Source organism: Nycticebus coucang, chromosome 3 (genome assembly GCF_027406575.1).
Source record: "Nycticebus coucang isolate mNycCou1 chromosome 3, mNycCou1.pri, whole genome shotgun sequence".
NCBI lineage: Eukaryota > Metazoa > Chordata > Mammalia > Primates > Lorisidae > Nycticebus > Nycticebus coucang.
This window is the reverse complement of record NC_069782.1, coordinates 95418674-95659178: the sequence shown is the minus strand read 5'-3', so window position 1 is coordinate 95659178 and position 240505 is coordinate 95418674. Positions and strand designations below refer to the sequence as shown.

Here is a 240505-nt window from a genome sequence, read left to right as displayed (position 1 = left end):
GGCAGTGCCTCTTCCAGAGGCCAGCTCTGCTTGCTTCTATCTTCCATAATGTCCACCTACCCGTCCACAGTGTCCACCTACCTGGAGACAGTGGAAGCAATGAGGCCTCCCCTCCATCAGCTACCAGCTTCCCCAGCACAAGAGGCCCCACTCAGCAATGATAGTTTATTCATTTTCCTTCTTGCTGATGAGCTCCTTCACCCAGGCTTTATAGATGATTCAGAATGTCCCAGGCCTGGTGAGACAGGGAAGTGTCTAATGTGTAAATGCCTCTCGGCTGCTTCCTCTAACATTGGGCTTGATCTGGGCCCCACTGCCTGTCACCACCTTCCCCTCTGGGCCTATTCATAAACCATGGAGTAGGTGAGGACCCTTGGGGGTCCTTGGGAGTAGTCAGGGGAGAGCAGGATTACTGAATCTCCATGGAAAGGGAAACAGGAGCCTGGCTGTGCAGCTGTGTAGCACACTCTTTCAGGTGGTCACCAAGCTGTTCTCTAAAGGCTGAGGTGTATGAGCAAATTCTAGCCTTTGTCCTTCTTTGTGACACACACACTTGAAAACAAACAACTCAATGAATGGAAAATAAATGTTTGATGATGAGTTTACTCCATATCTGCCAGCACCCTCAGCCTGGGGCTACGGCCAGAGGCTGGGGTAATAGGGCATTTAGGAAACCCAAAATGCAGCCCCATCACCTCTCAAGTGCTCACAGCTTCAGAAGCAGAATTGGCAATTTTAAGATGATTAGCTTCAAAATCCTTTTGATCTAGTGTCCTTTGGTATCCCACGTCTGTGCACGGGGGAAGAGGGATAAATTTGTTACACATTTCAGAGGCCACAGACATGGTGCTGTCTTCACAGGCCTAGCTCATATTGTAGACCCGGCACTTTATTTGAGGAATAAAATGCCTCTCGGCTGCTTCCTCTAACATTGGGCTTGATCTGGGCACCCCTGAAGTCTCCATCTCATATGTATATTCTAGTCCAAGTGTACCTGCATCCCACACTTCCATATTGCCAAGACCTCCGTCCTGTGTCTCATGCCCACATACTACAAGTCACCCCATTAACAGCATACCTGGTCATGGTATAATATATCCAGCCATGTGTGTCTAGGTATGTATGGGTAGCATGTAGCTCATTCTTCTCAGTCTCTGGCTTCCCCCACCAGGTTGCTCAAGCCCCCTTGCTGCCATCATCATCCCAGATGTCCTTGCTGTGGCCACAGACAATCTGCCGTCTCCTGGAAACACTGGGGCTGCCCTTCAGGGAGTTGGCAGCTGCCAGAGGTCAGGGTCTGCTTTGCAGAATAGAATGTGAACTCATCGCCTAATGGCTTACTTGACTTATTTAATTAAAATGAAAACATGCAATGAGCAAAATGCACTGTGCCTCTGCCTTTCTTTTGCATTTGTTCTCAGCAGAAATTGGGTCATACAAATTAACAGAAAAATAATTAACAGTAGCAAGAGGTGACTTCCAGCATGAAGTAGGGCAGGGAACCCCCTGGCCATCTGGAGAAGCATGGGCCGTGCTGATGTTCTTTGTGTTAGCTCGCTGGTGCTGGCGGAGCTGGTAGGGACTGTGCTTGGAGGAGCCAGCTGCAAAGGTGAAGTGTGACAGAGGTAAGTGCACAGGTATCATGGGTCAGGGGCAGGAGTGTTAGGTCAGCAGTCAGGAGACCTAAGGACAAGGTCTTGCTTTGCCACTATCTGGTTTTAAGACCTTGAATAACTCACTTCCCTTATCTGGGCCCCTGTTTCCTTTTAGAATGAAGGGTGTGATCAGTGGTTTACAACCCTTATTCCATAAAAGCCTCTTCAGGAATTTAAAAGTCAGCTGAAAGGGCAGGCAACCAACCAGAGCAGCTGCAGCTGCGCATTAATCTGCTTTACTTGTTGAGATAGAGCTTAAGATGGATTTGGCCTTCAGCAAAATCTGAAAAACCACTGGAGAAGATTGCTTAAGGACCTTTCAGCAAGGAATTTAATGGAGTCCTTTCAAATTACAATTATATTGGCATTCATCAGTCATAACAGCTTTAGTTCTAATTAGATTTTAGCCCCTCTTGTTTCCTAAGAGCTATGTGGAGAGAATGGGTGTTTCCCCAGGGAGAAGGGAGAGTGTTTACTAGGAACACAGGAAGCCAAGGGCTGGTGGAACTTTGTGGGTCAGGGAGGTGAGTGTGGGAGGCAGCTGGAGAGCTGAAGAGAGCTGAGCCATGGAGACGGTGTTTTGAGTGTGGGGTAATGACCAGTGAAGCATGATGTGAGGGAACAGGTCCCCTTCCCCCAACCTCACAACTGTGTCTCGTCATTTCATCCAGTCCAGGCCTGGAAAGCTCAAACCACTTCTTCCCAACACTAAAAATATTTGAGTCAGTGCAGTACATCCCAACCCAAATAGAAGTTCTTGCCGCAGTCAGGTGCTATTGCTATCTCCCCTGCTCTGGGGACTGGATGTAGTTAGTTTAATTTCTAGGCTATGTTTCCTACTACAAATGACCCCCTGGAGAAAACAACTGCTCTAATGCCAGAGCTGAGAAGCTGGACGTCTCACCCACCCAGCCTCTCAGTCTTTCCTCTTCCTCATCCCCCATTCTCAGAACACTGTGGGATCCTCAATCTTCCCCCCGACTACACCCCAGTTTACCCAGTCCTGGCAAGGAACTGAGCATTCATGGGATCTCTGAGGGAGTGACAGCTGGAACCCATCTGGGAGTAGCTTAAACAGTAGGGACCTGTGCAGCTGCTCAGCCCTGGAGCCTGGCAGTTATGTCCCCAAGTGTGTTTGGAGGCATTGTGGTCACAGAGTTGCTCTTGGAAAGTTACGGTTCACAATAGCATATTAACACATTGACTACCACACTAGGAAAAAATACATACTTTCTTTGGGGCCATGGTGTTTTATTAGGTCAAGAGTCAAGAGATGCATGACATATGTTTCATGAGGCCCTGGGCTTGAAACTAGTGTGAATTAGATGCAATTCACATAGCAGTCAATGTATTAAAGGCTCTGAGTAGGCCTGACTAACTCAGTATTAAGGATTTGCTGTAGAGAGAACCATTTTTATGAGTGGAATTCCTTTATCATGAAAACTTTTCTATGGGTATATGTAGGGGAGTTGCTAAACAACCATATTTTCAAGACTGGAATTCTACAGAAGAATTTGCAGCTATACACTTGTAAAATGCCATTGGAAGCAGAAGAGAAGGTGGTGGATGAGGTGGCTGGGAAGAGAAGGTCTAGGGTGGGGTCTGAGGGCCCGTCTCCCTGGTTATGACATTCTCAGGGAGCTGCAGGCCAGCAGCAAGAGCAGTCTTCAGAGGTTGTAGCAGCCTCTGGGTCACTGTGGGTCGGAATTCAAGGCCCCACGGTGTCCATGCTGCTGTCATAAAGCCCCCATGATCTTTGGTTTTCTCAACTCAGCCTACACCTGCGAGGCCTCCATGGCATTACCCAAACGATGTGGTAATCGCCCCAGAGTGGGGACGCTGGAGAACCAAGCCAGGCATAAACACCACGGGATACTATTTATCTGAGAAATAGGAGTTTGAGATAGTTTTTTTTTTTTTTTTTTTGAGATAGTTCTTAAAGGAGCCATTTCTAAAACAGCTGGACAAAGGTTACCAACAGTAAATAGGATCCCTGGAGGTGTAACCCTCTAGTAGCTAATAAAACCTTTGCCAATGCTGCTGCGGCTGTTTATTAGAAGAACAAGCAGGTAGTAAAGGCCCAGCAGGAGAGGCCTGCCTGAGAAAATTGGGGATGGGGGAGAAGAAAAGAAGGAAGGGAGAAGGAGGGAGAGGAAATAGAGGAAGGAAAGGAGGAAGAAAGGGAGGCACGGGAGGCACAGTAACAGTGCACGCTCATGCCAAAGCAGGGGAGGAAGACGGCCACAGCCACAGTGCCCACGAACTTGGGGGATGCCCAGGGTCAGGCCAACATGCTTGAGTGCACACACAGCCATGCACACCTCTGGCCGTGGGTCACATTTTTCCCGTGGATGTGTAGCCTACATTGTGAGGAAAGCCATAGCATTCCACTGGGACTCTAAGCCAAGGTTGAAAACTCAGTGTTGCGTGACCGGAGACGCGAACAAGCAGCAGCTTTGCCGTGGGTGTAAACTCGCTCCTGTAATGATTAAGTCAAGAAACAGACTATCCACCGTGGGATGGCATATAGCAAAAATCTTTCTTCCAAGTTTTAGTTTTATACTCTTCCAGTCACATACACGCCTGATCCATTATCTATTAGTTCCATCATCTTATCTTCTTTTTTACATGTCTGTAATTTAACTTGAAAGGAAATACTTATCATATCCATGCAATCACTAGTGTAGTAAATCTCTTCCTCTAAACTGTGACTAGTTTCCGAGCAGGTCACAAAGACGAAAGTAGCCACAGGGGAACAGAGTTAATAGAAGAATATCTTCAAGCGTTCACTCAGTTTACTCAGTATGAAGTAACGACTGTGTCCTTCCCTCAGGGCAGAGCACCTATAGACCTCTGACAATATGTTGTTAACATACGTCAACCCTCTGGCCCGTATCTCTGAGGAAGGGCGGCATGCCCTTGGATCTCAGGCTTCACGGGGTGTACAGCTTCAGAGAAAAGGCCTAAGGAATTTTACAACTCCAAAAAAGCCTAACTCTGTGAGTAACCCAGGGGGGTCCAGGTCTCTTAAGCCTCTGGAAGAAAAGCAAGTCATTTTAAACTCACACTGAATTTACTTTGTGTGCTTGATGTAGGATAAGTTTATTTCTAAATATTATCCTACACTCAGATGCCTCTAGGAGCTGGGGAGCTGTCACAATGACCAGCCCAGCAGCAGTGGCCCCCTTGGTCTGTTGCTTCCTCATTTTGGACACTTAGGGATTCACAGAGAAGAGAGATATTTGTTTTTGTGGTAACAATTGGCATTAGAGGCGGCACCCATAGCTCAGGGGGTAGGGTGCCAGCCACATATACCCAGGCTGGTGGGTTCAAACCCAGCCCGGGCCAGCTAAACAGCAATGACAACTGCAACAAAAAAATAGCCAGGCATTATGGCGGGCACCTGTAGTCCCAGCTACTTGGGAGGCAGAGGCAAGAGAATCACTTCAGCCCAAGAGTTTGAGGTTGCTGTGAGTTATGACACTATGGCATTCTACTAAGGGCACGGTAGTGAGACTCTGTCTCAAAAAAAAAAAAAAAAAAAAACAACAACAACAAAATTGGCATAAGAGGTCAATCCTTAAAAATTAAGGAGTTTTATATAAAAATCAGATTTCTGCTTCCCCTTAAAAATTGCGTGTCTTGGTTTGTGTTATACCAGAAGCTGACAGTGGGGTAAGGGTTTGAGAGCAAAATGGTTTATTTGGGAGCTGTAGACAGCCTGGCAAGGGAGTGGGGAAGGAAGGCAGCTGGTAAAAAGGGTGCAGTGTTAAGCCAGATACCATCTTGGGAAATTGGAGCAGAATCCCCCTGGAAACAGCCTATGCCTTGGAATTATCCCACCAGAGGGATGAGGATCCTGGAGTACTCCTACACAAACCCCTGTCAGTCTTGGCCTGAAGGCTGCTCTTAGGGAGCACTAATTCCTCAGCACAGCCTATGGGCTCCAGCATAGCAGTATTGCAAAACTCTGGAAAAGGCCATTAGGCCCAGAGGCAGAGAGACAGGTGGTTGTAAGTGTCTATAGCCCAGTAAGAAGTGAGGTGTGAGGGATGGGGCAGGCTCTGACAGCATCTGTGTGTGCCCTGGGTGCCCTGGCTGCTGCAGGCAGCAGCCTCTTTAAGGGGAGCACAGCAGGGTCTTCACCTGCTCCCCTGGTCTCCCTAGTACCAAAGCAGCATGCCCATTGCCACTGATCACAGCGCTTGCACTGATGTTTCACTTCCAACAAGCTCTCTTCTCTGTGAATCCCTATCTGTCCAAAATGAGGAAGTGACCAGCCAAGGGGATGACTGCTGCTGGGCCAGTCATTGTGACAGCTCCCCAGCTCCTAGAGGCACCTAAGTTTTCAACCTTGGCTAAAAGTCCCAGTGGAATGCTACGGTGTGAGCTATGGCTATCCTCATGACACCCACCCCAGGCTTAGACCTCAGGATAAGTGGGGTGGTCTGGAAGCCATCAGCTCTGCCTGGGTCTGGCTGGTCAGCACACCACAGAACCCAACGTCCCCCGCTGACCTCATTGCGCCTACTGAGGCCTCTTCTGTCCTCTTGAGAAGGCCAGAACAAGCAGTAAGGAAGATACAGGTGGTTTTGCACACCCAGCCTGTACCCAGTCCAACCAGAGCCAAGCCCCTGGAAAGTTTTCAATTTCTTTCTGCCCAGCGCACATGATGGGGCATGCTCACCTGAGGGGCACACAGCCCCCTTGGGCACACTCTTGCCAGGATCAGTATGGCAATTCCCAGGGCCTGAGCTCAATTGCTGCCCCATTCTCTCTCTCCCAGGAAAACTCAACAGAGTGACAGGATATAGCTTGTATAAAGGCCTAGAGAATGAAGGGGACATGGGACATTTGGGGGCCAAGAAGCAGTTTGCTGTGTCTGAGGCTAGAAAGAAAAGCTGCAGCCTGGTAGTCCCAGCTGCTCGGGAGGCTGAGGCAAGAGAATCGCGTAAGCCCAAGAGCTGGAGGTTGCTGTGAGCCATGTGATGCCACGGCACTCTACCGAGGGCAGTAAAGTGAGACTCTGTCTCTACAAAAAAGAAAAAAAAAGAAAAGCTGCAGCCTGAACATACAGGAGCCTCTCAACTGTGCTAAGCAGAAGGGATTGGGCTGGTTCCTCAGAGCTACAGGGAGCCGGAGCCTCTGAAAGGCAGCAGGAAGCAGAGTGGTCCGGTCTGATCACTCGTTTCCCATTTTATATGGGAATGATGATATGATGATATGACTGAGGCACAGAGAGCTGAAATGACCAACAGTATCAGCATGTGAATCCATGCTGCTCATTCTCAGAGATTACAGGCCTTCGATCCTTGGGTTCTATCCTTTGCCTTGAGTCTCTCACCTCCATCTGCTAAGACCCCCATAGTCTGTGTGCTATGGTCTGCATGTCCCTCCAAATTCATGTGTTGAAACCTAACTGCCAATGTGATAGTATTCAGAGGTGGAGGTCTTTAGGAGATGATTAAATCATGACTGTGGAGCCTCCATGAATGGGATTATAAATTCTATAAAAGGCTAGAGGGAACTAGTGATCACCCTATCTGCTCTTCCACCCCGTGAATGAATGCACATAATTCATCCCTTCTGAAAGAAGCAGCAATCAAGGCACCATCTTGGAAGCAGAGAGCAGCCCTCCCAGGACCAAACCTACAGCACCTTGATCTTGGACTTCCCAGCCTCTAGAACTATGAGAAATAAATTCCTATTGTTTATCAATTGGGGCTGGATGCGGTGGCTCATGCCTGTAATCCTAGCACTCTAGGAGGCCAAGGCAGGTGGATTGCTTGAGCTAATGAGTTTAAGACCAGCCTGAGCAAAAGTGAGACCCTGTCTCTAGTAAAAATAGAAAAACTGAGGCAAGAGAATCACTTGAGCTCAAGAGTTGGAAGTTGATGTGAGCTTTGACGTCACAGCCCTTGACCCAGGGCAACAGTTTGAGACTCTGTCTCAAAAAAAAAAAATAATGATAATAATAGTAACAGCACAAAGGGACTGAGACACCATGGGAGTGCCATGAAACACGAGCCTAGAATCAAAGGCTTCCCTCTGGGGTCATACAGAACAAGCCCAATTCCTTTCCCATGTGCCAGCTTTTCTTGCAGTTTTTTGGCCAGGGCTGAGTTTGAACCCACCACCTGCGACATAGGGGGCCAGTGCCTTACTTCTTTGAGCCACAGGTGCCGCCCACATGTGCCAGCTTTTCAAAATCTACCCCAAGTCTGCTCTTCTCCAGGCTTGAGTAGTGCAATGTGTCCTAGCTATGTGACTTTGACAGTGACTTGCCCTCTCTGAGCCTTGGGTTGTTCACGTATTCAATGGGGGGAAATAGGAAGGGCAGGGTGATATATGTAGCATGCATAGTTCATGGTGACCCTGGAATAAACAGAGGCCACCACCATTCAAAGATGGTCAGCGCCCTTCTTCACCCATGCAGGCCTCTTCTGGACGTTATCACTGAATCCACAAATATTTTGAAGTCTAGAACAGTGGCCCAAGTGCAGCTTATAACAGAACCTGGGGCCCAATGGAATGAATGCCGCCTGCAGGACAAATACTGAAAACCAGAACTGAGCTCCAGGGACAGACCCCCAGATTCCCCATGGGGCATCTCCCAGAGTGGATGAATGAGTAGTGGCTGGTTTTCTCTTTTCTTTTGGAAGTGTTCATTAATTCCGCTTCTGTTTTTTAACATACTGTTTCCCCTGATTTGACGTTGATTTATTTAAGCAGTTTCCCTTCCAGGAAAGGATGCCCTCTGCCTTCTGCCTCCTTGAGTGGAGAGACTCACACTTGAGAACCAAGAGACACTGGTTTAAAACAGTTCATTCAAAACATTGCCTGATGGGCGGTGCTTCTCCCTCCTGTCCTAGCCCGGAGGAGTCTGGTTGACCCAAACAGTGGCGTGTTCACTCTCAGCCTGGAGCACACCTCTTCCGGGCTCATGTGCTGCTTGGAGGGGTAGCAGAGGGACAGTTGAGAAGACATGTGTCAAGAGTTGCTGTGGAAGCAGGAATCCAGGGAGCCCATTAGCGAGAAATGCTCCTGACTGTATGCTTCTAGATACCAGCGTGTTTCTCTCTTTATCTTTGAGGGGTGATTAAGTCTCAGTCCCTGACCACAGCAGTCACACTGTCTGCCACTGGGCCTGACCCAGCAAGAGAAGAGAATGAATGAATGACAATGAAGTTCAAGAAACACTCGAATAAACCCTTTCATTTTTTTAAATTTATTTTTTAAGCGACAAATAAAAATCATATAGATTTATGGTATATGACAAATTTTTGATATACGTATACATTATGGAATGGCTAAATCAAGATAATTAGTGTATGCATAACTTCACACACTTTTGTTTATGATGAGAACATTTAAAATCTACTTTCCTAGCAATTTTCAAATACAGTGATAATGTACTTTTTTTCTTTTCTTTTTGAAACAGAGTTTCACTATGTCACCCTCAGTAGAGTGCTATAGCGTCACAGCTCACAGCAACCTCAAACACTTGGGCTCAAGCGATTCTCTTGCCTCAGCCTCCCAAGTAGCTGGAACTACAGGTGCCGCTACAACGCCCAGCTATTTTTTGTTGCACTTGTCATTGTTGGTTAGCTGGCCTGGGCGGGGTATGTGGCTGGTGCCATAACCACTGTGCTATGGGCACCGAGCCTCAAATACAATGACAGTGTTCTTAACAATAAGGTTATGTGGGCAGCACCTGTAGCTCAGTGAGTAGGTCACCAGCCCCATATACTGAGGGTGGTGGGTTCGAATCCGGGCCTGGCCAAACTGCAACAAAAAATAGCCTGGTGTTGTGGCGGGCGCCTGTAGTCCCAGCTACTCGGGCGGCTGAGGCAAGAGAATTACCTAGGCCCAGGAGGTTGCTGTGAACTATGATGCCACAGCACTCTACCTAAGGCAACAAAGTGAGACTCTGTCTCTAAAAACAAACAAAAAAATGAACAATAAGGTTATATTCTGAGAAAGGCATTGTTAGGCAATGTCATCACTATGTGACATCATACAATGTTCTTACACAAAAGTAGATGGTACAGCCTACTGTGTAGGCCATGCGGTTCGGCATATTTCTCCTCGGTCCAAACCTGGACAGCATGTTTTTATGCTGAGTACTGTGGAGAGTTGTAACACACGGTAGGTATTTGCGTATCCAAACATAGAAAAAGGCTACACTGGCATAGTGCCAGCCACATACACCAAAGGTGGCAGGTTCGAACCCGGCCCGGGCCAGCTAACTCACAATGACAACTGCAACAAAAAATAGCCAGGCGTTGTGGCGGGCGCCTGTAGTCCCAGCTACTTGGGAGGCTGAGGCAAGAGAATCGCTTGAGCCCAAGAGTTTGAGGTTTTGTGAGCTGGGACACCATGGCACTCTACCAAAGGCAACATAGTGAGACTATGTCTGTAAAAAAAAAAAAAGAAAGAGAGAAAAGCAAAAGCCTACACTAAAAATATGGTATAAAAGCTCTATCATAATCTCATGGGACCACTATCACATACACAGTCCACAGTTGACTGAAACATCATTGTGGGACACGATTAGCTATGTAGTGCAATATGTTATTAACTATAGTCACCGTAATGCACAGTAACAGTTTTATTATGGTAAAATCCATATAACAGGATATTTACTATTGAAGACATTTATTACACTCATAATGCATAACCATCACTAGCATATAGTTCCAGAACATTTTTATCGCCCCAAAAGGGAGCTCCCATTTCTCTTGGTAACCACTAACCTGCCTTCTGTCTTCATTGGACCTAATCTGGATATTCCATATAAATGGAATCAAAGAATATGTGATCTTTTGTTATTGGCTTGTCTCACTAAGCATAATGTTTTCAAAGTTCATCTGTGTTGTAGCATATTGTGGAATTTTGTTCCTTTTTAAGGCTAAGAAATTCTCCACACACAGATATGCATATTCCCTGTTTTATTTATCTAGTCATCTATTGATGGAAATTTGGGATGTCTCCATCTTTTGGCAGCACTTTCATTTACTAAACATTTCCTGATCACTCCCTATGAATCAGAAACTGTATTGGGCACTTGCTCATTATCTTTTATTAAATCCTTAGAACTCCTCTCAGCTGGGTAGATACTATTTTCCCATTTCACAGATAAAGAAACTGAGGCTAAAAAGGCTTAAGGAACTTGCTAAGATAAAAAAGAAAGAAAGCAGAGGCAACGCAGTCTAACAGACATTGACTGTGTGCCTGCCAGACCCCAGCAGGCTGTAACAGCCAGAAATGAAGAGCCCACTCCCTGGCTCCCGAAGGTCACCGCGTCTGCACAATCTGACTCCCATGTCAGATTGTCCAGGGAAGACTCAATGTTACATACTTTTATACTTTCCAATAAAGGAAATTCATCGATGATTTCAAGGTGGCTTAATTTTTAATTGTCTGTACTGATAAGTTCCCAGTCAGGTAACAATAAAACCCACACTCAGACCCTGTGCCCACGTCAGTCCCTCACTGCGGAAGACTGATGGGGTTGTCCACTCTGAGGTGGTTTGGGCTTCACTGGTGGAGTGTGACGCCAGCCGCATTCTGCCCTTGCCCCTGCAGAAACACTCAGTCCCTATCTGCACCAACAGCTCCCTTGGGGGAGCTTTATCTTTTCCTCAAGAGTCAGGAATGCCTCTGCAGACATTTTCTCTCTGACGCGGAAGATGGGAGCTGCTGGCCTGGCTGGGGCAATGCCACGCATGACCTCTTGGAGGGTAAACTGAAGTGGATTTTAAGTGAGATTGGATATTTTTTCTTTTCTTTTTCCCTTTTACTGTTATTTACATTTATTTTATGTTGCATCGATTCTTGTGCCATAATCTTTGTTTCTTTGTTTTCTTCTGGGATATCTTTTTCTTCTGCACAATCGCTTCTTCTGTTTTTGGCATAATTTGCTCCTTTTCAATAAAGGTCATCTCAATGTGTCGGGGGAGCTCATGTATAGGTTAATGGGACCATGAGCTCTGTAAGGTTGGCGACGCATCGTGGGTGCTTTGTTCACCTGGATGTGCACAGTGACCAGAGAATCTACATTTATGCCCTTAAATTCAACGTTTCTCTCTGCATTTCTTTTTTTGTTTTTTTTTGTAGAAATGGAGTCTCATTTTATCGCCCTGGGTAGAGTGCTGTGGTGTCACAGCTCACAGCAATCTCCAACTCCTGGGCTTAGGCGATTCTCTTGCCTCAGCCTCCCGAGTAGCTGGGACTACAGGCGCCCAACACAACACCCGGCCATTCTTTGTTACAGATTGGCCGGGGCCGGATACACCACCTTTGGTATATGGGGCCGGCACCCCACCCGCTGAGCCACAGGTGCCATCCTCCTCTCTGCATTTTCAAGCATGTGCAGCAAAACTTCAGCACTCTTTTTGAGCCACTGACCTTGTGTCCAGTCCCACTGTTTGACCTGGGCACACCTCCCAACTCCACCATTGGTAATGTGGGAATGGTACCTAGTGTTTCTTTAAAGTGACATCTTTCAGATACTTAGTGGCTTTCATATATCATACCCCTGATGGCCTGGGCAGATTTTTGTTTTGTTGCAGTTTTTGGCCGGGGCTGGGTTTGAACCTGCCACCTCCGGCATATGGGGCCAACGCCCTACTCCTTTGAGCCACAGGCGCCACCCTGGCCTGGGCAATTTTACATTTTTTTCAAGTGAACACGAAGATTTTAACCTCTTGACTTACACGACTTTGTGGGGTTTTCTGGGTCAAGTGAATATTGAACCATTTTCATGGATCACTTCAGGCCACTCAGGAAGAGCTGGGGATTTTTTCATAAATACACAGAGATGCGCCATCTTTGCAAATATTGGCTTTTGTTTAGTGCACAGGGTAAGAATATGAAATCTGGAGCCAGTCCTGGTTCTGCCCATTTCATCTGAGTCACCTTGGGCAAAGTACCCAACCTGACTTTGCTTCAGGTTACTCCTCTACAAAATAGGGATAAGGATGGTATTATGTACCTCACAGGGTTGCTGTCAGGATTAAGTCAGATTAATATGTACAGGTGGCCTGGAGCAGGATAGGTGCTTACAAAGGTTAGCTATTACACTAAGAGCCTGGGAAGAGGAAATAAAGAGGGAAAATAGGGAGTCCTAATGGTTTTTTCTTCCCAGAAATGATAAGATTGGTTGGGTGTCCATTTCAAGCAAGGGAACATTTGTAATATTGTTTTCACTCTCTTAAAACCCTCTTTCAAAACTCAGAAATGAATGAGAATAATGTGCCCAACACCTCCATGCTTTCTCTCATCCAAGGATCCTCCCAACCTGTGAAACTGGGTGCTTGGTCAGCCCCTATTTTACTGATAAGGCTTGGAGAGGTGGAGTGAGAGTGGGTCCTGGTTACAAACCCAGATCTTTCAGAACAGCTGTGCTGCACCAGGGTGGGGACATCCCTGTGCTCTGGGCCTTTGGCACTTTCTTCCCCCTTTTTGGTGACAGGACACATAAAAGGCGGTTATTCATCAGCCTGGTTTGGGGGGTCTTGGGCAATCCCTGGGATGTGTCTATCTCTCTGAACAGTGCTTACCGGATCCTGACCTGACCGAGAAAGATGTAGTGGCACCAGGAGACTCTCCTGGGAACTTGGCTTTTGCTGCCAGCAGTGCAGGGCAAAGGCAAGGAAACATCATGTAAAACGCTCCTAGACAAAGTGTCTCCTGTTCCTCTCCAGATAGAAGCCCAAATTAAACATAGGACTAAAGCTCAAACTCAGTAGAGATCAAAGAAAGGCACACCCAGACAACGGTGACCTCTAAAATTTGCAATAATTAAAAAAAAAAAAGTAAAACCCAGTGCTGGTGGTGGTGGGTTGACATCCACTCATCTAATAGGCGATCTGTGGAGGACAGGTTGGTGATAAGTGTCAACCCCCTTCACACGTTCCATAGCCTTTCATCCAGTAAACCCTGCTACAGGAATTTATCCTAAGGAAGTAACTGTGGCTGAATACTAAGATTTAATGTTATTAAACATTAAACTTTGTTTATAATACTGAAAACCTGGAAAACAGCTCAAGTGTTGAATAATAAGGGAATGGCTGAATAAACGATGATTCTCTGCAGCCATTAAAATGACCATACAGAAGAGATGTTTAATGACAGCTAAAGATATTTAGGACATACCAGATGACAAAAGCAGGCTATGAAACAAGTACCGTATGACGCCATTTTTTTGTAAAATAAAGTATTATCTATACTGTGAGCATATCTGTGCAGAGAAATGATTGGAAAGCTATAAACCAAATGTTGACAGTAGATTGTGTTTTAAGGTTTTCACTTCCCTTACCTGAATTGTTAACGGTCTCTTTCACACACATTCCCGGCATCCACCACAGTACTGCCTGTGGAGTCAGACTGCCTGAGCTCAAGCCCCAATTCCCTTCCTGATCAGCTGAGACCTCTTCGAGCTTCAGTGATCAGCTGAGGCCTCTTTGAGCTTCAGTCTTCAAGCACAAAATGGGGAGAATAATAACACAGCCAAAGAGCCTGGCTGGGGCTGGGGGCTGGGAGGGGTGGTGGGTTGGAGGCTCCAAACGAGATGATACCACACAGGTCAAGTCCCTAGCACAATGCCTTGAACAGCATTCGTGATCATTACAGTTATTACTATCATTACTTATTGGTACAATTATAAATATTTTTGCAATTAGGAAGGTGACCGCATCTTCCGCCCACCCAGCCACACTGAAAGCCATGCCCACCAGCTCCTCCCCACCTGGTTGGCACTCGCTCACCGACTTGCCGCGAGGCCTTCAGCCCACACTTGCCGGGACTCTGGTGTTCGCTCCTCTGTGCCCCTTGCTGCAGAGGAGAGGTTTTGGAAGAAACAGCCCGGCAAACACCAGTCTCCTGGCTCCAGAGTGAGACGTGGAAGTTTACAGAAATGCACAACCAAATGTTTGATTTGGGAGGACAGGCAGAGCAGAGCTGGTACCAAGAGCAAAACAGGACAGAAGGGATTTTCAGCAAAGTCTAGGAAGAGGCTGTCAGTCACTGCTGTGGTCTCCTTGTTTTCTCACTTTGTTTCTTCGCTTCAGTCCTGACCACTTCGTTTGCTGTGGAACATTTGGCCCCAATATGGGGCTGATTTTAATAAATCCAAGACATCTCTCTTTGCCCAGCAGACTTGGAAGAAGTCAAGGAGAAACCCTGCAGTGTTGCCAACAGGAGCCCCAGGAGGCAATAGCGGCAGGCAGGAAAGAAGAGGGTGGTTAAAGACCAAGTGAGGACCAGGGAGGGCGCTTCTAGGGGGCGAGGGGAGACTGATGTCTTCAGAAACCGAGATCGTGGACTGGACAGGGACCTGCCCACTGAAACCGGCAGCAGCCTCTGGATGTGTCCACCTGCCCTTGCTTTCCATCCTCTCCTTTCACTCACTGGGCCCCTGCCCAGTTGCTGGGGGCAGGAAATGTGGGGCAGAGATGGAACGGTGGCTATGGCTCTCTCCGCCATAGGTGGACGTAGGTGGATACTATTATGATCCCCCCCTTTTTTTTTGAGATAGAGTTTTTGTCCCCTTGGTAGAGTGCTGTGGCATCACAGCTCACAGCAACCTCAAACTCTTAGGCTCAAGCAATTCTCTTGCCTAGCCTGCCGAGTAGCTGGGACTACAGGTGCCCTCCACAATACCCAGCTATTTTTAGAGACAGGGTCTTGCTCTGGCTCAGGCTGGTCTCCAATCTGTGAGCTCAGGCAATTCACCTGCCTTGGCCTCCCAGAGTGCTGGGATTACAGGCATGAGCCACCTCACCTGGCCCTATTTTCCCATTTTACAGAGAAGAATGGAGACAGAGAAGTGAGACTGCTTGCTGGCTCGTGTGGGTCACAGATATCTCCAGATGTTAGAGAAGAAATAGAACCTGGGACATGTTGTAGTCGTTACACATGCACACTCACAGGCACACACAGGCACATGCATGAAGGAAAGCAGAAGGATCATGGAGTTTCAGCCAGACTCCATCCTCTGCCTGGTTTGATCTGGAAGGATGTTGCAGCCCTCTGCTTGAAAACACCAACGTGGGCATTGCGTTCTGGTGGCTCAAGACAAAGCAGAGTAACTGCTGCTGGCTAGCGCACCAGGAAAGGCTGACGCCATCATAGGACTGAAAATGAGAGAAAGATGTGAATGAAAAGAAGCCGTGATTCCTAGAAGTTCCCACTCCACCCACTTCCCACAATGACTCTATTACTCCAAAATGAGAAATTAATTCCTCCAGGATCAGGATTGTGAAGAAGGTGCCAAAACCCCCCAAAAGAGCTGTATGTTTGCAGGCTGTGAACTTGGCAGAAGTACAACTCACTAAGACGCAGCCAGGGGACCCTGTGCTGTACTTCTTAGCATTTCTGTAGTCATCAAGGCTACTCTGAGCAGGTTTGGGGCTGGCCTGTTCTGTTATTAATGTTGGTAATAGAACAGAGTGGGCAGGAATATTAACTGTGACAATAGTTTTTGTCTTGTTCTCACTTATGTATGTAGGAGATGTTTAAAGAATGAGAAGGTCATTAGCCACTTTCCCTGTGCCGGGGAGTAGAGGCCAGCTGCCCTTATTCTCATCTCTGGACCTCGGTAGAGAAGCGATAGCCACCAAACTCACCCGTCACCCCTTCCCTACTTGCTGAAAAAGAACTCCCTAAACTAAGCCAGGAGTTTTCAACTCTGGACTAGATGCACATTAAGCTGGTTCTCAAACTTTCCTGTGCGTCAGCCGCCCCTGGAGGGCTTTTTACTAAAACACGGATTTCTGGGCTCCACCCCAAAACTTTCTTGTTCTTTAGGTCAGGGTTTTTTAACAAGTGCCTGGTGATGCTGGTTGCAGGTCTATCTTTGCAAAGTGCCACTACCTGTCCTCAGAGACAGGTTCATTTGGTCTAGGGGGGTGGTCAGGGCAGCTGCTGTTTCAAAGCACATGGGGGCTCCCACCTGCCACCAAGTCGGGTGAGGTGAGACTACTGCGGAAACACGTTATGGAAGTGAGCGCAGACGTTTGGCAGTCACATACTGACTGAACTCCAGCCGCTCTCCACCATTGCCCTCTCTAAGCCATAGTCCCTTTCTACATCTTTCTCTGGGTGGCCAGAGGCCATCTCTGCCCGTCCCTGCTGTGCTCCCCTGGCTGAGCTTTGGGGCATGAGCTCTTGGTTACGCTCTTGGCTGTCTGTTTGCTGGTTCCGCGGCATCTTAATACTCTGATTTTCTCTCCAGTGCCTCTCCCTCTTTCCTTTGTTCCAAGAGAAATGTTCCTCTCCTCACAACATGGCACAGAGATCCTTTGCCTTTCATATGACTAAGCACACAGGAAGTACTTGTCTTAATCCTTGGACTAGCCAAGGTCCTGCGAGCCCTTGTCCTCTGCCCATGTAGGCTGGCTCTAGGAGGGGCCAACCCTCGGTCTGCATGGGCATAAATCATGCCAAACTGGGAGCAGGCAGGCCCTGCCTCCATCCAAAACCGGGCAGAGGGGAGACGTGGGCTTCCAGCCTCGTGGGAAGATTTACAAAACAAAGAGCAGATGCTTTAGGCAATGACCTCATTGCAGAGCAGGTCCCATCAGAAAGGGAAGGATCAGTGGATGTCGGCCAAGTCCTGCTCTTAGTTGCTCAGAGAGAGACAGGCAGGCAAGCAGCTGACCCAGCAGCCATGATGAAGAGGGTGCAGGGAGAGAGAATGAAGACACTGCGCCTCCCCTGTGCCCGGCACTAACAAGCAGTACCTTGTTTAATCTTTATATAACATTAATATTTCTTATGAGAAAACAGAGTCTCAGAGGGGTCAAGCAACCTGCCCAAAGTCACACAGCAGGTATAACAGGTAACATTTACTGGGCCTTTACTACCTTACTATATATATGTCAGGCACTGCATTACTGACTTTACAATCTTTACAACACGCCTACTGTTACAGTGTTCCTCCACTCAGAGCTGGACAAAAGGCCCCATTTTCCAGGCCTAAGCAAACAGACTTTTCTCTCCAAACTGCACTCTTTGACAGGGCCTACATTCATTGTTAATATCCTCATTCATTTGCTAATACATTCTTTCGCTAATCAACATTAACAAGAATGTTTTTGTCTGTCAACCCCTCACCAAATGTAATTCTTACTCTTAAAAAATCTCCTGCTTGCTGTCTATAAACTCCCAGACCAAAGACCCACTGTGGGTCTTCCCCTTTGGGAATTTCCCCCTCAGCTGCCAGAGGCTTTTGTTACCCTTCTCTCTATGTACTTCTCTGTAAAATAAACTTTGTCCTGTCATTTATTCGCATGATCTGGGATTTCATTCTTGCATCTCCAAGTCCATAGAGCCTGTGGCAGAAAATACTGGTAATACTAGAGGTTATGTATTAGTCAGCATGAGCTAGGCTGTACAGTAGTAACAAAGAATCCCCAGAGTCTCAGGGCCTAATATAACAAAGGTTTATGTCTCACACAAAGTCCATGGGGCTGTCCAGGGCTACTGTCCTGCAGTGAGCCAGTGACCCAGGCAGCTTTGAACTTGTAGCTCCACCAACTGCACATGGAAGGTACAGAGACACAGGAAAAGACAGCTGGGGGGTCTTGTGCTGACTCTTTTATGGTTGCCCCAGAAGTGATTCATGTCACTTCAGCACACAGGTCATCAGCCAAGGCTGGTCACATGGCACCTGCCCAATTGCTGAGGGGTGGGGAAATGTGGGGCAGCAGATAGAATTGTGACTGTGGCTATTTCTGCTATAGGTAGGTACTATTATTATTCCCATTTTGCAGACAGAAAACTGAGACAGAGAAGTGAGACAACTTGTTGTGTTCACTGGTGAGGCTATTGTAACCAAGCACCAGAAGCCAAGGGCCTTAAACAATAGAAATTTTTGGTCTCACAGTTCAGAAGGCAGGAAGTCTGAGATCAAGGGGTCAGCAGGCCTGGCGCCTTCCCAGGCCTATATGGGAGAATCTGTTCAGGCCTCTGGGAGGTCAAGGATCGAAAATAAAAGATTATACTTTACCTAACAATTGCAATCAGTGTAACTGGCTTATTGTACCCTCAATGAATCCCCAACAATAAAAAAAAAAAAAAAATTAAAAAAAAAAAGAAAATAAAAGATTATTCTGAAACGTGAACGAAAGGAAATCGGAGTCCAGGTTCTGTGTGGGCAACGTGGCCTTTATTCCCACTCAGTGCCAGCGAGCTGAGTCTGAGAAAGGAGTCAAGACACGGGTTAAGGTGGATGGGAATTTAAAGGGTCGGAGAGGTAGGGATTGGTATATTCACTCTTTCCTAGGCGGGACAGTTCCATCTGGGCGGGTCCCTACATTTGACTCCATCAGCTTCCCCCAGCTGGCAACGTTGGTGTGGTTTGGCTTCTGTTGCATCTCCAGGTCTCTGCCTTCATCATCACGTGGTGTTCTCCCCCTACCTGTGTCTGCTTCCAAAAGCCCCCCTTTTACAAGGACACCAATCATAAACCTCTGAGAAATTAAAATTCCTCTCTCTTTCTATTCTCTCCTCCCAAATGGGATGCAGCGTTGGCTTCAGAACAGACAGCGAGGAGCTCTCTTTGCTCACTGCCCCCCCCTGCAGGTTTGGTCTAAAAGGAAGACAACCCTTCCCCATCTTTAACATGTGATCCGGGACCTCAATCTGGAAGGTGTGACTGCTGACCTGCCCAGCTTCTTGTGTCTGATATTAAAGTCAGAAATGGGAACTGGTGTGTGTATGTGTGCATCTGTACGTGTGTGCATGCACTGCGATGTCCAGCTAGTTTTTCTATTTTTTTTAAGTAGAGACGAGGTCTCGCTCTTATTCAGACTGGTCTTTAACTCCTGAGCTCAAGCAATCCACCTGCCTAGACTCCCAGAGTGCTAGGATTTCAGGTGTGAGCCGCCACACCCAGCCATGTCTTTACTTTCTTTTTTTGTTGTTTGTTTGTTTTTTATTAAATCATAGCTGTGTACATTGATATGATCATGGGGCATCATTCACTAGCTTCACAGACACTTTCTTAAATCTTCATCTGTACCTATAGCCTCCCCTAGGGAGTTGTCCCCGACAAATTGAAAAGGAAGAAATAGGCTCGGTGCCTGTAGTACAGTGGTTAGGGCACCAGCCACATGCAAAGAGGCTGGTGGGTTCAAACCCAGCCTGTGCCTGCTTAACAACAATGACAACAACAACAACAACAAAATAGCTGGGTGTTGTGGCAGGTGCCTGTAGTCCCAGCTACTTGGAAGGCTGAGGCAAGAGAATCGCTTAAGCCCAAGAGTTTGAGGTTGCTGTGAGCTGTGACACTACGGCACTCTATAGAGGGCAACATAGTGAGACTCTGTCTCAATAAAAAAAAAAGGAAAGGAAGAAACATTATACTGGTGTAGGATTCTCCTTATCTCAGATGGGAGGAAAATAACCAGGGAGTTTTAGAGTCTGTGTGTGGATAGTCTCATGTGTCATTTTATGAATGGGCTCTCACAGCCCCCCAGGCAAGCCCTTCACCTCTCTCAACCTCAGTTGCACCATATATAAAATGTAGGCTATAAACTAAAAATAAAGCCTGAGCTCCCACCGACTGAACGAAGTTGGCCAAGGGGACCCTAGAGAAGCCTTAAAAATCGAATTCCTAGACATGACAGGAAGGGAGGTCTGACGTGCCTGTTATACTCCCCCCTCGTGTGATTTCGACTCAATAAATGGCCAGCACTAATGTTAAAGAGGAGGTCATGAGACTGATGGAATTGATTCTTTGTAGCAGTAAGATGCCAAATTATAAACAAGTCCTGAGGCTGTACTAGGTTAGGGTTAAGTCGCATACCATACACTTAAAAAAATAAACCATGTCTTAATTGCCACAAGGCTTTTCTTTTTCTCTAGCAGCAGAAATAAGCACTGGCCCCCAGATAAGCAATACTAAAACAATTGCAGGCCAGCCACTGTGGTTCAAGTCTGTAATCCCAGCACTTTGGGAGGCCTAGGCAGGAGGATTACTTGAAGCCAGGAGTTTGATACCATCCTGGGCAACCTCTCAAAACCATGTCTCTACAAAAAATTTAAAAATTGGGTGGCGCCTGTGGCTCAAGGAGTAGGGCGCTGGTCCCATATGCCGGAGGTGGTGGGTTCAAACCCAGCCCCGGCCAAAAACCACAAAAAAAAAAAAAAAAAAAAAAAAAAAAATTTAAAAATTACCTGCTTGGGTGGCGCCTGTGGCTCAAAGGAGTAGGGCGCCAACCCCCTATGTCGGAGGTGGTGGGTTCAAACCCAGACTCCGCCAAAAACTGCAAAAAAAAAAAAATTACCTGCTTGCGGCTCGGCACCTGTGGCTCAAGTGGCTAAGGCGCCAGCCACACACACCTGAACTGGAGTGTTCAAATCCAGCCCAGGCCCACCAAACAACAAGGACGGTTGCAACCAAAAAAAAAAAAATAGCCAAGCGTTGTGGCGGGCACCTGTAGTCCCAGCTACTTGGGAGGCGGAGGCAGGAGAATTACTTGAGCCCAGGAGTTGGAGGTTGCTGTGAGCTATGATGCCACAGCCCTCTATCCAGGGCAACAGCTTGAGGCTCTGTCTCAAAAAAAAAAAGTACCTGCTTGGGAGGCTGAGGCAGGAGGATCACTTGAGCCAGGAGTTTGAAGTTGCTGTGAACTATGATGAAGCCTCTGCACTCATGGACTGGCTCTGGCAGCTTTACAGAGTCTACACACTGAGTCCTTCCTGCCCCTGCCTTAAATTTGATATAAAGGGCTAATTGTAAAACATATGAATGTTAAGCCCCACCCCAAAGTGAATATGGATCTCGTGAAAGATGCATGTTTGTTGTCTATGCATGCATTAGGACCACCTTCATGAATATTCACAAATCCTCCTTATGAGGAAGAGCCTGTGGAATAAGTACCTTGGCCAACCTTCTCAGCTTCAGTTCATGTCGTACCCCTCCCTCCCTCAGAGCACCTGCTTCTGGCTTCTGCTGGAGGCTATGCTTCCCAGACTGTTAGGTTGGTCACCTTGCAGGCTGTAACCCTTTAAAGCAAATAAAGTCTCCTTTTCAAATTTATTTGTGATGTTTGTAAGTCAACAAAGAAATAGAGGTGGGAAGACTTCTGGTCAAGTTAGTTTTTTGTTTTAGAGACAGTCTCACTTTATCACCCTCAGTAGAGTGCTGTGGCATCACAACTCACAGCAACCTCCAACTCCTGGGCTTAGGCGGTCTTCTTGCCTCAGCCTCCTGAGTAGCTGGGACTACAGGTGCTCGCCACAACACCATCTATTTTGTTGTTGTTGTTGCAGTTTGGCCTGGGCTGGATTCGAACCCGCCACCCTCAGTATATGGGGCCAGCGCCCTACTCACTGAGCCACAGGCACCGCCCTGTCAAGTTGGTTTTACATTCATGTTTTGAGGCCCTGTGGGTCCAGAAGCACAGCAATAATGGGAAAAATATAAAAAAGAAAATGTAAAAGTACGTCTCTTCCAAAAAAATAAACAAAAAGACACGGCCTCCCTCAAAACCATGGTAAAGACCAGGCATAGTGGCTCATGCCTATAATCTTAGCACTCTGAGAGACCGAGGCTGGTGGATTGCTTGAGCTCACAAGTTCAAGACCAGACTGATCAAGAGCTAGACTCCATCTCTAAAAAAAACAGCTGGGGGCGGCGCCTGTGGCTCAGTGAGTAGGGCGCCGGCCCCATATGCTGAGGGTGGCGGGTTCAAACCCGGCCCCGGCCAAAGTGCAACAAAAAAATAGCCGGGCGTTGTGGCGGGCGCCTGTAGTCCCAGCTGCTCGGGAGGCTGAGGCAAGAGAATCGCATAAGCCCAAGAGTTAGAGGTTGCTGTGAGCCGTGTGACACCACGGCACTCTACCCGAGGGCGGTACAGTGAGACTCTGTCTCTACAAAAAAAAAACAAAAAAACAGCTGGGCATTGTGATGGGTGCCTGTAGCTCCAGCTATTCCAGAGGCTGAGGCAAGAGGATGGGTTGAGCCCAGGAGTTTGAAGTTGCTGTGAGCTATGATGCCATGACACTCTATAGAAGGCAACAAAGTGAGACTGTCTCAAAAACAAACAAACAAAACCCCCAAACCATGGTAAACACCTTTGTGGTGCAGAAATGGATTGAATCCCAAAGCTATAAGGAGGTTGACGCTCTGGCCCACTGTAGCTCAGGGTCAGAAGCCAGTTGTCTTAGTCTGTTTGGGCTGATATAACAAAAATACCAAAAACTGAGTAGTTTATGAATGACAAACATTTGTTTCTCACAGTACTGGAGGCTGGGAAGTCCAAAATGAAGGTGTTGGCACATTTGGTATCTGATGAGGGCCCATTTTTCATAGACTAGCTGTGTCTTCATTGGTGGGAAGACTTAGCCATTTATAAAGGCACGAATCCCATTCATGAGGGCTCTGCCCTCATGATCTAATCACCTCCCCCAAAGCCCCACTGCTTAATAGTATCACACTGGGTATCCAGTTTCAACATATGAATTTTGAGGGGACAACATTCAGACCAGAGCCCCGGCAAGTCTAGGAGAAGCTACACGTCAGGAAGCAGCGTGCAGCAGCATGCAGGTATTAAGTTCTCCACTGGAGCACAGCCAGGACCCACTCTGCTCAGGAACCTGTATCTGGTTTCTCCCTTCCCAGCACAGAGCAGGGGCCTCAAGATACAGAAGACCCAGACCATGAGCTTCTTAAAGGGAAAAGCCTAGGACAGGCATGATGAGCAGGAGGGACAGAGAGAGAATGCTACAACACAAAGCAACTCCCACTGACACAGGGCTTAGAAACAAATATCAAGGAGCATGCACATTTTTTTGTTTTTTTTTTTTGCAGTTTTTGGCCGGGGCTGGGTTTGAACCGGCACCTCGGGTATATGGGGCCGGCGCCCTACTCCTTGAGCTACAGGCACCGCCCGAAACATACCCAATCAAGTGAAGAAGAGCAACACTGAAAAACCCAGCAAACTCAACAATAAGAAATAGATTCACTGCAGATGAATCGAAAGAACATTCTTTAAGAGAAGTATGTTTATGTCCCTTAGAGATCAATGGGGGATCAATTTTAAAATAAGAATAAGCAAATATAAAGCCTAAGGAGAAAGAAATTAAATAAGAACAATGAATATTAAAAAATGTTACACCTTTGAAGTCAAAAATATATCATGGAACTTAATAAAATGGAACTTATGGAACACAGCTGTTTAGCTCTAAGGAGTTCTCCCTGAATAAGACAAAGTGATGGCTGGGCGCCGTGGCTCATGCCTTTAATCCCAGTACTCTGAGAGGCCAAGGAGGGTGGATTGCCTGAGCTCACGAGTTCAGGACCAGTCTGAGCCAGAATAAGACCTCATCTCTAAAAAAATAGCCAGGAGTTGTGGCAGACACCTATAGTCCAAGCCACTTGGGAGACGGAGGCAAGAGAATCGCTTAAGCCCAAAGAGTTTAAGGTTGCTATGAGCTGTCATACCATGGCACTCTACCAAGGGCAACAAAGTGAAACTCTGTCTCAAAAAAAAAAAAGAGAGAGATAGGTGATATAAACATCATTTTAATACAAGTAATACTTCTTGTATTCAGCAAGTTTGCAAAATATAAGATCAACCCACAAAAACCAATTAAACTTCACTATATTCACAATGAACATGCAGAAACCTAAATTAAAAACACAATACCGGGTAGTGCCGTGGCTCAAAGGAGTAGAGCGCTGGCCCCATATGCCAGAGGCGGTGGGTTCAAACCCAGCCACGGCCAAAAACGGCAAATAAATAAATAAATAAATAAAATAAAAATAAAAACACAATACCATTTATAACAGCATCCGCATACCCCTAACAAAACATATACAAGATTTTTATTTTATTTATTTGTTTTTTATTGTTGGGGATTCATTTCACTTATTGCATTTGTTAGGTAAAGTCCCTCTTACAATTGTGCCTTGCCCCCAAAAGCTGTGTCACACACTGAGACCCCACCCCCTCCCTCCTTCCCTTTCTCTGCTTTCCACCTTCCCCCACTCCCCACCGTGTCATTAATTGTCCTCATATCAAAATTGAGTACATAGGATTCATGCTTCTCTATTTTTGTGATGCTTTACTAAGAATAATGTCTTCCACTTCTATCCAGGTTAATACAAAGGATGTGAAGTCTCCATTTTTTTAAATGGTGTACATATACCACCACTTATAATTCATTCCTGGGTTGGGGGGCATTTAGGCTGTTTCCACATTTTGGCCATTGTAAATTGAGCTGCAATAAACAGTCTAGTGCAAGTGTCCTTATGATAAAAGGAGTTTTTTTCCTTCTGGGTAGATGCCCAGTAATGGGATTGCAGGATCAAATGGGAGGTCTAGCTTGAGTTCTTTGAGGTTTCTCCATACTTTCTTCCAAATTCTCTCCACATCCACGCCAGCATCTGCAGTTTTGAGGTTTTGTGATGTGGGCCATTCTTGCTGGAGTTAGATGATATCTCAGGTTGGTTTTGATTTGCATTTCTCTAACAATGAGCATTTTTTCATATGTTTGTTAGCCATTCATCTGTCTTCTTTAGAGAAGGTTCTGTTCATGTCTCTTGCCCATTGATATATGGGATTGTTGGCTTTTCTCATGTGGATTAATTCGAGTTCTCTATAGATCTTAGTTATAAAGCTTTTGTCTGATTCAAAATATGCAATTTCCCTATTGGGTAGGTTGTCTGTTTGCTTTGGTTGTTGTCTCCTTAGCTGTACAGAAGCTTTTCAGTTTCATTAAGTCCCATTTGTTTATTTTTCTTGTTCAATTGCCAGGGCAGTCTTCTTCATAAAGTCTTTCCCCAGACTGATATCGTCAAGTGTTTTTCCTAAGCTTTCTTTGAGGATTTTTATCTTTTCATGCCTTAAATTTATATCTTTTATTCATCTTGAATCAATTTTTGTAAGTGGAGAAAGGTGCAGGTCCAGTTTCAGTCTTTTACATGTGGATATCCAGTTCTCCCAGCACCGTTTATTGAATAGGGAGTCTTTCCCCCAGTGTATGTTCTTGTTTGGTTTATTGACGATTAGGTGGCTATAAGATGTTAGTTTTATTTCCTGGTTTTCTATTCAATTCCAAATGCCTATGTCTCTATTTTTGTGCCAGTACCATGCTGTCTTGACCACTGTGGCCTTGTAGTACAGCCTAAAATCTGGTATGCTAATGACCCCGACTTTGTTTTCATGTGCAAGATCTTTATGTTAAAAATTTCAAAATTCTCTGGCCGTGCACAGTGGCTCACATCTATAACCCTAAGCACTTGGGACGTCGAGGCAGGTGGATTGCCTGAGCTCATACATTCGAGACCAGCCTGAGCTAGAGCAAGACTTCATCTCTAAAAAAATATATAAAATAGCCAAGCATTGTGGTGGGCTCCTGTAGTACCACCTACTCGGCAGGCTGAGGCAAGAGAATTACTTGAGCCCAAGAGTTTGAGGTTGCTATGAGCTATGTCACTATGTCACAGTCTACTAAGGATGACAGAGTAATATTCTGACAAAAAAAAAAAAATTCTAAATTCTAATGAAAGAGATCAAAGAAGACACAAATAAATGGAACACTCAACAGAGTAAAGATGTGAATTTTCTCCAATCGATCTCCAAGTTCAATGCCATTCTTATCAAAATCCCGGCATGATTTTTATAGACATAGACAAACTCATTCTTAAATTTATATGCAAAGACACATGTCTAGAATAACTAAAACAATCTTGCCAAAAAAGGACCAAATGAGAAGAATTACTCTACCCAATGTTAGATCTTCCTGTACAGCTATAGTGTGGTATTGGTTAAGGGGCAGAGACAGATCAGTGGAACAGAATAGAGGACTCAAAAATAGACCCATAAAAATATGCCCAACTGATTTTTCACAAAAGCAGTTCAATGGAGGAAAATAGTCTTTTCAACAGATGGTGCTGGAGCAATTGAACCTCTATAGGCAAAAATATGAACTTCAACCTATACCTTACACCCTATACAAAAATTGACTTAAAATGGATCACAGGCTTCAATGTAAAACGTAAAACTCTAAAACTTTCAGAAAAAAATGTAAGAGAAAACTTTTAGAATCTAGGGATAGTCAAAAAGTTCTTACACTTAACACTGAAAGCATGTACCATAAAAGGAAAAATTGAACCTAATTGAAATTAACTATATGGACTGTGTCTGGACTTTTTTTTTTTTTTCAAGACAGAGTCTCACTATGTCACCCTTGGTACAGTGCCGTAGCATCACAGCTCACAGCAAGGAAGAAGATGGTATCTCACTGTGGTTTTAACTTGCATTTATTTCTCTGATAATTAGTGATGTTGAGCATTTTTGATGTGTTTCCTTGCCATTTCTGAGTTGATAGTTTTTAACACTGGGTCATGGGTAGAAGCAGTTCTTTAAATTATTCACCCTACTTCCATATGCATTAGTAATTTTTTGTAAGAAAACGTTAAAATTAAGGCTCGGTGCCCATAGCTCTGTGGTTAGGGCACCAGCCACATATACCGGGGCTGGCAGGTTCGAACCCCATCTGGGCCCACCAAATAACAATGACAACTACAACAAAAAAAATAGCCAGGCATTGTGGCGGGCACCTGTAGTCCCAGCTACTCAGGAGGCTGAGGCAAGAGAATCACTTAAGCCCAAGAGTTTGAGGTTGCTGTGAGCTGTGACGCCGTGACACTCTACCAAGGGCAACATAGTGAGACTCTGTCTCAAAAAAAAAATACTCCATATGTCAATGTTATGGAAATACCATTTCTCCTTTGCTTTCTTTGCAATACAATACCTAATTTTTTTAAGGGACACATGGCTGCCAGAAGTAAAGGTTTCTTTCTTTTTTTCTTTTTTTGAGACAATTTTACCAGTTGGCACATGCGTCTACCTCATTTTCTTTTCTTTTTCTTTTTTTTTTTTTGAGACAGGGTCTCACTATGTCGCCCTCGGTAGAATGTCGTGGTGTCACAGCCCACAGCAACCTCAAACTCTTGGGCTTAAGTGATTCTCTTGCCTTGGCTCCCATAGCTCAGTGAGTAGGGTGCCAGCCACATACACCAAGGCTGGCAGTTTTGAGCCCAGCCCAGGCCTGCTAAACAACAGTAAAGATCTCTTATGTCTTTCCTGGCATCTCTTACAGCTAGGTAATTAGGTGTGATTTCATAGAGGGAGAATGTGCACACTTCTTTGCTTCTTCCTCCTTCGTGATAGCTGGAATGCAGACATGATGGCTAGACTCAAGCAGCTATATTGGATCACAAGGTAAAAGCTACTCGCTAAGGATAGCAGAAACAGACAGACGTAGCCCGAGTTGGAGGTGTCCTGCGCTAGCCTTGGACAGCTTATCTCTTTCACATAAATAAAGTCCAGAGATAAGCTAGACCTATATTCCAGCTAAATCAGAAATCAGACATACCATTTTTACTTAACCATCCATTAATATGGGGCACTAGGTTTACTTTCAAATTTTTGTTTTCTAACTAGCATAACACAAACTTCTTTTTTTTTGTACAGACAGAGTCTCACTTTATGGCCCTCAGTAGAGTGCCGTGGCCTCACACAGCTCACAGCAACCTCCAACTCCTGGGCTTAAGCGATTCTCTTGCCTCAGCCTCCCGAGCAGCTGGGACTACAGACGCCCGCCACAACGCCCAGCTATTTTTTGGTTGCAGTTCAGCCGGGGCTGGGTCCGAACCCTCCACCCTCGGTATATGGGGCCGGCGCCTTACCGCCTGAGCCACAGGCGCCGCCCCAACACAAACTTCTTTATGCAAAACTCAAACCTACATCTCTCTTTTTTTCTTTTCCTTTCATGTATTCTTTTACTTTCCTCACAGATTTCTGATCATGGTTTTTTAGTGTCAAAAAAATCTGCATTTTAATATCTCTTGGTACACACTGCCAAATAACTTTCTAAAATGTGTGCAAATTAAATTCCTGCCAGTTGTGCATACCAATGTCCATTTCCTAGTCCCTGCACTAGTGCTGGGAGCAGGGGACGCCCTCTGTCCACCCCCGGCCCATGCCGTACCCCTTGGCCTACAGTGGATCTGAGCTGCAGCTGGAGTGGACCCTCCCGTGCACACGCACCCCTACCCCCTCTCAAGTGCAGGATCTCCTACTTCCTGCCCTTGGACTTTTTTCAGAAACCTAGGAGCTCCCTCAGCCCTAATGCAAGTGAAGTGTGGCAGGGAGTCAGTGCCCCAAGGAGCCAGCCAGTGCAGAAGCATACCTGGGTTGGTTGGTTTGTTCTTAATTTGTTTGCATTGATATTTTTCCTATTATTTTTATTTGGCACACAATAATTGTACATATTCATGGGATACAAAGTGATATTTTGTTACATGTTGGGTTTGGTACTAGTTTATCAAAGAAGAATAACTGAGCCAACAGAAGGTATTTTTGAGGATAGGGATGAGAACCTAATAACAATAATGACCATCATTTGTTTAACACATACTAGGACCATATAGTGTTCAGGCCTTGACACAAAACAACGTCTCAGCAAGCCTACAAAGTAAATTGTTTGTTATTCCTATTTTGCAGATGAGGAAATAAGAGTTTGGAGATGTTAGGTAACTTGCTCAAGATCTGGAAGCTACTAAGTTGAAGTCTATGGTTTGAACGAAGCCTGCGCCCCATCTCTGCTGATGTAGCAGAATATAAGGAAAGTGGTACTGCGTCTTAGGAGGGAGGGAGGGGCAGATGATCAGAAATGAACCCCAGGGCACCAGGGGCAGTGGCTCAGCCTGTAATCCTAGCACTTTGGGAGGCCCAGGAGGGTGGATTGCTTAAGCTCAGGAGTTCAAGATCAGCCTGTGCAACTGCAAGACCCTATCTCTACTAAAAATAAAAAAGCTAGCCTGGAATTGTGGCAGGTGCCTGTAGTCCCAGCTACTTGGGAGGCTGAGAATTGCTTAAGCCCAGGAGTCTGAGGTTGCTGTGTGGCACGCTCAAGCATACACCCCACCAGGGGTTGACTTGCATATTAATATGTCAGCCCCTGCCCTTTAACCACAGCCAAAAGCCATTTGTAATTCAGTGTTCCAAACACCCATTGGTCCTCTGCTTCAGCCAGAAGAACCCTACAGCCTGAGGCCCTAACTGGAAGGAGAGGGGACTAGATAAAGGTAAGGAGTGAGCTGGGAGAGCTGGAAGCCCCAGTGATACTGCTACATTCCTGGGCAGGCCCTGGACACCCTGGGTCTCTGGGGCCCTGTGCATCTGGGGAGGATGTGGCTGGTGCAGGGAGAAACAGGATGTTCAGGCAACATACCTTGCCACCTGCGACAACGGAACACACCGGGCAGAGCTGTCCGGTGAGCAAGAATGTGCCCAGCAATGGGCAAAGTGTCTCATCCAAACTCACAGTGGTTTCTGTCAAAGATGAACAAAGCCAGGCACTTTAAATGGTAAAGCAGATTTTAATCAGTAATGTTCTATTGCAGTGGGGAGAAAGAGTCCAGTGTGAACTGAACTCACTTTTGATTTGTACAGAGACAACAGGATGTTTTAAAGAGAGGATGAGGCATAGGGAGGGATGAGCAGGGACTTGGTGCCAGAGAAGTGAACATTACCAAAAATAGGAAGAGGGGCTGTGAAAACCCCAGGGACAGCTGCCGGGCACTGAGGAAGTCAGGCTCCTACCCACCTACAGACACTGACACACAGAGGCCCTATCTACAGGGGTTGACTGGAACAGATAGTAAATTCTTTGGCAACCTTGAGTTTTCTCAGGCAGGCACTTTAAGGGGAGTCGGGCCATCCAGGTGTGAACGGCCTGGCACCCTCCCACCCCACCTCCCCCGGCCCAGCTTCCTCATGCTTCCAGTGGAGAATTATGATGCCTCCTTCCTGAGGGATGGACAGATCAGTGGCCTCATTAGAAGCTAACACAGTAAGAGCTGACATCTATTCAACTCTCGAGATGCACCGAGTACTTCACCTAACCTGATTTTTTAACCCAAGGGGCCAATAAAAAAGCTGAGATGTCCCTGGACTGTGCCTGTGGCTCAAAAGTGTGGGGCGCCAGCCCCATATGCTGGGGGCGGCGAGTTCAAACCCAGCCCTGGCCAAAAACTGCAAAAAAAAAAAAAGCTGAGATGTCCCTCTGTCACCAAGGTGTGTGGTGGACGACAGGTGGAGGCACCTCCGCAGACAGAGGGGCTCCTCTCAGCCCTGGACCCTGGTGGCCCCCTCCTGCCCCTCTCCCGTGAAGAGAGGTTGTCATGAAGCTCCGGGCTTCGGGCCCTGATGTTTAAGGAGATCCATGCTTCAGAACATACCCTGTTTCCCCAAAAATAAGACATCCTCCAAAAATAAGACCTACTTACAGGAAAGATAAGGCGTCCCCTGAAAATAAGACCTAGCGCATCTTTGGGAGCACACCTTAAAATAAGACACTGTCTTATTTTCGGGGAAACAGGGTAGTTTTGAGGTCCCCCTGAGCTGAATTTCAGTCCTGGCTTAGTGTCTACTGGCCAGGCGACCTGGGCCTTGTTATTACCTCTTTCTCAGCCTCAGTTTCCTCATCTGTAATAACTCTTGGGGTTGTTGTGAATGTTGTGAAATTGCAATGAGATAACACAGGCAAAGAGCTGAGAAGAGAGCATGGCACGCAGAAAGCCCTCAGAAATGTTAGCTTGTGATCACGGCAGGATGGATTGCAGCGTCATAAAGCGCTCAGAGACAGCACGCTGCCTTGTCCACAGGGATGTCACAAGTCCTCTGGGAGACTGGGAGAGTGGTGGTAATGACTAACTGACCCCCAGGTCCTAGAGAGCCCCAGGTCAGGACTCCAGGGTAGGAGGAGTCACTAAGGCCCTGGGAGCCCCAGCACAGACCCTCCTTCCAGGCACCCCTTCAGCCTTCTCTGCCCCCTCACACACACACACACCTGTCCTGTTTTGTGCCAGGAGGCTGCTCACACATACCTTGAGGGGCCTTCTTTGTGTGACTTGGCCCAAAGGCAAGTTTGGGGGCTAGGCTAGGATCCCCTGAATATATCACCTGAGAAGACACAGAAACAGCCCCTTGGATGCAGAGAGCCTCAGCCACAGACTCTGGGCCCGCCACAGTTCCCTCCTGGGCACTCTGGACCCCTGCATGTCCCCCCAGGGCACTTTCCATCCCCCCACTAATCCTCCAACAGAATCCTCCCCAAACCCCTCAAATGCTATCTCACATGGGGCTTTAACTGATTAAAAACAAACATACAGGCTCAGTTCCTGTGGCTCAAGCGGCTAAGGCTCCAGCCACATACACTTGAGCTGACAGGTTCGAATCCAGCCGGGGTCCACCAAACAACAATGACGGCTGCAACCAAAAAAAAAAAAAATAGCCGGGTGTTGTGGCGGGCGCCTGTAGTCCCAGCTACTTGGGAGGCAGAGGCAGGAGAATCACTTGAGCCCAGGAGTCGGAGGTTGCTGTGAGTTGTGATGCCACGGCACTCTACCCAGGGCAAGAGCTTGAGGCTCTGTCTCAAAAAAACAAACAAGCAAACAGGGCGGCAAGGAGCGGGGCGCCAGCCAAGGCGCGGGTTCAAGCCCTGCCTTGGCCAAAACTGAAAAATAAAATAAAATAAAATAACCCAACCAAGAATAAACCCCAAGGCAGTGGCTCAGGCCTGTAATCCTAGCATTCTGGGAGGCCGAGGTGAGTAGATACTTTGAGTTCACGAGTTTAAGACCAGCCTGAGCAAAAAAAAAAAAAAAAAATGAGACCCTGTCTCTACTAAAAATAGAAGAAAAAAAAAAAACTGAGGCAAGAGGATCACTTGAGTCCAAGAGTTGGAGGTTGCTGTGAGCTATGATGCCACAGCACTCTACCCAGGACCACACACTGAGACTGTCTCAAAACAAAACAAAACAAAACAAAATAACTTCCAAAACTAAAAGCACAGCTGTTATATTGAAGCCCTGTGCTCTGATCTAGTTTCAAATAATAACAGCTATCATTTATAGTGCTTTGTTGGAAGAACATTAGACTACAATTCAATGCTCACAAGAATCTCAGGGGTGGAGGTATCATTATCATTCCCATTTACAGATGGAGAAACTGAGTCACAAGGAAGTTAAGCCATTTGCCCAACGCCACTCTGATCAGAGTAAGATTGTATAAAGGCCCCCAGCTGCCCTTTGCTGACTGCCAAGGGCAGTCCTCAGGAACTGGAGCCCTCGCCATCCTCAGGAACTGGAGCAACCATCTCTGTACCCATCGCCTGCCTGGGTGTGTTCACTCTCAGGGGTGTGCGCAACGAGCCCTCCAGCTGGCCGCAGGCAGCAGCCTTCTGAGTGAAATGCCAGCCCTGACCTAGAAAACCCTGCCCCAGACAGCGAGCCTGAGCACTCGCCGCTGGTCGCCTTCCTGTGTTTACTCTGAGGCTGCTGCACCGGACAAAGGCTCCTTGTCCGTCTGGGAAGGGGGCAGGTTTCTAAGGACATGGCTTTAAGCACCAGGGCTATTTATTACCAGGGCTGCATAGAGGTCAGTGCTGTCCTCACCACCCTTGCCCCTGCTTGCTGCCCCAGCTCCCTGCCTGGCACCCACGTGCACGCGCACACACCCACACACGCATACATGCACAACTTGTCTTCATGAGATTCCTGCACACCTAAAGTCATTTGCAAAAATCGTGGTGTACCCATGGGTGAATGCAGGATCAGCTACATAAGTGGCAGAGCCCAGTGCAAAGTAAAAATGTGACACCTCTCGTTCAAAAGCATTAAGAATTTAATGATGATAGCGGCAGAGTATTAAACCAAGGACAGGGCCCTTGTGAACCGGGGGCCCTGAGCTACACATGCAGGAAGCAGGCCTTGCACACACATGTATTCACATTGCAGGTGCTCTCTGCTTGGAAGGCTCCCTCTCAGCGAAGTCCCTGATCCGCAGAAGGTTAAGAACCATTTGGTAGCAGACAGCCAGGGTCACACAGGCCTGGGTTGTGCCCCAGGCTTATTACTTCCCACCGGTGGGAACTGCATCACATTCCCTAACCTTTCTGAGCCTGTTTCCTCATCTGTAGAATGGGGGGTTGTGGCTGTTAGGGGAGGAAAGATGGGAGTGAAGTGCTTAGCTTAATGCCCAGCACATTTAAAGCACCTAGTAAGTGGTCAGTCAATGAACCATTAATTAAGTCTGTTCTGCTCCTTAGGTTCGACGTCACTTAGAAGTTTCTACAAACTCCTGTCAGCCTGACCTCAGCCAACTGTCTCCCACAGATGTCCATGGCAGGCCCAGCACACCATGTGGCAGGGGCTCTTAGGGACCCCCATGCAGACATTGGTGTCACCTGTCCTGATGAGAGAAGCGATGGGCCTCCTTGCCTTTGGCTGGCCTTCTCTGTATGCCCTGCCCATTGGCTGGCCTGACTGATTTGGCCTGCACTATTTGGGCCCCAAGAATATGTGACAGGTAGTAGCAACCTAAAAGGCCCTAGGGCCAGTGGATGGAAGATTCTAGGCTGAGGTTGAAGGGGCTGGGTCCCCAAGAAGACCCCATATCTTCTGAGTCCAGTGTCACTCTTAGCAGAGCCTCTTTCCAAAGCAGGGCACTGGGAGAGGGGTCTTGGTAAACCTGGGACCTGGTGGCCCTTGGTGGCCCATCTTTTCCCTCCAGTGCTTTCATGGTGGCTCCTCAGAGGCCTCTGAACTGCTTCCTGGCCTGAGTTGTCTCTTGGCCGGCCAGCATCTCAGGGAGAAGAACCTCTGTCACCGAGTCACCCCTTCCACCACTCCCCTAGTCCCCCAGCTGGTTTCCAGCAGACCTCACCTCTTTCTGGATGGAGACTCATAGTGGAGAGGAAGGAACAGGGATGCAAGGCTCCCAGCATGACCTCTGGGAAGGCTGCAGCCTCTTGGTCTCCTTCCCGCAGCTGTAACACGCAGGTGGAGAGTCTTCCTCCCGCCCCGGAGAGGCCCTCCCCTGTGCAACCCAGGAGGTTTTTCAGCAGGTACAAGGTTCACCTTCGTATTGATAAAAATGTCTATGGGGGGGCAGTAAATGGTGGGATAGTTCTATTACGAATGACATGCAGCAGTTCTTAAAAGCTAAGTGGGTGGACCTACAAAGGTGTCCAGGACAGACAATTTAAAATAAAAAATGAAAATTACAGAACAACATATACAGTCTAAATCACTTATATAAAACAAACTGTTTATATAAAAACACACAATATGTTTAGAGGTAAACCTATTTATGCACAGGGAAAATTCTGGAGAGATGTATTCTGAGTTGTTCATAGAGGCTGCCTCTGAGGAGTGTCAAGGAAGACTTTTATTTCACCCTCTGGAACCCTTGCCCCAGGCCTAGCGAGCCTGCCACAGCTCCCAGTCACCCGCAGAAGGAATGGAACTCCTGATCCCAGGGCTAAAGCTGGCTTCATCCCAGGTGGCTTGTAAATAACCAACTATCCAGCCACTGATAGTAAAATTGTCACAACCACATTTATTAACTGCCTACCAAGGGCCAGGCACACTCACTCTCACAGCAAGAAGGTGAGTACCATAAGCCTGGAATTGACTGTCAAGAGGCCATGCAGTGGGGCGGGCATGGTGGCTCACACCTGCAATCCTAGCACTCTGGGAGGCCAAGGCAGGAGGATGGCTTGAGCTCAAGAGTTTGAGACCAGTCTGTGCAAGAGCAAGACCCAACCTCTACTAAGAATAGAAAAACCTCACCTAATGTGGTGGTGAACACCTGTAGTCCCGCTACTTACTGGAGAGGCTGAGGCAGAAGGATCTCTTGAGCCTAAGAGTTTGAGATTGCTGTGGAGCTATGATACCACGACACTCTACCCAGGGCAGAGACAGAGTGAGACTCCATCAAAAAAAAAAAAAAAGAACTGCGCAGGATCTGAGATTTTTGCTGTCTGCAGGCTGGCAGGTTAGCCTGCTGCAGTTTCGTGGATGCTGGCAGAAGACACAAGGCTCCTAGGACAGACACGTAGGACTTTTATTATTCAAGCACAACATGACGATGTGACTGCTCCGGCTCTACTTGTCCCACAGGGCAGATATACAGGTATAAACCAAGCACAGGGTCCTTGTGAACCACGGGCCCTGAGCTACACATGCAGGAAGCAGGCCTGAGCACTCCCTGCTGGTCCTGGTGGATGCCCTGTTCACAGTGGGTCTCGGTCACAGCTGACCAACTCCTAATCTTATAAAGGGACTTTCAGCAAATCTGCCAAATCACTGCCCTGGAGGGGGAGACATTGCCTTTATTATCTTGGAAAGCAAACAGATCTGCCCTCTGCCTCTGAGGGAGACCTTGGCTCTATCTCCACAGACTGCTTGCTATACAAATGACCCGGAAAAGATAATCCACAACAAAATCTGTCACAAAACAAGTGGGAGGCAAGGGGCTGACACTGACATCCCGGGAGGCTGAATCAATTCCCCAGCGTTCCACAGCTAGGACAGAGCAGACTCCAAAGTACTTGCCTTTCTTGGGCAGGGCTGAGACAGGGGTCCTGCTCTGCATCTGGCAAGGAAATACTCTATACAAGTCTCCAAACTAGGCTGCTGGTCCAGCCTGGAACACAAAAAAATACATGCCTGTGGCTCAAAGGGATAGGGCGCCGGCCCCATATGCCGGAGGTGGCGGGTTCAAGCCCAGCTCCAGCCCAAAACTGCAAAATAAAATAAAATTAAAATTAAAATAAACTAGCCAGGTGTTTTAAAAAAAAATACACAATATTGCTTCAGAGGGAAAATCCACTTGGAGATCTCAACAATGACCTACAGAAGCATTGAGCACGCAGGGGCCGTCTGTGGCTGTGGAGCCTGCACCGCCCTTATGTGCCTGACCCCAGGGCCCGGCCATCCCAGAAAAGAAAATCCCTTCCTGGCTGCCCCAGGGTGATGTCATGGAGGAGCTGGAAATAAGGAATGAGCTTCTGGAGACAGGATAAAAGCTCTTTTCTCTTGCAGAAGAAAAAAAATGTCACGTTGTTCCGTATTTACTTAAATATTAAATTTATTTATGGAGCAAAAAAAGTTGGTGTCGACTTTCAGCACCCAGCTAGGAAGTGGTCTGGGCTTGTTTTTGTCTCCTTAAGAGACCCTGTCCTATGGTGACCTGATGTGATTTTCAGAGTTGGAGGCTACCAGCCCTGTCCCCTGGCTCTCAGGCCTCCCCTGACCCACCCCTGACCCACCTTCTCATTTGGATCCACTCCTCCCCACCTGCAGAAGGGCAGAGAGGGGTCCAGAGTGCCTTGGGTTCCTCTAGCACAGTGGTTCTCAAGCTTCCTAATGCCGCGACCCTTTCATACAGTTCCTCGTGTTGTGGTGACCCCCAACCATAAAATGATTTTTGTTGCTACTTCATAACTGTAATTTTGCTCCTGTTATGAATCATAATGTAAATATCTGATATGCAGGATGTATTTTCGTTGTTACAAAGGGGTCGCGACCCACAGGTTGAGAACCGCTGCTCTGGCACTACTTACTTCTCATCAGCGTAATGGGTATACACGACCCACCTCCCGCCTCCCTCACAGATGAAAAGCAATCTAATAGTAATAATCTATTATTATTACAGCAATAATAATAGCTTCTAATTTGCTAAGTTGCTAATATCTGCATTTGAATTTGTAGATAGGGAAATTGAGGTGCAAGGTTTCTCTATCTGTAGTTGGTCACTGTGACATAGACGCCCTTGAAGGTCTATCCCTATCACATCACCCCTCTTAACTTCCTTTTGGCCACCAAGAAAGATGCATCTCCAACATCTGCTCCTCTGAGCGCTCTCTGAAGTTGCATGGGGTTTATATACCCAGGGGCTTGGGCAGGGCTGAGACAGGGGTCCCGCTCTGCATCTGGCAAGGAAATACTCTATACAAGACCCTTTACCATAGTTTATTGCTTTTTTTTTTTTTGCAGTTTTTGGCTGGGGCTGGGTTTGAACCCGCCACCTCCAGCATATGGGGCCTGCGCCCTACTCCGTTGAGCCACAGGCGCTGCCCAGTTTATTGCTTTTTAACTTCACTGCAACCCTGAGAGAAAGAGAACTTTATCTCCATTTTACAGATGGGTAAACTGAGGTTCTGTGAGCCTTGCATGGCCATGCCTTATGGCTGGTAGAGTCAGAGATGGGACTAGAACACAGGTCTTCCACTCTTGGTGCCTGGCTTCTTGTCTCTGTACTGTAGAATTTCTGACCCATGACACCAGACCAAATGCCTACACCCTTGATGCCATCTCTGATGCCTCATGCATTATGTTACGGTTTCAGTTTCCCCCTCTATAACATGGGACAATGCCAGGTACCTTGCCATCTGAGATTCTCTGAGAATTCTTTTTGCTTTTCTGCAGTTTTGGCCAGGGCTAGGTTTGAACCCGCCACCTCTGGCATACGGGGCCAGCGCCCTACTCCTTTGAGCCACAGGCACCGCCCAAGATTCTCAGAGAATGCTAAGTTCCCTTCAATTAAACTCTGTGCAGTTAGTTTGGAAAGACCCAAAGAGAGCTAGTGACATGTCCAGAGTCATCCAGGAAGCCACAGCTGGAACAGGACCAGGACAAGGTCTAAGTCCTCTGCCTACAACCCAGGCTCTGTCACCCACACCTCCATGGCACAGGCCTCTGCAGGGAGATGCTGGGGGTGGCAGGCCAACGCCTGACTCAGAGAGGGCACTGAGGACTGTGTTCTCCACCTGCATGTGACCATTCCTGGGTACATCCCAAATTAAGCTCCCATGGCAGACAGGGAAATTACAGGGTGGAGGTCTGAGCCCCGTGGGAGGACGGAAGATGGGGGGTGGGGGGCAGACCCAGCTGCCCACACTTCCTTGCCCAGGGATAGCTGGCAGCTGTGAGGACAGATCCCTGTGGCAAACTGTGCCTGGGGGTTGGTGCAGGCCTGGCCTCCACCTCAGGAGAAGCCTGCCTGAGCCGGAGCTGGATACCTGGGAGTGGCCTGAGGGTGGGAATGACCCAGGGGTGTCCCCTCACCCTTGCCACCAGGCAGTGTGATGAGGCGGTGTCCCCTCCACCTAGAGCTCTGATTGCTCCCCCACATCTCAGCTCAGCATAGTATCTCAGGAAGGCCACCCCACCCTGTCCCAACCTGCCCTGGCTTGCCTGGGGCAGTTGTTATGATACACCTGCTCACTGGATGGTATATCAGGAGGGGGAGCGGCACCAGCAGATCCTGAAGGATGGGAGGGGCAGGGCCCAGCGCAAGGTGTGAATGCAGGGGTATTAAGCCAGGCTAACGTCATTGGCGAGGTCATGTTGGTGCTAATGCCTCTGATATGATGTGATGAGAAGAACGCTTTACCTCTGCAGTCCTCCCAAAACTCATCACTCCACCCCAACCAGGGGAAAGCATCAGACAAACCTACATTGAATGACATCCTCTAAGTTACCTGACTGATAGCCCTCAGAGCAGGAAGAATTTCTTTTTTTTTTTTTTTATTTTTATTTTTTATATTTTTTTATTAAATCATAGGAAGAATTTCAAGACAGTGGCAGCAGAGCACTCAACTGAGAGCAGGCCTGGGCCGTGCCCAGGTTGCACACCCGCAAGGAATAAATGGTGGGCTCACCCCAGTCCCCATAGCCCTCGGGGAGCGGGGGGGCACCCTGGCCAGGAAGCCAAGGGTGTGGGAGCCAGGGCTGCCCAGGGGCCTAACTGGACAAAGGGTAAAGTGTGGACTGTGGCAGGAGCCAGGGCCCCTCTCTGAGGGTCAGCACAGGGGGGTAGAATGAAGCTGGGCACTGCCGAAGCAGACCACCCACCCCATCCACAAGGAGACCCCACATTTCCAGGGCCCCAGCATCTAGGGAAGTCAGAGTCACAAAAGGCAGGGCCAACGGCACAGGCTCTGCCACTCGCAACCCACGAGATGTGCCTCTGCATCCCTGTTCCTCTCCTGCCCTAAACAGCAAGCACAGGGGAGAGGGAAGGAGCCCCTCAGTGCCAGAGCCCCCATCGCCCCCAGGGTCTGGGCTCTGAGTTGCACTGGGGCATGCGGGGCTGTGAGTCCAACCAGAGCTGAGAGCAGCACCTTAAATTACACAGGATTAATTTCAAGACTGTACATGAGTGGAAAAATACCAGATCTTCAAAGGGGGGAAATTGGACATTCAGTCTAGCCCAGCTGATAGCAGCATTTGGATGAGAAATAATGTACCTTTATATTCATGCCCAAACTAGCAAAGAGCCTCAGCGGTTTCTGATGGACACCGTGGGGGTGCAAAGAAGAATGCTCTAGGGAGGAAGGGGTCAGGAGGCCTGGGCTCTGATTCTCTCTCTTTCTTCTTCTTCTTCTTTTTTTTTTTTTTTTTTGAGACAGAGTCTCAAGCTGTCACCCTGGGTAGAGTCCTGCGATGTCACAGCAACCTCAAACTCTTGGGCTTAAGCCATTCTCTTGCCTCAGCCTCCCAAGTAGCTGGGACTACAGGCACCTGCCACAAGGCCCAGCCATTTTTTTGTTGCAGTTGTCATTGTTGTTTAGCAGGCCCAGGATGGGTTTGAACCCACCAGCCTCAGTGCATGTGGCCAGCGCCCTACCCGCTGAGCCATGGTACCACCCGGATTTTCTTTCTGTTGCTTATTTGCTGTGTGATTTGAGGCAAGTCTCTTGCTCTCTCTGGGCATCCGTGTCCTCTGCTGAACTGCAAGGGGGCTGGCAGGCGGGGAGCCTTCTGTCCCTACTGCCCTGCAGGACTGGCAGGACAGGGAGAGAGGCTGGGTGAGGAAGGGTCTTGTGAGGAAAGGGGGAAAGAGGGGCCTTCTTGGCATTGACAAGAGGAGGGGTCATTTGGGGGAGAAGGATAGGACCCTGCTGTGATTGGAAGCCTGGGTTCAGAACTCACGCTTTGGTTTAGATGCCAGCTCTACTATCTACTTGCTGGGTGACTGCAGATTAACCTCTCTGGATCTCAGTTTCCTCATCTGGGAAGTAGATGGAATGACCATCCCTATGTCAAGAGGTACTATAAGGATTAGACAGGGCAAGTGTCAAGTGTTTATCTCAGCCCTTCGGAAGCACTCAGCAAAGGTAGCCCGACGATTGAGGACAATGAGCCTCACGCGTGGGTACAAGACTTGACAGTGTTGAAGAAAATGTTCCCAGCGGGTGGCGCCTGTGGCTCAGTCGGTAAGGCGCTGGCCCCATATACCGAGGGTGGCGGGTTCAAACCCGGCCCCGGCCAAACTGCAACCAAAAAATAGCCGGGCGTTGTGGCGGGCGCCTGTAGTCCCAGCTACTCAGGAGGCTGAGGCAAGAGAATCGCTTAAGCCCAGGAGTTGGAGGTTGCTGTGAGCTGTGTGAGGCCACGGCACTCTACTGAGGGCCATAAAGTGAGACTCTGTCTCTAGAAAAAAAGAAAAGAAAATGCTCCCAGCAAGAAAGTGAAAAGGACCCCTGCTCCGCACACCTCTGTCCCCTATACCCACACCCTACCCCCTACTCCACCAGAGCTTCCCCAGAGGCATCTATAAAAATAGAAATCAGGAAGAAGAAAGCCAATGGCCAATGAACATTTGAAAAGACTCATCAGGGGCTGGACAAGGTGGCTCTCGCCTATAATCCCAGCACACTGGGGGACATAGGCAGGTGGATCTCTTGAGCTAATGAATTTGAGACCATCCTGAGCCAGAGCGAGACCCCATCTCTAAAAATTAGCTGGGCATGTGGCGGGGACCTGTGTCCCAGCTACCCAGGAGGCTGAAGCAGGAAGATCAGTTGAGCCCAAGAGTTTGAGGTTGCTGTGAGCTGTGATGCCATGGCACTCTACCAGGGGCAAGAAAGTGAGACTTTGTCTCAAAAAAAAAAAAAAAAAAAGGACTCATCGTATTTTGCAACCATAAATAGGCAAAAAGGTAAAAAGAAACAACAGCCAGGCTGGTGCCCGTAGCTCAGTGAGTAGGAGAGTAGGATGCCGGCCATACACCGAGGGTGGCGGTTCGAATCTGGCCTGGGCCAGCTAAACAACAATGACAACTGCAACAACAAGAACAACAAAAATAGCCAGGCGTTGTGGCAGGCACCTGTAGTCCCAGCTACTTGGGAGGCTGAGACAAGAGAATTGCTTAAGCCCAAGAGTTTGAGGTTGCTGTGAGCTGTGACGTCACACTCTACCAAAGGAGTGACACAATGAGACTCTGTCTCAAAAAAAAAAAAAAGAAAAGAAACAACAGCCAGTGGGCTGAGGATGGTGTTTAGCATAGATGGTTGCACTGTGTCGTGAGCAAATAAACTAGATCACCCGTTTGGAAAACAATCTGACACTTTCTTCTAAAAGAGGAAACATATATTTTGGCCCAGTAGGTCCAACATTGACAAATTTCCTATAGGAATAAAAGCACCCACAGAAAGGAGTTGTTTTGCAATATGGTTAGAAATGGAGAGAGAAAAAAACCACTGCATATCTGAATAAACATTATAGAGAAATGGTTGGATAAATTATTGGTAAATTCACACTGTTGCATTTTATGCTTCTGTTAAAAAGAATGTGTTGTGAAAACTTCAGGGTGGGAGGCGGTTGGCCTAGGTTCTGCCACTGATCACACAAAAATCCAATTATTGAGACAACAAGGATTGCCAAGGAAGGAAGAATTTTTTTTTTTTACTTTTTACTTTTTATTATAAACAGAGAACACCAGAAAAAGAATTTTTTTTTTTTTGAGATAGACTCTTACTCTGTCACCCTGGATAGAGAGCTGTAGTGTCACAGCTCACAGCAACCTCAGACTCTTGGGCTCAAGAGATCCTCTTGCCTCAGCCTCCCAAGTAGCTGGGACTACAGGCACCCGCCACAACGTCCAGATAATTTTTGTATTTTCAGTAGAGACAGGGTTCTCTTGTTCAAACTGGTCTTGAACTGCACTCAAGCGATCTACCTGCCTCGGCCTCCTAGAGTGCTAAGATTACAAGCGTGAGCCACTGCACCCAGTCCAGAAAGGAATTTTTAATACAACAGAAATGACTGACAGGAGAATGGGAGAAGCCACCAGTCTAACAGAGAAGATGGGCTTTTAAAGAGGGAGCCACGTGCCGAGTCATGGTGTAACTAAGGGTGGCTGTGAGCACTGGGGGCAGGTTTCTGGGGGGTGGTGCGTCATCAGGAAGTCTGCTCAGGGGCCTTCAGAATCTCAGTTCCTTTGTCTTGCAGAAAACCCACTATTTCTGGGAAATAACTGGAAAGATCAGTAGCTAATTAAAGAAAAGGATTATGTAGGATCTTTGAAATTTGTTCAATGACAGGCTGGTGACAAATGATTTTTAGGTGCAGCTCCACTATCTGGAAGGGTAGGCACAGATTGCTAATTTTGAAAAGCACATAGCAGGCTGGGCAAGATGGCCCACGCCTGTAATCCTAGCACTCGGGGAGGCCAAGGTGGGTGGATTGCTTGAGCTCAGGAGTTCGAGGCCAGCCTGAGCAAGAACAAGACCCCTGCCTCTACAAAACATAGATAAATTGGGGGGCGGGGGGTCTGTGTGGCTCTTGTCTGTAGTTCCAGCTACTTGGGGGACTGAGGCCAGAGATCATTTGAGCCCAGGAATTTGAGGTTGCAGTGAGCTATGATGACACCACTGCACTCTAACCAGGGCAACAGAGCAAGACACTGTCTCATAGGACCCAGCATCAGGGCTGTATGAGAACTGTAGACAGGACAATTTGATGTGTGACTGTCCCCCACAGCACAGGATGGCTAGCATCCCTCTCACTTCTGCACCCAGCCCTACCCCTTCATTTAGTCACTGTGACAGCCAAGAAAAGAACAAAATAGCCTAAACACGTTTCCAGATATTTCTCACCGAGGACCACTGCGATGGTGAGGCCTGTTACCTGTAAACAAACAACAGCAAGAGCCCAGCAGTGGGCCCCATGTGCCTGGGGTTTGCACGTGCTCCTGAGGAGGGGGGAGTTGGGACTGTGGAAGGGCCAGGGCGTTAGCCCAGAATGTGGGAATGGAGGCAGGGAGGGCCCTTTGCCATTTCTCCAACTTTGCATGGATTTATCAGGTAAATGAGTACATGTTACTCTTGTAATTACCAAAATTAATGAAGAGAAAAACCTTTTAAAACAAAAATGATGAAAGAACCAAAAAGGAAAAAAAATGGAAGAGAAAAAACTAGGGAGAGAAGGAAGAAAGGAGGGAAAGAAGGGAGGGAGGGAGGAAGGAACAGCTCTGGAGACCACCCCCCCATCCCTGGCTCTATACAGTCTCTCTCCAGCTCCCCCAGGCCCCCACACCAGGGTGCCCGAGCAGCACCTGCTGGCCACTTCCCTCCCCAGCTGGAGCCGTCTGCCCTCTGCGTCCTCTGCTGGCCATAAAGCCCCTTTCTCTGTGGCTGTTTGTGTTGGGTCCTGCCCACCTCCACAGGCAGCCTCCAGACACTGCTGGCCAGCACTGGGGCAGCCCCTGCCCGCTGCTGAAGGACTGGCTTTGTGGACAGAAAGGCCAGCGGCCAGTGCACTGAGGCCCTTGGAAGCCAGCTGCTTCCTCCCTCTTGCTCGCCTGGGAGGTAAACAGGACTGAGAGGGGCCTCCACCACATTCCCACCCCACTCCCCACCTCCCCAGCCCGCTCTCCCCAGTTCTGACTCCAGGAATGAACACACAGTCTCTGTTCTTCCTCGGCCCAGGACATAAATCACTGCTCCTCCAGCTGGGCAGCCGCTGCCAGGTCCCCCATAGCCTGTGTGCAGGCATCACAGGCACCATTGACACCCTGCTGTCCGGGACCATGCCCAGCCCCGCTCATTCTCAGCCTCGGGAGCTGTGGGTGAGGCCGAGAGCCACCTGGGGCACAGCTGAGAGCCGTTCTAATGATGTATTTCTCATTTTTAAAACACTGTATGTATTTAACCATGCCCTGCCTTGTTTCAGAGGCCTTATTAAGCCGCTGCAAGGACCTATGTATAAGATGCGACCAGTATCAATGAAAACTGGGACAGGATGGCCACAGTGATTTTGCTACAGAGATTTTTAGTATAGGTTAAAGCAGGGCACATCAGAAACCATCCAAATGTCCAAAAACAGGAGATTGGTTAAATAATTTACAATATAGCCACACACAATCAAATATTTTACGGCCATTAATATTTAAGTTACAGCTATAGAACCTAGTTTGTTTGTTTGTTTATTTGTTTGTTTGTTTTTGAGACAGAGTCTCACTATGTCACCCTTGGTAGAGTGCCATGGCGTCACAGCTCACAGCAACCTCAAATTCTTGGGCTTAAGCGATTCTCTTGCCTCAGCCTCCCAAGTAGCTGGGACTACAGGCGCCTGCCATAATGCCCAGCTCTATTTTTTTCTTTTTTTTTTGGTTGTAGTTGTCATTGTTGTTTAACTGGCCCGGGCTGCATTCGAACCCACAAGCCTTGGTATAAATGGCTGGCACTGTAACCACTGTGCTATGGGCTCCAAGCCACCTAATTTGTCTGTAAGGAATCTATTTATTTGTAGAGCCCAACTAACTTGTCTGCCTAAGGAAGGGGCTAGAAGTCTCATGACCTTCTTGAAATGACTATGGCCTCTGAGAGATTAAGAGTCACCGTACTATAGGAGGGCATATGATGACATGTCAGGCTGTTTGTGTTATACATAAACTGTGTGTATCACAAAGGAGAAAATTAAGTGGCTGCTTTTGGTATCAGAGGGTAGAGGTCTGTGCAGAGGCGGGCAGTGTGGAGGAGGGGGTGGCTCACAGAGTGAGTGATGTGTCTCCAGGGCCGTCTCCTGCTCCCTGAGGACAGGGTAAAGGACAGCCTTGACATGGGGCTGAGGAGTCTGCAAATATCAGTCTGTCCAGGGGAATGCCTGGAAGTCCCTCTCTGCTGGCCCTATTCAGAAAAGGGGCTGGCCTGTTCCTTCCCAGTGGAGTGGAGTGAGATAGGGTCAGACTCTCTCTGTTCACCTCTTCATAGAAAAGATATCCCAAAGAGTCAGTCACTAATTGTGGACTGTCTGGCACAAGTAGCAGAATATTTGAGGATTACTAACATTAGAATACACAGAAAGCTGTTCACTCCACCCAAGCCTCGGAGCTCCTTACTACCCATCCTAGGAGAAAATCTCCAGAACATACTCAAGAGCGTTCCAAATATCTATTGCTGAGTAACAAATCACCCAAAAATGTAGTGGCCTAAAATAACAATAATCATCTCATTGTGTCTCATGGTTTCTGTGGGCCGAGAAATCAGGATGAGCTGAGCTGGGTGCTTCTGGCTCAGGAAGGATCTCATGAGGTTGCAATCAGATGGAGGATGGTGTTGGAATAGCAAGAGACTGGAACAGCTGGGGCATGGCCCAGCATGTCTCTCTGTTCACACATGTATAGACTCAGGACCTCCCCATGTGGTCTCTTCATGTGTGACAGCAGGGTGACAGTCAGGCTATTTACATGGCAGCTTAGGGCTCGAAGCCTGAATGTTCTAGCTGACCAGGCAAAAGCTGCATCACATTTTATAGGCTAGTATTGAATGGATTAACTTCTATTGCTTTCAAGTACCCTGTTTCCCCGAAAATAAGACATCCTCTGAAAATAAGACCTACTTACAGGAAAGATAAGACGTCCCCTGAAAATAAAACCTAGCGCATCTTTGGGAGCACACCTTAATATAAGACACTGTCTTATTTTCGGGGAAACAGGGTAGTTAGGACCAAGGGACAGGCCCATCAGGTTTAAGGACACAGACCTCATATCTCAATGAGACAGGTGTCCAGGTTACTCAATAGCATGTAGATTGAGAGATGATGCAACCATCTTTGGAAAATGCAATCTTCCACACAAAGTTATCACCAATCCATCACCTTGCCAATCCAGGGCAGGAAGAACACCTGGCGCATGGAAGCCCTATAATCTTAGGCCTCTGTGCATATGACATTAACACTCTTAGTCTGTCTTATATCTACACAAAAATCCAGCCTTTGTAGGCCTTACTTAACCCACAAACACTTTGAACCATGATGGCACAGGGAAGCCAAGTGTTGCCCAAGAGAGAGTCTTTGGCCGTGGATATCTTTGTCTGACAGCAGGGCTGAGTTTGGGCAATTATTTGAATTCACTATTGAGTTCTACATATATTATCTGATTTAAAAAAAAGGAGTGGAAAACAGAAAAGTGAACCTACAGATGTGAATGATGAAATAGCATTTGCTCACACCCCTAAGACAGCTGAGGCTGGGATGAGTCAAGAGGGGCTCTCACTGGCCCAAGCTGGATGGTGGTCAGTCTTTAGGTCAGTGAGCTGTGAGTTACTTCTTTGATGGGAAAAAAAAAAAAAGAACTACAGAAACAACAAAAGAACAAAATAAAAGAATGTGTATAACTAAAGTATTTTGGGGTACAATGATATGATATCTGGGATACTCCAGCAAACAAACAAAAATTACATGGAATCAGGAGTTGCTAATTATAGACACTAGGGATAAGCACATGAAGGTTTATTATACTATTCCCTCTATTTTTGTGAATGTTTGAATTTCCATAATAAAAGGTAAAAATAAACATAAATTAAATATTTGAAATATGTCATGAAACATCGCGTCTGAAAGTCAAGCCATAATTAAGTGTTATTAGGTTCCTGGCAATATTGCCTCTCCATTAACAATGACACATTTATCCTAAGATGTTTATAAGGATTATAAGGCTCATATTTATACAGAAATCAGAAACAACCTGTACTGATATACTTAATTCCATTGTTAAAACAATGCAGAACTTTGCTTGTAACAAAAATGTATAATACATGTGCAACAACAAAAAAGTAATCTCAATCCCTGATTTCAGAAACTCCTGAAGCTATGAAAAGTTTCCCAGAGACGGAGGATTTGGGAGTGGGAATGGTAACCTTCTGTACAAACTGACTTTTTTTTGCTATGTGCATGTGTCAATTTTTTTTAAGTTAATCGATTGATTCAAAGTCAAGAAAAGTCACCAACCAGGTATTGTTGGCTGTTCCTTCCTTTTTCCTGTAGTATTTCTTTGCTGCTTTTGAATTTGTTCTGTTGTTTTGTCTGCCAAAAGAGCAGGTATCTTTAGCAGACAAGAGGTATCAGACATCAAGGATTTAAAGAAAATGAAGGAAGGGTAAATTGAAAATGAAATGAACTTTGGTCATTACCTGACTTGAAAAACTTTTGTTGGATTTCCTCTGACCCCCAGGCCTCCTGGTTACCAGGGGCCTTGCCTAACACAATGGCTGGAGTGCCCTCTCGTGGTCTCTTGCAGAAGTGCACAGACCTGTGTTCTGAGCTCAAGGAAGCCAAGTTTCAGAATTTTAGAGGTCCCAAACTGGTGTTCCATGAGCCAAATTTGACTTACAGATGTACTATCCATAAATGTATAGATATAAAGGCTACATTTTTACTATGCTTTAAAAGATTCTTCATATGTTGCCAACATTAAAAAAATCTATATATTTTACATAAAAGTCCTGATTTCTGGCTTCTTTGGAAAGCAGATATGACAATGGCTTGGGCTGAGGTCTGGGCACTCCAGACCCGGAGTGTAGACACTTTGGTTTGTGTTCAGTTTGCCCTGCACACTTTCCCCTGTAGTGGGTTGAATAGTGTCTCCCATGTATTCATATCCACCCAGAACCTTAGAATGTGACCTTACTTGGAGATAGAGTCTTTGCAGATGTAATTAGGTAAGGATCTCAAGACAAAATCACCCTGGATTTAGGGTAGGTCCTAAATCCAATAAATCCTCTTTTTTTTTTTTTTTGTAGAGACAGAGTCTCACTTTATGGCCCTCGGTAGAGTGCTGTGGCATCACACAGCTCACAGCAACCTCCAACTCCTGGGCATAAGCGATTCTCTTGCCTCAGCCTCCCGAGTAGCTGGGATTACAGGCACCTGCCACAACGCCCAGCTATTTTTTGGTTGCAGTTCAGCCGGGGCCGGGTTTGAACCCGCCACCCTCGGTATATGGGGCTGGCACCTTACCGACTGAGCCACAGGCACCGCCCCAATAAATCCTCTTATAAGAAGAGGTGAGACATGGAGAAACAGAGGAGAAGGCCATATGCAAGTGGAGAATTTGGCCAGGCACAGTAGCTCATGCCCATAATCTTAGCACTCTGGGAAGCTGAGGCAGGAGGATCACTTGAGCCCAGAAGTTTGAGGTTGCTGTGAGCTAGGCTGATGCCATGGCAACTCTAGCCTGGGGCAACTGAGTGAAACTCTGTAGGAAGGTAGGAAGGAAGGAAAGAAGGAAGGAAGGGAGGGAGGGAGATTGGAGTGATGTATCCACAAGCCAAGGAAGGCGAGGCTGGCTGCCAACACTCAGAAACTAGAGGAGAGGCCTGGACCAGATTGTCCTTCAGACCCTCCAGAAGGAACTAACTCCACTAACACCTTAATTTTGAACTTTTGGCTCCCAGAACTGTGAGAGAATACATTTCTGTTGTTTTAAGCCATCAGTTTATGGTCATTCGTTATGGAAGCCCTAGGAATCTAATATCCAATCCCCAAGAAGCCTTTGCCTTCCTACAACATTCCCCAAAGAGGCCTCTGCTCTAAAGTTTCAGGGGATGCTGAGCATGACCCCCCATTTGTTTGATAGACTGATTGTTGGAAAGTCTTTCTGCTAATCCAGTACACAATACAAACAACATAAAATCGGGTTAGAGTCTATAAAAATTGGGAGAAAACAAGGTTTAAAAAGAAGTAAATCCCTGCTGGTTGTAGGATCAAGGAAGGCTTCATGGAAGAGGTGGTACCTCAACTGGGCCTTCAAGGGTAGACATGAGAAGCATTCATTCAGCCCTTCTATGAGTATTTATTCACTAAGTAGCAAGCAAGGAGCTCGGTTGGAATAGAGATATGTGGCTGGGCAGGGTCAGCAGGTTAGAATGAAATAAATTAGGGTCTAAATATTTTTTTTTTTTTTTTGAGACAGAGTGTCACTGTGTCACCCTCTGTAGAGTACTATGGCATCACAGCTCACAGCAAATTCTTGGGCTTAAGCAATTCTCTTGCCTCAGCCTCCCAAGTAGCTGAGACTACAGGTGCCCACCACAATGCCGGGCTATTTTTTGTTGAGGTTGTCATCATTGTTGTTTAGCAGACCCAGGTCGGGTTCAAACCCGCCAGACTCAGTGTATATGGCTGGCACCATAACCACTGTGCTATTGGTGCCAGCCTAGGGTCTAAATCTTTAAAAACCCTGAGTTCCCAGGAATGCTAAGTGAAGTATTTGATGTGTGTCCATATCCCTGGGGTTTCTTCTCCAAGCTAAATTTCCCACTCGCCTCTCATATAGAGGACTGTTATTATTGTATCCTCCCAGGAAGCTTCTCGGGTCCCTTCCTCGGTAACAGACCCATGTCTTAGCCATGAGATTGGACACATGATCCAGGCCTGGCCAATCTCAACATTTCACACCCCTGGCAGCAGTAATGGGTTCAATAAAAGTCCTTCCCTGGAATTGTCATACAGACTCTAGACGCCATCAGCTCTCTCTCTGGTGGGCTTGTTCCCTGCCACATAGAGAAGGACCATCAGGAGCCAGAGAGAATGAGGACAACAGGTGAAAAGAAACAAAGTAAAGCAGAGATGAGAGATGACCAGCACTGGGGAGTCCTGGGGGTGCTGACCTCATAGTTGCTATCCCTGAGGCCCCAGTTCCTAAATTTCTTTCTTCAGTTCTAAGAGTTACTGCAATATCCTCCCCTTCTCTGATAGCCAGTATATTTTTTTCTCTGTCAAGTCCAGTCTGAGCTGGGTTTCTGTCACTTGCAACCAACAGGCCCTGGCGGTCTAGTCTGGTTCTAAACCTCTGCTGCTGATGACCAATGCTCCAATGAAGCAGGGGAAAGGATGCCCCTCCAGGCCCCCAGCCCTCCCTCCTTGTGCTCTCCCAGTGAGCATGTAAGCACTTGGTGCCATGAAGGTGAGGTTGAAAAAGCACAGAGGTGTGAATCCAAGTAAGTTACAGGTAGAATAGAGAAGATAACTGATCAAACTCTCTGTGACATTTCTGCCCCAAAGGACACACATTTTCACCCTTAGAGATTCATTCCTTTGGCTCCTTTTGAGATATAAGCTAAGACAGAAGTTCAGGAGGCAGAAAGTAGGCCAATTTGCCTAAGTATCAATATGCCTTAGATGAATGCACCAAATTTACAGAATTTACAAAATTACCAAAAACTTGTTTCTTTTAACTAAATGTAAAGTTTTCAGAAATTCATATAAAGTGTTGACATTTTGGTTTCCAACAAGAAACAGTTGGGATACATTGGCACAGAAGCAATTTGCAGACAGCTTCTAAAGGAGAGGGTAAAATTGTTCAAGGCAACTGACGAAAAGTGAATCTCTAACGGTGATAAACGGCACCAGGAGTGATCATAGATATTCTAGACAAAGGTGGTACCCAAATGGGAGCAGGTAGAGAAGGTACCTTACCTGGCCATTCATTCGTTGATCATGTATGTCCTGGTTACACACCTGGTGACAAGACATGATCTGTGCCCTCACCACACTTGGGGCATGAGGGGGGAGCCTCGGGGAATCAAGAAGATGCAGCCCCACGTTCCTAGGGCAAGACAGGGGCTTGTGTAAGGATAAGAACAGAAGTGGCTTGGTCGTCTCTGCCTGAGGAGTTGGCAGGTGTGGGGGGGGCAGTATATGATGTTCCAGCTGTATTTTCAAGGATGAGTAGGAATTCACCAAGTAAAGACAGGAAATGGTGAATATTTTCAGAAAAGGGGTACAGCCTAAGCAAAGGCTCTGAGGCACAGAGAGTAGAGAGAAAGGGGATGAAGATGAGGCTGGCAGCAAGGGTGAGGGCCAGCGTACCAGGCTGTCAGAAGGCCTAAGGAACTTGACATTCACCCTGTGGGTAAGAGGAAGTCACTGAGGGTTTCGTTTTTTTTTTTTTTTTTTTGTAGAGACAGAGTCTCACTGTACCGCCCTTGGGTAGAGTGCCGTGGTGTCACATGGCTCACAGCAACCTCCAACTCTTGGGCTTACGTGATCCTCTTGCCTCAGCCTCCCAAGCAGCTGGGACTACAGGCGCCCGCCACAACGCCCGGCTATTTTTTTGTTGTAGTTTGGCGGAGGCTGGGTTTGAACCCGCCACCCTCAGCATATGGGGCCAGCGCCCTACTCACTGAGCCACAGGCGCTGCCCGTCACTGAGGGTTTCATGCAGAGGAAATAAATACCCTCTGTCTCCATGGAAGTTGTGAGAAAAATGGACCAGTGGTGCCAGAAAGAAAGGGGCTAGGAGACCAGCTTGCTAGCTGCAGTGTCCTCGTGACAGGTGACCAGAGATGAGCTGGGAATTCAATCATTCAACAGGTATTGATGAATCGCTGCCTGAATAGAGGCAGATACGAGCCTGGGTGCTGGGGTGTGATGATCAGTTTAGTCTACCTAACTGAGGCACACCGTGCCCACGTTAAAAAAATCTCAATCTCGGGTGATGCCTGTGGCTCAGTGAGTAGGGCGCCGGCCCCATATACCGAGGGTGGCGGGTTCAAACCCAGCCCCAGCTGAACTGCAACCAAAAAATAGCCCAGCGTTGTGGCGGGCGCCTGTAGTCCCAGCTGCTCGGGAGGCTGAGGCAGGAGAATCGCGGAAGCCCAAGAGCTAGAGGTTGCTGTGAGTCCTGTGACATCATGGCACTCTACTGAAGGTGGTAAAGTGAGACTCTGTCTCTACAAAAAAGAAAAAAAAAAACTCAATCTCTCTTATAACTTTGACTCAATCTGTACAAAAGCAATTCATGTAACCAAAACACTTGGACTCCTGTAATACTCTGAAATAAACTTTCAAAAATCTCAACCTCTCCCTCTCTCTGTTTTGTTTCTCTGGAGAACCTGAACTAATCCCTAGGGATTCTCTAGTGGGTAGAAGCTGAGTGACCGGGAGGAAGGCAGAAGAGGAGCATTCTGGAGGGAGCGCTGCGGCAGGAAAGAGCTGGGCCCTTTTCAGGCATGGGGGGAAGACCAGTGTGGCCGAAGCTTCCAGACAGGAAGACCGGAGAGGCCGACATGGAGGCTGCAGTGAGCTGGGCCCGTCCTGCAGGGTGTTGCTCTCCTTCATTTACCTCTGCCCTTCATGGCCCAGCACACGGCCTTCTCCACCTGGACGCCTCCCCTGGTCATTGGACTCGTCCCCGCCTATCTCAGCTCCTTGCCACTTTTGCCAGGTTGATGGCGGGGGCAGTTTCCGGCCCACAATAGACGTCTGCTGAGTGAATGACTGAAGGACGGAACAAGGGCGGTGGGAGGGAGGTGTGCAGGTTGGGACAGTCCCAACAGGGAGACTGAGAAGCAGGACTGCTGGTGGCTGCAGGGGAGCAGGCTGACCTGGGCAATAGTCAGGATGGTGCTTTACAGACTTCAGGTCACTGCAATTTACTGAGCATACAAAGTGCTTAAGGAACAAAAGCAATGGAACGGAAGTGTTTGGACTCAGACTGCGTCAGAAGGGTTAGCACTGCTTCATGAAGCCTCTTCAGTTACAGACCCACCCCCACACAAACGCACACAAATGTCACATGGTAACATCTCTTTGTGTGATCATGACAAAAAAGTTTGGAACCCTAAGAATTAGGATATAGATTTGGCTTCGAGACCCAAACATTACAAACATCTGTCTCTCTCCATGGCAATCCAGGCCCAGGGGTCCCCGGCGGGAACCACAATCCCCAGGTGTGTGCCCAGCTCCTTCCTCCAGGTGGACACATGATCAAGATGGTGCCTCCCCATCCGTGTTCCAGCCCATGGGGAGAGGCAGCAGGAGAGAGCGTGTCCTCTCTTGAAGGCTGCCAGCAGGCAGTGGCAGCTGTTGCCCAACACAGGGCCATTTGGCCATATGGGGCTGCAAGGGAGGCTGGGAAATGTGATCTGCGCCTGGTCAGCTAGAAGTGAGGGGTCTTGTTACCATAGAAGGGGACAGTGGATTTGGGGACCCATGGGCTTTGGGATGCCTGAGGCTACAGGCCAATTGCTGGGACCCATGGGCTTTGGGATGCCCGAGGCTACAGGCCAACCCTCCTCTCCAGGGCAGGGGGGTGTCCCTTTACACCCCTACATCTCACTCTGGACATGGATGGTTCAGCTCCCCAGGCTTCTCAGACTCATGGTTGCTTCTGTGAGGAGTGAAGGAGAGGATTCAAGTGGGTGCAGCCTGCAGCACAGGGCCTGGTACCAACAAGCCCTCCATGAATGAAGCCATCTGCATCGTTATTTTCCTCTCTAAGCCTGCCCCTCCTCCTCCTCTTCACTTAGCTCTGTCTGCAGAAGCCCAGGCTGAGTCCCCTACACTCAACAATTCCCACCTGCAGATTCCCTCCACACCTGCAGATTCAACCAGCCATGGAACAAAAATATTTGAAAGAAATAAAAGAATGGCTGTGTCTATACTGAATACGAACAAACTTTTTTCTTGACATTATTCCCTAAACAATGCAGATAACAATGATTTACATGATATTAGGCATTCTAAATATCTAGAGATGATTTAAAGTTTACAGAAGGATGCAAGTAGGTTACATGTAAATACCACGCCGTTTAATATAAGGGACTTGAGCATCTGTGGATTTTGGTATCCATGAGGGAGTCCTGGAACCAATTCCCACCAGATACTGAGAAATGGCTGTACTCTTCCTCCCAGGCCCAGGGGACCTCTCTCTTCTACAGGACCCTAAAAGAGAGATTAACTATGACCCCTATTGCCCACAGGAAGCTCCTGCATCAGGGATCCCCAAGACCACCCACAGGTTTCACGATTCACTGGAGGACTCACGAGAGTCCACACATAGTCAAACTTGCAACTAAGATGTATTGTGGAGAAAGGATATAGAGCAAAATAGCAAAGGGACACAGCAAAAGGAAAACAGGTGCAAACTTCCAAGGGTCCTTCCCAGAGGGTCACGCAGGACACACTTAATTCTTCCAGCAACAGGTTGTGAAAACACCCGTGAAGCAAATTTTTAAAAAATGTTTTAATTATCTTTTAGAAGAAACTGTGAAGTGTTTTCTATTAATGAAGCTCATTAGAGACTCAGAGCCAGGAGTGCATATCAGGGGCTGATCACCCTTGCCTAGCTAACGTCTACCAAAATTGGGCTCCTTGGAGGAAAGCAGGTGCTTCACATAAGCCATGCTGTTTGCACAAACGATTTAGACACAGAGAGCCGTGCTTTCAGCGTTAGCGTGGGAACTCTCTGGAAATCCAAGCTCCCAGGCACCAGCCAGGGGCCAGGCTTGCAAGCTAGCCTTCCAAAGGAGGGCTAGCGGGCCTGACATGTTAACTCTGCTCTGCACAGTTCCTGAGAGGTGGCATTTGACCTTGACCTAGAAATAAACTTGCAAGATTGGCCCCAATTACTCTAGTCTTCAAACCTTTCCTTGCCTCCTATCCATCACACACACAAGATCTGAGGAGCTGCAGCCCGCTCTGTACGAGGCATGCGCCTGCAGGGCAGCACCATTCCCAGCGCTCCCTGTTGTCACACAAGCCCTGTCACCCTTTCACAATGAGTTTGTAACCCCTGGGAGAGCATCTCCCTGCACAGCAAGAATCAGTTCAGATGTGTGCCCTGTGTGTGAGGCCGTCTTCCTGACGGATGGGCCTGTGGGATTCCTAACACGGGCAGGGCCTGCTTTGTCTCCATCCTTCTCCACCCCCCGTGCTCTAATAAGCAGGGAGCCTTGCACACGACAGGGCTCAGTAAGCCCAGCCAAGTGGACTTCCCATCTCCGTGGGTTGAGGGTGGACAGTGTGGCTCTGGGGAAGGGGCAGACTCTGATGAGCTCCAGCATCTTTGGGATTTGATTACCAGAGGATTCTCTGAGTCTAAGAACTTGAGGTTGAACCCAAGTCCTCAGCATAGGCTCCCTGAAGCCCAGTGTGAGGGCAGAGGAAATGGACAAGGAGCAAACCAAAAGAAACACAAGCTGAGTGGAGTCCCAGCCCCCTGGGGAAGGGTGCTGGGAAAGGAGGTGAGAGGAAGGCAGAGCTGCCCTCTCATTGTTATGGGACAGGCCCATCAGTGAATAGGACCCCTCAGCCCCGGCCCAGGGGCCAGGCGTTGGCTGATGAGTGTCCCTCCAGGGTGGTCCTGAGGATCCTTGAGCGGATATACTTCATGTTGAGCAGCTGGGCACCACCAGGCCCCGAGCTGGCCCTCTGGGACAAGGCCAGTGTTGAAGGAACCAGCTGTGGCCAGCTGCCAGGCACAGATTCAGGGAGGTGAGGTGGGGAGGCTACCCTGCTGGGGCACAGTCTCTGTTGGCTTCTGTCATTGGCTGTGATATCGTGATATCATAAGGAATACATATTTGGCCTCTGTCCCTGGTTCCTGACTCAGAGCTCCTAAATCCTGTGGAATTTCCTGAGTGATAGGAGCATCCTTTGTTCTAATGAGGCAGCTCCTGGTGGGCTCTGGGCTAGCTATCGGATGGGACTGGTTGCCAGGGGAACCAGTCTTGTGACTAGAGGGCCGGGAGTCTCAGCCCCACCCACTCCAACCTCTGAGGAGGGGAGAGGGGCGAAGGCTGAATCGATCACCCATGGCCACTGATATAATCAGTCATGCCTGTGCCATGAAGCCTCCATAAAACCCCAAACGACAGGCTTTGGAAGGCTTCCTGGTGGCTGAACGTGTGGAGAGGCCTGCAGGGTGATGCCAGAGAGGGACAGAAGCCTCTGCCCCTCCCACATGCCTTACCCCACACATCTCTTTCATCTGGCTGCTCGTCTGCACCCTTTTTATAACAAATGGGTTTCCCTCAGTTTTGTAAGCCACTCCAGCAAGGTAATCAAGCCCAAGGTGGAAGTTGTGGGAACCCAGATATGGAGGCTGGTAGTCAGAAGTACAGGCCAGAACCTGGGATGTGCACCTGGCGCTGGAGTGGGGGATGAGCCTGTGAGACCAAACTCCTAACCTGTGGGGTCTACACTATCTCCAGGTAGACTCGCTTGGTATCCACTGGAGAACTGCTTAGCGTGGGAGAGAAGTCCCCATACATTTTGCTGACCAGAGATGACATATTCTGTGTTGACGGAGTGAGAATAGAGAACAAAACAGTTTTGGTCCCCCCACCAGAGAATGACTATAAATATGATTGAGAGGAGGTGGAGCATGGAGAGGCCTCCCCCACGACCTGGCCAGGGAAGCAAATGATCCAGGGAGACCTGGAAGGGACCATCTACCCTCTGATGGCCTGGCGGGAACCACATAGGAGCAGGAGCCTGGTGGTCAGCCCAGCCTTCTCTAGAGACCAACCTATCCCAGAGTGACAGGCATTGAGGCTGCCCACCCTTCCAGAGAAGCAATGTGACAAAGTCACATCCCATGGCAGCTCAGAGCACGGTCCTGGTTTCATCATTTGTAAAATGATAAGGGCAGCTGTGTGGCTCAGAAGAAATCACGTGTGTGAAGGTCTGCCCCGGCCACTTGCTGGGGAACTTGAGTCAGAGACATGCTCTGGCCCCCATTTCCTCAGCTGTCAGGCAGCAGGTGCTCCAGCTGCAGGCGTGATGCTTGCCTCTTCCAGCCTGTTTCCCCACCCATAGGAAGTGCCACGCTCCAAACTCTGGCCATAGCCTCCAAAAATTGCAAGCATCCTCTGCCTGGACATCAAGTCCCTCCACACATCACAGAAGCGTGCAGCTATTGAGCCTTCAGGAAAACGGCTGCTGGTTGCTTACAATCCTTCTTCATCATTCTTTTTTTTTTTTTTTTTTGTAGAGACAGAGTCTCACTGTACCACCCTCGGGTAGAGTGCCGTGGCGTCACACGGCTCACAGCAACCTCTAACTCTTGGGCTTACGCGATTCTCTTGCCTCAGCCTCCCGAGCAGCTGGGACTACAGGCGCCCGCCACAACGCCCGGCTATTTTTTGGTTGCAGTTTGGCCGGGGCTGGGTTTGAACCCGCCACCCTCGGCATATGGGGCTGGCGCCCTACTCACTGAGCCACAGGCGCCACCCATTCATCATTCTTTTTAAAGTATAATCTCGCTTTGCAAATGTGTAACCCCTCAGGGCTAATTAGAGCAACTGTGAGATGTTAGAGCAAGAACATCCCAAATCTAGCAGAAAACAATTTCTTGATTCATACTTTGGCCCTCTGTCCCAGAATCACAACATTGGGCAATCTAGTCCAATCCCTCCACTCACAGATGGGGAAACTGAGGTCTACAGAGAGGTGCTGACCCACGCTTGGAGATGAGCCAGGCAAGACCCAGCTGTTCTCACTCCTTTTGCACTTTCCCCAGCACCTGGCTCCCACCCACATTTTCCCATGACTTACTTATGAGAATGCAGAATTTCCACAGTATTTCTGACTGTGGGAGTCACACAGGGGTGACCACAGACGTGGCAGCTGACCTTGGAGTCAGCCAGGCCTGGAGCAACAGCAAAGCTCCACCGCACACAACCATGTGAGCCGAGGTCAGCCCTTGGAGACTTCTCATCTCATCAGTAACACCTGCCTCATGAATCTGTTGGGAGGATTCAGTAACATAAAGGAGGGCGCTGATGAGACCACAGAAATGTTAGGGTTTTATCTTCCTTTCCCTTGCTTCTTTTGCTCAAAATATACAAAGTTAGGCTTTTCCTTATTTGTTTTCAGTCAAACACCCCCTCTATGGAGGCAAACACCCTCTCTCCTCTGTGGAGATCAGCCCCAGGCCCAGTGCTCAGGTGGGAGGGGAAGACACCTGTATGGACTTGTGTGTAGTTTGGGATTTTTCTTTTCAATTTAGTCCCAGGCCCTAGTCATGAGGGCCTTGAGAGAAGGCAAAATGTAGTCCCTGTCCCCAGGAGGCTAAATGCTTGGGAAAAGCAAGGTGCTAGGATGTGGTGGGCTCACAGTGAAGGAGGGGTTGAGGGCTGGCTGAGGACGGGGCCATGTCAAGGCGGGAAGGTGGGCAGTGGGTGCCTGGAGCACTGGGTTCCCGTGAGCGGCTTTTTGGATGCCACAGCCTGGCCTTTGCTGTCAGTCCCTGGCAGTGCTCTGTTTGCTGCCGGCCCAAGGGGGACCCAGATTGGTGGGATATGACGACAATGGAAGGGTTATTCCAGAACTCGGGGCCCTGCCTGGCCTCCAGCCTCACATTACCTGAGCAAACATTGGCCCACCAGCCTACATTTCCCTGAAGATTGGGGACACTCATTTGGAGGCTGCACACGGGGCAGACTTAGCCATCCTCAGCAGGCTGCAGGCTCCTCCACGCCACTTAGAAGAGGCTTTTGCAACAACCCAGCACCGAGGCCTGTGTTGGTAATTAACAAGGTGTTGGACAAAACAGTATAACCCAAGCCCTCCTACCAGAGAAATGCTGGAGCTTTCCTGCCCTTGAATTGGCCTCCAAGCCTCACAAGCCCCCACTAGGGCCCTCACCACTGTCCTGGCCTCTTGCACATCCTGTTCCCACCTCTGGGACACTCCCTGCCTCCATTTGCCGGGCCTGGGCAATATTCACCCAGCTGCACATTAGCATAGTCTGGGGATCTTTGAAAATATACCAATGTCTGGACCCCCAGCCCAGAATGACACCAGGCTCTCTGGGAATGGGGCCCGAGGTCTACAATCCCCCAAATGCTTCTTGTGTACAGTCAGGGCTGAGCCATCCCTACTGTCTTTAGAGCCCAGCTGAAGTCTCGTGCCCCCAGGAAGCCTTCGTGGGCACACCCCTGAGCAGTAGCCCTCCTCTGACTGCTTGTGGCCAACAGGAGCATAGTCACTGGGCCCTGGTGACAACCTGCTTTGACTTGGAAGCAGAATGCTCCTTACTAGCCGGGGATACTTGGTCAAGTTACTGACCCTATCTGAGACTGACCCTCATCTGCAAATTGGGCTTTAATGATAGTATCACCTCATGGGCTGATGTAAGTATTTCCTTTCCTAGGGTCTTGTACATAGCAAGTGTTCAGTTGTCAGTATTATCATTTCCAAGAAACAGTGGAGCTTTGTGTGCCTCGTACAAATAAGCTCATGGTGTGTGACAGCCAACTGACTCTCTGATTCCAGCCTCAACATCCGCCCCCCACTACCACTGCATGGCTCCTCCATTTCCAAAACTACAGGTTTCTACAAGCCCAGCGAATGACCTGGTGTCTAGGGATCTCTGTTCCCATCTCCACCCACTTCCTCCTTGACCCTTGCTGCTGGGAGCAACTCCTCAGCAAATCACATCCCTCCTTAGGCTTCCTTCCAGGGAGACTCCTGAGCCTCCAAGTCTGACCTTGCTGGTGACAGTGAGAGACAGTGGCTCCTACTTGGAGGTAGCTCCCCTCCCTAAGGACCAGCTCCAACTAGATGGGCAGAGCCTGAGGGCGTAATCGGACAGGGCTTGCCTTTGCCCTTTGGAAATCACGTCCACCAATTGTCACAGGTGATCCTTGTGAGATGGGTTATTCTCTCCATCCATCAGATGATTTGGCCAAGGTCACAGCTAGCAAGCTCTAGGGCAGGGGTCCTCAAACTACGGCCCATGGGCCACATGAGGCGGTGTGAATTGTATTTGTTCCCGTTTTGTTTTTTACTTCAAAATAAGATATGTGCAGTGTGCATAGGAATTTGTTCATAGTTTTTTTTAAAACTATAGTCTGGCCCTCCAATGGTCTGAGGGACAGTGAACTGGCTGCCTGTTTAAAAAGTTTGAGGATGGGTGGCGCCTGTGGCTCAGTGAGTAGGGCGCCGGCCCCATATGCCGAGGGTGGCGGGTTCAAACCCAGCCCCGGCCAAACTGCAACAAAAAAATAGCCGGGTGCTGTGGCGGGCACCTGTAGTCCCAGCTACTCGGGAGGCTGAGGCAAGAGAATCGCTTCAGCCCAGGAGCTGGAGGTTGCTGTGAGCTGTGTGATGCCACGGCACTCTACCAAGGGCCATAAAGTGAGACTCTGTCTCTACAAAAAAAAAAAAAAAAAAAGTTTGAGGATGCCTGCAAGTTCAGAGTCCCTGTGCCAGATTCCACACCCCTCCATGCAGCACAAGGATCCAGTGAAAGGAAGATGTGCCTAGTGAGGGCATGGGCAAGGCTTGTGAGCAGAAAAGTCACAGGATAATGACAACAGTCCCCCATTTCTGCTAATCAAAAGGATAAAAATAAGACATATGGTTATTCTGCCAAACTGGCCATGCTTTTTAAAAATTAGAATTCATAATGCCGACAAGCACCTAAGGAGCCCGATTCTTGCATGGCCTGCTGGCTGGGTTGTCTCTATTGGTTTAACCTTTCTGAAAAGCAACCTGGTAAGATGGAGGGGAGGTCTTTCAAATGCTCGTGCCTTTGATGAAAATGTTCTGAAACTAGATTTTGGTGATGGTTGCGCAACATTGGGAAGGGACTAAATGCCAGTGAATTGTGCTGTGTTTGAAAATGGTTCAAACAGGGTGGCGCCTGTGGCTCAAGGAGTAGGGCGCCAGTCCCATATGCCGGAGGTGGTGGGTTCAAACCCAGCCTCGGCCAAAAACCATAAAAAAAAAAAAAAAAAGAAAGAAAGAAAATGGTTCAAACAGAGTGTGGTGGTTCATACCCAAAATCCTAGTACTTTAAAAGGCCTGGGAGACATGGTGAGACCCTGTCTCTAAAAAACAAAAAACAAACAAAAAAACACGATGCCCATTCTTGAAAAAATAAATAAAATAGTTAAAATGATAACTTTTCTGTTCTATGTATTTTACCATGATTTTAAAAAAGTGTTCCTTTCACTCAGTCATTCCCTGTCTGGCCTAGGGAAACAATTCAAAGTGGACCCAACTTCACAGTGCTATTTATGTCAAGGAACTGGAAATAATAGAAATGTCCATAAGGAGGGACATGGTTAAATTCATCAGGTCACATTCATATTGTAGAATCGTAGTCACCTATTAAAGTCATGTCTTCAAGTAACTTCAAGAACACAGGGAAAGATTTATAGTATGTTCAATGAAGAAAACAGGACATAGTTTGTTCTCTGCTTTGTGAAAGAGATGTATTTATTGGCATATATACAAATATAGGCTGCAAGTATATTTGCAATAATACCATAAATATTTGAAGTTGGTCCTCCCTGGAGAAATCAGCCCCTGCTCCCCCCTAGACCTCCCCAAGATCTGAAGATAAGGGAAAATGCTAACTCAGAGAGTCAGGACCATAGGATCTCTCTGAATGCTATTTTTGTACCAAAAAATAACACCAAAGAGAAGAAGAAGCAGACTATTGCCAGCAGGTGGTGTTTATAAAGTTTTTATTTTCCATTTTCTTAAAAATAACATTTGATTTCCTTTATGCATGAGTGGAGTGTACTTGTTTCCTTAGGCTGAGTAATAGGCAGATAAAGACAACATGAGGTGGGGTCCCCAAGTGGAGATGGGGGTTGGGGTGCGAGGGGGGAAAGGGGAGTGGGAGTGACCCGGGGGACGCTTGAGTGTCCATGGACGCACACACTGTCTAACACTTTTTCAATTTTTTAAAAAGACATCTAAAATTACTGAGAGATACAACTTCAGCACTTAAATCTACAGATGGAAATCCAAGCACTTGCACACAATTCTTAACTCTAAGCTCGTTATTGCACGTCACACAGTTTAAGTAGGCTTCAGGCTAGAAAGCAGTTTGCTCTGCTTGGAACTTCCTCAGGATGGCATCAGTCTCCTTTTGCACCCCCAGTGTCTCTTCCCTGGGGCTCCAGCCAGCCCACAGCCTTGAGATGACCCAGTGTCAAAGATCAGCCATCCCTTCTCCCCAAGGCCTGAGGGCTCAGGCTTTGGTGAAGCGAAGGCAGGACCCACAGGATGACACTGGAAGCACACAGAGCTCATGAGAGGCTGAGTGGGAGGCCTGTCCACTGAAACCTGGTGGGCTGCAGCGAGGTGTGTCCACCTTCACATGCAGTAGCCCATTGGAACCCCAAGGGCAGCCAAGATGGCCTGCCCCACTCTCATCCTCGGCCTCCTTCCTATGGTCCTCAGACCTCTGTCCCCATCACCCTTGGCCCCTCTCTGAGTGGTCTCTCAAGGCACATTTGTTTTCTCCATTCTCAACCCACCCAATCTTAGACATTTGTCTCTCCCAGCAGCCATGAGCCAAGGGGCCTGGGAGCCCAAGGGCAGCTCCAGAGCCAGGTGTCCTGGTAACATTTGGTGGAGGCCCTCTCAGAGCAACCTAAGCCCAGGGAGAGGTGCAGGAAGGAGCGAGGGCATGGGGGGCGGGGGAGGGAACGGAAGATGCTGGGTAGCAGACGGCTTGGTCACGGACAAGCACCCTAGGAGCTGAGGAAGGACCAACTAGTAACCTTGCTCCTGAGAAAACCTTAAACTTGTCTAATAAGAAGTGACTTGGAGGCCTTCAGCCCCACGGGGAACAGCTGCTTTTGTCTACCTTTGGGGGAACCCCAATCTCAGTGGGGAAAATAGCAATGTGGGGCTTCAGAGAGAGGCAAAGCTGGACCCCTGCAAGCCCCCTCCCCCACCCCCGAGGGGCTAGTTCAATGCCTTTTGCTTTCTTCCTAAAACATATTTACAAGGTCAGACAAACGTGCACAACCAGAAGACCCAGAGACAGAGAGAGAGCGCATGTCCCCCAGGAGAGGAGGGCGACCGTGAGAGGAGGGGTATGCCCCTTCCTTCCCCCAGCACCTCCCCCCCTCCACAGCATCCTTAACAGCCATTCTCAGGAGGACAGTTCCAGAAGCCCAGCTGGGGCAGAGGGAAGAGACAGACTCTGTGATCCTAGGGGGAGCAGGAAGTTTCAAGTCACTCCGAGTCAGAGGAGCAGCTTTGACTGCCGCAGAGAGCAGAGGGCTGATGTGGGACAGCATTTCCCTGAACTGAGCCAGGGGCCAGAGGGAAGAAGTGGGAGGCGGAGAAGGGACAGGAGGAAGAGGGGACTGGGGATCTGGAGCAATATCTCGGTGATCAGAACTGTGCTGCGGAATGGGAAGCGGTTTATAGGGCTAAGTGAAGTTTTGTTATTTTCCCTAAGAAGGACTTGGAAGGTGCTGCTCCCAGGGTGGAGTGCGGAGCGGACAGGGCAAGGCTCTTCTGAAACATCAACAGAGCTCTGAGGATGCTGGCAGAGGCTGGGAGAGCAGGGCAGGGAATCTTGCCTTGGAGCCTCACCCTTGCGTGCCCTTGACCACGCACCCCACGGGCCACCCAGGGAACCGGGCCCTGCTCACACTCCCAGGCCACCTGGTTAGCCCCCAAGTTCACACACATGCACACACATATGCACACGCACTGCACTCACCATGCACTGAAGGCTAGGTATCAGAGGCCCAAGTCTGGGTAAGGAATTCTTCACCAAAGTGTTAATTTGAATTTGCTTCAATAGGGAAGAATTGGACAGAATGGAGCAAACAACAACAAACCAAGAAAACCCAGGGACATCTCGTCTGGTTGGAAGAGCTCCCACCCGGTCAGGAGATGGGGTAACAGTGAAGTGTGGCCTTAGACCAGGCTGCGCCAGTCCTACGCCCTCTGACTTGTCACTATTCCCACACACTACAGAGCCTGGGGAAGCCCCTCCACAGGGATTGAGAGGAGTGGGGCTGGGAATGGCCTAAGGGAGCCTCTGGGGGAGATGGACAAAGATCTTGGTCTCATGAAGGCTGCAGCTTCCAGCTGCTGCTTCTTTACAGAGTCTCAGGGACAGGTCTTTCTATTGGTCTAGGAAGGACAGGAGTATTGAGTTAAGAGGTTGGGAAGAAGGTGGGCACACACACACCCCTTGCCAAAACCCCGGACCCTCAGCTGTTGCTCCTGGTCCTCGGGCTCCCTGGGGTGCAGAAGGCGATCCCAGCAAGAGAGATGGAGGCGGGAGCACCACCCCAAGGGCTGCCAGGAGGGAACTCACCTACAAAACCACCTACCCAATCTCCCCAAGAGAGCAGATCACAACCACACCTGGGACACAGAAAGGGGCCAGTTGATTCCAGGATCTGGCATTCAGGGCTGCCCATCACCGCTCTTAGAAGCTCCCCCTGGAAACTCCAACTGCAAACTCCTCTGCTGAGTGGACCCTCCTCCTCACCCCGCTTCCCCACCCACACCAATGGGAAGGACCTTGGATGACCAGTCCCCTCCCTGCCTCTCAGCTTCTGCCCCCAGCTCCTTCTTGGCCACGTTGAGTCACTCTGGCCTGGATTAGGAGAGTTTCTCCAATGCTTGGGGATCCAAGAAAGGAAGGGGCCTGGCTGTGGTTGTTTGTCCTGGCCTGTCTCATCTGAGGCTGGTGGAGGTGTCACGCCAAATCAGCCCAGTTTGAGGAGGACCTCCAGCCAGTAGACAGCTCCCTCCCTCTCCTCTGCCGTGGGGACAGGCTGTAGGCCAGAGCCTGACTCTCGAAGCAAGTGGGGAGGACAGCAGGGGTAAGGGAGACAGGGTTGGGGGGGTAGGGTAGAAATGGGATCCAGGGTGGCAGGGCTGGGTTGGGGGCATCTCAATCCATCAACCTGTCAATGTGTGTATGTGTGTGAATGTGTGTATTTAAAACCAACAACAAATGGGAAGAAAACAGCTACAAGGAGGCCGAAGGGGACTTTGGGTGACTCACTCTGCCAGGAGTAGTGTGGATCAAGGACACGTCTGTCAACGCATGCCACACGCGCACACACACGCTCATTCATCTCAGCTACACATGCCATACGCTTGCCATGCACACTCACACATCCGGTCCTCCCGGTTGGAGCCAGCGTCCTTCTGACTACGTTTTCCAGATCCATTCGCCAAGCTGCCTGCTTCTGCTCAGGTCCCTGCTGGCTGGCCCTGGCCTCGGCTCCGAGGGCCGTTTACCAGATGTAGCCTCCATCGTCTGCCTCGCCTGCCTCACCCTCCTCCTCCTCAGCCTCCTCGCCTCCTTCTTCCGGCTCCTTCTCCTCCTCATCCTCCCAGCCGACACCACTCCCAAAGTCCCCTGAGAAGCCCACGATGTCATCTGTGAGGGGAACAAGTCACTGGGTGGGTTGGAGCCCTGTCACACAGGCCCTCCCAGGCCCCCTGGCACAGCCCCTGCCCTTACCACAGTCGGGGCTTCCATGCACACGTGTGCCGGTCAGCTCCAGCCCCAGCTGGTCCACACACCAACAGTCACCGCTGCTCTGGTCACATTGCATCTTCCGGTAGTAGCCATCCTCGTCACAGCTCGGGATGAAGCCACCTGAGTGGGACAGGCCCGAGTGGATCAGAGAGGGGGTCTGGAGCGTGGGCTCCTCAGAGAGGCAGACTTGGAGCTTCAGGCATGAGCAGGAGGCCAGATGCCCCCAGAGCCCAGCCAGGCGCACACTGACCACCCAACAAGCCCAGCCACCCGGGGCTAGACACTGTCCACAGCTCCCTCCAGCTCTACTCACTGGAGATGAGGAAACCACTTCCTTAAACGACCTTCCCAGGCCCCTGAACTGGCCCCCATCTGCTCTTACTGTTCCTGGAGTTGGAGGTCCCTGTTTTCTATGACGGCCAGTCTCATGCTCAATGCCCTCGAACCTCGCACTGCTCCCCTGGCCTGGCTGCCCCTTGCCCAGGATGCCCAGCCTTCTCTCGGCCCTCTGGATCTGCCCTGCTCACTCTCTCCCTGCTGGGCCTGAACTGCTGCTCCTCTGTCCACAGATGCCTTCTGAGATGGGCTCTGCCCACTTGGTGGGGGAAGAGACCCACATAGAGAATTATAATACCAGGAGCCAAACCAGCCTGTGCTAAAGGTTTATGAGGCCTGTCCTGCCTTCAGCCCTGAGTTGGGCTAGGATTGTTGCTGCCTTTCCTGGGCTGTCACTCAAGTGTTTGGTGAGTACGTGAGTTATCTCCTGTGGGGTGCCCGCCCGTAAACTTTACTCATAGTCCTGCTGAAATGAACTGAATGTAACTGAATGGAAGGTTTTAGGATCCTTCTGTGTCCCAACCTCCAGCCCTGGCATGGATGGGCATAAAATGAGCACTTAAAACACGCTTACTGAGGGGCAGATGGCAGACCTTGCCACACCATGTGGATGAAACAGGAAGGGAGCTTTCCCCTCTGCACTCCCAGGCCAGGGCTTCCTCTGGCTCAGCATTTGCCTTAACGCCAGGGGCCAGAGCCCCTCTGGGTCCCTCCCCGGGGTGCCCAGCCCAGCTTCACCTGGCTTCTTTTTGGCAGCCTCCTGGATCTGGATGCGCTCCAGCTCAGCCAGGCAGGGGGGCTCTGTGGAGAGAAGCAGCCTCTGATGGGCTGTCCCATGGTGCTGGTGGGACACACAGAGCCCTTTCAGGCTTAGAACCCAGGCAGGGGCTCTGTAAGATGAAAGCGCCCAGGCTCTGATGCAGGGACCCCCATGGTGGCAGTCAGGCGCACTGATCCCTCTGAGACCCCAAAACAGGTGCTGGGGCTCTGCGGGGTATAGAAACTCAGTTTCTAATTAAAGAAACCCACCCCACAGCTATGGACGACCTGCTGTCCTCCAGAAGCCCAGGGCTCTCTGAGAGCGTTAGGACCCCTAAGGATGAGTAAACAGGATTAAGAAGAGGAGGTGGTGGCTCGGGCTCTGTAGCTCAGCGGCTAGGGCATGAGCCACATACACCAGAGCTGGCAGGTTCCAACCCAGCCCGGGCCTGCCAAACAACAATGACAACTACAACCAAACAATAGCTGGTTGGGACTACTACTTGGGAGGCTGATGCAAGAGAATTGCTTAAGACCAAGAGTTTGAGGTTGCTGCGAGCTGTGATGCCATGGCAGAGAGACATAGTGAGACTTTGTCTCAAAAAAAAAGAAGAAGGCAGCGCCTGTGGCTCAGTGAGTAGGGCGCCGGCCCCATATGCCGAGGGTGGCGGGTTCAAACCCAGCCCCGGCCACAGTGCAACAAAAAAATAGCTGGGCGCTGTGGCGGGCGCCTGTAGTCCCAGCTACTCGGGAGGCTGAGGCAAGAGAATCAGGTAAGCCCAAGAGTTAAAGGTTGCTGTGAGCTGTGTGATGCCACGGCACTCTACCCGAGGGCGGTACAGTGAGACTCTGTCTCTACAAAAAAAAAAAAAAGAAGAAGAAGAGGCGATGGAGTGAACACAGGCACCGCAGGTGAGAGCCCCCAGGAATGTTACACAGAACCACCTAACAACATTTCCATCAACAATGCATGTGTGACAATGTTCTCGTAAGATTATACGGTATTTTTATAGTACCTTTTCTGCGTTTAGATATTTACATGCACAAATTCCATTGTGTTACAGTTGCCTACAATACTCAGCACAGTAACACCCCTAGGTGTGCTAGGCTAGACCCCATAACCTGGGTATGCAGGAGGCTGCACCATCTAGGTCTGTGTAAGTACACTCCATGTCTGCAGTGACAAAATTGCCTAAGGAGACATTTCTCAGAATGTATCCTCATCTCAAGTGACACATGAGTGAAACTGGAAGCCAATCTCTAATTTGTCTGTGACCTTGGGAAGTCCCTGCCACTCCAGGCTGGAGTCCTGCCTGCCTGCTTGTAAGATGAGAATGGCTCCCAGGTTGCCCCCAAGAAGGCTATGGTGCAGATGACAGGACGTGCTGCTGCCGCCTGGAAAGTCAGGGTGCTGGGGCAATGCAGGTGGTGGAGGACTGGGCAGTTGGGGGCAGTGAAATCAATCACAATACCTCACCTTTGCAGAGGGATTTGTGAATTACATGGTGCTCTGCCCAGACTTTCTCAGTTCATCCTCACAACAGTCTCTGAGGTAGGTATTGTCATTTCCCAATTCAGATGATGAAATGGAACTTGAAAGACTGGAGGGCCAAACCAGCCGATGCTGGAGATCTAGCTAGAGCCTTGGCTACTGTATCACTTCCCCGACAGGACAAAGAAGCCAGCCTGAGCAGCAGAGCACCAGGGCCTATCCTGGTTCTGGCCAGGTCAGTGTACCTCTCCGGATCTGTTTCCCCATGGATGACATTTGTCATGTAGCCTAAATGATCTCTAAGCACATACTCAGCTCTGATTCCAGGTATACACGGCTAACAAATGCCACCATCTCTCTTAAGACTGATAACCTTGTAATCGCATATTTGAGGCACAGATTGTGAGGCACAGATTCCAGAAGTGGAATTACTAAGGAGCAAATGCATTTTTGGCTCTAAGACCCTCACTTGCACAGCTCCTTCTCTTCAAGGGGCCCTAGAAATTTTACATTTGTAATTTTTCACACTCTTTTTTTTGGTTGGGGGGGAGACAGAGTCTCACTCTACCACCCTGGTAGTGCTGTGGCATCATCATAGCTCACAGCAACCTCAAAATCTTGGGCTTGATTAATTCTCTTGCCTCAGATTCCTGAGTAGCTGGGACTATAGGTGCCCACCACTCTACCCAGCTAGTTTTTCTATTTTTAGTAGAGACCAGGTCTCATGCTTACTTAGGCTGGTCTCGAACTCCTGAGCTCAAGCAATACACTTGCCTTGGCCTCCCAGAGTGATAGGATTACAGGCATGAGTCATCCCACCTAGCCTTTCACATTCTTCCTTAAAGAAGGCCTCCAAAAGCCCGTGAGCTTCAGGACCCACAAAATCTGGACCTTCCTCGGAGCCTGCCGAGGAAGGTAAAAGCACTGGCTTCTCTGGGCTTAAGACATGGGTGAGGCCCTGAAAGAGTGCAGAAATGGGTGAACTGGAAACCTCTGGACCCAGAGAGGTGGCCAAGAGGGAGCCACTCTGACTCCCGAAGAGAGGACAGAGCTCAGGGCAGAGCCTGCAATGGAGGGATGGGGGCCGGGAAAGGGGCCACACTCACTCTCCCTCCAGAAGCAGAAACACCACTCAGCAGTGGAGACCCGGCCGTCCTTGTAGGTGTCACAGGAGTTGAAGAAGGGGCGGATGCAGACCTCGTACTTGTCCAGGTTGATGGCGGCTAGCTCTGCCTGGTCCAGGAAGAGGTCAGCACTGGTGTCCAGCTTGGAGAACATCCAGCCAATGGAGTCCTTGCAGCTGGCCCCCAGGCTCTTGTCCAGCCCTAGAAGAAGACCAGGATTCAGATAAGCCCCCTCCACCTGTCCCTCACCTCCCACCCCAGAACCCCTCCATCAACCCCAGCCCTCTGTTCAGCGTCAGGGCAGCTTGGAATCTAACTGTGGGGTTGAGAAACTCAAGAATGGCCAGAGGTCCTGTCCTCCACCCCACATAGGGGCCTCACCTAAACCACTCAATACTCAGTTTTGAAAGCCCTTCAGGGAAATTAATTCCTACTTTTCCTTAACTACCCATTTCAGGGATTAAGCCCTTTCCACCCAGGCTAAGAAGTTCTTCCTACCAGCTAACCCAGCACTTCCTACCAGCAGTGTCTCCTGCTCTTGTAGACACTGACCTACTTTTCTTCTGGGGTTAAAGCTCTTTTCAGGGCCTGGATTGTAGGGCCTGGGCTCTGACAGGAGGAAGCAAGAGTGGGCTGGGTAGAGCACATGTTGTCGGCCCCTTCCCTGTCCCCTCCCTCCTCCCAGACAGAGCACCCAGCTTCTGTACCACCAGCCAGGCTGGCCACGCTGCTAGCTGAGCCATTCTGCTTGGAGTTCTCGTGAAGGAGCTGGAACCAGTCCCGCAGCCGATCTCCCAGGTCAGCTAGGTCCTGACCCGTGCAGGTCTCTGCAGTCAGCAGAATAGAGAGGAGGGTTTGAGGATGAATGTAGAATGAAGCAGAAAACTTGACCTCTGCCTCAGATCCTGTCCTCCAAGCCGGGGGCTGGGAAGTGGGCAGGGATGTGGGCATGGGTGGAAATCAGGGGATCCTCACCCTCCTCTCTACCGAACCACATCCTCCTCCTCCTCATTCCTTCCTAGCAGCAAAAACACACAGCCTAAATTCCCTGTGGCAGAGTCCCTCCCTCTTCCACCTTCCAGACACCCCTGGGGCAAAGGAGGCTGAGGCTCTGTACAGGTTAACCAGGGCCCTTGCCCCATGGGTCCCTCAGGCCTTTCTATGTTTTTGCCACTTCTCCCTTTTGGCTCTGAAAACCTTTTACAATCCTAGAGCCCTAAAGGAGAAGCCCAGATGGCCCTGGCAATGTGGCCCCAGCCAGCCTGGCCCTGTCATTACCTGGTTTGCCATCAGTGGCGGAGGCGGCAGCCTGCTCTGTAGGGCAGGGACAGGGGCCCTGGCACTTCACCGTCAGTTGCTTGCTGCTCAGGCACGCCTGCTGCTCCAGCTTACACTGCACAAGAAGAAATGCCGGGCTGCAGGGGCTCCGGGTATCCTCATGCCTCCCATCTGCCCTCCCCGGTGGGGCACAGGAACACCCTGAAAGGGCCCTCCTAGTCCCCCTGCAGGTCAGAGTGCACAGTGTAAGAGGCCGGGGGCCCAGGAAGGGGGTCCCAGGTCACAGTCCCAGCCAACACAGCCCCCATAAATCCTGCTGCACCCAGCCTGCCCTGTAGAAACATTTGTTGTTCTCAGGGCACCCATCTGCCCACCTTCCTTCTTACCCCTGTCATCCTGCCTATCACCTGCTGCCAACTCTCCTGGCCTGTCCTCCTCCTCCCCGTGGTCCCTGTGTAACTGGCCATTGCCCTCCTTCAACAGTCTCCCACGTAGCCCGGGGGCTTTTCTCAGCTCTCCTGGTAGCAAACTGCCATAGTCTATTGACCATCTACCGACTCACGGCCTTCCCCAACAGCTGCTTCTGCCGTGGCAGTTCGCCAAGGCCAGTTCCTGAGAGCAGTCCATTCATTCCTTGCCCTTAAAGCCTGTTGCCCTAGTCGTATCTGTTTCTCCTCATGGGATGGCCGCTAAGGTGAAGCGGGTCATCACAGCCTTTTACATTATCTCACTGGGTCCTGACAGCTGGGTGGAAGGATTGTGTTTCTCGTGCTCAGCACAAACATCAGGCTGCAGAGAGGCCGGTGACTTGTCCAAGGCCAGGGGCTGGGGGGAAAGTCAGGTGTCCTGATGACTCTGCCTCCCTGCAGGACAGCGTGACAGCTTCCTCCCCAAACCTCACTTTGCCCCAGCTTGTGGGACATCGGCTCTTCTGCTCCTCCCTCTGCCAGCTTGTCCCAGCTCCTCCATGTCCCTCCCACCTATAAGTGCAACCTCTGGGCCTCTTGCTCATTTCTCTCTCCTCTCCCTCCCTACTACCTGGGTGACCTCATCTCATCAGCAACTTCAATAATCAGCCAGGACAGGGGACTCTTAAATCTGCACCTCACCCTAAGAGGGCTCCTGAGCCCTGGAATCCTAGCCGACCAGTCAGGGCCCTCCAATACCAAGCAGTTCCCAACTCCTTGTTGCTGGTAACATCCGTCATTAGGTCTTGCTAATGGTACTTTCTATGGCACTTCAAGGTTTATAAAATGCTTTCACAAATATTGTCTCATGGCTCAGTGCCTGTAGCTCAGCAGCTAGGGTGCCGGCCACATACCATGGGGCTGGCGGGTTCGAACCCGACCCAGGCCTGCCAAACAACAATGACAACTACAACCAAAAAATAGCCAGGCATTGTGGCAGGGTGTAGTCCCAGCTAGTTGAGAGGCTGAGACAAGAGAATCGTTTAAGCCCAAGAGTTTGTGATTGCTATGAGGGAGCCGTGACGCCACAGCACTCTACTGAGGGTGACAAAGTAAGACTCTGTCTCAAAAATATATTATTGTCTCGTGTAATCTTCACAAAAATCCTATAAGGTGAAAATAGGTTCTCCCTATCACAGTTTCTCCTCACCCCGCCTTCTCATGGAGAATTATTTCTTCCTGCTCCAGAACACCCATGATTGCTGGTCAAGACCATTGCCACCAGGTGGACGTCCTTCTTTCTTCACTGCCTATCAACTGGACACCAGAGCTCCTTCCTCCCACTGCTCTCAGTACTGTCACTCACTCTGACCTGCACCTAACCTGTCCACATGCTGCTTCCAGGCCCCATCCCTACCTGCACCTGCCTGAGGTCAGGGACAGGGTCTGGCTCCAACTCTCAGGTAGCCCCAGCCAGGGCTGCAAGTAGCCCTAGTGTGCTTGGCTGCTTTGACTGCATTGACCTTGCTGCCTGGCCCACATCCATCCTAGCACACCCTTGGGAGGCCCTGGCTAAATTGTCCTCCCTGTGCCCCTGCCCTACCCCCCAGGGATGGCTCCTCACCACCGAGCTGTAAGTGTGGCCATCAGAGCCGCAGACAGAGGCAAGCTGGGCCATATGACAGGGTTTGCAGATGGAATCTTTGTTTCCGTGGAGTTTCATTGTAGGTGGCTTAATCCTACAGGAGAGGGTGGGGGGGACATGAGGAAGAAGGTAAAGAGGAGGAAGGAAGATTCAGGAGACCCATTCCGACAAGAATGGTTCCATCCCCTCTCTGCACCTGCACCCCTCTCCCGGTCACCTCCAGCCAGGCCCTCCTCCAGCTCAGAAGGATGGAACCAACTTGGCAGGCACAGAACCCCCAGATTCCCCTATTCCAGGGGTTACTGAGTCCAGCATTGTTTTTAGGTAGCAGATCCAGGTCTGACTGTAAGAGGGTAAAGGGAGTCACACTTCACTTATAGAATGAGACCACATCAGAAATTATAGAGTTATGGCCCACAGGCCATGCATGTCTGGCCCACGGGGCCATATTTGGCCAATTAGCAATATATATATTTTTTCTTTTGCGGTTTTTGGCCGGGGCTGGGTTTGAACACGCCACCTTTGGCATATGGAGCCGGTGCCCTACTCCTTTGAGCCACAGGCAGTGCCATGAATATATTTTTTTAATTAAGTTGTTCACCAACATTTACAAAATGGGAGAGTTCACATAAAAACCTGGATTCCTGGGCGGCGCCTGTGATGCAGTGAGTAGGGTGCTGGCCCCATATACTGAGGGTGGTGAGTTCAAACCCAGCCCCGGCCAAACTGCAACAAAAATATAGCTGGGCGTTGTGGCAGGCACCTATAGTCCCAGCTACTCGGGAGGCTGAGGCAAGAGAATCACCTAAGCACAAGAGCTGGAGGTTGCTATGAGCTGTGACGCCATGGCACTCTACCAAGGGGGACAAAGAGAGACTCTGTCTAAAACAAACAAACAAAAAAACCCTGGATTCCTGGCCTTTCCTAGGAAAATGGAAGATGGTGGCAGTCCTAGAGCTACGTTCCCATGTAGCCATAACAGGCCAAGCCAATAAGCTCCTGGACCCCATCCACTGGCCTGTGCTCACCAGAGTGGCACGTCACAAGCTCTCACCATGCATTACATTACCTGCCAGGTCCCGGCAGGCACCGAAGATGGCAACCTTAAATCTAATCATCTTTGATTCAGGAGAAAGGAGAGGGAAACAGAACCTTTTCCAGGGGTCTTAGAGCCAGGAGGGATCTTGTCCTTGGACTAGAGCTAAGGCCTCCTCAAATGCCCCTCACTCCTCGCTCCTCCGCAAGCTACAAGCTCTCAGAAGATACAGCCTTAAGTATTTCACAAAGTCCCTACATGTCAGAGAAGGAAGGAACCTCAAATTATCCCGTCTAATCTATTTGTCTTAGAGATATTAGAAATAAGGACGTTAAGAGAACTTGCGACTTTCCCTGGATCCCACAGTGTTGGGCTGTGGCTTCCTCCTCACTTGTGTCTTGGATGACTCACTTTAGGGGCAGCCAGCTGCCATGTGGTAAGGACACTCAAGCATCCTTGTGGAGAGGACCACATGACTAGGAACTGAGGGCTCCCACCAGCAGCCTGGGAGTCAGCTTGGAAGAGGATCCTCCAGCCCCAGCCAATCCTTGAGATGATGCAGCAGCCCCAGCCAGTAACTTGACTGTAACCTCCTGATAGACCCTGAGCCAGAACCATCCAACAGGACCACTTCTGGATTCCCGACCCTTAGAAACTATGTGACATAATATATATTTGCTGTTTTAAGCACTAAGTTTTGGGGTAAATTATAGCAATAGATATATAATTCATAGGGGGAGGGTCAGTCAAGCCACATGACAGGGTTTTTTTTAAAAAACAACCCCTCCTGGGTTGCCATCTCCCCAAGCCCCTTACCTGTGCTCCAGCTTCTTGCGGCTGATGCACATGGCCCGCTGGTAGCCCTGGGCGATGCACACCTTGTGGCGGCTGCACTTCACCTTCTGGCAGGGGTCCTTGGTGGTGTCCAGGGCTACAGGAACACAGGCCCAGAACACAGGTCACCTGGGGGAACCCAGAAAGCCCCAGCCCTACTTCTGAGCTGGGAGGCCCCTCCCTCAAGCAGCCCTTGTTAACTGAAGCTCCTGAGCTGTCAGGTCCTGGCTGCTAAGCAGTCCCCAGGGCCAGGGTTAGGCCTTGTCCTCTGGTCTCCAGGCTTCATGGTGTCAGTCACCTTCCCTCACCTGGGAAGGGTGTCTTACCTTCATCTCCTTGCTGATTGTCCTCCCAGCTCTTGATGTAGTCATCCTAGAGGGGACAGAGAATGACAGAGGGCGAGGGAAGGGCTAAGATTCATACCCTAGAGGTGCCACTTTGCAGGGCCAGGGAGGGGCCAGGCCAGGCCACTGCAACTTGCTGCCATCCTGGTAGCTGCCTAGATAACCTCATCTACCCTGCCAGCTACCTCTCCCAAATCTCTATCCCCCTAAACCCATGCTCAGGATCCGTTCCAGCCTCTCCCACAAGTTCCTTATCCTCCCATGCCACGCTGGGTGCTGGCAGGGAAGGAAAAAGCAGGGCAAGGGTGTGGAGGGCCAGGCGGGAAGAGGGGGCGTGCCCTGCAGAGACGTCACACCCAGTGGGGCATAGCCAGTACTCACCTCCACCTCCTAGAGATCAGGAAACAGCAGCAGGCCACAGGAAATGGAGCAGAAGGAGAAAGTGAGAGAAGAGGGGACTTCAATGTGACACAGTCCACTGGGACCCCTTCCCTCATCTCATCATGCGGCTGTGGGTGGCAGGCCTTTAATTTAACCAGGTCCTCTGAACCCTCAGCTCTCCAGCTGGAGGCCAGAGAGCCTCAGGCAGCCCTTAAGATCAGCAGGGACCCGTGGATATGAATGCGCAAGGCACCTTCACCTCAGCCCAGTCCCGGCCCCACCACCCAGACAGGTGTCTGAAGGACCCATGCTTCATGGAAACAGTGACTCTTATGCCTGTGACATGGGTGCCCCCAAACAGTGTACTTTCTCCCTTCTGCCAAGTTCCCTTCCTCGGCAGTCCCCTCTCCAGACCCCTGGCCACCAGGCCCTCTTTTCCAGGCTATAAGGGGACGCTTTTTTCTCAAGGTCTGGCTCTTCGGCAGAACTCAGATGGTTCACAGATGAAGTGGAAGGCAGTACCACTGGTGATGGCTTCCTTGTCATTCTAGTCTGGCTTCAAACCTCAGAGTCAGAGGACCCTGAAGAGGCCCTACACGGTTACCTAGTCCAGCCCTCTCTGGGTCAGAAAGCCCAGAGATAGGAAATGACCTGCCTGACATAGGTCTCCCTATCCCAGAACCCAGGTCTCCTGACCCTCAGCACAGACCCCTCTTCTCACTATAATATACTGTATAATACACTGTCCCCAAGGCACAAGGGAGACCTTCTCACCCTGCTGTGCCAACAGGGGCCTGTGGACCTCAGACTGGTCCTAGGCAGACAGCCTCCCTCCTGACCTGCTCTCTGCCATAAAACCCCCAACTTGTCTGGCTTCCCCCCTTTCCCCTATGGAGCAGGGACAGTTGCTAAAAACCACCACACAGCTCCCAGGGCAGTCCTGGGGGGCCCTGCTGGGCAGGCAGGAAGAGGGCCCCTCAGGCTGGAGGCTGGCAATGCTGAGGGGCACTGTAGGGGGGCTCCAGGAGCTGTGGGTAGAGGAGCATAGGAGGCCACATGCAGCAGCCCCCCATACTGAGGATCAGAGAGGTGCCAGGGTGGGGGGCAGAGGTCTCATGGGGTGTGGGTGGGCAGGGGAAGAGGTCATGGGCTCTGGCACTGAGGGCACCCGTGTGCAAGCAGCACTGGGCACACAGGGGGTCACCCACAAAGGCTTTAAAAATCCAAAGGCTCTGGGCTTCTGAAGCCTCCCCTGGAAATTGGCACGGCACGTCTCAGAGCAGGAAGAGTGAGGGCCTCCGGACAAAGGCCAGAAGGGGGCCAGAGCAGAGCAGGCAGTTGGTGTCACTGCTGAGGGACGTGTGCTGTGGGCAGGCTCATACCTGAGAGTGTGCTCCTGCGGAAGTGTGTGCCTTTCAGCAGACCCACGGCATGCATGCACGCACACGGTCTGCGTTATATAGCACGTGTGTGCACAGGTGCTTGTGTATGTACGCATGCCCTCACTTATGCACACGTGTATGCGGAATACAAGGACACTTCAAGGCAGTTCACCCAATGCCAGATGGTTTTTATCCAGAATGAAGTGACAAAATCCACTCTGAGAGCAACCTCCAGTTTTCACACTCAGGCACCGAGGCCTCCCTCAGGGTGAGGGCAGCAAGAGTGGCGGTCGGAAGGAGGAGGGCAGGAAAGCTGAAGATGTCTCCATGTGGCTCTGCCCTGTCCCTGTAGCTCCTGCTTTCACAAGTGTCTCTGTCTTTCTTCTGGTGTGTCTCTCCCTCCTCCGGCTCTCTCACTTAGCCTCTCTCCCACCACTTGTCTCTGACCACACCTGACCCCCACATACATGTCCAAGCAGCCAAGTGTCCCTCAGGCCGTGGGCCCAGGGGCAGCAGAGGAGGCTACAGGAGGGGTTTCCTGGGTCCACCTCAGTGCCTGGTTCGAGCTCCCACCCAGTTCCACAGGGCTTGATGTGAATCCTCCTGAGACCCCTGAACAAGCTTTTCAGGAGGCTGCAGGTGCAGGCACCATTTCCCTTGTCTGCTAGGCCAAAGGATGCCAGCTCAGATCAGTCCTTCAGCACCACAGACGGGAAATGGAGGCTGGCAGAGGCCTAGTGGCTGAGGGAGGGTTACAAAGTTTGGGGCAAATGGCCTCCATTAAGTTGAGGGTCTTTCCATTGCTCCCGTCACTCCCCGGGACAGGGTGGGGATGGAGCAATGAAGAAGAGGACAGGGAATATGGCTGGGTTTGGGGAGGCAGATGTGAGTCACTTGCCCTCAACCAATAAGATCTGTGTGCCCCACAACCCACCCACTCAGAACCGGAGTAGGGAACCTGCCCCCTATTCTGGGCTCTTCTGGTCCCTAGCACTGGCTGAGGGCCTGCTCACTGCCACACTTTGGCCCGATCCTGCCACCTTCACTCCAGCTAGGCTGCGAGCAGCGTCTCTGGGACTCGGAACAGAGTGGGTTCTCAAAAGTCAAGACCAAGCATTTCTGAACAGAATTTCCAAGGAAAGTGGGGATTGGGGAGGGAATGCTAAGAAAAGGGCTTTCCAGTATCTCAAGAATGGAGGAAAAAGTATCCAATATACTCAGCCCTACTATGAAACTAATTTATGGCTTTCATATGAAAGCTATAATCCAGTTATAACCTAAGAATATGGGGAAGGGAGAGAGGGAGGGGGGCGGAGGGAGGGTGATTGGTGGGATTACACCTGAAGTGCATCTTACAAGGGTATATGTGAAACTTAGTAAATGTAGAATATAAATCTTTTAACACAATAACTAAGAAAATGCCAGGAAGGCTATGTTAACCAGTGTGATGAAAATGTGTCAAATGGTCTATATAAAACCAGTGTATGGTGCCCCATGATCGCATTAATGTACACAGTTATGATTTAAAAAAAAAAAAAGAAAGAAAGAAAGAAAAAAGAAAAGGGCTTCCCCAGCAGCTTTGCCCATCTCCCCAACCCCAAGTAAGGGTTAGGCTCCCGTTTCTGGCTCAGCCCTTTGTGCAACACTCCATTCTGGCTACAGCTCTTTGCCTCCACTGTGGATGTCCTGTGCTGGGTAGGGTGGTGAGAGGCCTCAGCAGTTCTAGATTCCAGGTTCTCACTTCCAGGAGAGTGGAGCAGCCAGCGAGAGAGAAGGATGAGGAGGGGAGGGCTGGGGGTCCCACAGATTCCCATGCTTCCCTTAACCAGTGCACCTCGGGCAAGTGCCCTGCCCTCCAAGAGCTCAGCACCATCTCTTGATTGAAGGTGATGGTGCCTGTGAGGGACCTGGAGTCCAGGAAGCACTCAACAAATCAGAGCTGCTCCAACAAAAGAGACCGTGAACTGTGGGCCGAGGAAACGCAGGAGAGAGACACCACACAAGGAGTCCCAAGAAAGTGGAGAAAGAGAGAGACCATCATGGGGACAGCAGAGCCCAACAGGGGTGTGAGAATCGCCCCTCAGTGGTTCTGGGGGTGAGTGACAAGGAAGTCCTGTGCGTAGCTTGGGCATGGCCATTCTGGGGGCAAAGCCCAGGGACACACAAAGGGGTCCCTGGGGTTGGGTGTGGGCTGGCACCATCTATAACCCAAAAAAGAGGTGCCTGTTGGCAAGTGTGAATAATGCTTTTCAAAGTGTGTGTGATGTCTATTTACAGCACCCAAATGGGCTCATTAGCCATTGTGAGAAATAATCTGATAAGGGCAGCAGGGTCTTCCTAGGAAGTGGAAGGCCTGGTTCCACACTGGCTCTGCTGCCAACCTCATTTGAAATGGGGATTTAGAAGACCCCATCGCTAGTGCCCTGGAGGGAGAGCCAGACTGGAGGGGAGATGGGTACAGGCTGAGATCCAGAGTTCTAGGCTAAAGGAAGAACACATATATTTAACCTGTTAGCACAACCAGCTCTAATCACAGAGCAGAGCAGAGCAGAGCAGAGCAGACGGGAAAGAAAAACTTCTAGAATTTACAAATGCACCATGGCTTGTATTGAATGATGCCTTAAATGAAGTACACTCTCCAAGTATTTTTATGGGTCTGTCTTCCTTGTACCCTGACAATCCTGTGAAGTAGGCAGAGCCAATAGGATCAATACCCCCCAAAATGAGAAAACTGGCCAGACACAATGGCTCGCACCTTACTAATAGCAAGGTGGGAGGATCACTTGGGTTCTGGATCAACCTGGGCAACACAGCAAGAACCTGTCTCCACAGAAATATTTTAAAATTAGCCAGGCATTGTGGTGTGCACTTGCAGTCCCAGCTACTGGGCAGGCTGAGGCAGGAGGATCGCTTGAGCCCAGGAGATTGAGGCTACAGTGAGCTATGATTGCACCACTGCACTCCAAGCTGGGTGACAGAGCAAAACCCTATCTCAAAATAAAATAAAATAAAATAAAGAGGTTAACAACATCTTTACAGTAATTACCATGTGGAAAGCATTATGCTAAGCACTTTACATTCATTGGCATGTTTCCTCTTCACAACAACTCTAAAAGAACATTACTATTATTATTTCATTGCTCAGATGATAAAATTGAGGCTCGGAGTGGTTAAGTGACACGCAGGATCACATAGCAATTGCACAGCGTTAGAGTATTGGCATCCAGAACTGATTCCAGAACCTATATGCCTAACCAGGAATCCAAAAATACCAGCTGATAAAGAAAGTCCCAGGCCAGGGTGAAACCGGGAGGCCCAAGCTCAGCCTGCAGGTGGCTTCTCCCACCACACCAGCTCCACTTTAACACCTAGGCAAGGAGTTCTTCAGCCAAGAGATGAGGGACTGGTAGTGGATGTGGAAGACACCCAGGGGGCCACCAGGCACTTTCCAGAAATCCCTTCACACGCCCCTGGTTCAGCTGGTTTGGAGCTAACCCATCTCCAGCTTTGATCTCTGCGGCTCAGCTCGGTTGCCATGGAGACAGGGCCCACTGCGCCAAGCTGGGGGAGATGATGAGTGCGCAGGCCTAGCCGGGCTTAGGGGGCACATGCTGGGTGTTTCCAAGTGCTGTTTACTTCCTGTCATTTTAATTAGCACCCAAATCACCCGCTCACTTCACAGCTTGAATTAACCCAATCTTTCCCAGCTTCTCCATCTGGTAGGAAAGACGGGACACAGCAGTGAATCAGCCAAGGAACAGCAGCCCTCCAAGCCATGATTTATTGAGGTAAAAACCCACCAGACTCTGCTTCCTTGGTTAAAATAAGGATGACCTCCCTCCCTTCCTCTCTGAGCCACAGAGGGGCTCAGTGCCATAATGTCTGCGAGAATGCTTTGCAAACTGTGAAACACTTTCAAAAGACACAGAACAGGGCCACTGAGACCTGAGTTCTCAGGCATACACCTGGGAGCTTGGGGCAGGGTGGGCAAGAGGTCCCTCTGGGTCCTGCCGTCACAAGGAGCCTCAAATGTAGACTTCTGATGTTGTCTCTAAATGAGGGTATAGGGCCAGACATGCAGCAACGGGATTGAAAGTTCATCATAAGACTAAATAAACCACAACTTCTGTAACCCTGTTACGGCATTTCTTCATTTTTTAATAGATCAAGAATCTCTAAAAATGGAAGTGGGCCAGGCCTTGCTCAACTCTGAGAAGCCTTGAACCTGGCATTATTTTGGGCTCATTCCTCAGGCAAGGGAGCCTGTGACGAGCCTGGCCCATAGAGAAGGCCCAGGAGTTCGGGGCAGCCTGGCATCTGGGGCCTCTCCATGCCCTCCCTGGGAACAATCACAGAAGCACAGAGAGAGGGATCCAGAAAAGAGCGAGGGGGGCTGACCGGGGGCCACTTGAGGACTGACACCCCAGTACGGGTGCCAGGGAGAAGGCATCTTGGGGAGGCAGTGCCCATAGGGGCGGGGCTGGCACTAAGTGCTTGCTCCTCTCAGAAGGGCCCTGTGTTAGGCCTGGATAAACACAAAGAGGCAGAAGCGGAGGGATCCCACCTCCCACCTCCTCTCCCCTTGAAGGAATTTCCGTGGAGGGCAAAAATGTGCTTATCTTCACTCCTGCATGCCAGGCGCTCAGGTATGCCCTGGCCAACACCCACCAGGTGCCCAGGGCCTGACCTCTCTGCTACCCCACTGGCACCTTGGTTTCTGCTCCAGGTGGTGGCCCCAGTGGCTCACAAAGGAAAGAGAACAGGAGGAATGTGCAAGGGGGCCTGGGACTCTGTTCTGCTGAGCTGCCTCAGGGCCTCAGTTTCCCTTCTGGAACATGCGGTTGGGAGGTCAGGATTTAAATTCCAGGGATATCTGAGGAAGACCCCAGAGACAAGACCTGAGGAAACACAGGCTTGGGGCAGAGGAAGAACACTGAGCCATGAGAGGAGATGGTGCCCCAGGTGCCTGCCCTTCTCAGGGCCTGTTTCTTTACCTGTAAAGTGTGGGGGTTCAGTGGTCAGTGCTTCGGGCCTCCATGGTTCTGCATTCTTGCCTCCTCCAAATTGAGAACTCAGGGATGAGTGGAAAGGAGCCTAAATTATTTTAGACTCTGCACTCCCCCTGACCTGGGCCAGGGAACACAGAGTCAGGGAAGGAGCCAGAAGTTTGCATCTAGGCAGAGGTAAGACACGGGCCAGGCCTGGCTTGTCTTTCTCGGGGAGGCGAGCAGGAGAGATGCCCTGCCTTAGGGAAGCTATTCTTCACCCAGGAGAGCCCTGTGCTTACCTACCCACATGTCTGAGGGGTGGCTGGCCTGCTATGCAGCCATCCTAAAGAGAGGGAGGAGAGAGAGCCCCTCCTCTTCCCCAGAGAGAGGAGGAGGCTGGCTGCAGCCAGACACAGGCTCCCTAGCACAAAGGGCTGAAGGACAGGGAGACCAGAGGACAATCTTCCTTCACATTGTCATTCACTCCCTTATCCCACAAGCAAATCAGTGGAATTCAGGGAGCTCAATTTGTTTGTCCCAACCTTTGGGCTTCAGAGAGAGGAAGTGACTCCCCCAACTAACCTGCACAGTCAGACCAGGGCTCCAGCCCCTCATTACCTTCAGCTGCCTGGCCCTTTAGTGCTGCTATTGAGAGAGCATCCTGTCCGGCATCATGTCCCACAGTACCTACATCGATACTGAGTAGCTACTGTGTGCATGAACACCTGTGCCATGCTGGGGGGGATGGCGGAAAGGTGTACAAGGCAGTCTATTCCCAGACCCGGTCCTCAAGGGCTTAGGTAGGAGGAATGTGATGAGCACACATTACAAATACCAGCAGGACTCTTAGATACAAGCCCATAGCGTAAGTGATGCCACGAGGCAGCCCCCAGTGTGTGCCACATGAGTTTATGGCTAACAAATGCTGCAGCAAACCCAAGGCAGGAGTTAGACCTGCCACTGAATGCTGGCCAAGCCCTTGGGGGGTCAGAGGCTGGCATGCCTCAAGAACCACACTAGGCCCACATCTGCTCACCAACACTGGACACAGTGGTGTCCAAACTCTGTATCCAGGCCTTGGTATGAGTATCCAGTTTCCTCCAGTCCACAGCCCTAAGAAGACACATGTTACCCCTGCAAGGAAATACGCAGAGACAGCGTTATGAACTATGTCTGTGTCCTCTCAAAATTCATGTGTTGAACTCTAACCCTCAAGGGGATGGTATAATATTAGGAGGAAAGGCCTTTGGGAGGTTTAAATGAGACCAACAGGGTGGTGCTCCCATGATGGGATCAGTGTCCTTTGTGAGAGAAGGAGGCTAGGGCTCACTTCCTCTGCCACGTATGAATACAAGAAAACATCTGTCTGCGAGCCAGGAAGAGGACCCTCACCAGGCACAGACTGTGCCACCACGCTGATCTTGGACTTCCTGGCCTCCAGAACTGTGACAAATAGATATCTGTTATTTAATCTGGCCCATTTGTGCCACCTTGTTGCAGCAACCCAAATGGACTATGGTACACAGTCTGTACTTTGCTGCCTGGTCTTGCCCCACAATGCCACTAGGCCCCACCTCTCAGGTTTTTCATTCTCTAGCTTATCCAACCCTACCCTGATCTGGTCATAGGGACTTCCTTGGGAAGAAAAAGAAAATCTCTTCCTTAAACCCAAAGACTTGCTGCTTAGTCTACAGCAGTGGTGGGGTGGGATAGATAAGTTAGATCTGTGGTGACGGGTTCTTGTGCCATCTTCCAGAATCACAGAATGCTAAAGGCTTTGTAGATTATTTTGTTTAGCCTGCCTTTAAACTAATGGAGAAATCAAGGCCCAGAAAGGTGAAGTGGTTGCCCAAGGTCACACAGCTAGTTCTGACTTCCCACTAGGAATATGAGCAAAGTATGCTCCCTGGGCCCTTGGGGCTCCAGGCAGGACAGCTCTGCTAGGCCTCCAGGTAGCTTTCTGATCTTCTGAAGAATGGGGGTTGGGGGATTGGCTTTCCATCCTCTTCAGAATGCTGGGAGACTGGAGGATCATATGACAGGCTCTCCAGCCAAAGAGGGCTCTTCTCTCCCTCTCTTCCCAGGCTTGGAGTCCCGCTAGTGTTCGAGAGTCCCTGACTAAGCTGACACCACTCCAGTGGAGAGGAGTTAGAAACCTGGGTGGAGGAGGAAGCCAGGGAAGGAAACCATTCTGACCCACTTTTGGGTTCTTCGCATACACCCACACTTATCCACAAGCGTTGGTGCAGCTCATCCCCACACTTGCATTGTTTAGGTGTGTGGGGTAGGAAGTAGGGAGGGTGGTAATAAGGGAGCCCCTTCGTGGCTAATACTTGCTACTTGCCTACTTGGTGTTCATAAAAACATGAGAATCATTTGTACCCAGCAGGTAATAATATCCCTTGACCAGACCCCAGGTCCCTGGCAAATAGGGGAGCTCAGATCTGAAGTGAACAAGTGAGTGAATGAACATACGGTAATATCTCTCTCATGGAGATTGAAGCATGAGGTCCAGAAATGATAAAATGACTTAATTCTGGTGATTTTTCTATTGGGGAGGGTTATTACCTGAAATGGATGCCCTCCAGCCCTATAATAAGGTACCTTCATGTGAATGCATTCATTTCATTAAGATTTTATGATGTACCCAGCATCCCACGGCTGGTCAGTGGCCCAGAACCTGAACCCAGGCCAGAGCTGTCCTGGCACACTGTATTTCTTGGTGGAGACTTGCCTTTGGAGTGTTGCTAGGCCCAGACAGCGATGACGGTGGTGGGAGTCAGCCAGAGACACTGGGCACTTTGGCCTACCTTCCTAGGAGGTGCCACTCTTGCCCAGGCATCCTTGGAGGCCATAGGATGTAGCCAGGGGAGACTTTGCTCTGGACGGTAGACCCTTCCTTCCCACTTTCACTAAGAGTTAGGCTTAGAGCTCCCTGAAAAGCAAAGTTGAGTTAGATGATCTTGATTCAAATCCCAGCTCTGCTACTTACAAGCTAATTGACCCTCGGGTGAGTTACTTAACTTCTCTGTGCTTCAGTTTCTTCAAGCATAAAATAATAGACTATAAAGTAGTAGTAACTATCTCACAGGTCATTAAGGGGCACAGGAGACAATGCGTACAAAGTGCTCACTGCAGGGACTGGCAGATGTGTGTGCTCACAGCAATCAGTGACTCAGTGTACATTAAGTGTGTGCCTCCTGCGTGCCAAGCACTGTGCTAGACACTCACAATTAAAATTTAATGGAAGTGGAGTACAAAGCAGAGAAGAGCCAAGCAGAAAGAGAACAGTCAGTTCTTCCCAGCCAAGCTCTTCAGAACCTGCCCTGAAGAACGCTGCGTAATGGGCCTGTCTCCTCTCAAGTGTCCATCTCCGTGAAAGGCCCCGGGATGCTTTCTTCCAAAGACCTGCCGTAAATTCCACCCAGTTTTGCAGGAAGTGAATTCAGAGACAGGAGCATCAGGAGATTGGGGCTCTGAAAAGCTCAGAACTGCTCGGGGCAGGACACAGCTAGATCTGTGAGCCAGGGAGCCAGGCTGATCCCACAACCTCCCCTCTTCTCTGACATGAATTCCCTTCTTTCTGGCAGCAGAGCACTAGGCATTAGGAAGATCTCCCAGGCACAGGATGTGAGAGCCCCGGGTCCACTGAAGGGGAGGATTACTCAACTGGTAAATCCTGCCTTCCCTATAATCCTGGTGCTCAGAGAAAGAATGCTAAGCTGAACCCCCTCTTAGCAGCTCTGAACAATCCAAATTGGAACAACTCTCCAAGCTTCCTTCCTTTTCACTCTCCTGACCCCTTGGACGTGATTCCCTGACTTCCCTGCTCAGTTCTGTCAACACCATTTAATGAGACATTTCCCTGACCCACACTATCAACTCCTTCAATTCCATTCCCTGAGAATATCCCACCCCTCCTGCTTGCTTCTCTTCTTCCAAGGCAGTCTGGGAGCCCTGTGCCATTTTGTGATTGATTACAAATTACGTCCTGGCTCAACCTGGCCACCCCTTAGGAATTCAAAAGAAATTCCTATCTCTCTTTCGAGGAGCCAAGGATCTTATGTTCAAAAGAGCTGTGGAAATGTATATAAAGCCCGTTGCTATTATGCCCAGTTGGAGAGCCTTCAGACCTTAGGGTGGGAAGTAGGGCCTTTACTGGCAGAGGAGGGACCAGCTGTGTCTAGTGCTGGCAGGGTCCCTTCCTATAGTCTGTGCACTGCACAACTCCAGGGGGCACCGTTCAAATTGTGGCACCTCCACAGTTACGCACTGCAGTGGCTCTGAGCTAGCAGCCTCTTTCCTGCCTCTCTGCAGAAGATGCCAACAGATCCCCAGGGCCAGACCCTCCTGCCCAGCCTCCTTTGTCCTACTTCTCTCCCTCACGCTGTCTTCCTGCAGCCAGGGCCATGTTAAATAGGGATTTAGGGGAAATCTGCCCTACAAAACGTGAGGCCTGCCCTAAAGCTTTCCATGAATCTTACAGGGGGGAGTCCTGAAGAAATTCAAACTAGTGCCTTTCTTTTGATGAGTATGGGAGGAAGGAGGAAGTGGTTGGCACCAGTACAGGGAGACAGGTGGGCAGCTCTGTGCCATGGGGTCAAGCAGTAAGTCATTTATTCTCACCCACAGAGTTGGCTGTTGGAAGCAGGTGGAAGAAGGGAGGTGGGGAAGAATCTTTTATTTTTAAACCTTTACTGTTCTGATTAAGCATTTCTTTTCCTTCTGACCTTCACCATTTTGGCAGATCAAACAGCCAGCGAGTCTGAGGGAGGCCTGGACCCGTGACACATGGATTCCGGATGGGCCAGCCTGCTGCCGCCCCCTCGCTGCTCTGGCGGGGCCGCTGCCCAGGCAGCGGCAGGAGACTGCAGTTAATCTGCGCTGGGCCTGCAGGTGCCTCGGGAAGGCCTTGCTGGGGTCCAGGCTCCCTCGGCTGGACCAGCTGTGGGTGGGGCAAAGACGGACACGACAGCCCACTGAGGGGCCCAAATCGCTCAGCCTGGGGACTGCCACCTGGCTGCCTGTGGTTCCTCCTTCCTTCTGTGAATTACAACCCGCCAGTTTGACTTTGGAGAGACAGTCACTTGTCTCGCGATAACAAAAACATCCCTATTTCTGCCTCTTCCCATCACTTGGCTGCATATCATATGAAGCATGTGTGTTTTAAACAAATTTCTAAGGAACTTGTGGATGCACGCGGTTGAAGAGAAAATGAGACAGGTCACGGGGTGGCCTGTGTTGTCCAGATGGGTTGGGTGAGAGAATCCGGGGATTGAGGAGTAAAAGCTGGGGTCGCCGAAGACGCTTTCTGGGTGGGGGGGGGTGTGTCGGACTGTCAGCTAGCACCACCAGGTCGCTGGGACCAGCTGGCGACCATCTCGGCGCATCCAGGCCCATCCCCCACCTCGACCCCCACGGTTCTCAGGGTCCAGCCACGCCCTCCGCCCGCCCTCCTTCACCCCTACTCCCCACCCCCGGCCGGGAGGAAGGAGCTGGCCCTGCCGGGAGCGCCGCCTCCGATTTCCCCTCCGATCTACAGGTGCCGGTAAACAAAGTGCTGCAGCGAAGCCGGCTCGTCCGCAGCCGCCGCCCCGCCCCCCACTCCGCAAAGTTCGGCCCAAGGTTAAGCCCTAGTTCCGGCGGGTGTCCGCCCGGGGCCCCCAGACCCAGCTTCTGGCCTCTCCTCTCTGCTTCTCAAGCCCACTGGCCGGGAGTCTTTCCTCCGGTTCCGAGCCGCTCCCCTCGCTCTGGGCTGGGCTCCCCGGCTGAAATATTGGTTCAAGAAAAACCAGCCTCGGTTCGTGCGCACGCCCCTCTGTATGGGGGGACCCGGGATCTGGCTCTAGCGGGTGGCCTGGGGCATTTTCACCGCCACCACCCGAGCCGCATTACCAATACTATCTCGCCTTCCGCTCTCTCGCCTGAGGGTTACTGGGACCCCCAACTCAAAGCCCCCACCCCTGTTCCCTTCGTTTCCCCTTCCCCCCAAGCCCAAGGTGGGCACAGAGGGCACCGGCGCGAGGCGATGCTACCTTCCTCGCCGGCCCCGCCCAGACCTGCCGTTCTGCAGTGCCCCATATGTGGAGCCTGCAGCATCCACCCGGCTGGGCTCGCCAACAGTAGGGGAGCAAGTCAGGGCCGGCCGCCGCAGGGCCCCGTGCTCCCCGCCCCGCAGCCGCACCGCTTCTCCGCGCTCTGCCCGCAGCGGAGACCCTACGGCGGGCGCCCCTGGAGCGTCTCCTCGCCCGGGACTCTGTCCGGGCAGGTGTGGGGCTGAGGGTCCCGAGGCCGCCGGGAAGGGCGCCGGGCTGTGACTCTCGATGTTGTTTACTCTCCCTGCAATTAGCGAGCTGGGCTATGGGAGCCGCTGGCTGCGACAGGCAGCGGCCGCTCCCCGCAGACCCCGAAGCTCCCTCCCCAGGCCCGCGCCCTGGCCCTCTGCCCTCGCGGCCCTGCGCACTCACGTCTCGGAAGCGGTTCCAGTGCTTGATCTTGCCGCTGTACTGAGAGATGGACGACAGCCATTGCTCGTCCTCCATGAAATTGCCGGGGGTCTCGCCCTCCTTGTGCCCTTTGGCGTCGCCTTCGGCCAGGGCGGCTGCGGCGAGGAGCAGCAGCGGCAGCGCCAGCCGTCCGCAGCCCGGGGCGCTCATCGTGGTCTGGACTGGACCCGGGGGTCTTGACTTCTGCAATATTTTAATGTCCTTCCTGCCACCCTGCTGTTGGCGAAGCAAACGCTGCTGTCTTCCTCAGCCCTCCTCCTGCGGTGTCTCCGGTGACTGACAGATAGTGGGTCGCGCCTGAAATGTGACCTGGTTAGGAGATGCACTTGTCTGAAAAAGCCCAGCGCTGGACGCGGAGAGGGAGAGAGAATCAGAGAGGCTGCGCCAGCAGGGGCTGTGTCTGTAACTGTAGCATCAGCATCACGTTTGACATCATCATACCTGGTTTAAAAAAAAAAAAAAAGGGAGGGGGTAGATTTCAAAGCGGAGCGCTTGATCAGAGCGCCAAACGCCAGCCAGCCGCAGCGCAGCCCAGCCCAGCCCAGCAGGCAGGGAGTTGCAGGGCAAGGAATGAGAATCCTGAGATGTCCCCAGCCCCTCCAAGGGTGGAAAGCAAGAAGGGTCTCCCCAGGGAAGATAGGATTGGGGAGAAGACACGAAACTCTCCGGTTACAAAGCCTGGCTCAGGTGTCTAAAAGGGAATTTGGCCACTCTTTTTCTCCCCTTGCCTCCCACCCAGAGGGGCCTGCGGCCGCCGCAGCCCTGGCAGCTGGCTTCCTGCGAGTTATGACTCTAGGTAATGGGTGGCTTCGTTAAGACAAAAGCCACATAACAACTGGCTGCCTCAGAACTATTGCTCCCCTGCTGAATGCGCCTTTCTCAAGCAAGGCCTGGGCACTGAATGGCTGGTGGAACAGAGGCAGATGTCCCCCTCCTCAAGCAGCCGTTTAGGAGCTGTCACCCCTTTTGTTAGCTCTTTCTGGGGCAACCCTAAAAGGCAAATGCCTGATCATTTCATCTGGCTTGAGGCCACAAACTTGGAAAAGGCATATTTGCTCATGGTTCTGGCCTCAAGTTAATATTAATAAGCTGCTGGGAAAGGAGGGTTGCAGGGGAGGCTGGTTGGTTATGTCTGAGGTGTTTAAGTTTTTTTGTTAAAATTGTGACCCTTCTCATTGCCTGTAGAAATATGTTGACAAAGTAGCTGGGACAGCTGGAGGCTGGGCACAGTCCATAATCACAGTAGAAACGGGGTGAGGTTTACATTACAAATTGAAGAGGAAACAGATAATCTGATAAGACAAAACATATTGCACTTTTGGGACCCAAGCCCTGGATTGTGTTGTCATAAAAAGACTTGGCTGTGTGATCTTAAAAACAATCACAAGCACTGACAAACATGATCTTAATCGGTAGGAAAAAACACAGTTTACAAGGTTCATATGCACCCCGATTCTGGCCTGCCTGGGAACTTGGAATGCATCAGTGGCTTGGGCTGCAGTCCCCTTGGGAAAACAGAAAACAATAGCTCCCTTTCCGTGTTTTCTTGTTTTCTTTGCAGTTGGACTTAGTGGTGGTGCTGCAATGAGGCCTTGGCCATCAATGTCTTCATTTCACAATAAATAAAGCTGTCTTCCTGGGTTGTACACCAGCAAAGTATAGTGCAAAAGCAGTTTGCTATCATATAGACTGGGGGGGGGTGTTTATCCCCCTTATGATGAAATTCTTTGACCAATTATAAAATTAATGATAATCCCACCTATGATTCTCATAGGATCTTGATGAAACTTGAGCAAAATTACCAAGTAACTGCTCAGGAATAGTAGGCATTTAAGAAATGCCTTCTTCCCTGAGTTTGGGAAAAGAAGGCTGTAATATCCCATAGTTCTGAAGATGTACTAAAAATTTACCATTTTCCCCCCACTATCCCAATCCTGTTTTCTGGCAATGCTAGCTGTGTATCTCCAAGGCACTTAGAAGATAGATCTCCAATTCCAGTACTATCTTAGGAAGCCCCTGTTCTTCTGGAGCACCAAAGTTGCTGAATAAAGAGTTTGGAGAGGCATTGATAAGAGGCCCATTAATAAGACAGTAGATGTCTCCAGACTTTTGAAGGTTAAAATGTTTCCCACACTTCTGGGCAGCTACTCCAATGGGATTTTCTTTCTGCAATGCCTTTAAGCTGGGTCAATATTTCCCCTGTGCTGAGAGCAAATCAGCAACAGTCCAGGGCTGTTAGGTAACCTAATAGTAACGCTGTTTGGGAGGAAGAATCCAAATTTCCAGGTGACAGGTATGAGAGTAGTAGGAAAAGGTGATAATTTTAGTTTATAAAGAAGAAAAGTTTTTCCTATTTTTTGAAAGAATAACTGACAGGTCAACCTTTTCAAACCAATGGAGCTGGTTTGAAACAAGGAGCTGCTGGGTGTGTGTATGACCCTAACCCTCAGTGCTCTATGCATTTTTCTGTTTGCATTCAATATTGAACTGTATAGAGTGGAGAAAGTAAACCTCAGTTTCCTAACAATAAACATAAATTTAAGTACATCTTGAAAACCATTTAATGCCATTTCCAGATAACCCTACAAGTACAGGTAATGCACAAATATTTTCAATCCAGAATTGTTCATAATGACCTAGCCTAGAAACCAACTCAATGTTCATTAATCAGGAACTAGTTCCATACCTGCAATGGACTACTGGGCAGACATTAAAAATAATGATGTGTGGGGCCTAGTGTCTCATGCCTGTAATCCCAGTACTCTGAGAGAGAGAGGGAAGAGGATCACTTGAAGCTAGGAGTTCAAGATTGGTCTGGGCAACATAGTGGGACCCTATCTCAACAACCAACATTTTTTTAATTAGACAGGCATGGCACATGTTAATTGTCCCAGTTACTCAGGAGGCTGAAGTGAGAAGACTGCTTGAGCCCAGGATTCAAGAGTACAGTGAGGCTCCGCGCCTGTAGCTCAGTGGCTAGGGCGCCAGCCACATACACCAGAGTTGGCGGGTTCGAGCCCAGCTCAACCTGGGCCTGCCAAACAACAACGACAACTACAACCAAAAAACTAGCCAGGCGTTGTGGTAGGTGCCTATAGTCCCAGCTACTTGGGTGGCTGAGGCAAGAGAATTGCTTATGCCCAAGAGTTTGAGGTTGCCATGAGCTGTGACGCCACAGGACTCTACCGAGGGCGACATAGTGAGACTGTCTCAAAAAACAAACAAAAAAAACTACAGTGAGCTATGATCATGCTACTGCCCTCCATCCTGGGCAACAGAGCAAGACTCTGTCTCTGAAATTAATAAATCAATAAAATGATGTAGCTTCGTATCCACTGAAAACCAGTGTGATTCACTACGTATGTATTACTGGTTGAGAAAAGCTTGTTATAAATGAGCTCATATGATATGATCACATTTGGAAGTATAGTATAGTATGACAATCCTCAAGCTTCTTGGCGTCAGGAGCTCTTTACACTAAAAAATTATTGAGGGCCCCAAAGAAATTTTGTTTATACGAGTTTTGTTTACTGATACAGTAAATATCAGTAAACTAATTTTAAATTTTTTATTAATTTAAAAATAGTACATGCTATGAGGCTGGTTAGCTCAGTTAATTGGAGCGTGGTGCTAAAAATAGTACATGACAGGGCGGTGCCTGTGGCTCAAAGGAGTAGGGTGCCAGCCCCATATGCCAGAGGTGGCGGATTCAAACCCCGCCCTGGCCAAAAACTGCAAAAAAAATAGTACATGCCCATTCATATTAGAAAACAATATATTTTATGAAAAACAACTATATTTCCCCCCCCTAAATCATCTCAGTTAAAAGAATGGAAGTATTTTACATTTTTACAAATTTCTTTAATGTCTGGCTCAAAAAAAGACTGATTCTCATATCAGCTTCTGTATTACGGCAAGTATATTAGCCTGCTAGGGCTACCATAACAAAAATACTGCAGACTAGCTGGCTTCAACAACAGAATTTTATTTTCTCATAGTTCTGGAGCCTAGAAGTTCAAGATCAAGTGTTGATCGGTTTGGTTTCTCCTGAGGCCTCCCTCCTTGGCTTTCAAGATGGCCACCCTCTCACTGTGTCCTCACATGGTTCTTCCTCTGTGCAGACACTAGTTTGGTGTCTCTTTGTGTGCCCAAATTTCCTCTTCTTACAAGGACCCCAGTCAGATTGGATTAGGGCCCACTCCAGCAGCCTCATTTTAACATAATTACCTCTTTAAAGGCCCTATCTCCAAATAAACAGTCACATTCTGAGGTAGTGAGGGTTAGGGTTTCAACATATGAATTCTGGGGGGACACAATTCAGCCTATAGCAGCAGGTACAAATGAAAATAGCTAGTAAAATCAAAAGGGAAGTGCTGAGAGTGAACTGAGTTAATCTCTGAAAACATACATATTTATACCCTAAGCATACCAACTTACAAAATTCTAGGAAACACAGGCAGCGCTATGGCTCAGTGAGTAGGGCACTGGCCCCATAAACTGAGGGTGGCGGGTTTGAACCCAACTCTGGCCAAACTTCAACAAAAAAATAGCTGGGCATTGTGGTGGGTGCCTGTAGTCTCAGCTACTCGGGAGGCTGAGGCAAGAGAATCGCCTAAGCCCAAGAGCTGGAGGTTGCGCCACAGCACTCTACCAAGAGCGACAAAGTGAGACTCTGTCTCTAAAAAAGAAACAAAAAAACAATAAATTAAAAAAAAATTCTAGAAAACAAAAATGTACAAGCACACATTGCAATAGCCATTAGAGTGATGTCACTACGTCATATAGCCTCTGGAAAACTCCATCGAACATTCATTAGAGCATAAGAGTGAAAAAAGCAAATAATACCTTGGTGTTTTTATGAAAATAGTTTGGACCTCAATGACCCCATTTAAAAGGTTCTTGGAGGCTCCTAAGAGTACAAAAGAACACTTTAAGAACGCCTGGTACAAGCTGTATAACCTTAGGCAAATTTCTTTTTTTATTTTATTATTTTTTTTTTTTTGTGGTTTTTGGCCGGGGCTGGGTTTGAACCCGCCACCTCTGGCATATGGGACCTGTGCCCTACTCCTTGAGCCACAGGCGCCGCCCATTAGGCAAATTTCTTAACCTTCCTAAACCTCAGTTAGTAAAATAATAATAATAATAAATAATATCAATTTAAGTGGGCTGTTGTAAAGATTGAGTTAATGCATGTATTTAATGACAAATATGATCACTTCACTGTTTGTGAAAAATTAATCCATCATATTTGATATGTGCTTAAATGCATAGGGAGTAAAGGCAGTCCTTGAGTTAAATCATCTGACTATGTACAACTCTCACTTATGAACGGAGGCGATCACAAGTTAACTCTGGGTGATGAGATTTATTTTTTAACCACTTAAATTGAAGTATAACATACATACTGATAAAAGCAGAGTCGTGATGTCACCAAATCACGTAGCCTCTGGAAAACTCCACTGTACACTTGTAAGAGAATGAGAATAAAAAAGGCAAACAAGTCATTAAACATTACCTAACAATATATGCCTAAATGCATAGAGAATCAACAGTAACCACTCAATTCTAAACAACAGAATTTCCAATTCTATTAAGAATTTCATATATGATATATAAAGTTATACTTTCCAAACATTAAACTTAAAAAATTTTTTCCTACAAACATACGTCACAAATCTCTGACACCCAAAAGAAGACAACTTTACTTCCTGGCCAAGGTTACCCATTGGCTTGTCAGAAAAACGACAGAGAGGCAGCCCCAAGAGGTGCGGGCACCCAGCTCCATAGTCAGCTTTGTGATCAGCATGTCCACCGGAACACCCCCACCTTCCCATCTGTGGTGAGGTAAAATCTCAACTTAAATAAAAATTAATATTGCCAGTAGAAAGCAGAGGCTTTTGGGGGAAAGTTGGCCCAGCAGGCACCAACACCCAAGTCCTTGATGCCAATGAATTATAGCAACACTGTATCCCAACACCAACATTGTATCCCAACACAAACTAACCAAGGGGGTCAAATTAAAACTATGTGGTGATACGAACAGAAAAACATAGTTACTTTGGAAATTCAGTTAGTCACAAATGATCTGTGCCATCCCACTGATAAACAATCTCTGGTGTTGGACACAATCCTCACCATGTAGCGACCTTAACACACAGGGTTCAAAAGCAGATAGAGAATAGAAAGAATCAAGGAGGAATGAAGGGAAGAGGAGAAGGAGGGGACATGCCGGGAGGAAGAATGTGAGGTTAGAGCTCCCCTGAAGAGGCCCTGGTAGAACAGATGGGATGGCTGGGGCAAAGCTGGAGCTGGGAGCACTCCCTCCGTCAGCTGGTCTGCAGTGAGGGAGAACTGGGTGCCCTCTGTGGCTGACATCATGCCAGGGAACTTTGCACAGTCCTGCTGATGTCATCATTGCTTCTGTGCTGCTGCCTTGAGAGGTAACAGAGAAGAGCTACAATATTGCAACTCCATCTGCGGCACGGGAAGGTGGGGTGGGGTTGGGGCATAGGAACAAGAATCCAAGTATTTCTTAAAAAGACTAATTTTAGAGAAAAAAGGACAGATCAAGCAAAGTAATAGAAAAAAACTTTAATAGGTATTTTGCTAATGGTAAAATTCTAGGTAGTGAAAGAATTAAAAACAAGGTCTCAAAGAGATATCTGTATACTCACATTTGTGTCAGCGCTATTCACTATGTGCAAGTGGTAGAGGCAACCAAGTGTCCAGGAACGGATGAACGAAATGTAGTGTGCACATATAATGGAATGTTATTCATCCTAAACAAGCAAGAAGTCCTGCCACACAATACAACATGGATGAACCTTGACGACGCTATGCTAAGTGAAATAAGCCAGTCTCAAAAAGACAAATACTAGGGCAGTGCCTGTGGCTCAGTGAGCAGGGTGCTGGCCCCATATACTAAGGGTGGTGGCCGCCGAAACTGCAACAAAAAAATAGCCGGGTGTTGTGGCTGGCGCCTGTGGTCCTAGCTACTCAGTAGCTGAGGCAAGAGAATCACCTAAGCCCAAGAGCTGGAGGTTGCTGTGAGCTGTGACGCAACAGCACTTTACTGAGGGCAATAAAGTGAGACTCTGTCGCTAAAAAAGACAAATACTACTGTGTAATTCCACTTACATGAGATAACTCAGAGAAGCCAAAATCTTAGAGACAGACAGTAGAATGGTGGCTGCCAGGTATTGTTTAATGGGTATAGAGTTTCGATTTTACAAGACAAGAACATTGCAGAGACAGATGGTGGTGAAGGCTGCACAACATTATGGATACATTTATTAACACTGACCTATACTTAAAATGGTCAAGACGGCAAATTTTATATTGTATGTATTTTACCAGAATAACAAGATAGAAGGGGGAAAAAAAAAGAACAAGCCAAGGGTTATAGGCCAAGTTCTCCTTGTCTGACAGTTTGATGACTGTAGACAGCCATTAGAGGCAATGGTGAGTCCAAGGAGAACCATGCATCCAAACTTCCACAGCACTCCTTGGCAATTAGAATAAAGATATTTTTCTTCAGCAGCTTGTCTGGAAGTGCAATTTCTCTTGCTTTCCAAGATCCACTTCAGGAGAAGTCAATTTGTCCACAGGAGGCGTAGTTTCCAAAGTTGTCTACAGTGAACCTCTGAGATATGTGAATGGAGTTTAGTTTTAGGGAACCAAAGTAGAAGTTCTCAAACAACTGTAAAGGAAGAACAGAGACCCAGAATGAGTATTTAAAGAAAATTATAGATGGAATTATTAAACATCAGATTCTCTTGTAAAAACACTAAACCACAACAATCCCAATAGCTTCTTGCACTTTTTCTTTTCAGTATTTATGATCCTGGAGATTAGGAATGAGGGTGGGAGAAAAGAACCACCTTTTTTTCGCTCTGATTAATTCTCAAGTCTCCCCTGACAACATGCACTAGAGAAGAAGATCTGGAAAGTCAAATCTGAAGTTTATCTCCTGACATGATCAAGAACTTGTAACAAATATCCTGGGGCCACATCCTGACTCACAGGGCCTGACAAAGCTGCTTCAGACTTCGGTCAGCTGCTTACCAAACAAGTGGGATCCATCAGCATCCTAGGGTTGGTATAGAGAGGATTAAACTTGATATAACACACGCCTCTATCTAGTGAGCAACATTTATGAGGAACACAGACTAACATAAACAAGAGATAAGGCTCCTGACCCACAAATGATTCAAACACCCCAGTGAGGGGGGCAGACACAACCACAAGTGTACAAAGTGCTCCTCCCATTGGAATGACAGAACAAGTGCAAATGAGATCTATGAAAAACCTTTAATTACACTTGGATTCAAGCCAGCATCCTCAATACTTTTCCCATAATCTCCCACTTCATAAAAGCTTTCAGCTGTGTCAGAGGGAGGGCTGAGCCATACTCTCAGACCTGACTTCGTGGTTAGCACATTTGTAAGGCATAATCCAAAATGACATCAAAATTGTCCCAGAAAAATCTAATCACACTCTTTGGATATGGAGTCACACAGCAACGTGTGTACCCAACAATGCTTCAGTGGAGCCTAAGGGTGGGACCTTTGCACACTGACACGTGACTTTCTCTTCACTTATTTTTATACAACCTCCATACATGGACTTCAGACATAGTTGCCTTTCCTCTTCCTGCAATTAATGGCCTAGCAAAATGCCTGAGGTTCATTAAAGGCTAACTTTATAAAGCCAGTAAATATTGATTCTTCACCATGACATCAACTTGACCCCAAAGATCTATTCAGAGGTTGTGTGCTGCACTGTCTTGTCTTTCAGAAAGGTGATCAGCCCTTGTCTACATTGCTTTACACAATTAACTTTTCTTCCTGGCTTTGGCAGCCTGTTCAAACCATATCCACCCTCCTGTGTGCAGAAATTTAGCCTGAGATGGTTATCTGCTAAGCCCTTAGCTAAACATTAATTTGAAGTGAAAGACATGTTACTGAGACTGACAGATTTATAGCTCTGCAAACTGAAGCCTTCTAGGTACAGAAAAGCCACAGCCAACAAGGCAATAAAAGACGAGACAAAACACAACTAAAAGGAAACTCAGAATACTTTCAACAAGTTACATTTCAAGGATTGTGGGTCCTCTACCTACTTCTCCCTGTGCTGTGTTCTCAAGTAATAGGGACTCCACAGAGAGGAGCTGGACACGACTCACCCATGACCTCGTGACCTCACTCTGACTTGCACCCCTGACTCCCAGAGAGCGTGATTTGCCAGAGAGATTCTCCAGGGTTAAGGGAAGTAGCAAACACAGTGATAGTGAAGTTGGCTGGGAAGCAACTGCAGTGCGGTGATAGAAAAACTAAGAGAGAAGACTACACACTCATTCTTGCGCTCCATGAAGGCAAGAAGAGCAGGCCGTGGAAAGAGTCCCGCCTGGACATGGAGGCCGTGACAGGGCAGCGGGCGGACGACACCGCTTACTCTACAACCCCAAAGGGGGCAAACGTCAAAACGGACCCACTGAGAAGAAGAAATGGAAGTACCTTGTGAACTGTCAAGTGCTACTAAAAATTTGGTATTTCTTATGATTTTTTTTTTAGCATCTCTCTGCTCTTATTATCCTAGAATTTCTTTTCCCTTCATAGTTGCCACTTCTTTCACACCTTTGATGTCACATCAACTAGATTCTTATCCGGAAGTGCTGGTGCCAGTCTTCATTTTAGCCTTTCCCAACTCTGTTCTTGTTCTTTCCGTATGTCTATGATGATTAAGTAACAGAATTTAGCAACAATTTCTCATGGTTACCTTATGGTTTGGTCATTGTTATATCTTTAGTCTTAAGCCTTTCTTTTAGTTCTATCAATTATTTCTAATGACTCACTAAAATATAAGCTCTAGAAGCCCAACCCTACCATACACTGTGAGAGTATCCAGCCTGTAATAGTATCTGATAGACTTGCAGATGATCAGGAAATATTTGTTGGACAAAATGACAACTGAAACTATGACACCTCCACAACTGTAGATGCCTGTGTACATCCTCCATCTCTGAAAAGGGAAAACTATGACATGTTACGCACTTACATGCCAAAAGGCACAGGACGTGCTTCTGTAACAGACTTACAGGTGCTTACTATCTCATTTGGGAATAGAGCGCGGAAAAGAAGAGGAGACTGCTGAGGACATGGGCATGTTCACCCTACGCAAAGGAGCTGAGTGCCTTTGCTCTGTAATCTGTATTTTTTCTGTGTGTACATTCCACTTCAATGAAAGAGTTCACCTAAAACAATAAGCACAGCAAAGGTTAAGTGTAAGAGGAGAGGTCCAGGCGATCAATGAGCGCAGCAGGGGGTAAGAAAACAGCACAGGAGAAGCACCCAGGAAAGCCACCTGGAGTAAACTGGGTGGGGCTGGTGGCAAGTGCAGACTATAGCAGAAAGGAGGGAGGGAGCGTGGAGGCAAAAATGGGCACAGTGGACTGGGCCAAACAGACAATTTAGATGTTTAGAGGGTTCCTATAAAGAAGCAGTGAGAAAGACCCAGAGGGAGGGAGGTTCGGATTAAGGGAAATAGCAGAAAGAAAGGAAAGGAGACGATGGTAGAAGATGGGTCATGAGGAAGATGTGGTGTGTCTCTTAACCAAAACAGCTGCACTGGGCCTGGGAAGCCTGGGGTGGAGCAAATGGGAAATACTAGGGACAAAAAGGCTCAGCGACCGGCCAGCTGAGGAGGAGATGGGAAAAATCAGTGGTGAAAGGTAAACAGGGGTAGTTGAGGGTGCCATTGAAAGTAACAGAGCACTTCTGAGAGGGAGCTATTTTAAGGGGGAAAACAACAACTTCAAATCTGCTTACAAACTCCAGCCGCATCTCACTGACTAGCTGTGCACGCCCAAGCCCCTCTCCAATATAGGTTTTCCTGGTAGACTCTGAGAATGTGCATTAAAGATAAGAAATCTGAAGCACAGTTAAGTGGAAATAAATCACCATAAAAAGGTTTACAAGTGTCCCACTTTGTACTGAGTCGTAGTTCTTTATATGTTAGGGAAATGAACCCTTTTGTTGCAAATTGCACATGTATTTCCCCTCAGTCTGTCACTTGCCTTTTGCCTTTGCTTATGATGGTGCTTACCATGTCAATTAAAGTTTAAATTTTTATAAACTCACATTTATCATAACAGACTTTTAAAACAAATGCCTAATGCCAATATCATTATAAATTAAGAGATCAAGTTGAACCATCAATGTAGAAGTACTAACGAAATGAAGATCCCAACAGGCAGCGTGTACTGAACAGGCACGTAAACCGGGTATGTGCTAAGGGCTCTGCGTGCTGCTCCGCGGCCTCACAACCCCAAGAGACAGATCTCATTATTAATCCTCACTTACACTTGAGCTTTAGGTTTAGAAGGCTAGAGTAAATTGCCCAAAGGCACACAGCAAGTTGACGGGGTTCAGGACACACTACCCCAAAATACAGCACCTTGGCATGTGAGGAAAACAGCAGAAGCAGTGAAGTCTCCCTCGCCTTCCACGGCTCTTCTCCCCTGAAGCAGGCCATAAACTCACCCTTCTCCCTTGACGCAGTTCCTCATTAGAGAGGTGCCCTTCTCCCCTGTCTATGCAGACACAGGGACACAGAGAAGAAAGTGAACAAACAGGCCTTGCTAAGTTCTCCTCAGTTTAACGCCACCAAAAAATACCCTTTTGTCCTCCCAACATATTTCTCCAGAACTGCTGCTCTTCATCAAACCTAAGCATAAAAATGTGCAGGTTATCTGGTTCTTTGTTTGTTTGTTTTGTAGAGATAGAGTCTCACTGTACCACCCTCGGTAGAGTACCATGATGTCACAGGACTCACAGCAACCTCGAGCTCTTGGGCTTTCGCAATTCTCCTGCCTCAGCCTCCCGAGCAGCTGGGAATACAGGCGCCCACCACAACGCCCAGCTATTTTTTAGTTGCAGTTCAGCCGGGGCTGGGTTTGAACCCGCCACCCTCAGTATATGGGGCCGGCGCCCCAGTCACTGAGCCACAGGCGCCACCCTATCTAGTTCTTTGGATCTTTATCTCTAAAGCAGTGGTTCTCAACCTTCCTAATGCTGCAACCCTTTAATACAGTTCCTCATGTTATGGTGACCCCCAACCACAAAATTATTTTCGTTGCTACTTCCTAACTGTAATTTTGCTACTGTTAAGAATCATAATGTAAATATCTGATATGAAGGATGGTCTTAGGTGACCCCTGTGAAAGGGTCATTCGACCCTCAAAGGGGTCGTGACCCACAGGTTGAGAACCAGAACTGCTGCTCTAAAGGCTTCTGTGTCATGTAAAACATTAAATAAATTTGTATGCTTTTCTCTTGTTAATCTCATTTTTTGTTATAGGGCCTCAGCCATGAACCTAGTGATGAGTGTAAAAAGAAATCTTTCCTTTCCTACAAAATAATGGTGGAAAACTGAGATTCACAACCATGTAGCCTAACTCCAGAATCTCAGCCCTAACATGGCTCCAGTAACCCACAGTGAGCAGGTCTGCCGCAGACAACACAGACAACTCCCAAAGACTGAAATGTGAGCCCTTTCTGTCACCTGTTATCCCTACCTTTTCATGGACTAGGTTTAAGAATCTACTAGCTATAGCTCAGCTGCAAGAATTTTAATTGAATTCTGGGTGAAAATAAGTGCAAATCAACAAAAAGGCTACATTTAATTTGGTATTTGAATGGGGAAAGAAAAAAAAGGTTTAGTTACAAGTTCAAAAGAAGAGAGAGAGAGCTGAGTACGGTGGCTCATGGGTATGACCCTAGTGACTTGAGAGACTGAGGTGGGATGATCTCTTGAGCCCAGGAGTTTAAGACCACCCCGGTGACACAGAGACCCTGTCTCTAAAAAAATTAAAAAATTACATGGTGGCATACACCTGTAGTCCTAGCTACTCAAGAAGCTAAGGCAGGAGGATCACTTGAGCTCAGGAATTTGAAGCTGCAGTGAGCTATCAAGCCACTGCACTCAAACCTGGGAGACAAAGTGAGAGTCAGACTTAAAAAAAACAAAACAAAACAAAAATTATAAATATTCGATGAGGAAATGAAAACAGAATTTAAGACTCCCAATAGCTGTGAAATCTCTAGTAAATAAGAAGTACTGATTTATTTATTTATTTGTTTTTTTGATGCAGTTTGGCCGGGGCCAGGTTTGAACCCCCCACCCTTGGTATATGGGGCCGGCACCCTACTCACTGAGCCACAGGTGCTGCCCAGAAGTACTGATTTAGATGACTTATGATGAAAATTTAAAACATCTGTAGTATAAATATGACATACGAAAAGTATTATGCACAGAGCTGCTATCTATCCTTGATTTAGTACTCATAATACCTTTAGGAGGGAATTAACAAACTTTTCCTATCACCAAGTTAAGAGAGAAATGTGGACCATCGAGATGAAAAAATTTTTGGTCAAAACCAAAGCTTCCCTGACAAAGAACGGCAAGATAAAATCCAACCATCCTGCTCTCCCCTGCTCACATGATCTGTGAAGCCTATCATTGCTAGTTTGTACATGTCTGTTTCCTAGGGAGAACACAGAGGGAATTATTGATTTCTGGTAATGTGGCAGTATACACTGGAAGAAAACAAACAGCAAGATTTAAGGGCTCACTGTGGTCATTTTTCCTTGCTTTCATTTCAGGCCTTCTGCTCCTTCCTCCTATGCCCTGTGACACAACCACTGAAGACCAGAAATAACTCCAAATGCGACAAGCCTGCAAAATGCGACTGATAATCTCAGACAGAGGCAAAGAAGAAGGTGCAAAGGAGCCTTCTTTTCTCGTATCTGTGACATAAAGCTAGAAAACCATATGAACGGCCAATCCCAACAGCACAATGAAGAATGTGTTGGGAGTGCCTGCCCATCTGGCTTCTGAAATGAGGCTTAATTCATTCTTTAATCTTAGATTATTCACTCTTTAATCTTAGAAAAAGTTAGTGGTCACATTCTTCAAAGATTCTTCTTTTAAGAAAATCTGTTTCTTAAGGCTGGGCATGGTGTCTTATGCCTGTAATCCTAGCAGTTTGGGAGGCTTAGGGTGGTAGATTGCTTGATCTCAAGAGTTTGAGACCAACCTGAGCAAGAGCGAGAACCCATCTCTACTAAAAACAGAAAAAACGAACTGGCTGTCACATCCAGTGCCTGGAGGCCCAGTACTCAGGAGGCTGAAGCAAGAGGATCACTTGAGCCCAAGGGTTTGAAGCTGCTGTGAGCTATGACACCATTCCACTCTACCCAGGGGGACACAAAATAAGAAAAAAGAATATCTATTTCTTGGGCTGGGTGGGCTCAGTGAACTATTTTCTGTCCCAACTATTTCTTGAGTAACAAGAAATTTAGCTTTGTCTAAAATGAAGATTCAAAATATGTAAGTCCTTGTGAAATTTACAGTCATTCTTGGTATACAGGGGTTAAACTAAACCTTAGAACAGAATCTGGTGCAAATGAAAATAAGTACGCGTGGCTCACTTACGGTAAGCATTCAGAAACATACACCAGGTTCCACTTCTCCCCAAGAAGGATGCTTTCTATTGTTTTCTTGTATGGTAATTAGACTTGGAAAGCCAAAGTAGAATGAACAGCAATAGCAAATGCACGATATTTTGAAGTTTTCTCAGTGATTTTCTTCCATAATCTGTTTTACCAACTTCTGTTTTTCACAGTTACCCCATTTGCAGATAAAAGTATTATAACAGTAATAACACTATTTTTACTTAATAGTGATGCTAACCAACCTACTTCCTTATCAGGGATGGTATGAAGATGAATGGAAGACAGTCTGACAAGTACTCTGAGATCTTAGGGAAGGCACCCGCATTAGGAAGCCTTGTGGTAGTTAAAAACACCTTTCATCTAAGAATCTAAAAGTGTTTTACAAAGCCCAGCTCACAAACTCTTCAAAAAATTACTAGGATGTTAACAAGAGCGTAGCATTATTATTATTATCCTTAGCCCCATTTAAAAGATAAGAAACATAGACAGGCTAGGACCACTAACAATGGGAGACTAAATTAAGAGTTCTGGGGACAGGACAGTAGAAGGCCACGTCCACAGGGTAGCTTGTATGTGCCCCTCAATTTGAATAACAAACCTGGATGAAGAACGCCAAGTGGGGAAGAAGCTCCATCCCTAGGCTGCGCAAATGCTGTCAAACAGCAGAGAATGAGAAACAATGATGTGAAACACTATAATCACAGCTCTTAGAAGATCCTAAGTTTTGAGGTTTTTTTTGCAGTTTTGGCCAGGGCCGGGCTTGAACCCTCCACCCCCAGTATATGGGGCTGGTGCCCTACTCCTTGAGCCATAGTCACCACGCAGAAGATCCTAATTGAAAAACAACAAAACTGGGGCCTTCGTGGTGGCTAGCACCCATAATCCTAGCACTCTGGGAGGCTGAGGTAGAAGGACTGCCTGAAGCCAGGGCCTGAACAAGAATTAGACTTGGTCTCTTCCAAAAAAGAGAAAAAAATTAGTTGGGTGTGGTGGTACATGCCTATAGTCCTAGCTACTTGGAAGGCTAAGGCAGGAGGACAGTTTGAGCCCAGGAGTTGGAGGTTGCTATGCTCTATGATAATGGAACTGCCTTCTACCCAGGGTAACAGAGACTTCAAAAAAGAAAAAGAAAATAATAAAACAAATAATGGCATATTTCAGAAGCATTGTTCATGAAAGAGGCCTATAGGTAAGATTAATAAGATTTTAGGTAATGAACAGAAAGACATGAATACCAGACTAAAAATATAATAGATTTTGGGAAAAAAAAAAAACAAGGCTCTTCTATGTCACGTTACTAATCACACTTAGAATTAGAATCAGAAATAAGATTTTGTTTCCCCACGAATAGGTTGTTTCAAAGTTCTTTTTGTTGAAATCCCCCAAACCTTAAAAAAATGATTCTGAGTTTCCGCCCAGTTATCATGCAATTCAAATTCTCAAGCCTTCCCATACCTTGCATTTTTCTTCTAGGCCAGATTTCTACTATGAGATTACTTCAGAAGACAGCAAATGTGAGAGGTATGAAGAGGCAAGAAGAAACCAGAGACCCACCACACCTGGGATCAAAACGCCCTTCCTACGTGCTTAAAAAATATTCACATACGGTGCAGCCTTAAGGATTCTTCCTAAATATCATCACAAGAGAACATAATTGAGCCTCCTAACAGTAAGGTAAGCCATGTTCCTCTACACTCAGACACACAAAGTCACACACACACTGTTATCATCTGGAAAGGAAAAATAAGAATTTCTTTTCTACAGCAGAGAAAGGACAAAGAGACTCTAGTGTTTTCCTACCAGTGACTACAGAGCTATCCTCGCTCCCTATTTCTCTATCTTTAAACAGGGACAATACAAGGAAGGTCTGCACTGACAGTAAGATAAATGATAGGATGGGACTTTGAGCACCGATTATTATTGTGACTCACTGACTATAATCTCCAATGCATCATTCCTTCTAGGAACCAAAAAGTAGAAGTTCCTTAAAAGAAAAAAGGAGGTTTATTAGGAATTCTGACAGCCATCGGGCTCTGAAGTCATTATCTGTTCTCAAAAGTCTGTAATATTTTTAAAGACGGAAATCAGAACATTTATTTCAGAACAAAAGACAATGTGGTGGGCAGTAGTTTCTATCCTGGAGTCATCTCCAAATACAGCCCTAACTCTGCCCAAGATGCCACTTTTAATCTGAAACCTCAATCTGCAGTGATCTTTGCTGTGAGAGCCAATAGCTAATACAAAGAGGACATAATGTACTTCTAGACGGCCTGGGGGCACCTCAGTTCCAGGAGCAAGGTCAAGGACAGTTATGTGGGAGGAGGAAGTTTTATCATCATTCTCACTGTCCCTGCTAGGGAAGCAGCAATAACGGCTGCTATTGCACAGCTGTGACTTTTCGACCCATCAGCATGCCACTCCTGTTTTGTCTCCATTAAAACAGTACCAAACTGTTTGTGTGTCCCCAAGCCCAAGTCCCCTCTCCACTGAGATGGCATGAGGAATGCTCACAAGGAGCATGAGCTGACCAAGGCGGCACCCTGCAGAAGCCCGACAGAGCCAGGAAAGGAAGGCTTTAAAACTTCCTTCAAATAAGCACTCAGGGCTGCACTTCTGGATTTTGGCCTGAGCCTCACTGCTGATGTAAGGATTATCAATTTTAAGGCTGCTGGTAAGGCCAAATGACCTATTAGAAAGTGAATTAAAACCAATATACACAAACAGGATGCCAGGCAGTTCTGCTGAGCACCTAATATTCAAAATGCCAAGGGGCTTCCCCTCCCTGCAGAGCCTTTCAATTTTGAAAAGTAGCAAGGAAAAAAAAATGTGGGAGGGAGTGGGAGGGAGAGAAGAGGCTGTACCGACACGCCTGGAGAACCTGCACCTCGTCTGGGAACACGCAGCACACTCTGCCCTTTTCTAGCACGCAGTCAGCATCAGAGGTGACCGCTGAGATTCAGCGCCTGCCAGATGCCCTCCTGAGAAAGCCTAGCCACAGGGCATGGACATTACTGCTTTACCAGGATAAAACCGCCCCTGGCAGCTTGTTGGCTGGCACAGACCCCTCAAGCCTGTGACCAGCAACCCCCAGGGCAGGTACCCTTTCAGAATTAATCTGGGTGATGTTTCTACAGATAAATTCTCTCTCTTAGAAGAATGCTTTTTTAATGCTCTTATTTCTGGTTTGGTCATCTTCCCTCAGGCATTATTCATAACAGTCCCGCCAGCAAATGCAACAGAAGATAAGTGTTGGATCTTTTATTACAGGGGAGAAAGGAAGCACAAGTCAGCAGAAATGACTCCCTGCAGGGGAGCACAGGGGCCAGGAGCAGAGACATTCCTCCTTGTCCTGGGGCTTTAGGGAGGCTGGGCATAAAGGGGCTGACTGTTATGCCAGGCAAAAAATGAGTGTGAGAGGAGGAAACAAGTCATCAGGCTCTGCTCATCTCCATCCCAACTTCAACAAGCAAACAGCATCCAGAAGTTCAAGAGCAAATCAGAGGTCCCTCAGCAATATCAGACAACAGAAAGTTTGTGTACACAAAAGTAACAGCTGTCCAAATAACCAGGAAGCTTGGAATGGCTCTGTGGAAGATGGGAGAGAGGCTGCTACATGTTATCAACTAAGTTATTTTCAACTAAGTAACCTCATTAGACCACGTCCTCTGTTAGAACTGTAGGAAACAGTGGGGCCTTGGTGTGTGTCACACTTTATGGGGGCAAGACATGATTGCAAGAGGGACTTTACCTAACAATTGCAATCAGTGTAACCTGGCTTATTGTACCCTCAATGAATCCCCAACAATAAAAAAAAAAAAGAAAAGAACTGTAGGAAACATGCCTTTAGAGGATCATAAAGCTTTATAGATTGGACACACACTTTTCCACAATCTAGTTCAGATGGCCTCCTTCCCCTCTGCAAAGACATGGGCTAGGTGTCAAATAAACAAAGGGCCTTGGAAGAGAGATGAAGCCATCATCCTTAAGAATACCAGAGGAGTAGCAAGGTCACCATAATTTAAGAAACTGTTACCAATGCTTTAACCTACAACTGAAAAAGTTAACTCTGAATTGGAGTTCTGGTTGATTTATACCCTGTTTTCTTACTTTTTTTTAGTTGGAGTGTAGTGGCACAATCATAGCTCATTGCAGCCCATGATCCTCCTGCCCCAAGTTTCTGAGTAGCTAAGACTGTAAGTGTGTACCAACACACCAGGCTAATTTCTAAAAATTGTTTTGCACAGATGGGGTCTTGATATGTTGCCCAGGCTGCTCTCCAACTCTTGGACTCAAATGATCCTCCCACCTCAGCTCTCTCAAGTATTGGAATTACAGACATGAGCCACCATACCCAGCCTGTTTTCTCACTTTTAATTTGCAATTATAATGTTCACACTTGAGCATTAAATTCTTTCATCACTGGGATATGGGGAAGAGGGCATAATTTCTTAAGGAGACATCACAACGTCATGGCATAGTGGACTTCATTCTTGTCTTTTATCTCTTTCCACCAGTCCTCTCATATTTGGAATAACACTTAGACATCGTCAGCACAAAGCCACCCAATCTAACATGGTTTCATTTGGTCTGGTCTCTATCAACAGTCTACTTCAAAGAGGATAGTGCCTGTCCCCATCTCTGGACCCAGATTTACATTCTGCTAGTGGTTTGTTTACATTATAGCTAAAGACACACAATTATATACATACAAACGAACTGTATTCAGCTTTAATAAGAAATGAAATCCTAACACATGGTACATTATGGTGAGTGAAACAAGCCAGACACACAAGGACAGATATATGATTCCACTTATATGAGGTACCTGGAACGGTCAAATCCATAGAGACTAAATCTAAAATGGTGGTTCCTGGGGGCTGGGGAAGGGAGGAACAGGTACGGATTTTAATCTAGGATGATGACAAAGTTCTGGAGATAAATAGTGGTGATGGTTACACAACAGTATGAAAGTACTTAATGACACTGAATTGTACATTTAAAAATGGTTAGAATGGTAAATCTTATGTATATTTTATCACAATATAAACCATAACCCAATTCATTTCATCAGCAAACTATACCTAAAATAACATGAACAGACACCTAAATATAATACTTTGAAAAGATGAATGTTTCCTACAATAAGAACAGGCAGGGTCAGGTGCAGTGGTTCACACCTATAATTCCAGCATTTGGGGAGGCAGAAGTGGAAGGATCACTTGAAATCAGGATTTCGAGACCAATCTGTCTCTATAAAAAAAAAAAGTCACGTGTGGTGGCACAGGCCTGTTGTCCCAGCTACTCAGAAGGCTAAGGCAGGGGAATCATGTGAGCCCAGGAGTTCAAAGTGATAGCGAACTGTGATCACACCGCTGAGTCCGGCTTGGGCGACAGAGTGAGACCTTGTCACCTTGAGGGGGTAGTGGGAGAGAACTGGCAGCCCATTCAAAGAATTCATAGGAATAAGATCACAGAGATCAAAGATAACTGAATATTCCCCCTTCCTCAAATATACCAAGCAAGCACCTAGCTGAGTATTTTATATTTAGTAAGTAGTCAATAAACATTACTAAATATTTATTTTTCATTCTAGTAAGAAAGAGAAATGATTTTAAGAAATTTTATGTTACTTTCTTAATTTTTTCTACTTTCACTGCCTTTGCCAAACCATGGCCTATTTCTTGTTATTGTGCTGGCCAGACCCTTTCATACCCTTTCATCATTCCCTGCCTGAGCCAAGACAGCACATGGAAGTATTCCAGTACCACTGCAGAGAAGAATAACCTATGAACATGAATTCAAAAGAGAGCACAGAGAGAAAACAACATCACGTAGGAACAGACAGCAACAGACCAACGAAAGTGCATCTTTCCAGAATGAATGTTGGCTTCTGTCAAAAATCAGTCAATTGCTGGTTTTCCAGTTTCATTTTAACAATGCTTTCACTTCACTGACAGCCATATCTTTGGGTGTCCTCATTAGTGTTTTAAGACTTCACTTTCCAGGTAAAGTAACACATTAAAAAAATTCAGAGTATGCCACTGCACTCTAGTTGGTGCAACAGAGCAGGACTCTGTCTCCCCTCCACCCTGCCAAAAAAAAAAAAACAATCAGAGGATAAGTTTTGGTGAAACGCTGCTTGGATTTCAATCTTCCTCCCCCCACCCCCTAAACAGACTAACATAAGAAGATACAAAACCAAATTGAAGCATTTCAAACTGCACTTTTTCTTCCCATATCTGATATTCTCAGGAATTACCCAAGCACCCTCATATCCTTAGTATGCTGTTTCTATTACTGGCAAAATATAAAAAGTCCCTAATAATTTTCTGTAATTTCTTGTTTTTATGAGTTTTGTTTTTTAATCATCAAGAATGAATGCAGAAACATACCTTATCACTAATGCATCAAAGTAACAGCCCCCAGATTTCAGGAAGACATCGTAATTTCTTTCCTAAACTTTGTATTTTTCCGATATACAGAAATTTGCTAACTTTACAATTAGCAAAATTGAGTTATAAGTTCATTGTTCTTTATTCTTCACTCAGTAGTTTTCATTAATATATTCTGTAATAAGGCATTAAGTGACATTGCAAAAGAAATAACTGTTCACGTTTCAAGTTAGTGCATAGCACCACAGAGAAGCACACAATTAATTTTGGATGTATTCTGAAGTTAAAGAAAGTTAAACGTAAACTTAAACTCATTATTATCCCTATCAGCTGAGTCTTGCTATATGGAATAATAAAGCTGCAATCAAATTTAATTGAGAAATGAACTTTACTTGTTAATGCAGGATTGTGCATGTGAGCTTTAGGTATGTTTAATTTGGGGCTCTCCGTCTTGAATTGAGTAATCTCATTTTAAAAAAGAAATAAACGTTTGCTAGAAAAGTATCAAGTAAACAAATTCAATAAGACTGTTGTTAACATAATCTTTATGACATAATTATCTTAAGGGCCTATAAAATAAGTGCATTATAACTAATCATAAAGCAGAAGTGTTCGGGTGGTGCCTGTGGCTCAAGAAGTAGGGCACCGGTCCCATATACCGGAGGTGGCGGGTTCAAACCCAGCCCCGGCCAAAAACCACCAAAAAAAAAAATAAATAAAAATAAAAGCAGAAGTGTTCTGGGTGAAATAAAATTAAACTAAACTCTAATCTCTAAAACAGGTTCAGCAAAACTTTTGTCATAAAGGGCCATAAAGGTGGCAAAATGGTCTCCACCATAATTACTCAATTGTGCCAAATGATGTATAAACAAATGAGCCTGGCTGTACTCCAATAAAGTTTTATTTATTTGAGTTTCACACAATTTTCACATCATGACATTACAGTATTCTTCTTTCGATGTTTTTTCAACCATTAATGTAAAAATCATTCATGGTTTGAAGGCCATGCAAAAACTAGATGGGAAGCCATTTTGTGGATGGGCTCTAAGAATTCATGATCTGAAGTATGGGACAAAAAAATATCACTGCTGGCAAACGTAGTGTTCTTCTAATGATGCATTACAAAAAATCTTTTTCTTCTGCCCTTCTGAAATCTGGTATCTGTGGAAAACAGTATTAATCAATCCAAAAAAGTTTCTTGAGTGTTTGCCAGGTGCAAGACCCTGCTAAGCACTAGAGGCACATACAGGGTCTCTAAACAAAGTAGGGAGTTGTCATTGTTGTTTAGCTGGCCCTAAACTGCACTCTAGTTGGTGCAACAGAGCGGGACTCTTGTTGCCCAGGCAACAAAAAAATAGCCGGGCATTGTGGTGGGCGTCTGTAGTTCCAGCTACTTGAGAGGCTGAGGCAAGAGAATAGCTTAAGCCCAAGACTGTGAGGTTGCTGTGAGCTGTGACACCACGGCTCTCTACCGAGGAGGACACAGTAAGACTCTGTCCCAAAAAGAAAAATAAAATAATAAAAAAAACAACAAAGTAGGGAGAGGAGGGAAGGAGCGGAGAGGTGGAGAGGCCCTTACCATTAAGGAGGAGATAATACCTTTATTGGACTTTGAAGAATGAGTATAATTTGGACAGATAAAGTCAGCAGTAAAAAAAAAAAAAGAGAGAGAGAGAGCGAAAGATAAGGACAAAACCTTAGGGAGTAACCACATTAAAGAGTGAATTTAAAAAAAAAAAGTATACACAGAGGCAGGGAGAAAACCAGAAGAGCCAACTGACACCGAAGCAAGGAAGGAGAAAAAAGCATTTGAAAGAGAAAAGAGCTTAATACTTTCAATGTGGTGACTGGGGCAAAAGTGAAATAGGTCAAGGCACTGAACAAATGGGTGCTATTGATGACTTTTTACAGTATTGTTTTGGTACAATGATAGAGATGAGAGAGAATAAATAGGGACTAGTTTGAAAGAGACAATGGAGGAAGAATACCTTCTTAGTATCTAATCAGATTAGAGAAACTGATTCTTCTTTCTTAAAACAAAAAATATTCTCATGAAAGATGCAGCTATCTTCTTAGGAGCTTGCTCTAATAGTAAACATTCCAATTAGGAAGTTGTTCCTTACATCAATTAAATTCTTATATCCATTGAAATGAAATGGTTCAATTTATATGGCAAGATGAACAGTTAATAAAAGCTGTATCTATTTTAAGCATTGCAAGAAGACACAGCCAAGAAGTTGACAAACTTTTCTTCACAGTAGCTTTTCACAAATGGTTACGTGTACTATTCAGCTCCCAAGTGCATGTCTATCTTTTCTTCTTTTCTTAAAAAAATGTTTTATTTTGACATAGTTTTATGCTTACATATAATAGTAATAATAATAATAATAAAAGAATTCCTGCATACCTTTATCCTTCTTTCTTTTTAAATAACCTACTTTAAGAAAAGCATTCTTCGAACTTCCTACTTTTTCTTCTTTGTAATGTGGATATTGCCAATAAATTTTAACTATTTAGTCTAAAAACTGCTGGGGCTCAAATAATGCTAATGATTCAGTCACAAGTTGTAGGGAAGATAAACTGACTTAACAGAACTCCCTTTTGGAATTCACTGGGCTTCTTTAATTTAATTGATATCTTTTACCAGCTATGCCCTATTCCCTCTTTCCTCTCCTTCAGGATTCACTCCAATTAAATGTATGTTAGACCTTCACACTCTATTTTCATGTCTCTTATTTTCTTTCTTTTTATCTTTTTCTTTGTCCCTGAAGCATTCTGGATAATTTCTTCTGACCTCACTTCCAGTTCACTATTTCCCTCTTCAGGTATGTCTATTTTCTTGCTAAATCCATCTATAAGCTCTTTTTTTTTTTTTTTTTTGTAGAGACAGAGTCTCACTTTACCACCCTCGGTAGAGTGCCATGACGTCACAGGACTCACAGCAACCTCCAGCTCTTGGGCTTCCGCAATTCTCCTGCCTCAGCCTCCAGAGCAGCTGGGAATACAGGCACCCGCCACAAGGCCTGGCTATTTTTTGGTTGCAGTTCAGGCGGGGCTGGGTTTGAACCCACCACCCTCAGTATATGGGGCTGGTGCCCTACTCACTGAGCCACAGGTGCCGCCCCATCTATAAGCTCTTAATTTCAGTTATTACATTCTGTAGTTCTAACATTTCTATATAGTCCATTTTCAAAACTGTACTATTGCTTTTTCTTATAGTTCCCAATTCCCTGAGAAAAATTTTAAACTTGGCTTTGATTTTTTTTAACACAGTAGGCATAGTTATTTTTAGCCCAAGTCTGATAACGCTAGTATGTCATATATTTACACCTTTTGGAAATCTACTTGTTTATTGAGACTGTTTTTTTATATGCCTAATCATCTTTGACTGTGTACTGGTTATTTTTCAGGAAAAGTTCCTTGAAGAACTATTTTTAGACAGAAGGTTGTGATACGTTCTTCCAGAGAGAATTTCTGTTTGCTACTGCCACATGTCTGAAAGTACTACCAGTCCAGAGCCTCCTTCATCCAAATTCAAGGCCTCAGGCTCTCAGTATTTTGTTTTTTTTAGAACCCTAATAGTTGGGGTTCCTGCATATTCTTTATCTCCAACATTTGCCAGACGTTTCCTTGATTTCGTCTTCTAATACTTGATGGAATATATGTATGTGTGAGTGTATATACGTAATTTTCAAGGACTGTCATATACTCTAAAATAAAATACATTTTTATATAAGATATTAAAAACAAAATTTTTATAACATTTTTATTTTCCAAATGTAACTATTTATTGCATGCATAAAGTTATATGTTTGTTTTACTAATAACTGCCTATTTCATGTGACTGTGAAGAATAATGTAACTGCTTTCAATACCATAGATAAAAACTATCACAAAATGGGCGGCGCTTGTGGCTCAGTAAGTAGGGCACTGGCCCCATATACCGAGGGTGGCGGGTTCAAACCCGGCCCCGGCAGAACTGCAACAAAAAAATAGCCGGGCGTTGTGGCGGGCGCCTGTAGTCCCAGCTGCTCGGGAGGCTGATGCAAGAGAATCGCCTAAGCCCAGGAGCTGGAGGTTGCTACAAGCTGTGATGCCACAGCACTCTACTGAGGGTGACAAAGTAAGACAATGTCTCTACAAAAAAAAAAAAAAAACCTATCACAAAATAATAAGATGTCCAAGTACATTTAGTTTGTAAGCATTAAGAGCTTCCAGAGGATAGGACATATGCTTAGTGATCTTATTTAAATAAGATTCAAATTTCAAGTCACAGAAATATAAAATGGATACTATAGCTATGGTGAAACTCAAGAGACAGTAACTTTATCCTAAATTCAATTTGCTATTGTTTATCTTTCTACCATAGTGTAGTAGGACATTTAGTGACAGACATTAAAGGAAAAACTTTCTGGGTGGCTCATGCCTGTAATTCTAGCACTTTGGGAGGATGAGGAGGATGGATTGCCTGAGCCCAGGAGTTTGAGACCAGCCTGAACCAGAGTGAGACCCCACACCTCTAAAAAATAGCCAGACATTGTGGTAAATACCTGAAGACCCAGCTACTTCGGAGACTGAGGCAGGAGGATCTCTTCAGCCCAAGAGTTTGAGGTTGTTATGAACTAGGACGCCACGGCACTCTACCAAGGGTAACAAATGGAGACTTTGTCTCAACAACAAAAAAAGACTTTCTGAAAACTTTGAGTTTTGAGGAAAAAAATCTAAAGAGGTCTCAACTAAGAAATCATTTTCAAGAACAGTATATAATATAGTGTTATGTAATTAAAAACTGGATAATTTAAAAAATATTTTCTTCCTTAAGTGAAATAATGAAACTTTTCCCCCTTTTTTCTGCAGTTTTTGGCCAGGGTTTGAACCTGCCACCTCCGGCATATGGGGTAGGCGCCCTACTCTTTTGAGCCACAGGCACTGCCCCGAAATAATACACCTTTTAAATGCTAGTCTTCTTTTGCAAGCATTAATAATTGGGCGGCGCCTGTGGCTCAGTGAGCAGGGCGCCGGCCCCATATACCGAGGGTGGCGGGTTCAAACCCAGCCCTGGCCAAACTGCAACAAAAAAATAGCTGGGCGCTGTGGCGGGCGCCTGTAGTCCAGCTACTAGGGAGGCTGAGGCAGGAGAATCGCCTAAGCCCAGGAGTTGGAGGTTGCTGTGAGCTGTGTAACGCCACGGCACTCTACTGAGGGCAATAAAGTGAAACTCTGTCTCTACAAAAAAAAAAAAAAACATTATAAGAGGGCGGCGCCTGTGGCTCAGTCGGTAGGGCGCCGGCCACATATACTGAGTGTGGCAGGTTCAAACCCGGCCCCGGCTTAACTGCAACCAAAAAATAGCCGGGCGCTGTGGTGGGCGCCTGTAGTCCCAGCTACTCGGGAGGCTGAGGCAAGAGAATTGCTTAAGCCCAGGAGTTGGAGGTTGCTGTGAGCTGTGTGATGCCATGGCACTCTACTGAGGGCCACAGAGTGAGACTCTGTCTCTACAAAAAAAAAAAAAGAAAAAAAACATTATAAGACTTCTGATTTCTGGTCCAGTATTAAAGAGCTTAGAAGTCACTACTCCATTCTAACAATAAGTAAAAAGCTGAACTAAAAAATCATCAATTCTTCTTGGATCGGTCAGAAAAGTAAGATTACAAGATAAACTACTGTCCCCAAAACCGGGGACACACACAGGTGGATACAGAGGATCACAACCACAGCAGAAACTCACAAGGAGAAATCTCTAGAGTAGGAAAGCCTAGCTAATTGACAAACTGCTGTAGGCTCACTGCACAGAAGTATGAGAATAAAAACTCTAGGCGACCCAGTCACAGGGAGGACCCTGCCTATATAAACTTTATCTCCAAGACTTCTACCAGATCTTCATAGTAAACAATGGAGAAATCTGCTAAAAAATCTGCTCCTGCTTCCAGCAGAGAGAGAAAAAGGAACCATTTAAATCAGAGAACTTTGTTCTTTTTAACAAAGCCTGTCCTCAGGAGAAACTATTTTCCAGAGCCTAACCTGCTATGGTTTTATCAAAGCCTAACGAACCTAGGGGAATTAAAATACTCAACTGGCTTGGTGCCTGGAGCTCAGCAGCTAAAGCGCCAGCCACATACACCAGAGCTGGCAGATTCAAATCCAGCCCAGGCCTGCCAAACAACAATGACAACTACAACCAAAAAATAGCTGGCCAAAAAAAAAAAAAACAGCCTGGCATTGTGGCTCCTTAGCTACTTAGGAGTCTGAGGCAGGAGAATCACTTTAGCCCAAGAATTTGAGGTTGCTGTGAGCTGTGATGCCACTGCACTCTACCCAGGGGGACAGCTTGAGACTCTGTCTCAAAAATAAATAAATAAAATATAATAAAATACTAAACTGTAGCCCCTGCTGGCCTTACCTGTGGGAGAAGGGAAATACCCAGCTCTAGTTGGCTCTAGCCTTCTGTGTGGAGCACTCTAGCTCCCTCTAGCCTCCTACATAGAAGGGAAAAATACCACTCTAGGCCCCTCTAACCATTCTGTCCCACATAAAGGAGGGGAGACTGGTGACATTCAGAGTCCAGTGGCACAGGCTGACCAAAAAACTGAGACATAATTGCAGGATTATAAAACATCCCCCTCTGCCACACCTTACCATCACACCACTAAAGGCTATTTACCAGAGTCCCTTTCACCCAGTACATTATGTCCACATTTCAACAAAAAAATTACAAGGCATAGAAAAAGGCAAAAAACACAATTTGAAGAGGAAGAGAAAACACCAGAACAAGAGTCAGGATATGGTAGAGATGTCTGAATTATCACCCCAGAAATTTAAAATAACTACAATTAATATGCTAAGGACTTTAATAGATTTAGACAATATGCAAGAACAGATAGATACTGTAGGCAGAGAGATGAAAATTCTAAGAGAATCAAAAATGAAATGCAATGGCTCAGCGCCTGTAGCTCACTGGTTAGGAAGCCGACCAAATACACAGGGGCTGGCAGGTTCTAACCCGGCCTGAGCCAGCTAAACAACAATGACAACTACAATAAAAATAGCCAGGCCTTGTGCTGGATGCCTGTACTCTCCCAGCTACTTGGGAGACTGAGGCAAAAAATCACTTAAGCCCAAGAGTTTGAGGTTGCTGTGAGCTATGGCGCCACAGCACTCTATGGAGGGCGACATAGTAAGACCATCTCGAACAACAACAACAAAAAAAATGAAATGCAAGTGAACAAAAACACTGTTCACTGTTAACAAACATAAAGAATGCCTCTGATGGTCTCACTAGTAGACTGGACAAGGCTGAGGAAAGTTCTCTGAGCTTGAGGAAGTAACAATAGAAACTTCCAAAACTGAAACGCAAAGAGAACAAAGACTAAAAAAACAGAGCTCATTATACAAGAGCTGTGGGACAACTACAAAAGGTATATCATACACATAACAGAAATATCAGAAGAAAGAAGACATGGGAGTACTAACTGAGCAACGGAGACTGAGAATTTTTCCAAATTAGTGTCAGATATCAAAACATGTATCTAAGAAGCTCAGAGAATACCAAGTAGGATAAATGGAAAAAGAAAAAGAAAAAAATAAAAAACCCACAACACCCACACACCCCCTATATGTAGGTATACTACATTCGCACTTCAGAAAATCAAGGAGAAAATCTTGAAAGAAGTTTGGGAGGGGGTCCCTCCCCTACACAGGGGCAAAGAAAAGAATCTAATCTTTCCTCTGAAACCATGCAATAGATCGTGGAGTCAAATATTTAAAACAACACTAACCTAGAATCCTGAATCCTGTGAAATTATCCTTCAAAACTGCAGGAGCATGGGTGTGGTGGCTTACATACTCTGGGAGGTCAAGCCCAGAGTATCAGTTAAGCTCAGGAGTTCAAGACCAGCCTAAGAAAAAGTGAGACCTCTGTCTGTACTAAAAAGAAAAGAACAATTAGGTGGGCATCATTGTGGTTTCCTGTAGTCCCAGCTACTGGCAAGGCTGAGGCAGGAGAACTGCTTGAACCCCAGAGTTTGAAGTTGTTATAAGCCACGCTGACGCCACAGTACTCTAGCCTGGGGCAACAGAGAGAGACTCTGTCTCAAAAAAAAAAAAAAAAAAAAAAAAAATTTTTTTTTTAAGGAGAAATAAATATTTGCTCAAACAATTGGGGGAATTTGTTGCCAGTAGATTTGCCTTGCAAGAAATGTTAAAAGCAGTGTTCAGAAAGAAGGGAAATGATAGATCAGAAACTTGCATCTATATGAAGAAAAGGAAAGCTCCGGAGAATGAATAAATGAAGGTAAAATAAAAACTTTTATTAATTCATCAAACAGACAAATTGTTCAAAATAATAACAACAATGTATTCAATCATGTGTCCTTATGTGTGTGTGTATATACATATGCTTATGTATAAATGAAATGAATGACAGCAATGATACAAGGGAAGGAGAATTAGGAATGTGTTGTTGTCATAGGCATTTGCACTATTGTGAAGCAGATTGTTATTTGAAAGTGTACTTGGTGGCTCAGCACCTGTAGCTCAAGTGGCTAGGGCACCAGCCACATACACTGGAGCCGGCAGGTTCGAATCCAGCCCGGGCCTGCTGAACAACAATGACAACTACAACCAAAAAATAGCCAGGTGTTGTGGTGGTCACCTGTAGTCCCAGCTACTTGGAAGGCTGAGGCAAGAGAATCTCTTAAGGTGCCCCATGATTGCATTAATGTACACAGCTATGATTTAATAAAAAAAGAAAGAAAGAATCTCTTAAGCCCAAGAGTTGGAAGTTGCTGTGAGCTGTGACACCACGGCACTCTGCCCAGGGCGACAGCTTGAGATTCTGTCTCAAAAAAAGAAAGAAAGAAAGTGTACTTGGATTGATTATAAATGTATACTGCAAACTCTAGGCCAACCACTAAACAAAAAGAAGTATAAGTTATAATAAGTGATATGCTACAAAAGGAGAGAGAATAAATAATATAAAATGCTCAATTAAAGCCAAAAAAAAGGCAGAGAAAGTGTGGTAGGCAAAAACAGGAACAAAAAACAAGGGCAACAAATAGAAAACAGTAAAACATGTGATGTATACTAATCTAACTATATCAATAATCACTTTAAATATCAATGGTCTAAACAGTTAAAAGACAAAGATTGTCAGAGTATATTTAAAAAACCCAGCTACATGTTATCCATAAGAAACTCACTTTAAATACAAAGACACATATAAATTATGGAGGAAAAAACATGCCATTTCAACATAATCAAAAGCAAGTGAGTAGTTGTATTAATTTCAGACAAAGCGGATTTCTGGGTAAGGAAAGCTATTAGGGATAAAGACAAGTACGACATAAAGATAAAGGGATCGACTGTCCAAAAAAGACATAATAATCCTTCACGTGGATGCACCTAACAATAAAGCGTCAACATACCATGAGGTAGAGACTGACAGAAGCAAGAAGAAACAGATGAACCCACTGTTATGGGTGAAGACGGGTCCACCAGGCAGAAAATCAGTTAGGATGTAGTTAATAGCAACACCATTCAACTGGATATAATGGACATCTATAGAACACTTCATCCAACAATAGCAGATTACATATTCTTCTCAAGCTCACAAGGAACATTCACCAAGACAGATTACATTCTGGGCCATAAAACACATCTTAATCAATGTAAAAGAATAGAAATCATACAGCATCTGTTTTTAGGCCACAATGGAATTAAACTTGAAATCAGTAACAGGAAGACAGCTAGAAAATCCCAAAATATTTGGAGATTAAGTAGCATACCTCTATGTAACTCATGGGTCAAAGACAAACTCTAAAGAGAAATTTAAAAATTTTTTTAAACTAAATGAAAATAAAAATACAACTTATCAAAATTTGTGGGATGCATCAAAAGCAGTGCCTAGAGGGAAATTTGTAGTATTGAATGCATATGCTAGAAAAGAACAATCTAAAACCAATAACCTAAGGTTTTGCCTTAGGAAACTAGAAAGAAGAGCAAATTAAATCCAAAGTAAGCAGATGAAAAGAAATAATAAGAAAAAATAGAGCAGAAATCAATAAAATTGAAAATAGGAACTCAACAGAGAAAATTAAGAGTGAATCTAATGTCAACTGTGGACTGTGGGTGATAATGTATCACCTCAGGTCACCAATTGTAACAAATGTCTGTGCCAGATGTCAACAGTGGAGGAAGTTGTACATGGGTAAGAACAGGAGGGAGGCTGAGAATCTCTTAAGGTGGGGTATGAAACGCTCTGTACTTTCTGTTCAATTTTGCTGTGAACCTAAAACTGTTCTAACAAATAAAGTTTATTATTATTTTTTTAAGTGACCGCATAGTTCTAAACCTCACCTTGTTCCTCCTCTAGAAAAAAAGAAAAATAAATGCTTTTCAATACTGCTTTATTTTATTTTATTTATTTATTTATTTATTTTTTGAGACAGAGCCTCAAGTTGTTACCCTGGTAGAGTGCTGTGGCATCACAGCTCACAGCAACCTCCAACTCCTCAACTTAAGCGATTTTCTTGCCTCAGCCTCCTAAGTAGCTGGGACTACAGGTGCTGGCCACAATGCCTGGCTATTTTTTGGTTGTAGTTGTCATTGCTGTTTGGCAGGCCCAGGGTGGATTTGAACCCGCCACCTCTGGTGTATGTGGCTGGTGCGTTAGCTGCTTGAGCTACAGGCGCTGAGCCTTCAACATGCTTTTAATACTTCAATCATTCAAATCTAGTCTCTCCACTTAGAGTGTTTAAGAATGTAATTGTGCCTTCATTACCTTGGACAGACTGAATAGAGAGTTGGTCAAAGAGGAATGGGGGAGGCATGTTCTACTTTTTGACCTTGGCTGTAGATGCGCTGTTCACGTTATGCTTATTTATTAAAAATTACATACATGTTTTATGCATATATGTATTTCAGCAAAAAAAAAAAAAGAATAGTATGGGATTTTTAAAAAGATTCCTTTATAAATTGAAGATGTCATTTAAATTTATACATTTTAACTATCCTTTTAAAGGCTCTAAAGAGGCTTGGTGCCTGTAGCTCAGTGATTAAGGCGCCAGCCACATACACAGAGAGGTGGGTTCGAACCCCGCCCGGGCCTGCTAAACAACAATGACACAAAAAAAAAATAGCTGGGCATTGTGGTAGGTGCCTGTAGTCCCAGCTACTCGGGAAGCTGAGGCAAGAGAATCGCATAAGCCCAAGAGCTGGAGGTTGCTGTAAGCTATGACGCCAAGCACTCTACCGAGGGAGACACAGTGAGACTCTGTCTCAAAATAAATAAATAAGTAAATAAATAAAGGCTCTAAAGAACAGAGATGGGCAAAGGCAAAAAGGAATGAAGTACCTGAGTGACTTTCATTCATGTCTTTCAAGGAAAAATGTGGCTAAACAGATTTAAAACATATTTTCAGGGGAAAGTAATTAAAAATTAATATAGTTTAATACTGTCAACCATCTTTCTCTAAATTTAACGATTTTTATATATATATAATAGAAAAGGTACTGGCTCGGTGCCTGTGGCTCAAGCGGCTAAGGCACCAGCCACATACACCTGAGCTGGCAGGTTCGAATCCAGGCCTGGCCTGCCAAACAACAATGACGGCTGCAACCAAAAAATAGCCAGGCATTGTGGTGGGCGCCTGTAGTCCCAGCTACTTGGGAGGCAGAGGCAGGAGAATCGCTTGAGCTAGGAGTTGGAGGTTGCTGTGATCTATGAAGCCATAGTACTCTACCCAGCGCGACAGCTTGAGGTTCTGTCTCAAAAAAAAAATAGAAAAGGTACTAATTCATCTCCCTTTTACTTGGCTTATATTTTCCAAGACTTTTAAGTGTCTAAAGAAATGGCACTTTTAGAGGGCCCTTCAATTTTGGACCTATGGTATTTTCATTCCTTCCCAAATACATCACTGTGACTTTATTTGCCCTAAATCACCCTCCCTGATGAGCAAACTAGGGCTCTAGGGCGGCGCCTGTGGCTCAGTGAGTAGGGCACCGGCCCCACATGCCGAGGGTGGCGGGTTCAAACCCAGCCCCGGCCAAACTGCAACAGAAAAATAGCCGGGCGTTGCGGCTTGCGCCTGTAGTCCCAGCTGCTCAGGAGGCTGAGGCAAGAGAATCGCGTAAGCCCAAGAGTTAGAGGTTGCTGTGAGCCGTGTGACGCCACGGCACTCTACCCGAGGGCGGTACAGTGGACTCTGTCTCTACAACAACAACAACAACAAAAAAAAAAACTAGGGCTCTAATGCCTCCTCTCCCCTCTGCAGTCAGAAGCTACGCTTTTGAACCATTAATATGGCACCGCTGTTCAATCTACTCTGAGAATACTTAGAATACTGATTCAATTGCTTAAGGCCATTTCATAAGTCCCCCAAACAGACTTGCATTATTTCTCTCTCCAGAAGCCGGCAATGACCATCCTACTCCTAGCTAGGAAGGGAGCACTTATTTCCTGACATATGTCTTTAGGTCAGCATGATTTCTCCAATTACAAGTTTATCACTGCCTATGGCTATACAAAGAGCATCTTTGCTGCTATCTCTTAGATGAGAAACAGAATCTCTCCGAGGGGACACCATCCTGTTAATTTGGCCTAGGTCATCCTCACTCACACATCCTCCTTTTGGAGCTGTCAGTCTTCGATTAAAAAAAAAAAATCATAATTGACTATGTTTGCTCCTTTTCAGGTCTGAATAACACAGGAGAATGATTCTTTGGTTGTCGGTTCTTATTTCAAAGTCTTTCTTAGGGAAAGAAAATTCTTATTTTACTAGGAATAACCACATACTAGTGTATTACAGCTGCAACAACTCTCAAAAAAGCTGTACAAAAGAAAAATGTGACTTCTACATCTCAAAGTCATTAGAGACTTTTTTTTTCCTTATTAAGGCACCCAGAACAATATTATACCAAGCCAAAAGAAGTAATTTTCTTCATGGAGTAGAATAGCAATTGGCTGTTACTCATTAAATTCTTACAGAAATGAGCAATGACTTTCTTTCTTATTCTGTTTCTCTCTGAATAGTAGATGAAGTTGATTTTTTTCCCAACCCTGCCTCCCACCAGCAGTATTCCTGATTTTTGGCCTATGGAGCTGTTAATATCCTACACATACATGCTCAGGCTCCTTACCAGTCAATGCATTTAACCTTTCTGTTTATTTCATGTCAGTCCCTATCTTCTTAGTGAAATTGATTTTTTTTCTTTCCAAACAGAATAATTTCATATGGTATAAAAACTATATACATAAAATACACTGGTTTCTAAATCCTTTTTGTATTTTAAAGGCTGCAGGGGACATGGGTTCTCTTGTTTTAATTGAAAAAGACATGCCTATTTGTGATAATGCCAAAAGGTGGGCTGACTACTGCTACTTCACAAATACAGTTATTGTCTCTCCTGTGTTGGGGTAAAACTGCTGAACCCCGCAATTTACCTTTATTCTCAAAGAGAAGTTAATTCCATGATTGACCACAGGTGAAAGATTATATTTCCTGGAACTAAGTAAAACACTAGAAACTATTTAAAAGAACATTGTGTCATAACTGTGTTCAAAGGCACTTTTCTTTCATAATTCGCCCATACCATTTTACATCCTAATTGCCTATCAACTGTGCCCCTCAAGAATAGAAGCTCCTAGAAGGTAGAACTACATCACAATGACAATGGTCTTGGCAGATGGTATACAGCTCATATGGATTTCTGTTAGTATTATATTCAATTCAAAAGTCTAATTCTTAATTAGCCACTGTTTTAGACTAACTGGCACACCCACTGCCCTAACATTTATGAAATGGGTTTTAATCAGACACTATCACAGTTCAGACCAATAGATACACCCAATTTCAAATGCTATGTATCTAATGATCTCTACCTAAGCACCGAGCACCTTTATGAGAGACAGCAGAAACAATGCTAAAGTTGCACATTTTAAGTCTTTTTGTTCTGATTTAGACTCTGCGACTAACTCTTACTACCTTTGGTAAGTCACTTTAACCTAATAGATCTAATGTCAAAGATTAAGGTTGGGAACTGAACTGAATAGTCTCTAAGTGTGTAGCTGGGCCCAGCTCTAACACTCTGATTAGGCATGAATTAAGTAAAGTACTACTGCCAGAGCAGTTTCTTATCAACACTAGAGGGAGCTACATTCATGTCATCAATGGGGTGTTTTATACCTCACGAAAAAGCTTCTTTTAAATGGAAACGAACTTTTCCAGAACAAGAGAAATTCCATACCAAGTGAGAGGTCTACACTATTCACATAAGTTCCCTGCAACTACCTCCCTCTTACAAATGTCAGGGCACCTCACTCCTGACTTGCACCAACACACAGGCTTCGATTTTAATTTCATAAGAACCAACTTAGCAAATGAGTATAATTGTGATGGATGTGTTACTTAGTTCAATGTAAGCATTTTGCATTGTATATCAAAGCAGTACACTGAACCCCATAAAGTCATCAATGTACAAAGTTGTGATTTAATAAAATAAATACATAAATAACCAACTTGGCTTTGAATCACTCCTAAAGATGACGGTTTTCCCCATTTGATCTATTTTCTGTCTTAATCAAATTAATAACAATAAAAAGCAAAGTAATTAACAGTGATATCAGAAAATCCCCAAAGAAGGGAAATAGAGGAGGAAAAAGATTCATATCACACTAAAACTTTGACCTGGGAAAAAACAGTAAAGTTAATTATCATACAATTGAATTCATTACCAGCCTGCCACTCAAACCCACAGCTACTTTAAAAACAAGAAAGCTAGGGCGGTGCCTGTGGCTCAGTGAGCAGGGCGCCGGCCCCATATACCGAGGGTGGCGGGTTCAAACCCAGCCCCGGCCAAACTGCAACAAAAAAATAGCCGGGCGTTGTGGCGGGCGCCTGTAGTCCCAGCTACTCGGGAGGCTGAGGCAGGAGAATCGCCTAAGCCCAGGAGTTGGAGGTTGCTGTGAGCCGTGTGACGCCACGGCAGTCTACCGAGGGCAATAAAGTGAAACTCTGTCTCTACAAAAAAAAAAAAAAAAACAAGAAAGCTACTCAAAAGGAGAAAAGATAAGAAAGCAAGGAATCAACACAGCGCTGCAATATGGGTGATAGGATGTCCTACTGGTCTTTGTGGTAAGATGCTCGCTCACAACTGCTAAAGAGTGATGTTATTAATTGGAGGCAAGGCAATTATATTAGACATTTGGCAAGAAGACTGTGAAGTGACAAGGTAAGGGAATGGAGGATGGGTAGGGAAAGAAAAAGAGAAAACCATTTCTAAAGGTTACTCTGATTTACTAAATGCTCTCTTTTCCACCAATGAAAAACACCTATGGCCTTAAAAATGTTTGACCTAAATCATCACAGAACAAATAAAATGAAGAATCAAAAACTTCTCTAGTAGTATCAACTTATGTTTCTCTTTACCTGGAGGAACAATGGCATGTTAATCTGAAAGGGCACAAATCATGAATACATAGTATTACAAAATGTAGTCTCTCTGTGGGAGAACAACACACACAAATGCAACCCTGAAGAACCCCTTTTTTTTTTAAAAATTTCATGGATCAATTCAACACATAAAAAAGCAATGCATCAAAAGTCAGAAACAGACCACCTATATTTTAGGACATGGGCTCTTCCTGAGTAAAAATAGATTATAAAGCCACAGAAAGTGATTTTATGGTAAAGAGAAAAACCAACCAGAACAAGACAAACAATTATTTTCCACTTAAAAAAAACCCCGCAAACTCAGAGGTATGCCTACAATCCAAGTAGTTGGGGTACCTAATTGTTTCTTAAATCACCAATTTCAACTACTCCAGTGTGTCAAGAGGACTTCTCTTTTCCTTTAGCAAATTAAAAGAAAAAAAATTGGAACAGCCCTTTCAATCAATGATCCTCATGAGAAGCGTGAGAAAAATATACTCTACTGTGAAAAAGAAAACAATTTGTTTTCCTCTCTTTATTTCGGACACATGTCAAAGAATTTCCAATCATCCTACTTCATACTAACCTTTAAAACGTTTCGGCCATCAAATGATTCTCTTTCCTTGAAGATGTACTTGCCATCCGCTGTGTAGACATTGTACCTGCCTTCAGCTGTAAATATTCCAAAGATAATGTTAGAAGACAAGGTGGGGTTATTTATCTGTTTGAACTAACAACATTTTCATATGCTACGGAGAGAGGGGGATAACATAAAAGAAAAAAACCTCAGGCTATGAGTCAAGAAACTTGGGTTCTAGTTCCAACTCTGTCATCAAATTATTCAATATACATTTACTCATTCAACATTCTCCAAGTACTGACTGTATGTATTCTTAACTATGCAACCAGCGACATTCTTAGGCAAATTATATCTCTTCATAGAACTCGGTTCCTTAGTGACAAAGTTAGAGGTTGAGACTAAGTGATTTCCAAAGGTTCCTGACAGTCTACAAACCTACGATAGGCTGCACATAATTTTAAATAGGTAAAAATAAACAAGAGTTCATGCTAATGGAAAAACTGCTGGCAAACATGCTTTGGGAATGCCCCCAAAGGAAAAAATGCCGGTTAGTTGCAATCAAAGGTTTCCTTACAGATATTCTACACAGCAATGCCGCAAATCTATGACCTTAACCTAAACAAGGCTGTGCTTTATCTTCTTGAGTCAATTTAGGTTTCAAATCCCAAAAGTTGTCCTTAAAAATTTACAGAGAAAAGAACATCAAAGGAAAGGGAAACAAGAAAGAAAAATATAACATCATTTCATGTTTTCTTCAAATAAGAATTCAACACAGAGAAGAGTCCAGGGAGCAAAAAATTCAAATCACCCTCACGAATTGCTTAACTCTCAGAATATTTTCTAAAATATTAATCCTTTACTGCCCAATGACAGACCTTCAAAAATATTTGTATTTCCACCTTTGAGTGTGTTCTTTGACTTATACAGATATGGAGAGAAGCAAGTCAGAAGTGATAAAATACAGTAGAACCTCTGTAAATTGACCACTCAAGGGACTATAACAAAGTAGCCAACATAAAAAACTATGTTAGGTACATGTGGTGCATGTCTGGTCTATGAAAATTAGGTCAACTTAAGGAGGTGGTCAACTATGGAGATTCTACTGTCTGTCTAGAGTTCTAACAACTCCCTGAACAGAATACATTTTAGTTACACATGGATAACTATGGAATTATTTCTCTAATGATAAATAGAATCCCTTTTTGTTTTTTTTTTTTAGAGACAGCGCCTCAGCTATTGCCCTGGGTAGAGTGCTGTGGCATCACAGCTCACAGCAACCTCCAAATCCTGGCCTTAAGCAATTCTCTTGCCTCAGCCTCCCAAGTAGCTGGGACTACAGGTGCCCGCCACAACACCCGGCTATTTTTTGGTTGTAGTTGTCATTGTTTGGCAGACCCGGGCTGGATTTGAACCCACCAGCTCTGGTATATGTGGCTGGTGCTTTAGCCGCTTGAGCTACAGGTGCAGAGCCAAGAAATGGAATCTTAATCAAAATCTTAATCTGCCCATCTCACAACATCAGATATGCGAAATTTAAAAGAACAACAGACCAAGTGCAGTAGCTCACACCTGCACTTTGGAAATCCAAGATAGGAGGGCTACTTGAGACCAGGAGTTTAAGACCAACCTGGACAATATGGCAAGACCCTGATTCTATAAATATATCTGAAAAGGCTCAGCACTCATCGCTCAATAGTTAGGGTGCCGGCCACATACACTGGGGTTGACAGGTCAAACCTGACCCAGGCCTGTTAAACAGCAACAACTACAACAACAAAAAATAGCTGGGCATTGTGATGGGTGCCTGTAGTCCCAGCTACTTGGGAGGCTAAGGCAAGACAATCGCTTAAGCCCAAGAGTTTGAGATTGCTGTGAGCTGTGACACCACGGTACTCTACCAAGGACAACACAGTGAGACTCTGTCTCAAAACAAAAAAAATCGAAAATTAGCCAGGTATGGTGGGACACGCCTATAGTCCCAGCTACTAAGGAGGCTGAGGAAGAAAAATTATGTGAGCCCAGGAGTTTGAGATTACAATAAGCTATGATGATGGCCCTTGAATTCTAGCTTGGGCAACAGAGTGAGATACTGTCTCAAAAAAAAAAGTAAAAGAAGAAAAAGTAAATTAATACCAAAAAATATCAATTAAAAAGCAGAAAGAATATTATCTGAACATTGACATATTTAATGACAAGTCCAAAATCTATTAAGTAGCATTAACCATTTGGAAAATGCAAATCAAAACCAAAATGAGATACAAATTTTACACCCACAAGAATAGCTATAATGATAAATAAAAAAAAGATAATAACAAGTGTGGGCAAAGATGTGGAGAAACAGAAATGCTCATGTACTGCTGTAGAATGTAAATTGGTGCAGCCATTTTGGAAAATAATCTCAGTCCCTCAAAAGATTAAACATGCTATTACCATAATACCCAGAAATTCCACACCTAGGTAAATACCCAAGAGAACTGAAAACATATGCCAACACAAAAACATGCACATGATGTTCATAGCAGCATTGTTCATAATAGCTGAAAAATAGAAACAACACAAATGTCTGTCAACTGATGTCAACTGTAATATTATTCAGTAATAAAAAGGAATGAAGGGCTTGGCTCCTGTGGCTCAAGCAGCTAAGGCACCAGCCACATACAATTGAGCTGGCAGGTTCGAATCCAGCCCGGGCCTACCAAACAATAATGATGGCTGCAACCAAAAAAAAAAAAAAAAAAAATAGCCAGGCATTGTGGCGGGCGACTGTGGTCCCAGCTACGTGGGAGGCACAGAGACAGGAGAATCGCTTGAGCCCAGGAGCTGGAGGTTGCTGTGAGCTGTGATGCTATAGCACTCTACCCAGAGTGACAGCTTGAGGCTCTGTCTCAAAAAAAAAGGAATGAAGTACTGATAGATCAACCTTGAAAACATTCTAAGTGAAAGAAGCCAATCACAAAAGATCATACTGTGTACAATTCTACTTATATGAAATACCCAAGAGGGGAAATCTATACAGACAGAGAGCAGACCGGTGTGCCTAGGGCTGGGGAGTGGAGGGGTGAGGCAGGAAGAAACGGGGAGTGACTGCCAATGGGTATGGAGTTTCTTTTTTGAGGTGATGAAAATGTTCTAAAATTAACTGTGGTGGTGGTTGCACAACTCTTATTATACTAAAAACCACAGACTTGTACATGGCAAATGGGTGAATTATATCTCAATAAAGGTATTATACTTAAAATACCTACAAGTAAGAAGGGATAACTACACTGTGAACACATTTTCTCATATAAAGCTGTGAATCCAAATCTGGATCACACAATACAGAATACACAGATTCCAGCATAACTGAACTCCATGTTAAGAGATTAGTTGATAATGGAATATGATACAGTTTTAAGAGCTCTGAACAGAGACTTAACGACTAAAATGCACTAATGATAGCTATTAAATAGCTAATGAAATATTGTTTATACCTGTACTGTCCAAAACAGCACTCACTATCCAGACAAGTTTAAATTTAAATGAATTATGGTTAAATATAAATAAAAGTTCACTTTCACAGTCTCACTAGCCACCTCTCAAGTGCTCCATAATCACACATGGCTAGTGGCTACCATACTGGCCATCACAGATACAGAATATTTCTATTATCACAGAAGGTTCAATTGTATGGTGCTAGATACACGGTGTCATCTGAACCAAGGAATTTATAGTGTAGTTTAGTGTTCTGAAATTCTGCTTTTACATAATGATGTTAAAACATACATCACCTCGGGAGATCTCACTATTTTCCAAAATTAAAACTGTCTGAAATAAAATAAACAGGTAGGGCAAAGTGGCTCACAGCTGCTACCCTAATACTTTGGGAGGCTAAGGCAGTAAAAGATCACTTGAGCCCAGGGGTTTGAGGTTGCAGTGAACTGTGTTAACACCACTGCACTCTAGCCAGGGCAACAGAAAAAGACCGTTTCAAAATAAACAGATAGATAAATAGAAATTGTACATGTAAATAAGCAAATGAATGAATGAACGAGTGAATAAATAAATAAACATCATAAACCTAGATAAACGTTTCCCTTGGACAAGCTACATTATAATATGTAGATAGCTCAAATATTCCAACCTTCTGCTGTGCTAATACATTTTAAAGAACAGATTTGCAGAGGAAAAGTTTCATATAGCTTCAATTTATGTCTCTTGATCAGATGCTGAATGTGCTAAAGAAGTTTTCACTTTGGAAGTGGGAATGGGGAAAAAAATCCTTTTTCAAATAAATAATTATCCAATCAAGGATTAAAACAAAGCATTGTTATCCAAAGGCTGAGATTTCATGAGAAAAAGAAATTATTACTCTAAAACAGCGGTTCTCAACCTGTGCGTTGTGACCCCGTTGGGGGTCGAACGACCCTTTCACAGGGGTCGCCTAAATATATCCTGCATATCAGATATTTACATTATGATTCATAACAGTAACAAAATTACAGTTATGAAGTAGCAACGAAAATAATTTTATGGTTGGGGGTCACCACAACATGAGGAACTGTATTAAAGGGTTGCAGCATTAGGAAGGTTGAGAACCACTGCTCTAAAGCAAGGTTTCTCAACTTTGGTGCTACTGACATCTTGGGAAGAATAATTCTTTGTCTTAGAGAGCCATCCTATGCCTCTACCCATTAGACGCCATTAACAACTCACCTCCAGTGTGATAACCAAAAATGTCTCTAAACAGTCCCAAATGTCCTCCAGGGGGCAAAATTGCCTGCAAAGGTTCCACTGGTATAACATTTACTTTTATTTACTAATCTTCATTTCTTCTTTTTTCTCTTTGAAGACAGCCACAAAGCATTGCATGGGACATATTTATACTAAAAAATTATTCATTCAGGCTTGGTGCCTGTAGCCAGCGGCTGCTGGCAGGTTCAAATCCAGCCCAGGCCTGCCAAACAACAATGACAACTAAAACCAAAAAATAACCGGGCATTGTGGCGGGTGCCTGTACTCCCAGCTACTTGAGAGGATGAGGCAGGAAATGGCTTGAGCCCAAGAGTTGGAGGTTGCTGTGAGCTGTGACACTACGGCACTCTACCCAGGGCGACATAGTGAGACTCTGTCTCAAAAATAAATAAATAAATAAATAAATAAATAAAATTATTCATTCAGGGAATTTATCTGGGCATCCTGTTCTTTTTATTTGCTAAATCTGACAACCCTATATGTGACAGAAATTAAACATCTAGAAGCCAGAGCCCCATGCTAGATATGTCCTTCCCCACTTAGACTTCACGCCTCAAAATAAGCTAATACATTTTTTAAAAAAAGAAGACCTATCAGAGATAGTCCATGCTATTTAAACCTTAGGGATCCTGCAAGGCTGCTGATCAAACTGTGCTACAGTTCCATGCAGGACTTACCATTGGGGTCTTTCCTGAATAGCGTATTCATGACTGTAGCATGCAGTTTCACACTATTCCACTCTTTCACTATTAGTCCAGATGCCTGAAAACGTTCCAGCACTCGATCGACTAATTCTTGTAGCCTAGAGAAATTGAAGAGAAGAAGCACAGAAATCTTAGTAAACTCCTGAACACCTGATTACTAATTCAACAATGTTTATAAAGCATTTGCTCAACGCTGGTCACTGTACAAAAGCCCAGCATCGGAAGAGGAAGTAGAAGCTGAACACCTATCATGGAGCTCACTGTCTTGTCAAGAAGACAGAAAGACAGGGAACATAAATAACCGCAATGCATTGCGGTGAGTGTGAAGGGACTATGCAACTCTACAGGAAGAGGGCCGTGTCTCCATGGGAGGTTGAAGTGGGGTCTTGACGGATCATTAAAGAATTGCAAACTAAACCGGGAATGAAGGGCACTTCAAGCAGAAGAAGAAACAGCATATGTAAAGATGCCAAGGCATATAAGATCTCAGCATATTCAGAAAACTGTCAATTATTTAATAACACAGAGTGAGAGAAGAGGGACAATTGGAGATGAGCTGAATCTATAAGTAGTAGCCAGACCACGGGAAGCCACCAAAAAACTTTCAAAAGAGAAGGATGTGCTCCAATGTCCATTTTTGAAAGCTGACTCTGTGGCAGGGTGGAAAATGCTTTAGAAGGGAAGAGACCAGCAGTACAGAGGTCAGCCAGGTGGCCACTGCAATAGCCAAAGTAACAAAAAACATAATACGTCAGGTACTGTTCTGAGCACTTTGTATCTGTTAAATCACTTAATCTTCATAACAAATTATTATACCTATTTTACCTGTAAGACAACTGAGGCACAGAGAAGTTATGAACTTCACCAAGGTCACAAAGCTAGTAAGCAGTGGATCCAAAATCAGAATGCATGCAGAGTAGCTTCAGAGTCCATGCACTTGAGAATGGTATATAAAGGGGAAGAGGATGCAGATCTAAACTGCAGCAGGGCCTTGAGAACCATGGGTTCAAAAGAGCTATGTGAGAGAGAAGGTGGTGCCCATTCAGACATGGTGGTGTTAGGGAAAGGAAGTGATGAAGAAAGATTCCCAAGTGTTGCCTTAAATAACCAGCTGGGTCATTAACCAAGCTGTGGAAAAGCAACTGCTTATTGTTACGTTGCATTGTTCTGGGAAGATTAAGATACCGTGCATGATTCTGCAGATTTGGCATGGGATATTGGAAGAGAGATGAAAATATGAACCTGGGGGCAGCACCTGTGGCTCAAGGGAGTAGGACGCCAGCCCCATATGCTGGAGATGGCGGGTTCAAACCAGCCCCAGCCAAAAACTGCAAAAAAAAAAAAAAAATGAACCTGGAGCTCAAGAGGAAAATCTAAACGAACAATATATATTTAGGAATCATAAGCACAAAAACAGTAGTTAGAAGCATAGAGGAGATGCAGTGACGGGGTGATGGGATTCAGAGTAAGCCAAGAGAGGTAGGGACAGAGCAGGGTGAAACGCTATGCGAAGAGCAGAGAAGGCACCAGCAAAGACAACGGATGCAGGTAAGGAGTAAGAAAAGGAAGTTGAGAGGCTGGAGGGAGAATTACAAAGGGGAAAACAGAATAATCAGTACAGGAGAACACTAGGAAAAGGAAGAAAAGAGGCAAAAAATACTTCCTTATTTTTCACAATTAGAGACTTCGGTCAAAGCAGTTTCGCTGACATGCTAGAGACAGACAGAAGTCTTGTAAACAGAGGACCAAGGGAGGAACTAGAGAGAGGAGGGGAAGGTGAGAACTTTACAGAACTCTGTCAAGAAACTTGAAAGGAAGGAGAGAAGCCAGGCATGGGTGGCTCACGCCTGTAATCCTAGCACTTCAGGATGCCAAGGAGGGTGGATTGCTTGAGCTCAGAAGTTCGAGCTAAGCCTGAGTAAGAGCAAGAATCCATTTCTACTTTAAAATATAGAAAAACTAGCCAGGCATTGTGGCAGGTGCTTGTAGTCCCAGCTACCAGGAGGCTGAAGCAGGAGGATGGCTTGAGGCCAAGAGTTTGAGGTTGCTGTGAGCTACAATGATGCCATGGCACTCTATCCAGGGTGAAAGAGTAAGACTCTGTCTCAAAAAAAAAAAAAAAAAAAAGAAAGAAAGGAAGGAGAGAAAACTAATGCCTTGGTAATTAGAATATATGGAGTTGAGGGAAGGTTGCTTGTATTTGGTTTAATGAAGAGAAAAGTTGAAAATGCTTACTGACAACAAGAAATTATCCAATAGAGAAGGGAGATCAAACTTTAGGCCATAGAGGGAATGCACAGAACAAGATTCGAAAGGATGACGTGCACATAGGACATAGGAATACAGCAGGGACTAAACCCAGCCCTCACCCCGAGCAGCCAACATTCCAGTGGAAGGAGACAGGCAACACACACACGCGCGCGCGTACCTCGGGGTGCTAAGTGCTACAAAGCAAAGGAAATGGCAAAGAGGGAGCAGAATGGGACTAGAGACAGGTGTACTATCTTACATAGGGCAATCAGGGAGGGTCTCTCTGATAAAATGACATTTAAACAGAGACCTGAAGGGAAAGCATTCCATACAGAGCGAACAGCAAACACAGACATATGAGACAGGCGTGTGAGTGGTGTGACTTAGGAACAGTAAAGAAGCCAGTGTTTGCAGTAAAACTGAGAAAGCAGAAGTGATGAGGTGCGGTAGGTAGGAAGAATCACACAGAACTCGTAGGCCTGTGTAAGGGCTTCGGCATTTACCCTGACTGAGGTAGAGAGCTTCTGGAGGGTTTGGCAGAAGAATGACATGATCTGGCTGCTGTGTAGATGACTAATAGTGGTGGAACCAGGATGGAAGCAGGGAAGTAGCTAGAAAGCTATGGCAACACCAGATGGCTGGGGCAGCAGCAGTGGTAGTGATGAGAAGGGACAGATTTCTTGATATACTGAGTCAAGAGGTGAAGGTGAGTCTAAAATAATTTTTGTCCTGAGCAACCAGAATATTGAATATCAAAGAACACAATATATTGAAGGGCTCACAACAAATTCTGTAGAAGGGGAGCAGCAGTAATGAGATGGAATGGCAGGCTGAAGCCCAGTTGCAAAGGCCTCTACAGGTCAAGCAGGGTTGCAGTTTTACTTGGTAGGCCATGAAACCAATAAGGGTTTTGGTTTTTGTCTTTGTTTCTGAGACAAGTCTCACTCTGTCACCCTAGGTAGAGTGCCACTGTGTCACAGATCACAGCAACCTCTGTTTCCTGGGCTCAAGCAATTCTCTTGCCTCAGCCTCCGGAATAGCTGGGATTACAGGCACCAGCCACAACGCATGGCAAGTTTTTCTATTTTTAGTAGAAATGGAGTCTCGCTCTGGCTCAGGTTGGTCTGAACTCCTGAGCTCAAGCAATCCACCCACCTTGGCCTCCCAGAGTGCTAGGATTATAGGCGTGAACCACCACGCCCTGCCGAATGAGGGTTTTTAAGAAGCAAGAAACACTGGGAAAACTAAAGGCATGGAAACCAGTTAAAAGAGATGTGCTTCCTTACACAGTTATCTTAATTTTTTCCCCAATTACAAAAATAATTCATATTCATTATAGAAATATGTAAGGTACAGAAAAGGCATAAAAGGGAAAACATACCCTCACCATTCACAGATAAACATTTAACAAAAAAGAGTTAAGTGTTGGGCGGCGCCTGTGGCTCAAAGGAGTAGTGTGCCAGCCCAATATACCAGAGGTGGCAAGTTCAAACCCAGCCCCAGCCAAAACCTGTACAAATAAATAAATAAATAAATAAGAGTTAAGTGTGTATCTGTAGATGGTGAAGGTATGTAGTCAGGAAAAAAAAAAACATTTAAGATATACTAGTTCAAAAACTTTCTAATTAACACCACAACAGACTGATACAATTTTTAAATATTTCTAAATAACATAACTCTGAACATTACCAAGTACTACAAAATCCGCCTCAATTACAAATCACAAGAGAGCAATTCCTTACTTTTCTCTCTGTTTAAGGAAAAAAAGAAAGTGGATAGGCCATTTAGCTCAGTAGAAACAGGGAGCATAATTAGAGTAAGGAAACCAGGTAGACTAAATGAAAGAAGCCAGTTTCCAGCTTTGTCTTTCTGGAAGTCAAGGGATTTCTGCCAATTTACAGACTCAAAATTGTGAAGGGACTAAAGTCACTTAAAAAGTTCCAGTCTAACGTGCTTTTTTTACACAGGAAGAAATGGCACACAGAAAGGCTGAATTGGGCGGCGCCTGTGGCTCAGTCAGTAAGGCGCTGGCCCCATATACCGAGGGTGGCGGGTTCAAACCCGGCCCCGGGGTATATTCTACCAAACAGTATATTCTACCAAAAAATAGCTGGGCGTTGTGGCGGGTGCCTGTAGTCCCAGCTACTCGGGAGGCTGAGGCAAGAGAATCGCTTAAGCCCAGGAGTTGGAGGTTGCTGTGAGCTGTGTGATGCCATGGCACTCTACCGAGGGCCATAAAGTGAGACTCTGTCTCTACAAAAAAAAAAAAGAAAGGCTGAATTGCGGGCGGCGCCTGTGACTCAAGCAGTAGGGCACCAGCCCCATAAGCAGGGTTGGTGGGTTCAAACCCAGCCCTGGCCAAAAATTGCAAAAAAAGAAAGAAAGGCTGAATTGCCCAAAGTCAGCAGAAGAGAAATCATAATCCAAGTCTCCTGGCAGCGAGTTCTGCTCTGTTACCAATTCACTGTGTGTGGTAGTATCTTATAGCATCTGTACACACTGACATAAAAGTAATGTCTAAGTTATAAAATACGTGTAATGTAATTTCATTTGTGCTCCATGAAGGCTGCCTCTTTGTCTTACTCACTGCTTTAACTCTGCACCTAAATTAATGCATAATCAACACACAGTAAGTGCTCAATAAATAGTAGTTGTATACACATGGATCAATTCATAGAAGGCAAATATTTTGGAATCCTATTAAGAGAACTTAAAGGTACTTAGGCGTAATCACTAAATTTCAGGTTAATGTTATGGATATTATATTTGAGAATAATGTCACTATATTTATAACAGTATATTCTTTTTTTTTTTTTTTTTTGAGACAGAGTCTCACTATGTCGCCCTGGGTAGAGTGCGCCACAGCTCACAGCAACCTCAAACTCTTGAGCTTAAGTGATTCTCTTGCCTCAGCCTCCCCAGTAGCTGGGCCACAATGTCTGACTATTTTTTATTGCAGTTGTCATTGTTGTTTAGCTGGCCCAGGCAGGGGTTCATATGGTGTATGTGGCTGGTGCCATAACCACTGTGCTATAGGTGCCAAGCCTATAACAGTATATTCTTTCAATTCTTATTTCATTGCTTCTTTTCTGTTTATGAATGAGTTACAAAACTTCTCTATGCCTTTGCTTCGTCATAAGAAATTAAAAATATGGGTTTCTATGAAAAGAAAAAGAATGACTTATTCTTAAGCAGCTTTCATTGAGGTAATGCTTTGGGTTTGAAAAGAGAAGCCAGTCACTAATGCATTAAATCTAAGTTCTTAGTTTAAAGGCCTGTAAGTGTTACAAAGCGTAAGCATTTTAAAGCCATCTTTACAGATAAGGAGTTTATTCTGCAAAACGATCACTGACTCCCTAGAAAGTGCAAATTGCAGGCTTTTGTGTGGGCTTTCCCCCCCAGTTTAATTCAGTTCTATCCAATTAATACTTCCTGAGTGCTCACTATATACAAACATACTAATAATTACAAGAATAAAAAACTAAGCAAAGATAGTCTTTGTTATTAATGCATCTACAATCTATTAAGAAAACAAAATTTTTGTTTTTATTTTTATATGAAACTATAAAGTAGACTTGGGTAATAACACAGAAATACAAAGTGCTTTGGGTAATTTAAAAAAGGGGAAGACATAGGCTAGGCACGGTGGCTCATGCCTGTAATCCTAGCAATTTGGGAGGCCAAGGTGGGTGGATTGCTTGAGCTCAGGAGTTTGAGACCAGCCTGAGCAAGTATGAGACTCCACCTCTACTGAAAATAGAAAAACTAGCCAAGTATGGTGGTACAAGCATGTAGTCCCAGCTCTCAGGCAGCTGAAGCAGGAGGATCCACAGAGCCTAGGCAGCTACGATGACACCATCGCACTTTAGCCCTGGCAACAGAGCAAGACTCTGTCTCAACAAAAAAAAAAAAGAGAAAGCAGGCGAGATTATAGCTGGGTTACGACTAGAATAGGCTACAAGGAGAATGGGTTTAGTTGAATGAATAAATGACTTACATACTCCCTGCCCCCAAGTCTACTTGAGAAACAGAAAAAGAAAGGACGGCAAGGGTGGTGCCTGCGGCTCAAAGGAGTGGGGCGCTGGCCCCATATGCCAGAGGTGAGAGGTTCAAACCCAGCCCTGGCCAAAAACTGCAAAAAAAAAAAAAGAAAGAAAGAAAGGACGGCAAGATGAAAGACAGCATTTGGACACAAAGAGGAGAAGAGGAGAAATATGAGGGAAATTTTAGTTGTAAAATTAAACAAAGACACAAAGAATCATCATCAAGGAGTGAAGCAGGCTGGGGCCCAGGGCAAATACAAGGTAGTGGGAGAAGAAGCTGAAATCCTAAATTCTGTTCTACTGGCAGATCTTGAATGCTAGACTGAGGATTATTAATTAATTCAAAGATGATGTAAAATGACAGGAAAAAAATATGTAAAGACCGCGTCTCACTCTGTTGCTCAGGCTGGTCTCGAATTCCTGGCCTCATATGATCCTCCTACCTCGGCTCCCCAACGTGCTAGGATTATAGGCATGAACCACTGTGCCTGGCCAATGGAAGATAACCCTTTCTAATCCAATTTTTTTGGCCACCTGCATACTCTCCAGCTCTTATTTATTTTGGGTGGGAAAGAGGCTGGTACATTACTTGTATTACAGTTTTAAAAGAGAAAAACATAAATACGAACTCACCTGTTGATTTTATTATCTACTCGAGGTTACACAAAATAATTGAAGTGTTTTTGTTTATTTTTGTTTATAATTTTTTTTGAGTGTGGTACTTCTTAAAGCAATCTTCAGAATGCAGTCCAGGCTTCGTCTTGCATGTCAGAGTACAAAATAGTTTCTCTCCTTCCACCTTTCTCATTTCTTCTGCTGAAAACCATGCAATTCTTTGTTGACTTTTTTCATTTTTCATTGTAAAATGCATCTTCCCATTTAGCCTTTCCTCAGTGTCAGAAGATGATGGTCCCTTCTTTGTTGAATTTCTGTTGTTCACAAGCTGAGTGATGAGATTTCTCCTGTAAGAAAGGCGTGTCTGGGCGGCACCTGTGGCTCAAGGAGTAGGGCGCCGGTCCCACATGCCGGAGGTGGCAGGTTCAAACCTAGCCCCGGCCAAAAAAAAAAAAAAAGAAAGGCATGTCTGCGCTTTTTCTCCACTCTCCTTATCTAATGAGTAAAGGATGTAGCTGCTCATAAGTGCAACTTCTACCAGCCAGAAGAATAATTTTTCCCACCATTTGTAGCACCTCCTTGTAGATCTATAACATCCACAGTACTGATCAGCTCTGTCCACTCTTCAAAAAAACTTTGTGTATTCTAAAATAATTGTTGGTTTTTCAAATTGAACAGGCTGAAAAAAAAAAAAAAATGAGCAGCCTGTTTCTTCCTATAACCAGTGATCAACTGTGTTTGAAAGCCAAAGAATGTATTCAGCATTGTCACCAACCACTTGTCATGGAATGAGACACATCATTTTCATATCACACTGATAGGCACATAATTCATATTCCTGAAGTTTCTTCTTTTTCAGATCACTTGGAAAATCCTTTCTAGAAGCCATACCTGTTCCTGTTATAGGAATTTTCATTTTATGCAAATCCCAAGCTCCAACAGCAGAGCAGGCAAAAAAGTGCAACAACAAAATAAAAATGTTGGACATCTTCCAATATTGAAGTGGAACAGGAAAATCATTATGTCAGACAAGGTCCGACACAAAATCAGATTAAACAAAGAAGTCCTACATAGGCTACAGCTTAGCAATGACAGAGAAGCAATATTTTATAATATCTCTGCACACTGACATAAAAGTAATATCTAAGTTGTATTTCATGAGAAAAATGAACTGCAAATGAATATATATGTACTTATTCCACTTGTGTAAAGTTACCACGTATAGACAATGACCCTTAGCAGTATTTGCTCCAGGGAGGGAAACTGGGAGAGTCAGAGCAGGGGGGGAAAGAACCATTAAATTTTCACTTTACCCATCTGTAAGTTTTTCTCTTTATAGGAGAAAAAAATATTAAAAAAAGAAGTTTGGCTGTGAAAGGAAGATGGCAAACTATGTATAGAGATGCTGGACTGCACAGGCATGGAATTTAACTCGGATGCATACATACATGCACACATACACCTCTCTCTTCTTTTCCCGGACTTCTCAAAAGAGTAAATTATATCCACTTATTATTAATGTCCTTTTTCTGCCCTATCACGAGCACAAAATTTAAACCTAAACAGAGCTACATCAAGCCATAATCCTACCACTTACAAACACATATTAATTATTACCAACCCTGACCTGACCAAATATACTAAGTAATACCTAAACAAATTTAACTTGCCTTCTATACCAACATTGTTTAAAAAAAATAATCAGAGCTGGGAGAGGTGGCTCACGTCTGTAATTCTAGTACTCTGAGAGGCCTAGGCAGGTGGATAGCTTGAGCTCACAGGTTCAAGACCAGCCTGAGCAAAGGGTGAGACCCCCATCTCTACGAGGGGTAGAAAAACTGAGGCAAGAGGATCGTTTGAGCCCAAGACTTGGAGGTTGCTGTGAGCTGTGATGCCACGGCACTCTGCCCAAGGCAAAAGCTTGAGACTCTGTCTCCAAAAAAAAAAAAAAATCAGATAAGCTAAAGAAAAAAAATTACTTATTACCTGGAAATAATACTGGAGAGATTTTTAATGTATCCAGACTAATCAACATTTTCTCTTGCTCTTTCTTCCTACTTTTGAGAGGGAAAAGTTAAGTGTATATTTACAAATTGTTTTGTAATCTCCTTTTATTATATAATACTCTATAGTAAACATTTTCCTAAGACACAGTTTTTAGTCAATCCAAAGTGTTAACTTGTCTATAGATGTTCCATAATTCATTACCCACCAATCAAATTTTGATGACTATTTAGACTGTTGTCAGTATTTACGGTTATACATAATATTATAATAGATATCTTCAAATATAAATTATTTGTTCAGGCTCAGTGCCTGTAGCACAATGGTTACGATGCCAGCCACATACACCAAGGGTGGTGGGTTTGAACTCAGCCCAGCTAAACAACAATGACAACTGCAACAACAAAAAAAATAGCCAGGCGTTGTGGTGGGCACCTGTACTCCCAGCTACTTAGGAGGCTGAGGCAAGAGAATAGCTTAAGCCCAAGAGTTTGAGGTTGCTGTGAGCTGTGATGCTACAGCACTCTACCCAGGGCAACAGTTTGAGACCCTATCTCAAAAAAATAAAATAAATAAATAATAAAAATAAAAATAAATTATTTGTTCACATTACTAAGTCCATTGGCTAAATTTCTACATGGAGAACCATCAAATATAAAAAGTAAAAATCTCAGATGGTGCCTGTGGCTCAGTGAGTAGGGCACCAGACCCATATACCGAGGGTGGCAGGTTCAAACCCGGCCCTGGCCAAACTGCAACAAAAAAATAGCTGGGCGTTGTGGTGGGCACCTATAGTGCTAGCTACTCAGGAGGCTGTGGCAAGAGAATTGCCTAAGCCCAAGAGTTGGTGGTTGCTGTGAGCTGTGTGACACCACGGCACTCTACTGAGGGTGATAAAGTGGGACTCTGTCTCTACAAAAAAAAAGTAAAAATCTCTTGGAATAAAGGGCCAACCTGCTTTCGGAATGCTTACACTAATTTATACTTTTACTAGTATCTCATATCACTTATCAAACATCTACTTAGTTTTCTTCTATTTTAAAATTTGTTTTTCTTTTCTATAAATAGATTGATTCTTGAACATACTTAAGCTCCCTAAGGACCATTTTACCCATTTATTAATATCTTTTATGGACAATTTTATGGTGTCCAATATGGTAGCTGGTGCTTTATAAGCAATGAACTATTTTTTTAAATATTTACCTTTGTCCAGCTACTTGTTAACACTTTTACTGATTTCTTACCTGTTTTGCTTTATTTTATTTATTTTTGGGTTGAGTGCTATGGCATCATCATAGCTCAAGGCAACCTCAAACTCTCGGGCTCAAGCAATCCTCATATCTCAGCTTCCCCCAAGTAGCTGGGACTATAGGTGTGGGCCACAACACCCAGCTAATATTTCTATTTTTAATAGAGACAGGGGTCTCACTCTTGCTTAGGCTAGTCTTGAACTCCTGAACTCAAACAATCCACACATCTCGGCCTCTCAGAGTGCTAGGATTATAGGTGTGAGTCACTGCACCCAGTCTCTTACCAATTATAAACCTTCTACAAGGGTGGTGCCTATGGCTCAGTGAGTAGGACACCAGCCCCATATACCGAGGGTGGCAGGTTCAAACCCAGCCCCGGCCAAACTGCAACAAAAATTAGCCAGACGTTGTGGTGGGTACCTGTAGAATCACCTAAGTCCAGGAGTTGGGAGCTTGCTGTGAGCTGTGACACCACAGCAAGGGCGATAAAGTGAGACTGTGTCTCTAAAAACAAACAAACTAAAAAAATAAATAAATAACCTTCTACCAGTATTTTTTAGTAGACTGGTATGTTTTCTTCTCCATCATCTATGACTTATAGCTTAGGTAATACCAGAACTTTCAGAACAAGTTATTAACATGTTAATATTAATGACAAAAAATAATATTAAAGATAATTGTAGGCAACCTTTTCTTCTGATTATAACAATAAGCCTAGTATGTTACCTACTATTCAATATGGCTGTTGATTTAAAATAGGTATCATAATAGGCAATATCTTTCTCTTTTCTGAAATTTTCTAATTTAATAGTGAGTTGAATTTCATCAAAAACTTTTCAGGCATATATTTAGATACTATTTTTTAATTTGACCTATTGAGTAAGCTATTATTAGATTTCCTGGTCCTAATTCATCTTTGCATTCCCAAGATGAATGAGCTTAATCATGATGGATCATGTTTATCTTATTCCTAACTCTCCGCTTTCAGAAAATTGCCAAATCTAGCAGATTTTTCTATTCCTGCATCCATCTCATTGCTATTGCTTTAGTTCAGGCCTTCTTTGCTTCTTAACTAGAATATAGCAATGGCTTTTAAATACCTCCTTCTCCTACTCCTCTCAATTACACATATATTATATAATTGCATAAAATTTAAATAGAATCATTTGGGGAGAACTGACATCTTTATTTATTTTTTTTTTGGCCGGGGCTGGGTTTGAACCCGCTACCAGCGCCCTACCCCTTTGAGCCACAGACGCTGCCCCAGAACTGACATCTTTATAAAACTGCATCTAAGAACAGGTGCGGTGGCTCATGCCTGTAATCCCAGCACTTGGGAGGCCAAGGTGGGTGGATTACCAGAGTTCACAGGTTTGAGACCAGCCTGAGCAAGAGGGAGACCCCATCTCTAAAAATAGCTGGGCATTGTGGCAGGCGGCCATAGTCCCAGCTACTCAGGAAGCTGAGACAGGAGAATCACTTGAGCCCAAGAGTTTGAGGTTACTGTAAGCTGTGACACCACAGCACTCTACAGAGGGTGACAAGTGAAACTCTGTCTGAAAAAAAAAAATCTGCATCTAACATTGAACATAGGTAGTCTCAATTTGTTTATAATTTATAATTTCTGCAAAAATGTCTTACATATGCTTTCTTGTATTTATTTTTAATTACCTCGTAATTCTTATTGCTACTATAAGTGGATCATGTTTTGTTTTAAATCAGTGGTTCTCAAAAAAATAAAAAATCAGTGGTTCTCAACCTGTGGGTCGTGACCCACAGGAACTGTATTAAAGAGTAGCAGCATTAGGAAGGTTGAGAACCACTGTTTTAAATGACCTTCTCTGTTTATTGCTAGTGCACAGAAAAGCAAATGATTTTATCATACTTATTTTATAGCCAGTAGCCTTACTAAACTCTTTTCTTTTTTTCTTAAATGAAGACAGAGTTTCACTGTTGCCTCGGCTGGCCTCAAATTCTTGGGCTTAGTGATTCTCCTGCTTCAGCCTCCTAAGTAGTCAAACTACAGGTGCATGCCACCACATCTTAAACTCTCTTTTCATTTCTAACACCTTGGTAATTATAGGCAACCTTATTTTATCTGTGGTCAAAAAATGTTACCTGGGCTGGATAGAATGGCTCACACCAGTAATCCTTGTACTGTGGGAGGTTAAGGTGGGAGGATCTTTGATCTCAGGAGTTCAAGACTAGCCTGAACAAGAGCAAGACCCTATTTCTATCAGAAAAAGAAAAGAAAAGAAAAAAATGAGTTGTGCCATATGCCTATAGTCCCAACTACTTGGGAGGCTGAGGCAGGAGGATCACTTGAGCCCAGGAGTTTGAAGTTACAGTGACCTATGATGATGGCACTGCACTCTAGCCAAGGCAACAGAGTGAGACTTTGTTGTCCTCCCCCCCAAAAAAACCCTGTCATCTGTAAGATAACAATTCACTGAAATTTATTAAGCCTTACTTTATGATCTAGTATGTAATACAATTTTTTAACTGCTCCATATGCTTGAAAAGAACATGAATTCTCTAATTGCTTGGTATGTAATTGCAGAGATGACTATAAAATGAAGCTTGTTAATTGTTCAAATGTTCTGTATCTTTACTAACTTTATATCTGCTTGATCTACTAATAATTGAGAGATATGTTGCAATCTCCTCCTATGATGATGGATTTCTCAATTTCCTCCTAATAAAAAATTAATTATACAAATTACAATGTATCTTTGAGGATGTTCAATTAGGTTCATACAAGTTAAGAACTGTTACATCTTCCTAGCAAACTGAATCTTTTATCATACAGAATAAGCTTCTCTATTGCTAATAATGCATGTTTTCTTTAAGCTTATCATCGTTAGGCCAATTTTCTTTTCTTCCTTTTTTTTTTTTGAGACAGAGCCTCAAGCTGTTGCCCTGGGTAGAGTGCCATGGTATCACAGCTCCCTCCAACTCCTGGGCTCAAGCGAGTCTCTTGCCTCTGCCTCCCAAGTAGCTGGGACTACAGGAGCCCACCACAATGTCTGGCTACTTTTTGGTTGCATCCATTATTGTTGTTTGGCAGGTCCGGGCTGGATTCGAACCTGCCAGCTCAGGTGTATGTGGCTGGCACCTTAGCTGCTTGAGCCACAGGAGCTGAGCCAGGCCAATTTTCTTTTAATATTTGTATAGTACATCTTATTCCTTGCATGATTTCAACCTCACACAGATGTGTCTCTTACAAAAAGTATATTACTAAAGTTTATGTCTAATCTAATATCTTTCTTTTTTTTTTTTTTTTTTGGTAGAGACAGAGTCTCACTTTATGGCCCTCGGTAGAGTGCCCTGGGCTCACACAGCTCACGGCAACCTCCAACTCCTGGGCTTAAGCGATTCTCTTGCCTCAGCCTCCCGAGTAGCTGGGACTACAGGCGCCCGCCACAATGCCCGGCTATTTTTGGTTGCAGTTTGGCCGGGGCCGGGCCCGAACCCGCCACCCTCGGTATATGGGGCCGGTGCCTTACCGACTGAGCCATAGGCGCCGCCCTCTAATATCTTTCTTAACTAGTGCGTTTATTCCATTAACACATATTATAATTATTATATATTTGGTCTTTCTACCATTTTACTCTTCAATTTCTACTAATTCCACTTTTTATTATATTTCAATCCCTTTTCTGGATTGAATGTGTATTTGTCCCTTCTCTCTGCTTGCTTGGAATTTATACGCTATTCTTTGAATTACTTTTAAAATTTTCTATGTACACTAACCTTAGTAAAGTCTAAGGTTAATCAATATCTTAACATCCTTGCCCTGAAATTTAACAAAAACACCAACCTAGAATGCTTCAACTCTAGAATTCCCCTTAGTCCTGACTTACATGCTCTTAGCATATATTTTAGTTCTATCATTTTTTTCAAATACTCCCTAAATATAATTGTTTTATACAGACCATTTATTTATTGCTTTCTGCATCTTCTGTCATCTCATCCTTCTTGAATCTCATAGTTTCTTAATTCATTTTCCTTTTCCTGAAATATATCCTGTAGGAGTTCCTTTACTGTGAGGCCAGGCACAGTGGCTCACACTTGTAATCCTAATGCTCTGGGAGGCCGAGGAGGGTGGATTGCTTGAGCTCATGAGTTTAAGACCAGTCTGAGCAAAAGCAAGACCCCATCTCTACCACAGATAGAAAACAAACAAACAAAACAAAAAAAAATATGAGGCAAGAGAATCGCTTTACCCCAAGAATCAGAGGTTGCTGTGAGCTATGATGAGACCACAACACCCTACACAGGCAATAGCTTGAGATTCTGTCTCAAAAAAAAAAAAAAAGAAGTTCCTTTACTGTGGATAAATTCTCTCCGTTTCTGTTAATCTATAAAAGTCTTTATTCCACCTTTATTCTTTAAGAATTTTTTTTTTCTGGCTCAGCGCCCGTAGCACAGTGGTTATGGCACAGGCCACATGCACGGAGGCTGGTGGTCTGTACCCGGCCCAAACAACAATGACAACAACAAAAAAAATAGCCGGGCGTTGTGGCAGGTGCCTGTAGTCCCAACTACTTGGGAGGCTGAGGCAAGAGAATCACTTGAGCCCAAGAGTTTGAGGTTGCTGTGAGCTGTGATGCCACAACACTCTACTGAGGGCAACAGTGAGACTCTGTTTTTTTTTTTTTTGAGTACACAATTCCAGGTTGCCAGTTGTTTTCTTTCAACATTTAGAAAATCTTATTCTGCTGTCTTTTGGCTTTTGCTGTTGCTATTGAGAAGTATGCTGTCTTCTCTTTGACTTCAGTGATCTACAGTTTGTTATAATTTATTTAGGTATGGGTTTCTTTTAATTTATTCTGCTTTAATCTTTTCCCTCTTAATCTATTGCTTCTGCCTCAATCCAAGCCCTGCTAATTTCTTCATAAGGACATCTGTATTGCTACTTCTCTTCGTCATGCCCCATCCATACATAGAATTTGCTAGGCTTTTGCTTGCCTTGGGGATTTTGCTCTTGTTCTTTTTCTTTCCTAGAATAAAAGGTGGAGGGAGCCTTCCCCTCACTCTAGCCTACAAACTCCCACTCCTTTAGATCTCAATCATATCAATTCCTTAGACAGGCTTTTCTTGATCTTGCTCTCTCCCAGTCTAAACTGCCATAGTATTTTACAGAGCATCATGTTCCCCTGTTCAATCTTTATGCCCCTTTCTCATTGCTCAATGAGAATACAGAAGCAATTATACATCTATGCTGTTCATTAATGTCTGTAAACTCTACTGGAGCGGTAATCACACTACTCTACATTTGGAGCCTAGTACAGTGCTTGGCACCTAGTGGGCTTTCAATAATCTTTGTTGAATAAACAAATGACCAAATGAAAACCCAACTCATTTTACATAGCACATAACAGGGCTTCTAGATCTGGGTCTGTACCCTATTCCTACCACATACATTCTACTTGAAGATATGCTCTCTTGTGCCTCTGTGACTTTATTCACTTTTCCTAAACTGCTACTCCTTTAGCCTGCAAATTCCTCTTTCGGCAAAGAAACCTCTGTGAAACCTTCCTTTATGAAATTGGCCCACCCGTGGGCAGTGCTGGCCTCCCATTTTTGCAGCCCCAACATCCCCATCACACCCTCACCTTAGTGTACTCTAATGGCTGCCATCTCTCTCCTGTGAAGACAGAGGCCCGAGAATCTACTGCAGCTCACATACTGGGCATTCAAAGAAAGCCCAAGGATGAGGAGATGGGCAATGCCACAAGAGTGGAATAACTACTAGGATTTGAGGAGACAAGAAGGAATGAGGTCACAAGAATAAGGATTAGCCTCATCAAAGTGAACATGGGCCATCTTTCAGAAGAAGAATAAAAATGAGTGAGGTGGAAGAGATGAAAACAAGTAAATTGTGGGGGAAAAGGAGGAAGCTGATGAGGTGATTTTGTATTCTCAGTAAAATGTGAGCAAAGTATTCTTTTGAGAGAACAGCCACAATGCTCAGCACATAAGTCCTAACAACATCTGACTACCAGCTAATGAATAAAAGGTTCCTTAAACAAATTCCTTACCAGTCATGCTTTACCAAACCAAAGATGCATCAGTAAATTTAGCTCCACTATCCCAGCTCTCTGTTTTCAGAGGAAATATCTGATCTAAGTGGTTCCATATTATTAAGTCAGGCACTTCACGTTCAATCATTTTCAGGGAATCAATGATTTAAAATACCATCCATGAAAGCATACAAAAAAGTTAAGCATTTGTATTTTTATTACAACATGTATCTTATCACAACACGTCTCTTTTCACAAAAAGAAACATAAAAGATCGAATGGTCTTTAAAAACATGGCCATGTCTTACATACTTCTCTATCAATTTGCACAGCCTTGCAAAATACCTTGAACAAAGGAGGCATTCAAATTGGTTTTTTTTTTTGTTTTTTTTTTTTGTTTTGAGACAGTCTCACTCTGTCGCCCTCTGTAGAGTGCTGTGGCGTCACAGCTCACAGCAACCTCCAACTCTTGGGCTTAAGCGATTCTCTTGCCTTAGCCTCCCACGTAGCCCGCCACAACACCCACCACATGCCTGGCTATTTTGTATTGCAGTTGCCACTGCTGTTTTAGCTGGCCAGGGCAGGGTTCGAACCTGCCATGTTCGGTATATGGGGCCAGTACCCTACCCAGTGAACACAGGTGCCACCCTCAAATCGGTTTTAAATTAAATGAGAGGTGAATAAGTCTCTTAGATATTATAGATTTAGAATGGGAAATTTATAAATCTTTTTGAAATAACACAAACGTGGCTCTTCTCATGGAGAAAAATGAGCAATAGAAAAGAAAAACTGGAGAAGTAAGAGAGATGGGAATGTTCATAGTTGATTACTCAGTGGATTCACCTTTTAACTTATAAAACCTTGCCAACAGGAAGTGCACAAAATATGTAAGGGCTGGATTTGTGGGAAAATAAAGGATGTGTATTTACCTTCTGAGATCTTATCCTTTCTTTCTTTCTTTTCTTTTTTTTTTTTTTGAGACAGAGTCTCAAGCTGTTGCCCTGTAGAGTGCCGTAGCATCATAGCTCACAGCAACTTCCAACTGTTGGGCTCAAGCAATCCTCCTGCCTCAGTTTTTTTTCTATTTTTAGTAGAGACAGTGTCTCGTTTTTTGCTTAGGGTGGTCTCGAACTCGTGAGCTCAAGGTATCCACCTGTATCCAGAGTGCTAGGATTACAGGAATGAGCCACCACGCCCAGCCAGAGACCTTATCCTTTCATTAGTGTGGGGACAAATTATATCTGAGTACTATCTTCAAAAGACATTGACTTTCTATAGCTCTTATTTTCTTGCAATCTTAAACCTATTATTCTCTTTACATGAAGACCTATAGATCTAAGGGGCTAATCTTGAAAGCAAAAGGTAAATATACTCAATGGATGCACTCAAGGTAATGCTTTTTATCATCCTTTCCCAAGGACGGGAGCCAAGAAGAACAGAATAATCAAACTTGGCATCAGTGCCATATGTATGTTAAGACAGAAGTAAAGCCCTAAATTAGGAAATTCACTGTTGTGTTTAATAAAATATTGTAATCTTGGGCGGCACCTGTGTCTCAGTGAGTAGGGCGCTGGCCCCATATACTGAGGGTGGCAGGTTTGAAGCTGGCCCCAGCCAAACTACAATAACAAGAACAAAATTGTAATCTCATGTAATTTTCCATATGGCTTTATGTTAACTGTTTATCTATGGGCTAGCACAGATCTCAGTTTTACAACAGTGAAGTTTAAATTGCATAATAGTATCTATGTTATACAGATTTTATAAAGATTAAATGGAGATAACATAACCTAAGCACAGTGCCAGACAAGAGTAAGTGCTAAGCAAAAATCAGTTATCATTTTCCTGTAAAACTATGCAATCTAACAACAATAGTGCCAATAATATCACCAACAAAAATTAAATAAATTGCAACTCAGAGAATATGGAAACAAATACAACAGAGGTCAGGCTGAGTGGCCATGATGCCCTCCAAAATTATACAGTTAATCAAGGAAATCAAAACCATGACTTTAATACATTTTAAAAGTGAGTCGGTACAAAAGAAGGAAAAATAGCTCTATCCACAATAGCCCAAATGTCCATCAAATGATGAATGATTCAAGGGAATGTAGTATCTCCACACAACGGACTATTGTTCAGCCACAAAAAGGAAGGAAGTACTGACACAGGACACAGCTGGATAAACCTTGAAAACGTGGTAAGTGAAAAAAAGCCAGACACAAAAGGCCATATATGATTCCATTTATAGGAAATATCCAGAACAGGTACATCCATAAAGATGGAGATTACTGTTTGCCAGAGACTGGGGGCACAGGGGAATGGAGCATAACTGCAGTTAATTGGTACAGGATCTCCTTTTGGGGTGATAAAAATGTTCCAGAACTAGACAGTGATAATTGTTACATAATATATTAACATACTAAATGCCATTGAATTATAAACTTTAAAATGGTGAAAATGATGAATTTCATGTTATATAAATTTTACCATTCTCAAAATGAAGTGGGTCAGAGTTCTCCATTTTACTCTAGGAATAAGAACTGCAGCATCAGAATCGTCTGTCCTATCCAACCCAAGCACGTACACACTGAAGACCTTACTGTGGCATAGGGATTGTGGGCATGGCTTTGCTATCCGTATGTTCCTTACCCAAATCACTTCAGCTCTCCGAACTTCCCTGGCCTATAAAATAGTTATAACAACAGTATCTATCTTCTATTTAAGACTGAATGGAGATAACACAATCTAAGTACAATCCAAGGCAGGAGCGATAGCCAAAAGCTAATTATAATTTCCCTGGAAACTACTCAATCTTAAATGTTAGAAATAAAATATTACTGGGCAGCACCTGTGGCTCAGGTGAGTAGGGCGCCAGCCCTATATACCAAGGGTGGCAGGTTCAAATCCAGTCCCGGCCAAAGCTTGACAAAAAAATAGCCGGGCATTGTGGCAGGCACCTGTAGTCCCAGCTACTTGGAGGCTGTGGCAACAGAATTGCCTAAGCCCAAGAGCTGGAGGTTGCTGAGAGCTGTGACACCAAGGCACTCTACCGAGAGCAATACAGTATGACTCTGTCTCAAAAAAAAAGGAAAGAAAGAAAAGGAAAATATTACTTAGACCAGAGGTTCTCACAGGATGGTCTATGGATCTCTGGAGGTCTCTGATACTTTTTTAGGGGGTCCAAGAGGTCAGAACAATTTTTATAGTAGTCACGAGGCCACACCTGTCATCTCAGCACTTTGGGTGCCTTAGGGGGAAGGATCACTTGAGCCCAGGAATTTGAGGCTGTAGAAAGCCATGATTGTACCACTGCACTCTAGCAAGGGTTAACAGTGTGTGACCCCGTCTCTCAAAAAAATTATATGACATTATTTGCCTTTTTCACTGGAATGACATTTGACATTTGATGGTGCAAAGGCAACTGTAGGTAAAAACTGCTGGCATCTTAGTATGAATTACAGCAATGGCATCAAATGGTATTAAGAACAGTGTATTTTTCACTATACGTGTGCAATTTTTTTTTGAGATTTCTATTTACTTTTTTTATTATTAAATCATAGCTGTGTACATTAATGCAATCATGGGGTACAATGTGCTGGTTTTATATACAATTCACATGTACAATTTTTTTAAAAGTCAGTTTCATTTATCATTGACAAAGCAGTAAAAATGATAAATTTTATTAAATTTCTGCCCTTGAGTGCACATCTTTCTAATATCCTGTGTGGAATGAAATTGCTGGTATATAAAGTACTTGGTTTATATACCTGTACAGATGACTGTCTGACTTGTGAGCTGAACTAGTCATGGTCCATAGAATACCATTTTTGAAGGAACAACCAACAAATTATTCAGACTTGGCTATTTAGCAGACATTTTCTTAAAAAACAACTTCATATAAAACAACTGTCAAAATTTTTTGCTAATAATAAAATTCAAGCTTTCAAGTGAAAATCAGAGTTTTGGGAAACAGGTACGTGTATCTGCCACCATGAGCTTGACAGCTTCCCAATGCTTAAAGATTAAGAAGAAATTGGTAGTGATACTAACATAGTTTAATACTGAAAAAATTAAATCTGTCAACATTTGGAAGATCTGCATACCTTAGTGAACCAGTATTTTCTAAATGACTCATGTTATAACTGTATGAGTTAAAGATCCAACCAAAATGCAAGACAGAGCAATAGATTTTAAGTTAACAGAATACAACAAGTTCACTGGTAAGATTTCAGATACCACACTGCAACTAACCATTAAGAAACTATGACTTGTCAAGTTTTAGAGTAGTATGACATATCCACAATTACCCTGAAAGGCCATTAACGTACTCTTCACTTTTCCAACTATATATCTGTATCATTAGGCTAGATTTTTCTTATATATTAATACTTTAATCAAAATAACATAATACAATAGATTGAATGCAGATATGAGAACTGAGCTATCTTCTATTAAAGAGAGTTACAGCTGGACATGGCAGCTCCTGCCTGTAATCCTAGCACTCTGGGAGGCCGAAGCAGGTAGACTGCTTGACTTCAGGAGTTCGAGACCAGCCTGAGCAAGAGTGAGACCCCACCTCTATTAAAAACAGAAAAAATCAGCCAGGAGTTGCAGTGGGGAACTGTAGTCATAGCTACTTCGGAGAGTAAGGCAAGAGGTACTCCTGAGCCCGAGAGTTGGAGGTTGCTGTGAGTTGTGTGTCATGGCACTCTACTGAGGGCAACATAGTGAGACTCTACCTCGAAAAAAAAATACCAGTCTGCTGAGGCATAATATCAGTTGAAGATCACTGATAACACATTGAATTTTGTCCATATTTGTTGGCTCGTAACTACCATATCCCTATTAACAGTCTTTTTTTTATAACTTTAGGTTACACCTAAGAGCAGGTCTCAGGAAACAATCTCTTTGACCTTCATCCTGCCCTCCTTTCACCTACCATAAAGCAGGACTCTAATCTCCCCTGCCCTTGCTTTTCTGATTGTAGGTCATAAAATTCTCATTCCAAAGAGGGTCCTGCCCTATACCCTGGAGGCTAATTATATTTATTTTTTTGTTGTTGTTCTTTTGTGACAGTGTCTCACCTCATCATCCAGGCACACAGCAACTTCAAACTCCCGGCTTCATCCTCCTGCCTCAGCCTCCTGAGAAGGTAGGACTATAGGTGCATGCCAGCATACCCAGCTCATTTATCTTTTGTGTATAGAGGGACTCAATCGGTTGTCCAGACTGGTCTCAAGCTATCCTCCTACGGTGGCCTCCCAAAGTGCTAGATTTACAAGCATGAGCCACTGCAGCTGGGGCTAATTACATTTCAACACTGTTTTCCATAAAAACCTAAGAGGACTGGGTTCAGAAAGCAGAACATGTGGAGGTTCCTGGAGGGTGGTGTGCGCAGGGAGGGCATGGAATCCCTGCACACTGTCCCCTATGTCTTACCCTCCACATCTCTTCATTTGTATCTTTGTAATATCCTTTATTAGTCAATAAACTTAAGTAACTGTTTCTCTGAGTTCTGTAAGTTGCTCCATCAACTTAACTGAACCCAAAGAGAGACTGATGGAAGCCCCAACTTGAAGCTGGTTGGTCAGCGTGGACATGCTACCGGTGCCTGAAAGGGGAGGTAGTCTTGGGGGCTGAGCTCTCACCTGGTGGGATCTAACACTATCTCCAAGTAGACAGTGTCAGAATTGCATTAGTGGAGACCCAATGGGTGCTCACTGCCGAGATGACTTTTTGCTTGCTGGTGGGGAGAAATTCCCACATATTTTGAGATCACACCAGTCTTCTGTGTCAACTGTCACAGTGTGAGAGCAAACACAGTTTGTACTTTTTCTTTCTTTTTTTTTTTTTTGTAGAGACAGAGTCTCACTGTACCGCCCTCGGGTAGAGTGCCGTGGCGTCACACAGCTCACAGCAACCTCTAACTCTTGGGCTTACGCGATTCTCTTGCCTCAGCCTCCAGAGCAGCTGGGACTACAGGCGCCCGCCACAACGCCCGGCTATTTTTTTGTTGTAGTTTGGCCGGGGCTGGGTTTGAACCCGCCACCCTCGGCATATGGGGCCGGCGCCCTGCTCACTGAGCCACAGGCTCCGCCCCCAGTTTGTACTTTTTCAAAACACCCAAACATTGTACATAGCAGTTCTACAATGTATAAAGGCATTTGGATGGTCATGACTTAGAACACAAAGTAAATGATCCATACCAGATATCAAACTCTAACCTAGAAGAAATGTTTCAGAATGTCCTAGTATAGGATCTCCTGGTAAGTAACAATGTGTCCCTGGTTTTTAAGGTAGGGTCTTTAGTGTGCTCTTTAGGCACATGCCAGGTAGTTAAGAAAAGAAAAATCTGGCACAGAACACACAAAAAAATAGGTCCTATACCATTCCAAAGCAATTTTCCTTCCTTCCCCTCAAAATTCACTTCCAATGAATTGAGGGAAGACATAATTGAGATTATCAGTTCAAATTAAGAGAAACCTAAGGAGAGATCTTGTATGAAATCAAATAGATTTGGAAACTCGGATTTTCCCTATAGGGCTTCTAGTTCAATCTGAGCTCAGTGGCTTATACCTGTAATCTTAGCATTTTAGGAGACTAAGGTAGGAGGATTCCTTGACCTCAGGAGTTCAAGACCACTTTGAGCAAGAGCAAGATCCCAACTCCACTAAAAAGAAAAAAAAAATTAGCCAAGTGTCCAGGCAGGCACCTGTACACCTTAACTACTCAGGAGACTAAGGCAGGAAGATTGCTTGAACTTAGGAGGAGTTGGAGGTTGTGGTAAGCTAAGCTGAGCCCATGGCACTCTAGCCTGAGCAACAGAGTGAGACTCTGTCTCAAAAAAAAAACAAAAAACCAGGGCAGGGTGCAGTGGCTCATACCTGTAATCCAAGGCCAAGGCAGGTGGATCACTTGACCTCAGCAGTTGGAGACCAACCTGAGCAAAAGCGAGGCCCTGTCTCTAAAAAATAACCAGGCATTGTGGCAGGCACCTTTAGTCCCAGCTACTTGGGAGGCTGAGGCAAGAGGATCATTAAGCCCAAGAGTTTGAGGCTGCTGTGAGCTATGATGCCATAGCACTCTACCAGGGGCAAAAAAGTAAGACTCTGTTTAAAAAAAAACTTCCAATTCAAGTTGTTCTTCTCTGCTCACCAAAGGCCTTGAGTGAACTGATAAATGACATTAACATTGGAAGGGCTCTGGATGCCTAAGCCAAGCTCAGAAATAGCCTGGACTGCAGAATCAGTATCTGTAGTAACAACAAAAATTAAAAAGAGATCAGGTATAGTGGCTTATACCTGTAATCCCAGCACTTTGGAAGACTGAAGTGAGAGGACCCCTTGATCCCCGAAGTCCAAGCCTTCAGCCTAAGCAAATGAATAAGACCCTGTCTCTTAAAATAATTAAAATTAAAAAGAGTGAACAGACCAGGAGCAATGGCTCGTGCCTGTAATCCTAGCACTCTGGGAGACTGAGGTAGGAGGATTGCTTGAGCTTAGGAGTTTGAAACCAGACCAAGCAAAGAGAAGCCCTATCTCTATTAAAAATAGAAAAAAATGGCAGGACATGGTAGTGGATTCTTGTAGTCCCAATTACTCAGAAGCTGAGGTAGAATTGCTGAAGCCCAGGAGTTTGAGGTTGCTGTGAGCTAGGCTGGGATCATGGCTCTCTGACCCAGGTAACAGAGTGAGACTCTGTCTCAGAAAAAAAAAGTAAAGATTTGCTAATGTTTTTATAATGTTACTATAAGCAAATACTACTTTAAGCATTTTATAAAGATTAATCTTAATAATCCTATGAAGCTAGTAAAGTTTTCATCTTCATTTTGCCCTGGCATTTACTGAACCTGCATTATATCACATTTGAAATTCCTAACCTAAAATAACAGCCTTTGTGCCTTTTATTCTGGAAAATACAGAGGAAGGGCCGAGTTCCACAAAAACTAGATCATTGTTATCAATACATTATCCAAGTAACTTAATAGTTATCAGATTTAAAGTCTGATATTTTTTTCTTCCACCAAATTCCTCTTTCAAGATATTAGCTTACTTTTTTTTTTTTTTAATGAAGAAAGAATTGGGGCGGGGGAATCAACACACTCTTTACAGTAATAAGATCCCAAAGAAAATGAATCAAAATGAATTGAATTTCCAGGAATTCTTTTAGGCACCTCTTAATTGAAACAAAGACGTATTCCAGAAATATACCTGTTGGAGCCATCTTTCATGTGAACTTTGGCGTAAAGAACGTCCACCATGCCAGGGTCATCATTCATGTACTCTATCCCTGCCATCTCTACTTCAAGGGGCCTGCCTCCAGAAATGTCACTGCAAAGGAAAAAACACTAAGAGTTTTATAATTGTTTAAGCTAAGAGGGCTATTTTATTTTGAAACATAGCTAATATACATAGTCAAATATTACACAAAGTAATTGTATTTTTTTAACATTATCTAACTGTTCTTCTAATTTCAAAATTAGCAAATGTTCAATGCAAAAAAATTAGAAAACACTGGAAAGTATTTCCAATGTCATATCATACTTATCCCAATATCTGTCTCTAATAGAGACAGCCAAGGGATGACAGTTGTGATTCATAAAGCCATTCACTGTGTTGGCCTATCTTTCTTCATTATTTCTAAAAGTTATGAACAGCAATAGCATACTTATATACTGTATAACACACAATGCATACTACCCTGTTTCCCGGAAAATAAGACAGCGTCTTATTTTAAGGTGTGCTCCCAAAGATGCGCTAGGTCTTATTTTCAGGGGATGTCTTATCTTTCCTGTAAGTAGGTCTTATTTTTGAAGGATGTCTTATTTTGGGGGAAATGGGGTATATAACAATATAGGTACATACTGATGTCACATCTTTAAAAGCAACTTGGCAATATTTTTCTTTCTTTTTTTTTTAGACACAGAGTCTCACTTTATCACCTTTGGTAGAGTGCTGTGGCGTCACACCTAACAGCAACCTCCATCTCCTGGGCTTGGGCAATTCTCTTGCCTCAGCCTCCCAAGTAGATGGGACCACAGGCGTCTGCCACAATGCCAGCTATTTTTTGTTGCAGTTTGGCTGGGGCCAGGTTCGAACCTGCCACCCTCAGTATATGGGGCCAGCACCCTACCCACTGAGCCAAAAACTGCAGCCCAACTTGGCAATATTTATAAGAAACCTTTGAGGATAGAAATGCTTTGCCCTAACAGGTCTATTTCTAGGAACCCATCCATGATTGGGTTATGGTAACCAACCATAATTGATATAGAGAAGTTCTTTACAAAAGAATTTCAACCAATAAATGCAGAAGAAACAACAAAATTATTGCAACCCCTGATAAAACAATGAATCTCCAAAATGATCACTAATGACTGCTAAAACAAGCAAAAAGGTGGGGCAAATACAGAGACCTCTCTAAGGCAAGCTCTATAAACAAAGGAACACGGTGACCACCCCTGAACCCTTGGTCAAGTTTAACATCACACAAAAACACAAATAACTGGACAGGACACTATGCCTTCTGATATGACACAGAATATACTCTCCTGTAACCTAATTGTTTGTATCTTCATATTAACCTGAAATTAAAAAGAATATAGTCAAATATAGTCATATAGTCATAATAAGAATAATTTCTGCACAGTTTTAAATGAGGCATTGTTTGGAGTAGCAAAAGATTGGCAACAGACTAAGAGTCCCATAACATAGTGCTGATTGATAAATTGCAAAATTATGAGCAATAAATTTAGTGTACAAATATAAAATCCCTGGAAGGAGAAAAAGAAAATGGTAACAATGGTTGCCTCTGGAGAAGAGAACAGGTGGTTGATGAAGAGCAAGGGTAAGGAAACTCTTCTTTGCATATCCTTTGTACCTTTAAAATTCTGAACCATGTAAATGTACATCCATTAACAAGTTAAAAACTTTAAAAATATACAAAAGGAGCCAAACGCAAACATGTATATAATGAATGATTCCATTAATAAGACAGTAAAAAATAAGCAAGCCTAATCTATAGCAATAAAAATCAGAACAGTGGTTGCTTCTAGGAGAAGTTAATTTTCTGGAAAAGGGCATGAGGGAACTACATGGGATGAAGCAATATCCCATATCTTGATCTGGGTGAGGCCATGAGTGTATACATTTTTCAAAAATCATCGGTTGGTGCTTATGGCTCAAGGAGTAGGGTGCCAGCCCCATATACCAAAGGTGTTGGGTTCAAACCCAGTCCGGCCAAAAAAAAAAAAAAAAACCCAAAAAACAAAAAAAGATCATCAACTACGCCTATAATCTCTGCATTTTACTATAAGCAAATTACATCTCAAAGAAAAAACATACATATATGCACATAAAAAAAGTGTGGGAGTACATACTCCGAAGTGTTAATGGTAATTATCTTTATATGGTAAGATTATAAGTGATATTTTATCTTTATTTATCTGTATCTTTTAGTTTTCCTAAAATTAACCTTTATTGTTTTTACGTTAATTAAATCCTACCATCCTGTTTTCTTCCCAGACCCCTTAAACAGATCTGTACTGAAGCCTTATTGTGCCAGGCTGAAACCCAGCTAAAAATCAGGTCTTCGACTGGGCCTAGTGGATTGCCTGAGCTCACGAGTTGGAGACCAGCCTGAGCCAGAGCAAGACCCTGTCTCTAAAAATAGCTGGGTGTTGTGGGAGGTGCCTGTAGTCCCAGCTACTCAGGAGGCTGAGGCAAGAGAACCCCTTGAGCACAAGAGTTTGAGGTTGCTGTTCACTGTGAAACCACAGCACTTTACTGAGGGTGACATGGTGAGACTCTGTCTCAAAAAAAAATAAAAAATAAAAAAATCAGCTGTGTAGGCCCATGAGGCTAGGCACTCTCTCCGTCTTATACACTCCAGTATCCTCAATACCTGATATGATGCAAAATAAATGTTCAATAAAGCACTGGTAAACATTAAATAGATGTTCTACTATATAAGGGGGAGACTGTTCTGGATAATTGTGAAAACAGTCCATAGTCACATGCCTCTACTGTCACTAAATATTATAAAAATGCGGTACTAGCTCAAAGACAAGAGGATTTTTGGATACATCAAAAGATAATTCTATTTTTACCACTGAGTTTAAGCCACCCCAAAATAAATAAATAAAAACAAAAATTAGAAAGAGAGGATGGGTCCTATGGCTTAATGACCAGGGCACCGGCCCCATATACCAAGGTTGGCGGGTTCGAACCTAACCCTGGCCAAATTACAACAAAAATATAGCCAGGCAGTGTGGCAGGTGCCTGTAGTCCCAGCTACTTGGGAGGCTGAGGTAAGAGTCTCCTAAGCCCAAGAGCTGGAGGTTGCTGTGAGCTGTGACACCATGGCACTCTGCTGAGGGTGACAAAGTGAGACTCTGTCTCTAAAAAAATAAATAAATAAAAATAAAAATCAGCCAGCCATGGTGGCATACACTTGTAGTCCTAACTACTTGGGAGGCTGAGACAGGAGAATCACTTAAGCCCATGAGTTCAAGGCTACAGTGAGCTCTGATTGCTCCACTGCACTCCTGCCTGGGTAACAGAGTTTAAGGCCCTATCTCAAAAAGTAAATAAAAGAAAGACAGATTATAGCCCTGATCATAAGCCTCCCTGCCACCTCTAATAACAAGTGAGACATTTCAAAACATAAGCCAAACTTTGAAATGTTATCTGAGGCCTGTAGCTTCAACCAATAATACAATATATCTCCTTTCCAAATACCAGCCAAAGAATTCAATAATGAAAGACTACCATCAAACTCTATCAAACTGCAATCAAGAAAACTTACTTGGAAAAGTTTTATACTAACCACGCATATCCCAATGTTTTAAAAGCTTTAAATCCTGCATAGTTAGATGACAGAAGCATCATAAATTTCTCACCAAAATGTTTTTACTGGGTTATACTTAATGTTATAGTCTCAATTTCTAGGGGTCAATACAAGAAAGAGCCATGTGGCCAATGATTTTATCTTCTGCAGAATCCCTGTGAAAGACACCTGCTAATCATCATTCTGGGTTTTTTAAGATTTAAATGACAAATTTTTTATTGATTGAGAACCAAAAAGGTTTCTCTTCTGAAAAATTATTATACTGGTTTTTATCAGGTAAGAACTACAATAATTTGGTGTGTTTCTTTTGGAATTTACTTCAATTACGCTAGGATCAGAAAACAGCACCAAATTTTAAGACTCAAACACAATTAACATCTCACCTTGACTTTCAGGTAGAATTTTCTCCCTATTCTATCCTTAGATAGAATGTCTAAGGCTTCTGATGTCTCTGACTTTAGCATTTCTTTTATAAATATATCCTCACCCCAAACTACCTCACATCCCTGGAATGAGCTGGAGTACTAAGAACAAAAAAATAAATGAAGTAATGAAACGGGATCTGAAACCTGCTCTTTGAGTAGTAGATACAAATTCTTTCAACCTATACCTAAAGGTTATTAAGAGGGAGATTAAAGGGCAGGATAGACAGCCAGCCATTTGCCTGATAAATGCTCTTTGTCTTGGTGGCCAAACTGTTCCACCTGGGACACCAATGAGCATACCTTCCAACTGATGACACCCAAGGCAATAATTAGGCATTAACAGTTGTTCCTGGGTATCTTCTCTCTTTCCTTCTCTCCAGTTTCTTGTGTCTTTTAAACTCCTCCTCTGGTCTGACCTCAGGCCTATTGGGAACACTTAGGGACTGGAGCGTGATGCTGGAGCTAAAGAAGAGCTGCACATTCATCTGACTCTGTACTCAGAGCCAGTGCACTGTTTGTGTCCTACATCTCACAAAGAAGAGTCACAAGGGACACAGAGCTTCAGGATTTACTAAACACTGAATAATTCATTCAAAATCTATAGAACTACATGAGCCTTTAGCTGAAAAATTAAAATGAAAATCCTGTTTCTCGTCAGATAGCATCCTTTAAATTAAAAATCTACCCCCCAAATTTACAACAAATATTCAACTACTCATTTCTTTAAAATAGCTGCATAGCACTGCAGTTTTAATCAAATTCCCATATAGCCACATTTTAATATTCCAATTTAAAAAGCCATCGGCTTAAACCACAGCTCACTATATACTGGCCTATTCATTTTTCACGGGTTTTCTTTTTCACATTTTAATTAGAGATTTTACAACATGAAAGGTTCAGGTTAGAAATGTCATTATTTATTGACATTCTTTCTAAGTATACAAGTGCAAAGGCTAAGATCAAAGATCAAAAATAAATTTCAAAGAGCAAGAAAAGAATTCAGGTGGTATAATTTACCAGTTTATTCATGAGGGCTTTAATAGAAGTATCATTTTTTTTTTTTTTTTTTAAACAGCGTTTCCTTCTGTTTCCCAGGCACCAGTGCCATGGTGTCAGTTTAGCTCATAGCAACCTCAAACTTCTGAGTTCAAGGGATCCTCCTGCCTCAGCCTGGGTCTACAGATACCTGCCAATTTTTTTCTATTTTTAGCAGAGACGGGGGTCTTGCTCTTGCTCAGGCTGGTCTTGAACTCCTGAGCTCAAATAATCCTCCAGCCTCAGCCTCCTCAGAGTGCTAGGATTACAGGCGCAAGCTACAATGCCTGGCCTTTTTTTTTTTTTTTTAAGTAGTAAGTCTCTTCCGTTTAAGAAAACAAGATACCTCAAACCAGTCCAGACATCCTATTCTGATTCTCATCCTCCTTCTCTGAAGTTAATTAACTTTGCACTTTTTACTTTTCATTTTTATTCCTTAAACAAGGCACATGACAGAGGGAAGGTAGGAGAAGAGGGCTGGGGAGACATGCTTTATATTACTTGCTGGTTTCAAATCTTTCCAGCTTTTTAAAAAGAGCATCTTCAAACACATTTTTGCAGGCACTGCAGATTTTTGGCAGGGTAACTTTGTCCTATTTCAAAAGCTTTGCTGAATTTGAAAAACTACAATTACTGTTTTCATCCTGTCATGTCAAAAATTCTTAGGGACTATTAAGATGCTCTTTATTCCCTATGCACACCATCTCTGACATGCTTAAAGGGCTCCAATTTGGCAATGAGTCACAAAAGGCACCAAGAGACATAAAAGGAAGGAACTCAGCTAAACCTTCACATGGCTTAGGATAAAGCTTTAGTGATCAAAAACCTGCGACCTGCTTTTCGTAAGGTAAAAAGAACAAATACTTCTCTAAACAAATATTTTCTCTACCTTTAAATGTTTTCTTTACAGGATTATCCCAAGGGCTGCCAAGAAAATGCAGCAGCTTTCAGTTTAGTGTAGCAAAAAAAGTGAAGTAGGAATAAGTTAAAGAATCAGAACTGATCCTCAAACGAGGTAAAATTGTCCTTATTTATAAGATAAAGCATGAAGTTTTATTTTATACAAGGAAATTGGCAAATATCTAATACAAACACCAAATTACTCTGAACTGTAGTTAAGATTGAGAGAAAACAGATACCTCCATCACTGAGCAAAGAAGACAAGAAGTCTTTGCTGTCTGAGACTCCAAGGACAGGCAGACTCTGCAAACCCAATCAGCTTGTGACTCTGTTGTCTTTGAAACAACTAATGGAAAAGAATAACTGACCCACAAATAAGTCACCATATTACACAGTTTCATATATAACCTAACAAGAGAAAAATTTTACATCTTTTACACCTTGTTCTACCCAATGAACAAGGTAACCCATTTCTACACGACCATGTTAAAATATGTGTAAGTATGGGACATGTATATACTAATGGAATAAAAAAAAAATACTTTTTTTTTTTTTTTACAGTTTTGGCTTGGACTGGGCTTGAACTCGCCACCCCAGTATATGGGGCCAGCACCCTACTCTTGAGCCACAGGCACCACCCTGAGTAGTCAGTTTTCAAATTCTTCTTCTTCATTAATCTTAAATAAGAAGAGTAAAGTAAGAGAGGGAAAGAGAGGCTTCTTTGCAGTAAAGCTGTTATGTAAGATGTATGTGTAAATTAAAATCTTATAGTAGGGCGGCGCCTGTGGCTCAGTGAGTAGGGCGCCAGCCCCATATGCCGAGGGTGGCGGGTTCAAACCCAGCCCCGGCCAAACTGCAACCAAAAAATAGCCGGGCGTTGTGGCGGGCGCCTGTAGTCCCAGCTGCTCGGGAGGCTGAGGCAAGAGAATCGCGTAAGCCCAAGAGTTAAGAGGTTGCTGTGAGCCGTGTGACGCCATGGCACTCTACCTGAGGGCGGTACAGTGAGACTCTGTCTCTACAAAAAAAAAAAAAAAAAAAGATTCAAGGCAGGCATGGTGGTGCACACCTGTAATCCCAGCTGCTGAAGAGGCTGAGGCAAGGTCACTTGAGCCCAGGAGTTCAAGGCTAAGTAGGATAATCATACATGGGAATAGCTACTAAAATCTGGGCAACAGAGAGAGACTCCACTTCTAAAAGAATAAAATTATCTGTATTTTTAAAAAATAAAAATAAAATCGTTGTTTCTGAAATACAATGAAGACATTCCTAGAGAATCAGGTTATAATATTTGGGTTACTGTAGCAGGCAGAATAACGCCCCTCCCCAAAGATGGGCACACTCTACTCTCTGGAATCTGTAAATATGCTATTTTATGTGGCAAAGAGACTTTTGTAGATGCGGAGTAAGGTTAAGAAACTTGAGATGATGGCTCGGCGCCTGTGGCTCAAACAGCTAAGGCATAAGCCACATACACCTGAGCTGGCGGGTTCGAATCCAGCCCGGGCCCGCCAAACAACAATGATGGCTGCAACCAAAAAATAGGTGGGTGTTGTGACAGGCACGTGTAGTCCCAGCTACTTGGGAGGCAGAGACAGGAGACTCGCTTAAGCCCAGGAGTTGGAGGTTGCTGTGAGCTGTGATGCCACGGCACTCTACCCAAGGCGACAGCTTGAGGCTCTGTCTCAAAAAAGAAAGAAACTTGACATGAGAGATAAAACTGGATTGCTTGGGTGGGCTCAAATTACATGAGCCCTAAAGTAGATGACCTGTCCTTGCTATAGTCACAGAGAGAGATGTGACAACAGAAAGATCAGGGAGTTGCAATGTTGGAGTTGAAGATAAAGGAAAGGGGTCAACAGCCAAGGAATGGGGGCCACCTCTAGAGGATGGACCTTAAAAGCAAGGAAATGGATTTTTTTTCAGAACCTCTAAAGAAAGGATCGCTACTCTGCTGATACTTGATTTGAGCCCAATGAAACTCGCATTTGTCTCTGATCTATAGAACTATTAAGATAATAAATTTGTGTTATTTTAAGCCACTAAGTTTATAATAATATGTTATAGCAGCATAAAAAACTAACACAATAGCCTATATCTGTAACCGATAATAAGGAAAGTTTCCTATTGAAGAAAATAATGGGATATCCTGTTTAAGAATAAACTTTGCCTTCTGTGTTAGTATAACGTAAGGAAAAATCTTTCCATAAATTTTATAAATATACACTTTAAATTCATTTCAAATTTTTCAGACAATGGTCTAGTATTAAGTGTTAGAAATGGGTGATTCAACAAAACTTGTTACAGGGCAGTGCCTGTGGCTCAGCAGGTAGGGCGCCGGCCCCATACACCAAAGGTGGCGGGTTTGAACCCGGCCCCGGCCAAACTGCAACAAAAAATAGCTGTGTGTTGTGGTGGGTGACTATAGTCCCAGATATTCGGGAGGCTGAGGCAAGAAAATTGCCTAAGCCCAGGAGTTGGAGGTTGCTGTGAGCTGTGTGACGCCACGGCACTCTACCAAGGGTGATAAAGATTGTTTCTTTTAAAAAAAAAAAAAAAAACTTGTTCCCATGACATCCAGTTCCCTAGTCCAAAAACAAGTCTGTAATACCGAAAAGAAGTCAGCCCAGATGGAACACCCTTCCCATCCCTGAGGGCTACTCACTTAATGAATTCTTCTTTACACTGCTGTAACATCTCACGTGTCTGCTGGACCTCTTCCTCACTCAAAAGCACCAACATCCCTATAGTCAGATGAAGCTTTTTGGGATTCTGGAAAATGCTGCTATCAACGCCATGATCCTATTATCAATGGGAGAAAAACCAAAAACTCAGCCTATACTGAAGTAAATGCAAAGAACAGAATTGAGACCCCAGAAACAAACTCACACATCTATGGCCAGTTGAATTTCAACAAGGTGCAAGACCGTTCAATGAGGAAAGAATAGTCTCTTTAACAAATGATGCTGGTGGCGGCACCTGTAGCTCAAGGAGTAGGGCGCCGGCCCCATATACCGGAGGTGGTGGGTTCAAACCCGGCCCTGGCCAAAAACTGTAACAACAAATGATGCTGGCGCCTGTAGATAAGCTACTCGGGAGGCTGAGGCAAGAGAATCACCTAAGCCCAGGAGTTGGAGGTTGCTGTGAGCTGTGTGACACCATGGCACTCTATCAAGGGTGATAAAGTGAGACTCTGTCTCCACAAAAATAAATAAATAAATAAATAATGATGGGACAACTGAATGTCCACATGCAAAAGAATGAAGATGGACACCTACCTCACATTATATACAGAAATTAACTCAAAATGGATCAGTGACCTAAATGTAACAGCTAAACCCATAAAACTTTCAGAATAAAAACAGAAATCTTCATGAACCTAAATTTGGCAATGGATTGTCAGATATGACACCAAAAGCATGGATAACAAAAGAAAAAATAGATAAACTGGACTCAACAAAATTAAAAACTTTTGTATATCAAAGGATACTGTCAAGCAAGTGAAAAGACAACCTACAAAATAGCAGAAATATCTGCAAATAATTTATCTCATAAGGGTCTAGTATGTAGAATACATTAAGAATTTACACAACTCAGGACGGCGCCCGTAGCTCAGTGGGTAGGGTGCCAGCCACATACACCAAGGCTGGTGGGTTCGAACCCAGCTCGGGCCTGCTAAATAACAATGGCAACAAAAAAACAAACAAAAAATGGCCAGGTGTTGTGGCGGACACCCGTAGTCCCAGCTTCTTGGAGGGTGAGGCAGGAGAATCACTTAAGCCCAAGAGTTTGAGGTTGCCATGAGCTGTGACACCATAGCACCCTACCCAAGACAACAGCTTGAGACTATGTCTCAAAAAACAACAACAAAAAAAAAAAATTGCACAACTCAATAACAAAGTGACAGAAAACTTCACTTTAAAATGGGAAAGGGGGCCCAGCGCCCGTAGCTGAGCGGTTAGGGCACTGGCCACATACACCAGAACTGACAGGTTCAAACTCGGCCAGGGCCAGCTAAACAACAATGACAACAGCAACAACAAAAATAATAGCCAGGGCAGCGCCCGTGGTTCAGTGGGTAGAGCGCCGGCCACATACATGGAGGCTGGCAGGTTCGAATCCATCCTTAGGCCAGCTAAAGCAACGACAACTATAACAACAAAGAAAAAATACTCAGGCGTTGTGACAGACGCCTGTAATCCCAGCTACTTGGGAGGCTGAGGCAAGAGAATCGCTCAAGCCCAAGAGTTTGAGGTCGCCGTCAGCTATAACAACCAAGACACTCTACGGAGGGTGACACAATGGGATTCTGTCTAAAAAAAATAAAATGGAGGCAGTGCCCATAGCTCAGTGAGTAGGGCACCTACCACATACACTGAGGCTGGTGGGTTTGAGCCCAGCCCAGGTCTGCTAAACAACAATGACAACTGCAACCAAAAAACAGCCAGGCGTTGTGGCGGGCAACTGTAGTCCCAGCTACTTGGGAGGCTGAGACAAGAAAATCGCTTAAGCCCAAAGAGTTTGAGGTTGCTGTGAGCTTGACGCCACAGCACTCAACTGAGGGCAACATAGTGAGACTCTGTCTCAAAACCAAAAATTAACTAATTAATTAATTAAATAAAATGGAAAAAGGACTTGAATACACATTTCTCCAAAGAAGAAATATAAGTGGCTAACAAGCACACAAAGATGCTCACCATCATTAGTCATTTAGGGAAATACTAGTCAAAACCACAATGAAGTGCTTGCTTCAGCAGCACATACTAAAATTGGAATGATGCAGAGAAGATCAGCATGGCCCTTGCACAAGAATGACACCCAAATTCATGAAGCGTTCCATATTAAAAAAAAAAGAAAATGAGGGCTCGGCACCTGTAGCTCAAGTGGCTAGGGCGCCAGCCACATACACCAGAGCTGGTGGGTTCGAATCCAGCCCAGGCCTGCCAAACAGTAATGACAACTACAGCCAAAAAATAGCTGGCCATTGTAGCAGGCACCTGTAGTCCCAGCTACTTGGGAGGCTGAGGGAAGAGAATCACTTAAGCCCAAGTGTTTGAGGTTGTTGTGAGCTGTGATGCCCCAGCACTCTACTCAGGGTGACAGCTTGAGACTGTCTCAAAAAAAAAAACACAGTGAGGTACCATTTTATATCCCAAGGCTGTCTACAAGCAAAGTAACAGAAAATAGTAAGTGGTGATGATAACGTACAAAAATTGGAACCCTTATACATTGCTGCTAAGAGAATAAAATGATTCAGCCACCGTAAAGAGTTTGGTGGTTCCTCAAAAAGTTAAACCTAGAATTACCATATTATCCAGCAATTCTCCTCCTAGGTATACACCCAAAAGAATTTAAAAGGGGACTCAAACAAACACTGCATGTGCATGTTCCCAGAAGCACTAAAAGATGGAAATAACCCAAAGAGATCCATCAAGAGATGAATAGATAGGCCAGGCACTGTGGCTCCTGCCTGTTAATCCGAGCACTCTAGGAGGCTGAGGTGGGTGGATTGCCTGAGCTCAGGAGTTCGAAACCAGCCTGAGCAAGAGTGAGACCCCCATCTCTACTAAAAATTGGAGAAAAAAAACTAACTGGGTGTTGTGGCGGGCACCTGTAGTCCCTGCTACTAGGGAGGCTGAGGCAAGGGGATCACCTGAGTTTGAGGTTGCTGTGAGCTATGATGCCACAACACTACCCAGGCCACAGAGAGAGACTCTGCCTCAAGAAAAACAAAGCAAAAAACAGATGAATGGACAAATTGTTGTATATACATATAATGGAATATTATTCAGCCATAAAAACAAGGCAAATTGTGATATATGCTACAATATGCTACACCTTTAAAATGGTGATTTTTAACTTGTATACCATGAGATCTTACGTGTGCCATGAAAAATTTTAAAGATCACAAATTATTTTTGAAAGAAGTTCAAAGCACAGTAAGTATATTCTTTTCTTTTTTCTTTCTTTTTGATCAACATAATTTAAGTGCCATGGAAGTTTAACCATAGGTTCAAATGTGCCTCCAGATAAAAAAAGTTTGAAAAACACTGCTTTTAAAACATTATGCTACATAAAACAAGTAGATATAAAAAGTCACATGTTGTATGACTCCTGCTATTGTTTGGATATTTGACCCTCCAAACTTCATGCTGAAATCTGATCACCAATGTTGGAAATGGTGCCTAACAGGTGGGGTCTGAGTCATGGGAGCAGATCCCTCATGAACACCTTGGTGCAGTCCTTGTGGTAATGAGTAAGCTCTCACTCTGTTAGTTTCTGAAAGCTAACTGTTAAAAAGAGAGCCCAGCACCTTCCTTGCTCTCTTGCTTACTCTCTTGCCACGTTATCTGCACCAGCCAGCTCCCCCTCATCTTCCAGCCTGAGTGGAAGCAGCCTGCAGCCCTCCCCAGCAGCAGATGCTGGGCCACGCTTCTTATATACCATGCAGAACGGCGAGTTTAATAAATCTCTTTTCTTTGTAAATTATCCAGCCTCATGTATGCTTTTAGAGCAACACTAAATGGACTAAGATAACTCCATTCATATAAAATATCTAGAATTAGTATCTACAGAGACAGAATACAAATTGGTGGTTGTCAGGGGCCAGGAAAAGGGGTGAGTGAGGAGCAACTGCTTAATGGGTACAGGATTTCCTTTTGGAGTAATGAAAATGTTATGAACTGATGAGGAGGTAGTAGCTGTAAATGTACTAAATGCCTCTGAATCGTTCACTTTAAAATAATTATTTTTGCTATGTAAATTTCATCTCATAAAAAAAATATTTTAAATAAAAGGAAATGATAGCCTGATGGCATGGGCCAGGAAAAACAGAAAGCCATCTAAATGTAGGTCCTAGAATACCTTTTCTTCCCTATTGGCTATGTTAATTCCAGAGCCACTGGGCCCCTTATGGGCTTTCCCAAAGAATTTTACTCTTTTTATAAAGAAAAAAAACTCTTTATAAAAACATAGAGCTATTTATGTCTCAGTGAATACTCTAGTATTTTCAGGCAAAATACTCTGTATTGAAAATAAATTCTTGGGCGGCGCCTGTGGCTCAGTGAGCAGGGCGCCAGCCCCATATGCCGAGGGTGGTGGGTTCAAGCTCAGCCCCGGCCAAACTGCAACAAAAAAATAGCCGGGCGTTGTGGCGGGAGCCTGTAGTCCCAGCTGCTTGGGAGGCTGAGGCAGGAGAATCGCATAAGCCCAGGAGTTGGAGGTTGCTGTGAGCTGTGTGATGTCACAGCACTCTACCGAGGGCAGTACAGTGAGACTCTGTCTCTACAAAAAAAAAAAAAGAAAATAAATTCTTCAAAGCAAAAAAATGAATGAAAAATTAATTAGGAAAGATATCCTGACACAAAAGTTGCCACATCAAATATGGTCATCCTTTTCTGCCTCTGCAAAGCACAAAAGGTTGAAAATATACCTTATGAATCCCTTTTTTAAAAAAATTGAGGTGTGGCTCAGCGGCTGTAGCATAGTGATTACAACGCCAGCCACATACACCGAGGCTGGCGGGTTCAAACCCAGCTTGGGCCTGCTAAACAACAATAACAACTGCGACCAAAAAATAGCTGAGCGTTGTGGCAGGTGCCTGTAATCCCAGCTACTTGGGAGGTTGAGGCAAGAGAATCGCTTAAGCCCAAGAGTTGAAGGTTGCTGTGAGCTATGACAAAAGAGCATTCTACTAAAGGTGACATAGTGAGACTGTCATAAAAAAATTGAGGTGTAATTCACTTAACATACAATTAACCATTTTTAGTGTATAATTCAGAGGTATTTACTGTATTTACAATGTTGTGAACTACCAGCACTCTTTACTAGCCAAACATTTTTATTACCCCATAAAAACACTTCATACCAATTAAATAAATAAACACACCCCATCCTCCAGTAACCTCTAATTTGCTTTCTGTTCATTTGGATTTGCCTATTCTGGATATATTATATATACCTTTGCAACTAGCTTCTTTCACTTCTTTCAACTCAAACATTTGAGTTGTTTCCACCTTTGGCTAATATGAATAATGCTGCTATAAACATTCACATACAAGTTTCTTTGTTGATACGTGTTTTCAATTCTTTTGTGTATATAGCTGGGAATAGAACTACTGGGTCAAATGGTAATTCTAGGTTTAACTTTTTGAGGAACTGTCAGACTGTTTTTCACAGTAGCTGAACTAAGGTACACTCCTAGCAGCAATGTATGAAGGTTCCAGTGTCTCTCCATCTTCATCGACACTTTAATTTTCCCCTTTTAAAAAAATCATGCCCATCCTTGTAGGTACAAAGTGGTATAGCATTGTGGTTTTGATTTACATTGCCTTAACAGCCAATAATGTTGAAACCTTTTTGTGGGCTTATTGGACATTTGTACATCTTCTTTGGAGAAATGTCTGTTAAAACCTTTTATCCATTTTTTAAATTGTCTTTTCTTCATTGAGTTGTTAAGAATTCTTTATATACTCTAGGCCACATACACCGTGGTTCACATCTATAATCCTAGCACTCTGGGAGGCCGAGAAGGGTGGAATAATTGAGCTCAGGAGTTCAAGACCAGTTTGAGCAAAATCAAGACCCATCTCTACTAAAATTAGCCAGGCGTTCTGGTAAATGCCTATAGTCACAGGTACTTGAGACGCTGAGGCAAGAGGATCGCTTTAGCCAAAGAGTTTGAGGTTACTATGAGCTATGATGCCATAGCACTCAATCCCATGGCAAGAAAGTGAGACTCTGCCTCAAAAAAAAAAAGAAAGAAAGAAAGAAAGAAAAAAGAAAAGAAAAAGAATTTTTTATATATTCTTGATACTATACAATATCAGATCAGGACCTACTTTTAAAAGGTAAGTAGGTCTTGAATTTCATTAATCGCATTCTACAAATTAAAACAAGAAAAAAGACTTGAAATTCTTCTCTTCCAATAGGAATGAAGCAGGAATTCTACCTCTGAATTGCAAGTTTTTATCCCATAATCAGATTCCTGACCTAATAAAATGTCCCAAAGGCAGAGAAATACATTTATCAAATGCAAATATATTACATCCTATTCTTGGTTTGCCAAAGACTTACTACTTAATTTCTGCTTTGGCCACAATAGTTAATAGATTATTCATTTTCTAAATGGTAATGTAGCTTCAGCTATTTTTACATCTGATGAAAAGTTTCGTGATCCTACACATCAACCCAAATTGCTTCATTTAATGAAAGTGATTTTAAGAAACAATCAGCTTTAAATGTGTGAAGGAAGTCTAAGTGCAGAGCTTATCACCCCAGCTATTCTAACCCTTGGTACAACCTGTCACTTTAAAGAAGGCATGCAAAGGCCCCTACATGATTTCAGGATGCACAACTCCATGCCAAACTACAGTTGAGAATTGTTCCTTTAACAATAATTGCTAATATTTATTGAGCCTTACTCAGCTCTATGCGTTTACTGTTGAGCCTTACTCAGCTCCATTTATTTACTTACTCAGCTCCATGCACTTAGTATTGAGCCTTACTCAGCTCCATGCATGTACAGTATACTTACTCTACAAGGAAAGTACAACTTTCATCCACATTTTACAGATAAGGAAACTGTGGCATTGAGAAATTAAGCCACTTTTCCAAGGTAACATTACTAGGAAGGGATGAAGTTGAACTTCAAACCCAGTGAGTTAAAACCCAAAGCCTATATTTTAGATAAATATTATAATACATATACATAAATATATATATATACACACACACACACACATATATATATCCTCCCTAGTAACAGTTGCCCAAGGGAGGCTAGAACAATGGGACCACCACACACAGGCAAGTCATTCTGCATTTCATCAAAACTCACACAATAGTGGTCTGGGGAAAGGCTCCTGTGTTGTTGAACCTGCCAATTGTGGGTGCAGCCTGGTACCAGGCAGCCTGATCCTGACCTAAAGTAAATTCCCAGGAGAAGTCTCACCTGGGTTCTGAATTTGCAGTAACATGTGTGAGCATTCTAGCAGTAGTTTGATGATCATGTATGATACTGAAAACAGGACAGAAATAAAATTTTAACTTTTTTGATAAAAAAAAAACAAAAAAACCTCACACAATAAATAGTCTAATCACTAAATTAGTCGTAGGAATAAAGAAAATCTCATAATTCTATGAAAAGTGGTTTTTTTTTTGTTTTGCTTAATTTTCTGGGACAAGATCTTACTCTGTTGCCCAGCCCAGAGTGCCATGGCCTCAGCCTAGCTCAGGGCAATCTCAAACTCCAGGGTTCCAGCGATCTTCCTGCCTCAATCTTCCAAGTAGCTGGGATTACAAGTGCCCACCACGATATCCGGTTAATTTTTCTATTTTTTAGTAGAGAAGGGTTCTCATTCTTGCTCAGGCTAGTCTTGAACTCCTGAGCTCAAGGGATCCGCCCTCCTCGGCCTCCCACAATGCTAGGATTACAGATGTAAGCTACTATGCCTGGCCTTGAAAAATGGTTTTCATATCTACCTTTTTTTAGATATGACACCAAAAGCATGATCCATAAAAGAAAAAAAATGGGTAAATTGAACTTAATCAAAATTTAAAACTTGGGCGGCGCCTGTGTCTCAGTGAGTAGGGCGCCAGCCCTGTATACCGAGAGGGGTGGGCTCGAACCCAGGCCCAGTCAAACTGCAACAAAAAAATAGCAGCGCGTTGTGACGGGTGCCTGTAGTCCCAGCTACTCAGAAGGCTGAGGCAAGAGAATCGCCTAAGCCCAAGAACTGGAGATTGCTGTGAGCTGTGACATCACAGCACTCTACCAAGGGCAACAAAGTGAAACTCCATCTCAAAAAAAAAAAATTTATAACTTGAGCAAAAGACACCATTAAGAAAATGAAAAGACAGGGCAGCGCCTATGGCTCAGTGAGTATGGCACCGGCCCCATATGCTGAGGGTGGCGGGTTCAAACCCAGCCCCAGCCAAACTGCAACAACAACAAAAAAAATAGCCGGGCGTTGTGGCGGGCGCCTGTAGTCCCAGCTGCTCGGGAGGCTGAGGAAAGAGAATCGCGTAAGCCCAAGAGTTGGGGGTTGCTGTGAGCCGTGTGACACCACGGCACTCTACCCGAGGGCGTACAGTGAGACTCTGTCACTACAAACAAAAAAAAAAGAAAATGAAAAGACAAAAATGTTTAGCAGAAAAAATGTGCAAATCATGTATGATACATATATAAAAATTTTTTTAAATTCAGTAATAAAAAGATACACAATCCAATTTTTTTTTTTTTTTTGAGACAGTGTCTCAAGTTGTCGCCCTCGGTAGAGGGCGGTGGCATCACAGTTCACAGCAACCTCAAACTCTTGGGCTTAAGCGGTTCTCTCGCCTCTGCCTCCCAAGTAGCTAGGACTATAGGCACCTGCCACAACGCCCAGCTATATTTTTTTGCTGCAGTTGTCATTGTTGTTTCAGCTGGCCTGGGCCAGGTTCAAACCTGCCAGCCTCAGTTCGCCGCCTACAACGCAATTAAAATTGCAATGAGCAAAAGATTCAGACATTTTACCAAAGGAGATACACCAATGGCTAATGAGCACAGAAAAGGATGCTCAAAATCATCAGTCATTAAGAAAATGCACATCGAAACCAAAATGAGGTATTTCTTCACACCCATTAGAAAGACTGTACTCAAAAAGACAAACAATACCACTGTTTTGAGGATATGGAGAAACTGAACAGTCACTTGGGAAAATATTAGCATTGAATAGTGCAGCCACTTTGGAAAACAATTTGGCAGTCACTCAAAAAGTTAAACATAAGGCCGGGCGAGGTGACTCACACCTATATTCCTAAACTCTGGGAGACCAAGGAGAGAGGATCCCTTGAGCTCAGGAGTTTGAGATTAGCCTGACCAACAGCAAGACCTGTCTCTACTAAAAATAAAAAAATTAGCTGGGTGCTGTGGTGGCTTACCTGTAGTCCCAGCTACTCAGGAGGCTAAGGCAGGAGGATTGCTTAAACCCAGGAGTTTGAAGTGGCTGTGAACTAAGCTGAGGCCATGGTACTGGCCTGAACAACAGAGTGAAACTATCTCCAAAAAAATAAAAAGTTAAACCTAAATTTACAATACAATCTAGCCATTTCATTCCCAGAACTCTATCCAATGAAAATGAAAACAAAGGTCCACATAAAAATTTATAAGTGAATTTCATAGCAGTATCATTTATTATAGTCAAAAAGGGGGAAACTATCCAAATGTGTATCAACTGGTGAATGAATAAACAAATGTAGTACAGCCTTAGAATGGAATACTATTTGGGAATAAAGTATAAACTAAAGTAAAATCGTAAGGCTCCTCCACACAGTAGCTGACTGACTAGACCCCCTCCTGGCCCAGGGAATCCCCTACAGTTAAGATACTAGCCATGAGAAAGGAGATCAGATAGGCCTCCTTAGATTTTTCCCTTCTTTCTTAGAGATGTCTTTTGTGACTCATTACCAGGTTGAAAGCTCTGCAAGACTCACCTCCATGTCCTCAACATACATAACAAACCACTGAGTCTGAGTATATTCCAGTAGTTTGTCTCTAATTAACAGACCTTATCTTTTTTTTTTTTTGAGACAGAGTCTCACTTGTTGCCCTCAGTAGAGTGCCGTAGCATCACAGCTCACAGAAATCTCAAACTCTTGGGCTCCAGTGATTCTCTTATCTCAGCCTCCTGAGTAGCTGGGACTAAGAGGCACCCACCACAACACTGACTATTTCTAGAGACAGGGTCTCACTCTTGTTCAGGCTGGTCTAGAACCCATGAGTTCAGGCCATCCACCTGCCTTGGCTTCCCAGGATTATAGATGTAAGCCACTACGACAGGCCCAACAGACCCTTACCTGTTTTTGTTATACCTGTACTTTCTTTTTTTTATTAAATCATAACTGTGTACATTAATGTATTTATGGGGTACAATTTACTAATTCGATATACAATATGGAATTGCTTACATCAAACCATCATAACCATGATGATTAACATAACCATCACCTCACTTATTTGTTGTGATATATGTATACCATGGAATACTATAAAAAAGATGGAATCTTTACATCTTTTATTTATACCTGGATGGAGCTGGAACATATCCTTCTTAGTAAAATATCTCAAGAATGGAAGAAAAAGTATCCAATGTACTCAATACTATTATGAAACCAATATATTATCACATTCATACAAATGATAAAACTACAGGCCAGAAAGGAGAGAAAAGGAGGGAGAGGGGAGGAGGAACAGACCCTTATCTTAATTCAAGCATTCCTTGTCACTGACTCCTGCTCTATTTTTTTTTGGAGACAGAGTCTCACTATATTGCCCTTGGAAAAGCGCCGTGGCATCACAGCTCACAGCAACCTCAAACTCTTGGCCTCAAGCAATTCTCTTGTCTCAGCTTCCCAAGCAGCTGGGACTACAGGTACCCACCACAATGCCCGGCTATTTTTTAGAGATGGGGTCTTGCTCTTGCTCGTGCTGGTCTCAAACCTGTGAGCTCAGGCAATCTACCTGCTTTGGCCTCCCAGAGTGCTAGGATTACAGGCATGAGCCACCACACTCAGCCTTGACTCCTGGTTTATCAGACAGAGTCTAATTCTTTCAGCCAATTATCAAGTGAAGAAGAATCTTTAAACCCACCTGTAATCTGTAAGCCCCTGCTTTGAGATGCCCCATCTTTCTGGGCCAAACCAATGTATGCTTTCCACTTACTGATTTATGACTTTTACCTGTAATTCCTGTCTCCCTAGAATGTATAAAACCAAACTGTAACTCCCCCACAGTGAGTCCACTTAGTCAAGGCCTCTCGGGTATGGCTCTGGGTCATGATCCTCAAATTTGGCTCAGAAGAAACTTTTTTTTTTTTTGAGACAGAGTCTCTGTCATCCTCAGTAGAATGCCACGGCATCACAGCTCACAGAAACCTCCAACTCTTTTGGGCTTAAGCAATTCTCTTGCCTCAGCCTCCCAAGTAGCTGGGACTACAGGCATGCACCACTACATCGGGTTAGTTTTTCTATTTTTAGTAACGATAGGGTCTTGCTGTTGCTCAGACTTGTCTCCAACTACTGAGCTTAAGTAATCCACCTTTCTCGGCCTCCCAGAGTGCCAGCATTACAGGTGTGAGCCACCGTGCCCAACCAGTGAATTCCTCTTTAACCTGAATATTAAACAGGCTTTCGAACTAAGACTAGAAATCTAGATGCAACAAAAGAAAGCTGATGAATTTGAATGCTTCAAAATAAAATCTTTACAAAAAAGATCAAAACAAAATCTTTACAAAAAAAGATCAGCAAAAAAACATCATAAGCAAAGTTAAAAGGCAAATAATACACTGGAAGAAAATATTCACAACGTATGTCACAAATAGAGGCCTCACATCTCTAATAGATAAAGAATTTTTTTTTCTTTTGAGACAGAGCCTTATTATGTCACCTTTGGTGGAGTGCCATGGCAACACACTCACAGCAACTTCAAACTCTTGGGCCAAAGCAATTCTCTTGGCTCAGCCTCCCAAATAGGTGAGACTATAGGTGCCTGCCACAAAGCCCGGCTATTGTTCTGTTGTTGTTGCAGTTGTCATTGTTGTTTAGCTGGCCCGAGTGGGGTTCGAACCCACCATCCTTGGTGTACGTGGCTGGTGCTGTAACCACTGTACTATGGGCACCAAGCCATATGAAGAACTTTTTTTAAATCAAAGAAGAAAGGACTAAAAATGCTATTGAACAATAGGCAACCGACACAAAGACATTTCACAAAAATATAAAAATGACTCAAACATATAGAAAGATGTAGAATTTCACTAATTTAAAAATGTAAAATAAAACTACACTGAATATAATTTCTCACTCATCAAACTAACAAAATTTCAAAAGGCTGACAATATACTCTGTTGGAGAGGCACTTTCATACATTATCACTAGAAATCAGTTACGGTAAAATTCCCACAGAGGGAAATTTGGAGTATCTAATAAAACAAAAGATAACATTTGTTTTGTATCTTATGAAACCTTTGGCTCAAAGTTGGGAACTGAGGTTTGCCCCTCCCCCAGATCCACATGTTAAAGCTCTTATACCCAGTGTAACTGGACGTATTTTGAGACGGGGCTTTTACAAACTATAGAAATGATTCCTGAAGTACAGTCTCTAATCCAACAGGACTGGTCTCCTTAAAGAAAAAACACACCCTTGGTACATCTTCCTGTGCGTAAAGGACTGAAAAAGGCTACGTGAGGACAAAGAAAGAAGGGAGCCCTCTGCAAGCCAGGAAGAAGCTTCACTAGAAAACAACCCTATAGGCTTGGTCTTCGTCTTCCAGCTTCTGAAACTAAGAGAAAATAAATTCCGAATGTTTAAGCCACCCAGACTATGGTATTCTATGATAGCTACCTGAGCATACTAACACACTCAAGGATGCTACTTCTAGGAATTTATCCTGAAGATACATCTTCAATAATTTAAAATACACGTGCACAAGGTTAGTCACTACAGCATTACTGCAAAATAATGCAAACTACCTAAATGCTCAAGTACAGAATGGTTGAAAATTATAGCCCTACACATAGGACATGAGAGAGATTTCCGACTTGGGTCTTCCCCTCTGCCAGAGACTCTGGTGCCTTTTCACCACTTCTATATTCCTTTCTGTCTAATAAAATCCTATCTTAACCACTAAAAAAAACAAAAAAAAAAAAACTATGTATAAACACATGTATTAAACTGATAAGGATTTTTCAGAACCTAATATTAAAGAAAAAAGCAATGTCCAGAAAAGCATGTATACTATTTATGTAAGAAAAAAAGATATGAAAACACATATATGTATACATATCTGTTTATCTTTAGCAAAAAAAAAAAAAGTCACAAAGGATAAACCAAGAGAACAATGTACTTGGTTTCCTAGAAGAGATGAGGGGAAACGGGGCAAAAGAAATACAAGAATGTGTGACACTTCTAAGTATGTATATCTTTTATAAAATTTTGACTTTTAGAAGCATATTGATGGTCTGCATATTCAAAAACTGTATCAAATTAACAAGGATGAGAAGAGGGAAGAAACCTGAAACAGAAATCTGAAAGTAAACTAAAAATAAACCCAAATATATTTCCAATTAATATCACACCCACACCAGAGGGGGTAAGAAAGTCAGAACTAATGAACACAATATGTGACTTCCTGTATGGGGACTGGCTAGAGGGGGAGCTACAGACAAATCCTGAATAGGTTTACCCTTACAGAGGTATGGGCAAAGCAAATCAAAACTATTTTAGATAGAGACAGCGCCGGGGCAAGTGAGAGGCGGACGGGCACTGGGCGACTCTGTACCTCGCTAAGGAAAAATAACTAAACATGGGCAAAGGAGATCCTAAGAAGCCGAGAGGCAAAATGTCATCATACGCATTCTTTGTGCAAACTTGTCGGGAGGAGCACACGAAGAAGCACCCAGCTGCTTCAGTCAACTTCTCAGAGTTTTCTAAGAAGTGCTCAGAGAGGGGGAAGACCATGTCTGCTAAAGAGAAAGGAAGATTTGAAGATATGGCAAAGATGGACAAAGCCCGTTACGAAAGAGAAATGAAAACCTATATCCCTCCTAAAGGGGCAACAAAAAAGAAGTTCAAGGATCCCAATGCACCCAAGAGGCCTCCTTCGGCCTTTTTCTTGTTCTGTTCTGAGTATTGCCCAAAAATCAAAGGAGAACATCCCGGCCTATCCATTGGTGATGTTGCAAGGAAGCTGGGAGAGATGTGGAATAACACTGCTGCGGATGACAAGCAGCCTGATGAAAAGGAGGCTGCAAAGCTGAAGGAAAAATACGAAAAGGATATTGCTGCATACCAAGCTAAAGGAAAGCCTGATGCAGCGAAAAAGGGAGTCCAAGGCTGAAAAAAGCAAGAAAAAGAAGGAAGAGGAGGAAGATGAGGAGGATGAAGATGATGGTAATGAATAAGTTGGATCTAGCGCAGTTTTTTTTTTCTTGTCTATATAAAGCATTTAACCCCCCTGTATACAACTCACTCCTTTTAAAGAAAAAAACTGAAATGTAAGGCTGTCTAAGATTTGTTTTTAAACTGTACAGTGTCTTTTTTGGTATAGTTAACACACTACCGAATGTGTCTTTATATAGCCCTGTCCTAGTGGTATTTTCAATAGCCACTAACCCAGTCTGGGGGTTGTAAATTGGCATGGAAATTTAAAGCAGGTTCTTTTTGGTGCACAGCACAAATTAGTTATATATGAGGATGGTAGTTTTTTCATCTTCAGTTGTCTCTGATGCAGCTTATACGAAATAACTGTTGTTCTGTTAACTGAATACCACTCTGTAATTGCAAAAAAAATGTTGCAGCTGTTTTGCTGACATTCTGAATACTTCTAAGTAAATACAATTTTTTTATTAAGAAAAAACTATTTTAGATATAATATGGGACTGGACAAATGAGTAAAGGTGTTGCTGATGCTGCAAGGTGGGATTCTTACTGTGGAAGGAAAGACATACAACTATGGAATGGAGGACAGCAAGAAAGGAGCATGGGGAGATAGCCTGGAATTGAAACCATCTTGGTGAACTCTTGATTTCTAAAATATTGCCCAGGCACAGTGACTCACTCCTATAATCCTAGCACTTTGGCAGGCTGAGCTGGGAGGATCACTTGAGCCCAGGAATTCAAGGTTACATTGAGCTATGATCAATCAAGCCATTGCATGCCACCCTGGGTGACAGAGTGAGACTCTGCTTCAAAAAAATTTTTAAAAAGTATGTATGTGAATTTGTTCCCATGTATATGCATGTATAAGTACATTATGTCTGTGTGTATATATGTGCATATATGTATATATGCATATATTTCCTAGATCTGCCCTCTGCAGGGACCTAAAAACAAAGATATCCATAGCATAGCTGGCTTCCTAATATCGCTGTCCACTAAAAGGAACCAAGGCTCCTTTTAGAAAGGAAATGGGTGATTCCAGGGCTGGGATAGCAAAGTACAAGATAAGCCTGGAACAGCTTTTTATGCCATTAAGTATGGAAATACTAAAAACAAAACAGGCATGTCAGCAACACAGGAACCGAGGACATTTTAAGCATCAAATAATTAATAACTTATAAACTATTGAAGAAACAGAAATGTATGATTCTGTATCAATGATTGATAGGTAGGTATACAGACAGACCCAGACAGACAGATGAAAAGGAAGAAGTATTTCTTAAGTAGAATATGGAATGCCAACTGAAAAATATAGAAAAAATCATAGACATTGTACTCCTTGATTGCACACAGCTATGACTTAACAATAAAAATAAATAAATTAAAAAAAAAAAAAGAAAAAATCGTAGAGTTGGAAAAACCATAATTTACAACCATGATAAGCAAGATTCAGGCAAGAATCATTAAAGGATGCTAAATCTAATGGGAAATTTTGTTGAATAGAATATTAAGATAGGGCAGCACCTGTGGGTCAGTGAGTAGGGCGCCGGCCCCATATGCCGAGGGTGGTGGGTTCAAACCCAGCCCCGGCCAAACTGCAACAAAAAAATAGCTGGGCATTGTGGCGGGCGCCGGTAGTCCCAGTTGCTCGGGAGGCTGAGGCAAGAGAATCACGTAAGCCCAAGAGTTAGAGGTTGCTGTGAGCTGTGTGATGCCACGGCACTCTACCCGAGGGCGGTACAGTGAGACTCTGTCTCTACAAAAAAAAAAAGAATATTAAGATAACCTTAAAATGTCTCCTCACAGACTGCTTATGGGTTGGAAGGAAAAATAATAGTACAGAAATTAACCAACACTTTTGAGTTTAAAAATTAGTATCACCAATGAGTGGCACATATACCCTGAGAAGGCTATATCATCACATGCACTGTCCCATTCAGGAATGCACAACCGAAGTCTACTCATGAGAAAATATCAAATAGATCTAAAATAAGAAGCATCCCATTTTTTAAAAAGTCAATGTCAAAAAAGACAAACAGGGGGCGGCGCCTGTGGCTCAGTGAGTAGGGCGCCGGCCCCATATGCCGAGGGTGGCGGGTTCAAACCCAGCCCCCGGCCAAAATGCAACAAAAAAGACAAACAGCTGGGTGTGGTGGTGCATACCTGTAGTCCCAGCTACTTGAGAGGTGAAGGAGAGAGGAATGCTCGAGCCCAGGAGTTGGAAACTAACCTGACCAACATAGCAAGACCTTGTCTCAAAAAAATAACTTTTTTAAATAAAAAGATTTTAAAGTACTTAGAAAGAAAGGGCTATGACATGTGCAACTTACTATAAAGTAGTTCAGAAAGAAAAAAATGGATGATAAAACATAATGAAATACTAATAGGTGAATCTAAATAATGGGTACTATTCTTAGTCTTACAACTTATCTGAGTTTAAAATTATTTCCTCTATTAGTTCCCTATTGCTACTGTAACAAATTACCACATATTTAGTGGCTTACAACAACACTAACTTATCCTGCTATCTTCTGGAGGTTAGAAATCTAAATTGAGTCAGTAGGGCTATATTACTTCTGGAGGCTCTAGAACAGAATCATTTCCTTAACTTTTCTAATTTCAAGAGGCTACCAGCCTTCCCTGGCTCATGTCTGTATCACTCCAACCTCTGTTTCTCTAACTCTGACCTTATAAAGACCCTAGTGATTACAATGGGATCACCTGAATTATGCAAGATAATCTCCTATTTCAAGCTCTTTAACTTAACCACATCTCAAAGTCCCTTTTGCCATGAGAGGTAACATGGTCACAGGTTTTTAAATTAGGACATGAACATCCTTGGAGGATCATCATTCCACCTGTCACATCCCTTGTCCCAAAATGTTTTTTTAGGCATATTTGGGGATATACACTTGGGTGATAAAACTAAAGAAAACTAACAATGGGATTATAGTGATTACAGTACTCTCCCTTTTATCTGGTACCCAGGAGGATTGGTAGATTCCAGATAAATGTAATTTTCAGTTGCTTGAAAGTTACTGTTAAAAAAAAGGCCTAACCATTTCTATACCCCACAGTATACCATATCATAAATTCAGTATTGACTTAATATTAATATTGAAATGAACTAATTAAAAGCAAATTAAGACAAACTTCACTGATTATAACAGTTTTACTATACTATAAAATAGCTCTGCAGTATACTATTTTAGTTAAATGGCAGTCAATACACTTTTCAACTTCACTACCATTTTTTTCTTTTCTTTTTTTTTTTTTTTTTTGAGACAGAGCTTCAAGCTATTGCCCTGGGTAGAATGCCATGGCATCACAGCTCACAACAACCTCCAACTACAACCTCCAACTGGGCTTAAGCAATTCTCTTGCCTCAGACTCCCAACCAGCTGGGACTACAGGCGCCCACCACAATGCCCAGCTATTTTTTGGTTATAGTTGTCATTGCTGTTTGGCAGGCCTGGGCTGGATTCAAACCTGCCAGCTCTGGTGTATATGGCTGGTGCCTTAGCTGCTTGAGCTACCATATTTTTTTAACTTCAAGTAATACACATGAACACTTAAAACTGTTCCGGAGAGCACATGGGAGCTGTAGGAGAGATGCACACAGCATTGGCTTACAGCCAGCACAGCACACCAAGTTTAAACTGATTTTTTTTCCTTTTTTTTTTTTTTTTTGGACAGGTCATGTGCTGGTTGCTTGAGTTCTGGATAATGGGGAGTTTACAGCACTACAAAAGTCAGGACAGTGGTTACTCTTGAAGGGAAGAAAAATAAAGCAAGAAAGGTCTGGAATGCTGATTAAGTTATTTATCCAGACTGCATGGCAGTTACGAACATACCCATTTGTTCCGTACAGTACATTCAAGTACCCTCCTAGGTCAACGTGAAAATGACTAGCAGACTAAGAGGGAAAACTCACATACAGTTTGTTATCCTTTCACAATGTCATGGCTCTTTCCTCCTTTCTCTTTCTGCTTATTCTTTGGCCTTTTCTCTCATAACCCACCCTAATATCCAGCAAGAAAAAAGAAAGTCTTCAGCTTTGCTTTCCTTACCTTACCCTTTGGGAACCTACCAATTTAGTAAACCGACCTTCACTTGCCAAGACAATATGGAATACTGGGAAACAAGACACAAAGAATGCAACAGAGCTGGACAAGGAACACATGGGTCACCTAAAAGACACACAATTGTTAGTCTTTGGGGGAATTTTCAGTCATAAGAGTTCAAATAGCCTTTAACACTATGGGACGTATATAATTTACAAGTAACCCTACTGGACAGTCTCTTAACAAATGGAGAAACATCCTAAATTCTGCCCTGCCTAACAACTTTTCTATTAAGAAAAACTTTTCTCTTACTGAATTATCTAAATTTAATGTAAAACAATCTTCGAGGTAACAGCCTAAATCTCTAGAGCCACTGTTTTTCTCTGCTCAGAATATATCATATTTCTGCCGCAAGACCGTTCATTGAGATGAATAAAGACCAACATCAAATTCTTTGTTCCAGGGGTTTAATTATACTGGGCCCTGCTCCAAGTTCGCCATTAGTCAGAGCTGGAACTATTTTTTCCATTAGGTTGGCCACCCAGGCTGGCGCCTGAAAATTCTAATGGTACTGACCTACCCGGCAGGGAGAAGCAAAGGGTGAACAGGAATTTCCTGGGGCAGTTTTGTCTAGATGAAAACAAATATGTTTCTTTATGGCTAAGTCATAACATCTCTGAGCCTCAGTTTCTTCATTTGTTAAGTAAGTCCTCAAGCAAGGATGGGAAATGCATGCAAAATGTTCCTCCACAGAAAACTTAGGTTCAAGCCTAAGTCACAGTTCATGTGCTGACTCAGCAGTCCCAGGTACATGACCTTAACCCTCTCATTCCAACTGCAGATCATGAATTCCCACAAGCAAACACCACCTCATCACAGGCCCTTTACCGATCTCATTTACAATCTAGCACTCTAGGCTCCACTGGGGCAGAACTGCTAGCAATGCTATCAGTATGAACAATTAACAAGAAATAGCAAAATCTAAACATGTCAAGATTGGGGGAAACACCAGTAGAGAATAGTATGGATTAGCCCACTGTGGAGCCTTCTCTGCTTCCTTAAAGCCCAACTATCCTTTCCATACAGACGAGATGTAACCCAGGTGTACTTGTGAGTACTGTCAGCCAGCAGAAGGGAAGGCTCTCTTCAGACTTAGACTGTAAGAGTCTAATCCAAATGTGTAGCATCCAGAATGAAAATAATTTACAGCACTCTGCCTTGACAGTACCTGCCAGTTGTCAGAGATAAAAAATAACTCTCAAATTATATTGACATACACCATCTTTTAGAAACTCCAGGTATAACAAAGGTTTGTGCCTGAGCTATAAAAGACCTTTAACCTGGGGCGGCGCCTGTGGCTCAGTGAGTGGGGCGCCGGCCCCAGGTGCCGAGGGTGGTGGGTTCAAACCCAGCCCCGGCCAAACTGCAGCAACAACAACAAAAAAAAAAAATAGCCGGGCATTGTGGCGGGCACCTGTAGTCCCAGCTGCTCAGGAGGCCGAGGCAAGAGAATCGCGTAAACCCAAGAGTTAGAGGTTGCTGTGAGCCGTGTGACGCCACGGCACTCTACCCGAGGGCGGTACAGCGAGACTCTGTCTCTACAAAAAAAAAAAAAAAAAAAGGGGCGGCGCCTGTGGCTCAAGGAGTAGGGCGCCGGTCCCATATGCCGGAGGTGGCGGGTTCAAACCCAGCCCAGCCAAAAACCACAAAAAAAAAAAGACCTTTAACCTGGACCAGAGAGTCTAGGGTTCTAATTCCAACTCTGCTCTGTCACAATCCAGATGTAATTAGGCAAGTCATTTCATTTCTCCAGGACTCAGGTCCTTCCTCTGTAGAATAGAAACTCTAAATCAAAGGTTCTATAAACTTTCTACATATAAATAATTGCCTGCTAACAAAATCAGTGTTAGTGAGGGATCTACCAATTCACATCTTGATATTCTACTCAAAGGACAAGGGAAATAAGAATGTTTCCCCTGGCTCTGCACCTGTAGCTCAGAGGCTAGGGCTCTAGCCACATACACCGGAGCTGGCGGGTGTGAACCCAGCCCAGTCCTGCCAAACAACGACAACTACAACAAAAAAATAGCTGGGTGTTATGGTGGGTGCCTGTAGTCCCAGTTACTTGGGAGGCTGAGGTAAGACAATCACTTAAGCCCAAGAGTTAGAGGTTGCTGTGAGCTGTGACGCCATGACACTCTACCAAGGGCAATATAGTGAGACTCTGCCTCAAAATAAAATAAAATAAAAATAAAAAAAGAATGTTTCCCTATGCTTATTATATTTTATTTCTTTTTTTACTCGCCGGATCCTGGGGCATCACTCCTAACAGGTTTGATATAAACCTTTTTCACATATGAAACTTACTCAAATAAAGCAAAGTGATGAAAAGAGCACTTAGCTTTGTAACCAGACAGGCCTAAGTTCAATTCTAATTCTGCCATCTATCAGCACCATGACCTAAGGCAAGTTACTTAGATACTTTGAAATTCAATTTCATCATCTATAAAAGAGACACTACCTCCATCTCAGGTTTGTTCTGAGAATTAAATGAAATACATGTGAAGTCTCTGGCACACAGCAGTATGGAATAAACACAGGCTTCTCCTCCTTTTATGTGACTATGGAACACTAGATAAATCTCATCTTTGCTCTTGCTCTTAAAGCAGCATTGGGAGCTAAATAAGGCTCTGCTGAGTCATTTCCATTATTCTTTAAAGACCATTCAGAAAAACTGACTTTGATTTGAGAGTATCTATACGTTATTAATGAAATACCTTGTTAAGTTGTATAAGCTTCAGGAAGAAAGGCTTGTGATTCTTCTGGTTTGTAAATTCAATCTATTCAGACCTAATTATGAGAAAGTGAAAAGGTTCTCACAACCTCCAACTCCTGGGCTTAGGCGATTCTCTTGCCTCAGCCTCCCGAGTAACTGAGACTACAGTCGCCCGCACAATGCCTGGCTATTTTTTTGTTGTTGCAGTTTAGCCGGGGCCGGGTTCGAATCCACCACTCTCGGTATACGGGGCCAGCACCCTACCCACTGAGCCACAGGCGCCACCTGGAAAGGTTCTCAAAAACAAGGAGAAACATTCAAACATCAGCTTCTATACTGACCAAAGAAAAGAATTTCTCATGCATTGTCTAATATCTTTACTCAGTACAGAGGAATGAAGAGCGTCTCTGCTTACTAAAGGATACACCACCCCACTTACTGTAGACATACACAACAAATCCTTAAGGCTACTTTTCAAAGGCTTAACTATTCCTCCAAAATTACTTGAAAGCACTAATTAGCAAGGCATCTACCAACCTACATTTATTTCCAAAGACAGACACTGATCACTCTAACATCTGCAACAGATAAATGGTATGACACCAGTTGAAGCTACATCCTCGGCTTCTGGCTGCCACTCTTTCCCTCGCCTCCATATCATAATCTATAGGATTATTACAAGACCTGGTTGGTGATATAACAATTATAACAACAACTAACACTTATTCAGCATCAGCTACATGTCACGTAAATAATTTAAACTTAGTCTTCATATCGACACTGTAATATAAATACTATTATAATCTCCACTTTAAAGAAAGCCTCTGAAATATCTCTGGAATACGTCACAGATCCTAGTCTTCTTTCAATAGACAGTCTCAGTAGCCTCCTAATTGGTACGTGTCCCTGGCTCCCCCATTCCTTAACTCTCAGCATCCTCTATACTACCTTCAAATTATTTTTCTAAAATGCTAAGTTCATCACAGTCCCTGCTTAAAATCCTTACTGTCTGCCTATAGGAAACATGTGAAATCCTTGACCCACATAAGATTTTTCACAACCAGGAAGCCATCTAACCTTCCACTCTTAACTACTACTACTTCTCTACTCTACTCCCTTTTTAGGCTCCAGTCTTAATAAATTCCTCACTCTTCCTTGAATACCTCGCAAGTGACACTTCTTCTTCCCAGAATGCTTATCACTTCCCCTCGTGTCCTATCCTTCCTTCAAGACTCTGTTCAAATGTCACCTTGCTTATCAAGCCTTCTCTGAATCTCTCTTCTGCATACCCCCCAGCTTCCCCACTAATGCACTTATTTCACAATATCTATTTCCAGCTTGGCACCTGTAGCTCAAGTGGCTAAGGCGCCAGAGCTGGTGGGTTCAAATCCAGCCTGGACCTGCCAAACAACGACAACTATCACCAAAAAATAGCCAGGCGTTGTGGCCAGCACCTGTAGTCCCAGCTACTTGGGAGGCTGAGGCAAGAAGATCACTTAAGCCTAAGTGTTTGAGGTTGCTGTGAGCAATGATGCCATTGTACTCTACCCAAGGCAACAGCTTGAGACTCTGTCTCAAAAAAAAAAAGAAAGAAAGAAAAGAAATCTATTTCCACCTCTTCCCAAAGTATAAGATCCTTAAAGGTAGAGCCCACTGTTAGTACATAATACATATATCTTATATATTACGTCTACCTAGTATATGGCAGACATTTAATGATGTACAAATGCATAAAAAACTTACTCATGGGCGGCGCCTGTAGCTCAGTCAGTAAGGCGCCAGCCCCATATACCGAGGGTGGCGGGTTCAAACCCAGCCTCGGCTGAACTGCAACCAAAAAATAGCTGGGCGTTGTGGCAGGCGCCTGTAGTCCCAGCTACTCGGGAGGCTGAGGCAAGAGAATCGCTTAAGCCCAGGAGTTGGAGGTTGCTGTGAGCTGTGTGATGCCATGGCACTCTACCGAGGGCCATAAAGTGAGACTCTGTCTCTAAAAAAAAAATTAAAAAAAAAACAAAACTTATTCATAACTACCAAGTCCATTCAAATGGTACAATATATGACTTCTGTCAATATTCTTTCCTTTGTTACTCAACATCAGAACTCAGGGGTCTTATAATTTTTCTTACAATCAAAGACAACTACATTCTAAATTAGTTCATAAGATAACTACAAATCTTGCAACTCCCCTTATACATGAAGAATTTTAAATTATACATTAAAGCTTACATGTAAACATTTTCTTCAGTGAACGATACTAACTGGAAAAAACTAGTTTTAACTGAGGGAGTTGGGGGAGATACAGACCCATTAGCCATTCCACCCAGTGTCAGCCTTCACGTTACAGTATGAGCTGAATTATGTAGTTTCTGGAACTACCACGTATTTAGGTTCTCTAGGAAGCCTGAGAAATCCCCTGTTGCTTCAGACACATCGATAAGCCTTCAGCATGTTCCACCACACACAGTTTTGAATTACTGTTTTTCATTACTGATGTGCTTTCTACTGGACCCTGCTGTGAGATAAAGTGGAATTACAGCAGCATTACGAGCTTACAGAATGAAGGAGAGCTATACAGACAGTAAGACATCTTTGAATCTTAATGCAAGGGAGGAAAGAGTGAAAAAACAAGGTGCAGTTTATCTGCAGATCACATAGATGAAGAATACCTTGCCAGTGTCTGTGAGCAGCTAAATCCTATACTAAATATCTCAGGCTTAGGGAGCTGAAGCATAGGGATGATGTTGATAATGTTTGCAGTCAAAGGGTATTTCTTACATAACTGATGCGCACAAAGGAAGGTGATTTCAGGAAATGCTATTCTGAATAGCAAATTTGGTTTCCTTGGCGAATCAAGGATGAGATCAAGGACAAGCATGCTACCAAAGAGGGAAAAGAGGCCAATTATTTTAAAGGAAGAAAGAAGTTCAAGGAAGGGTAACAGAACAAGATGATACCTGAGAGTAAGAAAGTTGTCTACTGTACCAGAAATGTGTTCTTCATAACAAGGTTTAACAATGAAAACTAATGACTATGGTAGGCAGAAATTCTCAGAATGACCCCAGTGACCTTCAGGCCGATATAATCAACCCCAACTATAGGTAGACTCTGTGCTGTGATAATATATCAATCCCATGATTTTACATGGTATGTATATGGCACAGTTGACCTTAAGAGAGAGAGATCATCCCAATGAGCCTAATCTACATACAAGAGCTCTTTAAAAAGCAGAGTTTTTGGCTGGTGGCAGAATTCAGAGATTTGAAGCACAAGATAGATTTGTGTGAAAAAAAATGGAGCCCTAAGATCTACAGCCATAAGGACCTGAATTTTGCCAATAACCTCAAAGCTGATTTTTCCCAAGAGCCTGCAGATAAGAGACTTGACGGCCAATATGTTGATATGGGCCCCGTGGGACCCTAAGCAGAGAATCCACTCCAGCTCACTGGGTCTTCTAACCTAGAGAACTAAGGAACGACTAAATAACTGTGAGGTGACAAATGGATATGGTTTTAAGCTGCTAAAATTGTGGTAATTTAATATACAGAATGGCAAACTCAGAGGAAGGTGCAAATATAAACTTATAAACTCTATTTCAATAGCACTTTTCATTCCAACGATCCCAAAATCACCTGACTTAATAGACATAAGCCACAAAAAAGAAACAAAAAATTAATAATATTGATTTTAAAAAATGTTTAGAAAATGAAGAGTCTCACCTTCTTCAGTCCTGAACCAGGTCTGAAAGTGGACATAAATCCTTCTAAACGCATACCGGATCTGTATGATAATCTCATTTTTTTTTTCTTTTTTTGCACTTTTTGGCCGGTGCTGGGTTTGAACCCACCACCTCCAGCATATGGGGCCGGTGCCCTACTCATTTGAGCCACAGGCGCTACCCAATAATCTCATTTTTAACAATTCAGGAATAGAATGTGATCTGCAATTGAAACACCCAAGCACAAATGGAAGCTCTGCTGCTCTTCCTTAAATTCTCAAATACTGTGCAAATTATTACCCAATTCCAGTTAAGGCTGGTCCCAGCTGAAAATACTGACTGAAAGATAGGAGTAGTTGATTAGTAGCTGGTTAGTTGTTCAGGAAACAACCATCAAAATACCTTCAATTTATCCTATGTACTCAATTTTGATATGAGGACAATTAATGACAATTAAGGTTATGGGGGGGGGACAGAAAGAGGGAAGGAGGGAGGGAGGTGGGGCCTTGGTGTGTGTCACACTTTATGGGGGCAAGACATGATTGCAAGAGGGACTTTACCTAACAATTGCAATCAGTGTAACCTGGCTTATTGTACCCTCAATGAATCCCCAACAATAAAAAAAAAAAAATACCTTCAATTTAAACAGGAGAGCCTGTTCAAATAATCTTGTTCCATTCAAATAATTTTCCATTAGTGACTCCAAGGACTAATGTCACATACTTGTTTTACTGAATTGTATAAATTAGAGCAGATACTAGAGCCTACACAACTTTGTACTGCCTGCTCTATTTACCACTATGGTACTCACTAGCTGTGGCATGTTAGTCAAATTACCCTCTCTGAATTTCCCTTCTTTCATAGGTAATAGGCAATAAAAATACCTCTCTCATAGGGAGGAACTGAAAATTAAACACATAGAGGAGGCATTTAGAACACTGTCCAACACAATGCAAGAAGTCAATAATTATTTGCTGTTTTATATTTCACTCTATAAATTGAGTAAATAAAATGGGAAATGCAGGCTTATTTACAATATTATAGATTAGCAGGGAAAAAGTGCATGAACAGCAGCATATTCATAAAATCTCCAAAGTGGCAACAACCCAAATGTTCAGAAACTGATGATTGGATAAATGAAATGTGACACATAGTTACGAATATTTTTCAGCCCTAAAAATAAATGGACCAGTGTTACGTGATACAACATGGATAAACCTTGAAAACATTATCTCAAGTGAAAGATGCCAGACACAAAAGGCTACATATTGCATAATTCAATTTATATTAAATATTTAGACAGAAAGTAGATTAGTGGTTGTGAGGAGTTAAGGAAAGAAGACTAATGGCTTAATGGCTATGCGGTATCTTTTTTGAGGTGATGGAAATATTCTGGAATTACATAGTGGCAATGATTGCATAACTCAATGAATATAGCAAAACCCAATAAAACTGTACATTTTAAAACTGGGATTTTTTTTCCAGAGCAAGTATCTCATTAAAATAGAAAAAGTAAATATTAAAAATTAAAATTTCATGTTATTTCAATAATTCAATTTTAAAATGTATGAAGACTTTTCCTTTCACCCACAAAAAATTAGCTCTGACTGGGCACGTTGGCTCACACCTGTAACCCTAGCACTCTTGAGAGCCTGAGGCAAAGTAAGAGCCCGAGTGAGAGTGAGATCCTGTCTCTACTAAAAATACAGGATACAGTTGTGTTCAGGACACAACTACAAGAGGGACTCTACCTAACAAATTCAAATATTGTGACCTGGTTGTTTGTACCCTCACATTAACCTAAAATTAAGAAAATAATAATAAAATAAAATGAAATAAAAATAGAAAAACTAGCTGGGTGTGGTTTTAGGTACCTGTAGTCCCAGTGCTAGCTACTTGGGAGGCTGAAGCAGGAGGATCACTTGAGCCCAGGAATTTGAGGTTGCTGTGAGCTAAGCTGACTCCACTGCACTCTAGCCTACGGCAACAGAGTAAGATTCTGTCTCAAAAAAAAAGAAAGAAAAAATTAGCCCCTACAGGACTTGTCTTCCTGCTATGAACTAGATAAAATATATAAAGAAATGTTTTGAAATACTGGGCAAAAAAATGGTACAAGATAGTGGTCCCTAAGATATAGGAAACACAAACTCAGACCTACCGTGACATTCTGCATAGAGGAAATTTCCAAACAGTGGCACAGTGTGGGGAACCCAAAGAAAGCCCAGTGGTTCCAATAAATTGAAGTGACAAAAACTGGAACTCAGGGATGCTAAGATGAATAATATTTGCAGTGCTAAGTACTGAAGAAGAGGGAAGCTATGCCAAAAGAAGGGGTGGGGGAACTCTAGAAATCTACTTAAAGGCTCTTGGAGATTTTTAGACGAACAACAATCTGTACAAACATACCATGAAACCTACAAGACCAGACTAAAAAAAAAACAACTACTGGGTGGTGCCTGTGGCTCAGTGAGTAGGGCATCGGCCTCATATATCAAGGGTGGCAGGTTCGAACCCGGCCTCAGCCAAACGGCAACAACAACAAAAAATAGCCAGGCATTGTGGCGGGCACCTGTAGTCCCAGCTACTTGGGAGACTGAGGCAAGAAAATCGCCTAAACCCAAGAGGTGGAGGTTGCTGGGAGCTGTGACTCCATGGCACTCTACCGAGGGCAACAAAGTGAGACTCTGTCTCAAAAAAAAAAAAAACACAACTACTAGGGAGCTATAAGCTGAACAATTGCCTAAGCTCAAGTATCTGGAAAACATTCAAGTTGCCACCAGCCAAAGTAAACAGACCTCACAGAGGATTGACTAGAGACTGCAAAAGGGTCACACCTTAGTAATAAGGCTACATTAGCTCTATGGTAAAAAGTACTCTACATCTGTCCTTTAAAAGCTTTAAAAACAATCTTTGAAATGATTATACTAATTGACAAATAACTACCCTCCAGAACAAAGTTTAAGACACTTTAAAAGCTAGGCATGGTGACTCACACCTATAGCCCCAGCACTTTGGGAAGCCAAGGCAGGAGGATCACTTAAACCCAGAAGTTTGAGACCAGCCTGAGCAATACAATGAGACCCCATCTCTACAAAACATAAAAAATTAGCCAGATGTATGGTGCATGCCTGAAGTCTCAGCTATTTGGGAGACTGAGGCAGGAGGGTCTCTTGAGCTTAGGAACTAAAGTTTGCAGCAGGCTATGATAGCAAAAAGACCATGTCTCCTAACTAAATAAATGAACAAAGACTCTAAAAAAAAAGACAGGGTTCTATATTCAATAAAGTCAGTGTCCAACATCCAATAAAAAATGACCAGACATACAAGAAGCAGAAAACTGATTACTGATAACCAGGCAAAAAAATCAGTCATCAGAAACAGACCTAGAATGCTAGACATAATGGAATAAGCAGACAATGACTTTAAAAGAGACATTATGAATAAACTCAACTATTTAAAGGAAAACGCAAAAATACTGAGAAGAGAAAACAAGTTTCAAAAAAATCAAATGGAACTTCAAGAAATAAAAAATAAAGATGAAAATCAAAATTACATCAGATGGGATTAACAGCTTAAGACACTTTAAAAAACAGAGCAAAACAAAACAATGAACTTGAAGACACAGCTACAGAAATCATCCAAACTGAAGGAGAATAAAACAGTGAACTGTGATGCCACGGCACTCTACCGAGGGCAACAAAGTGAGACTCTGTCTCAAAAAAATAAAAAAATAAAAACCTGATAGAAATGAAAAGAGAAGTAGATGAATCCACAATTATAACCAGAGATTTCAACACTCCTCTCTCAGTAATTAACAGAACAAGTAAATGGAAAATCAGTACAGATATGAGATACGAAGATCACCAGTATTACCTGTATGCTTATTATGTATTTACAGTTATATTAATAGAACACTGTTACAGACCACATGTTTATGTTCCCTGCCAAATTCATATGCTGAAACCTTAGTCCCTAATAGGATGGCATTTAGATATGGGGCCTCTGGAAGGCAATCAGATCTAGCCTCAAACTCCTGTGCTCAAGTTATTCCCCTCCCTACCTGATGTCCCCAAGTAGCTGGGATTACAGGTATGAGTCACTGCACCTAGCTAATAAATGTACATAACAAAAACATAGGTAAACTCAAAAAATTTATAAGCCAACTTTGTACCAAGAGATGCTATATTTTTCCTGTTACTAAGCAAAGGAGTATTGAGACCACTATTTTGGAGATGAGGAAACTCTATTTGAGATATCAAATGAGCTTCAGAGGAACCAAAACAAGACTAAATACCATCACACAGTCTATCAGTAAACAACGACTATCTCAGTGAACAGGTATATGATATGTTCTTCAAAGCATTGTTGCGGGCGCCTGTAGTCCCAGCAACTTGGGAGGCTGAGGCAAGAGAATCGCTTAAGCCCAGGAGTCGGAGGTTGCTGTGAGCTGTGATGCCACTGCACTCTACCCACAGCTTGAGGCTCTGTCTCAAAACTTCACCAAAATTGGGTCATAAATGCAGAGTACTACTAGAAAATGACAATAGGTTTTCACAGTATCTGCCTGTCCTTAACCCCAGAATGAAACTTACTAAAAATCTCTTCCACATAATGTAGATAATGGTCCCTTACTTATTTCCTCTTTTATGTGATGCTTATTTCCAGCTGTTATCAGGGCCTGATTTAATGGCAGGAAGGAATCTATGTCAGGATGCAGTCTTCTCAAATACAGGAAGGAAATACTTCAGACTGATTGAGGCCAGCACAACATTCACGGCAGACACTCTTATTCTAGCCAAACTAAAGTAGTATTTCCAATATTTGTTCCCTGCCAGCCAATGTCAGCAGCCAAAAGGAAAGTGAGAAAGTGAACATGAGCATGTGCACGCACATGTCCGCAGAGAGAGAGAGAAGGGCTAATTTATTAAAAGTCTGCTTGTCTCATGTATTTGTAACATTACAAATAATATATACAATGACTGAGCTTCAACTAGTTGGTATTCACAACTAGTAAAATAATTTTAAAAATAAAACACTTCTGGGTGGCGCCTGTGGCTCAAAGGGGTAGGGCGCCAGCCCCATATGCCGGAGGTGGTGGGTTCAAAAAACCCAGCCCCGGCCGAAAACTGCAAAAAATAAATAAATAAATAAAACACTTCTGGTTTGGCACCTATAGCACAGTGGTTACGGTGCCAGCCATGTACACCCAGGTGGTGGGTTAGAACCCAGCCCGGGCCAGCTAAACAACAATGACAACTACAACCAAAAAATAGCTGGGCATTGTGGTGGGCGCCTGTATCCCAGCCACTTGGAAGCCTGAGACAAAAGAATTGCTAAAGCCCAAGAGTTTAAGGTTGCTGTGAGCTATGATGCCACAGCACTCTACTGAGGGTGATATAAGGACACTATCTCAAAAAAATTAAAAATTAAAAATAAGAAAAAAAAACCCATACTTTTGTAGTCTTAGCTATGCAAGAGACTGAGGCAGGAGAATTGCTTGAGCATAGGAATTCAAGGTTATAGCGAGCTATAGTCGCAACCTTGCACTCTAGCCTGGGTGACAGAGCGAGACCCTATCTCTAAAATAATAATTTCAAAATTATTATTTTGAACCAGCCCCTGGTTCCCCCACAATTACCAGTCTATACTGAAACTTCAGTGGTCCTGATGTCCATTCCCACAGAGAATGAAATCAGTTTGCTATGAAATGTTAAGGGGAAAAACAATGGGGGTTTTTTGAGACAGAGTCTCACTTTGTCACCTTTGATAGAGTGTTGTGGCATAATAGCTCACAGCAACCTCAAACTCTTGGCCTCAAATGATCCTCTTGCCTCAGCCTCCTAAGTAGCTGGGACTACAGACACTCTTGACAACACCTAGCTATGTTTTAGAGACAGGTCTTGCACTTGTTCAGGCTAGGTTCTAACTCCTGAGCTCAAACAATCAACCCACCTCAACCTCACAAAGTGCTAGGATTACGGGCATAAGCCACCATGCGAGGCCCCAAAATGATATTCTGATGGCTCACGATAATATCAATAACATGCACATATGCAAAGGCTGTCCAGAAAGCATCCAGCTATTGTTACTACTATTTTTCATACTACATGGCTCAATACTTTCTGGACAGCCCTTGTATATTTGAGTATTTGACTTACAGCTATGACTTTGTTTAAGCACATAAATACTAACTGCATCACTTAAAAATGGGCTATACAATTCTAGACTAAGTCCAGGCTGTCTCTCATATTTGTCTAATCTGAATCTGTTCACCATTATAGCCTCCTTCTTAACTAATCAATTTTACCAATCAAGCCTCATCTCTTGCCACATAAAGTACTTGGTTTCCAATATTTCTATACCTGCCTATCTTTCTCTCACCATATTCTAACACCTAAGACTAACTTTAGCAATACAGACAGGAGAAAGAAATGGAAAGGGAAAGGGGGAAAAAGGAAAACAAGAAGGCAAAGTAAGAAGAAGGGATCTTATAAAAATTTTCACCCAGGATGGCGCCTGTGGCTCAGTGAGTAGGGCACCGACCCCATATGCCAAGGGTGGCGGGTTCGGACCCAGCCCCGACCAAACTGCAACAGAAAAATAGCCGGGCGTTGTGGCGGGCGCCTGTAGTCCCAGCTGCTCGGGAGGCTGAGGCAAGAGAATTGCGTAAGCCCAAGAGTTAGAGGTTGTTGTGAGCCGTGTGACGCCACAGCAGTCTACCCAAGGGCGGTACAGTGAGACTCTGTCTCTACAAAAAAAAAAAAAAAATTTCACCCAAAACATTTCCACTGACATAGCCCATAACAATCAAAGCTAGCCTCCATCTACTCTTCAAACTACAAAAAATACTACCAACTTAAACCTAACCAACAGTAAATACAGTCGGAGTAGCAGCTACCATTTATTAAATGCTTTTATGTATTAAGCACCACACTGAGAGCTTTATGTCATCTATTTTAATCCTTCTTACATCCCTCCCAAGTAGACTGTAAAGATTTGGAGAAGTTCTTTTGCCCAAGTCCACACAGATTATGGAACTCAGAATCATATCTAAGTCATGTGTTTCAAGAACCAAAGACATAAACCATTATTCTATTTTATTCCAAATGTTTTTATTTCTCTCTTCATTACAAGATTAAGAAAGCAGAGCATGGACAAATGTAAGCAAAAAGACGAACCTTGACTTAAACTTCACACCTTATACAAAAAATTAACTGCATAATAGATCTAAAAATTAAAAAGGCAAAACTGGGATCAGGGCCTGTAGCTCAGCGGTTAGGGTGCCAGCCACATACACCAGAGTTGGCAGGTTCGAACCCAGCCCAGGCCTGCCAAATAACAATGACAACTACAACCAAAAAATAATCAGGTGTTGTGGCAGGTACCTGCAGTTCCAGCTACTTGGGAGGCTGAGGCAAGAGCATCGCTTAAGCCCAGGGGTTTGAGATTACTGTGAGCTGTCACATCACGGCACTCTACCCAGGGCAACATAGTGAGACTCTGTCTCCAAAAAAAAAGACAAAACTAAAAATTCTAAAAATAAATATAAGAGAAAATCTTCATATTTCATGGATAGGAAAAGACTTCTTAAACATAACATCCAAAGTAAAATCCATAAAAAGAAAAATTAATAAATAGGAACTTCATCACTGATAAGAGAATAAAAAGACAAGCTATAGATTGGGAGAAAATATTTGCAAATTACATACCCTTGAAAGGATTTAAATCCGTAATATGTAAAAAGAACTCTAAAAATTCAACACTAAGAAAATGAATTTTAAAACAGGCAAAAGACATGAACAGACACTTCACCAAAGAGGATATAAGGATGGCAAAAAAGCACATGACAAGGCTGGGCGCGGTGGCTCACACTTGTAATCCTAGCACTTTGGAAGGCAGAGATGGGAAGAATGCTTGAAGCCAGAAATTTGAGACTAGCCTGAATGAGAGTGAGACCCATCTCTATAAAAAATAGAAAAACTAGCCAGCCATGGTGGTGCATGTCTGTAGTCCCAATTACTTGGAAAGCTGAGGCAGGAGGATCGCTTGAGCCCAGGAGTTTGAGGTTGCAGTGAGCTATGATGACATTACTGCACTCTAGCCAGGGCAACAGAGTGAGATGCAGTCTCAAAAAAAAAGAAAAGAGAGAGAGAAAGAAAAGAAGGAAAAAGCACACGACAAAATGTTCAACATTGTTAGCCACTAGAGAAACAAAAATTAAAACCACGAAAAGATGTCACTACACACCTAGAATGGCTAAAATGAAAAACAGTGACAATACCAAATGCTGCCAAAGATCAGAGTGATTAGAATTCTCATATACTGCTGGAGGCAATGCAAAACAGTACAGGCAATCTGAAAGACAGTTTGGTAGATTGTAAAAGTTAAACATACACCTACCATCTATCCCAGCAACCATACTCCTAGGTATCTATTGTAAGAAAAGAAAACTTCGCCAGACATGGTGGCTCATGTCTATAATCATAGCAGTCTGAGAGGCTGAGCTCAGGAGTATGAGACCAGCCAGCACCAAAGCAAGACCCTGTCTCTACTAAAAATAGAAAAATTATCCAGGCATTATGACAAACACCTGTAGTCCCAGATACTTGGGAGGCTGAAGCAGGAGAATCACTTGAACCCAGGAGTTTTAGGTTAATGTGAGCTAGACTGATACCCTGCCAGTCTATCCTAGGCAACAGAGTGAGACCCTATCTCCAAAAAAAAGAGAAAAAACTTACATTTACACAAAAAATTTGTACACAGATGTTTACAGCAGATTTATTAATAATTGCCAAAAACTGGAAAAACCTAAATGTCTTCCAATGGGTGAGTGGAAAAGAAAACTGGTACATCTATAAAGTAGAATACTACCCAGAAATAATAAGGAACAAACTACCAATACACATGACTTGGATGTAACTCAAAGGCCTTATGCTGAGTGAAAAAAGTCAGTCTACTAGCTCAGTGTCTACAGTGGTGAGGGCACCAGCCACATACACTGGGGCTGGTGGATTTGAACCCGGGCCAGGCCTGCCAAACAATAATGACAACTACAACAACAACAAAAAGAATCACCAGGAGTTGTGGCGGATGCCTGTAGGCCCAGCTATTCAGGAGGCTGAAGCAAGAAAATCACTTGAGCCCAAGAGTTGAGGTTGCTGCCAGCTGTGACACCATGGCACACTACCAAGGGCAACATAGTAACACTCTGTCTCAAAAAAAAAAAAGTCAGTTTACTATAGAATATCATTTACATGACATTCTTAAAAAGACAAAAGTACAGTGAGAAAGAGATCAGTAATTATAGCATGAGGAGTTTTAGGGGTAGGTTCCACATCCTAACTATAGTGGTAGTTACAGAAACCTAAACACGTGTTAGAATTCATGGAAATAATACATCCAAAAAAGTTGGTTCTACTGTATAATAATTTTAAAGATAAAACTGAAAAATTTTAGCTTTTCTGGGGATAACTAGTTCACTAAATAGGAATTTTAAAAAAAGGTATAGCCTTACCTCTTACAATGTATCAGAATATGTTCTTCTACTTGCTTACTCCATTAACTAAAAAGTTAGATGTAAGTTATAAAGTATCTTAATACATAAGTGCTTACACATAAATTTTTAAAAAGAAGACTCCCAAAGAAAAATGAATCAAGACAATGAAGAAACAATAGAATTAAATGTATGAAAAAGTCTTATCTCACAAATAATCAAATGAACAATAAACCAAAAGAACTAATGAACTAGTATCTTTTGTCAATTGGATTACAAAAAAAATCGTAAAAGAATAACACCCAGTATTAGCAAAAGTGGAAAACGAAACCTAAAGAAAACTCTAAAGTAGGGCGGCGCCTGTGGCTCAGTCGGTAAGGCGCCAGCCCCATATACCGAGGGTGGCGGGTTCAAACCCGGCCCCGGCCAAACTGCAACCAAAAAATAACTGGGCGTTGTGGCGGGCGCCTGTAGTCCCAGCTACTCGGGAGGCTGAGGCAAGAGAATCACTTAAGCCCAGGAGTTGGAGGTTGCTGTGAGCTGTGTGATGCCAGGGCACTCTACCGAGGGCCATAAAGTGAGACTCTGTCTCTACAAAAATAAATAAATAAAAATAAAAAAATAAAATAAAAAGAAAACTCTAAAGTATAAAGTGCTGTATTCCTGAAGGTAATTTGGATGCATGTACACATCAAAAAACTCAAATACCCACATACTCTTTTTCCACTTCCAGGAATTTAAGTAAGAAAATAATCAGACTAGTGCCAAAAAATGTATGTGGAACATTCATAACAAAAGTATTTACAATAACGAAAATAGAAATAAAGAAAAGGCTGAATAATTATACATCCACATAATAAAATAGTAAGTAACCATTAAAAAAAAAAATCAAGTCATCTGAACAGTTAAGGAAATTGTTCTTTTAGTCATGACAACTATAATTTCCTACCTGGTCTCCAAAACAAAGGTAAAAGAGTAAGTTTTGTTTTGTTTTGTTTTGTATTGTTTGGGGAGGTAGGGGCTAAGATAAGAGTCTCTTTTGCTCAGGCTACAGTGTTGTGCCATCTGCCTAGCTCACAGCAAACTCTATCTCCTGGGTTCAAGTAACCCTACTGCCTCTGCCTCCTGAGTAGCTAGTACTACAGACTTGCACCACCATGCCCAACTAATGTTTTCTTCTTTTTTTCTTTTTGAGACAGAGTCTCGCTTTGTCACCAAGGGCCATGGCGTCACAGCTCACAGCAACCTCAAACTCTTGGGCTCAAGCGATTCTCTTGCGTCAGCCTCCCAAATAGCTGAGACTACAGGCACCTGCCACAACACCTGGCTATTTTTAGAGACAAGGTCTCGCTCTGATTCAGGCTGGTCTTGAACCCCTGAGCTCAGGCAATCCACCCACCTCGGCCTCCGAAGTGCCAGGATTACAGGTGCGAGCCACTGCATCTGGCCTCCAGTTAATGTATTTTTAGTAGAGACAGGGTCTTACTCTTTCTCAGGCTAGTCTCGTACTCCTGAGCTCAAGCCATCCTCCCAACTCAGCCTCCCAGAGTGCAAGGATTACAGGCATGAGCCACCATGTACCACTTCAGTGGTTCTCAACCTTCCTTTTTGTGTGTGTGTGTGTATGTGTGTGTGGTTTTTGGCTGGGGGTGGGTTTGAACCCGCCACCTCCGGCATATGGGACCGGCACCCTAGTCCTTGAGCCACAGGTGCCGCCCGGCACCAACCTTCCTAATGCCATGACCCTTTAATACAGTTCCTCAGGTTATGGTGCCCCCCAACCATAAAATTATTTTCATTGCCAACTGTAATTTTGCTACTGTTATGAATTGTAATGTAAATACCTGATATGCAGGATGTATTTTCATTGTTACAAAGGGGCTGCGACCCGCAGGTTAAGAACTGCTGAGTCCTACATTAGAGTTTTCATTCACTGACAAATAACACTCATGGTCTAATGCTATGTTTCGAAGAAAACAGAATATAAGATCACATACAAGCTAAATTTTATTTTTAAATGTATATATGTGTACATGCACATTGATACAGATATATATGTATAATATGCTATATTAGTATTTTTCAGTGGTTAGAAGACTGATTTTTATATTAATCTTTTCTATTTTTCCTAAATTTTCTGTAATAAACATATTGCTTTCATAATTTTTTTAAATCAACTAATATTATTTCCAAAAGGGGTTCTAAAACTTGTTTTCTAAAATGGTATTTGCTATTATCCTAGTCATAAGCACTACATTGATATGGCAACTCTATATGCAAAATTGCCTTTTAGTTACAAACCTCAAATGAGCCGTGACTGCCAAAAAGCAGAAAATCTGCAGATAATGGCATCTCATTCACTGCCAGCATATATAAGGTGCAGAATAGCTATATAAGGATGAACTTCTTGTCTTGAAATTTTTAAAACATATTTCTGTAACATATAGAAATTTCTGGGCTGATATATCTATACTTTTTTCAGTTCAGTATTATAAGAAAACTATCAGAAACAGCTGGGCTTGGCACCCATAGCACAGTGGTTATGGTGCGGGGCACATGCACCAAGGGTGGAGGGTTCAAACCTGGCCCAGGCCAGCTAAAAACAACAATGACAACTGCAACAAAGAAATGGCCAGGCGTTGTGGCAGGTGCCTGTAGTCCCAGCTACTCAGGAGGCTGAGGCAAGAGAATCGCTTATGTCCAAGAGTTTGAAGTTGCTTGAGCTGTGCTCACCATAGCACTCTACCCAGGGTGACAGCTTGAGGCTCTGTCTCAAAGAAAAAAAAAAGCTACCTTTTTTGGGAGGGGAATAGTTTTCTATCTTCTTACTGTCTGATTTATGAACAACTTTTATACTCCTTTTATATATAGTATTTGATTTTTTTTAACATTTTGTTTTATTTGCTGCTTACCATGGAACACTTCTCTAGAACTTCTTCCTGGAACCTCAGAAATCCTTCTTGAACCTCAACTTCATTGAGGAAGAAGGCAAGGAAGTGTGTGAAGGGCTGCTTTCTTCTAAAAGTGTCCAAAAGAACATCAATCCGAGTTCGGGCTGAAATTATACCATTTCGATGCTGGCCAGTGATTACTGCAAGTGAAGAGAAAAGGGTTAACGTGCTCAAGGACCCCCAAATGCTTGTAAGGTGGGTGACTTCTTGATACTGCTATTTCTAGGTAACCAAAAAGGTTCTGAATGAGTACACGAATCTGAACAGGGGATGGTGCCAAGTGTTCAAAAGCTGTTAATGAATTCAATTTAAGCAGAATGAGGCTTAAAATAGAATCTCCTTAAGACTAGTTTATGAGATAGAAAAACGAGCTCAGGGGCAGCGCCTGTAGCTCAGTGAGTAGAGCGCCGGCCCCATATACCAAGGGTGGCAGGTTCGAACCTGGCCCCGGCCAAACTGCAACAAAAAATAGCCGGCATTGTGGCAGGTGCCTGTAGTCCCAGCTACTCGGGAGGCTAAGGCAAGAGAATTGCCTAAGCCCAAGAGCTGGAGGTTGCTGTGAGCTGTGACACCATAGCACTCTACCAAGGGCAATAAAGTGAGACTCTGTCTCTTTAAAAAAAAAAAAAAAAAGAATAGAAAAATGAGTTCAAAATCGACACAGCAAACCCTCACACATTGCTGGAAGGAATATAAAATGATATAGACACTATTGAAAAGTTTGGTAGTCCCTTAATACATTAAACATAGAATTACCCTACGGCCCAGAAAATCCACTTCCAGGGATACCCAAAATAAGTAAACATAGGTGTTCAAACAAAACTTGAACACAAAGCAGGTTCATAGCAGGTCTGTTCATAATAACCAAAACATAGAAACAATCCAAATGTCCATCAACTGAGAGAAAAAAATCAGCAAAGGGGGATCTATCCATAAGAAGGAATATTATTCAGCAGTACAGAGAAATGACTGATACTGAAACTGGATGAACCTTGGATGACTGGATGAACCTTGAAAACACCATGCTAGGTGAAAGCTAGACCCAAGAAGTCACATATATGTATCCATTTTCAGAAAATACCCAGAACAAGCAAATCCATAGAGATAGAAAGCAGATTAGTGATAGTCAGGGGGTAGGAGTAGGGAAGAATGGGGAGTGACTATTTAATAGGTATGGAATTTCCTTTAGGGATGACAAAAATGTTCTGGAAATAGATAGTGGTGATGGTAGCACAACACTGTGAATGTACTAAATGCTAGTGAACTTTTTTTTTTTTTTTGCTAGTGAACTTTGAGACAGAGCCTCACTGTCACCCTGGGTGGAATGCCATGGTATCATCATAGCTCACAGCAACTCAAGAGTTCCTCTTACCTCAGCCTCCCCAGTAGCTGGGACTACAGGTGTACACCACCACACCTAGCTAGTTTTTCTATTTTTAGTAGAAAACATCTCTTGTTCAGGCTGGTCTCAAACCCCTAAACTCAAGCAATCTACTCATCTTGGCCTCCCAGAATGTTAGGATGATAGGCATGAACCACCATGCCCAGCCCGAACTTAACCTTTTTAAATGGTGAATTTTATGTTACATTTAACCTCAAAAATAAATAAATAAATAAATAAATAAATAATAGGGTGGTGCCTGTGGCTTAATGGAGAGGGCGCCAGCCCCATATACCAAGAGTGGCAGGTTCGAACCCCGCCATGGGCAAACTGCAAAACAAAAAAATAGCCGGGCGTTGTGGTGGGCGGCTGTAGTCCCAGCTACTCAGGAGGCTGAGGCAAGAGAATAGCTTAAGCCCAAGAGTTTGAGGTTGCTGTGAGCCGTGACACCATGGCACTCTACCAAGGGTGACATAGTGAGAGATTCTGTCTCAAAAAAAAAAAAAGTAAAAGACTAAAGACTAGTAAACATACAAACTATGGTGCAAGAGCATATTCAAGCCAGGTGGGTGGCACACACCTGTAATCCTAGCATTCTGGGAGGTCAAGATAGGAGGAATGCTTAAGTTGAGAGTAGCCTGAGCAAGAGTGAGACCCTATCTCTACAAAATAATAATAATAATAATAATAATAATAATAATAATAATAACAACAAAAAATTAAGGGCAAAAAAAAGGAATTTTCTTTTATGTGAATTTTACCTGAATTTTATAAAATACCATGGCAGGCTCAGCGCCCATAACACAATGGTTACAGCACCAGCCGCTTACACCGAGGGTGGTGGGTTCAAACCTGACCCAGGCCAGCAAAATAACAATGACAACTATAACAAAACATAGCCAAACATTGTGGCGGGCGCCTGCTGTCCCAGCTACTTGGGAGGCTGAGGCAAGAGAATTGCTTAAGCACAAAAATTTGAGATTGCCATGAGCTATGAAGTCATGGCACTCTACCAAGGGTAACAAAGTGAGACTCTGTCTCAAAAAAAAAATTTTTAAAAGTACTGTGGCAAAAATTAATTATTAGTGGCTCAGCACCTATAGCTCAGTGGTTAGGGCACTGGCCACATGCACCGGGGCTAGTGGGTTTGAACCCAGCCAGGGCCTGCTAAAACAACAATGACAACGATAACAACAAAAAATAGCCAGGCACTGCGGCGGGCACCTGTAGTCTCAGCTGACTGGGAAGCTGAGGCAAGAGAATCACTTAAGCCCAGGAGTTTGAGGTTGCTATGAGCTGTGATGCCACGAACTCTACCGAGGGTGACACACTGAGACTCTGTCTCAAAAAAAAAAAAAAAATTAATTATTAGTAATTTACTAAAGCAAAAGAGCAGAGGAGAGTCTACTACAATATAATCCTATCCTCTGTGTACAAAAATAGAAAGTTAAAGTAAAAATGTTTATCTACATATATATTTTATTTATGGATATCAAATTTCCACATTTTGGTCTGTGCTATGTCTTTAAGTGTAAATAAAAGAAAGCAATTGGAAAAAAAGCCACAAAGCCTAGACTAATGTCTACAAAGAAAACCATTCAGGGATTACACAATCTCTGTTTAAACAAAAATTAAACTAGGTTCCAGAACCAGCTGGCTTCATTCAAAATAGCAACTAAGAAAAGGTGGAGAGATATGCACAATTAGCAACCATTTATTTATTAAGGGGTAAAGGACAGATTTCTGAATGTGATATCAAATACTGAAGCACCAACTATTATGCTGGTAAAATATGCTATATGGTTTGTTTGCTTTTTGTTTTTTTGAGACAGAGTCTCACTATGTCACCCTCACTATGTCAGCCATGGCATCACAGCTCACAGCAACCTCAAACTCTTGGGCTTAAGTCATTCTCTTGCCTCAGCCTCTCAAGTAGCTAGGACTACAGGCACCGCCACAACACCTGGCAGTTGGTTTTTGGTTGCAGTTGTCACTGTTGTTTAGCAGGCTGGGCCAGGTTCCAACCCACCAGCCTCGGTGTATGTGGCCAGTGCCCTAACTATTAAGTTATGGGCACCAAGACTATGCTATATGTCTTAAAGAACACAACGTCAGGCAGTGCCTGTGGCTCAATGGGTAGGGCGCCCACCCCACATACCAAGGATGGCAGGTTTGAACCCTGCCCCAGCAAAACTGTAACAAAAAAAAAAACAAAAAATAGCCGGGTGTTGTGGCAGGCGCTTGTAGTCCCAGCTACTCAGGATGCTGAGGCAAGAGAATCGCCTAAGCCCAGGAGTTGGAGACTGCTGTGAGCTGTGACTCCACAGCACTCTACCAAGGGCAATATAGTGAGACTCTGTTTCTAAAAAAAAAAAAAAAAAAAGGACCACAATGTCTTATCTCTTGCCATAAGCTAAGTAAAAGAAATAATTCCATTTACCATTTATTTGTCCTAACACTTTCCATTAACACAGTAAAAATTTTCTATTTTAAAAATAGAAAGAATGACCTGTTTTTTAATAAGAATAAAATTACTATATCCATTTTTAGGGAAGATAGAAATTTCTAGTAAATGAAGTAAATTATGAATGTATTAACAAAAAGCCTAAGAACTGTTCACCAAAGGAAAAAATTGATGTAACAACCACATGGTGTAAAAAAAAGATGGAAAGGTGGAGGTATAGTGTTTTTTAAATTACATTATTTATATTATCAGATAGAGCACTATGAGAATCCAAAGGACTGAACTGTCCGATGAGCTATCCATAGCAAGCATTCAAATATTATCCTAGAGAAATACCGATAAAGGAGGATTCAAAGGTAAGAAAAGGGACAAAATTAAAGGCAAGTAGAAACTATAATTAAATCTGCCACAAACCAAAAATATGGTAAGAAACAAAAAGGAAAAGGAAGTATGAGGATGGAAGGTTAAAACTCACGTTTCTGGCAGCAACCACAGCTCAGTGGGTAGGGTGCCAGTGCCCTACTCACTAAGCTACGGACACCGACCCACGTTCAATTTTTTTATAAACCAATTCCCTAACTGCAATGACGTAATTTTGAAAGCTTCTAATATTTCATTGACTTAAATTTCAAAACAGATGAGACCAGATCCTTGTCTAGACAGACCAATTAAAACCTACTAGATCATTTCCCTCTCCAGTTTCTCTAATATAGGAGAGGAAAAACAAAATGAAGGAACAATGGCAAGTATCATACCAATGCAACTGCAGTCCTGACTTCACATAATGCAATTTATTCTAACCAATAAATTTGATTTTCTACAGACTTTACTTCCCTAGAAGACCAAAAGCCAGTTTATCCTCTTGCTTTTCAATTAAATTAGTTCCACTAAATTCTTACTTTTAATGAGACACACTGATTTTTCTCTTTTCTGTTTTTTTTTTTTTTTTGGAGACAGAGTCTCACTTTGTTGCCCTTGATAAGAGTGCTGTGGCATCACAACTCACAGCAACCTCAAACTCTTGAGTTCAAGTGATTCTCTTGCTTCAGCCTCCTAAGTAGCTAGGACTACAGACACCCTCCACAATGCCCAGCTTTTTATGTTGTTGTTGCAGTTGTCATTGGTGTTTAGCAGACCCAGGCCAAGTTCAAACCCGCCAGCCCCAGTGTATGTGGCCGGCACCCTAACCACTGAGCTACGGGTGCCAAGCCAGATACACTGGTTTTTCATACTGTAGTATTTGAGCTTTCTACATCAAAAGGGAATCTTCACAACCTGCCTACCCTTTTCTTGAAAAGTTTTGGAATAATTCCAGTATTTTAAAATGGCTACAGTCTCCACACTTAGATTATATTATCACTTTTACTGCAATAAAAGCTATTATATATGTTACTATGCAGACTGAAAAATGGGAAACATAATAATAGCGATTATGTCTGGGATTCATATACAACTCTATACCTTATATACGATTTCCGCTAGCTTTCATATTTTGGAGGGTATTCACAGAAAATGGATTATTGGAGACTGTTGTCTTTGACTTTGTATCAGTTTCTTTTGTTTGTTTTTGAGACAGAGTCTCACTTTGTCGCCCTCAGTATAGTGCTATGGTGCCATAGCTCACAACAGCCTCCATCTCTCAGACTCAAGTGATTCTCTTGCCTCAGCCTCCCAAGTAGCTGGGACTACAGGCACCTGCCACGATGCCTGGCTATTTTTAAATAGAGACAGGGGTCTCACTCTGGCTCAGGCTGGTCTCGAACCGGTGAACTAATTCAATCCACTCCTCTCAGTCTCCCAGAGTGCTGGAATTATAGGTGTGAGCCACCATGCCCAGCCCCGTATCAGTTTTATAAGAAAAAATTAGATAAAGAAGCTTTAACAGAATTATAAAATTACTTCAGTATTTGTAACTTAAACTAATGCTTAAGGAAAAATTCAAGTTTTTACACTTTATAATTTTAATGAGCTGGGTTTTTTTGCAGTTTTTGGCCGGGGCTGGGTTTGAACCTGCACCTCCAGCATATGGGGCCGGCACCCTACTCCTTTGAACCACAGGCACCGCCCTGGATATTTATTTTAATAAAAGTCCTTCCAAAATGTTGTTAACATTCTTATGCTAAGCAGGGGCCCTCAAACTTTTAAACAGGTGGCTGGACTATAGTTTAAAAAAAACTATGAACAAATTCCTATGCACACTGCACATATCTTATTTTGAAATAAAAAAACAAAACAGGGGGCGGCGCCTGTGGCTCAGTCGGTAAGGCGCCGGCCCCATATACCGAGGGTGGCAGGTTCAAACCCGGCCCCGGCTGAACTGCAACCAAAAAATAGCCGGGCGTTGTGGCGGGCGCCTGTAGTCCCAGCTACTCGGGAGGCTGAGGCAAGAGAATCGCTTAAGCCCAGGAGTTGGAGGTTGCTGTGAGCTGCATGATGCCATGGCACTCTACCAAGGGCCATAAAGTGAAACTCTGTCTCTACCAAAAAAAAAAAAAAAAAACAGGAACAAATACAATCACACCGCTGCATGTGGCCCGCGGGCCATAGTTTGAGGACCCCTGTGCCAGAGTTTGACAGGGAAAACTCTACCACTGCACTGGCCAATAGGGAGCTCACGTGCAGATAATCAATTAGAATCCAATACAATTAAAAATTCAGGGCAGTGGGCGGCGCCTGTGGCTCAGCGGGTAGGGTGCCGGTCCCATATGCCGGAGGTGGCGGGTTCAAACCCAGCCCCGGCCAAATTAAAAAAAAAAAAAAATTCAGGGCAGTGCCTGTGTCTCAGTAGGTAGGGCGCCAGCCCCATATACCGAGGGTGGCGTGTTCAAACCCGGCCCCAGCCAAACTGCTACAAAAAAATAGCCAGGCCTTCTGGTGGGTACCTGTAGTCCCAGCTACTTGGGAGGCTGAGGCAAAAGAATCACTTAAGCCCAGGAGTCAGAGGTTGCTGTGAGCTGTAACACCACGGGATTCTACCAAAGGCAATAAAGTGAGACTCTGTCTCTTTAAAAAGAAAAAGAAAAACAAAAATTAAAAATTCAGTTTCTCAATCCCACTACCCATATTTCAAAAGCTCCTAGTTACATGAGGCCAATACCAGACACATGTGGCTCCTGTACTGGATGGTGTGCAAATATAGAGAATTTGCACAACCACAAAAAGTCCTTTTGGACAGCACTGCTCTAAAGTCAACTATTACTTAACTGTCAAGGTGATTATTCTAACATAGCACAAAATGAGAAGCGTACTTATAATTCTTTCTGCTAAAATTCAACATACTTGATGGGTGTTTACAGAAAACGGATTATTGGAGACAGTTGTACTCTTTGACTTCGAAAAAGTCCCATCATTCTAGAATGAGTTTACAATTTTGTCCCTACAGTGCTCCTCACTCAAAGCCACTGTATAGCACTCATGCCAAGGTACGTGGATTACCTGAACTCAAGAATTCGAGACCAGCCACAGCAAGAGTGAGACCCCCTACTAAAAATAGAAAAACTAGCCAGGTGTTATGGAGGATGCCTGTAGTCCCAGCTACTCAGGAAACTAAGGCAGGAGAAACTCTTGACCCCAAGAGTTTGAGGCTGCTGTGAGCTATGATGCCAATACCATGGCATCATAGCACGTCAACAGGGGGACAGAGTAAGACTTTGTCTCAAAAAAAAAAAAAAAAAATATATAAACCAAAAGTCTATACCCTTGGTTCACACTGATGCTTGGTACATATACACTCAGACTTGATTTATAGTGCCAAACTATTTTTCCTCATCTGAATAGTTATTTGAATCAGGTTGTATTATTTTAATCATCAGTCTTATAATTTTCTTCCTAGTCTACAAAGCAAGGGTAAAAAACTCAAGAGAACCCTTCTGGAAAGGCTGAACTTTATTTCATATTCACTGACCTCATTGGTTTTCACTAATTCTAACTTGAAATAATTCACAAACTCTATTTCAAGTTCCGAAAGCATAAATGAAATCTCCAATACACAATGAAACTGAAAGCTTTATTCTATCAATGCATAGTAAAGTATAATATTAAGGCCCAGTATTTAATCAAGATAAATTTGTATAACTCCATCCTTTCTCATTTGAGAGACCGGTACTCATGTATCAACAGCTCTAGAAACCCACAGAGAGAACATCGTCATTAAGTGCTGCAATAGGGTTAAATCATTCCATACATATGCACAAGTGATTGCAAATGTAACACTGTACCGATTCTCACCAATTTCTCCATCTTGTCCAAGTTTAGGAATGCTAATAGAAGTTTTGGTCTCCATTTCTATTTTCTTCTTAGTGTCCCCTCTCTTTCCAACTATATGCCTATAATATAAAAAAAAATTAATTTAACAGGTGGCAATTAAGAAAAAATAAAGTATTCCATCATGTTTAAATCCCTTGCAGTAAAGAGATACTCTCTTACAGAAAAGTCCTTCAGTAAAAGCTCAATATTTGTGGAGGAAATTATAAGTCATCTAACTTTATAGATCATGTTGCATTAAACTCATTGGCAAAAGCTTGCCATATAGCCAATTCAATGTGCAGATAGAACCACCATACCGAACACCTGTTTGCTTCTCAAAACTAGATTTAAAACCCAGGTCTGCAATTCAGTGAAAGGAAAACTGACAGTTTCAGAGAGCACTTCCAATAACTAGATGGGTCTATCATTTAAGAAGAAGAAAACCTTGTTCATTTTGGAAAACAAGGTAAATATATTATGAATTCATCCTAAGGGAATTACCTTTGATCAATTAAACAAGCATACACAGCTTAGCAAAGAGCAGGGTTTACCACTCAGGACAGATTCAAAAGTACAGCGAGCAAACAGGTAACCATTAGGCTGAATTCAGCAAATGGAATGTTTTACACCCATTACACCCATGTAATGTTTTGGAGGATTACACCCAAAAATATGTATTTTTGCAGTTTCTTTAGAAAAATTAGAGATCTGACAATTCGCGGCAACATCACCTAGAACCAACTCTAGACTACTCCCAAAGATGGAACACGAGCTCATCACAATCCCATCACTCTCTACAGTCTTTCATCTACCCCCACATCAATCACTTATTGACTCACTTACATTATATTGCCAGTGCTTCCTACTGTAAACAGGTTATCTTCTAGGAACCCATAGTAACTACATATGTTAAAGTGAATGAGACTTCGGGCGGCGCCTGTGGCTCAGTAGGTAGGGCGCCGGCCCCATATGCTGAGGGTGGTGGGTTCAAACCCAGCCCCGGCCAAACTGCAAAAAAAAAAAAAAATAGCCGGGCGTTGTGGCGGGCGCCTGTAGTCCCAGCTACTTGGGAGGCTGAGGCAAGAGAATCGCTTAAGCCCAGGAGCTGGAGGTTGCTGTGAGCCGTGTGACGCCACGGCACTCTACCGAGGGCAGTAAGTGAGACTCTGTCTCTACAAAAAAAAAAAAAAAAAAAAAGTGAATGAGACTTCTACATCCCAAGAGAAAAGTTTCAGTGTCTATAAAGCAGTAAGAGACCACTGTAGTAATAAAATTTAAAAAACAAACTCACCACTGTCAACATTATTTCAACTTCCATGATTTCAATTACAGTATTCAATACCATGGGTGACTGTCTAAAATTATTCATTTGTTTTTACATGGGATAACCAAGCCCAATTATTTCCATTAAGATGTATTGTAAGAATGAAGCTAAATTATAGCTTTCACATGAAGGCTATAACCCAACTATAGCACAAGACTATGGGGAAAGGGCCAAGGAAGGGGAAGAGAGGGGGGTGGTTTTGGTGGAGGGAGTGTAATGGTTGGGGCCACATCTACGGTGCATCTTAGAATGGGTACAGGCGAAACTTACTAAATGCAGAATACAAATGCCTACATGCAGTAACTAAGAAAACGCCATGAAGGTAGCTACATTGAACAGTTTGATGAGAATATTTCATATTGTATATGAAACCCGCACATTGTACCCCTTGATTGCACTAATGTACACAGCTATGATTTAACAATAAAAATAAATTAAAAAAATAACAAAATAAAAAATAAAAAAAAGATGTATTGTAAGAAGCCACACTGTAATAAACAAGACATTTAGAAGAGGATTGGAACTCTATGATTTCCATGTGGTTTTCCTGTGTTGAGCTGATTGTATCTCACCAACTCTATCAGGCCTTTATCTTTCACCACCTTATGCATTAGGGGTGCTTTTAAACAAGCGCCTATTTGTTGGTATGTGGTAAGTAAACAAGCCTATTACAAAAAGTAGTTGGCTCAAAGCATTACTAAAAATCTAGGCTTCAGCACCTTTGAGTGGGATAGTAGTTGAGGTTAAAGAGACTTTAGAATCAAACCTTGAGCAAGTCACTTAACCACTCTAAGCCTACTTCTTCACTTAGAAAAACAGAGTGAATAATACCTATGCACTGTAAAACTGTTGCAAGAATTAAATGTGATCAGCTTGGTGCCTGTGGCTCAAGCAGCTAAGGCGCCAGCCACATACACCTCAGCTGGCGGGTTCAAATCCAGCCCGGGCCCACCAAACAACAATGACAGCTGCAACCAAAAAATAGCAGGGCAATGTGGTGGGCGCCTGTAGTCCCAGCTACTTGGGAGGCGGAGGCAGGAAAATAGCTTGAGCTCAGAAGTCTGAGGTTGCTGTGAGCTGTAATGCCACAGCACTCTACCCAGGGTGACAGCTTGAGGCTTTGTCTCAAAAAAAAGGGCAGCACCTGTGCCTCAATGGCACTGGCCCCATATACCAAGAGGTGCGGGTTCAAACCCAGCCCTAACCAAAAACTGCAAAAAAAAGAAAAATTAAATGTGATCATATATAAAAGAACTTCCCAATGAATGAAACAGGGCTCCAAACAGGCCATACTATCCTCACTAAGCCCATAATGGCATCCTTCCAGTTAAAAGTACAGCTGAACTCAAAAGAGGTTTACGTGGAAAGTCTAAAACATTCACTACAATAACACAAATAAGCAGTGAAAGGTAACTCCTTGGCTCAGTGCCTGTAGCTCAAGGGGCTAAGGCACCAGCCACATACACCAGAGCTGGTGGGTTCGAATCCAGCCCAGGCTTGCCAAAAAAACAATGACAACTACAATGAAAAAATAGCTGGGTATTGTGGCAGGTGCCTGTAGTCCCAACTACTTGGGAGGCTGAGGCAAGAGAATTGGTTAAGCCCAGGAGTTGGAGGTTATTGTGAGCTATAATGCCATAGCACTCTACCCAGGGGTGACAGCTTGAGGCTCTGTCTCAAAAAAAAAAAAAGAAAAGAAAAGAAAAAATGTAACTCCTTGACTGAATATATAAATGGAAGTTCTCACCAAATCAAGTGGTTCTCAGTCTTGGCTACACACTGGGACCACATGGGGGGGACTTTAAAAACTAGTGATGTGGGCCAGGCTTGGTGGCTCAAGCCTGTAATCCCAGCACTTGGGAGGCCAAGGAGGGTGGATTGCCTAAGCTCACAGGTTCGAGACCAGCCTGAGCAAGGGTGAGACCTCATCTCTACAATTAGCTGGGCATTGTGGCAGGCACCGGTAGTCCCAGCTACTCGGGAGGCTGAGGCAAAAGAATCACTTGAGCCTAAGAATTTGAAGTTGCTGTGAGCTATGACGCCACATACTCTACTAAGGACAACAAAAGTGAGACTCTGTCTCAATAAAAAAAACAAAAAACACTAATGATGCCTGGGTTCCACTCCACAAAATTCTAATTTAATTGGTATGGAGTACACCCAGGCACTGGGATTTTTAAAAGCACCCCAGGTGATTCTAGTATGCACATGAGGCTGAGAACCGTAGCATTAGCCACATTCCATGGATAGGTGCTGCCAGTATTCGGCTCTGATTACAAATTAGTTTGGCCAGGTAATTTCTTCCTAGATGCAAATAAACCTATAAGAAATGATTCATAGGGGGCGGCGCCTGTGGCTCAGTGGGTAGGGCGCCGGCCCCATATACTGAGGGTGGCAGGTTCAAACCCGGCCCCAGCCAAACCGCAACCAAAAAATAGCCGGGCGTTGTGGCGGGCGCCTGTAGTCCCAGCTACTCGGAAGGCTGAGGCAAGAGAATCGCTTAAGCCCAGGAGTTGGAGGTTGCTGTGAGCTGTGTGAGGCCACGGCACTCTACCGAGGGCCATAAAGTAAGACTCTGTCTCTACAAAAAAAAAAAAAAAGAAATGATTCATAGGTGACGCCTGTGACTCAAGGAGTAGGGCACCAGTCCCATATGCTGGAGGTGGTGGGTTCAAACCCAGCCCTGGCCAAAAAAACAGAAATGATTCATAAGAAGGTATCAGTACTAAATATTACCTATTAATTAGAATTTAGCAGAACCAAAATCTAATCTAATCTAATCTGGCACATAATGAGTACTTAAAATATACAGAAATCAAAAGATCATCCATTTAGAATCAAACATGTAAGGAATTTTTACACACCTTAGCAGTAACAAATGTACACATTAAGACATGTTACACTGAGGGGAAAACAAACACCAAGTGTATTCATTATTAAATTGGAACTAATCAGTCACCATCTATGTGTACATCCAGTAGTAAAATTCAACTCAATGGAAAGCAAGCAAATGAGAAGGACATGAGGGGAAGGGTAAATTCATACTTAACAGGTACAATCCACACTATCCAATCCACACAACAATATATAAGTATCCACTCAAACTGTACAAAAACAATTCATGTAACCAAAACATTTGTACTCCTATAATATTCTGGATACATAAATAAATAAATAAAGGAGTCAAGGTGCGGGGGAGAATAGGACATTGATACTTAAAGATGGGACTCTGCCAACTTCCTCCCTCATTTGCCAGTAAATCAATAAATTTCTCTCTCCTTCTCAAAAAAAAAAAAAAAGTTACATTACTTTACCAAGAAACTGAGCCATGACTTTTTAAAATCATGTTTTTTAGGAAAAAATGTCACTAGAGCCTGATTTGGCCACTTTACAAAAGAATTTCATCCTTAACAGGTGTTTCAGAATGTTATCAAAGTTGATGAAAATGAAACTATTTGCCTCCTGGAGTTTGCTATGGTTTGTATATTTGACCCCTCCAAATTTCATGTTAAAAAAAAAAAAAAAATTTTTTTTCTTTTTTTTTTGTAGAGACAGTCTCACTTTGTCACCCTCAGTAGAGTGCCATGGTGTCACACAGCTCATAGCAACCTCCAATCACTGGGCTTAGGCGATTCTCTCACCTCAACCTCCAGAGTACCTGGGACTACAGGCGCCCGCCACAATGCCCGGCTATTTTTTTGTTGCAGTTTGGCCGGGGCTTGAACCCACCACCCTCAGTATATGGAGCCAGCGCCCTACCCACCGAGCCACAGGTGCCGCCCTGAAAATTTGATTCCCAATGTTAGAGCAGAAGCAAAAAAGAGAGGTGTTTGGGTCATGGAGGCAGATGCCTCATAAACAGGTTGGTTCAATTCTCCTAGTAATGACTGAGTTCTCACTCTTTCAGTTGCTGTGAGGGATGGTGGTTAAAAAGTGGTTGGCACCTGCCCCTGCCTTGCTTCCAGTCACCAAGTGATCTCTGCATGTCAGCTCCACTTTGCCTTCCACCACGAGTGGAAGCAGCCATGAGGTCCTCACCAGAAGCTGAGTGCCATGATTCTTGTATAGCCTGCAGAACTGTGAGTCAAATAATCCTCTTTTCTTTATAAATTAACCAGCCTCAGATGTTCCTTCATAGCAACACAAACAGGCTAAGATGGAGATTAAAGGCATGTGATTCCACATTCGTAAACCATGCTTGGACAGACCTAATTCATCTGGTATAACACTAAAAAACAACTTACGGATTTCCTATACCAGCTATGTTCAGATATATAAGCCTCAAAGCAGCCAGTTAGCCACATAAGCTGAGAATATTCTTTTAGTGGTTAATATGGCACAGTGGGCAAACTCACAAGTAAACAAGCACATACTGAAGTGATCACAAAGTTTCCAAGTAATTTATAAAGATAATCCTAGAAAAAAAATGTTTAGTCTGTGATAAACATTAGAGATTAATGGAACACACACCTCCCTTCAAGAAGCTTGCCATCTAGGACAAGAGTCATCAAACAATATATAAGTAAACATAAACGTAGACTATAACAAATGCCACAAAGAAAAAGTAGAGGATTTTATGGAGACATATAGTAGGGGAACAATGTAGTTAGCAGGGAAGATGGTATCAAAGCAGCCTCCCTCAGGGAGGAGAATATTGCTAGGTAATGAAGAGGAATGATGCTAAACAAAAAGAGCAGCATATGCAAAAGCTCTAAGGCAGAAGGAAGCACTACACAGTTGAGGAACTGAAGAAAACCATCAGGGTGTAAGCATAAAGCCAGGGAAATGATGGTATGAGCTGAGACTGAAAAATGCCAGGCCAGCTAAATCACATTCAAGACTTCAGCCATGGCTTGGCACTTGTAGCTCAGCAGCTAGGGTGCTAGCCAGATACACCGGAATCCAGCCCGGGCCTGCCAAACAACAATGACAACTACAACAAAAAAATAGCTGGGCATTGTGGTGTGCACCTATAGTCCCAGCTACTTGGGAAGCTGAGGCAAGAGAATTGCTTAATCCAAGAGTTTGAGGTTGCTGTGAGCTATAATGCCTCAGCACTCTACCAAGAGCAACAAATGAGACTCTGCCTCAAAAAAAAAAGACTTCAGCCATTACTCCATTGGAATAAAATTCTATCATCAGTGGAAGGCCATTTGATGAATTTTAAGCAGTGGTAGTAAAATAATCAGATTTTCCTTTTAAAAAGATCATTCCAAAGAGGAAGAAGGAGGGGAGGGAGGGTGATTGGTGGGACACCTGCGGTGCATCTTACAAGGGTACATGTGAAACTTAGTAAATGTAGAATATAAATGTCTTAACACAATAACTAAGAAAATGCCAGGAAGGCTATGTTAACCAGTGTGATGAAAATGTGTCAAATCATCTATAAAACCAGTGTATGGTGCCCCAGGATCGCATTAATGTACACAGCTATGATTTAATAAAAATAAATAAATAAATAAAAAGATCACTCCACCCTCAATGTGAAGAATAGACTGGAAGAGAACAAGAATCAATGTGAAAAGAACAGTGAATAGGCTATTTTAAGTAATCCACAGAAAAGGCACAGGAGATTTGTGAAGATAGAGATAAGTAGTGGATTCAAAGATACTTATGAGGTAAAATCAATAGGACTTGGCAATAGGACATCATCACATGGAATGATGAAATTAATCTGAAATCAATCCTTTGAAATTTTAGGATATAAAACACTATTTTATCATTAGTAACTAAGCATTGCAAGAAGAAGACTAAAAGGTCAGCTTTATGCTGAGTTTCCACCCCAGGGAGCAACTGGGGACTTCACTCACTTGTAGAGCAGGCTGGGGGCCCTCACAGTAGACCGGAAGCCTTGTGGCGTCTGCTCCACCTCATAGGCATCACAGGGCTCATCAGCACCCTCCATGGAGCCTATAGAGAAACCACGACATCTTGTTCAGAAACACTGCTGCTATGTGGACAGCAGCCATCTCTTCAGCTGTCCACCAGCCAACCACTGTTGGTGTTTTAAAAAAGCAATCCAGGCTCGGCGCCTGTAGCTCAGCAGCTAGGGCACCAGCCACATACACAGAGGCTGGCGGGTTCGAATCCAGCCTGGGCCTGCCCAACAAAAATGACAACTAAAACCAAAAAACAGCCCGGCATTGTGGCGGGCACCTGTAGTCCCAGCTACTTGGGACGCTGATGCAAGAGAATCACTTAAGCCCAAGAGTTAGAGGTTGCTGTGAGCTCTGACGCCACAGCACTCTAACCAGGATGACATAGTGAGACTCTGTTTCAAAATAAAATAAAAAAGCAATCCACAGGCACAAAGAACAGCCCGAAACCTTTCATTGCAGAACATTACACTGATATTCCACTTGACCTATTCAGAAGAAATGAGGCATAAAAATACATGAAATGACTATTTGAAACTTATTAGTCCTGGAATCTTGGAAAAGTAGCATACATAGAGTAATCCCCTCTTTACCTAGTTTCACTTTCCAAGGTAGATTTACCCTTACCCACAATCAGCTGCAATCCAAAAATATTACACACAATAAGATATTGAAAGAGGAAGACCACATTCTTGTATTACAGTGTATTGTTATAATAGTTCTATTTTATTATTCATTATTGTTGTTAATCTTGCTGTGCATAATTTATAAATTAAACTTTAACCATAGATATATATGTACAGTTGGCCCTCCATATCCGAGGGTTCCACATCTATGAATTCAACCAACCACAAACAGAAAATATTTGGGAAAAAAATTATAAAACAGCAATAAAAAAATAGGACAGTCCGGGCACAGTGGCTCACACCTGCAATCCCAGCACTCTGAGAGGCCAAGGTGGGTGGATTGCCTGAGCTCACAGGTTCAAGAACAGCCTGAGTCAGAGCAAGACCTCGTCTCTGAAAAACAGCCGGGTGTCATGGCAGATGCCTATAGTCCCAGCTACTAGGGCGGCTGAGGCAAAAGAATCGCTCAAGCTCAAGAGTTTGAGGTTGCTGTGAGGTATTATGCCATGGCACTCTTCTGAGGGGGACAAAGTGAGACTCTCTCTCAAGAAAACAAAAATAGAACAAATTAAAAAAACACAGTAGGGCAGCGCCTGTGGCTCAGTCGGTAAGGCGCGGGCCCCATATACCGAGGGTGGCTCAGTCCGTAAGGCGCGGGCCCCATATACCAAGGGTGGCGGGTTCAAACCCGGCCCCGGCCAAACTGCAACCAAAAAATAGCCGGGCGTTGTGGCGGGCGCCTGTAGTCCCAGCTACTCGGGAGGCTAAGGCAAGAGAATCGCTTAAGCCCAGGAGTTGGAGGTTGCTGTGAGCTGTGTGAGGCCATGGCACTCTACCGAGGGCCATAAAGTGAGACTCTGTCTCTACAAAAAAAAAAAAAATTAATTAAAAAAAAAAAACACAGTAAGGGGCGGTGCCTGTGGCTCAAGGAGTAGGGTGCCGGACCGATATACGAGGAGTCGTGGGTTCAAGCCTGGGCCCAGCCAAAAAAATAAAAAAAATTTAAAAACACAGTATAACGACTATTTACATAACACATTATTAGGTACTGTAAGTAATCCAGGTATGATTTAAAGTATATGGGGCTTGGCGCCTGTAGCTCAGCAGCTAGGGCACCGGCCACATACACCAGGCTGGCAGGTTAAACGACAGTGACAACTACAACAAAAAAATAGCTGGGCGTTGTGGCAAGAACCTGTAGTCCCAGCTACTTGGGTAGCTGAGGGAGGAGAATCGCTTATGCCCAAGAGTTTGAGGTTGCTCTACCCAGGGCGACCAAAAAAAAAAGTATATGGGGGTGGCGCCTGTGGCTCAGTCGGTAGGGCGCAGGCCCCATATACCAAGGGTGACGGGTTCAAACCCGGCCCCGGCTGAACTGCAACCAAAAAATAGCCGGGCGTTGTGGCGGGCACCTGTAGTCCCAGCTACTTGGGAGGCTGAGGCAAGAGAATCGCTGAAGCCCAGGAGTTGGAGGTTGCTGTGAGCTGTGTGAGGCCACGGCACTCTACCGAGGGCCATAAAGTGAGACTCTGTCTCTACAAAAAAAAAAAAAAAAAGTATATGGGAGGATATGTGTGATTACATACAAATACCAAACCATTTTATATAAGGCACATGAGAGCACGCAAAGGTTTCAGTAACATTACTGGGCGCTAGACTTTACTTATGCTCATTTATTCAATAATTCATACATATATATTACTTTACAACTTTACAGATAAAGGAACTTAATTTTGTCACGGTATATAAATGGCTAATAATAAGTTAACAAATTACTCCTTGTGACATTTAAGCCTCTGTACAAAGGAGAAACATAATTTGACTTATGAATTGCAATTGAGACCACCTATCAAACTTTTCAGTACCCTAAGAGGTCAACACAAATGCAGCTATGCAAAGCCAAACGTCTCAAATTTTGGCGCTGAAAATAAACAAATAACTGCTCCTACAATACACCATACATTACTTCTTTTTTTTTTTTTTTTTTTGTAGAGACAGAGTCTCACTTTATGGCCCTCAGTAGAGTGCCGTGGCCTCACACAGCTCACAGCAACCTCCAACTCCTGGGCTTAAGCGATTCTCTTGCCTCAGCCTCCCAAGTAGCTGGGCCTACAGGCGCCCGCCACAACGCCCGGCTATTTTTTGGTTGCAGTTTGGCCAGGGCCGGGTTTGAAGCCACCACCCTCGGTATATGGGGCCGGCGCCTTACCGACTGAGCCACAGGTGCCGCCCGCACCATACATTACTTCTAATCTGACCAAACAGCAACTAGGATTACCGTGATAAAAATCCTCATCATCTTCTTCATGCTGATAAGTCTGTTCCTGGATGGGATTCTTCCTGTAATTCCGACCATCAATTGTTACAAGCTGTGGGCGCAGAACTTCCATGACACTTTCTCCAAATAATATTCCAGTAAAGTCCTAAAAAACAAATTATCATCTTTATAATGAGGATTAAAAACCTATCTACATTGCATGGACTACTACATACATCTGAATTGGGCATCAGTTCACAGTACATGCTACACAAAAGAAGTGCGATTTCCATTGGATTTCCTGACTGTAAAAAGGTTAAGGTCAAGGGCTGCATTTTTCCTCACACTGGATCACTGCAGACAGCAAAGCAATTTTGTAACTAATTCTCACCCCACCAAAAGGTGATCAAAAGGCACTCACATACAGCAGTCCATAACTTTGAAAGACAGAAAAAGGTCTCTTTATTACTTTAACCTAAAAGGAGTAAAATGAAACTTCAATGTTTATCTATTTGCAAAGTATCTCATTCATTCTACCTAGAATGATAATTAAGACAATGAGGGATATTTAATACACTTAACCACCCAGGAAAAAAAAAAGAAAGCCCCTAAGTACTTTTAGAGGTGCTAGAAATATGTATCAATCAGGTCCAGTTGCCTGTCAAAGCAGTTAAAACATGACAACCAATGTGGTTCTCGGAACAACACATTGCTGAGGGGAGAAACCCAATTTTCTACAGGCCGTGGTTCTCAGAACAACACATTGCTGAGGGGAGAAACCCAATTTTCTACAGGCCACTCCCCAAAAGACCATACCTCAGTCGCTGAGAAGCCATGCATCTAGTCACCACTTAATAAAATCAATAATTTAAGAAACAAAGGTTCCTTTTAGCTGTGGTTAAGATCAGTGTTCCTACCACGTATAATGTAAATAGTCTTGAAGCCCAAAATATTGAAGTCCCAAATAAACACATTGATCCTTACTAAATACACTAATGCTCAGTTCGATCTTCAGCAAATAAGTCACTGACAGTTTGCTTACAGAACAAAGAAGTTCTGTGTTGTGAGAAATAACAACATAGAGGTAAATCGACAGGAAGAGGGGACATAATTAGCAATAGTCTAATGACATTATACCTTAGTGCCTATTCCCCTAACTTCTCAAAGAAAAACAAAGTTCTCCATAAAAACGGACTTTATTGTTAAGGTCCGGTCCCGAGACCATGAGCTCTGGAAGAAACGGTAGCATCTACCTTTCCTAGCTGGCCCTGGGCTCCGGGACTGCTCAGAAGAAAGGGGAATAACCACTTTAACCCTGCCTCGCAGTGCTTTGGAAAGGAAGAGGAAAGCACTATCCTCATGCAATATCGTGGGGGAAACTGAAGCCCTGAATCATAATGGAGAGCAAAAAACCCAGAAAGCAAAAGCCAGATAAGAAGAAAGGACTCAGCGACTGCAGACAGGCAGAAGTGATTAAAGACCCGGAAGCCTTCTACTGGGGAAATCTTCCCGCCCCTCTCCGCCCCGACCACGCCCACAACAGCACGAGAGCGCGCACGCCACCCCAGTCGCGGGGTCCCTCTGTGCGGCCGCGAGCACGTCGCCGTTCTCGTCGTGGTAGGCGCGGGCGCTCCTGCTGGCCTTGGGGGCGGGTCTGTAAGGGAAAGTGCCAAAGCCGTTGAGGTAAGTGGCCGAGAGCTTAAGGACCTTTGGGAGTTTAGTGGAAACACAGCTGACCCCTGGGATCCTACCTGCAGGGACTAGGAAAATGGAGAAGGTAGAAGGAGACACAAGAGACCGCAGCAACAGGCCTGTAAAAAGAAATTTCGTCAGGCCGCGCCGGCCTAGGTGCGCATGCGAGCTGAGGGGTGGCGCCTGCGCAGTGGAACGGCGCTAATGGCTTCGCTTCCTTGGGACTGAGTCCGGTGGGAAGCGTGATTTGCCCTTGGCTCGACAGCTCCAGTGTTTTGGCCCCTCCCCTTTCCAGCCCCTTTCTCTTCATCCCGCCCCCACCTAGGTTTTAGCTGCAGCTTGTTACTTGATTTGGATTGTAATCCAGCTGTTTTTAAATGGAAAGATTTGTTGATGATGCAATTTAATGATTGCGTGTTATAATTTGCCCTTGTACTGGGGTAGGAACTTTGCTTCAGCGTCCATGTTTTTGATAAGACTTTTTTAAAAAAGGACCCTCTTTAAGGAAATAGGCATGTATCTGCTAGAAAGAAGTTTACGAATGCACAGTTATCCCTGTCTTACATGAAGTAAGTGTTTAATCTTATCGGTGCGGACAAGTCATCTGTGTCCTCAAAATATTCTTGCTTTCCTATGAGAATCTCTACTGCCAATAGCCCCAGCGTCCCTTATAAGGCCAGGTGCCAGGATACTTCATCACCAACATTTATTCAACAAAATTTTACTGACCGATGGGCCTGGCAATCTAGTGGGAGGTAAGAGTTGTGTAAATAGATCTGCACACTAAGAAGGGAAAAGAAAACCATAATGAGCCAACCCTCATGACACCACTCTTGTCTGTCCTCTTGATAAACTTGCTGAGCTCCTAGCCCAGAAACTTCTTATTTCGCTTTTACGTTCTGGATTTTTTGCTCTCCATTATGATTCAGGCTAGCCCTGTGTTCTGTTTTTTTGTTCCTCATTCATTGATCCCAGAAACGGTATGATCCATGTTCTGTGCTAGTCCTTGAGGTACTTCCCCCTTTCCTAGATCACTGGATTCTCCCTAAAATCGTGAACTTTAAAATGAAAGTGTGAAGTGCATAATGGAGGGCATAGTCCCTCTTCCTGACAGACTTTTTCCCCCTAGGAACTTGTCTCTGTGTTGAATGGAAAAAATAGTAAGTATGAAAAAGTGGGATCTGCGTAGGAAAAAAGATTTGAGAGTAACTTTCCATTAATGATTTTTGGATAGGCAAGACTGTTTACTAAGCCTGCAGTTGGCTCAAATGCATTACACATATTAAATAATTTAATCTTTGTAATATCTCTATAAGATGTTATTATAGACTGAGAATCCCCAATCTGGAAATCCTTAATGCTACAATATTTGAAACTTTTTCAGTAACAATGTGATATTTGTTCTTTGAAGCATTTTGGATTTTGGATTTTCAGATTTGGGAGGGGCAATATTTGTATTAAGTATCATTATAAATATTCCAAAATAAAAAATATACATATGAAACACTTCTCATCCTAGCATTTTGGATAAGGAATACTTAACCTATATTCCCTTTTTACAGATAAAGCAACTGAAAAACAGAAAGTTAAGTGATTTGAACACAGTCATGCAGCAAGTTGTAAGTAGCAAAACCAGGACATGAACCTAGGCAAAGAAGCTTCAGAATCTTGAGTTTTTAACCATTATGCTGTTTTGTCCTGCACATGACACATGGCATGCCAACAAGCCATTGCTTCAAAAATGTCACAGCAGGCCAGATGTAGTGGCTCACAATATGGAAGGATTGCTTGAGACTAGGAGTTCAAGACCAGCCTGAGCAAGTGTGAGATCCTTTCCCTACCAAAAAATAGAAAAATTAGCTGGGTATGGTGGTTTGTGCCTATAGTCTCAGGTACTTGAGAGGCAGACACAAGAGGATCAACCAAACCCAATAGTTTGAGTTGCTATAATTTATGATGACAACATGGCACTCTACCCAGGGTAGCAAAGTGAGAATCTGTCTCAATAATAATAATAATAAAATAAAAAATAAAAATCACAATATTAAAAAATTATAATTAAAAAGTTAGAGCAGATAAGCTAAAATTATCTCTAAGCCTCAGTTTTGTTTTATCCTATATAAACTGAGGATGTTGGAGGCCAGACGCAGTGGCTCACGCCTGTAATCATAGCACTTTGGGAGGCCAAGGTGGGTGGATTATTTGAGCTCAGAAATTTGAAACCAGCCTGAGCAAAAGCGAGACCCCCGACTCTATTAGATACAGAAAAATTGAGGCAAGAGGATTGCTTGAGCCCTAGATTTGGAGGTTGCTGTGAGCTGTGACCCCACGGCACTCTACCCAGGGGGGCCAGCTTGAGACTCTATCTCAAAAAAAAAAAAAAAAAGGAGGGTGGCACCTGTGGCTCAGTGAGTAGGGCACCGGCCCCATATGCCAAGGATGGCGGGTTCAAACCCAGCCCTGGCCAAACTGCAGCAAAAAAATAGCCGGGCGTTGTGGCGGGCACCTGTAGTCCCAGCTGCTCAGGAGGCTGAGGCAAGAGAATCGCGTAAGCCCAAGAGTTAGAGGTTGCTGTGAGCTGTGTGACGTCATGGCACTCTACCTGAGGGTGGTACAGTGAGACTCTGTCTCTACGAAAAAAAAAAAAAAGAATGAAACCAAAATGAGGATGTTGAAGTAGATGACATTTAAGGAATCTGTGGTTCCTCTCAAATGTTTAATTCATTCAGCAAATATTTACTTAAATGAGCAGCTATTTACTATAGACCAGACATTATGTTTGTTTCTTATGATCAGTTAATGTCTGCCTTCAGAGAGCAGTTATAATCCAGCATTAATTATTGATTTTTTTTTTTTTATAGTCTCTGTCAGCCTTGGTAAAGTGCCCTGGCATCATAGCTCACAGCAACCTCATTAGGCTTGAGCGATCCTCTTGTCTCAGTCTCCCAAGCAGCTGGGACTACAGACATGCATCACAACGCCTGGCTATTTTTTTCTATTTTTAGTAGAGACAAGGTCTCACTCTTGCTCAAGCTGGTCTTGAACTCCTGAGCACAAACAATCCACCCACCCTAGACTTCCAGAGTACTAGGAAGTGAAGTACCATGCCTGGCCAAATTGTTGGTTTTGTTTAACTCTTGTTTACCACCTGCCAATAGCATTGAAAATTTAACCTAGGGTGGTGCCTGTGGCTCAGCGGGTAGGGCGCCGGTCCCATATGCCAGAGGTGGCGGGTTCAAACCCAGCCCCGGCCAAAAAATAAAAGAAAATTTAACCTAAATCTTTATAGAGCTAGTAATTATTTAGGTATCACCTTTCTACTTGAGCCTAAAACTGCTTATTTAAAGTTAGCTTTTTGCTAATTCTGCACTCTAGTTCTCAATCCTGCCTGTTTTGTGTATGGAATGATAGTATTTCTGAAAGTTTGAAAGAAAATAGGATGAAAGGGAATTTCTTTGATTATATTTGGTTTAGAAGTCACACTGTGGGGCGGCACCTGTGGCTCAAGGAGTAGGGCGCCGGTCCCATATGCCAGAGGTGGCGGGTTCAAACCCAGCCCCGGCCAAAAAAAAAGAAACATTAAAAACAAGAATACTATTTAAAAAAAGAAGAAGAAGTCACACTGTGGTTAGGTTTTGAAGCTGTTCTCACTCTGGGAGTTCCTTGGTGCTCTAACTAGCAACTGCTTTCCAGATACAAAGTATAGGCTGTGCAAGTTTACTCATAATCCTAGCACTCTGCGAGGCACAGGCAGGAGGATTGCTTGAGCGCAGGAGTTTGAGACCACCCTGCACCAGAGCAAAACCCTGTCTGTACTACAAATAGAAAAATTAGCTGGGTGTGGTGGCATGTGCCTATAGTGCCAGCTACTCAGGAGGCTGAGGCAGGAGGAGCATTTGAGCCCAGATTTTGAGGTTGCATTGAGCAGTGATGATGCCACTGCACCCAGGGCAACAGAGCAAAACTCTCTCTCAAAAGCAGAATAAAGTAGGCCAGGTGTGGTGGCTCACACCAGTAATCCCCGCACTCTGGAAGGCCAGGGCAGGGTGATTTTCTGAGCTCAGGAGTTCAAGACCAGCCTGAGCAAGAGCTAGACCCCATCTCTTAAAAAAATAACCTGGTGTTCTTGGGGGGCTGAGGCAAGAGAATCGCTTAAGCCCAAGAGTTTGAGGTTGCTGTGAGCTATGACAACAAAATGAAACTCGGTCTCAAAAATAAAATATAGAAAAACTAGGGTGGCGTCTGTGGCTCAGTCAGTAAGGCGCCGGCCCCATATACCGAGGGTGGCGGGTTCAAGCCCGGCCCCGGCTGAACTGCAACCAAAAAAAAAAAAAATAGCTGGGCGTTGTGGCGGGCGCCTGTAGTCCCAGCTACTCGGGAGGCTGAGGCAAGAGAATCGCTTAAGCCCGGGAGTTGGAGGTTGCTGTGAGCTGTGTGATGCCACGGCACTCTACCGAAGGCCATAAAGTGAGACTCTGTCTCTACAGAAAAAAAAAAAAAAACTAGCCAGGCATTGTGGCAGGTGCCTGTAGTCCCAGCTACTTAGGAGGCTAAGGCAAGAGGATTGCTCAAACCCAAGTTTGAGGTTGCTGTGAGCTATGATGCTAGGGCACTCTACCCTTGGGCACTCTAACAAGGGTAAGGGAGTAGGACTGTGTCTTAAAAAAAAGAAAAAGTATAAAGCATTTGCAACTGAATAGAACATTTATCAGGGTCTAGGAAAAATAGAGTAGACGAGGTATGTAAACAGTTCACATAGGGTTGTTTTCTGAACTGATGGAAAATAAAGACTGAGCTATTCCAAAAGATGGCTAAGTTGTGTGTTTACTATATTTGAATCCACCAGGAATACATTTAGAAATTTGGACCTGATTCATTACCATTTAAGTTCCTTTTAGAGCACATTTTTTTTTTTTTGTGGTTTTTGGCCGGGACTGGGTTTGAACCTGCCACCTCCAGCATATGAGACCGGCGCCCTACTCCTTGAGCCACAGGCGCTGCCCCTTTAGAGCACATTTTAAAACTTGTCAAACTACATTTTGACCCAGTGTAGTCCAAAAGATTAGGTATGAATTCTAACTTGAAAAATTATTGGGTTGGCAACCATAGCTCAGTGGTTAGGGTGCCGGCCACATACACTGGGGCTGGCGGGTTCAAACCTGGCCTGGGCCTACTAAATAACAATGACAACTACAACAACAACAGAAATAGCCAGGCGTTGTGGCAGGTTCCTATAGTCCCAGCTACTTGGGAAGCTGAGGCAAGAGAATCGCTTAAGCCCAAGAGTTTGAGGTTGCTGTGAGCTGTGACGCCATGGTGCTATACCAAGGGCAACATAGTGAGACTGTCTCAAAAAAAAGAAGAAAGAAAAATTATTGCCACCACAGATATGAGTACAATTAGGGAAATTATCAGAGCTCGTAGAAAATAGAAAAGGTGATCTGATAGCAAAATTGAAAATACCATTAATCAGTTAGCACCTTTTTTTTTTTTTTTTTTTTGAGACAGTCTCACTTTCTTGCCCTCAGTAGAGTGCCCATGGAGTCATAGCTTACAGCAGCCTCAAACTCTTGGGCATAAGTGATCCTTTTGCCTCAGCCTACCAAGTAGCTAGAACTACAGGTGCCTACCACAATCAGTTAGCATTTTTAATAGGCTGACAGTCTAATAATTATTGCCTTACTATTCTCATAGCCTTCTTGAATATTAATTGGTATTAGAAATCAAGCTCTCCTTCTCTGAGAATCTTAAGTCGTCACCACAAAATTAATGAAACAACAGCCAACATTTCTTTTTTTTTGAGACAGTCTCACTATGTCGCCCTTGGTAAAGTGCTGGGGCATCACAGCTCACAAGCAACCTCAAACTCTTGGGCTTAAGCGATTCTCTTGCCTCAGCCTCCCAAATAGCTGGGAATACAGGTGCCTGCCACAACGCCCAGCTATTTTCTCTTGTAGTTCTCGTTGTTTAGCTGGCCCGGGCAGGGTTCAAACCCACCAGCCTCAGTATGTGTGGCTGGCGCTGTAACCACTGGCTACAGGTGCTGTGCCAACAGCCAGCATTTCAAGACATGGTATATCATTTTCCTTACTAGGAAACTGGATTTTATATATATATTTATGACTTTTTTTGGAAACAGGGTCTCACCCTGTCACCCTGACTGGAATGCGGTGGCCCAGTCATAGCTCACTGGAGCCTCAAACTTCTAAGCTCAAGTGATCCTTCTGCCTCAGCAGGAAGATTTTTGTAGAGATAAGGTCTCGCTATTTTGCCTAGGCTGGGAAATTCATTTTTAAATTTTTCTTAAAGTCTTTTTTTGTTTGTTTTTAAGTTGGACTAAAATTCACATAACATAAAAGTAAACATTTTAGCCAGGCATGGTGTCCCTTGCTTGTAATCCCAGAACTTTGGGAGGCTGGGGTTTCAAGGCCAGCCTGGGGAACATAGTGAGCCCTTATCTCTACAGAAAATTAAAAAAATACTTTGAGTGTGGTGGCTTACACCTATAATCACAGCTACTCAGGAGGCTGAGGAAGTAGAATCACTGGGACCCAGAAATTTGAGGTTAGAGTGAGCTATAATTGGGCTGCTGCCTTCTAGCGTGGAAAACAGAGTAAGACCTGTTTCTAAAAAAATAATGATAAAATTAACCATTAGCCATTTTAAATAGCATACAAGTCAGTGTAAAGTCATTTTTAATTTAACCACTAAAGGTTCACCATCCAGTACTATCCAAATGTGGCCACTTAAATTTTAATTAACACTTAATAAAATTTGAAAGATAGGCCTCATGACTAATTCTTGCACTCTGGGAGGCTCAGACTGGTGGATAGCTTTAGCTCTGGGGTTTGAGAGCAGCCTGAGGAAGAGTGAGACCCTATCTCTATTAACAATAGAAAAACTAGCCAGCTAATTGGCTATTTGGGAGACTGAGGCAGGAGGATCGCTTGAGCCCAAGAGTTTGAGGTTGCAGTGAGCTATGACACCAAGCACTCTACCAGGGCAACAAAGTAAGATTCTCTCTAAAAAAAAAAAAAAAATTGAAATATAGTTCTCCAATTATACTAATTTATAGCTACAACATGAGGCTATTGGCTACCTTATTGGACAGTGGAGAAATAGAACACTGGAACATTTCCATCATGGCAGAGAGTTCTATTAGAATGCATCACACTAGATCTTTTTATATTTGTAGAAAATGCTGTATTTATACACCATTTAGAAGCTTTTGTTAATGTGGTGTAATTTCTGAAGCTAAGAGAGGGTTTTTGTTTTGAACTTTTGTAAGGAGTCATGTATTCAGTACAGATTTTCTCATTTACATTTAAATTTTTTGATATGACACAGGATTAAACACTCACAGCTGCTATACTTATAATAGGCCAAGATTTCCAAGATAATTTCCTGATAATTTGTTCTGGTTTTGAGACGCCACCAAGTGATAAATTTGGGTATTACATTTGGATGAAAAGGTTAACTCGAATGAAAGAGCCAATAAATATTTCCTAAGCAATTTCCCTTCCTTGGGTACAGAACACAGTGTTATTCTGGAATTTTATTTGGAAAATATTATAAGTGAATTTCTTGATGTGGCTTGGTCAAAATGTATCCAAGACAAACTGCCCTGTGCAGTGTGGTTGTTTCATCCGCACATAATTTAATTCGTCAAAGTTCTGCCTTGGCACTGCCAGATCACCCCTTCATAACTCCTAAATCACCCACAGTCAATCCCCAGTTACATAAACAGTTTGTTAACAATGGTCTGAATTAGTGTTTTTAAGTAGACACATTATTCTTAAACTTTCCCTTCAAAACCTGAGTGACACCTTGGCCTGAGGCAGCAATAAAAGATTGTGAGAGTAAAGGATAGAAAGAAGTGGAGCTAATACTTTAATAAACTGGCCCTTGTGGCACCTAGAATGAAATGTTGTCAATCTCACTTCCATAAACTTGCCAATTGCTGTTTTTCTTTCTCTGTAGTGAAGTAAGAATTCTGTTGTGGAAATGGCTGCTTCATCATCATCCTCCTCAGCTGGTGGGGTCAGTGGAAGTTCTGTCACTGGATCTGGTTTCAGTGTCTCAGACCTTGCCCCACCACGGAAAGCACTTTTCACCTACCCTAAAGGAGCTGGAGAAATGTTAGAAGGTGATCTCATTCTGCTTTTTGCTGAATAATTGGATTCAGACCTGCAATGAAAATTAATTGTAAAGAAGCTGTTAAGTGGATTAAAGATGAATTTATCCTGATTTCAGCTCCATATTTCATCTTTTGTCCCCATCTCAAAATAATATCTTTAAAAACAAATCTTGTTGCAGAATAAGAACTTTGGAGCTAAAAAAAATAATAACTGGGCAGCGCCTGTGGCTCAAAGGGGTAGGGTGCCGGCCCCATATGCCAGACGTGGTAGGTTCAAACCCAGCCCTGGCCAAAAACCGCAAAAAATAAAAAACAATAATACTAATAAAAATTTGGGGGCTGAAAAAGACCTTTGAAATCAAAAGGAAGGCACTTAGGCTCGGCGCCTGTGGCTCAAGCGGCTAAGGTGCTAGCCACATACACCTGAGCTGGTGGTTCAAATCCAGCCCTGGCCTGCCAAACAACAATGAGGGCTATAACCAAAAAAAGTAGCCGGGCATTGTGGCGGGTGCTTGTAGTCCCAGCTACTTGGGAGGAGGAGGCAGGAGAATCACTTGAGCCCAGGAGTTGGAAGTTTCTGTGAGCTGTGATGTCATGGTACTCTACCCAGGACAACAGCTTGAGGCTCTGTCTCAAAAAAAAAAAAAAAAAAAAGAAGAGGTATTTAGATCCAGAAAAGTTAAAGGATTTGACCATATTAAAAACAAACCACTGGGTGGCACCTGTGGTTCAGTGAGTAGGGCGCCGGCCCCATATGCCGAGGGTGGCGGGTTCAAACCCAGCCCCAGCCAAACTGCAACCAAAAAATAGCCGGGCGTTGTGGCGGGCACCTGTAGTCCCAGCTGCTCGGGAGGCTGAGGCAAGAGAATCGCGTAAGCCCAAGAGTTAAGAGGTTGCTGTGAGCCGTGTGACGCCACGGCACTCTACCCGAGGGCGGTACAGTGAGACTCTGTCTCTACAAAAAAAAAAAAAAAACCACTGATGGGTGGTGCCTGTGGCTCAAAGGGGTAGGGCGCCAGCCCCGTATGCTGGAGGTGGCAGGTTCAAACCCAGCCCCTGTAAGAAACTGCAAAAAAAAAAAAAAAAAACACTGGAACCAGGAGTTCTCTGGACTTCCTGCTCCAGTTTGCTCTATCCTGTCACCTGGCCACCTCAATATAGTTAGTAGGTTTGATATGCTTTTTCCTAGTGTAACTAATCTACAGATAAATTAACCCATCATCTAAAAGGAAATCAAAACTAATATATTTCCCTTCTATGCGAAGGTGACTTCTGGCCCACTGCAAGACAGTGCTGTGGGTTTTTTCTAGGACTGGAGCCAGATTTATATCAGATCATCATGTTATTCAGCAGACATTTGCAGACTGGCTAAGATCAGGGTATAGACTGTAAGCATGAAATAACAACTGGTAAGTAGAATTGTATTAGATCCATGTTACTTTAGGAGATAGACTAATAATTCCTTTTTTTGTTTTTTGTTTTTGTTTGAGAGTCTTACTATGTCACCCTAGGTAGAGTTCTGTGGTGTCACAGCTCACAACAACCTCAAATTCTTGGGCTTAAGTTATTCTCTTGCCTCAGCCTCTTAAGTAGCTGGGACTACAGGCGCCTGACACAACGCCAGGCTATTTATTGTTGTTGTTGCAGTTGTCGTTTAGCTGGCCCAAAGCCGGGTTCAAGCCCGCCAGCCTTCGTGTATGTGGCTGGCGCCATAACCACTGTGCTACAGGCGCCAAGCCGACTAATAATTCTTTTTTTTTTTTTTTAAATAATCACCTCCATTTATGTATGTATGTATTATTTATTTTTGCAGTTTTTGGCCGGGGCTGGGTTTGAACCCGCCACCTCTGGCATATGGCGCCAGCGCCCTACCCCTTTGAGCCACAGGTGCTTCCCCCAACTAATAATTCTATTTTTTTTTTTTTTTTTTTGCTGGGTTTGAACCCACCACCTCCAGCACATGGGGCCAGCGCCCTACCCCTTTGAGCCACAGGAGCCACCCCCAACTAATAATTCTTAATAGGGAGTATAAAAATCACCCCTGAAAAGCTTATTTTAAATGCCCATTTCTAGGCCCACCTTAATATTTCTGAATTAATATAGTGTGCAGTTCAAGAATCTTCATTTAGGCTTGGCGCCTGTGGCTCAGTGGCTCAGGCATCAGCCACATACACCGGAACTGGCAGGTTCAAATCTGGCCCGGGCCTGCCAAACAACAATGACAACTATAACCAAAAAATAAAAATGGCCAGGCATTGTGGTGGGCACCTATAGTCCCAGCTACTTGGGAGGCTGAGGCAAGAGAATCGCTTAAGCTCAAGAGTTTGAGATTGCTGTGAGCTGTGACGCCACAGCACTCTACCAAGGGTGACAAAGTGAGACTGTCTCAAAAACAAAAGAGAATCCTCATTAAAAAAAAAAATCTTGGGCAGCGCCTGTGGCTCAAGGAGTAGGGCGCCGGTCCCATATGCCGGAGGTGGCGGGTTCAAACCCAGCCGTGGCCAAAAACCACCAAAAAAAAAAAAAATCTTCATTTTTGACCAATATCCAGGGCACCTTCCAATAATATTTTATAAAACACTGACAGAGGGCAGCGCCTGTGGCTCAATGAAGTAGGGCGCCAGCCCCATATGCCAGAGGTGGCAGGTTCAAACCCAGCCCCAGCCAAAAACCGCCAAAAAAAAAAAAAAAAAAAACCACAGAGAACCTATTAAGTATTCAAAATTTACTTGATTCTAGAATTTTAGTGCTTAATTATATATTGATCTTTTTTGCCTGTAATACTACAAATTTACATATATTTTATAGCTCACCTGGGAATGTCTCTGAAAAAGGTACAAACTAGGCTAAGCACAGTGCCTCACACCTATAATCCTAGCACTATGGGAGGCCAAGGTGGGAGGATTAGTTGAGCGCAGGAGTTTGAGACCAGCTTAAGCAAGAGCCATACCTCCTTGCTACCAAAAGTAGAAAATATCCGGCATGGTGGCAGAGGCCTGTAGTCCCAACTACTCAGGAGGCTGAATCAGGAGAATCACTTGAACTTAAAGAGTTTGAGGTTACAGTGAGCTTGCACTCCAGCCAGAGCTACAGAACAAGATTCCATTTCAAAAAAAAAGTACAAATTATGGTTGAGAAGTCAGTTTCTGTGAATATTTATTCATTCATATCATATATAATAAAAAGAGTTTTTGGTTGAACTAGGGCAAACAGAACAATCATTTGTGACAAAACACAGGAAGAGCTGAGCACTGTGGCTCAAGCCTGTGATCCTAATACTCTGGGAGGCTGAGGCGGGTAGATTGCCTGAGCTGAGGAGTTCAAGACCAGCCTGAGCCAGAGCAAGACCCTGTCTCTGAAAAAAAAAAAAAAAAAGACTCCTGGACCATGAGGCTCTCTAGAATTCATTTGAGTTACGTTAGTGAAGTAGAGAACCAGGTAGTGTATGTAATTAGTGTACTTAGATGTATGTACTTCTGTCTTTGTATTTTCATTTTCTTTAGTTAATCAATTGAATACTCAAGTTGGTATCACTGAGACTGGTTGGAGGTGTAGTGGACAGTTGGGGACTTGTTTGCCATAGGTAGCACTAAAAATGTTATGACTTCAGTTATATGCAGCAGAGACCTGGTGTTTTTCTATTTTTTTTTTTTAATTTATTTTGTGCTTTTTGGCCAAAGCTGGGTTTGAACCCACCACCTCTGGCATATGGGACCAGCTCCCTACCCCTTCGAGCCACAGGGGCCGCCCAGCAGAGACCTGGTGTTAAGGAAGTTTCCCACAAAATAAATCAAAATGTTGGAGGCCCTTAAATTGCTTAATGAGTTTTATAGCAGCAGAAGAGGAATCAATGTTTTTTTTTTTTTTTTGTAGAGACAGAGTCTTACTTTATGGCCCTCGGTAGAATGCCGTGGCCTCACACAGCTCACAGCAACCTCCAACTCCTGGGCTTCAGTGATTCTCTTGCCTCAGCCTCCCAAGTAGCTGGGACTACAGGCGCCCGCCACAACGCCCGGCTAAGGAGGAATCAATCTTTAACAACAGAGCTCTAATATTAGTTTTTTAAATTCTAGGTTTTGGAGGAATTTAGTACAAGAGAGTCCCCCAGTCTCAAAGCTATCAGCAAATTCTTTGTCAGTATACAGCTGATTACATGGAGATACTGAAAAAGACAGGCTTCTGAGACAAGTCTGAATATTGCTGTTTTCACAAATTAGAGGTCTATCCATTTTTATTCTATCCCAGTGTGGTTCATGGAGGAATGTGTTAGGTTTCTATTATAGGGTAAATGTTTTAATATTATGAAATCACAGTACACATGGCTTGGTGCCTGTAGCTCAGCGGCTAGGGCACCTGCCACATATACTGTGGTGGTGGTGGGTTCGAATCCAGGCCAGGCCTGCAAAACAACAATGACAACTACAGCCAAAAAATAGCCAGGCATTGTGGCGGGCACCTGTAGTCCCAGCTACTTGGAAGGCTAAGACAAGAGAATAACTTAAGCCCTGGAGTTTGAGGTTGCTGTGAGCTGTGATGCCACAGCACTCTACCAAGGGCAACAAAGTGAGACTCTGTCTCAAAAAAAAAAACAAAAAAATCACAATACACAGTTTTTATTCTGTTTCTTAGGTTTGAAGTCTGATCAGCAACCTTAAAGCTGTAATATAAAGATGGTAACCACTGAACTGTCTTGGTCAAATCAAGAATATTAAATTGAGGGCAGCGCCGTGGCTCAGTGGGTAGGGCGCCGGTCCCATATACCGAGGGTGGCAGGTTCAAACCCAGCCCCGGGCCAAATTGCAACAAAAAAATAGCCAGGCATTCTGGCGGGTGCCTGTAGTCCTAGCTACCTGGGAGGCAGAGGCAAGAGAATTGCCTAGCCCAGGAATTGGAGGTTGCCGTGAGCTGCGCTGACACCATGGCACTCTACTGAGGGTGATAAAGTGAGACTGTCTCTACAAAAAAAAAAAAAGAATATTAAATTGAAAAGAGTATTCCTAAATGTGAGTAAGTAAGGATGTTCAATTTGAGAGCATTTTCTACCATGTTGATAAGTGATACCATTCTCTTATATAGTTAATCTAACACATGTACCTGACAAAAATAGTTTGGAATATGAAAATAGATTAGGGAGGGTTGCCTGTGAAGAGTAGGGAATAAAAGCAGTCAGGAATCAAGATGGGATGCCACTTATTAACAGGTTCAACTTGATGTTGCATTAAGTGTGGAATGATAAACCCAAATAACTTATACCTTGTGAACTTTTAGTCTGTTAACAGATGGCTCACATAAGGCAGTTTTCAACATTTTCCTGCCCTTGGCTAACATTGTTCTCACCCAGTTATCAGTCAGCAAATTAGAAACTGCCTTCCAACCCAGCAGTGGTTGTATTTTAGTGACATTGCAGGCCACTGAAGTATGAATTATACGCATTGTCTAATTTCCTACTGTGAAGTAAATTCTTTTAACTGAATTTTTTAGCATTGTATTTATTAGATGGTAATGTTAGATTTAGGCAATTTACTGAACTTTTCTCTATTTATAACCTTTGTTTGTCCTTAAGAAGAAAGCTATTTGTATTACAAAGCGTTTGACTACATTTTCTAAATGGAAGACACATTGCCCCTGGCTAATTACACTAGAGAAATTCTCGGCTTTAGGTTGGTATAGACATCCCATCTAGTAAGATGTAGCTAAGATGTGTACTTTGTGGTTAATAGAGAGTTGCAGATCAGCAAAAGTGTGTTCCACAGGCATATAGTGGAGCAGAGTGAGATGACTTTTTGAAAGATTAGTTTATATCCTTTTTTGTTTGTTTTTGTTTTTGAGACAGTCTCACTTTCTCATAGTGAGAGAGCCACAGCCTCCTGAGTAGCTGGGACTATAGGCACCCATCCCAATGCCCAGCTATTTTTAGAGACAGGGTCTCAACGGGGTCTTGCTATAGCTTAGGTGACCCGCTTGCCTCAGCCTCCCATAGTGCTGGGATTACAGGTGTGAGCCACCACACCAGCCTCTTTTACTTTAAAGTTCGTTACTGGGCAAGAAGTATACGTGTCACAACTTAAACATTTTGTCCTATTAACACCTGTAATTAAATATAACTGGGAGGCAGCACTTTCAAGAGCTTCCATATACATCGTGGCCTGATTTTTTTGCCTGCAATTCCCACTGCCTTGTGTAAGATCCTAAAATTCAGGATCAGACCACTGGTAGGTAAACTCTCAATTCTCTGTGCTTTGCTCTTTCTAAAATACGCATAAAATTTGAGTTAGATTTGGACTTTTTAACTAACTGTAAGAATGGGATAATGAATGCTGGCTTGTCATTTACACAGAACAGCTGTAATAAATTGCATCATTGGTATCAAATTTTCACAACAGTCCCTCTTCACATAGTGGACTTCATAGTTATTTGCTGACCATTCCTTTTACCTAAAACAAAGCAAACAAACAAGCAGAAAACTCAGTGATGTCATTAGCTTACCTAGATTTTTTTTTTTTTTTTTTTTTGTAGAGACAGAGTCTCACTTTATGGCCCTGGGTAGAGTGCCGTGGCATCACACAGCTCACAGCAACCTCCAACTCCTGGGCTTAAGCGATTCTCTTGCCTCAGCCTCCCGAGTAGCTGGGACTACAGGCGCCCGCCACAACGCCCGGCTATTTTTTTGTTGCAGTTCGGCGGGGCCAGGTTTGAACCCGCCACCCTCGGTATATGGGGCCAGCGCCTTACCGACTGAGCCACAGGTGCCGCCCCAGCTTACCTAGATCTTTAAACTGAGCAGTCAGTATAATATTCAATTAATTGAAAATTAAAATACTGGCCAGGCATGGTGGCTCACACCTATAACCTTAGCACTCTGAGAGGCCAAGGCAGGTGGATTTCTTGAGCACAGGAGTTCGAGACCCCATCTCTAGTAATGATAGAAAAACTAACTGGAGTGGCCGGGCACAGTGGCTCACACCTGTAGTCCTAGCACTCTGGGAGGCCGAGGCAGGTGGATTGCCAGAGCTCAGGAGTTCATGACCAGCCTCAGCAAAGTGAGATCCTGTCTCTACTGAAAATAGAAAAACTACAGGCACCCACCTGGGCAGACTGAGGCAAGAGGATTGCTTGAGCCCAAGAGTTTGAGGTTACTATGAGCTATGATGACTTCATGGCACTCTACCTGGGGAACAGAGTGAGGTTCTGTCTCAAAAAAAAGAAAATGAAAATATTTATTTGCTTAGTTTAGTTGATCAGCAGCTCTCACAAATGACTTACATTGAGCTAGAGAAATGAGTGTGGGTGGAGGGGATAGAATCATATCCCATGAATTACACAATATGTAGAAAAGAGGTTAAAATTTACAGACTGTAATTCTCTCTAAAAGTATATGTCCCAAGACTTACACCTTTTTTTAATTTTATTTTTGGTTGGGGGAGGAATCACTTTGAAGGTTATGTCAGAAGCCATTTGGATACAATATCTGTAGTTTTTCTCACTGGTGACCATGACTTCTGAAATAAGGTCTGCCTTGTGTGAAACTCAGCATGAGGCCAGAATGTTTTAGTCTTATCTCCTTGTCACTTAATACCTGGCTACCATACCAACCCATGATTGATGGGTGCATGCTTGACATCTAGTAGGGGAGGCATGAACTACTGCCTAAAAATAAGATAGCTGTGGTCTCTCCATTTGTTTTAGAATTTTTGCAGTAAGATACATGTCCCAAATGGTTTCTGCTACCCTTTTAAAAATCAAAATTTTCTTACATGTGCTATATGAGGGGGATATGTTTTGCTATATTGCCCTAGCCTGATAAGGAATAACACAAGCCAGCTTGTGTTTCACAATCATCGTCCAAATGCTATGGTGACCAAGTTGGCTACTTCTTGTTGGCAGTTCTTGGCACCAGTACAATGCTAGGTTCTGAACTTGCATCATACTCTTAATCGTCATCCAAATCGCAGTGTTTTGGTTCACTTGGAAAATCAAGGTTGCAATTTGCGTTTATAGAATAAACTTACCCAGCAATATTTTGTGATTGTAACGGTGATATAATTTGATATATTAAAAATCAACAGGGCAGCGCCTATGGCTCAAAGGAGTAGGGTGCCAGCTCCATATACCCGAGGTGGTGGGTTCAAACCCGGCCTCGGCCAAAAACTGCCCCCCCCAAAAAAAGTATTTTCCCCTCAGGTTTGGTTTTTAGACTGAGAATGATTTGAAGTTTGGATGTACCTTTGTATTTTGATAGCACAGGAGCCACTTGGCCAAATGTATCAGCAGCCAGTGTTTACCTGACATACAGAATAGGAGAACATTAAGAAACTGTCAGGCGGGTGGCGCCTGTGGCTCAGTCGGTAGGGCGCCAGCCCCATATACCGAGGGTGATGGGTTCAAACCCGGCCCGGTCAAACTGCAACCAAAAAATAGCCGGGCGTTGTGGCGGGCGCCTGTAGTCCCAGCTACTCGGGAGGCTGAGGCAAGAGAATCGCTTAAGCCCAGGAGTTGGAGGTTGCTGTGAGCTGTGTGAGGCCACAGCACTCTACCGAGGGCCATAAAGTGACACTCTGTCTCTACAAAAAAAATAAATAAATAAAAAAAATAAAAAATAAGAAACTGTCAGGCTAGAAGTGGGAAAATGTTGACTGGGGCATCAGATTGAGGTTTGTTGTTTTTGTTTTTTTAAATACTATTTTTGAACTTTTAAACAAGTAGAGGGACTATTTTAATATTCTAGGTATAGAAGAAATAACTTTTATAATGGAGCAGTGTTCATTTTGAATGAAACAGAAGCACTCTTTGTGAACACTGAAAACTAGACTCTGAATATAAAAGCAGAAAAAAGAATGGACACGTTTATTCGGTTTATCAGAAGCCGTAAAACCCTCACAGCAGATTTAAACCTTTTCCCCTTTTGTTTGTAGATGGCTCTGAGAGATTCCTCTGCGAATCTGTTTTCAGCTATCAAGTGGCATCCACACTTAAACAGGTGAAACATGGTAAGCACGGGAGTGCTGTGTCCTTAACTGTGAGAATAAGTTTATTGGGGGAGGGGAAAGAAGAGGGGGATTCCAAAAGGTCAACAAGCTATGACAAAAATTCCCAACTCAGCAAGGCTATTTAAGCAGACTTCCTAAAATTAAAGAATGTTCTGAGGACTTAATCTAGTCATAATATCCACACTGAGGCTTAAAGTTGACAACAAAAGTTGGTTCTGGGGTGGCTCCTGTGGCTCAAGGGGTAGGGCGCCGGTCCCATATGCAGGAGGTGGCGGGTTCAAACCCAGCCCCGGCCAAAAATCACAAAAAAAAAAAAAAAAAAAGTTGGTTCTGTAGGGGAATCACTGCTTCCTGCTCCTCTTGTGTTGCTCTTTCCTTTCCCTTCTGAAACCTCCTTTTATTGTAGTCCTCCACTCGTTGCCATTCATGGTGTTCATCTTCCAGTACTTATGTAAGACCTCAGTGTCTATCTGGAATCTAACATCCTAATAGCACCTTTTCCTGTTCCATTGTGCCTTGTCAAGCCTTTGTTTATACATCAAAGAACTATGTTCCCTGCCCTCCAGACCATTTCTCCATTAAAAGTTTACATATAGCCAAGTGTTGTGACTGGGGCTTGTAGTCCCAGCTGCTGTGGAGGCTGGGGCAAGAGAATCGCTTGAGCCCAAGAGTTAGAGGTTGCTGTGAGCTATGATATCATAGCACTCTACACAGGGCGACAGAATCAGACTCTGTCTCAAAAAAAAAAAAAAAGAAAAGAAGAGAAACCTGATCTTTGAGGTGTCTGTGATGTGTTTGAAGAATGGAGATGGGGAACTTATGATCCTTGGTGGCTTAACATATGCAGGAGAAATAACAATACATATTATACTTGAAAATATTCAGAATGGGTCTCTCTCACCTTTTCTCCTTCATGAGAGGGACCCACTTCCAACTCTTTGGAAGTACCCTAAACTTGCTCTTTGTTCTTCTAAATAAAATCTCTGTTGCCCTGGAAAAAAAAAGAAAAGAAAATATTCAGAATGATGAAGTAAATATTTTTATCTAGGTTTCAGCTTTCGGCTGTGCAATAAAAAGCAGTGAAGATGAATGGTGAATGATTGGGAGTATTCCTCTTCTTTTTTTTTTTTTTAAAGATTAAGATGTGACCAACGTAGAATAAGACCCCATTATAGGACTAGTAAGGGAAAATCTATCTAGAAATTATTTATGGGTTTTTTTTTCTAGTTCATAATTTTTATTTATTTCAGATTAATGTGAGGGTACAGCTAGGTTACAGTGTTTGCATTTGTTAGGCAGAAGTTATTTTTAAACCAACCATCATTTTGGTGCTTGGTGGCAGTCTCTTGGGGAATACCCTGTTGTATTATATTACCTCCTTGGCTCTTTACAGATCAACAAGTTGCTCGGATGGAAAAACTAGCTGGTTTGGTAGAAGAGCTAGAGGCCGACGAGTGGCGGTTTAAGCCCATCGAGCAGCTGCTGGGGTTCACACCCTCTTCAGGTTGATGCTGTCTGGATGGTCACCTCTGGTGGGAAGTGCAGAGCCAACAAGGGACTTTCTCTCAGCTTACATAGCCATCCAGAGATTCACAGTACATCACTGAATTGTTAATTCACATTTGTATTTGGTTTCTCTGTATCTGTCCACAGGTAACAAATACTTAAACATGTTATCTTGCAGGGAAAATTTTTGTTTCTTTGTTTTAAAAATTGTTGGGAAGCAGATTAAGACAATCAGTTTCAGAGAACGAGGAAGTTTAGGTTTAAGAGATATTTATAAAATTTTTACATGCAAGGTAGGGCATATGCCAGAATTGGCCAAGTGAATGATGTCTATCCTGTCATCCATCCAGTGCCTGGGAATCTTCACTAGTCAAGTCTAAGGTCAGAATCTGTGGTTCTAAAATACATTTCTGACCTGAAACAGTTCATTTTGGAGATGAATGTGATTTCAACTCAGGACCCGTCCAAATGAGGAATTTTAAAATTTGGAGGTTTTTTTCTACTTTTAGACATCTAATTCTATAGATACTTTTTCTAACCTCTTCTAAACATGCTAAATGCTGGCAAAAAGAATTGCTTTTTGAATGTTGAAGGACTTGTAAAAATAACAAAATACAGTACTTTTAAACACAGAAATCTTGTTCATCTACTGGTGGACTCAAGCAATCCTATAGCAAATAAATCCTTGAAAGAGCTCCAAACGGGTGTCTTTATCCTTTCAAAGTCTCAGGGATTTGTGTAGGGAGAAGAGGTCAAATTAGTTTTTACAACTAGGGAATCTAAAAAACATTTTGCCTATGGTAGATTTGCTTTACTTCAGAGACATTTGTCTTTATAGAAATATATAGATTGGTCTTATTGATATTTCAGCAGTTTTTTACACCATGAAACCTGGAAGCCTTCCTAAAGTGTACTTCGTTCTCCTTCATGGGACCCCAGGATTCACACTGCACAATTAAGAGAATCATTTATAGTGTATGCAGATTTTGCCTTAGATAAATTTGCCTTTTTCTTTATTAATAACTTGTACCTGGCCAGGCATCGTGGCTCACGCCTGTAATCCTAGAACTCTGGGAAGCCAAAGCAGGAGGATCACTTAAGCTCAGGTATTCAAGAATAGCCTGAGCAAGAGTGTGACCCCATGTCTACTAAAAAGAGAAAAATTAGCTGGGTGTCATGGTGCCCACCATAGTCCCAGCTACTCAGGAGACTAAGGCAGGAGGATCCCTTAAGCTCAGGAGGTTAAGGTTAAAGT

General features: G+C 44.1%; 4 protein-coding genes and 2 non-coding genes across 12 annotated transcripts; 4 read left to right on the top strand and 2 right to left on the bottom strand.

Annotated features, from left to right (window-relative positions):
- Positions 1–61781: 61781 nt before the first annotated feature.
- Positions 61782–89143, bottom strand: SPOCK2 (SPARC (osteonectin), cwcv and kazal like domains proteoglycan 2). The gene is made up of 10 exons (XM_053586222.1): positions 88063–89143; positions 74827–74872; positions 74483–74597; positions 72610–72724; positions 70579–70693; positions 70008–70127; positions 69283–69501; positions 66664–66726; positions 65572–65709; positions 61782–65487 (listed from the first exon to the last, which is right to left on the bottom strand). The coding sequence occupies exons 1-10, from the start codon at positions 88249–88251 to the stop codon at positions 65342–65344; spliced, it is 1266 nt and encodes a 421-aa protein (XP_053442197.1). The 5' UTR covers positions 88252–89143; the 3' UTR covers positions 61782–65341.
- Positions 89144–95287: 6144 nt separating this feature from the next.
- On the bottom strand, positions 95288–221728 carry ASCC1 (activating signal cointegrator 1 complex subunit 1). 5 transcript variants are annotated; one of them, XM_053586227.1, is made up of 10 exons: positions 220680–221728; positions 218950–219094; positions 215980–216079; positions 208828–208925; positions 200717–200895; positions 163507–163643; positions 154851–154970; positions 130423–130547; positions 125018–125103; positions 95288–95800 (listed from the first exon to the last, which is right to left on the bottom strand). In XM_053586227.1, the coding sequence occupies exons 2-10, from the start codon at positions 219059–219061 to the stop codon at positions 95684–95686; spliced, it is 1074 nt and encodes a 357-aa protein (XP_053442202.1). In that variant the 5' UTR covers positions 219062–219094; positions 220680–221728; the 3' UTR covers positions 95288–95683. The 5 variants fall into 5 exon arrangements, with proteins under 5 accessions (XP_053442202.1, XP_053442198.1, XP_053442199.1 ...); XM_053586223.1 differs by lacking the exon at positions 220680–221728 and adding an exon at positions 220182–220362; XM_053586224.1 differs by lacking the exon at positions 220680–221728 and adding an exon at positions 219846–220137.
- On the top strand, positions 165585–165687 carry LOC128582759 (U6 spliceosomal RNA). The gene has a single exon (XR_008379204.1). It is a non-coding gene; the product is annotated as a U6 spliceosomal RNA (small nuclear RNA).
- LOC128582889 (small Cajal body-specific RNA 16) lies at positions 170686–170871 on the top strand. The gene has a single exon (XR_008379310.1). It is a non-coding gene; the product is annotated as a small Cajal body-specific RNA 16 (non-coding RNA).
- LOC128582360 (high mobility group protein B1-like) lies at positions 177182–177762 on the top strand. Its single transcript, XM_053586233.1, has one exon. It carries the CDS (start codon positions 177182–177184, stop codon positions 177713–177715), a length of 534 nt encoding a protein of 177 aa, XP_053442208.1. The 3' UTR covers positions 177716–177762.
- Positions 220473–239951, top strand: ANAPC16 (anaphase promoting complex subunit 16). Of its 3 annotated transcripts, XM_053586237.1 has the most exons (6): positions 220541–220611; positions 221750–221780; positions 222183–222239; positions 228601–228766; positions 237670–237744; positions 239138–239951. In XM_053586237.1, the coding sequence occupies exons 4-6, from the start codon at positions 228625–228627 to the stop codon at positions 239251–239253; spliced, it is 333 nt and encodes a 110-aa protein (XP_053442212.1). In that variant the 5' UTR covers positions 220541–220611; positions 221750–221780; positions 222183–222239; positions 228601–228624; the 3' UTR covers positions 239254–239951. The 3 variants fall into 3 exon arrangements, with proteins under 3 accessions (XP_053442211.1, XP_053442210.1, XP_053442212.1); XM_053586235.1 differs by lacking the exon at positions 221750–221780 and having other exon boundaries at positions 220505–220611; XM_053586236.1 differs by lacking the exons at positions 221750–221780; positions 222183–222239 and having other exon boundaries at positions 220473–220611.
- Positions 239952–240505: the final 554 nt, after the last annotated feature.

Excerpts from the sequence above, each read along its gene's own strand:
- SPOCK2 (XM_053586222.1), bottom strand. The coding sequence starts at position 88,251 with ATGAGCGCCCCGGGCTGCGGACGGCTGGCGCTGCCGCTGCTGCTCCTC. Across the intron at positions 74,598-74,826 it reads CAATCAGCAAGGAGATGAAG|CCCTGGACACCACCAAGGAC; the intron begins GTAAGACACCCT and ends GTGTTCCTGTAG. Across the intron at positions 66,727-69,282 it reads TTTCTGCTTCTGGAGGGAGA|AGCCCCCCTGCCTGGCTGAG; the intron begins GTGAGTGTGGCC and ends TTCTCTCCACAG.
- LOC128582360 (XM_053586233.1), top strand. The coding sequence starts at position 177,182 with ATGGGCAAAGGAGATCCTAAGAAGCCGAGAGGCAAAATGTCATCATAC.
- ASCC1 (XM_053586223.1), bottom strand. The coding sequence starts at position 220,289 with ATGAGGATAGTGCTTTCCTCTTCCTTTCCAAAGCACTGCGAGGCAGGG. Across the intron at positions 216,080-218,949 it reads TGATGAGGATTTTTATCACG|GCTCCATGGAGGGTGCTGAT; the intron begins GTAATCCTAGTT and ends GTTTCTCTATAG. Across the intron at positions 130,548-154,850 it reads ATGAAAGATGGCTCCAACAG|GCTACAAGAATTAGTCGATC; the intron begins GTATATTTCTGG and ends CAATTTCTCTAG.
- ANAPC16 (XM_053586236.1), top strand. The coding sequence starts at position 228,625 with ATGGCTGCTTCATCATCATCCTCCTCAGCTGGTGGGGTCAGTGGAAGT. Across the intron at positions 228,767-237,669 it reads AGCTGGAGAAATGTTAGAAG|ATGGCTCTGAGAGATTCCTC; the intron begins GTGATCTCATTC and ends TTTTGTTTGTAG. Across the intron at positions 237,745-239,137 it reads ACTTAAACAGGTGAAACATG|ATCAACAAGTTGCTCGGATG; the intron begins GTAAGCACGGGA and ends GGCTCTTTACAG.